Here is a 230,338-nt window from a genome sequence, read left to right on the forward strand (position 1 = left end):
TCTTCGTCGAGGGTCTTTTGGGGCGTGTTGAGTCTTCTCATGTTCATTCCAAGCTTCATTATAAAATCAAAAGTACTAAAATAATCATAAGAGTGTTAGATCAAAGCAAAATATTCCTAGAAAAGCTTATAGTTTCCACACATTTTCTTTTATGTTTTGGACTTGACAAAATGACTCAAATAAAAGAGAAATCAAAGAAAACAACTAAAGAAAATGACATTCATAACTTGGAGAAATCTCTCCCCCCAACTTATTTCACACTGTCCTTGTATGAATATTACAATAAATATAGATATTGATAGCATAAAAATATATCACGTTTTTCGGAAATACTATAGTAAATAAAATTCTCGAAATTGTACTATATAATAGCATTTTAAAAACGCTATACCTCAAATAAGTAAGCGGAAAACTAAAATTGGCTCCGCAAACCTAGATTTTTTGATAAAGGGGTAACATGTAGCTAAATTTTTTTGGTTTTGCGTCTAAGTGTCGAATGTAAAAGATAGAAAACGTTTATTATATTATTTTATAACAAAAAGAAGGTCTGAGTCTGTGTCTCTTCCTATGTGCATCTCAGATCCATTTTTTACAACCCAAATTCTTCTCCTTTAGCTCTTCCTTTCAGAAACAACAGTTGCCTCCGGAATCGTCTCTTTCTCGCCGGCGCTGCTCGATGTGAGTGAGAATTCAGCAACACTTCATCACTCAATCAATCTCCGAAATCCGAAATCGATCTCCGTCTCTTCCCATAGTTTCAGCATCATTGAGAAGCAACATAGAAGCAGCCACAACAACGAACGAGAAGAGAAACCAATTCGGTTTCGGATTTGAATATCATCTCCAGATCGAGAAGAGAAATTGGTTACCGTCGGAGAAGGTTTGTTGGCTCTGCCTCTCTTTCCCCCTTTGAATCTGGGTTTGGAATTAGAATTTCTAGTTGTGCTTTGGTTAACTTCTTATTTAGAGGCTTCACGAGTTTAACTTCTTCTTTGGACGAAGGTGGGTCGTGCCTAGAATCGAACGGTGGTGATGCTACAGCTGTCGCCACGAAGCCCAAAGGAGATGGAGAGGACCCGGAGCAACCAAGGGTTTGAGATGGGTTAAACTCTGCTATTGTTAGGGAAAAGCCTAATGTTAAGCATGCACAGATGTTGCTGGGCTTGAAAGTGCTAAACAAGCGTTAAAGGAAGCTGTGATTTTGCCTGTCAAGTTTCCACAGTTCTTCACCGGTGAATGTTTCTACTTTCAATTTGGATTCGTCCATGTAATTTGATTTACTTCTATTGATCAATCTTACTTGTTATGATTAGGAAGAAGATCATATATGAACCCGTTAGACGGGTAAGCAAATCGTTGGGTCTGATTTCACTCTCTCTAAGCTATAATCCAAATTCATGGTCTCTTGTGTTCGTTTTTTTTGTCTCGAATTCATTAGCCATGTTGTATTTAAGTAGCTTTTGTCTTTCCTCTAGACTCCGATTAAATTTGCAGGAAGAATATCAGATTTGTGAAAGAATGGAGTTGCAGATCCCATCTATCAGTTATCAGACTTTATCTCTTAAAGGCTCCATTGGTTTGCTGATTTTGTTGTTTTCCTTGGTTTATTTTTACAGACCGGAAGAGCTTCGTGTGCCCTTTGAGACTTGGTTCCCCATTGGTCATGAGTTTTCATTCTGTGTACGTTTAAGTTTATAATGACTGACTTTTTGCTTTAATCTTTACACTATCATATATGTTGGATGAGTTTTTGTTCTAATTCCCCTGCACTTTTTATTAGTTATAGGGACACAAGAGTTACGTACCTAATATGATTAGTGGAGCATCTCAAGTAGACATTGGTGCTGGTTAGTTGGATGATGTATTAATTTCTGTTCTGATTGATTTATCTTCTCTGGTAGGAGGCCTATTAATTTCAATACCCATGTCTCTCTGTTATAGGTGATTTCAGCTCTAAAAGGTGAATTTGAAACAGGATATGAGAGTGGGCGGACACTTTAACATGTTCAACTTGCCAAAACTTTGGTTGTGTGGAAGCTGATTGTTGTTGTGAACAAGATGGATGATCCAACTTTAGGCCGGTCGAAAGAAAGGTAATTACATTAACCTTTTGAATTCTTTTCATTGATGATTTAATATATTCTTCCATAGATCTTTGTACTTGTGTAAATTCTACGCAGGTTTGATGAAGCAAGAGCAGAGGTTGTGAGAGCATAACTGGTGGAGCTCATTGAGAGATACGCAGCGGGGGAATCTGTTAGTGTAAGATGTAGTAACTAGCTTGGCTAAGGCATTTGAAGACAGCAAGAAGAGTCTCTAGGTTCCTGTTTTTGCTTATTCTGGATTTGTAATGTTAGGTTAAGACTTATTTTCAGACTTGTAATGTGTGTAGTGTATTGTAGTTGAAATTTTCAAGATGATATGTACTGTATTTTGAGGCTTCTATAAAGTTTTATTTATATATCATTTTTTTGCAAAAGCTGTCTATTAATTATACATATATAATATAAATCATGGATATTAAGCAATAAGCAGGCTACCAAAAAATATATTATTGCAATAATATATAGCTACTGTTGACAAAATAATAGTCCAAATATTTTGTTAATATTAATTATAATATGGGAAATAAAAAATGCTACTAGTAATCTTATTATAGCGATAATATAACGCTATTATACAAAGAAAATTAATAGCATAGTGAAAAACGCTATTGTATGTGTCTCCTCTAAAATAGCACCGGCAAAAACAGCGTTTACGAAATCGCTATCAAAACGATATAATAGCGTTTTCGTGTGCTAAGAATATGCATATTTCTTGTAGTAGAAAGCAAAACCAAGAAAGAGGAACTTCCGACAAAAGAAAGGAAATAGAAAAATCCTAGAAAAGAGGAAAAAGTGTAACCCGTGGTCAATCAGCGGTCTAGCGGAAAGGTGAGGAAGTCGCAGAATAATCAGAGTGGAGACTCTCAGTAGCTGCGTAATCGGCATCACTGGCAGCAGTAGGATTCAATGGTGGTGGTGCAAAACAAGATGGCGCAATTCGCTGAAGCCAAGTAGCCAGTCGCGTGAGAAGCAAGTTGTTCTTCCTCTGGGTGTCGTAAACCCACCTCTCACCTGTTTAGGCGAGTCAGCAGCAAATTGGCTCACATCAAAGGGAGGAAACGGTGGAAAGGAGCGATCTGGATGTGAGGAGTCGGAGGCAACTGCAGGCTGTGTGCTGCGTTTGGGCATGCGGGAAACATGTTTGCGCCCCTCCATCCAAGCAACCTCGTCAAAGTCGCATAGTGCTAAAACAAGAGGTTCAAAGGCGATGTTCTCCGTTTTGCAAAGTGAAGTACAGGAAGGCATAGGAATCCTCATGTAGCGAAGGTTACCAGCTTTGTCCTGAAATCTGTAGACGAAGTTGTGACGCACAAGAATCTCACTGGTGAACATATATTTGAGGTCAAGGAAGTTCTTCTTTGTAATACCCGTGAACCAAAATCCGGTTTGAGAGTTGCATCGGTCGATGCAGATGGTGCATTGGTCGATGCAGGTTCAATTTCTGCGTTTTGACTTAAGTTAAACGCTGCCTTTTGGGTTAGGGAAAACCCTTAAGTCGTGTTTTTGTCTCATTCGACGGTTTTGGCCGCTTTTGAAAGAGAACGAAAGAGAGAGAAAGAGTTTTGTGGGTGTTCTTGGTGATTTGTGGAGTTTTGGGGCTGTTCTTGTGGAGATCTGTAGCTGGGATCGTTGTAGGAACTTCCTAGAAGTGTTTTCTTGCGTGTTTATTGTTGAGAATCGTCTTGGCAAAGGTAAGTGCAGGACCATGGCTTATCTAAGCAAGAGAACTCTCTAATTTGCTTGTTATGTGTTGTTAGACTTGTTAGATTGTTATTTGGGACGTTAGGAAGCTTTCTTGTGGCTTGGGATCGATTTTTGTGGTTGTAGGAACAAAGATCCAGCGAGAAGCTTGGGGAAAAACACGATGCTCGGCATTGCATCGGTCGATGCATGTGAGAGTGTCGGTCGATGCAAGTGCATCGAGCATCGGTCGATGCAGTGAGAGTGTCGGTCGATGCAGTGAGAGTGTCGGTCGATGCATCCCTATGTGGTACCTAATATGACTCTAGGGTTTTTGGGTTATGTCGAGCATGTGTCGGTCGATGCAGTGAGAGTGTCGGTCGATGCAAGTGCATCGAGCATCGGTCAATGCAATCCTGTGTGGGTCGATGCATCCCTATGTGGTGTCGGTCGATGCATGTTGGTGTCGGTCGATACAGAGTCCTGGTTTGTCATTTGTTGTTTGTTGATTGTTGTTTGATGGTTAGAGATGACTCTATTACTTGTGTGTATAGCCCAGTTGATGGGAGGATTGCCTTTCTGACTGTTTATTAAATACTCATGCATTGCAATATGTGTTTGTGGTGTAGGTAAAGGCAAAGTGTGATCGTGGAATCAGGGCGATGAAGAAGAGGATGTTCTAGTGGTTCGCTTGGTTGTCTGGCTTCTGTTAGGTTGCTAGAGTTGAGTCCTAGAATGTTGTTTAGGATTGCTGGTTCTCTGTTTTATGTTGTTTGGATCATTAGTTTATGATTTGGAATTAATATTGGCTATTTATATTTATTGGATTTTTATTGGTTATTAATAATTGATATTCCGCTGTTGGTTGTGATTGTGATTAGGTGGGCTAGTGGGTATGGGACCACTAGTTGTCGTTTATTATTATATTATATTTATTATTTATTATTTAAAAAAAAAATGGGTCGGGTCGTTTCAGTTTGGTATCAGAGCCCTTACGGTTCTAGGTTTGGGTTCACTAGGTTTCTGTTGTGATGTTTGGGATTGCATGTCTTGATTGATTATGTGAGTTAGTCAATTGTGTGTGGCATGGAGTCGTAGAACATCCTCATCGAGCCTACTGTGTGATTCCATGGTGAGTTTATGTTTCTGCGATATGTTTAATTGTTTGCTTAGCCTTCTGTTCATGGTAGTGCAGATGGTTAGAGTTGGTGCTGTTGCTGGTCGTGGTCATGGTAGGGGCAGAGTCCCAGAGGTTAGTGAGACCGAGGACCAGAGTGTGACAGCAGAGGGTGTTGGCGAGTCGCAGGGGGTCCAGGAGGATTTCATGAGTGTGGCTGGAGTGGGCGGTGTTGATGCTCCAGTGGCCGGTGATGCTAGGGTTCCAGGTGTGGGATTTCCAGCGGGAGGAGTCCCTGGTACCGACTTTGCGGCTATACTAGCACAGTTGTTGGCGCGGTTACCACCAGTGGTACCGGCGCAGGCTCAGGTAGTGCCACCAGTGGTGGCGGAGGAGCGGCAGCCAGTGGCTGCGGATGTGGGAGTCCATTCTCGTTATATCAGCATGCTGACAGAGATGGGCCGTATTCATACCGAGCAGTTTTCGGGAGGTACAGATCCTACTGCGGCGGATGTGTGGAGGACGAGTGTGGAACGTAACTTCCACACTCGTCTTCCACATTTGATTGGTGATGCTCAGGTGTGGTGGAGATCAGTGGCTGCTAGGAGAGTGCAGAGGGAGATGACTTGGGCTGACTTCGTCTTGTAGTTCAACCGCAAGTATTTTCCTAGAGAGGCATTGGATCGGTTGGAGGTGCAGTTCCTTCAGTTGTCTCAGGGGACACGGTCAGTGCGGGAGCTGGACTTGGACTTCAGTCGATTGCTTTGTTATGGGGGCCGGGCTATGGAGTCTGAGGAGGCCCAGATCAGGAGGTTTATGAGGGCTCTTCGTGATGACTTGAGGGTCCATTGTAGAGGACGTAGCTATGCTACGCGTGCAGAGCTGGTTGAGACTGCAACAGAGATTGAGCAGGATATCCGGGCACAGTCAGTGGCGGTTAGTCCAGCGGTTCAGCCTAGTAGGGCTCAGCATCATGGAGATTCTAGCAGGGGCGGCAAGCCTATGCAGGGAACCAAGAGGAGGTGGGAGGCTACGCAGACGCAGAGTGGTGCTGGTTGCTTCAAGTGTGGGAGCAAGGATCACAAGTTTGCTAGCTGTCCCAAGAGGAGTGCTCCGACGGTAGGGCCTCGAGTATGCTATCATTGCAGGGAGCCAGGGCACATCAGTCCCAAGTTGCAGCCGGCAGCAGTGGCAGCGTTGCAGCAGGTGCAGCCTGGAGGTCAACAGGTGGCACGGATTGAGCAGGCGCCACCGGTTTACACGACTGCAGAGACTGGTGGAACCAGTGCTGGGGCGATCACAGGTATAATTTCTGGTACTCAAACTTTGTGAATTTTAGTAGGTTCAGATTTTATGTTTTCCTGTGATAAAGTGTTAGGTTCTCAACACATAAGGCTTGTGTAGGGACCTTGTTGGTGGGCGGGTTTAAGTCCCACGTTATGTTTGATTCTGGAGCTTCTCATAGCTTCATTACTCCGGGGAGCGTACTGGAGTTGTCAGAGTTGCGGGAGGCAAGTTCCTGAGAGTTATTGGACGAGTTAGGGGAGTTGATATTCAGATCGCAGGAGAGTCATGGCTAGCGGATTTGCTTATCAGTCCAGTGGAGTTGTATGATGTTATTCTCAGGATGGATTGGTTGCATCGGCATATGGTGCATTTAGATTGCTATCAGGGTAGAGTGGAGTTTGAGCATCCAGGAGGGAAGTTGGTTTTTCAGGGTATTAGACCGACTTTGGGGAGTCTCGTGATCTCGGCCATTCAGGCTGGGAAGATGATCGAGAAGGGCCGTGAGGCTTATTTGGTTACTATATCTATGCCAGAGTCAGTGGGGAAGTCTACGTTTAGCGGTATTCCGGTAGTGGAGGAGTTTGAGGATGTGTTTCAGTCTTTGCAGAGATTACCACCATCTCGGTCGGATCCTTTTACTATTGAGCTGGAACCGGTTACGACGCCGTTATCCAAGGCTCCTTACAAAATGGCTCCAGCAGAGATGGCAGAGCTGAAGAAGCAGCTAGAGGATTTGTTGAGTAAGGGATTCATCCGTCCGAGTGTATCACCATGGGGAGCGCTGATGTTATTTGTCAAGAAAAAGGATGGGAGTTTCCGGTTGTGCAATGATTATCGGGGTTTGAACCGGGTTACTGTGAAGAACAAGTACCCTCTTCAAAGGATTGATGAGTTGTTGGATCAGTTGAGGGGTGCTACTTGGTTCTCTAAGGTAGATCTGGCGTCCGGTTATCATCAGATACCGATAGATGAGGCAGATGTGAGGAAGACTGCTTTCAGGATGAGGTATGGGCATTATGAGTTTGTGGTGATGCCTTTTGGGTTGACTAACGCACCAGCAGCGTTTATGAGATTGATGAACAGCGTGTTTCAGGAGTTTCTAGACGTGTCAGTCATTATTTTCATCGACGATATCCTGGTTTATTCTAAGAGTCCTGAGGAGCATGCAGAGCATTTGAGGGCAGTTCTGGAGAAGCTGCGAGAGCAGAAGTTGTTTGCTAAGTTGACCAAGTGTAGTTTTTGGCAGCGTGAGATGGGTTTTCTGGGTCACATTGTTTCTGCAGAGGGGATTTCTGTAGATCCGGAGAAGATTTAGGCTATTAGGGATTGGCCTAGACCGCATAATGCCACAGAGATCAGGAGTTTCCTTGGTCTGGCAGGTTACTACAGGAGATTTGTACAGGGTTTTGCGAGCAGAGCACGTCCGTTGACTAAGTTGACAGGAAAGGATGTTCCTTTTGTGTGGTCACAAGAGTGTGAGGAAGACTTTGAAAGCCTTAAGGAGATGTTGACTACTATGCCAGTGTTAGCTTTACCTGAGCAGGGAGAACCCTATGTGGTTTATACGGATGCATCTAGAGTTCGTTTGGGTTGTGTGTTGATGCAGCATGGGAAGGTGATTGCCTACGCTTCGCGGCAGTTGCGGAAGCATGAAGGCAACTATCCTACTCATGATTTGGAGATGGGTGTTGTAGTTTTTGCCCTGAAGATTTGGAGTTCTTATCTTTATAGTGCAAAGGTACAAGTGTTTACAGATCGTAAGAGCCTGAAGTATATATTCACTCAGCCAGAGCTGAATTTGAGGCAGAGGTGGTGGATGGAGCTTGTGGTAGATTATGATTTGGAGATAGCCTATCACCCTGGTAAGGGTAACACGGTTGCAGACGCTCTGAGTCGGAAGAGGGTAGCTTCGGCTTAGGAGCAGGAGATGGAGTCTCTGGTTGGAGAGATCAGTGCTTTGACCTTCTGTGCTGTTTCACAGGAACCGTTGGGTTTGGAAGCAGTAGATAGAGCAGATCTTCCGAGTAGGGTGCGGTTGGCTCAGGAGAAGGATTTGGGAGTGGTGAATGCCTCTAAGGATGTGGATTCAGAGTATCAGGTCTCAGATAATGGTACTATCTTGGTGCACGGTCGGGTTTGCATGCCTAAGGATGAGGAGTTGAGGCAGGAGATTCTGAGAGAGGCTCATGCGAGCAAGTTTTCTATTCATCTAGGAGCGACTAAGATGTACCGTGACCTCAAGAGGTACTATCACTGGGTCGGGATGAAGAAGGATGTGGCTAGTTAAGTTTAGAGGTGCGATGTGTCTCAGCTAGTGAAGGCTGAGCATCAGGTTCCTGGCGGTTTACTGAAGAGTCTACCCATTCTTGAGTGGAAGTGGGATATGATCACTATGGATTTTGTGGTAGGATTGCCAGTGTCACGGACCTTTGATGCTATTTGGGTCATTGTGGACCGGTTGAGTAAGTCAGCACATTTTCTGGCCATTAAGAAGACTGATGGAGCAGCGGTCTTGGCTAAGAAGTATGTGAGAGAGATAGTCAGATTGGATGGGGTGCCAGCGAGCATTGTGTCTGATAGGGATTCTAAGTTCACTTCGGTGTTCTGGAAGGCATTTTAGGCAGAGATGGGCACTAAGGTGCATATGAGTACAGCTTATCATCCCCAGACTGATGGACAGTCAGAGAGGACGATCCAGACGCTGGAGGATTTGCTAACGATGTGTGTGTTGGATTGGGGTGGCCATTGGGCAGATCACCTGAACCTGGTAGAGTTTGCTTACAACAACAGTTATCAGGCGAGTATTAAGATGGATCCTTATGAGGCTTTGTATGGGAGACCATGTCGTACACCGTTATGCTGGACTCAGGTGGGGGAGAGGAGCATGTTTGGTGCTAGTTTTGTTCAGGAGACCTCAGAGAAGATTCGGGTTCTCCAGCTGAACATGACGGAGGCTCAGGATAGGCAGAGGAGTTATGCTGATAGGAGGAGGAGAGATCTTGAGTTTCAGGTAGGAGACAAAGTGTATCTCAAGATGGCCATGTTGCGGGGTCCAAACAGGCCACTGTCAGAGACTAAGTTTAGTCCGAGGTACATGGGTCCGTTCAGAGTGATTGAGCGGGTGGGACCGGTAGCATATAGCCTGGAGTTGCCTGAGGGTATGCGTGCGTTTCACAAGGTGTTCCACATTTCTATGTTACGGAAGTGTCTCCGTGAGGGAGAGCAGGTGTTGGTTGGAGCGGGAATGGTGTATTCCAGCTCCATCTCTCTTGTTTACTCGGTCGCTTGGGGTGGTTGGTTGTGTGACTGAGTAACAAGATGAGGTGGTGCTCGGGGTACAAAGTTTCCGTGAGGCTGGGTTTTGGGGAAAGTTTCCTAAAATAGAAGTTTCCAAAAGTGGAAAGTTTCCAAAAATGGAAAGTGCTAAGTATGAAAAGTTTTACGGGAGTTAGAATTTGTCCACTTTAGCGGTGGAGAGACTTGGAGGAGCTTAGGTGGCCTTATTGACAGACAGATGGTCCTTCGGGACAGATGGTCCTTCGGGACAGATGGTCCTTCGGGACAGATGGTCCTTCGGGACAGATGGTCCTTCGGGACAGATGGTCCTTCGGGACAGATGGTCCTTCGGGACAGATGGTCCTTCGGGACAGATGGTCCTTCGGGACAGATGGTCCTTCGGGACAGATGGTCCTTCGGGACAGATGGTCCTTCGGGACAGATGGTCCTTCGGGACAGATGGTCCTTCGGGACAGATGGTCCTTCGGGACAGATGGTCCTTCGGGACAGATGGTCCTTCGGGACAGATGGTCCTTCGGGACAGATGGTCCTTCGGGACAGATGGTCCTTCGGGACAGATGGTCCTTCGGGACAGATGGTCCTTCGGGACAGATGGTCCTTCGGGACAGATGGTCCTTCGGGACAGATGATCCTTCGGGACAGATGGTCCTTCGGGACAGATGGTCCTTCGGGACAGATGGTCCTTCGGGACAGATGGTCCTTCGGGACAGATGGTCCTTCGGGACAGATGGTCCTTCGGGACAGATGGTCCTTCGGGACAGATGGTCCTTCGGGACAGATGGTCCTTCGGGACAGATGGTCCTTCGGGACAGATGGTCCTTCGGGACAGATGGTCCTTCGGGACAGATGGTCCTTCGGGACAGATGGTCCTTCGGGACAGATGGTCCTTCGGGACAGATGGTCCTTCGGGACAGATGGTCCTTCGGGACAGATGGTCCTTCGGGACAGATGGTCCTTCGGGACAGATGGTCCTTCGGGACAGATGGTCCTTCGGGACAGATGGTCCTTCGGGACAGATGGTCCTTCGGGACAGATGGTCCTTCGGGACAGATGGTCCTTCGGGACAGATGGTCCTTCGGGACAGATGGTCCTTCGGGACAGATGGTCCTTCGGGACAGATGGTCCTTCGGGACAGATGGTCCTTCGGGACAGATGGTCCTTCGGGACAGATGGTCCTTCGGGACAGATGGTCCTTCGGGACAGATGGTCCTTCGGGACAGATGGTCCTTCGGGACAGATGGCCCTTCGGGACAGATGGCCCTTCGGGACAGATGGCCCTTCGGGACAGATGGCCCTTCGGGACAGATGGCCCTTCGGGACAGATGGCCCTTCGGGACAGATGGCCCTTCGGGACAGATGGCCCTTCGGGACAGATGGCCCTTCGGGACAGATGGCCCTTCGGGACAGATGGCCCTTCGGGACAGATGGCCCTTCGGGACAGATGGCCCTTCGGGACAGATGGCCCTTCGGGACAGATGGCCCTTCGGGACAGATGGCCCTTCGGGACAGATGGCCCTTCGGGACAGATGGCCCTTGTGGCATGTATATGATCCTTGTGTGGTCATGAGGTATTCTCGTAAGGGAATATGTGGTTGGTAGGACATTGAGATGTTTTACGCGAACCACGGAAAGGAAACCTCGATAGGGATAGGACTCAGACGTGTTCAGAATTATTTGGCATGCAGACTTAGGTCTGATGAGGAGCCAATAAAAACTCAAGGTTTAGGCCTATGAGTAAAGGAAAGTCCAAAAGTCGAGAGAAAATGACGCCTAGAGCGTGAGTCTATCGCCTTGGCTGATTGTTGTTCGAGATTCGAGGACGAATCTAGATTGGTGGGGGAGAATTGTAACACCTGTGAATCGGAATCCGGTTTGGGAGTTGCATAGGTCGATGCAGATGGTGCATCGGTCGATGCAGGTTCAATTTTCTGCGTTTTGACTTAAGTTAAACGCTGCGTTTTGGGTTAGGGAAAACCCTTAAGTCTTGTTTTTGTCTCATTAACCAGTTTTGGCCACTTTTGAGAGAGAACGAAAAAGAGAAAGAGTTTTTTGGGTGTTCTTGTGGAGATCTGTAGCTGGGATCGTTGTAGGAACTTCCTAGAAGTGTTTTCTTGCGTGTTTAAGGTTCAGAATCATCTTGGCAAAGGTAAGTGCAGGACCATTGCTTATCTAAGCTAGAGAACTCTCTAATTTGCTTGTTATGTGTTGTTAGACTTGTTACATTGTGATTTGGGACGTTAGGAAGCTTTCTTGTGGCTTGGGATCGAGTTTTGTGGTTGTAGGAACGAAGATCCGGGGAGAAGCTTCAAGGAAAAACACAATGCTCGGCATTGCATCGGTCGATGCATATCTTGGGTTTTCGTGTTATGTCGAGCACGCGTCAGTCAATGCAGTGAGAGTGTCGGTCGATGCAAGTGCATCGAGCATCGGTCGATGCAATCCTGTGTCGGTCGATGCATCCCCATGTGGTGTCGGTCGATGCATGTTGGTGTCGGTCGATACAGAGTCCTGGTTTGTCATTTGTTGTTTTTTGATTGTTGTTTGATGGTTAGAGATGACTCTATTGCTTGTGTGTATAGCCCAGTAGATGGGAGGATTGCCTTACTGAGTGTTTATTAAATACTCATGCATTGCAATATGTGTTTGTGGTGCAGGTAAAGGCAAAGTGTGGTCGTGGAATCAGGGTGATGAAGAGGAGGATGTTCTAGTTGTTCGCTTGGTTATCTGGCTTCTGTTAGGTTGCTAGAGTTGAGTCCTAGAATGTTGTTTAGGATTGCTCGTTCTCTGGTTTATGTTGTTTGGATCATTAGTTTATGATTTGGAATTAATATTGGCTATTTATATTTATTGGATTTTTATTGGTTATTAATAATTGATATTCTGCTGTTGGTTGTGATTGTGGTTAGGTGGGCTAGTGGGTATGGGGCCACTAGTTGTCGTTTATTATTATATTATATTTATTATTTATTATTTTAAAAAAAAACGGGTCGGGTCGTTTCATTCTTCCCGACTGAAGTGGGTGATGGCAAAAAAATGCCATAATACTCGATGATAGGAGTCACCAAGCTACCGATGCGTATCCTCTTATTCTTAGCCTCGTACATGTTCTTTCGTACCTGCTCAAACTCCTTAGAAAGCAAGAATCCAAAGTTAACATCGTGAGTTTGGTGGTATACCGGGGATGTCGGAGCATGCAGGAACCGACGAGACTGTGAAAGAACATCCACAACTCAGGTAGTTGCAATGTGCTAGTTTCAGCCCTAGCATAAATGGTGTTGCTCAAGAACTTAGCAGTGATTCGAAGGATTGGGTTGCGGATGCGGGTTTGCCTGGCTCCGCGGGAGACATAGTTCCCAGCTCCAATTAGTTCCCAAATATCGGTTAAGCTTCCGAGCTTCTCCATCTTGCATTGCTTGTTTAGAGGGAAACAAAAAATGTCATAAAGGTCGAGCATGGATATGGTGTAATGCTTTTTGAGCAGAAAGAAACTGATTGAACAATTCTCAGCTAACGTGTCAAGACCGTCAGACAAATCCACCTATACAGTGGCCAGAAACTCACGTGCAAGCCGCTTATGTAAGTCCCATGCCTTCCCAGCAAAAGAACCAAACCCCATGTTCCTCACCAACTCATCAAAATCAGCGACCATGGACATCCTCTCAAAAAGCTCTCGATCAGCAAACCGAGTCGGCTCCATCTTACACTAAGCCAGCAGTTTTAACCACTTAGCATCCTCATCATTCCAAACTTGGGTTAGTGGCTCGTCAGTAGGAGTCGCAGCCTCCTTATCACTGCAGCGTCTTTTAGGCATTATATGTAAAGAATGAGAAACTCAATATGTGAGAGGTTGGGAGTGAGGAAGTAAAGGTGCATTCTCAAAGAAAGTTCTAGCTTAAACAAATCTCCCTAACCGAAAATTCCCCTAATCATTTAGCATATGGTACCATCCCTATAGTAATTCAAGCTACAATAGCCAAAATTTAGGTTCGAGACATGCATATGATCAGTCACCCAATCAATTCGCAGGCCAAAAAGTTGAAACGATTTTGAGGACCAAAATTGAACCTAGAAATCGTCGAAATTCGAATTCAAGAATGGGAAATTGAAGGACTTACCTTACTTGATTTCGACTCTAACTATGGGAGTTTGAACGAAGGTGAAATCCGAGTGGATTAAATCCAAACCTCAACAAAATAATGAAAAAATCGATAGATAGAGAGGTGGATTTCGAAGTCCGGGTCAGCGAGAGGGAAGAGAGGAAGGAAGAAAAAGAAATTAGGTTTAATCCGGGCTTGGGCATGAATCGGGGTAACCCGGTTCAATTTAAGTCCAATAACCAGAGTAAACCGATTTCCTTCCTTTTTCTCTTATCCTTAAAATTTACTTACCTAGAACGAGGATCGGCTGATCCGGAAACAGATTGGCCGATCCTGAAATGGCTGAGGGACATTCTTTGAAAATAATTCGCATCTTCTGCGTTTCGAACTTGTCCCATGAAGACTCAATACCAACATGACCATCGGGTAGCTCCTAAAAGAAAACAAAACAAAACAAAACAAAACAAAGATCCTAAGGAAAAACATGCAAAGATAGGGGAAAACAGAGCTAACCCCATTAGGTTGCCTCCCATGAGCTCTTGTTTAAAGTCGCGAGCCTGACTGCTCTTGCTGCTCAAGCAGTGTGGTGATCCATCAGAGGGATGGTAGATTCCTCAGTGGGATCACGATCAGCAAGATATGGCTTTAGGCGTTGACCATTAACTGCAAACTCCTTCCCTTCTTAGTTCCAAAGAACAACGTTATGGCATGCAGACTTAGGTCTGATGAGGAGCCAGTAAAAACTCAAGGTTCAGGCCTATGAGTAAAGGAAAGTCCAAAAGTCGAGAGCAAATGACGCCTGGAGCGTGAGTCTATCGCCTAGAGGTGACCTTTTGTAGATCGGTCAGAGGAGTGCGGGCCGTGGAGACAGTTGCACGGGAGTCCTTGGCTGATGGTTGTTCGAGATTCGAGGACGAATCTAGATTGGTGGGGGAGAATTGTAACACCCGTGAACCAAAATCCCTGTTTGGGAGTTGCATCGGTCGATGCAGAGGGTGCATTGGTCGATGCAGGTTCAATTTTCTGCGTTTTGACTTCAGTTAAAAGCTGCGTTTTGGGTAAGGAAACCCTTAAGTCGGATTTGGCCGTTTTTGAGAGAAAACGAAAGAGAGAAAAGGTTCTTGGGTGTTCTTGAGTTTTTGGATGATTTGAGGCTGTTCCTGTCGAGATCTGTAGCTGGGATCATTGTAGGAGCTTCCTGGAAGTGTTTTCTTGCTTGTTTGAGGTTCAGATTCGTCTTGGAAAAGGTAAGTGCAGGACCATGGCTTATCTAAGCTAGAGAACTCTTTAATCTGCTTGTTGTGTGTTGTTGGACTTGTTAGATCGTTATTTGGGACGTTAGGAAGCTTTCTTGTGGCTTGGGATCGAATCTTGTGGTTGTAGGAACGAAGATCCGGTGAGAAGCTTCGGGGAAAACACGATGCTCGGCATTGCATCGATTGATGCATATCTTGCGTCGGTCGATGCAAGTGCGAGGATGGCACGTAAAACTTTAGGGTTTTCGTGTTATGTTGAGCATGCTTCGGTCGACGTAGTGCGAGTGTTCGTCGCTGCAAGTGTGACTTGCATCGGTTGATGCAACCATTGTGTCGGTCGATGCATCCCCAGTTGGTGTTTGGGGTCGGTCGATGCAGAGTCCTTGTTTGTTGTTTGTTAATTGTTGTTTGATAATTTAAAGATGACTCTATTGCTTGTGTGTATAGCCCAGTAGATGGGAGGATTGCCTTACTGAGTGTTTATTAAATACTCATGCATTGCAATATGTGTTTGTGGTGCAGGTAAAGGCAAAGTGTGATCGTGGAATCAGGGCGATGAAGAGGATGATGTTCTAGTGGTTCGCTTGGTTGTCTGGCTTCTGTTAGGTTGCTAGAGTTGAGTCCTAGAATGTTGTTAAGATTGCTGGTTCTCTGGTTTATGTTGTTTGGATCATTAGTTTATGATTTGGAATTAATATTTGTTATTTATATTTATTGGATATTTATTGGTTATTAATAATTGATATTCCGCTGTTGGTTGTGTTTGTGGTTAGGTGACTAGTGGGTATGGGCCCATTAGTTGTAGTTTATTATTATATTATATTTATATATTTATTATTTGTTATTTAAAAAAAAAACGGGTCAGGTCGTTTCAGAGACTTAGAGCTTAAATGGACCGAACCTTAGGGACCTGCTTCTTTAATTTCCTTTTTATTCCTCAATCCAACCCCAAATAATCATGCTAACCACCTATCTTTCAAAACCGATTCTATTAGCTAGTCCAAATAATTCTAAACTTAGCTAAAACAAGAGCCAGTTATTTGTCGTTCTCAATACTCTCAAGATTTCACAACCTATATCACAACAAAAAGGCCTCACTCAACAATTCACAACAAGGTTTGAAAGAAAGGTTTGGGTTCAAGGGTAGGGAAAAACAAATTGGGTTAAACGAAAATATTGGCAAAAAAGGAATGTTAACCCGAGTTTAGAGTTACCATGAGCAAGTATTCAAATTCCATAAACAAGACAATTGAAGTTCAGTTTAAGTCCAATAATATAGAGATGATTCAATGTTCAAGCAAGTGGAGGAAGCTTTCAAAAGATACAAGGTTTTAAACAAAGATTTTTTCAGTTTTTTCCAAAGATTGATCTAGCAACAATGAACTGTGATTAAGGGCTATAGCTTCAATCCTGAGGTTTGGCTTTAGAGAAGGTGGTTTTAATCATTGTCCCCTAAAATTCATATGCAACAATCCTATATGAAGCAATCTAGACTCAATCCTAATATGGAAATACAACTACATGAACACTCTTTTTTTTATATATTTTAAAAAAAAATCAAATTTTTTGGGTTTTTTATGCAAAGAGATGCAGACTCAAATGAATAAAGCTAGCATGCAAAAATTTGAAATAAGAAAATAAGAAAAGAAAACACAATGTTATATACATTCTCAGACCCTCCCCCAAACTTAAATTACACAGTCCCTTGTGTAAATAAAAATCTGAAAAAGAAATCTGAGAATCACACAAAATGAAACAAAATAAAATGCAATGGTAAAAATATTGGTTTCGATGAAAGTGGTACCTCATGGGTTGGTGAAGAAGGAGGTTGTGGCAGCCTCCATGCTCGCCAAGGTGTACCCAGGATCGTCACCGGCTTCAGCAGGCGCCGGGATTCGCTCATCAGAGAGCTCGATTATTCGCATGGACGATCTGCTCAGACCAGCATCCGAGGGATTGATAAAGTAAGGCAACGCGTAGCTCATCGGATAGGGCATCGGGTAGTATGATGGGTATGGTGGGAGAGGTCCGGAATGATCACCAGTATAGCCGCTCGCAGGGTGCATCGAGTACGGCATCGGATATTGCATCTGATATGTCGGAGGGAAAGGACCCGAGTGGTCACCCGGATGTGTGCTCAATGGTGGCATCGTGTACCCCATCGGGTTAGGTGTCGGATAGGCATCTGAGTGGCTTCTCCACGTTCTATCGGGTCTAGTGTCATCTTCCTCTGCTTGGGGCTCGTAAGATGATGCCCTGTGAGGCTCTGGAGGTGCCAATCCTCGGATACCTTCTAGTGGTCCGCTTCTCCCCATCCATGGTGGCACAAAGTCTATGTTCTCTCCTAGCCGGATTTTGGTGCACACGACGTTGGGAAGGATCAACTGAGTAGCTCCGACTCCTGGGCGAACGAAACTGACGAGCAACATATCATTTGGCTTCTCATAAACCAAAAATCTTGCCAATGTGAGGTAGTCGATGTCTAGCTATCTCGGCTCATGAACTACTTCTTTTAGGGGTACATCGCATGCTACCAAAATTGGTGTGACCAAACCTCCTATGGAGATCTCTCCAGCTCCCTCTCGCCTCTCGGTTTTCATTGCCCAAGATTTCAGATACAAGAAATGATCAAGCAAGACAAAGACCAAACTTGTATCCGCAACATCCCCTACTAGAGGTCTACCATCCCTAGCATTATCTAATACTCCACACAAGGCAATGTCTAGCAGTTGGAGCTCATGATCATTCACATTCCCAGTCTCCTTTCTAGCGAATAAGGTGCAAGCTAGAGACTTGTGAAAGTACCTCAAAACGGGACACCTTATTTTAGCGGATTTGGAGCTTGTAGATTGTAGGGGAGCTTGTCTCCTATTGTCAGCCATAGGGACTTCATCTCCTCCTTTCTTACTTCCATGTTCTCTCCACTCCCAGCCTTGAAACCATACAGCTCCTCCATCTCCTTGAAGGTGAGTCGATATTCCTTGTTGCGCACGGAGAAAGTGATGAACCCGATCCCCCCATCGGGTAGCAAGGTCGGGTGGTCTTCAAAATAGTGTAACCGCAGCGTGGAGTGGAAGTGAACCGTCTCCTCCTAATAAGCGTCGAGGTTAGTTCACATCATCTTGCCCAGGTGGCACATGTCGAAAATCTCTAGCGATCCCCAACTGCTTCATTGTTTCACGGTGAGGGTAGTGGGTTCCTACAAAGCTCATCTTGCGGAGGACTTTGAAGAGGTTTGCCGGAGTCTCCACGTCTTTTTGTTTCAGCCTCCGCGAAGCCAGGCGTGTGTGTTCTCTCTGCTCCTCCTCTCGGTCATGGCTCTCCTCCTCTATGTCTCGATCTTCCTCTTCTGCCGCTCTCTCAGCTACTTTATCAGCCTTTTTAGAGGCTGGTCTCTTCCCTTTTGCAACTGCATCTCTGCTTTTCAATTTGGATGTTTGGATCTCCTCCAGTTCTCCTCCATCTGCATCTGAATCGACCTCCATTGGGTCGGTGACGGTTCTCTCGGACGTTGACAGGTCCCTACGTCAAGGAGATCGGCGGATTGCAACCGCTACTGGACTAGGGGAGCGAACTCGGGTGTCTACTCGATCAGTTGCTCGAGAGCCGGCTCGGATGGTGGATCGGGTTAAGCATCGGGTTGGGGATTGGAAACGTCCATCCAACGGTTGGGAATTTGAAACGTCTCCTCCTCCTCGGGATTCAGGAGCATCGACGCCTTCACCTCCGGTTCTAGCAGCGACAGAGGTTGATCTTCTCCCCTTCTTTTGGTAGGTCTTCATCTTTGGTGCCATTGGTAGATCCTTGAAGGTAAAAACAGAGACTAAGCCGTGATTAATAGGGTTGGTCTACAAAGATTGAAAAGCTCAATTTCTAGGTAGAGAGAAGAAGTTTGGAAGACAAAGAGTTTTAGGGTTTAGAGAAAACTTATGAAGTTGTGAGGTTGAGGCTTCTTAAATAGAGAGGGTTGGCTTCTTGGGCTTCTCCGAAAGTGGGCTAGGGTTTTGTGGAATTCGGACTCCACTCGCCACCAGAGTGAGAACACGATCAGGCGCGTCGGGTACATATTAGAGTAGAGCCTCGGGTTCCACAATTTTTTTTTTTTAATATATGTAAATATGCAAAAATCAAAAATAAGATAAAATAAATAAAATAAAATTAAAAGAAAATAAAGGATACATTTGAGACTTACTCCCAAGTGAGCTTGTTTTAAGTCACTAAACTTGACTCTTCCTGCTCTTCAAGCATGGGTTTTAGGAGGGAGAGGTTAAGGAATCCTCTCCACTGTAGCAGGCTCATTTAATGGATTTTCCAGGTCTTGTCCAGGTTCCAAAGCAAATGTAGTGTTGACCTCTTTGTGATGCTTGAATCTTCTTTGCTTTTTCTTGGTGGAAAAGACATGACCATCAATGGTTGGCCTTTTAATTCCTTTTTTGATGCCAAATTCCATTTTGAAATGCTCCCCATGCTCAATTCTGATCTTGCATTGTTTCACATCAATCATTTCTCCTACTGTTGCCAAGAATGGTCTTCCTAGGATCAGTGGATCGTCTGGTTCCTAATCCATATAAAGGATCATGAAATCAGTAGGAACTTCCACTCTTCCAATCCTGAAAGGTAAGTTTTCCAAGATACCAATGGGGTGTCTGACCGTTCTATCAGCTAGAACCAAATACAGATTACTAGGTTTAAAACTGTTGAACCCCATTTTGTTGGCAACTGATAGTGGCATGATGCTGACTGAAGCTCCCAAATCGCACAAGCAGTTGTCGAAAATCTGAAATCCCATTGAACATGGAAATGTAAAAGAGCCAGGATCCTCCAATTTTATCTCAATTTGCAGTTCAGGATCTAAACACACTCCACTCCTCAGAATTGCATTACCAATCTCTTTTGACAGCTTCCTTAACTTCAATCTCCAGCTGAGCAGTCTCCTTGATGATTTCCTCTCGAAGTTCGTGTGGTGGCAAGAGCTTAGGAGGTGGGTATTTTCACTTGGACATATGCTCTGCAAGCGCCTCTAATTGGATGTCAAGAGCAGCTTTGAACCTTTCCTCTAATTCCCCTTCTTCAACTGTAGGCAGTTGAGGTTGATTTGTCATCTGAACGTCTACCCGATGGATTGTCTGATCATCATCATCGGGTATGTCATCGGGTTCAACCTGGGGTGGTTCATCGGTTTGTGATTCTCGAACAAGTGCTCGATCGTCAACTCGATCAGTCTCCTTGGGTGAAGGCTCGGGTTCATACTCGGATATGTAGTACTGATACTCATTCATCCCATAGTGATCAATATCCTCCCCATCTTGAACATCGCTGTCCTCAGTGAGGTAGTCCTCAAATTCATCATCAACAAAGTTGGCTTGGGCAGTGGCATAGTCCTTTGGGTTTTGAACAGCTTTACCTAGAAGCTGGTTGATTTTTGGTGGTGTTGGTGTGCTGTGCTGGCCTTCAAGGTATCGCAGCTTAGTGATGAGAGAGTCATACTTGGCAGTAAGGTCATTATACCCAGAATCGATCATGTTGCTCATCTTCGCGAATCGTTTGGCATTGTCCATTACAGCCGATGCTTGACTCTGTATCATCTGCTGAATTAGGCCGCGTAAGTCAGCTTCTTGAATATAGGTTCTGTGGGCCTTCCTGTTGTTGGAATCCAGGTGGTGCAATTGGTTGATTGTAATTACCAGAATATTGCGGCTTAGGAGCATAGCCTTGATTGTATTGAACAAAAGGCTTTTGCTGGCCCTGATTCCCTTGGACTGCGGATAGGTAGATTTGGTCTTGAGAATTTGCAACATTCGGGTGCGGTAGGACAGGTTCGGGTTTGGTTTGTAGTTGTTATACCCTTTGTTGTAACCTCCTTGGTTGTTGATGCAGTTCACATCCTCTATTTGAGCACTCTCCCCATCTTGTTGCTGAAACTGGTCTTCTTCTGAGATTGCATGGACATGCTGCTGCTGGTTGAGGAGCTTATCCAACTTGTCATTGAGGGCTTTCATGTTTCTCTTGTACTTGGCATCATCCTCTCCAGTAGAGCGTATAGTGCGATCATACTCCTCATTGTAATGCCCATCTGATTGAGCTAAGTTCTCCACTAGATCCCAAACTTCATCAACATCCTTGTTGAGGAAGTTCCCATTACTTGCGGTGTCCAGCAACATCCTCATCTTAGGGACTACACCTCGATATAATGTACTTAGCAATAAAGCATTGCTGAAGCCATGATGAGGGCATCTGCTGGTGTATCCCTTGAAACGCTCCCAAGCTTCACTAAATGTCTCATTGCTTTTCTGAACAAAGCTGGAGATGTCATTTTGGAGACTTGCGGTTTTGGGGTTGGAGAAGAATTTGACTAGAAACGCCTTCTTGCATGCTTCCCAAGTGGTGATGGACTCCTTGGGAAGTGATTTCTCCCATATGTGTGCTTTGTCACCCAAAGAGAATGGGAAAAGCCGGATTTTGAATCCATCTTCACTGACTCCATTTATCTTGGTTAGCCTGCAGAGCCTATCAAACTCATCTAGATGATCCAATGGGTCCTCCATTGGCAGTCCATGAAACTTGTTGCTTTGTATCATCTGGATGAGACTACTCTTTATCTCAAAGTTTTTGTTTTGGACAGCAGGTGGCACAATGCCATGTCTTTGAGTGTGAGTAGATGGAGCATCTCCTGCTCCTATGTTGGTCCTCTCTTGAGGAGCTGGTGGACCATTCTGATTACTCATGACCTCCTCAATTGTAGTTGGTTGTGGTTGCTGGACTTGTTGTTGACGTAGTAGCCTAGTTCTGTCGATGTTGTTGATGAAAGGACTCAAGTGTTGGCTACCTTTGGATCGTGTTTGCATGCACAATCATTTGACCGAGTGAGTACATGAGGGTCTACTCGATCCAGGTGATCGAGTGACGGGTCGGGTGGGTACTTGTGTGTACATGAAATGCAAAACAAACAAACATGAAAGTAAACAAGTCAGTAACGAAGCAACGTAGATAATATAACTTAATCTAGCAAGTTCTGAAATCTTAAACGTAGCAAATTAAATTCAACCAAATGGCAACGGCGCCAAATCGATAACAGGATTTTCACCCAGGATATCAATTCCCTATGCAGTTGTAGTACAAAGGGTTATCAATCCAAATGGTTGTTATGCTAGCAGATAAGATATGATCAGAACAAACAAGTCAAGCCAAGCAATAGTTGGGGTTTGATCGAACAATCCTAAAATAATTAAAAGAAGATAAATAAACAAGAACCACACGACCTAAGCATTCGATGCAAGCATTCGAGTACTGGATCGGGTGGAGTAATGGGGTAAAGAAGGAGAGAAAGAACAACTCGAAGGTGTACATGAAGCTGGTGATCGAGTACCAGTTCGGGTATGGGTCGAGTTATGAATAATAATGTAAACAATCAAAAAGCGAAAGCTCCTAAGGATAGGGTAATCGACTCCTAAATTATCCTGACCAGTATGGATGTCCTACATGCCTCAAGCAAATATTCCCTAGACAATGTATCTCTAAAATCTTGTTAAAACACTCTCGTGATAGAAACAATCAACCTTAATCACTCCCCTACCCAACTCTCGTTGGAGAAACATGACCAAAAAGGCAATATAAACCAATTCATTATTGTCAATAAACTCCTTACACATCTAATCTCTTAGGCTAAGTGAGTAAATCTCTAGCATTGATTGATTCAAGCATTTCAACTACATCTCTTGATGGCAAAACACCCTAGATCTAATCTCAACCTCTCGGTCGATTGATAGCATTAAAAACACCAATCTAAAAAGGAACTTATATAAAATAAACAACAGAGCTAAGACATTCTAACCGATCTAGAACACATAATAATCTATCCCATCCCTAGAAACTTTGTTTCACTACTCCGATCTCATTGCAGAAAACATAAAAACAAAGATAAGCGAAAATTGCATTGTATTGAAAAATAAGATAGAAGTAAGCATGCAAAGTAGAAATCTAAAAGTATAGCAAAGAAATGTAAAATAAATCCTAACAAAGTGGAAAAAGAGTTAGAGTCGCTCAAGATCTCTCTCAGAAGCTCTCGCTCTCTGTGTTGAGTGTCTGCGGCGTGCTAGGGCGAGAAGAAGAAGAGGGGGTTTATATATGGAAACCCTTTAACTCTAGCTGCCCAGTCCTGCCCGAGGGTCTGCTCGAGGCGGTGCTCGAGGATGTGGTCGGGTTACTCCTTGGATAGGTTTTCGGGTTGTTCTTCCTGCCCTTGGATCCTCTTCGATCGGGTTGAGGTTCGGACTGTTCTTCCTGCTCCATAGCTCCTTCGGGTACGCGCTCAGATTTGACCTTGTTTCTCCCCATTTTAGGCTCTAAAACACCTGTTTTCATCCAAAATGTGCAAATGCAAGAATGCAACACCCTAAATAGCCTAAATATGGATTCTTACAGTAAATGACCTAAAAATGCTAAGGTTAGGGTAAATATAATGCAGAATATGGACAAAAAAGGATGCTTAAAACATGTAAATTAGAGAGTTTTCAACGGCACCATAGGGCAGAACTTCCTTTATGAGGAAGGGTCCAGACCAGCTAGAACGTAGCTTGCCAGGAAAAATTTTCAATCGTGAGTCAAAAAGTAGAACCAAGTCATTAGCAGAAAAATTCTTAGGAACAATTTTCTTGTCATGCATTGCTTTAGTGCGTTTCTTGTAGATTTTGGTGCTCTCATATGCGTTCATGTGGATCTCATCAAGTTCATTCAGCTGGATCAGACGTCGTTCGGCTGTTATCTTAACATTGAAGTTCATCTGCTTCGTCGCCCAAAGTGAATTGTACTCAAATTCGACAGGTAGATGGCATGACTTCACGTAGACCAACTTGAATAGTGTGGTTTCAATAGGTCTCTTATAAGCAGGCCGGTAGGCCCATAACGCATCATCGAGTTTAGCAAGCCAACCTTTCCTTGTTGAGTTTAATCTCTTCTTCAAGATGCTTTTAATTTCACGGTTGGAGATCTCAACCTACCCACTAGTTTGAGGATGATATGGTGTGGCAACCTTGTGTGTTACTCCATGCTTTTTCAGAAGATTCTCGAAGAGTTTGTTGATAAAGTGAGTTCCACAATCGCTTTTTACCACCCGCGGAACACCAAACCTTGGGAAAATTATATGCTTGAACATCTTAAGAACCACCTTTGAATCATTGGTGGGGCTTGCCAATGCTTCGGCCCATTTGGAGACGTAGTCTACTGCCACAAGTATGTAGAGGTTGCCATAAGAAGGAGGAAAGGGTCCCATGAAGTCGATTGCCTTCGAGAATCTGTGGCATCTCGTTCCTCTTACTTATATTCCCACGTCGCTGGCAAGCATCACATCGAGAGAAAACATCGTGTGCATCATGGAACATAGTAGGCCACCAGAGGCCGACTTGAAGTACTTTGGTTGCAGTTTTGTACGTGGTGAAATGGCCTGCGTAGTTGGATGCATGACAGTGAAAAAGAATTCCAGGAACTTCTGATTCTGGAACACATCTTCTGTAAAGGCCATCGGCACAATGCTTGTAAAGGAAAGCTTCATCCCAGAAGTAGCGTTGCACATCCCGCAAAAAAAATTTCTTTGCATATCTAGTAAAGTTCAGAGGTTCCTCTGCAGCACACAAATAGTTTGCGATGTCAGCATACCATGGGGAGTCATCACCAATTTGTTGAAGAACCTTAGCGTCGGCTTTATCTTTGTAGCATTCCTCAAATGATGAGACTACATACACATTCTCCTCAGGTAGCCGGTCATCGATGGGGATATCTTCATCAACCCTTAGTCTAGAAAGGTGATCTGCAACTCCATTTTCCACTCTTTTCTTTTCCTTTATTTCAAGGTCGAATTCTTGCAGGAGAAGAATCCACCGTAATAACCTTGGTTTATCATCCTTTTCTGTCAGTAAATAGCGCAGTGCAGCGTGATCAGTGTGGACAATCACTTTAGAGCCGACCAGGTAGGATCTGAATTTCTCAAACGCAAAGACTATGGCGAATAGCTCTTTTTATGTCGTGGCATACTTGGTTTGTGCTCCATCGAGTGTCCAGCAAAATCACTTTCATCGCACATAACTTCAAAGGGCAGATTCCGATCGGGTGGTTGGACTACTGGAGCTGATATCAGTGCTTGCTAAATTGTGAGGAAGGCCTCTAGACACTCCACATTAAACTCAAACGAGATATCTTTACACAATAGTTGGGTGAGTGGCTTGGCAATTTTGGAAAAATCCTTTATAAACCGTCGATAGAATCCAGCATGGCCGAGGAAGCTACGTATATCTTTCACTGTTTTAGGCGGATGTGGACTGGACATCACCTCAATCTTGGCCTTGTCAACCTCTATCCCTTTCTCAGAAATCCGATGACCAAGAAAAATCCCATCGGTGACCATAAAATGGCATTTTTCCAATTCAGAACAAGGTGCTTGTCCACACAACGTTGAAGAACCTTGCACAGATTAGACAAACACAAAGAGAAAGATGAACCATAGACTAAGAAATCATCCATAAATACCTCCATGATATCCTCAATTAAGTCAGAAAAGATGGACCTCATGCAACACTGGAAGGTGGATGGGGCATTGCATAACCCAAAAGGCATCCGCCGATAAGCGAATGTGTCGTAAGGGCACGTGAATGTTGTCTTCTCCTGATCATCCGAGTGGATCGGAATTTGAAAGAAGCCAGAGTAGCCATCCAGAAAGCAGTAATAAGGGTGATTGGCTAAGTGTTCAAGCATTTGGTCAATGAATGGAATGGGAAAGTGATCCTTCCTAGTGGATGCATTGAACTTACGCTAGTCGATGCACATTCGTTGTTCTGTGACTGTTCTGGTGGGGATCAACTCATTCTTTTCATTTACAACTACCATCACCCCTCCTTTCTTTTGTATCACATGGACCAGACTCACCTAAGTGCTGTAGGAGATTGGGAAGATGGCTCCGACTCCCAACAGTTTGAGGATCTCCTTTTTCACCACCTCTTTTAAGTTTGGGTTCAACCTTCGTTGATGTTCTATAGACGATTTGGAAGGATCCTCAAGGTGAATGTGGTGAGAGCATAACTCTGGTGATATACCTGAATTGTCATCTAAGGAATAGCCTAAAGTTTTTCTATATTTTCTCAACTCACAGAGCAAGAGTGCGGTCTCAACATTATTCAGGTTAGAGTTAATAATTACCGGATATGTGGAGTTTGGTCCAAGATAAGCGTACATGAGCCCTTCTGGGAGTGTCTTTAAGTCCAATTTTGGAGCCTTGAGCTCGCTCCAGTCCTCCTGGTGTTCTTTGGTCTCAGAGCAGGTTTCGGGATCGACTGATCCAAAATCAGGAACGGTTGTTCCACTGCGCTTATCGGTAATTTCCGCAGAAGGAGCCGGATCGGTCAGTCCGATGTCGGGATCGGTCAGTCCAGCTTGCAAATTAACAAAAATGACTTTGCATTCCAAATTTGCTGCAGCATCAAGTGTTTCTGCCATCTTTACGGTCTCTTTAGTCAAGTACCCTAGCTACGGCAAGGTGCTCATTCGAACATACTTCTTCATAGATCTCATCTGTTATCTCTTCTATCGTGTCAATCCATAAGGTTTGGCCATCGATGGTGGGTTTCTTAGATACTCTCTCCAGATTGAATCTCAAGACCAAATCATCCATTTGCAAATCAATTTTGCCCTCTAGGTTTATCATTGCACCCGCAATGGCCAGGAAGGGTCTTCCAGGCATAATGGGTTCTTGAGATTCTTCGTCAAGTTTCAAAACAATGAAATCAGTAGGTATGTAGAAGTTCCCAATTTGCATTGGTAGGTTCTCCAATACCCCTTCTGGACATCGGGTAGAGCGATCAACTAGGACTAAGGTGACTTGGGTCGGCTTGAAGGCGTATAGTCCAAGTCGCGTTGCAACGTTGAGTGGCATGAAGCTCATGCTTGCCCCTAAGTCGCAGAGGCAGTTATTGAACTTAAAATCTCTTATTATGCAAGGCAGCGTAAATGGTCTTGGATCTCCACATTTTTCTAGCATTCGATTTTGGAGCATTGAACTGCATTCTTGCGTGAGATCATAACTCCTTTCTCCAAACTGTGCCTATCAGTGAAGATCTCCTTCATATAATTTTTAAGAGATGGAACCATCCGTACTACCTCGATGAAAGGGAGTCTGACCTGAAGCTCTCCTACTACTGATTTCAGCTTTTCGTATTCTCGCTCTTGTATCTTGGATTTACGACGTGTAGGGAAAGGAAGTTTGGGTACATATGGTTAGTATTTGCAGGGTTGCTCTTCTTTAGCAGTTTCTGTACCAGGTATTGCAATACCATCTGTAGCTTCGTTGGCAACCTTTTCAGAATCGCTATTCTGTTCTAGTATAGAGGATTGGCTAGTCTGGATACGGGATGGGTCAGTTCCTTCTTTCTGATGCGGTTCTTTCAGTTCTTTACCGCTTTGAAGGGTAATGACATTCAAGAATTCTTTTGGATTAGCCTCGTTCTTACCTGGAAGTGCCTTTACTCTCGCTGCAGATTGTGCCACTTGATTCTCTAAAACTCTCATGTGAGTGTTTAGCGTTTCTATTCTCCCATTCACCCATTCAGCTCTAAATACATGCTATCGATCTTGACATTCACCTCAGTAGCATTTTTCTTCTGATTTTCCATCAGTGCATGCATCATTTGTTCCAGTTTGCTTTCTTGTGGGGTTGTGGGTTGTGATGAATGTAACGCCCCTGAACCGTCCACATGGACGGACTAACCGCGGACCGGCCCGAAGGTCGTCTGAAACAAGTATTTTTGTGGTGGTGGTGATGAATGATGTATGGAATGATGACTTATGAATGAATGGATGGCAGGGTGTTTCAATTCCCCTTATGCAATTGTAGTATAAGAGGTGTCAATCCAATCTGAGTGTTTGTGATCAATCGAGATATGCATATGAGTCTAAGTCAAGCCAGATGTAAAGGTTGTTTGTCACTAACAATCCTATGATGAAATGTAAAATGCAGAAAGTAAAACTACAAGAACTAGGAGCTAAATGCAAATGGAACCGAATGAATATGATAATTATGAAGCTAAAACAGAAATAGAAACTATGATAATGCAAGTATTGAACTAATGCAAGGTAAGTAATAAACAGGATACTAAATGAATGCAACAGAAATGCAACTAGAGTGAAACAGGACAAACACAAATCATAAACACAAGTTCTGGGTTGGAACTCGAGCAAGCACTCGATCGAGTGCTGATCGAGTGCATGGTCGAGCTGGACAAATACGCAAAACAGAGCAACACAAGAAAAACAGAGCAATACCAAAAGAAAATCAAACAACGATCAAACAACAAGATTTAAGCTAAGAAATCAATAAACAAGGAAGGTCTTGAGGAGGGATTCATGGGCTGGACTATGATTGAGGTCATCTAACTTGTTCAACAAATCTCAAACAACTTGAGCTAATCTGTAGACATATATTTCTAAGACATGTTTAATCCACTCTCATGGCAAGAAACAATCAAACTCATGCATCTCTAGACTTGTTCTCACAAAGTAAAGAATCTACACAAACATGCATTAAGCAATATGTCAAAAATCAAACAAGACTTTTAATCTCTTAGCAAGCCTAATGATAGTCTCTAGATCTAGCCTTATCTATGCTCCTTAGACATTGGTATGATGCTAAGATGCTTGAGATCAGATCCTACCCTCTCATTTATAGGACCAGCATTAAGAACATCTAGCCTAGAAGAGATCTACAATAAACAAGCTTGACCAAATCAAACAACCCTCAAACACAACCCAGCCTAACCCATCCTCAAGATCCTAAGCAACTACTCACAAGAACACATGATGAACATAAAAGTCATAAACCCAGAAAATGATGAAACTTGCATGATTAGATAGATAAAGCAAAGATCAACAATATTGAAGAAGGAATCAAACACGAATTCTTAATATCTTGAAAGTTATGGAACCAACAAAATCCAAGAATTCTTTGTTTTTCTCCTTCAAGGAAGTACAAGATCTAAAATATTAAAGTGCAAAAAGAATAATTCCCAAAAAGGTAAAAACTAGGTTTTTGACTCTCTAAAAAGCTGGACTCTTTTGGGTGGCTGCAGGTACAAGCCCTTATATAGAAAAAGTAGTGGAAGCCCTAAAAACGCTAAAAGACAAAATAGCCAGGCGGCTCGACCAACTCGACCTGGTGCTCGGTCGAGTGACCGGACGAGTTGGCTCCTCTTGTGCTCCTCCCACTCGGTCGAGTTCCTCTCAGCACACAGTCGAGTGTCTGGTCGAGTGGGCAGTCGAGTTGGACTCCGGACCTTGGTTCTTCAGCCTTAGCTCTCTTGCTTTCTCCTCATGATTGCTTCACTTCTCCTCAGCATTGTTTCCATGCTCCTTAAGCTCCAAAATCACCTGCTTATGCATGAAAAGATGCAAATGCAATGCAACTAAACTCTAATGCAAGAACAGTCCTAAAGCTATGCAATAATGGTCAAAATGGATAGCAAAAGATGCAAAAGATGTGAATATATTAAGGGAAAACAGGGTAAAATATATGAACATCATCGTCACAATGATACAACTGCCTATGATTCGACCACGGTTCCACCAACGAATTAGGTTCTCCAGCCAGTCCACCAGCAGCCGTCTACCCGCTACGTACATCCCTTTGCAACCCTCGGTACGTACATGGCGTTGTGCTGGCCCGGACTAGACCATACCAGCTCCACTTGTCCGAAAATATATATGAAAATAATTGGATTTATTACTTATTATAATGTTTACAAATCAACAAAACACAAATTAAAAATAGTTGGATCTGTTTTGAATGCGAAAGCAAACGACCAAAGAAAACATAGATTTTGCAACACAATACGAAAACATCCTATCCGGTTCCTTAACCTCAACTTCTACCCACTTAATTTCCCTGCAAGAAAAACAATTGTGCTGAAGGGTGAGTAAATCACACATCTGGTTAGGAATATTACTTAGCTTACATAGTTGACATAAATCACACGTCTTCGTTTGACTTACTATTCAAAAGCTTCAAACAGTTAACAGAAATGATTTGGTCTACGAGTATAACATTTTGTATTTAATATGAGTCAGTTAGGTCCGTTAGAGCATGTCCACTACTGTTCTTATTGGGTTGTTCAACCAATTTATCTTTTTTTTTTGAAAAACCCAAAAAATTAGCCCATTAACTGAGAATTGTTGCTCTGAAGAGGAGGGGAAGCAATCCTAAATAAACGATATGTGGCTAATTTTGGTTGGATATTGATTAAATATAAAAGATAAAAAAAAATTCTTAGGTTGCAAATGGTTGTATGATTGAAGAGATTGAACCGCTTGAAAAAAATTATTCAACCAATTTTCACCATTTGTATTGAAAACGTTGAAGAGGTAATATTCAACTTTTTATTCAAGTTGAACATTTTCAACTTGTTCAACTACTATTCCTGGAGATGAATGAGTTGAATATTATTCAAGCCAATTTTGTTCAACCCATTTTTTTAATTTTTGTCAATTTTGAGTAACCATTTGCATTTCTTCTTTCTTTTCCCGACTATCTCTCACTTTCATCTCTCGATGAAACGGTGAATCGATTCAATTGATTGCTTTTTCCGGCATAAACACGTAAGTATATTTCTCCATTGCTCTGTTTATTTTCATTTCATTTTGTTTGATCTAGGTCAACTAAATCTGATCGAATTAATAGGGTTAAGCTCTTGGTGATGAGCGATGGTCTTCTTAGAGATGTTTGACTGATTTCTTTTTGGTTTGTTTGTGAATCGAAAGGAAATCAAAGATGTATCGGTTCGATAAGGATGTGAATCAGTGGAAGGAGAGAGGATTATCATGTGATAGAGCTCGTTGGTGAAGGCTCTTTTAGAAGGGTTTACAAAGGAAGACGGAAGTATACTGACCATGTAATAAATTGTTGGTTTATCCTCTTCATTATCAAATGCGCTACTTCACTCAGCTTATCATATATCTTAATTTGGTAATTATTATCGTGTTTTGTACTCGTTGGAACCCATCTTAACTGTTGCTTTTACGACTAACATGAATGCTACCTGGGAAAACGTTATGGCTACCTTAAGAGCTCAGAATTTCAGAAGGGTTTTAATCTAGAAGGTATGCTTTGTTTTGTATGACCAAGGTTTGTTTTGCTTGTTGTTGTTTACCATTGGAATGCCAGTTCTTGTGACTAATGCATTATCCCTTTTTGTAGCTTATTTGGAACAATCTGCATTCTTTTAACTATCTCTCCTCAACTTGCACATGTGCTTGGTCTATTGATGCTTTCTGTTTCAGTTTTAGTTGGTAAATCCTCTATGTACTATCATTTCTTCTAGAAATTTTCTTTATGCTAATCACTTTTGGTCATCTTTGCTTACTGTTACATCTGCTCACTCGGTTAAATCTCAAAAGCTGTTAAGAGCCATCGTCGAGTCCATCGTTGTTGATGTTGGAGTTCACCACTCTGATATTCTCTGTTGTCGTCAAAGGCGGTTGTTCTTCACCGTTGGTCATACTTGGTCTGTGCTCCATCAAGTGTCCTGCTTGCATAGTAAACAACATGTAGCTTATTATCTTTGCGCTGTCCCAAAACTTATCCAACAGCAAAATCACTTTTGTCGCACATAACTTCAAAGGGCAGATTCCGATCGGGTGGTTGGACTACTGGAGCTGATATCAGTGCTTGCTAAATTGTGAGGAAGGCCTCTAGAAACTCCACATTAAACTCAAACGAGATATCTTTACACAATAGCTGGGTGAGTGGCTTGGAAATTTTGGAAAAATCCTTTATAAAACCATCAATAGAATCCAGTATGGCCGAGGAAGCTACGTATATCTTTCACTGTTTTAGGTGGCTTTGGACTGGACATCACCTCAATCTTGGCCTTGTCAACCTCTATCCCTTTCTCAGAAATCCGATGACCAAGAAAAATCCCATCAGTGACCATAAAATGGCATTTTCCCAATTCAGAACAACGTGTTTGTCCACACAACGTTGAAGAAACTTGCACAGATTAGACAAACACAAAGATAAAGATGAACCATAGACTGAGAAATCATCCATAAATACCTCCATGATATCCTCAATTAAGTCAGAAAAGATGGACCTCATGCAACACTGGAAGGTAGATGGGGCATTGCATAACCCAAAAGGCATCCGTCGATAAGCGAATGTGTCGTAAGGGCACGTGAATGTTATCTTCTCCTGATCATCCGGGTGGATCAGAATTTGAAAGAAGCCAGAGTAGCCCTCCAGAAAGCAGTAATAAGGGTGATTGGCTAAGTGTTCAAGCATTTGGTCGATGAATTGAATGGGAAAGTGATCCTTCCTGGTGGCTGCATTGAACTTACGGTAGTCGATGCACATTCGTTGTCCTGTGACTGTTCTGGTGGGGATCAACTCATTCTTTTCATTTACAACTACCGTCACCCCTCCTCTCTTTAGTATCACATGGACCAGACTCACCTAAGTGCTGTAGGAGATTGGGAAGATGGCTCCGGCGCCCAACAGTTTGAGGATCTCCTTTTTCACCACCTCTTTTATGGTTGGGTTCAACCTTCGTTGATGTTCTATAGAAGATTTGGAAGGATCCTCAAGGTGAATGCGGTGAGAGCATAACTCTGGTGATATACCTGAATTGTCATCTAAGGAATAGCCTAAAGCTTTTCTATATTTTCTCAACTCGCAGAGCAAGAGTGCGGTCTCAACATTATTCAGGTTAGAGTTAATAATTACCGGATATGTGGAGTTTGGTCCAAGATAAGCGTACCTGAGCCCTTCTGGGAGTGTCTTTAAGTCCAATTTTGGAGCCTTGAGCTTGCTCCAGTCCTCCTGGTGTTCTTTGGTCTCAAAGCTGGTTTCGGGATCGACTGATCCAAAATCAGGAACAATTGTTCCATTGCGCTTATCGGTAATTTCCGCAGAAGGAGCCGGATCGGTCAGTGCGATGTTGGGATCGGTCAGTCCAGCTTGCAAATTAACAAAAAGGACTTTGCATTCCAAATTTGCTGCAGCATCAAGTGTTTCTGCCATCTTCACGGTCTCTTTAGTCAAGTACCCTAGCTACGACCAGGTGCTCATTCGAACATACTTCTTCAGAGATCTCATCTGCTATATCTTCTATGGTGTCAATCCATAAGGTTTGGCCATCGATGGTGGGTTTCTTAGCTACTCTCTCCAAATTGAATCTCAAGACCAAATCATCCATGTGCAAATCAATTTTGTCCTCTCGAACGTTTATCATTGCACCCGCAGTGGCCAGGAAGGGTCTTCCAAGCATAATGCGTTCTTGAGATTCTTCGTCAAGTTTCAAAACAATGAAATCAGTAGGTATGTAGAAGTTCCCAATTTGCATTGGTAGGTTCTCCAATACCCCTTCTGGATGTCGGGTAGAGCGATCAACTAGGACTAAGATTTTGACTTGGGTCGGCTTGAAGGAGTATAGTCCAAGTCGCGTTGCAACGCTGAGTGGCATCAGGCTCACGCTTGCCCCTAAGTCCAAGAGGCAATTATTGAACTTGAAATCTCCTATTATGCAAGGCAGCGTAAATGCTCTTGGATCTCCACATTTTGCTGGCATTCGATTTTGGAGCATTGAACTGCATTCTTGCGTGGATACATAACTCCTTTCTCCAAACTGAGCCTATCAGTGAAGATCTCCTTCACATACTTTTTAAGAGATGGAACCATCCGTACTACTTCGATGAAAGGGAGTCTGACCTGAAGCTCTCCTACTACTGATTTCAGCTTTTCGTATTCTCCCATTCACCCATTCAGCTCCGAATACATGCTATCGATCTTGACATTCACCTCAGTGGCATTTTTCTTCTGATTTTCCATCAGTGCATGCATCATTTGTTCCAGTTTGCTTTCTCTTGGGGCTGTGGATTGTGATGAATGTAACGCACCCGAACCATCCACATGGTCGGACTAACCGCGGACCGGCCCGGAGATCGTCACAATGATACAACTGCCTATGATTCGACCAAGGTTCCACCAACAAATTACATTCTCCAGCCATTCCACCAGCAGCCGTCTACCCGCTACGTACATCCCTTTGCAACCCTCGGTACGTACACGGCGTTGTGCTGGCTCGGACTAGACCGTACCAGCTCCACTTGTGCGAAAATATATATGAAAATAATTCGATTTAATACTTATTATAATTTTTACAAATCAATAAAACACAAATTAAAAACAGTTGGATCTGTTTTGAATGCGAAAACAAACGAGCAAAGAAAACATAGATTTTGCAAAACAATACGAAAACATCCTATTCGGTTCCTTAACCTCAACTTCTACCCACTTAATTTCCCTGCAAGAAAAACAATTTTGTTGAAGGGTGAGTAAATCACACGTTTGGTTAGGAATATTACTTAGCTTACATAGTTGACATAAATCACACGTCTTCGTTTGACTTACTACTCAAAAGCTTCAAACGGTTAAGAGAAATGATTTGGTCTACGAGTATAACATTTTGTATTTAATATAAGTCAGTTAGGTCCGTTAGAGCATGTCCACTACTGTTCTTATTGGGTTGTTCAACCAATTTATCTTTTTTTTTGAAAAACCCAAAAAATTAGCCCATTAACTGAGAATTGTTGCTCTGAGGAGGAGGGGAAGCAATCCTAAAGAAACGATATGTGGCTAATTTTGGTTGGATATTGATTAAATACAAAAGATAAAAAAAAAATTTTCTTAGGTTGCAAATGGTTGCATTGTTGAAGAGATTGAACGGCTTGAAAAAAATTATTCAACCAATTTTCACCATTTGCATTGAAAAGGTTGAAGAGGTAATATTCAACTTTTTATTCAAGTTGAACATTTTCAACTTGTTCAACTACTATTCCTGGAGATGAATAAGTTGAATATTATTCAAGCCAATTTTGTTCAACCCATTTTTTAAATTTTTGTCAATTTTGAGTAACCATTTGCATTTCTTCTTTCTTTTCCTGACTATCTCTCACTTTCCTCTCTCGATGAAACGGTGAATCGATTCAAACCGTGAACTCAGTTTTCAATGATTATCGATTCAATTGATTGCTTTTTCCGGCATAAACACGTAAGTCTATTTCTCCATTGCTCTGTTTATTTTCATTTCATTTTGTTTGATCTAGGTCAACTAAATCTGATCGAATTAATAGGGTTTAGCTCTTGGTGATGAGCGATGGTCTTCTTAGAGATGTTTGACTGATTTCTTTTTGGTTTGTTTGTGAATCGAAAGGAAATCAAAGATGTATCGGTTCGATAAGGATGTGAATCAGTGGAAGGAGAGAGGATTATCATGTGATAGAGCTCGTTGGTGAAGGCTCTTTTAGAAGGGTTTACAAAGGAAGACGGAAGTATACTGACCATGTAATAAATTGTTGGTTTATCCTCTTCATTATCAAATGCGCTACTTCACTCAGCTTATCATATATCTTAATTTGGTAATTATTATCGTGTTTTGTACTCGTTGGAACCCATCTTAACTGTTGCTTTTACGACTAACATGAATGCTACCTGGGAAAACGTTATGGCTACCTTAAGAGCTCAGAATTTCAGAAGGGTTTTAATCCAGAAGGTATGCTTTGTTTTGTATGACCAATGTTTGTTTTGCTTGTTGTTGTTTACCATTGGAATGCCAGTTCTTGTGACTAATGCATTATCCCTTTTTGTAGCTTATTTGGAACAATCTGCATTCTTTTAACTATCTCTCCTCAACTTGCACATGTGCTTGGTCTATTGATGCTTTCTGTTTCAGTTTTAGTTGGTAAATCCTCTATGTACTATCATTTCTTCTAGAAATTTTCTTTATGCTAATCACTTTTGGTCATCTTTGCTTACTGTTACATCTGCTCACTCGGTTAAATCTCAAAAGCTGTATACAAAACGTCGACTGCTCCTGTTTATAAAGCACATGGATTAGCCCAAGCAACCATGTCTGATTGTGTATCAGAAACGTTTTCTGCAATACGAACTGTGAGTTATTATGTCATTGTGTTTGTATGATTTAGGCAGATTATCCTAACCAGAACAAAAACGTGCAGCTCATCTATGCAAGTTTTTTGCTAAAGGGTGGTGTTTCAACGGGGTTTCCTGCTGTTAATCGGAAACGGCGTGACACCTTTGTTGTGATTGATAGGTTTTGGAGAACTGGATCTATAATCAGCTTAAAGAATTCACTTGTTTGCTGTGATTGATAGGTTTTGAGATTAGTGCAATGGTTAGTCTTATGATACTTACATTACTTCTTATATTCTTTGCAATCTCAAAGTTTAAGGAGTTCATAATCCTAGGACAGCTAAGCTTAAGGAGTTCTTGTTTGATCCAGAACGTTTTGGTCCGCTTAAAACTGTAAGTTTACTCTTTGATGTTAAAATTGGATTGGAGTTTTGTGGGTTTCTTTAAATTTGATATCTTTGGTTCTCTCAGATTAGGTTTATAATGTAGATGTTACTCAAGATGATGAGATGGAGACGGAGATTGGAAAAGACGATGAGACGGAGATGGAGATTGGAAAAGATGATGAGATGGAGACAAAGATTGCAGAAGATGATAAGGCAAGTAACAAAGAGATGCTTAAGAGGAAAAGTGGAAAAGAAGAGGAAGAACCATGTAAAGGGGGCGGTAAAAAGACAAAAGAGGAATGCGAAAAACGAGGGGGAATGAGAAGGTTAACAAACTTGCGTATGCTGCTGGTCTTTAAAAACTCTTTAAGTTGTTTATGATTCATTACATAAAATAGATTAAGATTCATCTCTACTATTATTTGTAAAGTCGTTTATAAAACTAACCTTAGTTTTGTACCTTAGTTTTGTACGAAACTACATCAGAATGCCATTGGAATTAAGACAAAATAAAACATCTGCACGAAGGGTAAAAAGGTAATCACCGAAATCGGATAAACACGCGGGTCATTTAACACGGTAATTTAACCCGGTTACATGTTATAATCCCAGTCGTTCCTTTTTATTTTGAGCAAAACATCTCAGCCGTTGATTTTCTTGTTTATGTAAAGAGACATCAAACCTAATATTTTTTTTTTCCGCCTCAGTTCTAAGGTGAAAGAGTGATTCAATAATTCCACAGAACTCCAGGAATTTGGTTTGATGGTGTGAAGCAGTTGTAAAGAATCTGATTCCACATCTATTACGGCTACATATATAAATCTAAAGAACAGACTTTGAAGCAGTTGGTGTATAAAGGATCTATCGGCTACAACAAGGTAATTCAATTTCAACATAAAACCAAATCGTCCTCTAATGCATAAAATCAAATTTATTTGGAATTTCGTTTTTGAATCTTGATGTGTTTTGATTTTGGATTCTTCTCTGGTCATCATCATGATTTTAAGATGATAAACTCATGCTCATAAATCAGCATCTCTCCAGTCACGTAGTGTACTCATCATCGACAGCAGATCGAGCTAGAACCATGGAGAATGCAGCTGGTAGCAAATCAATACATCGAGATATCGTCCCTACCTCTCTCTCTTTCGTTCACTAATAGAGACTTAAGATTTGTTTTGATTTCCATTCATTGTTTGGGCAAAATTAGTTCTTTGATCTTGATTCTCTTTCAATTTTATTTTGCAAATCGTTTTGTTTCTCTTTGATTATAAACCTGTGCCTGGGGCGATTAACATGCTATTTATATCCTTTCCTTCCCACATATTTACTATGCAATGACAAAAAGATCCTTAGAACAGATGAGTTATTCTGGGGCGATGCCGATTATCATATCTTTTTCAGTTATATATACAAAGGCTATTATACATCTCTAGAAAAATGTTTGTGTTATAGATACAAAGGCTATTATGATATTACAACCTTTTGTTATGTTTGGTCTATTAAGGGTTTGTGTTCATTTGTTTTCCAGAGCTTGAGACAAAAAGGATCTAGCTGGAGATATTCAAAGAGAATCACAGAAAAGCCAATAATCATGCACTATACCAACATTCTACAAAAGGCATATCTTTTAACATTGCTATTTTATGCTCTTGAATCCTGAATATGAATTTCCTATCATTAGAATCATGACACCTTAAAATATAGAAGGTTAAATAAGACTTCTCTCCGTTAGTCACATCTTATATTGTCAAGGTTAGTTAGTTATTTGGTTTGGGTATCGATTTGTTTTTGTTGATAGAAGTCTTCTTGAAGAGTTTGATTTTGTGAATTTTGCAGCTTTAGAGGGAAAAGACTCAGGTGGTGGCAAATGAAGCCGATACATTATTATGTTTCATTGCAATATTTCGTATTTACTAAGTTTATGGATCAAAAAACGAGATTCGAGTTTCTTTCTGCATTATGTGATAGTATTGTGCCGTTTCTAACTTACTTCTCCCATCTGCAAATCTTCACAGTTGGGAGGCTGCCTCTGATCTTGAACATGACTTTGCTTCTTATAATCTGACTGTGTGATGATTAGTTGATTGGATTCTTAATGAAGAAGTTTTTCTACCTACGATAAAATCATTAAGGTTTGAGACAGATCTGAGGTACAACACAAACGGACAAGCTTTTTGCGTATCTGTGTTCCAGTAGAGACTCTCGAGTCAACCACCTTATTTACCTCTATTGTGTTAGTAAAGAATTATTCTAAACTTCACCCTAGATAATCAAGTCGTTTTATTTATTTGTTGGTATTGATTTGGATATTTGAATAATCAAAATTAAATGTTCACGGGCCTTTAAAAGAATTTAGACACACATATGATTGTTTACTGATTTCGTTTTTCACAATAAAAAAAAAAAAAAAAAAAAAAACTGAAAAAAGATCATAATGTTCATTTTGATAATTACTTTTTTTTTTTTGGTAGGGGACCAGGAGTGAACCTCCCAGCCAGTATTATTAAAATGTAAAACTCAAACTACATTCGTACAGCTCTAGGACACGCAGGTCCTGTTACATCCTCTTGCAACAAAGTCTCAAGAAACGACGGAGCATTATTAAAAGAATGAAAACCTAAAGGTAAGCTAAAGACATAGTTCGCCAATCCATCCGCAAGACGGTTGGCTTCCCTATACACGTGCGACACCCGGACTATCCAGTCTCTTGTGAAAAAGCCATGGCACAGACGTACCAGGAACGACAGCCGATGACCATCACCAATCCCTGCCTTAAGAAAACCCACTACCATCTCTGAATCCACCTCCAATTCAACCCTCTCTACTCGCTTTTCCCAAGCAATAACTAACCCATAATAGACTCCCCAAAGCTCCGCTAGAGTAGCTGAGCATCGTCCAATATTCAAGGCAAAACCAGTGCACCATACCCCATCTTCATTCCTGAGCACACCACCCGCAGTTGGTAAGCCAGGATTCCCATGTGAAGCCCCATCAGTATTTACCTTACACCACCCACCTTGCAGAGGTAACCACCGTACTAACACCTCGCGCTTCTTAGTTCTCGGCCCTTTCCTCACCTCATGAGCCACAATCGACTCCTGTGCAGCATCCCGAATAAATTTAACTCTGTCCCGACATACTCTATGCTCACCAAAAACATCACTACAACGCCATTTCCACGCCCACCAAACCGCAATAGATAAAGTAGTAGACCATAACTGCTGTCCTGCACCGTCACCTCCCTCTAAATTAGCATACAACCATTCCAACAAAGTTTGTGTAAAAAACAAACGCTGCTTACTCAGTGGAACAAGGCGTTCCCATAATCCTGCCATCGCAAGGCAATCACAGAGGACATGCATAATAATCTCTAGGCCTCCTTGACAAACTTGACAAACTGTATTATCACTCAAGTGACGACGCATTCTCTCGGTATTGGTCATAATAACCTTACGTGAGACTAACCAAAGAAAGGTCTTCACCCGCTCTGGTACAGTAACCCTCCACAAACGATCATAAAACATCCTCATATTCTGCTGATGTTCATATATTTCACCCTGTTTTCCCTTAATATATTCACATCTTTTGCATCCTTTGTTATCCTTTTTGACCATTATTGCATAGTTTTAGGATTGTTCTTGCATTAGAGTTTAGTTGCATTGAATTTGCATCTTTTCATGCATAAACAGGTGATTTTGGAGCTTAAGGAGCATGGAAACAATGCTGAGGAGAAGTGAGCAATCATGAGGAGAAAGCAAAGGAGCTAAGGCTGAAGAACCAAGGTCCGGAGTCCAACTCGACTGCCCACTCGACCGTGTGCTGAAAGGGACTCGACTGAGTGGGAGGAGCACAAGAGGAGCCAACTCGACCGGTCACTCGACCGAGCACCTGGTCGAGTTGGTCGAGCCGCCTGGCTATTTTGTCTTTTAGCGTTTTTAGGGCTTCCACTACTTTTTCTATATAAGGGCTTGTACGTGCAGCCACCAAAGAGTCCAGCTTTTTAGATAGTCAAAAACCTAGTTTTTACCCTTTTTAGAATTATTCCTTTTGCACTTTTATTTTCTTAAGATCTTGTACTTCTTTTAAAAGGAGAAAAAAAGACTAAATTCTTCAATATTGTTGGTTTCATAACTTTCAGAATATTCAGAATTTGAGTTTGATTCTTTCTCCAATATTGTAGATCTTTGCTTTATCTATCTAATCATGCAAGTTTCATCATTTTCTGGGTTTATGACTTTGTTGTTCATCATGTGTTCTTGTGAGTAGTTGCTTAGGATCTTGACGATGGGTTAGGCTGGGTTGTGTTTGAGGTTTGTTTGATTTGGTCAAGCTTGATTCTTGTAGATATCTTCTAGGCTAGATGTTCTTAATGCTGGTCCTATAACTGAGAGGGTAGGATCTGATCTCAAGCATCTTAGCATCATACCAATGTCTAAGGAGCATAGATAAGGCTAGATCTAGAGACTATCATTACGCTTGCTAAGAGATTAGAAGTCTTGTTTGATTTTTGACATATTGCTTAATGCCTGCTTCTTTACTTTGTGAGAACAAGTCTAGAGATGCATGAGTTTGATTGTTTCTTGCCATGAGAGTGGATTAAACATGTCTTAGAAGTATATGTCTAGAGATTAGCTCAAGTTGTTTGAGATTTTTTGACCAAGTTAGATGACCTCAATCATTAGTCCAGCCCATGAATCCCTCCTCAAGACCTTCCTTGTTTATTGATTTCCTAGTTTAAATCGTGTTGTTTGATCGTTGTTTGATTTGCTTTTGTATTGCTCTGTTTTTCTTGTGTTGCTCTGTTTTGCGTATTTGTCCAGCTCGACCCTGCACTCGATCTACACTCGATCGAGTGCTTGCTCGAGTTCCAACCCAGAACTTGTGTTTATGATTTGTGTTTGTCCTGTTTCATTCTAGTTGCATTTCTGTTGCATTCATTTAGTATCCTCTTCATTACTTACCTTGCATTAGTTCAATACTTGCATTACCATAGTTTCTATTTCTGTTTTAGCCTCATAATTGTCATAATCATTCTGTTCCATTTGCATTTAGCTCCTAGTTCTTGTAATTTTACTTTCTGCACTTTACATTTCATCACAGGATTGTTAGTGACAAACAACCTTTACATCTGGCTTGACTTAGACTCATATGCACATCTTGATTGTTCACAAACACTCAGATTGAATTGACACCTCTTATATTACAACAACATAAGGGGAATTGAAACACTCTGCCATCCATTCATTCATAAGTCATCATTCCATACATCATTCATCACCACCACAAAAATATGTGTTTCATCTGCTCAGGCACCTCCTCCCTCACTAACAGTTCATAAGCAGATTTAACTGTGAACTCACCATCTGCGGTTTCTCCCCATGATAATCTATCGCGAGCACCCGTAACACAATCTAGCACCACTGATGCCAGTTCCAATCTCTGTGTATCAGATACATACGGCAAGATATGATGCCACAGCCAGCCGTACCCCTCCTGCCAGAAGTCACGGGTTCTCAACAAGCCAAAATGATCTGGCAGAGCCCCAATAACAAGATCTCTCAGTGGTGTATTCGTTAACCATTTGTCGGTCCAGAATTTTATATGTCGACCATCACCAACAACCCAACTAAGTCCCTTAACCGCCACTTCACGCAAGCCAACACCCACACTCCTCCAGATAGAGGACCTAGTACCTTTTGCGTTCATCCAACTAAAATCCTGTAGACTCCCAGCCTTATACTTAGCTCGTACAACTCGAGCCCATAAACTTGTTTGATCATGTAGGAGCCTCCATCCCACCTTCGCTACCATAGCTTTATTCATTTCAGCCGTTGTTTGAATCCCGAGACCCCCTTCTCTCTTCGGCCTACAAACTTGCTTCCAAGACACCAAATGATTCTTTCTTTTCTCCGGACTAGATCCCCACAAAAAGAATTTACACACATATGATTGGTTACTAATTTCGTTTTTCACAGTATAAAAAAAATATATATATATATGGAGAAAGATCATAATGTTCATTTTGATAATTACTTTTCTAGTAATTATCATTTTTGGTATGTTAATAAAATAAGTATAGTTACGAAAATAGAGCATAGAGGGCATGAATACAAGTGCTTTTAACAAAAAAAAAAAAAAAAAAAAAAAAAAAAAAAAAAAAAAGAATACAAGTCCACATACAGATTGGGGGTTAATGGAAACTATAATTGATTTTGGTCGTATGATTACATTTCACATGTGAAATTATTTTAGATATGAAGCTGCAATAAAGAACTTGAAGCTATCATCTTGATCTAATCTTAGAAATTGAAGCTAAGGCAAAACCATAATATATGATAATCATATAATTTTATCAAAAAATATTAGAAACACTAAAATTAAATGTATAACTTTAAATATTTAAATGGAAATTTTTTATTTGACTGCTGTTATTAAATTATTTATTTGATTAATACAATCCTCTCTTATTTAGTTAGAAAGGATTTTAAAGTGGTTTTTCGTCTAAAAAACACTATATAATCTTTAATCATAAGATTATTACTTTTTTAAAATATACACTCTTAATATCATCGCAAATATATTAATGTTTATGCAATTAATTTCAATTCTGAACAAGTGCATTAAATTTTGATTAAAATTCCAGTCTATCTATGGTGTTATGATGAGAAATATTTAACGGCTTAAACGATTTTCAAAAAAATGTTAACTGTTTTGAGACAGGTTTTTTGAGAATTTTTGATATTTTTGAAAATATTTTGAGAGCTATTGAAAATTATAATTTCTACTAACAATATAAATTAAACATTCAAATGGAGCCATACCGATCTCACTCTCAGACTCTTAGGTCGCAACCTTCGAGCCATACTGATCGCTCCCAACTCTTCCACTCTTAGGTCGCAACCTTCGAGCCATACCGATCTCACTCTCAGACCGGCGTCTTCGAGTTATTCCGTCTCACTCTTGGACTACAATCCTCAAGATCTCGGTATCAGGGGAACTACTCATCCCCTCAGGAGAACATCATCCCCTCTACCACTCTCGGAGCCCTCAGCCCCTCGAGCTATCGGTATTCAGGGGAATCACCATCCCCTCAGGAGCAACAATCCTTAACGACTATAAAAATCTCTCAACACAAAGTACCTCTTGTGGTCCGAGTATAACATTGCAATGTCAAACCTGCCCACTTAACTTCTAATATCCAACTGGATTAACCACCAAGCTGCAAAATATCTGCTCCAACTGCATATATCCACCTATCTGCCTCTCTAGGCTCGATACCTCTCGAAATAATCTCATACCGGTCATCTACAACTGCTCCATCCTCTTAACATAGGATGAAAACTCCTCAACATCCACAGCTCTCGGCTGCACCCCGCCACATGCGGCACAACTGGAGCCTACACTGGTACCCCTCTCGGTAACTGCTCCGACAGCACGTCAACAGATCCGCCAAGCGATCATATGGACCCTGGGCTCCACCTGCTGCAACCCCACACCTGGGTTCCCAGCACCTCTGGCACGCTCACCGGCTAACCCTCTTTGGTCCCTCCTGATACGCTTGCGACCCTCTGACGTACCTCCTCGTGGAACTCTGGACCACCCACTCTCTAGCCTCGGGACCCGCCCGAACATGACCACAACCACGTCCCCGTCCACGACCATCAACTCAACACCTTTAACCACTGCACTTCCAAGAACAGAGGCTAACTAGCAATCTTAACATAACACAAAAATACAACAACACAAACTCACCATGGAATCACACTGTAGGCTCAAAGAGGATGTTCTAGGACTCCATGCCACACACAATTGACTAACTCACATGATCAATCAAAGCATGCAAATCCCAAACATCTACAGCACAAAGCCTAGTGAACACAAACCTAGAACCGTAAGGGCACTGATACCAAACTGAAACGACCTGACCCGTTTTTTTTTTAAAATAATAAATAATAATATAATAATAAATAAACTACAGCTAGTGGTCCCATACCCACTAGCCACCTAACCACAATCACAATCATCAACGGAATAACCGATATCAATATCCAATAATATCCAATAGTATAACCAATAAATATGACGTCAACAATATCCAATAATCAAACAACATGAAACATAGAACCATCAACCTAGAAATGTTCTACTGACCCAACTATAGCAACCTAGCAATGCCAGACAACATCAAACCGAGTCCCTAGAACATCCTCCTCTTCATTGCCATGATTCCATGATCACACTTTGCCTTTACCTGCACCACAAACACATATTGCAATGCATGAGTACTTAATAAACACTCAGTAAGGCAATCCTCCCATCTATTGGGCTATACACACAAGCAATAGAGTCATCTCTAATCCTCAAACAACAATCAACAAACAACAAACGACAAACCAGGACTCTGAATCGACCGACACTCGCACTGCATCGATCGACGCATGCTCGACATAACACAAAAACCCTAAAGTTTTACGCGCCTTCCTCGCACTTGCATCGACTGACGCAAGATATGCATCGATCGATGCAATGCCAAGCATCGTGTTTTCCCCGAAGCTTCTCGCCAGATCTTCGTTCCTGCAACCACAAGACTCGATCCCAAGCCACAAGAAAGCTTCCTAACGTCCCAAATAACGATCTAACAAGTCTAACAACACACAACAAGCAGATTAAAGAGTTTTCTAGCTTAGATAAGCCATGGTCCTGCACTTACCTTTGCCAAGACGAATCTGAACCTCAAACAAGCAAGAAAACACTTCCAGGAAGCTCCTACAACGATCCCAGCTACAGATCTCTACATGAACAGCCTCAAATCACCCAAAAACCTCAAGAACACTCAAGAACCTTTTCTCTCTTTCGTTTTTTCTCAAAAATGGCCAAATCCGTCGAATGAAACAAAACTCGACGTAAGGGTTTCCTAACCGAAATAACTGAGTTTAACTTAAGTCAAAACGCAGACAATTGAACCTGCATCGATCGATGCACCATCTACATCGACCGATGCAACTCCCAAACCGGGATTACGGTTCACGGGTGGTACAATTGTCCCCCACCAATCTAGATTTGTCCTCGAATCTCGAACAACCATCAGCCAAGGACTCCCGCGCAACCGTCTCCACGGCCCACACTCCTCCGACCGATCTACAGAAGGTCACCTCTAGGCGATAGACTCAGGCTCCAGGCGTTATTTGCTCTCGACTTTTGGACTTTCCTTTTACTCATAGGCCTAAACCTTGAGTTTTTATTGGCTCCTCATCATACCTAAGTCTGAATGCCATAATGTTGGCTCCTCATCGGGCCTAAACCCGCATACCATAATATATAAGTAAAATCCAATATTCGTTTCTCTGGTCGATATACCAACCATATTCCCAAGCCACAAAATCTCGGAATATGGCAATTCTAGGAGAACCTAAGTCCCCCAAGAGCCGCGAGCAAACAATTCTGAACACGTCTGAGTCCTATCCCTATCCAGGTTTCCTTCCCGTGGTTCCCGTAAAACATCTCAATGTCCTACCAACCACATATTCCCTCGCTGGAATACGTCTTGACCACACAAGGATTATATACATGCCACAAGGGCCAAACAAATGTCCTAAACAGGACCACCACCAAGGCAAAACAATCTGTCCTAAACAGGACCGCCACCAAGGCCAAACAATCTGTCCTAAACAGGACCGTCACAAAGACCAAACAATCTGTCCTAAACAGGACCGCCTAAACAGGCACTCTGGCTAAACAGCCCGCCACAAAGGCCATCTGTCCCAAAGGACCGCCTAAACAGGCACTCTAGCTAAACAGCCCGCCACAAAGGCCATCTGTCCCGAAGGACCATCTTTCCCGAAGGACCATCGGTCCCGAAGGACCATCGGTCCCGAAGGACCATCGGTCCCGAAGGACCATCTGTCCCGAAGGACCGCCTAAACAGGCACTCTGGCTAAACAGCCCGCCACAAAGGCCATCTGTCCCGAAGGACCGTCACAAAGACCATCTATCCCGAAGGACCGCCTAAACAGGCACTCTGGCTATACAGCCCGCCACAAAGGCCACACATCTGGCTAAACAGCCCGCCACAAAGGCCACACATCTGGCTAAACAGCCCGCCACAAAGGCCACACAACTGGCTAAACAACCTGCCACAAGGGCCACACAATGCCTAAAAAGACTGCCACACACAGGCACAATGACTCAAAAGTCCACCACGAAGGCCACACAATGTCTCAAAAGACCGCCACACCCGACACAATGACTCAAAAGTCCGCCACGAAAGCCACACAATGTCTCAAAAGACCGCCACACCCAGGCACAATGACTCAAAAGTCCGCCATGAAGGCCACACTAGTCCCTTCAACGCTCACAACCACTAAAAATGAACAATTCTAACTCCCATAAAACTTTCAATTTTTAGAACTTTCCACTTTTAGAATATTCTATTTCAGGAAAATTTTTCCTTAATACCATCACAGTCCCAAAGGACTCTTATCAAAGGAATCTTCTTCTTCCGAAGTTCCTTGATCCTCCTCCCGAGAACCCTCACTGGTCTCGCCTCCAAAGTCATGTTAGGCTGAAGATCTTCAGGAATATTAGCCAACAACCGATCATCCTCACGGAGACACTTCCTCAACATAGAAACATTGAAGACCTTGTGGAACGCACGCATAACCTCAGGCAACTCTAGCCTATATGCTGACAGTCACCGCAACATGGCCATCTTGAGGTATATTCTATCTCCTACCTGACATTCAACATCTCTCCTCCTCCTATCAGCATAACTCCTCTGCCTATCCTGAGCTTCCTTCATGTTCAGCTTGAGAACCCGAATCTTCTCTGAGGTATCCTGAACAAAATCCGCCCCGAACATGCTCCTCTTTCCTACCTGAGTCCAGCATAACGGTGTACGGCATGGTCTCCCATATAAAGCCTCATAAGGAGCCATCTTAATACTCGCCTGATAGCTATTGTTGTAAGCAAACTCTACCAGGTTCAGGTGATCTGCCCAATGGACACTCCAATCCAACACACACATCCTCAGCAAATCCTCCAGCATCTGGATCGTCCTCTCTGACTGTCCATCAGTTTGGGGATGATAAGTTGTACTCATATGCACCTTAGTGCTCATCTCTGCCTGAAATGCCTTCCTGAACACCGAGGTAAACTTAGAATCCCTATCAGACACAATGCTCGCTGGCACCCCATGCAATCTGACTATCTCTCACACATACTTCTTAACCAAGACCGCTGGTCCATCAGTCTTCTTAATGGCCAGAAAATGTGCTGACTTAGTCAACCGGTCCACAATGACCCAAATAGCTACATCCTTCTTCATCCCGACCTAGTGATAGTACCTCTTGAGATCACGGTACATCTTAGTCGCTCCTAGATGAATAGAAAACTTGCTCGCATGAGCCTCTCTCAGAATCTCCTGCCTCAACTCCTCATCATTGGGCACACAAATCCGACCGTGCACCAAGATAGTACCATTATCTGAGACCTGATACTCTGAATCCACATCCTTTGAGGCATTCATCAGCCTTAAATCCTTCTCCTGAGCCAACTGCACCATGCTCAGAAGATCCGCACTATCAGCCGCCTCTAAACTCAACGGTTTTTGAGAAACCACACACAAGCTCAATGCACTGATCTCTCCTACCAGAGACTTCATCTCCTGCTCCTGTAGTAACCTGCCGAACCAAGGAAACTCCTGATCTTTGTGGCATCCTGCCGTCTAGGCCAACCTCTGATAGCCTGAATCTTCTCCGGATCTACAGAAACCCCCTCTACCGAACAATGTGACTCACAAAACCCATCTCACGCTGCCATAGACTATACTTGCTCAACTTAGCAAACAACTTCTGCTCCCGCAGCTTCTCCAGTGCTGCCCTCAAATGTATTGCATGCTCCTCAGGACGCTTAGAAAAAAATACTAGGATATCATTGATGAAAATGGTGACAGACACCTCGAGAACTCCTGAAACATATTGTTCCTCAATCTCATAAACGCTGCTGGCGCGTTAGTCAACCCGAAAGACATCACCACAAACTCATAATGCCCATACCTCGTCCTGAAAGCCGTCTTCCGCTCATCTGCCTTATCTATTGGTATCTGATGATAACCCGACGCTAGATCTACCTTGGAGAACCAAGTAGCACCCCACAACTGATCCAACAACTCATCAATCCTGGGAAGAGGGTACTTTTTCTTCACTGTAACCCGGTTCAAACCCCGGTAATCGATACACAATCTGAAACTCCCATCCTTCTTCTTCACAAATAACACCGGTGCTCCCCACGGTGATACACTAGGATGAATGAATCCTTGCTCTATAAATCCTATAGTTACTTCCTCAGCTCTACCAAACAAATACTCAAGTATGCCGACATCAACTCACCGCCAACTGAATATCAACCCTCTTGTTCGACCAAGAACCTCTAGTAACTTGCCTCTTAGGAAAACTTCCACAAGATAGCTTATTCCAAAAATAGATTTTCGCTTGGCAATTCTCCACAGAAAATCATCAATACGAGCGTAATAAAACAAACAAGTACCATACGTTCGCATATTCTGATTCACCGCATTGAATGCCTTGCAGGCCGCTAACACAAACCACTTGACTTAATTTCCCCCAACAAGCTTACCAAAACCTTGAACCTCTCAACCTTTTCCATCTCCAATGAACTTCATCCACCATCATCGCAACGATTAGTTTATCCTGCCATGAAGGCTTCTCATAAATCTTATGTATCTGGCAACCATGCCCTTGCCGGCTCATACCTGCTGCAGCTCTCCTTCCCAGGACTCCAGCACCACCGGCCACCCAATCCTAACACATCAGCCACACATTCTTGACCGCACCAGTCATAAAACCCTGGCCCACCGGCCAATCATAATCCTAAAATTCAAGATTAAACCACCATCACTCTCGAGGTCTACATTCCGTCGTTATGTTTATACTCACGTTCTATACATTGCTTGCTCCCAACTCTTCCACTCTTTGGTTGCAACCTTCGAGCCATACCGATCTCACTCTCAGACCAGCGTCTTCGAGTTATATTGTCTCACTCTTGGACCACATTGCAATGTTACACCTGCCCACTCAACTTCTAATATCCAACTGGATTAACCACCAAGCTGCAAAATATCTGCTCCAACTGCATATATCCACCTATCCGCCTCTCTAGGCTCGATACCTCTTGAAATAATCTCATACAAGTCATCTACAACCGCTCCATCCTCTTAACATAGGATGAAAACTCCTCAACATCTGCAGCCCTCGGCTGCACCCCGCCACATGCGGTACAACTGGAGCCTACACTGGTACCCCTCTCGGTAACCGCTTCGACAGCACGCCAACAGATCCGCCAAGCGATCACTAAGCTCCACCTGCTGCAACCCCACACCTGGTTTCCCAGCACCTCCGACACGCTCACCGGCTAACCCTCTCTGGTCCCTCCTGATACGCTTGCGACCCTCTGACGTACCTCCTCGTGAAACTCTGGACCACCCACTCTCTGGCCTCGGGACCCGCCCGACCATGACCACAACCACGTCCCCGTCCCCGTCCACGACCATCAACTCAACACCTTTAACCACTGCACTTCCAAGAACAGAGGCTAACAAGCAATCTTAACATAACACAAAAATACAACAACACAAACTCACCATGGAATCACACTGTAGGCTCAAAGAGGATGTTCTAGGACTCCATGCCACACACAATTGACTAACTCACATGATCAATCAAAGCATGCAAATCCCAAACATCTACAGCACAAAGCCTAGTGAACCCAAACCTAGAACCGTAAGGGCAATGATACCAAACTGAAACGACCCGACCCATTTTTTTTTAAATAATAAATAATAAATAATAATATAATAATAAATAAACTACAGCTAGTGGTCCCATATCCACTAGCCGCCTAACCACAATCACAATCATCAGCGGAATAACCGATATCAATATCCAATAATATCCAATAGTATAACCAATATATATGACGTCAACAATATCCAATAATCAAACAACAAGAAACATAGAACCAGCAACCTAGCATTGCTCTAATGACCTAACTCTAGCAACCTAGCAATGCCAGACAACATCAAACTGAGTCCCTAGAACATCTTCCACTTCATTGGCTTGATTCCATGATCACACTTTACCTTTACATGCACCACAAACACATATTGCAATGCATGAGTATTTAATAAACACTCAGTAAGGCAATCCTCCCATCTACTGGGCTATACACACAAGCAATAGAGTCATCTCTAATCCTCAAACAACAATCAACAAACAACAAACGACAAACCAGGACTCCGCATCGACCGACACCAACATGCATCGACCGACACCAACATAGGGATGCATCGACTGATGCAAGTCACACTTGCATCGACCGACACTCACACTGCATTGACCGACGCGTGCTCGACATAACACGAAAACCCTAAAGTTTTACGCGCCGTCCTCGCACTTGCATCGACCGACGCAAGATATGCATCGACCGATGCAATGCCAAGCATCGTGTTTTCCCCGAAGCTTCTCGCCGGATCTTTGTTCCTGCAACCACAAGACTCGATCCCAAGCCACAAGAAAGCTTCCTAACGTCCCAAATAACGATCTAACAAGTCTAACAACACACAACAAGCAGATTAAAGATTTATCTAGCTTAGATAAGCCATGGTCTTGCACTTACCCTTGCCAAGACGAATCTAATGGGTAGACTCTCCATAGATTATTTATAGGATTTTGTCTTGGATTAGGGTTTGTAAGGTTAGAAATGTCTTTTCTTCTTGAGTGCAGGACAAGGGGCGGCGAAATAGGCTTCTGGACCGTGGAGGAGGCGTGGACTGGGCCGCCGTGATGGTCGCTGGTCAGGCCTTGGACAAAAGCCCATCCGTAGGTCGGTTCTTCTCATGTCGGTTTATAACTTGTCTTGATAAATCGGGCATAACTTTCGGATGAATGCATTGATTGACTTGGTTCTACTTCGAGGAGAAATATAACTCTTCCAGCTTTACATAGACACCAAGCATGACATATTTTGAGTTCTGGAAGCTCTTCAAAAGTTACCCGTACGGTAAAGCTCTGAAACTTTCCTAAAACGTATTTTCCTTCCCTTTTGGTCCAAATTGCTATAAAACCTATAAAACCTTGTTGAAACCTGAAATACTTGATAATATACCTTTTATACTTGAAATCTCATCAAAATCTTCCTAAATGCATATGATAACTATAGATAATATGAGTAAAATAATGATGTTATCAACTCCCCCAGACTTAGTCTTTGCTTGTCCTCAAGCAAATAATCAGAATAAATCATGGAAAAGAGGTTTTGAAAAATACTGGGAATTCACTTATCTTTGGGGATATTGTCTTTGCACTCTTTATCGCCTTGACATTAGGAACTTGCATTTGTAATCCACCATGAGAGTCATCAACTCTCCTTGATCCCACAATTCTTTAGAGTTTCCACAATCTCCATTGTCATCTCTTTACATAGATTAAGCAATAATAAAAAATGAAATCTTACCAAGGGAAAATCGATCAATGGCTTGCAGACTCTCTTCAAGCCAAGACTTTCTTCATATGATTCCTTTCCTCTCCCTTTTCTCACTTCTCATTTTTTTTTTAAATCAAAGGTGTAGGCGAATACCTAGGTCATCGGTAATTTACCTACCCCTCGCTTCCAAGCTTTGTGTGATCATTTGACTCAAGAGTAGAATAATGAGGTCACAGGTAATTTACCTACCTCTCTAAACTTATCAAAATCATCTCATCTTTTATTCTCTTTTTTTTTTTATAGTATTGAAGGGAAGAGAGAGGGGAACATACTCTTGAAGAAGTGCAATGTCTTGTTTGGCTTGAATGCAGAGATCTAGTCGAATGTATACCAATTCCCAGGGCTTGATAATTAAGTCCGGTTTACGTCCTATAAAAGTTAGAGACAACGTTAGAGCATCTGAATATCCATCAAATAGGGACTTGGGGGATTGTTGAGTCGGCTCACAGTCTTTCCAAACTTTGGTTCTGTTGTCAAGCATAATCAAGAGTCATAAGAGTGTTAATCCAAATCAAATAAACCTTTAGAATAAGATCATAATCCCCTACTAGTCCAATGTATTAAAATGTCAAAATTATTGATGTAAAAAGTGGGAAAAGATCTCAAGTCAACAAAATAGAAAGTAGCATTAGTATAGGATGAACATCCTTCCCCCCAGACTTAAATCACATCGTCTTCGGTGGAAAAAAAGAAAAAGATGAGGATTAAAAATCATAAGGAAAAGTGTAGGATTTAAGAACAATGTCACCTTGATGGAATGATGTTTGTGTCAACTCTTTGACATTTTATGGTTTCCCGAAAATTTGTCTTAGAGTTCGGCTGTGGTATGAAAATGTGGTGACTAACCATTTTGTACTTCCTTTGGTGGTTTGACATCGAGTGTGAACTAGGCTAAGTTCATTCGAATTCTGTTTTATATATCTCTAAATGCATCCTCCTTGAAACAAAAACCTAAAACCATCAATAATAATGAGAAAATAAAAATAACAAAAATATACTTACTAGCTTGGGTTCCCTCCCAAGAAGCGCTCTTGTTTAACGTCGTTGGCTCTACGGTGGTTGCCCTTATTAGACTTGGGGAGCATCGATTAGACTGATTGATGCACTCTCTTCCTTGCTAATTTATGCTAGATACGGCTTTAGACGTTGTCCATTTATGGTAAACGGTTCACCTCTGTTGTTGAGTAGAATGACGGCTCCGTATGGTTTAACTTCCTTTATTTTAAATGGTCCGGACCACCGAGAACGTAGCTTTCCTGGAAAAAGCTTAAGTCAAGAATTGAAAAGTAAAACCTGATCATTTGGGGCGAATGATTTGGGTATGATCTTCTTGTCGTGGTATGCTTTAGTCCTCTCTTTGTAAATCCTTGCGTTCTCATAGGCGTTGTGGCAGATTTCATCCAACTCGTTTAATTGAATCAAACGTTTCTCGGCTGCGCTTCTTATGTCATAGTTCAACTCCTTTACTGCCCATGCTGCCTTGTACTCCAGTTCAACGGGTAGGTGGCAAGATTTTCCATAAACAATATGAAAAGGTGTAGTACCTAACGGGGTCTTGAACGCGGTTCTGTATGCCCATAGAGCGTCATCCTGTTTGGTGGACCAATCCTTCCTTGATTTTGATGTAGTCTTTTGTAAGATAGACTTGATCTCTCTGTTTGAAATTTCGACTTGGCCGCTTGTCTGTGGATGATAAGGAGATGCGACTTTGTGGAGAACTCCATTCTTCTTGAAACGGTTAGCAAGGTTTCGATTTATGAAATGCTTACCTCCGTCACTTATCACCACTCTTGGTACTCCGAATCTTGGAAATATAATGGTCTTGAACATCTTGACCACCACGCTTGAGTCATTCGTAGCACTTGCTATAGCTTCCACCCATTTAGAAACGTAATCAACAGCGACAAGAATGTATTCGTAGCCGTTAGAGGTAGGGAAAGGGCCCATGAAATCAATCCCCCATACGTCGAAAACTTCCACTGGCAAGCGTCACATCTTTTAATGAAACTTTGGGGGTCTTGAAACATGGTTGGCCACCAAAAACCTGCTTGCAAAATCTTAGAAACAGTTTTAAAGGTGGCGAAATGACCTGCATAATAGGAGCCATGGCATCCGAATATAACTCCTTCGACTTCTTCTTCAGAAATGCATCTTCGGAATAAACCATCGGAGCACTTCTGTAAAGATAGGGTTCATCCCAGTAGTATCTCTTTACTTCTCGCAAAAACTTCTTTTTTATATAACCATATAATTATTGTGGCTCAACGTCGGCTGCTAAATAATTATCATAGTGTCTAAACCAAGGTGTATCATAAGCTTGTGAACGTAGTGCTTGTGGTGGTACTAATTTGTTAGTCATAGATACAGCTTCAATGACGTAGACATTTTCTTCGGGTAGACTATCGTCTAGAGGCATTGGTTCCTCCACTCCCATTCGTGAAAGATGGTCGGCGACCCCATTCTCTACTCCTTTTCTATCTCTAACTTCAATATCAAGCTCTTGTAGCAAGAGAATCCACCTTATGAGACGTGGTTTGGCATCTTTCTTAGACATTAGATATCTAATAGCTGCATGGTTGGTGTGAACAATTACCTTTGATCCTACAAGGTATGATCGAAACTTCTCAAAAGCAAACACAATAGCTAGAAGCTCCTTCTCCGTAGTCGCGTAGTTGCATTGTGCTTCATCCAGGGTTCGGCTAGCATAATAGTTACCATTCAGTTTCTTATCTTTTCTTTGTCCTAGTACAGCTCCTACTGCATAATCACTGGCATCACACATAATTTCAAAGGGTAGCTCCCAATCTGGTGGTTGCACAACCGGAGCTGAGACAAGTGCATCTTTAATCTTGTGGAATGCAGCAAGGCAATCTTTGTCAAACTCAAATTCCACATCTTTGCAAAGTAGGCGTGTGAGTGGTCTTGCGGTCTTGGAGAAATCTTGAATAAAACGTCTATAAAACCTGGCATGTCCAAGGAAACTTCTTCTTCCTTTAACATTCTTCGGCGGTTGTAGATTCATCATGACTTCAATCTTTGCTTTATCAACTTCAATTCCCTTCTCAGAAACTCTATGATCGAGAACTATGCCGTCTCTCACCATAAAGTGGTATTTCTCCCAATTAAGAACTAGATGTTTTTCCACACATCTTTGTAGAACTTTTCCGAGATTGGCTAAACATGCTTTGAATGATGAACCGTAGACTGAAAAATCGTCCATGAAGACTTCCATGAAATCCTCAATATATTTTGTGAAGATTGACATCATACAGCGTTGGAAAGTAGCCAGAGCATTGCATAGACCAAAGGGCATTCTTCGATAGGCGAACGTTCCGTAGGGACAGGTGAATGTCGTCTTCTCTTGATCATCCGGATGGATTGGAATCTAGAAGAAACCTGAATAACCATCTAGAAGACAATATTATTGGTGATTTGCTAACCTTTCTAGCATTTGATCGATGAATGGTAAGGGGAAATGATCCTTTCTGGTTGCAGCGTTAAGCTTCCGGTAGTCGATACACATGCGGTGGTCGGTGATCGTCCTTGTTGCGATCAGTTCGTGGGTCTCGGTTTTAATAATGATCACTCCTCCTTTCTTGGGAACCATGTGAACTGGACTGACCCATGCACTATCTGAAATAGAGTATATAACTCCTGCATCCAAAAGCTTCATGATTTCTTTCTTGACAACTTCCTTAAGGTTTGGGTTCAACCTCCTTTGATGCTCAATAGAATTTTTGGATTCTTCTTCCAAATAGATCCTATGCATACAAAGGTCGGAAGATATTCCAGGAATGTCTTCAAGTGAATAACCTAGTGCTTTCTTATGCTTTCTCAGCTCGGCGAGAAGCATGGCTGTCTCAACATCATTTAAACCAGAGTTAATAATAACAGGGTAAGTAGAATTAGGTTCAAGGAAAGCGTACTTAAGACCAGTGGGGAGCTGCTTGAGCGCGGTTTTGGAGGCTCTTAGTTCACTCCACGGATCTGCTACAGCGGCTGGTATGTTCTTAGGTGGTGTAGGAGTGTCATTCTCTTCATCGAGATCAAGATATGCAACGGTGTTCTCACACGTTTCAGCGGAGTCAAGAATCTTTGTACAGCTTTCTACTTCTTCTTTATGAAAGCTATACTCCTCTTGAACTCTGGTCAATGCTATATCCAAGGAGTCATCAAAGAATATATCTTCGCATGCTCCGCTAGTATCTTCTTCCAAATCGTTGATGGTGAAGATCGGGTTATCTAAGTTCTCCGAAATCGATAGCTTAAATGATTCATTCATGTCAAACTTCATAACATAACCTCCAAGGTTTAAGTCGATCTTTCCATTGGGAACATCAATGATAGCTCCGGCAGTGGAAAGGAAAGGGCGGCCAAGTATCAAAGGATCTTTAGGCTCCTTCTCAAGCTCCAATATCACAAAATCTGTAGGGATTTGGCAATCTCCAATAACAATCGGTACGTCGACTAGAATCCCAACAGGGCGTCGAATCGATCTATCCGCTAGGACCAATGAGATCTTCGTAGGCTTGAAAAAATGGTATCCTAGGCGTTTGGCAACTGACCGTGGCATCATATTGATACTTGATCCCAAATCGCAGAGACAGCGTTTGAAAATTTCATCTTTAATCTTGCATGATAAAACAAAACTGCCTGGATCTCCTCGCTTTTGAGGAATGCTATTTTGTAGAATTGCGCTGCAATCTTGTGTAATCACCATGACACCATCCTCTAGACTGTTGCAAATAAGCACTCCAAGAAGCATGCCGAGAAAAGACTTTGCCTTGACTACTAAGAGGCATAAAGGCATCATGATCTGTATAAAGTACGAATTCTTTATGGATAAGTAACGCCGCCAAATGCTTTATCGCTTTTATGATAGCATAGAACTCCACATCATATTTGCTATAGCGAGATCGAGCTTTAGACAAATTTTCACTAAATAAAGCAATTGGCTTACTATGTTGGCTTAAGACAGCACCAATACCAGTGTTTGATGCATCACAATAAAATTTGAAGACAACAGATAATTGAGGAAGAGCCAAAATAGGTGCAGAACTTAGCTTTGTTTTGATGATTTCAAAAGCCTCTGTAGCAGCTGGAGTCCATGCAAGCGAGCCAATACGCATGCAAACAGTAATAGGAGCCATCAAAGTACTAAATTGTGGCACAAAACGACGATAGAACGAGACAAGATCATGGAAACTGCGGGTCTCAGAAAGAGTACACGGTAACGGCCAAGTTTGAATTGACAAAACCTTGCTTGGATCTACGACAAGGCCTTGATCAGAAATGATATAACCCAAAAACCTACCGATGTGAAACCAAACTCACACTTTTTTAAAGTTGGAAATAGCTTGACACGATGTAACACAAAGAGAACCTCTTGTAAATGTTGTAGATGATCAGCCAATGTCAAACTGAAAATTAAAAAGTGATCAAAGTAAACAACCACAAATTTACTAATAAAAGGACGGAGAGCTTGGTTCATTACGCGCATGAATGTACTCGGCGTGTTAGACAAATATAATGGCATAACCAGCCATTCAAAAAGTCCTTCAAGAGTTACAAAGGCTGTCTTCCACTCATCTCCTGGTCAAGAAGATCATCAAGCTGAGGGATGGGAAAACGATAGCAAACAGTGATTTTGTTTATTGCTCTCCTATCAACACACATCCGCCAAAATCCATCCTTCTTAAGGATAAGCAAAGCTGGTATCACACATAGACTCAAGCTTCCTCACAGAAAACGTTTAGCAACCAAAGCATCTACTTCTCTTCATGCTCACTAGGACTCATCCGATACTGAGATCGATTAGGAATGGTAGATCAATGCAATGTTGTATGCCAAATAATCGGTAACCAAATAACCAACCGAACCAAACCGGATCAAGATTTTGTAATATCTCTGAATCAGATAAATTCAATTACAAAAATATTTCAATATTTTGTAATATTAATTGAAAAATATTGATTCGATTTTACAAAAATATTAATTGAATTGATCTAGATAGTTGTAATATCTCCTAATCTGATCAAAAATACATTACAAAAACATAAAAAAGGGGAAATTTTTTTTTTAATATCTAACTTTGTTTTCAAGTTTACTTTTCCTTTATAAATTCATATTAGAGGAATGAAATAAACAACCAACTTTTTATTAAAAAACATTTTCTTTTGTGAGAGTGATTCTTTTATGTTCTTTGTGAATAAAATTGATTGTTGGGTGTGATTCCAACAGTTAAAACCGATTGCTTGGTGTGATTCCAACAATCCAAAACTGATCTCCTTGGTGCAATGCTGAGAGATCTGATCTTTTTGGTGTGGGGCTGAAATATCAAACCGGTATATCAAGAGCTTTTCCGCAACTCTTGTGCGACCATTCATTCCACCATCCCTATTCTTGAGGTTTCATCGTATTTAGAATCAAGGTCTTACTATCTACCAATTCGAAGGTATCGATTCCTTGGGAGAATCATATCAACGTTGTGGAATTTGGTTTGGATATTCGATGTTAAGAATGTCTACTGAGAGGTATATGGAAGCTCGATTTGGATCTATTTGCAAAGCATATGGATTATAGTTTGGATGATCATGGCTTTACTTTAAAAAGAAAAGGAGTTTCCGCAGTTCAAACCTTTTCCATAGATTAAGTTCTTGATTTTGCTTGAGGGCAAGCAAAATTTAAGTCTTAGGGAATTTACATATCATGGTTTTTTGGTGTTTTTAGCCATGATATAAATCTTATTTATTGAGTCTTTTGGTGTTTTTAGAGTCTTTTCAGGTTTAGGTACGTATTGGACTTATTTGTAGATTTTGGAGCACTTTGGAGCATCTGGAGGAAAAGCGCTGAGGAAACAAATTCAGAGAGCAAAATTGGTGTGGTGGATGGATCGATGCATTCTCTATGTCAAGCGACACGTCATTTTGACGGCAATTGAATTGCGCATCTTTTTAAAGTTTTGAAGATTTCTAAATTCAGCCCAGAAATACTCTTTATTTGCAGTTAAGGTCCAAGTCGTATTTTACAATATAAGATTTTTAGGTCAATATTTAGATCAAGGCTTTATTTTTTACAAAACCTTTGAGAGATTTTTAGAGAGTTTTTGGGAGAGAAGAATCAAGACTCCATCAGAGAGATTCAGAACTCCTTTACTTTTTATTTTAATTTATTAATGTAATTTATTCAGTTTATGATTTGTGTTTCACTGATTATGTATGAGTAAGGTTTAGGGTTTCTCATTAGAGTTTTTATGGTTTATTAGATCTACTGATTTTTTGGGATTCATATTTTTCTGTGTTCTTCATCTTTGGTTGTTTTTCATATTAATTTTTGATTTATCACCTAGAATTAATAACCTAGAAAAATAAATTGATATGAGAATATAATTGACTTCCTGACAAAAACCTTTGATGAACAAAATTACTTTTTACAAAGAGATTTAATTTTGTAATTTTGTGAGCAAACCAAAATTTGTATTTTCAAAGCTGGTTAATAGCTTAGATTTTGCAAACAGATTTGGATTTTCAATTTTAAACTTAGATAATATTTGTATTGAAAATTGATTTATTTTACAATTGAGCTTAGAGTTCAAAAACAGTTTTTTTTTTATTGATTGATTTGATATTCCATAATTTCATGAGATCATTCTTTAGGCCTAATTTTTATTTAGTCTGAATTTTATAAAACTTTAATTCTGTTTTTGCATTGCTATTTAAATTACAATTTTTGTTTAGCATAATTAAAATATTATTAAATCTAGAAAAATACTCTTAAATAGCACACATTTAAGTTTTTCTTCCAAGGTTAGCACATAATAATATGAAATATTCCATTATTGAGTTAATTAGAAAATAATAAAACAATTTATATCGTTTTTGGAAAATGCTCTGGTTCTCACTAGCTCCTCTTCGTCTTTGAAGGTACAACGACAACAATGGCAGCAAATACAGGTGGTTTTCGATCTCCCTGATGAGTTCTACCGCATGATCCATTTGAACAACTTGATGTAGCTCGCCAATCACATCCATCGCTCTCTCGACGCGTGTCTCTGATCCTGAATCGGAGTCGTCGGATCTCCGTGAACTTCTCTCCAATCACATCTTCGTGTCTCTGCATGTTCCATTTGAACAACTTGATGAACGTTGAGTCTCTCGACACTTTTCTCTTCGATGCATTTTAGAAGCTTTGTCTCGCCTATGGTGAAAAGGTCCATCACAAAGAATCGATGGCCATAATCAATTCATCTCACAAAAGGAAGCATCTCAATATTAGGAAACTATCTCGTACATGGAGCCATGCCTTCGATTTCACAATGCATTTCCAACTATTTGTGAGGAGGATTTCCACACTGGTTTTGGCATTCATGTTTTCTAATCACATGCTTCCATGTCTCTTTTTGTATTAATAGTTCCAATTTTTTTAACCTAGCTATTATTGATTTTTTTTGTAGGAAATTCATTGATCAATGGAAAGTAACATCTTTGTTTCTTAGTTTTTATGAAAGTCATCATAAATTTTAAAGGATTCTTCCTAAACATCATTCAATCTTTCCTTGAATTTTTTGTTTTTCATATGTTTTACATAGTTATATATACTTTACATGAATGAAAAGTTTTTCTTATTGGTTACACTCTCTTAGGAACAGTTTTACATGAATGAAAAGCTTTTTTTTCTTTTTATGAAAGTCATCCTAATTTTTAAAAGATCTTTCCTAAATATCATTCAATCCTTCCTACATGAGTCCCAAAACACTTTTTATGAATGTCATCCTGAGATCTCAAGGTATCTTCCTGAATTTAATAGAACTTTCCTGAATCTAAAGAAACTACCATTTGCTTCATTTAACATCAAGTTAAAATTATTTTACAAAATACACCATCCAATATATACGTAACATAAAAATCCTAATTTGAAAACAAAGAATCAACCCCTACGCATCTCAATCTCCTTAAGTATGAGCTCCTTGTAGATATAAAACACTGTTACCCTACAAAAATGAATGACACAAGCTGTTAAAAACAGTCCAGGGAGGCTGTCACAATTTAAATAGAATTCTTCTTTAATTTCATATAGCTAAGAATTATTCAAAAGAAACCGCATATCTTCATATAATTTCTATAAGCACTAGTAGAAGGGTGCATTATGAACGTATCAAATTTCATACACCAACAATAGCAAAACAAAATCAAGCAGACCTTTAAAATCATCAAATTTTAGAGAACACCTATAACCAAGCATGGCTCCTATATGTCATTCAACAATTAACATTAGTTTGCATCTATTCTTAACATTCATCATCATATATTCTTAACTTTCTCTAAATTATCATGGATAGAAATTGACAATTTAGGGAGGCAATTCAAAAATTTATGAAGCTCTTCCTGAATTTTCAAATCAAGCATGTAACTTCACCAATTAAGTCAAATAAGAAAGACACAACCCTTCCTCCCAAAGTTTCTCTAAATTAGCAAGGAATCAACCTATGAACAGGCTCAGTTATGACTCTAGCCAAGGTTAATGCAACACAAAAACACTTCACCAAATTAGCAAACCAATCTACTGAAAATCTGAAACTTTTCAAAATGAGAAGAGAAGTTTGGTGACTTGGTTAAGTGTTTTTGTGTTGCAATATCATATGAACAATATCTAATGAGCATCCAAAATCAAATGAACATTAGAGATGAACAAAGCCATGAAACCTAAGAATCAAATGAACATCCAAAATCGGGAATCTAAAATCGAAAATACAGAACTGAATCCAAAATCCAGAACTGAGAAATCGAACATCCAAAACCGAGAATTCAAAATTGCCAACAATTATAAGCTTCAGATCAAGAAGCTTGATTTCAAATCTGAGATTTCAAACTTCTGCAACGGATCCATGTGGTCAAGCTTATGAACTAATTTCATGTACAAGTTTCCGTCGAGGATGTGCTCCATTATCGCCGCCGCTTCGATTTGTCCAAGGTGATGCTTCAAACAATGAGTCAGATGATCGGTGAACTCAGGCTTCCCACTCATCACCTCCACGAAGATCGCAGATAAAACCTCAGCTAACACCACTTGAACATCACCTCCAATGATTTTGTAGTAGAGTGTTAACTCGTACGAGCATGGCGGCTCTTCTGGCTTTCTTAAAGGAGCTGAGATTTGGGTAAATGATCGGTGGAAGCAGAGGAGAAACTAATAATTTTGATTTTTCTCAAAATAAAGAATATATAAATTTGTGCTAATTTTGGAACATTGGAGAGTATATGTTAGTTTTGGAAGAAAAACTAAAAATTGTGCTATTTTTGATAATTGCTTTTAAATCTATAGTATGAGTTTTAAATCCTTATTGATTTTATCTCTAAATATTACATTAATTTTTTAATTTGAAAGAGTCACTCTATAATTAATATAATTTCTTTTTCGAAGAAAAAAAATTGAGCATATAGGAGACATCATGGCATTTACTATTCCCTCGGTGATGTGAATAGCTCTTGCCTAGATTCAAGTAGCTATTTCCCTCTCTGCGTGGCTTGGGTGGATCCACCTCACAGCAACGTAACTTTTTTACTACTTCATCATTTATAATTTGTTTTATATATGAAAAAGCTTTATTTTATATTTAACCTTTTATAAATTAATAAAGTCTGAAGCAAAGCAGTGTGAAACAGGGGAACAAAGAAGCAACTAGAGGAAAAGGCTACAGAAATACACTCACACTCAACGATCAATCAAACCAAAGGCCTAGGCAGTAGCAATTGTCTACGGCAACATCACTGAGGATGTTGACGCCAGCTGTAGAGAGTCAAGTCCAAGATCGAACTGCACAACAACTTTGATGATGACACTTGTTGTTAGATGCTAGAGTGAAAGAAATAATTAGTCGGAAGTCTTGTATATTTACATTTTAGCTCGAAACTTATGAACTAGATAAATTTCTATTAATCCAATGCCTATCTTTTTAAGAGTCAAGACACAAGTGTTTCAAACTGATTCTTAAACAAAAATGTGCATGTTCCTCATCCTCCTCTAGAGCCATCAGCTTCTTCGTTTCACCCTGAAACCACAAACATATAGCACATCTCAAAGACCATACACACTTCCTCACTTTCATTCTTCTACTGTTGCTTATTTTGGCCATCGTTTGGTGATATAGATTTACTCAAAATTATATTCGTTAGAATATTATTGCGTTTAATAAAAAAAGTGCGGCTGTATATTATTTTATTTTTGGTAATTTTATATCATTGGATTTTATCATGTGTAAAGATACAAAACCGTTAATATATTGTTTTTTTCTCCGTTTTTTTCGTATGTTTTTCGTATTTATTCTTTTGTGAGAAATATTATTTAGATGACTTAGTTTAATATTTAATCGCTAAAGATATCTATAACAGAATCTTTGAGAAGATTTGTAATCTTTTTGTTGTAATCTAGCAACAATATTAACAAAACAAAAACTAAAGAACTGACGACAAAGAAAAAAAAAATTGATCAGATTCGTGGTCGTGGAGTGTTTTTTTTCTTTCTAATGGAGTCGACTCCATCTATATCTAATAATGCAAAAACGATTATTAAGAAGGAAAACTCAGAGAGCTCTAATATGGACCATGTGGAAAGGAAACATGTTTGGAACATGTCCTCTAATGGTGATTATTCCGTGATCAAACCTGCCTTGGAAGCTTTATCATGGCCAACACTTTCTGAGACGAACAAGTCTTCATCTGATTCATTAATAAGTATGAGTGATACATCAGGACCATCATTAACTTATGAATATCTTCGTCAGGTTTGGATATTATTGGTTTTGCCTCAATTTATTTTGTGATGATTTTGTTTGATTACTAAAACTTTTTGCTCATATATATATATATCTGATTTTTTATTGTAATTCATGAATTTTTTTATTTCTTGATGTCATTGATGAAACTTTTCTGGTTACAAATATTCAAATTTTCCTGAATTTTAAATGTTGAAATTACATTAATATTAGTACCCATATATTTTCTTTGAATCACTTAATTTGTAAAAATCTTAAACATTAATTAAAAGAAAATTATTATATATGTTTTTGTATTACTAATGTAGCTATGTGTTTATTTCAGAATATTTTAGTTACTAAGTTGTTAAACAGCACTGATGAATTGTTAAGAAGACAAATAAACACTTCTGCTTCTGCAAATAGTGTTGTTGTACAACCCTCACTACAAAGTTATCTGGCCTTCCCAAATGTCCCTTGCCGCCGTACCCTTTTCCTAGAGGACATAACCAAAGGAATGAGATTGCCTCACAATCTCATGGTGGTACTCAAAACCAACATCAATGGAACTCATACAAGAACCAAAATGGTAATCAACATCATCACCAAAGACATGGAGGCATGTTCAGTCACAGACATGGGAATCAAAACTCTAATGGGAGAGACGGGATTACACAAGCACCACGAGGTATACCGGAATTTGTAATATATGCACCACCAACACCTATGTCGCCAGCACATCAGCCTTTTTATCAGTTTGGCGGTCCCATGTTTATCTATTGTGAGTTAATTCATATTAAGAGTGAATTATGGTTTGTTGTTTCAAAAAAAAAAACTCTAACACATGTTTCATTTCAGATTTGACCCCCCCCCCCCCCCCATTACCAATGAATAATCCTTCTTCTCCTAGTATACCACAAACTTCTTTGGAAACCAGAATACGGAATCAGGTTCATTATTATTTTAGGTAATACTATTTATTTTTAACTTTAACATGTTCTCTAAAAGAGAAAACATATTTCGATAATAAATGTATCTCAAAACTTTGGTTTTAGGTTTTGTTTTTGTTTTTGCTTTTGCTTTTGTAACAGTGAAGAGAATTTAAGGACCGATAATTTCATGCGCATGCACATGAATAATGATGGTTTTGTTCATATACAATTTATTGCTGGTTTCAATAAGGTAAAATTTTATCTAGTTATCTGTTCTTCAATGATTGTTTTATTTATTTATTTTTCATATAAACTTGATTGCTCTTTTTTAGCTCAAAGCGTTGACAAGTGATATCCAACTTATAATGGACGCTTTACAAGATTCACACATTGTTGAATTGAAGGTATTTTACATTGAAACTTGCTTCTTATCATAACTTTGATTTGCACTCACTAATATAATGTGTTTACTTTTATTATTTGGTATTTTGATTACCATTTACTTGTTTTGTGTTTATTTATAGGGTTTCGAAATACGAAGTCGACATATGTGGGAAAAGTACTTAATGCCGCTTCATTTGCGGGTTCCTTTTGTTCCAACCCTAGAAGATGAAATGGCTGGCAAAGTCCAAAACCTATCAGTCAAGCAGAAAGTATATGAAATCGGATCAAGTTCGAGCAATCAAAAAGGTGATAAGTGATAACTGATCATTATAAAACTAGGATGAAAAAAAAATCAGAAAATCAAAGTTTCTCGATTCTAGATTGCAGGCTTTCTCAGTTAAGTTTTGTGGATTTATATAGGTGGTATAATGTAACTCTTACGTTATACTCATTTGAATGCTTAGATGTGTTTTAATTTTTTATTGTTTCTTACTCTATCAGGTTAGGCGTTGAAAATCTGATTGATTATCCCACAATCATTACCTAAACAATATAGAAAATAAATTGAAATCAATTTCATAATAAGAGATAAAACATAAGACTTAAACAATTTATTTTCAAATTTATACAGAAATATAGAAATTCAACAAAGAAAAACATAAGACTAAAAAATTTGAATCTTTTCTCATTCTGATACAATGAAAAACGTTTTCTCTAATTTTCTGCATATTTATGGTGATAAAGTCTAGTTTTTTCGTACATTAATTATAATTTGTTGTTTAAGTTTTCGTATATTATAATGTTAGTTATAAGTTTCAACAACTATTTATTATCATTCGTTTATTCGGCATACTCAAACACAAACTACATAGAAAACTATGTTTTATCGGTATCAAATTATTAATGTTTTCCTTCGCGTTACAAAGTTTAAAATATTATATTACTACGATCAACTTTGGGATATTCTATTTGATTGACAACTTGCAAACTATTTAACATTTTATATTTGTTTAAGTATTTTGAAACACAATCGAAATCAAATAGTATACCAAAAGTTTGCTTGGGCATCTTATTCATTTCAGCCTATATATCATCAGTATATTAAAATTAAGTTTACAAAATTCCAGCTCTCTCCTTGCAAGATAAATATTATGCATATTATTGAAATTCATAACTTATTTTTCTCTCTGAACTAGGTGAAATAAATCACACATACTAATTAAAAATCATTATAAAGATACTATATTTATGCATAGCTATTAGCTATATGTGGAAGAATGATATAGAAACGACCAAACTAATAGCTTCAGGGGAAAATCGATGTCTACGAAACCTAAACTCACAATTATTTATTAATAATAATAAAAAAGCAATATACAAATGTACCTATATAAACAAACAAAACACATAAAGAAACCAAAATAGTAAGCTACCCTAATATGATTCTTATCAATTGGAGTAGAAATTTGCAACTTGTAAAGTACAGAAGACACCTTCTCCAATCTCCATTCAAAATACACAAGACACACCTTCCAAGTTGAAATATAGTATAATTGTTACCACTAGTCATGTTGTTTCGTACGATCTAGAGAGAACCTATTACTGATAGATGTGAATGTGATAGCATCAGACGGTCAAAGAAACTCATAGGGTATTTTCATTGTCCATCGGTTCATGTTAAAAAGATAAAAAGATAAAGCAACATTAAAAAACTTTAGTCATTTTGTGTATAATGACTAGTGACTGAGGTTGATGGTTGTTGAGAATCGCATATCTTGATTCATCTCTGTAGTAAACCGCATACCGCGATTCTGTCCATACTCCTCGTCCATTTCACAGATCAATATGCATAACATAAACATAACACAGAGATTTTAACGAGTTTCCTTCATGCAGAGGGTATATCTCGTCTGGGAACCTTCTCCCACAAACATCCACTATCAATCGCTCAAGGTTTACACACATTGTTTCATATACAAACTTAAAGAGCAACTACAAAGAAACCTGAAGAAGAAAACATAGAGTATCTAGCTTTTCTTCTTCCCCTCTCTCTGTCTCTAGTTCAGCTCTCCCCACCATGTATAACCCTGAAACACCTCCAGGACCCCAAAGAAGCAGTTCCACCTTCGTCTCTCATAAGTGTCTAGAAGACACCTTAAATCTAGACAATGTTATGTCCGGCTCTCTGCCTTTCGATCCCAGCCAAGCTTCTGCTCCTTTATCATGGTTATGCGCACAGCTTCAAGCTCCATGTACGATGCCCAGCGCATGCTCTCTGCACTGCGTCCTGCGTCTCTGCATCTGCCCTGCACAGCGCTCTGCGTTGTGCCCTACAGCCGCCACCAAGGTACCACCAGCTTCTTCTACGTCTTTATGATTACTACGTTCTTCTTCAACCCTAGCTTCCCTTATATAGTGAAACCCTAGAACTTATGTCGGTTTACTCTTGTAGGCCACACAACCCGGATCCTGTATGAGCTACACATCAATATAGGCCCAGTATATGGTTCAGACCAAATAAGCCCATATGAAGCAAACATTTACAACAAACTCCACCTTTTGCCTCATTTGGTCCAACTCACAAAATCCTCTTTGTGTTGACTCTTTCCTGAGAAGAAAATTAAATCTTGTTTTCTCCTGTAGAACCTGCAACTCCCAATGATCCTTATCTTTGTCCACCTTCGGAATTTTTCAACTTCATCTTCAGAAACTTCAAGAGATTCGCGACTCTCCCTCAAGCTTCCATCTCCTTATGACTGTAATCCCACCTGTAGACGAACTCTGACCATTGAACCCGACATTTGAAGAAACCCTTACAACCTTTATTCATTGATAAGCAATACAAAACACAACCAACCATTGGTGTTCCCTTGTGTTCTCCAATGCCATCCTTTGACATTGCTTTGAAATTCTCAGCACCTATCGAATCCTTAGACTGTCTCATGACTGTCACTATATTCAAACTTTCTAAAATTTCAGTCTGCGAAGCCATACAACTTCTCTCTTGTTCTTGACTTCTCTGAATAGCTTGCGATGCTATTCAGTTGTCCCAACAAGTTCGTGTAACTCCTTACACGAATCATCTTCTTCAACCTTGCTTCAAACCTGAAGCAATCCCTGATTCATTATGTAAACAACCTCAACTCAATGCATTACTCTTGAGATTGAGTTTACATCCCACTTGTTTAACCAACTGACTCTTGAACCCAACTTGTATGATCTGACAGTACAACCTCCTGTTCAACCTCATGTTAAAACAAATTTCCGACCAACAACTTTTGAACCTCTGTTAGTCTCCTTGTACCAGCCTTTAGTGCTTCACTCTAGAATCCCTGAAGCCACACCTGCTGTAAACATAAATCTGCAATTGTTCTTCACTATTGCAGACTTTACCAAGAAGAAACTTGGTACCAGCATCGTACCACCTTGACATGTCTTCACCATTGATGAATCCTCACTTATCCTTCATGTAAGTGACTCTCCTGAGAAACTTAATGATGCTGCTAGACCCACTAGTCTTCAGCTAGTCTTGTCTATCTTAACCTGCATCTTTAACCACCAGAGATATACTTGAATTTTCTCCTTATACTCACATGCTTCCTTATTAAGTGTCAACAAAACACTTAAACTTCCTGCAAGTGAAAACCTTCAGAAGATTCATCCACCAGATCATCTCTGTAGATGCAAACAAACAAACCAAAACTTTTCAGATTCTAATTCCCTTCTCAATGCAAAACCTAACCCCATTCACCTTGTGCCAGCCTTGTAGATTCTTGCACTTACTTGCAAACTCTTGCACAGTCCTGCAACGTCTACAAAAGTCTTCTAGAGATTTTAAGTCAAGAGCAAACTCCACCTTGACAAAGAAAATCTCACTGACAACAACTTCGACTCTTGGTACTCTTCTGCATTCCCATTCACTGTAAACCTACCTAGATTGTGGTCCTTTCAAATCTCTGAAAACTTGATACATTCCTGAGAGTTAGTCATTCACCCAACTACTCCCAAAACTGACCACTTCAACACAAATTGCCTGGTCCATCTGCATACTCATCTGAATCTTCGACACAACTTGTTGACCTAACAACCCTCTTACACACAAATTCACATCTGAAGGCGTCCCTTAGTAAATTCGTGACTCCTATAGTTGTACCTTTAACCAATTCCCGAACACCAACACACTGACCTTCACCAACCGAAAAAACTGACTTTTCAATAGTTGAAGACGTCTACATCCTTGTGTTCACCTAGTGTCTAGATTCCCTAAACTGAAACAGTTTTGAGTATTCAGAAGCTTCAAAACATAACATCACATTTACCTTGTGATCGCAGCGGAAATTGAATTCTTGTTTTGACAAGTTTGAGCCTTTTGGATGATGTTTTGATTCCCTCTTCACAGTCATGTGCAAATCACCTTCACACATCCATCCATGAACCTGAATCAAACACTGCAGATAACTCCACCTTAAACCAACCCCATAATTGATTTAACCTTCGATCAAGAACACCTTCAAGATCATGAGTCGTCTGCAGTAGTCTCTGGATCCTTCTTGTATGCTTACAACTTCATGCCTGAGTCTGTGAATTCCTGAGCCTGAGCTCTGATACCACTTGTTGAGAATCGCATACCCCGATTCACCTCTGTAGTGAACCGCATACCGCGACTCTGCTCCTACTCATCGTCTACTTCACATATCAATATGCATAACATAAACATAACACAGAGATTTTACGAGTTCCCCTCATGCAGAGGGTACATCTCGTGTGGGAACCTTCTCCCACAAACATCCACTATCAATCACTCAAGGTTTACACACAGTGTTTCATATACAAGCTTAAAGAGCAACTACAAAGAAACCACAAACATCCACAATCACTCAAGGTTTTCTTCTTCCCCTCTCTGTCTCTGGTTCAGCTCTCCCCTCCATTTATAACCCTGAAACACCTCCAGAACCCCAAAAAAGCAGCTCCACCTCGTCTCTCATAAGTGACCTGAAGACACCTTAAATCTTGACAAGGTTATGTCCGGCTCTCAGCCTTTCGATCCCAGCCAAGCTTCTGCTCCTTTATCATGGTTTTGCGCACAGCTTCAAGCTCCATGTACGACACCCTGTGCATGCTCTCTGCACTGCGTCCTGCGTCTCTGCACTGCGTCCTGCGTCTCTGCATCTACCCTGCACAGCGCCCTACGTTGTGCCCTACAACCGCCACCAAAGTACCACCAGCTTCTTCTGCGTCTTTGTGACTACTACGTTTTTCTTCAACCCTAGCTTCTCTTATATAGTGAAATCCTAGAACTTATGTCGGTTTACTCCTGCAGACCACACAACCCGGATCTTGTATGGGCTATACATCAATATAGACCTACTCTATGGTTCAGACCAAATAAGCCCATATGAAGCAAACATTTACAGCAATGGTCAATTTCTATAACAATATAGGGCTATGTTGTTTTTCGTCTTTCCATATACTAAATATATATAAAGGATTTGGATATTAATCTTCTCAAATAGATTATTTTAACACCTTAATATGGTAAACTGTCTTTGGAAATCAATGTGCTGTGAATGCAAAAAAAATTAGGATCCTAAAAATGGTTATTAGATAAAATTAACATTTTACATTTAAAGTTAGTCTTAGGTCTAATATTAGTGAAAAGAAAGGTCGATGTTGGTCTGATATCGAAGCAAAGTTAATGAAGTAAGAGCAAGACAGACATAACACTAGTTCTATCCATAGGCACTTGCCACGTCTATCCATAGTACCATGTGTGTCCGTTCGGTTATTAAGGTGAGATCATATTATTTGTTACATTTGGTAAGAGATTTCATTAGTTTTGTATTTGATTTGATTTTTCTTTTACCGAATCAGTGAGATCTTATTTTGCTACAATGGGAAATACAACAATTGTTTAGATATAAACACCAAATGATAAAATGAGGAACAGATAAGAAAACATATCTTTTATTCACAAGTTGAATAGTTTTCTCAATAATCTGAAACACTCAAAAACAAATTGATAAGATGATGAGAAAATGTATTATTTGTAAAATTTACATATATATATATATATATTAAAAAATCAAGACCCTGTTTTATTTAAATTTGCAGGTTCTCTTTCGCATTATAAAGCCTCTGGATACTGTGAACTGAAAAATCAAATCACGCCAGGCTCAGTTATCTTTTACTCAACCAATAAGCGTCTAAAAACAAAAACAGAGTTGGTTTCCATTATCACTAGTTCACTACCAACTTAAATACACAATTACACACACACACACCTTATAATTTTTAATTACATGTTGTGATATTGAGATGACGAAATACATTGTTCTTTTTTTTTTACTTGTTTAACTAGACTATACGTAACAAGAAATGAGGTCACGCTCAAGTTCTGATAGCGTGCGCAGTGACTGATCTAATTCCTTTTTTATCTGTTTATATACGCAAGTGGTTGTAGTGGCCTCAATCTATTTTATCGGATTTGGTGATCGATTCCTATATATATGGGGAACTTGTTTAATTAGGCTTGAAGACATTTCGAACTAAAATCATCATTCATCAGTCTTTTGTTTTTGTTGGCCGAAGAATTAGCACTCTCTAAAGGTGCTCTCGTTTGTATCCTCTAATTTGTTTGTTTCAAGGTCGAACAGATTGGCAATGAATACCTAGTCTTCTTGGTGTAACCGTGTTTCAAGATTAATATAATTGTGCGAAAAAAAAGATCGATTCCACTCTTTAGGGATGTATTATGTAAACAAAAACTATCGTAAAGGTAATTACAAAAAGGTTAAAAAAAACAGAAAAAGTTGGTAAAAATCAAAGCACAAAGGTCACAAACGTGAAAGCGAATAAAAAGGGTATTGAATTGTGATATTAAAGTGAGACCAAAGCCATAGCTTATTGGTTACACCTTTTTCAAAAACAAAGAATCTCTTTACCCACCAACTCCAGATTTAAGGATCATGCATTCATGCTAATTGGTAGTATATAATTCCTTCTCTAACTTCAAAATGATTATCTTAGGAGAAAAAGTTTGACGTCACATAACTATGGATTTATCATTATCACAATATGGATTAAGTGACAAAAAAGTCATTACATTAACATATTTTAATTCTAGAACAATTAATTTACATGTTTGTCTCTTCTACTGGACCCAACCATCCATCATGATACTAGTAGAAATGACCATTGAGAGACAAGAAGCTCACAGTCTTTCTCTACTCTCTCTCTCTCTCTCTCTCAAAGCTATAAGACATTTGACACCCCAAAAAAACAAAAGACAAAGCTTTCTATGCTGTTCTGTTCTGATGTCCAATGTTGTCGTCAGCAAAGCATAATAAGATCAACCATAGTGCTTTTTCAATTTCGTCATCGTCATCATCATCATCAACAACATCAGCATCAGCATCATCAACATCGTCCTCCCTAGGGCAGAACAAGTCTCAAGTCACCATGGAAGAAGTATGGAAAGAATTCAACCTTGGTTCGCTTCACTACCATCGCCAAGTTAACATTGGTCATGAGCCAATGTTAAAGAACCAAAACCCTAATTACTCTATCTTTCAAGATTTCCTCAACATGCCTCTGAATAACCAACAACCACCGCAACCACCTTCTTCTTCCTCAATTGTCACAGCTCTCTACGGCTCTCCTCTGCCTCTTCCTCCTCCTGCCACTGTTCTCAGCTTAAACTCCGGCGTTGGCTTTAAGTTTCTTGACAACACAGATTCTCTTGTTGCTTCTAACCCTAACTCCTTTGAGGAATCTGCAAGTTTTGGTTGTTTTGCTAAGAAAAGAGGCCAATTTTCTGATGAGAGTAGAGGAGACAGAAGGCATAAGCGTATGATCAAGAACAGAGAATCTGCTGCTCGTTCAAGGGCTAGGAAACAGGAACGTATCTCTCTTTACTCTTCTACTTTCTTGTAAATCAATAGGAAAAAAAAAACATAATCTAAGGTTAAAATTACAGTTCCTCTGTATTAAAAGGTATGTCTCTCTTTTTTTCAGGCATATACAAACGAGCTGGAGCTTGAAATTGCTCACCTACAGACAGAGAATGCAAGACTCGAGAGACAATATGAGCAGGTCAAAACTAGCACTGATCAGTTCTTGCTATAATGGTCGCCTTAATTAAGAACTCATTCTATCTTGCATTCTTTGTTTCTGTCTAAGGACATTGTGAGTGTAAGATTTGTTCTGTTTCTGTTTATGGTAAATGCAGTTGAAAATGGCGGAAGCAACTCAACACCAAGTGAACAAAACACTTCAACGGTCCTCGACAGCTCCATTTTGAGAAACATCTACAAGTCCTTTCTTTCTCCTTGTGGGGAAGTGTGTTCTCATGGAAGAAGTGAATAAAAATCAGGAAAGGTTTGTACATTTTTAGCTAAGTTAATTTTGTGGTAAATTAATGTAAGGAGTGTGCGTAGAAAAGTGTCTAGAGAAAGCAACGAACTTTCTTCTTCCTTATCAACTCTTCTGACTTTTGTACTATTTTTTATCTACTTTAGCCCTCTATTATTGTAATGTGAAGTCTCTATCTAAGTAGTACATGAGTTTCTGTTATCACTGTTTAACCCATTTATTGCACTGTTTGTAGTGTTTTTGCTATTACTGGTCATTACCAAACCTTTGTTGGTGTTTTTATTCCTCTGTTGGTCCACTATTAATGACCCTGATGGAGATAAGTCGTCTTTCATGATAATGTCCAAGATGGATTCTTCTGGATCTACTTATCTTGGTCGACTTTTTTCTTGTGTATATATGCTTTTATTAGCAACCAGAAACAGAGACAATATAAACACCTAAAGAGCAAACTTGGTGGCATCTTATCTTTTTCTAAATGTGTAAAACACCGTAACCAAATTTTTTGCTGATCCTATTTAATATAGTTCAACTACATTATCTTTGTAATACCTCAACAAATGTGTTTTGTGGATCAAAAGACAACTTTAAAGATTCTAAAAGGAGCAAGTCAGGTCAGTACACAAAGTTGAATAATTTTTATCCAAGTGTGGAACAGCTTGCTTACTTCATTGTGATCCAATAATATTTTGTTCTTCTGATGCATCACCTTCCTCCTCTTGCATTTGGAACCAATCTTTAAGGAATAACAACGAGTTGATAGCGATAAACATCCGCATGATTATTCGAGATCAACACTTCAGAATCAATTCCTTTCACTTTATTTTGTAGGAAGCACATGCTATCTTTGATCAATCTGATAAACTAAAATCTTCAAAAACACCAAAAGTTATGAACAAAATATTCTATTTACCGATAAAATGATATTTTTGTTGTCTCATATGTCTATCGTTTACATGGTAGTGATAGATAGAAAAGTATAAGGAACGTTCTGAACTCTCCATATTGTTCAGTTGTTCCCAATCTAAGTTACATTAAATCATGATGTCAACGATAAAATTAGAAGATTCGTTGAATATGAAGAAAAACCAATCATGTTCCGTGTTGGACAAGTCTTCATTCTTCCATGAACTGAGGTGTTGGTGGACTCATTTCCTTATCCTTCTCTGTACCTGCTTCATATATTAGATTCACGAATATTAAATGATGTAAAGAAATGTTAATTTTATCTTTAAATGTATATATTTACCGTACGAAGAAGCTCCACGGATCTCGACTTCTCTCAGTTCTTGGACAAGGGCACAACAACAACACATTAGATGTGACAAGAAGTCGTCAATGGACCCTCCCTGCCATATCAAGACATCCGACGTTGGCATCATGACCTTTAAGCCTTTATTGATGCATGGTGGGAAACAAAAGGTTTAATTGACGTACCTTTATGTTGAGTGTCTTTCGAAGTTTCTTCCTTATGCAGCAAGTGTAGCAGCAACATGAGAGTATCAAAGAATACACCATTAGGTCATTACAAGCTTTAGCTGAAGCTGAAAAACCATAAAATCGAAACTATTGTATCAGATCCCTTGGAAACTTATATACTAAAGATCACAAATTAACCTGCATTCATATAAGATATCTTACAGATTTGTCTCTTAGTTGCGACCGTGGAAATCTTCGCCAATGTACAACACGGGAAAAAGAATGTCTTCAAGCCTTATTTTTCACATTCAAAAGTAGACAAGATTATGAATCTTGAATTGTTACACATTCAAAGGCAATCACATTTCGAAAAACAGAAGGAGATGGAGGGCTTACATAGAGAAGGTGCTGAACAACAATCCAACAAGTCAGTGTGCCAATCTTCACGGTGTCGCGATGATATTCCAGAAACTAGATCATGTTCGGATGAAACATAAGACGTTGATCTGCATTCAACCACAAAACATTAGCCTTCAATCATCAAACGTGACCAACACATTTTGGAAAAACACATCAAGTAAATGAATCTTTTCATCGGTATAATTGTAAATGGGGATTAACCTTGAAGTTGTTCGAATACCACTATCCGTTTCATACGAATCATCTTTCTTCTTGCTAGAGGTGGTACGCTCTTCTTTACTAGATTTTTTCTTAGTCAACAACCCCTTTTCAGAATCAAGATCAGCAGAAGCAGCAGTTTGTGTATAATCAATCAAACGCTGTATGACTTCACATTGATCATTATCATAACGCGCCCGCGAACGTTGCAACTCGTGTTTTAATTTCTCCTCCTCTGTTTTGAGTGCTTGGCAGAACCCCATGTTCGGGTAAGAACGAGAGAGCGTCTTCTTTAAAACCGACGTACCAGCTTCTCTAGTGGATACTTGTTTCAAAATAACATCTTGCACTTTCCTATCCTCTTCATCAAGAGTGTACTCACGCTGATCACTGTCAATAGCTTCCAACCTCTCCTACATAAACAAATTTTACTCCAATATCAAATAATGGCATAAACAACAACAACAACAACAAATGGCGAACAATGCAAGCCAAGTTACCCGAATCCGAATATTGTCCACCAAAGTGATGAGTGGAATGATCTTGAGATACCGATCGATCTCGTCCTGAGCTCTACGAAACTGGTAAACAATGGTCCACCCCATAGCCAACAAGTAAATAAAACTCCTTTCTTGACAACTATTAACTAGAATGTAAGATCTTCTAAGAGCATCTTCAAGCCCTTCAAGCGGCTCAAGAATCTCTGAATACTGCTTCATCTCAGAGATTTTTAGCTGCTCGAGCAAATTACCAATAAGCTTAAGATGTTGAGCGAACTGACGGCAATTCTTCTTGTGCATTCGAGCCGTGTTCGCCGCGCTCACTATCATTCCAATCAGTTTCACAGCGTCTACGCCTGTAAGCTGAGCCACTGACGCAATTTCTCCTAATTGATCCCATGACATTTCTTCTCTTCCTACAACTCGGACGACCGAAACAGCTCAGAAAACTATAACAAAAATGTTGTGACCTAAACTGTACAGAAGTCAAGAAAGTTTGAGACTTTAGAGCAGATTCTCTGACTACGAATCAAGAGATTTAAAGTTTCCAAGGAATCACAATATGGTTCGACTGTGACAACAAACCAACATAGTAAATTCTCCTCGTCCTCAAGCTTTCCCTAGGTTAAAGATCTTCAAAAACAGAGAACATTTTCAAAAATCTAAAACAATAATTAAAAAAAAAAAAGTGAAAATTTCTCTGTTGAACTGTAAAATCAAACGGAGCAAACATGGAAAATCATAGAATTTAAAAATAAATAAAAAAATGAAGAGAGGAAACAGTTCTTGAAATGCTCACCTTAAACGTTAAGGAAGTCAAGATTTACAGAGAGATGGAGAATTACTTTTGTATTCGAATAAGGTAAGAGAGAATTATCCACAAAGAAGAAGAAGAAGAAGAAGAAGAAGAAGAAGAAGGTAGTGGACCACCAGCTAGTGCTCCTCATGTGTGAGTGCAAGCAAGCAAAAGAAAGACTCACGAGAGTTTTCGGTAATGTTTTGGTTGTATTATCTGTCCATTATTCTTTTTTCACTGCTTTATCTATCCACATTTACTGACACGTCGGAAAAATTTAAGTAGCTTGCACGAGTTCTGAATTACCCAGTTGGTCATGTGTCACTCTCCATAATTACACACATCTACCACGTATCGACGTATCGTTTAAGCTCCCCCAGAGCAGAGACCGTCAATTTCGAAGCGGTGCTGTAAGAAAAAGAAAAAAAAAAAAGGCCTGATGGGCCTTCTTTTGGGCCTTTACGACACTGGTTGGTACCTATTCGTGTTGCCAAACACACGTTTAGTTCGTTATAAGGGACATCCTCTTCATCTATAAATAACGAAATCAACGAGTTAAACGAGAAAAATTCTGGATCGGAGAGCTTCGAAGCCTGGGAATTTTCTTCGTACCCTCCCTTCGTTCTTCTCTGATCTCGAATTCCACATACCAAATCTCGCATCTCCCGATTTTGATTTCTTTCTTATTATCACTATGTTCGGATAACAAAAGCCCCACCCTCCCCTCCAAAACGTTGTCTTCTCTGTAAAAAACCCACTTTGTCGTAACCAAATCTAGGGTTTTCGCGAGTTCGCTTTCTCTTGTGATCGTGAGATGTCTCGGTGTTATCCGTTTCCACCACCTGGTTATGTACTGAAAGAAATCAACAAGGATAAGTATCTGATCGAATCGATCAAGGTTGGTTTTGTTGAGCTATTCAAAGTCCCATGGCTTTTTGGCATTTTTTTTAAATGCTCTGGGATCATGTGATTTTTGAATTCTCAGCTTCCTTATCTGTGGTTGTTATAATCTTATGTCAATTCAAGAATTTGATCGCCATGTAACAAAAGTAAAAAAGTGTAATTTGCAATGGGAATAATTAAAATCTTACTTAAAAGGAAAAACTCAACTAATGTATGTCAAAAGCATGAAATTGAATCATTAGACTCAATGTGAAATTCAAGTAGATCGCTGCTGACTTTGTAAGCAACTATAGCCAATGTCAGAATGAGTACTTTTGGTTTTGGGATTCTTGTCCATATAACCAATGTAGAGGGTGTTCTCGGCACTATGCTGTACTAATTGAATATTATAGACTGTTGCAATTAGCATCCTTCTTTGTCCCTTTCCCAATGATTTGGAGTTTTACTTTTTACTGGTAAAGCAAATTATGGACATTTAATGTTGGAAAATCCAGGGGGCAAAGGAGGAAGGTAAGAAAGATAGAAAACACAAGAGGAAGGATAAAAAGAGAAAGGAGAGGGGAACTGAGGCGGGTCGAAGCAGAAACCACAGGCATAAGAGACGTCGCAAAGATGAAGGCAAATTAATTAACAGTGAGGTCGAGTTCTTAGAGAAGAGCTGCCAGACAGTGGAACTTGAGCTTCAATCATCGTCTCAGAATTCTTGTGATAGCACTTTTCATAGCAATGAGAGACCAAAGCAAATTCAGATTCAGCCCCTTGATGGTAGGCATAACGACTCTGGTGAGTTTGTTTGTCTTTACTTATTGTTGGGTCTGTTTGCTTATGGTGTCATTCTTTCTTTGTTTAAAGAAACCGGCTTACGGACCCGGTTACCTGACAAAGGGCAGAAGGATCCTGAGGCTAAGGTGATGATGTCCAACAAGGATCAAAAACAGCGCTATTCACGGGAAAGGTTAGATGCTTCTCAGTCTGCTGCTCCAAAGGAGTCTGTTGGTCATCTTTATTCCACCACACAACATGCTTTTAGGGTCTGTCAAGAGAAAAGAAGAGATCCGTCGAGAGACATCACTACAGAGCTCAGCAAAGATAATAGAAAAGTTAGTAGAAATGATATGATGCCATCAGCATCTCTTTGGACTCATCCAGACCAAGAGAAACCGTCCTCTAGTCATCAGGAAACCATTGGACCTTCGAAGCCATCATGCAAGAAATGCCCTCCTTCCATGGCCGGGCAATTCTTGAATCTCATCGAGAACTGGACTCCTGATCGTGTTGAGAGCAAGCTCACTGACTCAGAAGATCAAGAATGGTGGTTGTTCATCAAGTTTGGAGCCAAAAGGCAACAAGTTAGCAACCAGAAAACCAACCAGGGAAGTAGTTCGATGGTGTGGCCAACTGCTCGATTTCTTCCGGAAGCCGAACTACACGCATTGCCCTTCACTGTCCCGTTCTGATTTCAACAAACATTGTCGAGAGAGTGGTTAACATGACCAACAAATAGTTTTTTCCTATATATGTTAGATTAGCCTGAAGACTGAAAACTCAGAATTATATATGTGATTCTTTGTAGATATACTGCTAATATAGTAAATCATTATTATGTGAATAATATATATCTGCTTGTAGGTAGATGATATCAAAGTACTCCTTCAGGAAAAATAATTTGTTTCAAAACTAGGGCAATGTGCAACCGTGTAGTCTATACGGCGCTGGTAGAGACTAGCTCGTAACCATTTATATTTTTTGTTTGCCTATTCTCCTATATGGTGTGGAACTATTCGTGTGCCAAGCTAATCAGGCACTCCATTAGTCATGATTAGAACTACACTCTCTAAGCAAGATTCTCTCGTCATCCGCCTTGCTATGAGTTCACTTACTAAACTTAGTTTGCCTAATACACAATTTGGATTTCAGTTTAGATTTGGTTCCAATCGAAGCAACTCAAAAATGTAATCTTATATAATAGGAGAATGTTTTCTTCAACTTTTGTCTAGGAGATAACTTTTGTCTAGGAGATACACTTGGCTTACTTCTTATATAATATGAGAAGGTTTCTTCAAATTTTGTCTATGAGATGATACTTGGTTTACTATATTTATGACATCTGTATTTTTTTTGTTTGGAAATAATTAATTATAGTTTAGACCTAATTAACTACATGTCCATAAAAAAAAACCATCTACATTTCCTTCCTCCCTTTTTTATCAGAAAAATATGCAACCCCCAAGAATGAATCTAAAGCCACCTTATATCAGTTTATGGTTGGTTTCATCTCGGAACTATACCAACATTAAATTAAATTTAGAAGTTTGAATTTTTGGGTTTAATTTCTATGTTTGAACCTTATATAATTTTCACGGGCACAAATGGAATAAAATTTAAGTAAGATGGTGGGTAGGTATTATTTAAGTAAATTAGTTTAAATTTTTTTAAAAATAGTTTATATAAAATTAAAATTTTGAGCTTACTTTCTAGAAAATTACGTAAGATTGTGAGATAGTTTTGATCTAATTCTATAATTATTTTGTTTGATTCACACTTATTATTTCAAACGTCATGGTATTTTTGAATTACATCAAATTTATAAGTTTTCATATTAAGAATTTCAGAATAAATTATGAACATAATCAGTTATGTTTTGATTTGAAATAATACCATCATTTTATGCATTGCCTTATACCCACTATTTTCCTCAATTTTCATTTTTTTTTATATTACTTCTTATTTGTAACTTATTATTTTGAAACACTTATGAATTTATGATCATTAATATTTGATTTCAATCATTTCTCCTTCTTAAAGGCTCAAATATTCCTATAAAGTTTCGTTTTCTAACACATCCTCTTTCAGACTATTGTGAAAACTAAAACATTTACTTTCTATTCTATCCTCGATTCAATCTCCAACGAACAACAAAACAGCGGTAACAATAGTATCGTTGTTCGGATCATCTGTTTTTGGGAAGTTCCTACTTTAGAAGAAATATTATCTTACTAAGTCTTGAATATTTTTTCCAAAAATATAAATTATTTTTACTATTGTTCACCTTTTGATGATTTATGCAATCATTTTAAAATATTTATAAAATAAAATAAATAATTTCATGTGTATTTAATTTTAAAAGAATTTTAATATAATGATGTTGGGCGTCAGATTCTTAGAGTAAGAGTTGAAAGAAACCTTACTATATTATATCATCTAATAATAAAGTAAAGTTTTCATCTGGAAAGCTCCAAAAGATTATCATTTAATGTTCTCTTCTTTCACAAGTGTCATTTTGTTTCTTTTAATTTTTAGTATAACAAATTTATTCAATTGAATTTAAATAATAAAATTTTCACTTAACAAATAATTTGATGATTAAATAGTTTCAGGATATAAGATTATAATATATATATATATATATATTTATATATATATATTTGGGTTGTATAGGATAATGTCGAGTAATTATTGGTTGTTTTATCTCCACACTTTAATATAAATAATTCACATTATTTTGATATTACATTATTTTATTTCATTTTCAATCCATTTAAATTAAACTAAAGTATATTTTAATATATAATATTTAAATAACTAAATGAGAACTGAATATTTTTTTTTTGATAAAGAGATAACTGTATATATTTTTGTTCAAAGAGAGAAGTGACTATATATTTAAATTCATGGTTTGATTAGCTAAGATGCCTGTTCATAGATATATATTTATAATATATAACTCTTGAATATATATTTAAAACAATAGATAATTTTTAGTTATTAATTCGCAATAATGTATTTTTATAAACCTGACACATTTTTTATTAACTTTTCTATTCTATCTCATCAATCCCATATGTTGTACTAACTCTCATTTTTGTAACTTTCATAATATTTATAGTAATGCAATGAGTGATTAATAATAGTATTTAGAAATATTACATATATAAGAAAATCTATTAATATGTAATGATTGCATATCTATACCTCTCACAAAGTTATATGACTCCTATAACAATGAAATACTCTCTCTCTTTTAATTTAGTTGTCGTTTTAGATTTTCAATGAAAATGTTTGGTGAATATTCTAGTTTTCTCCCTACTGTTTTAAAGTTTTGACCAATGAAATATTTATAAAATATATTAATACAGGATAAAATGGATAATTTAATAGTTTTTTTAATTTGTTTGTGAAAACCTTAAACGACAAGTTAAAAACCGGAGAAAGTATAAATTACATTTACCTAATTGATATAAAGATTAGTGCATTTATTATCTAATTAAATAATAAATTTTCCATATGCTCTTAACTACAATTTCTCTTATAAATAGAAATATACACATTTTACTAACCCTCATACCTCAAATCTTACATAATAGTTTTATTTAATTAATATTTTCTTAACTAACAATCTCCAAAATTACAAAAATATCCAAAAACAATGTAAACTAAATTCGTGCATAGCACGGAGTGACTACTAGTAATATTAAATGGTATGCTTATTTAATACTCTCTCTGTTCCAATATATGAGATCTTTTAGACTTTTTTATTTGTTCCATTTTTATAAGATTTTTTCAACTTTTATGTATATTTTATAACAATTTAATAATTTTTGACTATTTAAATTCTGTATTCTTTTATATTAGTTGAATTTAGTTAAATGATATGATATTTATTGTTTTTAATCATGCTTCTAGCCCAAAAAAATCTTATAATTTGGAACAGTAACTTTATAGAGGGTTATTGGTTCTATCATTTTAGTGGATTTGAAAATCCAAACAAAATCATGTGTTATTCAATCATTGATTTTAAAATATTTATGAAAATTATGTGTTATTGGTTCATGATTTACAAATACTTACTAAAATCCAATGTTATTCATTTAATGATTTGTTTTTGGATTTCAAAATCTATATTATGTTTTAAATGGATTTAAGTGGATTTGAAAGTGTAAAATAGAAGGATTCAAATCCAAAAATAAAATATATTATTTTAAAATCCATGTATTTTGATTTTTAGAATTTACAATTCCATATAGATTTAGAAATCACCTCTCCAATAAAAGCCTTTACTTTATCCGGTTCGAATTAGTTCCATTACAATAGAATTGGATTCGGTTTGAAGTCAATTATTATTGGTTTTTATTGGTTTCCAGATAATTAAAACCGACTTCGGTTTGGTGAAAGAGACTATGGGCCGTTGGATCTAAAGTTAAGTAGAAACATCGAAACGTGGATAGCGAGAAAACGGTACACGTGTGAAGCATGATATAGTTTATTTTCCGATCCAAAGACTTTTCTCAGAAGGTAGTTGTTTTTTTTTTTTTTTTTTCTTTTTGTCAAACGAAAGAAACCTGAAAACCCAGAGAGATCGAGATTGAGATTTAGAAGAAGACGAAGAAGAAGAAGATGATCGCAGATGGAACAGAAGATGAAGAGAAGTGGCTCGCCGCCGGTTCTGCTGCTTTCAAGCAAAACGCATTCTACATGCAACGCGCTATTGTAAATTCTGCTCTCTCTCTCTATCATCACTTCCTTCGTTTGTCCGTGAAATTGAGATAGAGAAATTTTAAATTCGTTTGGCACTTTTTGTATCATGAATCTGATGTATGGAATTGTGAGGAGAAGCCTAATTTTGTTGTTTTTTTGGTTGATTAGGACTCGAATAATCTGAAAGATGCTCTCAAGTATTCGGCTCAGATGCTCAGCGAGTTACGGACTTCGAAGCTATCACCTCACAAGTACTATGATCTCTGTGAGTTGTTTCCTTCTTCTGATGCGCCATGATAATGTGTTTTGCTAAATCCCTATATTTAACTTATATAGGGTTTTCTCTGTGTGTGATCTGATTTGATTGTTTTTAGATATGCGAGCTTTTGATGAGTTGAGGAAACTTGAAATTTTCTTCATGGAAGAAACTCGGCGTGGCTGCTCGGTCATTGAACTCTATGAGCTGGTTCAGCATGCTGGTAACATATTACCACGTTTGTAAGTTACTGATACAATTCCTATCTCTTGTCTGTTCCTATGTTTTGGCAAGCTTTTTTAACTGTTCTGGACTTCGTAAAATGGATAATGCCTAGTTTTAACTTTGAATCGTTTTGGTTCTTATTATTTCAAATTCAAGTGCTATCAAAGCTAGTTTACTTGATTACTTCTCAATATTGCTGGCAGTTCTTTAGTTTGTTCCCTTTTCTAGCTAAACTACTATCTGTTAAAGAAAACTTCCCCCTTCCTAGGTATCTCCTATGTACAGCAGGATCCGTTTATATCAAAACCAAGGAAGCTCCTGCCAAAGAAATTCTTAAGGATCTTGTTGAGATGTGTCGTGGGATTCAGCATCCTCTACGTGGTCTCTTCTTGAGAAGTTACCTTGCGCAAATTGGTCGAGATAAATTACCTGACGTTGGTTCTGAGTATGAAGGGTAAGCACGCAGACTCTATTGATAGGTTTGTATTTTCATAGCAGGCGGACTCGCATTTGTGCTTATTTTATCACCTTAGACCATGGTCCCTAGTTTCTTTTGATGTCATTTAAGATATTCTGTTGTTGACTGTCTGCTGGGTCAATTAGCCGTGACTATATTCGTATCAGTATCGATTTCTATTTGGTCAAGAAACTTTTGTTACTGATATACTGAAATCTAGATACATCTAGTTAATGACTTGTTTGCTGCCCTCTACAGAGATGCTGATACAGTTACAGATGCAGTGGAGTTTGTACTATTGAACTTTACTGAGATGAATAAACTTTGGGTCAGAATGCAACATCAGGTGAGTTATGATTCAAAATTGGTATACACCCTTCTACTCATTTTAGAAACGAGCTTGCCAGAATGTTTGCACGTCATGGAGGTATAATTGGACTATGAGAGCATGATTCTGATCACGCAGGTGTTGTATTGCTTGTGAATCGTTACCCTTTGATGATCCTGAGTTGAGGCTTGCTATCGGACTTTCTGGTCTGCAGGGACCTGCTCGAGACAAGGAGAGACGGGAGAAAGAGAGGGGCGAGCTTCGTGACCTTGTAATATGACTTTCTTATGGCTGGTAGCAGTGTACTGAAGTGCCTACCATTGGTTTTGTACTGACGGAAGTGTACGTTTTTCCTAACGTATCAGGTTGGAAAGAACCTTCACGTGCTGAGTCAGTTAGAAGGTGTGGACCTGGATATGTACAGAGATACAGTTCTTCCTAGAGTCTTAGAGCAGGTAAAAATATATCCTATAAACACACATACACATGCAAACTTAATTTATTTCCTAACCAAAAAGTTACGTTTGTCTGATGATTTCTCAGATAGTGAACTGCAGAGATGAGATTGCCCAATATTACCTAATAGACTGTATCATTCAAGTTTTTCCGGACGAGTATCACTTGCAGACTCTAGATGTACTTCTTGGGGCTTGTCCACAACTGCAGGTAGTCTGAGTAGCTCTCTCATATTTAGTATTATGCTTTACTCCCATTCATCTAATTGGCTGTATTAGACAAGACGCTCCGTCACTATGTATTAGTATCAAATGTACTTTCGTTTTTTTTATGTCAGTTGTTCACTAATCTCTTGTTTTTCACACTTCCTCTCTTGTTTTCTTCTCAGCCATCAGTTGACATCATGACAGTGCTTTCACGTTTAATGGAGAGGCTGTCAAATTATGCTGCTTTAAATGCTGAAGTATTACCTTACTTCCTGCAAGTTGAAGCTTTCTCAAAGTTGAATAATGCAATTGGAAAGGTAACATTTACGTGTAGGCTGTGATAAACTTGCTGGATATGTGCAGTTGCACTTTTATTTCTGTAATAAAGGATGAAAGTAATGGCAGCTTAGAAATTCTGTTAACCGGACTTGTTAGCATCACAAAAAACATGGAGAAGGCACAACTATTTCCTGACATTTCTTTTTTTAAGTAAAACTCTTCACTTTAGACGATTCCGTCGACATGTTGAAAGATGCAGTGTTCTTTATGTGTTGGATGTATCTGCTGCAAAACGTGACCCTTCTTTACAAAGTTCTGCATATTTGCCGACTTCTTAAATTATGTGGTTTTGACACCTTTTTTCTTCGATGAAAAAGTTTCTTAGTGGATATTCTATGATGTTGTAGGTGATAGAAGCACAAGAAGACATGCCTATTTTGAGTGCAGTAACCCTATATTCCTCCCTTCTCAAGTTTACTCTTCATGTTCACCCTGATCGGCTTGATTATGCGGACCAAGTGTTGGTCAGTTTTCTTATAGCGACTGTATTTACCTATTATTCCCTTCTTAATTCAAGTTTAAATACTTTGTGTTCTGTCAATGGTGCTTAATAACTTTATGGATCTCATTATTTAGATAATTTTGTCATTCTACTCACATTGCTGAGACATTGCTAAATTTGTGATACTTGTGTCAGAAGATGCCAATCTTTTTTTATAAAGAAGAAAATTTGGATTCTGCTTCATCTTTGTTTATTTATTCTGGTAGCGAATGTTAGTTCAGCAATTTATGTATTATTCGGTTATATGTATGTGGTTCTTGTACAAGTTTATGGTACATTACATTTGTATAAAACGTCATACTATGTATCTTATACGAATGTTTTACTGGAATAAGGTAGATTGGATAAAAGAGTTTGAATCTAATGTTCTTCACTCTCTTCCCAGGGATCATGTGTTAAGCAACTGTCCGGAAAAGGAAAGATTAATGACACTCGCGCAACAAAGGAGATTGTCTCGCTTTTAAGTGCTCCCCTAGAGAAATATAATGATGTTGTCACCGCCCTTAAATTAACAAACTATCCCCTTGTAGTGGAGTACCTTGATAACGAAACAAAGAGAATAATGGCTACTGTTATAATTCGAAGCATTATGAAAAACAATACTCTTATTACTACAGCCGAGAAGGTAGGGTACTTTTATACCCTAACCCTTTGGGTGTATTTGTGTGGTAAAATTGAATTTCTTTGTCTTGTTTTAACTTGTTAGGTTGAAGCACTGCTTGAACTAATTAAAGGACTTATCAACGATTTGGATGAACCGGAAGGTCTTGAGGTTTGTAAAAACATTTTTGTGATACTTTCTATCTTGTGCTTTGAGACATATTCTGTCAATTACTTGTGGATACATATATATGAGCCAGAACCCCTAAAGAATGTCTAGTTTTGACTTCTGTACATATCTTTCTACGCTCTTAGGCTGTTGATGATGATGATTTTGAGGAAGAGCAGAATTCTGTCGCACGTCTCGTTCACATGTTATATAATGATGACACGGAAGAGATGTTTAAGGTGCATGGAGCTCTTGCTTATTCAGATTTGTTCATGTGTGTCATAACTTTATGTTGACATTAGGCTTTCTAATTATTGGCTTGCATTTAGATTCATGATGTTTTAGGGCATTAGTTCTTTAGCATTTACTCACAGTTGCCTTTATTTTTCGTTTGTAATGTTCCAACTCAGTCATAGATTGTACTTTGTCCCCAGGAGTCATCATATCCTTCAACATTCTATAAAGGTTTTGGCTTTCAGTGTTTGAAGTTGTTTCATTGAATTTCAGATAATCAGTATCCTGAAGAAGCATTTCCTAACAGGAGGGCCAAAGCGCTTAAAGTTCACCATTCCTCCCCTTGTTGTTTCTACTCTAAAGGTTTGATTTCTTAAGCGAAGTTATTCAAAGTACATCGAGTCAAGTGTTTTGATGCCAATCTTTAAAGCCCCTCATAATTTATGTCGAGTTTGATTTGCGATGACATGGGTTTGTTGTTTCTTTTTATATATGTCATACCGCATATAGTTTGTTAAATTTTTCTTCTTAAAGTTTTGTTATATTTTGTTTGAATTGTAGCTAATCAGACGATTGCCGGTGGAAGGAGACAATCCTTTTGGAAAAGAGGCTTCGGTTACTGCTACTAAAATATTCCAATTTCTAAATCAGGTAAGTTTTCCTAACTTTTCACTGCTTACAGTGTTCAGATCTGTTTTTATTTTATTTGTGTAGATCAGTGTGTGTCAGAGCTACATGATTTTAAGTAAACTTGGCCAAAGTTAGAACATGCAACTGATTCCCAACAGTCTTCAGTTCTTGTCTTTATCTGACGGAATTTTTGCTTGTTTCAGATTATTGAAGCACTACCTAATGTTCCATCACCTGACTTGGCATTCCGGTTGTACTTGCAATGTGCTGAGGTGGACAAATTACCTGTTATTAAGTATGCACTGACATCGGTAATATGCTCATAGATTTTTCCTATATCATCAGGCCGCGAATAAGTGTGTTGAAGAACCAATTGCATACGAATTTTTCACCCAGGCATACATCTTGTACGAAGAAGAAATTTCAGTAAGTCATATTTTCTTGGACGTTCATATGTCTGGTGTCTAAACCAAAGTAACTGAGTGAGTTTAACTCTATCTAATGCTTCAATATCTTGCCTTTTGAACAGGACTCAAAGGCCCAAGTGACTGCGTTACAACTTATAATTGGAACTCTGCAAAGGATGCACGTATTTGGTGTTGAGAATAGAGATACTTTGACACACAAGGCTACGGGGGTATTTCCTCATGAATAATATGTTAATTAGTCTCTTGCCATATTCAATTGTCTCTGTTTAAAGTTTGATGAGTGAAAACTTATTCTCTTGCAGTATTCAGCGAAACTTCTAAAGAAACCTGACCAATGTCGAGCTGTTTATGCATGTTCTCATCTATTCTGGCTTGAAGATCATGAGACCATACAAGATGGAGAGAGGTATATTTCCGTGTGTGCAATACAACACAATGCGTGTTATAACACAATACCACCTGATGGTATTTTTGCTTTTGAAATCAGGGTTCTGCTTTGTCTCAAACGAGCGCTTAAAATTGCAAATTCGGCTCAACAAATGGCTAGCAATGGTCAGGAGGGTAGTGCAGGATCTGTTACCCTCTTCATCGAGATACTAAACAAGTAAATGGCTTTTTTTGTTTTATGTCTCATTTTCTCATTCCTTGTGAACAGCAAACAGCATCATGTAATAATGTGAATTTTTGGCAGGTACCTTTATTTCTATGAGAAAGGGATTCCACAGATAACAGTTGAATCAGTGGAGAGCCTGATCCAACTGATCAAGAACGAAGAATCAATGCCATCAGATCCATATGCTGAATCGTTGTTTGCAAGTACGCTTCAGTTCATGGAGTTTCAAAAGCAGAAAGGCGGTGCCATTGGTGACAGATACGAGGAGATCAAAGTATAAAATCTGATTTGGAAAAATAAGTCAGATTTTGTTTAAAAGAAAAAAAGCTTTGGGTCGTTTGGGAATTAAGAAGGGACTTGTGTTGTGTTGGTTGCTGCACGAAATGTAAACCTGGTTCGTCGGATTTTAAAAGGTGGGTTGGTGGTTGGTAACTTGCGGGTTTTGCTGTGTCTATACGAATCTTTTTTTTACTTGGTCACACTCGTTAGTACTCTGAGAGGTTAACATTGGATATTAGGTGAGTGAAGTATTTGTATTCTACTGACGCACAAAAAACATTTTCTTGAATCATGTTTTACCAAATAAGTTGTCAGTCTTAACGCAGGCATATTTAACAAACATTAACTACCTATATGTGGTTTCATTTCGATAACTCTACGCGTAGTAGTATCATACTAAACAAATAAAAAGAAGAATTTTCAAAGTTGTGATAGAATTTTATGCAGTTCACTTTAGTTCTTTTTTATAGATGGCACTTGACATATTTGCTGTAAAAATAAGACAGTGGAAAAAACAGAAACTTAATCAATACTAAATAACCTTCTAAGGCTATCCACCTAAGATTTTAAACATCCAATAGAAATTAATCACTTTATTATTTAATATATTTATAATTTACAAACTTTTCTATATTATTAACATCTAATAGGGATTAGCCACTTCATTATTTAACATTTTTATAATTTACAAAATTTTCTATATTATTAACATCCAATAGGGATTAGCCACTTCATTATTTAATATTTTTATTTTGTATATTCCGATTTTTAAAACGACTAATCGGGATCAGACATCTCAATATTTAATATTTTTGAAATTATGAAAAATTTATATATTAAAATATTTATAAATAAGTATATGTACAAACGTCCCACATCTGCTAGAAAATTTTAGACACTAGCTGAGAACTATTATATATAAGACTAATATGCTTCCAACTACGAATGAGCAAGAAGCTTGATTTATCAAGCATCCAAATTTAAAAGTTTTATTTGGGTTAATCCGGTTTTTTATTTGAGCAATTTTTTTTTTTAAGTTTATCTATATAACTTTATAATTAGTATAGATTTTAGCAAATTAAAACTTCTAAAAAAATTATAAAATTATAATATTTTAAAAAGTTTTTAAAAAGTTTAAAAGTATTAACAATATTGAAACTTAAGATGTAGTTTAAAATTTTAAAATATTATAATTATTAAAAAATTTAAAAGGTTCAAACATTATAAATATTTTAACTTAATAAAATGTTCAAAAGTATTAATACCTCCATAGAAAGTTTAAAATATTATAAATACTTAAAATTTTATCAGTAATATTTAACTCTAAAAACTAAAAATGTTATAAATATTTAAACTACATCTAAAGTTAAAAATACGTGTGAATCTAAAACCAAGTAAGTATACCTTGAAAGTGTCAATAATTGAGTGAATATTTGACTATGTTGGTTTTCATAAATTGCACAAATTTTACGAGAAAAGAGACAATGATTTTGGTCGTGGAGTTTGATTGGCTAACAAGTTGTGTGATAGTCTAAAAAGGAGGTTTGGAATGATTATTCAACGGAAGAATGTAAAGAAGCTGACGAAGAAGAAGAAAAAGAAAAAAATATAACTTTTAAGTATAGATTCATGATTCTTTTTATCAGATTTGAATTTTTAACACAACTGATTTTATATATTTTAAAATTGTGTATTTGAAATATTTTTTTTTTGGTCTTAATGTGAAGATTTCATTTCAAATTAGAGTTTACATAGTTAGATACCGATTACAAAAAATAACCCATTACCACATGAACGAAGAGAAAAACTAACATAAAATTTTACTAAAGGGGATAAGAGAGACGACTAAAGTAAACTTCCAGGAGAGAGGTTGGCTGCGAGACGGTCCCAGGAAATGAGAGGAGGCGACTTCGCAACGTACGATCAATGGAGAGGCGGAGATATGTGGCGGAGCATTCGGCAGATGAGAAGATCCTGGCATTTCGTTCCTTCCAGATGTGATAAACCACGGTCTGAAACAGAAGCTTGATGATGGTGATTGCCTTGGCGACATGCGGTTGACGGAGATTGAGAATCCATGCAGGAATATCTGAAAGAGTAAGAGGAGGATTGGGAAAGAACTTAGCAGCAAAGAACCCCCAGAGGTTTGTGGAGAACGGACAAGTGAAGAAAAGGTGCTCGTGTGTCTCAATTCCATTGGGACAAAGAACACAAGATGCAGGGATATTCAACCCCCAGCTACGCAGCCTATCTCTTGTTGGAAGGCGAGAGAGAATAGCCAACCATGTAATAAAGGCAAACTTTGGCACATGCTCTTTGAACCACACAGCCTTAGCCCAAGGGACGACCGGATAATGAATCCTTAGCTGCTCCCATGTCTCTTTGGCAGAGAAACAGGGGCGATATAATCCTGCAGCGTTACGCCAAAGGTAGGAATCCCGGCCTTTACTATCCAGGGGAGCAGGGAATTCAGTAAGAGCAATCAAAAGCGCTTGAGAGTTATCTGATCGAGCAGGCGGTAGTACCCAATCCCCATTTCTCGAAGCGGCGATAACATGCGCATCCTTACTAATGCGGAGTTGTCTTGGACCAGATTCACCTAGGAAGGTAATAAGCTGACCAAACTCAGTCCATGAGTCAAACCAGAATGAGGCAGAACGCCCATCACCCACTTCACACTTGAGATACTCAGTGATAATGGGTTTGAGCTGCAATATGCTGTTTTCCGTTTTAGAGAAACGATTAGCCTCCTTTGTTAGCCAATAACTCCTTTTCAAAAAGATATTTCTTGTAAGCCAGGCAACCCATAATGAACCAGAACGGGAAAAGAAGTTCCAGACTAACTTGAGCCTGAAGACCAGCTGAAAATCTTCCAGGAGTCTGATGCCCAATCCCCCTTCAAGCTTAGGTGTACACACATCTGCCCAAGCTACTCGAGCCCCTGACGCCGAGCCAGTCTTGTTTTTCCAGAGAAAAGCAGAGCATAAAGAATCCACTTTAACGTAGAAGCGTTTTGGCAGCACAAAAACACTGCTCCAGAAGTTCACCATACCATATATAATCGATGATATCAGCCTGATTTTTCCGGCAAAGGATAGAAATTTGGTGGTCCAAGAGTGAAGCTTACTCGTGATTCGCTCCAGAAAGGGTTGTAACATGGCAAAGGTGATCCTTGTCGTACTGAGAGGCAAGCCAAGGTACCGAGTGGGAAAAGAACCTCGCCGGATACAAGAGAACACAGCCAAGGATTGAGCATCCTCCTCCGAATAACCACCAAAAAAGATTTCCGACTTGGACGGATTCATATCAAGACCGGACATCTCCTTGAACCTGCTCATAACCTCCGCAATTCCAGTAAGGGATCGTCTTGAGCCATTAGATAATACCAAGAGATCGTCCACAAACAATAAGTGGGTAATTCTAGGTGTAGAGCACCTTGGATGCAACTCAATTTGGCCATTATCCACAGCTTTTTCCAGAAGTTTAGAAATAGCCTCCATCACCATAATGAAGAGGTAAGGAGACAAAGGGTCTCCCTGCCTTAGACCTTTCTTTCCTTTGAAAAAACCCGCAAGTTCACCATTTATAGCGATCGAGAATCTTGGAGAAGATATACACTCCCTAATCCAACAGCAGAATAGAGGCGGGAAACCCTGTGCATCTAGTAACTTGAGAACGAAGTCCCAGCAGACGGTATCAAACGCTTTTCTAATATCCACCTTAAGCATACAACTATGGGGAGAGGAAGGTCGGTTGTAGTGCCTTATCAATTCAGATGCAAGAAGAACATTCTCCCCAAGTAGCCTACCCTTCAGGAAAGATGCTTGATTAGGAGAAACACAGACCTGCAGAATGGGCTTGAGCCGGTTAGCAATTATCTTAGAAATGATCTTGTAAACCAAATTGCAGCAACTGATGGGTCTGTAGTCTCCTAGCTTGCAAGCTTCAGGGAATTTGGGAAACAGAGCAATCTTTGTAGTGTTGAAATCTTTAAGGAGCCTCCCATTTCGAAAAAATTCCTGCACCGCCCCAACAATGTCACTGCCTACTGTACTCCAAGAGGCTCTGAGGAACTCCACGGAATAACCATCCGGACCAGGACATTTGTCCAAAAGCAGAGCAAATACGGTGCGAATTATCTCCTCCTCAAAAACCGCAGCCTCCAAGGAAGATTTGTGGGCTTCGGAGCATCTGAAGGGGAGCAGCTCAGCAAGGGAGGATGAAGAGCATGGGGATTGAGCCAAAGTGGTGGTCCCTAAGATCTCCTTAAAATAAGCAGAAGCGTGAGACATAATCTCAGATATGTCAGATAATCTCCTTCCACTTTGATCCTGAAGAAAATGAATATCGTTTTTATTTAACCTTGCTGAGAGCGTTTTATGGAAGAACTTAGTATTCCGGTCACCAAGGTGCATCCATTTAGCGTGAGATCTCTGGCGATAAAATTTTTCCTCAACCTTGCTTAACATTTTCCAACGAGTGCGAACAAGATGTTCCTCCCTTGCTAGCTCTGGGGTGGGGGCTGTGAGGATAGCTCTGGATTCTTCAACTTTCACTCTTTCAGAAATACCACTAAAATGCCGCTTGTTCAGTCTGCGGAGATCCGGCTTTAGTGCTTTCAAGGCCTTGTAAACCTTGAATTTATTGGAACCACTCAGAACACTACAGTTCCAGGATTGACTTACCACTTTGTATACTCCGGGTGGTCGATGACATGGTGGAAGAATTGAAAAGGCTTCGGAATAAAGCATCTTGATTGTGGACACTGAACCAAATAGGAGTGTGGCCAGATTGTTTTGGGTCTAGCCACTCTGCAAACGCCTCCGGAAAGGTAGAGGTTCATTCTTGGTTAATCAAGGCGTGATCAATCTTCTTAGAAATCGTATGCCCGTCACTACAGTTCCACCAAGAGAAAAGAAGCCCCTTGGCCTGAGCTTCAAATAAGTCTGCATCCTGGAGAGCCAAATTCATGTCCTCCATTCCTGACAAATCAACCTCCGAGTTAAGATGATCTGAATGCTGCGAAACATGCAGAATTTGGTTACAGTCACCAAGAACTGCCCACGGTGAATGAGAGACAGGTGTGGTGGCACTAATGCTGACCAAATCCTCCCAGAGAGACGTTCTTTGCTCAACCAGATTGAAGCCGTAGACAAATGAGACAGTGATACTCAGGTTATCCGTAGGCAGAAAGACACCGCATGTTACCATTTGGGCCGAGGCATGGTAAACCACCAGAGAGGTACACGGATCCCAAACAACCACAATTCTAGCCGAGTTGTGATGATCAAAGTTACCAAAAAATTTCTAACCATTCGGAATAGCACTCCCAATTCTCCTTAAGTTTACTTCTCTAATATGAGTCTCCAAAAAAGCGCCAAAAAGAGGCTTACGGATATTAATCCAATCCTTCGTCATAGTCTGACGTGAAACGCTGTTCAATCCTCTTACGTTCCACACAAAAAACATATTGGTAATGGGTTATTAATGAATCGAGGCAACTTGCGGCTTGACCTATGACGAGACACCAAAATGAAGGGGGTGTCAACCTCCCCCGTAACTGATTGAATATGAATGCAACTGACCAAGCCTTGGGTAGGGATCTCAGCAGCAGTCTTCTCCTGATCTGATCCCAAATTTGAGGTGGTGATGGAGTTGGCGGCTTCTCGTTCTGGTGCATCAGGGGTGAGAAACCGCGAGCCTAAGACTGTTTTCAAACGCACCCTACTAAGAAGAGAGCCCTGACGAGACAGCCTCTCCCTTCGTGCTGGTCTTCCCCTACTGCTAGGAGATCTCCTAGACACTCTTCGCACTGAGACCGTAGGAGCATTCCGTGGGCACAAAGTCGTAGTGTGTCCAAATTGGTCGCAAGAGGCACATTTCGGGGGAAGCCAGGGATAGGAGACATCAATGTCGATCTCACAACCATCACTAAACCCAGAGACGACACGGGTAGGGAGCTCTTTAAGCAGATTCACCCTAACCAAAATCTTTGCAACCTCAAAATTTTCCTTTCTGGCTGTTTCAGGCGCAAGGGCTATTGGCTTTCCTACTGCAGTTGCGATGCGACCAAGGCTCTCTCTGTTAAACAACAGGTATGGAACTCCCCTAAATTCCACTGTCACAACAGCGGAGGAGATTGGAGGTGTATCGGGGTTGAAGTCAGGTGACCAAGGGGCAACAAACATTGGATGACTCGCAATACTCCACATATTACGGCTGAGAATCGATTCTCTGACCCGTGGATTCGTCACCTTTAGCAAGAAGATTCCATCCCCAATGCGATGAACAAAGATTCTCGGACCAGCACGGGCCCATATAGAATTGACTACCCCAATTATCCTACCCATTGGCGGAGGGGGGCCGTGGAATTGTGCAAAGACAAAGTCCTGAAACTCAATCTTTGTGGCTTGGATATTCTCATCCGGGATGAATACGAAAGGGATTCCAGAAATGTGCTGAGAAGGAGTACCAATCTCTTCCAAACAGGAAGGATCCCGAGCCACTGTCGAGTATGAACGGGGGCCAGGGGAAGCCATCACCGGAGGCTGGACCTGCAACGGCGTTCGTAGGAGGAGTAACGACATCAACGAAAGGAACAGTATCACCGGAGGGTGAACCTTCAACGGTGGGGACTGAGGGGCTCGTCAAGGTAGATCTCAGATCTACTTCGGGAACGGAAACCGAGGCATTTGCCAAGGAAAGATCTGGAGTGAGAGCAGCTGGCATTGCCGGAGCGGATGGGAAATCAGACGCGACTGCGGTAGGAAGCACAAGAGGCTCAGAACCAGCGGTCGCAGCAGGCAACGATGGCGGTTTTCGAGAGCCGGAAGCAACAAGGGCAGAGATCCGGGCATACTTTGATGACCGTGGAACAATCCCACGCAAGGCTTTTTTCTTCTTCTTGGGAATCATGGAGAAATTTCCGACCGTCGGCGTGAGATCGATGTCGGGGAAAGAAGGGGAGAGAGTTTTTTCTATAGGAGGGGAAAGTTATGGAGTTAGTTGCATCTCTATCTTCTCGTATTTGAAATATTTTTTTATAAAGAATTTAAAGTTTTTTATAAGTTAATATATCATAATTGTCATCTATAATGTATAATTTTCACTAAAATATATTAAATAAATTGATGTATGGGTTCAAAACCTAGTTCAAAAGAAAAATTTGGTGACAATAAATTAATTAATTAGTAAGAATTAAAAAAAACAAATGTTAAAAGTGAAAACCAAATAAAACAGAAAAAAGAAACGAGAAAAAAAAAAAGAAAAAAAAAAAAAAGGAGAGAGCAAAAGAATAGGGGAAGTTGATGGAGGAGATTGTTCCTTTTGTGAACGCTTCAATGGCATAAATTTCCGGCCATCACATTTCTTCTTGCTTCCTCTCTCTCTCCCTAGTTCTCGATTTCGATTCATCATTGTTGTTCACCTTCCTTCTTCTTCTTCTTTGATTCATCCCCTCTACATTTAGGGTTTCCTGTTTTGACATTTTCTAGGGTTTTTCTTGTTTGTTCTGTACCGTAGACGGCGAATTGAAAAAGGGGAAAAAAAAAACACCGCTCTCGAGGCCTTTTGTTTTAATTTCCCTGTGTTGTGGTTTCCCCTCAGGTTTTGTTAGATCTGAGGTTGCTATTTTTGAATATCATCACCATCATCCATCATCTAGAGTTCTTTTGGTCGTGTGTGATCAAAAAAACGGTAGCTCCATTTCTGGTGGAGAAGGAGAAGAAGACAAAAAGCGTAAGGCAAGGCAATGAGCGCTTCGAGGTTCATAAAGTGTGTCACCGTTGGCGACGGAGCTGTTGGCAAAACCTGTTTGCTGATTTCTTACACCAGCAACACTTTTCCTACGGTATAAATTCCGATTCTCCAACCTTCGATTCAATCATATACAAAGCTGCGTTTTCATCTTATGATGGAGCTTTTCATCATATACAAAGCTCCTTGCTGATTGCCACGTTGTGTACAAAGCTTGTGGCAATATATGAATGATTGATTTTGACTTGTTATGATGGAGCTTTGTATCTCGTTTAAATCTTGTGGGTTTGTCTGGAACAGGATTACGTACCGACTGTTTTCGATAACTTTAGTGCTAATGTGGTTGTTAACGGGAGCACTGTCAACCTAGGACTATGGGATACCGCGGGTACTGACATTATTGGGATCTTTGTTTATACTAGCTAGCAGCAGCAGCTTTGGATTTTTCATAATTTGTGTGGGCCTGATCTTTTTGTTTTGTTGTAACAGGGCAGGAAGATTATAACAGATTAAGACCTTTGAGTTACCGCGGTGCTGACGTTTTCATCTTAGCATTCTCTCTTATCAGTAAGGCTAGTTATGAGAATGTCTCCAAGAAGGTGCGTTTTGAATTGAAACAAGGTTTGCTACAAGTTTTTGTTATTGACAACTAAAACAAGGTTTTCTGGTTTGTGATTTTTGCTGCTTTATTTCCTGTTTGTAGTGGATCCCAGAGCTGAAGCACTATGCCCCTGGTGTCCCAATTGTTCTTGTTGGAACCAAACTAGGTAACTTCCTCTTTTGGCGTATATAGTCTGACAAAACGCAATCCTGCTTTTTGGTTTTCCTCAATTGTGTCAGCTTCTCTGGATAATTGTAAAACTATTTCATACATTTACTGCTCCTGTTTTGATTTGTTCACGTCCAAGTTATGTTTAAGCTTTGCTTTGTGTTGACAATACAATACATTCGTTGTTTCTGTTTTGATTTGTTCATTACCAAGATATCCATCTAGTAGTTTAGGACATTTTAGCTCTTTTTATCTAGTGGAAATTGGGGCTGCTTTCCTGAGTATCACAAATCCTGCAATAATCTAGGTTTACAAGCTTGACTGCGATTTTTCTTCTTTCTGTTCTATTTAATATTGTGATTTACGCTATGCATCAGATGGTTTATCTTATCTTACACTTTCTCGTGATAGTTAAGTTGTAAGACACAACCCAACCACATGCATTAAGCAGCTGTTGGGTGTCTAGCAATTAGGGCTGGTTTTCTGAGTATTTCAATTGTGCAGTAATCTAGGTTTACAAGCTTGTCTGTGATGTTTTGTCTTCAGTTTTAATGAAATTTGTGATACGTTATGGATCATATCTCACACTTTCTCGTGATAGTTAACCTGCCTCCTCCATTGTAAGAGACAACTGCATGCATGTAAGCAGCTGTTGGATGTCTAGCAAATATAAACCTAATAGTTAAGGCTTGTACAAGACGTTCTGTCAAAATTGGTGTAACGGATTCTGTTTCTTATTTTTGAAACCAATGCTTCACTTTCGGCCTGCTGCCTGAACCATTTAGACGTAAGTTTTATTTTTGTGACTTTTTGTCTGCTGCTTATGCGCTTTTGTTCATCATATATGTCAGATCTTCGGGATGACAAACAGTTCTTCATTGACCACCCTGGCGCTGTACCTATTACCACTGCTCAGGTACACAAAATTTTCTTTGAAATGGGTCAATATACTCAGCTTGGTACTTAAACGAAACCCTCTTAACCATTCCTCACTTTGGGCATCAAAGGGAGAGGAACTGAAGAAGCTAATTGGAGCTCCTGCATACATCGAGTGCAGTTCAAAAACACAGGAGGCAAGAAACAAAAACTTCCCTTTTGTTTTAGAGTATAATTACACATTACCTTGCTTCTTTTACTTGAGCTTAAACTCAAAGCTTCTGTGTTTTTTCTTATAATGAAAGTGCAGAACGTGAAAGGTGTATTTGATGCAGCGATCCGAGTGGTTCTTCAACCTCCAAAGCAGAAGAAAAAGAAAAGCAAAGCACAAAAAGCCTGCTCCATTTTGTAATTTCTCTACGTTTTCGTATGTCTCTCTATCTCTCTCTGTCTTTTCCACTCGTCTAGTGAAGGCTTAAGAAGAAAACACATTGGGCTTAAAAGTTGTTCCAGGGTTCGAAGAAGTAAGCTCTCTTAATCCTTAAAAAAAAAAACCGATTACTTCTGTTTTACTGATAAAATAGTTTCCAGCTTTGGCTGAGACCTAATATTGCACTACTACTCTACTTCTCTATTATTCCTTCCATTTCAATGACTAGTTGAAGAATGCAGAGATGTTGGATTTTCCACTTCAACTTTACATAAGTCTACTAGTTTGTAGATTAATAACAAGTAACACACAACCAAAAAGTCTCACACTAATATGGGATTTATATAAATTTCTCTATGGTATTCAGATGGTACGATTAGTTTTGGTATACTTTCATTGTCTACTGGGATTTCGTTCAATATGCTATGAGGTAGTAATGGTATCATACAAAATTCAGAATTTTGTGTTAAAATATGCTAATCGTCTCAACCTCCACTTCTCACCCATCACATAATCCTCAAAACAAGAGAAGTAAACCCAAAAAACAGAGTAATCTCAAAAATCTCACTAAAATATGTTCAGCAGTGGAGACACAAGTAACTAGGGTGCAAGTCACCGATTCGATGAAGCTGCCCATTTTGCCATGCAGCTAGCCAGTGCCTCTGTTTTTCCGATAAGTTACTACCCATCATAAGTATTTTCTTACCTCATATAGAACAATGTATCAGTTCCTTCTGACATATTTTGAGTCAGTGGTACTTGATGAGTCAACAGAGTTTATAAACAAATTTACACTAGTTAGTAAACCGTTTGGCTTGCTTCATTAAGCAAGAGGACACCATAAGCTGAACATTTATCATACTATCTCTCTCTCTTAATCCTTTAAAAACGATTACTTCTATTTTACAGACCTAATATTACACTACTACTTCTCTATTACGCTTCACATACTTAGCTCCGCCACAGATTGATTTTAGTCATTCACATGCAAAATCAATCTCATTCCAGTTTTCAAAAAGGGCTTACCTAATATATGCTTGAGTCTCATACTCCCGAGTTACTTACCACCGTTGTAGTATCCTCAGTTCCATCATCAACGTTTGATTGAGAGATCTTTATTAGGTAATACGGATTCTGATGTACTCATATCCCCATGAACACTTTCTTTTGTCTTCAAATCTGACAAGATATTGCCTAGATCTTGAAAAGGGGTTCCTTCCGGAGCATCTGCAAAGCGAACCTGTAGGTCTGTCTCGAAATACCCTTCTTCAAACCATCTAATAAAATCTGAAACAGGGAACGGTCCCCGAATCTTTCCTTCAGGATATATATACAGTATTTTACGTTCAGCATTTCGTATCACACAACTCTGGCAGATCTCAGACGTGTCTGCATATGGTCTCAAGACTCCACATTTACAATATGTAAAACGAGGAGCAGTACTGTTTGTCTTCTTTCTTTTCTTTTTGTTAAAGACACTGTTTGCCTTCTTCAATGCTCCATCGTACACTAACCGTTGTTCCTTGTCAGTGAGCAATGTGTTAGCTTCCAGAATCAACCTGAAGGCAGCCTCTGCACCGGGGAAGTGGTTTTTGTCAGGATGGAGAAGCAAAGCGAGCTTCTTGTACTGCTTCTTGATTGTATCATCGTCAGAAGAAGGTCCAACTTGAAGAATACTGTACCAGTCCATAAGACCGTTGATTTTCTTGGCGGCAGAAGTGTGGACATCACATACAGCTAACATCTGTGGTAAGCTGTGAAGACCAGAGAAGAGTCTCTGACTCTGAGCCCCCATTAAAAGACGCTTAGCACCAACAAAATCACCATCTCGCATCAACTTATCTACCAATGTCTTTGTCCTAGTGGCCTCTTCCTCGTTACCTACCATTTCTTCAAGAAAAAAAAAAGAAACAATAATGAGAAAAGGAACTATTATTACTTGCAAGATTGGGGTTTTAACATGCATACAGAGATGCTTGACCGAACTACACAAATCGACCTTCAAGAGAGTTCAAAACATGCACTTGGTCAAATATTATTGTTCAGATTATATAATGGATAAATTTTCTAACATGAGAGGGCTCAAGCTCATGTTATAGCAAGCATCAAATAATTTTTTTGTTCACACCAAAATCTAAAATTATTTTGTAACTCCATAACCAGTTTCAAGCTGTACTACACAATCGTTTAAATTGCTAATTTTTGTTCAAAAAAAAAAAAAAAAAAACTTGATGGAAGAAGCTTACTTGGGGGATAAAAGCAGAGAGATCTCCAAAGCCACACACAACTGTTGAAAAATGTTTATGACCTTTGAAGAGATTTATAGGAAAAGGGAAGTAAATGTAAATGTTAGGTGTTTTTTTTTTTGGCAATTGTAGCACTAATAAATTTGGCTAGTTCCAAAGCTTGATTTTTTACTACGTATTTTCTAGTGTTGTCAAGTCCTCAGATTATGAAAGATGATCTTCTCTGTAACAATGGAGATATGTTTCTGTACTCGTCGGCGTGACAACGATAGATGTGACTAACATCATTAACTGCCAAGATTCTTTCTTTTTCTTTGGAAAATCATAAAATTTATGTTAATCATCCAAAAACACTACTACTCTTACTTAAATAGTACTAAATATCGTTAAGAGTTTTTTCACTAAATTTTATTAGAGAATTTCTCATGGCAAGACACTTTCAACATGAACCCTAAATCCTTATTAAGAAGAAGAATATGATTCATTCTTTATACGAAACACAATTGCTGTGTTTGGAGGAAGACCATATTTCGAATAGTTAACCGACATGTTATAGCTGCCAAAGATACAGAGCACAAATTAGTCTTGTTGCTAAACGATGCCATTTCAAACATACAATTGGTCGATACTAGTATAGTTCAGATTATATAATGGCATAATGCAGAGAGGGTTCAAGAAATATACATCTTTTTTTTACATGCTATTAAGTTTTCATCAATCATTTTGTTAAGAGGAGATTTTCGATACAAAGAGTTTGGTAGGAATATATTTGATAGTTGATACAGAGATTTTGTCCTCATCATACTATACTAATCTTTTAAATTGTGACAACATGCTACTGTATTAATTACTGTATTTTAGGTGTATCCCTCGGAACAAATCATCAAATTCAGCATCTCCACTCTGTTTGTGAGTTATAATACATGTCGTAGAAGTTAGAACAACTGGCCCATTAGCTCAGTTGGTTAGAGCGTCGTGCTAATAACGCGAAGGTCGCAGGTTCGAAACCTGCATGGGCCACTTTGTTAACCGTTATTTTAAAATTTGGCCGGTATGCAATACATTTGCCTTTCTTACCCTTAAACGACATATAACAGCACTGAAACTTTGTCGTTTAAAACAAGTATACATGTAGTAGTATTCTTATTTTAAGTAAAAAAATGACCCAAAAAAAACATTCTTTGTAAACAAAAATGACCAAAAAAGCTGGATTCATTCCTCTCCCCCCAAAACCTCTTTGTAAACTACGAGAATTCACATATATATACAAAATGCGAGATCTCGAACCTACTAAAAAAAAACTTCTCCAGTTAGATTTGTAGCCTTCAAGTGGAAGATGAAGTTTGGGATATTGATGGTTTAGTGAGTGACAAAATGGTGGAGACCATAAGCTTTCGGTCTATAGGCTTTGTGAGATAAGCATCCATTCCAACCTCCAAGCATTTCGCTTCGTCAGAAGACATTGCATGCGCTGTCAATGCCACGATTGGAATGTGCAGCTCAGTGCCAATCTCTGCTTTCCTTATCGCCTTTGTTGCCTCATATCCATCCATTTTTGGCATCTGCCATGAGACAAATGTTGAATAAACATCATTTTCATTACATTACTTTACAAATTGAATTGAATACAGAAAAGTGAAAAGTGAAAAGTAATCGTACCTGGCAATCCATGAGGATCAAGTCATAAGTTGAGGAATTCCGTAAACTACTCCACGGTTTTATAAAGTTGTTGGCAGTTTCTTCTTCTGAAGATTTGTGTTCTTCAGTTGGAGCTTGAGCATTGATAGACCTGTAGTTGAGGGAATCAACTGCTTGTTGTCCATCCCCTACTGCAGTTACAGTTGCTCCCATTTTCTCAAGCATTATGGTGGCTACTCGTTGAAGAACCGGTGTATCTTCTGCCAGCAAGATCCTTATACCTTCAAGAGATTTCAGATTCTTTCCATCCAAGGCAATTCCTGAATACAGCCGATCTTTCCAGTCTTCTTCTTCTGGGTTCTTTTGAGTCATACTTGCAGATGTTGAATCACCATTACCGTTAGTGGCGTCAATGAGATAGTTCTTAAGAACTGGAGATTGCAAGGTGCTTGGTTTCACAGATTTATCTACTTGTTTCTCGCCAGATGTCTCAGAGGAATCATCAGAACTGCAAGTGTCGAACTGTGCTGGATCGATTTCTAAGCAATCGTGGGATTCATCACTTATGTTTCCTCTGTTTCTTAAGCCACCAGACAAGCTTCTCTTCCGGTTTTTTATTACAGCCTCCAGAATCTGGATCATCTTTGCCTTGTACAACGGTTTGTTAACCATCATGACATGCCCTTTTCGTCTAAGTTCTGTTTTAACTGTATTGGAGGTGTCATGCTTCAGCAGCCAAGCAAACTTAGCTCTGCTGGAGAATCTGTCGAGGTAGTTAAGCTGCTCCTTCCATATATCTGTAGTGAGATCAAGAACTCCTATATCCACCACTATGACAAACACAGGGTTCTCGATTTCTTTTATATTTGAAAGCTCAGCTCTCAGTGGATTTGCAATATTGTGCTGTGAATCAAAGCTCTTGTCACCGCTTCCGGTCTCAAACAGGTCTCTAATGATGTGAGTCAGCTCGTTCCAGTCTGATGCTTCAACAGTTGCAATGCCGTGTTTACGCAACCACTTTGATGTGATCATTCTTGCTGTACTTCCATACATGGAAAGCAAAACCTGTCGCATTCAAAACCAATAACACTTTTACAAACACGTAAGCTTTTAATCCATGATGCATTCGTCACTATTTCTTTCTCAGATTTACATACCACGAGACCGTATTTGGAGAAATCTGGCTGGATGTTTTGATCTGCAGTGTCAGGAATACTCAAAATCAAGTATAGTCTCATTAGCGTCCCTAAGCCATTCTTCTGTACTACTTTGATTTCTCCACCCATCTTGTTTACCTATAAAATTACAAAGTAGGTTTCAGATGATTTAATTACTTTGTGACTCATCTGATTCTAAAATACAGTGAGTGACTTAACGCACCAAGTTCCGCACGATACACAGTCCAAGACCAGTTCCTCCGTGCCTGAAGAAATATATGACAAGTGAGCTATAAGATTAACCTAGCAGCATAATTTTGCTTAATCATGATCACTTACGTCCGAGTGGTAGAAGGATCAGCTTGCTCAAAGCTCTCAAACACAGAGTCCCATTTGCTTGGATCTATTCCTGCATATAATAATTATATAATAAAGAAATTTTAGAATCTGGGAGATCGTGAAGTGGATAGCTAAAAGGACATATGTATAATTAAGGAACTCAAGTGTCATACCACATCCAGTGTCATCAACCTCAAACCAAAGAACCATTTTGTTCGTGTTCTTAAAAGGCTTCTGGAAATGACTTCTGTGTTGCACCATTTTTGTCTTCATTGGAGCCCATGGTTTCTTTCTGTCAACAGTTAAGCTCATCTCATCATGTAGAGAATTCATGTTCTCGCACCATCCACGAAGAATTATGTGACCAGCTGCAAAGAAACCATCTTTTTAAGACTAGCTAGCAGTGCATCACTGTCATTGAAAAAGAAGAGAAGATAGATGGTAACAGAACTTACTTGTTGTAAATTTAATAGAATTGCTTATAAGATTTGCAAAGATTTGAACAAGTCTTGCTGAGTCCCCTCTGACTAATGCTGGCATATCATCTGCCAAAAGACCAAAATACATAAGAGTTCATAACCCAAAAATTCATTGTAAAGAAAATTTATCACTGGCCGTCTAAAATATAATACCAAGTCATACCAGAGAGGTCTAGAACTGTCTCTACATTGTGGTTAATACACTGCACTGAAAACATGTCAACAAGTCCTTCGAGTTCTCGTCCCAAATCGAACTCAGCTTCTTCCAGAACAAGCTTTCCTGACTCTACCTATGAGGTAGAAAAAGGCAGAAATTAGCTTGTAGCTGCAAATTACATGCTAGTTTTAGGAATAGCAGAGCTGAAACAGCTACAATGTTTACTCACTACCTAATTTATGGACAGCAGATGTAATACTAAAGCTTGAAGATTTTCTTCATATATATCAAAACCAGAACAAAATAAAAGATTCTGATATTTTCTCACTTTGCTCAAGTCCAGTATGTTATTGAGAAGACGGAGGAGAGCAGTGGAGCACTTTCTGATTTGAGTGACTGTTGCATATTGCTCATTTGAAAGACAATCGTCTGATATAAGAATATCTAGTAATCCAATCACAGCAGCCATAGGTGTCCTCAACTCATGGCTAGATTTATGCAGAAAATTCCAAAAAAGCTCATTTCAGTATAAAGCGTTAAAAATGCTTAAGAATCGCAAGAACTTGTTTCTTGCAGATACAGTGATGACCAACCTCATATTTGCTAAAAACTGGCTTTTGTAGTTGCTTGAAGCTTCAGCCCTTCTTCTTGCATCCAGTTGCCTTATCAGTTCTGCTCTTAGTTTCATCTCCTTTGAAACTCCATTTGTGAGAATTAAGATGCAGACACATCCAATAATGAAGATGCAGACAGAAGCAGATATCAGTATGACCAAAGTCTTGAAGGCCCTTTCATCCACTTTTCCCATAATGAACTTCCTGGGAATAATGACAACACCTACCTGCAAAATACATGAACAGAAAAATAAACAAAGTGACCCTGGGCATCTATATCTAGCTTAGACTCTTGATAGAGAAAAACTTACAATTGGAAGCCTCTTGAGATTAAGATAGAATGAATCAATGTAATATTGTTGGTCACCAAGCTTTACATTCTCAGCATGAACAACGTGTGGGCGGTTACTTCCATAAGTTTTCTCTAACCACTGAGCTCCTGCCTTGATAGCCCACTCCTCTGAATCAGTGGCTTTCATTAGCTTAGGCCCGTTTGATGTATTTGTTAAAAGAGGACCATTTGTGGAAGTAGCAAGCAAGTATCCTTCTTGAGATGTCAAATAAATATGCCCACCATGGACTTCTACAAGATCTCTCATCAACTGCCCTACACTGTAAAGTGCAGTTGTCACCCCCACAACAGCCACAATACTCTTGTTTGATGCATCAAAGACCGGCAAAGCCGCTGAGAGAAGCGGAGAGTCCATGTATTTGCTCACTGTCACATGCCAAGAAGCTTCACCATCAGGCACTTGTGAGATTCCCGCGATGTTGATCAGATCATCCGGCGGGATTTTAAGAGGCTTTCCCAATTTTTCCCCTGTTATTGGATCAAGCTGTTGCTGGTACCAAATGGCAGACATGTTCCCGTGTATTGACTGGTTGTTCCACCCGCTTACATCTCCAGGCCCCGTTCCACTGATGGAATAGTTTTTTAGATCAGAGAAGATATAGAATGTGCTGCTACTTGCTGGATCTCTATGAAAAGCTTGGACAAATCCATTTCTGTAATTAATAGTTATGGCATTTAGAGCTTTGGCACTAGCAAACAGAGCCCATGTCACATCCTTCATTGCTTGATACATCTGGTCAAGTTAACAAAAATAATAAACAAAGGATCTCAGATCAAACATAGGACCACAGAGAAGAAACAGAAAACAAAACCTCGACGAGTTCTTCTTGAGTAGTAGGCTTGTCATATTTTTTGATAACATATTCAGATAGCTTGACTTGAGCTGTTGTTAGCTCGGACGTGGTGTTCAAAACGCTCCACATCCGTAAGACTGGACGCTGAAGAAGCTCGTACCGAAGGCCATATGCTAAGGTTTGAAGCGACTGCTTCGTGTAAACCCTCGTGAAATGCCATGTTAGAACGGTTAAAAGCCCTATAAGAATCGCTAGCATCACCTGTACACACACACATACACACCTCAACTTACAAAGCTTTCACCTTTCTTCTCAGCAAAATGGTTTGGTTCATAAACTAAACATGCCAAATCAAACAAAATCAAAATCAAGAGAGAAGAAAAAGCAGAACAAATCTAACCATAATAGCGAGGCGAGCAACAAAGACACTGTAGTAAGAAGACAAACAGTGACTACTCGCGTACTGAAACTCATCTTGCTCAACATCACCACGCAGAATCATCCTCTCTCTTGGACTCTCAAAATTACTTCTCCAAGGGGTAACCCATTCAGTCATTTTATCAAACACCTTCCTGATCTTCTTCATCTTCTTCTTCCTTGAACCCATTGGAGAATCAGGAAGATTCTCAATACTCACCGAGAAGCTATCTCCTCTCATATTGTCTCAGATGATCCCAAAATCACAAACAATGACACATATTATTAGGTCGTTGTTGTTGATGTTGGTGAAGTCTCGGTGCTTTGCTTAGTGGGAAACTAATGACTATACTGCTTCTTGTGTCACTCCCCACTTTTTTGTTTACTAATACCCAAATAAAAAAAATCATTAATTTAGTATACAGAATCAGAAACCCATGAAGGAAAACTTTGAAAGCTTCAAACTTTTTGAACAGAACACTCTTAGTGACAGAGAAGATAAGTCTGAAGAAGCAAAATAGGTTCCAATTTATATATACAGAGAATAAACAGGAAGATGAAATCTTTTTGCTTTTTTTTTTTTTTTTACCCAAAAGAAATCAAAAAAGGGGGAAAAGCAAAGATTTTGGGCAATTGAAGTTGAAGTCGATCTTTTTTAGAATTTGGCCAGTGGGAATGTGTAGAAGGTAATATGGCCAATGAGAGGATATTTTCGGTTTTCAGGTCCACAGAAATAGAAATATAGGAATAGACTGTGTTGTACTCTGTTCTGATTTTGTAGAATTTTCCCAAGTTTTTTTTTATAAATAATTTAAAGAAGAATTTAATTGAAAAAGGACCCAACTTTGGTCTTGTCTCTCTCTCTCTCGGAAGGTTTCAAAGATTTATGTATGCTTTGGTCTGGTGGATTGGTGTTGTCAAGGTCTATCTTTTACTAATACGACGACGACAAACGACAAATGTTTTTGGTAATTTTTGTTAGGTAATTTGTACGGGTTTATATTTTATATCTTATATTTAATATAGTCAAAAATATACATAAAGCTGATTTAAATATTTATTATCTTATCACGGTAATTTATAGAGTTATCACATATAATTTATCAACCAAAAAAAAATTTAAGTACTAAAAGCTAACAGAGATATGGATTGTAGCAAAACGGTAATGTTAAGTGAATTTTCACCTAAACGTTTTGGTGGTAATTTTGACAAAAAACAAAACATTTTGGTGGTAAAATCTTGGATCACCTCATAATTATCAAAAATAATAGTTCTCCATTTTTATTACTTGTCATTTTAAAGTTTTTCACACAAATTAAAAAAAAAAATTAAATGTTTTATTATAGTACTTCATTGATAAATAAATAAATATACATTTAATATATATAGTGTTATATATTTATTTATCACGTATGTATATATGATACAAACAAATTATATAACTGTAAATAATATAAAATAACATTCAAATAAAATATTAAGTTAGCATGGGACTCCATTACGTCCATCATTTGTTTGAATTGTAGACCTGACCTCTCAGTTATATTAAAGGTTTCGATGTTCGTCAGCTTTTATTGTTACGGTGCAACTTTTTTTTTTAATTAGTATTTTGTTTGCCAAGTCAATTTTACCCGTATCCGAAAAACATTTTAGTCAATCACATTTGTTTCTCTTACCTTGATTATGTATTTCTCTAGTTTAGTTAATACTTATGCACTAGATAGTGAAGTGCGGGAAATGTTTTGTTAAATTTATCTGATATATTTATATTTTAAAAATAATTATTTTATAATACTATAAATGATATTAATAAGTGAAGTTAATTTCTTATCTAAGTTTTGGACTAGATTCAGTTTAAATTCGAATTTCGGGTTTACTCAGTAAAATAAATTTATTTAGCAACGTTAACTTCTATCTATATGACTCGGTTTAGTTTGATATATAATTGTATTACATAATGTGTATTACTATCTTATTCAAGTTAAAATTAATATTAAAATTGTGTGTTTCCATAGTAATTTCTATTACATAATTGTTGAATATTAATATTAAAACACTAAGATATAGTTATATATAAAATACTAGAAAGTATAATATACATTCAAAAAAATGTATTCTTTTTGTATTTTTAAGAATGTATTTTTGGTATTGTAATGTAAAGATATGAGTATTTTTACTAATGAAATTAGATATTAGATTTTATATGTTAATTTTGAAATATTTATAAAAGTATGGTAGGAAAAGAGCTTTAATTTAGGAAATGACATATTGTTTTAATTTTTTTTTTGTGAAATATCAAATAGCATGAATTGTAAATAATATTAATTAATGAGAGCAAATTGCAAAATATGTCTGAACTCTCTGACAACGACATCTTTTTCACAAAATGTTTTTCAATTAATATATAAGAGATGTATAAACAAATATAGCTCAAAAATTAGTTTTAAAATTAAAATGCGAGAAATGAACTAAGACAAACTCTATAATAAGCAATGTAAATTGCATCAATTTGATTAACTTGGCGAAGTCGATACTCATTATTCCAATTCTGAATGAAAGGGAGCCTGGAGACAATCTCCTCATCTGACAATTTACTCCTAGATAAAACTCTATTTTGGTATTATGTGACACTATATAAACCCAGTTTCGTGATTGAATCATATTCTTTTTCTAGATCCATCCACCTAACGTTTGGAAATTAACTATACTTTATAGATTCTGCATGCCAAAGGTTGAAATGTATCCTTGCGACTAAAAGACACTGTCAGTTCAGCCTTCTCCAACCCCCCTGAGATCTTGATATTATCTCAGTTCTCTTACTTCCACTTTAATCATTAAATCCATGGATATATCCATTTTCAAATCCCTAAAGTATAAATATGATTCCTCCAAAATAAGTAATCCTCATTATTTAAGAATTGATTTTACCATGAATACCTTAGGAGCCCAAATAATTGACAATAGAGCTCATGTTGGTAGTGGTGGACGACATTCAAATAATACATATATGGTTAATTGTTTTTTTAATATGTATATATATATATATATATATATGGTTAATTGTTTCCTCATATGCTCCACTCTTTGGATAGATTGTACACCACGAATAACATGACCTATAACAATTATTGCCCAAAACTCAAGAACAATCCGATTAGATAGTCGATTACTACTACCATGCAGTCTACTACCATGCATCGATAGTTTCCGATCCGATAAGATATCTTTTCCATCCAAAAACGGGAAGTATAGTTTCTTAACCCATACGATCGAGAGATGCATATATATCCCAATACTTATTCTTTGAGTACTCTAGCTATTAACGAGTCCACATATAAATTAAAATAACCTTCATGACCGCAAATGCGATTACATCATGTTAACCAAATAATTTTGAATTTTGTTTGTTCATGAATATTTAAAAAAGCTTTGTATGTTTTTAACGTTTTGGTTATATATAAAAGTCTTCTTAAAACTTAAATTGTCATTGGTTAAACGAAAGAAACGGTTAAACTGTCACTGAAAGGCAATACTAATACACTTTCATCATATCACGGTAATAATTAATTTTGACCAAACTTTAGTAAAAATCTTTTGGAGCTTCAAGATCACGTAACAAATCTATAAAGTATAGTCGGTGATAGTAACGACCCGTGAATTTGGTAAAATAAAGTAACACAATTCTTCATATCTCACTTTAATAATAAAATATATTTAAGGTTGGTTACCTTAACATTTAGGTTTAACTTTTAAGGTAATTTCGAGTACTATATATGTGGTTTTCTTTATGTGTTGTATACTTATATGAATGTTAATCGGTTGAATAATTGGCTAACTCAACTGAGTCAGTTACCACTCCTCTCGATAGCTTAAATTCGATTCTGCAAGGTATTGAAAAGGATCGATTGCTCTTCAATCTAGTGGAATACATATTCGTTATATATATATAAATGATTGACAAGATTGTAGGTGTTGGAATTTAACCCGCACTATGGAAATCTTAATTTAAACAGCAAACATCATCTTATACCAAAAAAAAATCGTAATTCCATTTATTTGTTGTATTTGAAGAAATTAAAGATATTATCATTTGAAGTAATATATTTCGAAAATTAACTCATTCAGATATAACAATATATGTTTATCATATATATATATATATATATATATATATATACTTCTAGATGAAAAAATATGTATGGTTTCTTAGATAATCTTATACTAGAATTTCGTCTTGTTTGTGTTTAAAGCAAGATTCAAATCTAGCTTTAGCATCAAATCAAATAACAAATGAGATCACGATCCAAATACAAAAGATCTGAAAATCTAGACAAAATCCCAAAAGGGTCTATGTAGAAGACTTAATGAGAATATGGTAATGATGTCTGCTTGAAAAACAAAATGTGCATGTATGGTTACTTGTTAGTGAAACTAGTAAGCCTTTTGAATGTTCAAAAGTCTCACAAGCATTCCACTTAGCATACGGATATGTATAAACATAATTTTTTATTCTTTCTAGTTAACATTGTGTGCTATTAATTTGGTGGTGGCTCGTTTTGGTTGTTGAGACAAAAGCCAAGTTGATAATAATAATTAACCCGTATGGATATACAGCTTTCAAATACTAATGCGCATATAAATATAGGTATTATAATGCATGGTTGATATGCTAAACCATCAAGTAGGATTAAATTACGCATGCTAAAGTTATGTTATTTTCCACATAAGATTTATCAGCCATAAACAGTGAATGGAAATACGATTTACTATGATATAGTTGATAGCTGATTTTTCATATATATATATATATATATATATATGTATGTTTAATTAAGTAGTACGTAGAAACACTTGAGCTGAACACACACATGTTTAATAAGTAACCACAAGACAATGAAAAGCTAATGTTTTGTAAATCAGTGATGGTACGGTTTAGCTCCTTTGCCTTTAGTTATATTTTTTTACAGGTAATATGGTACATCCTGGACAACTTATATATATTCTAAAACGTAAAATTTTGATGAATATTATCACGTTTTCATAACAAGACATATAAGTGATACATTTAAATCTAGATCCCACAACCTTACCACTTGTTTTATTGTTGTTCAAACTTCAAAGTGGTTTGAAACCAAAGTGTATACCGCTTTTAATTATACAGACGAGGAGAGAAACGCAACAATAGCTAGGGTATATTACAAAAGTGCCTCAAGATGATTAAAGAAACCGTTAGTGTTACATGGTATTCGCCTCAAAATATTTGTTTTTCCACTTGGATACGCTTTCGATATTCATCCAAAATTTTATTTTTCTCTAATTTACTTTTAATCAGTTAATATTCATATTCTATGCAAACTATTATACAGGTTAGATGTTATTACTTATAGGAATACTACAAAGCTTACTCTAATTAATGGTTTTCTTATATATATTGCTTCCTCCTACAGTTCTTTTTTTTTCGTCAAAATTCTGAACAAACTCTTCCTCCTAGCTAGTCTACCGAATCATTTTCTTAAATAAATTATTTTGTACTTAATTGCTTGCGTCACTACATTATATATTTATAATATAGTACGAACCAAACAATTATTTTTATAGTCCTGATAACTTAAGGGCGATGTGCTGATATAGTTTATATATCTGCATGCACACACGCATGCATGACACATGTATGTACAATCAGTATTTGTCTTAAAAAATTAGTAACTGAATTTTATATATATACCTAAATTCAGATTCATTGTAAAATTGTATTATAGCCGCTGCATTATACAATATTGGACAAATGAATGCTTTTTTAATAATAAAAAAAAATCTTTATTCAAATCTCGGCTTGCAAACTAAACTATAAAATCGTAGAATTGATTTAGTACAAATGTAAAATAAGTTAGTTAGAAAACCTGTTTGAAGAACATTAAACATAATCGTAAATGAATCGTTATAAGTAATTTCATAAAAGAAGTAATTTCATTAAAAATGATATTTAGATAGACGTTACATTAAAAATGAAAAAAAAGAGGACATGATATTTTTGTTAAATAAAGTGTAGAGGCAGGGTCAGTTTCTTTCTAATTGTATAACTAGTAAGATAATCCAACATAATCAGTGTGAACGAGACAGTTTTTGGATATATAAAAAGAAAAGTTAAGAATTGAAAGACATCACTTAAAGCAGTGTAAGCTCGATTACTACGACCTGTTAAAAAATTCCCACGAGAGAATCGGACAAGAAAATAAAGTGAAGATGCTGTGTAAGCATATATATATATATATATTTATTTATTTATAAATGGTTTTTAAGATATAAATTTGATAACATATAAAAAAAGTAATAAGAGGATAAGATTAAGTGGTACAAAGCACTTAAGTAACCATTGCTGGTTTTGACACTTATAGGGCATTTGATTCGATCTTCTTCTATCAGTCCTTCTATTACCTTTTTGGGTTCTATAGATCTATTTCGAGTATTTATTTAAGTGGACCTATATATGCGTATGCATGTATGAGTAAAATATAATCATTACTTTTACATTTTTTCTTAAGTTTCTAACAAATTCTAGGAATATAGAGATCTTGGATCAGATACCAGATACGAATCAGAGATTTATTGAAGATTTCTAAAAAATATTTTTAAAATATATATATTCGACCTTTTTCGATTTAGTTATTTCCATTTTTGGTTAGGTGTATGTATATCAAAACATCAAACAGCATCTACGCGAAAAAAATAAACTAGATAAATTTTGACTATAATATATCTATCAAAACTGAAAAATTCAGAAGAAATATGTTTTAAACTTCAAAAATCTTAAAATAATATCATAAAGAAAAATAAGACATCAATAAAAATAATTTAAAAACAAAAACACTAGTAACTAGCTGAATAAAACATTCAAGTGTAATTAAAACCTGGACAGATCCTTGGTTTCCAGTGCATCCACCTTGACCCCTTCTGCAAATAGATGAACTACAGCTTGATACTCTCTTTGTCAATAGTCTTTTTTTGCCTAATAGAAATGGTTGGAATGAAAGCCTAATACGGGAAAGAGTTCGTCCGGATGATATCAACCATATTTTGCGCATGAAACTAGCCATTGGCAACACAAAGACTACCTAGGTTGGCATTACACTGAGAATGGTATATATACAGTAAAATCTGGATACTGGCTTGCAACTCATCTCCCTGATCAAGAATTTCAAGTTCGACCACCACATGGAAATCTGCAGACAAAAACAGAGATCTGGAAAACAAAACTCCTTCCGAAATTTAAGCATTTTATGTGGCGTTTATCATCAAAAGCTTTGGCCACAGAGGCTGAATTACATCGACGACATATTTCTAACAATTCAAGCTGCAAAAGATGCGTTTCTGAAGAGGAGACATCTGAACATCTATTCTTCACTTGTCCCCACTCTATGCAGAATTGGCGTGCATCACATATACCAGTCAGAGGCCTCCTAAATCCAAATGAACCCATTGATACCAAACTCAAAGCTATTATGGAGTTTCACAAAACGCGGAATAGTTCTGATCGGTTGTCCATTCTACCATTCTGGATCCTATGGAAAATATGGACCTCCCGCAACAAGCTCACTTTCCAAAAGCTCAACCATACCTGGCAAAGAGTCCTAAGCGAAGCTAAGCAAGAGGCGGATGAATGGTTAACAATCACAATGACAAATTCAGAGCACAATCAGCATAATTCATTCTTCAATCGTATCAATAGAGAGAACAACTCTACCTGGACAAAACCGCCTACTGGTTGGGTTAAATGCAACTATGATGGAAGCTTCATCAATGAAAATAGTCACTCTACATCGACATGGTTGATTCGTGATGATCAAGGTCTTTTTAGAGAAGCAGGACAAACCACTGGATTTATAGTTCAAACTGCTATTGAAGCTGAATGCCAAAGTCTAATCTATGCTATGGAACAATCATGGAGAAGAGGATACAAAAATATAATTTTTGAAGGGGACTGTCAAGTGTCAATCAATGCAATCAATAGGCGTGAACTACGGTTTGATATCTACAATTGGCTACAAGAAGTACAAGGGTGGGCATCAAGATTTGATAATATTATCTTCAAGTGGACTTCTCGGAGCTCGAATCTTCTTGTAGATAAACTAGCTAAGGATCAAAGAAACAAAAATTCAGAATTTCTAATTAATTACTCCGTACCTCCATGTATTTTTTCTGATCAAAACGTTGTACCTATTTACAGTTAATATTAATGTAGTTAAAGGGTTAAAAAAAAAACATTCAAGTGTAATTAGTTAATTCCAGTAAAATAAAATGCAAATTTAATTGTTTTTTGCTAAAAATACAAATATATTCATGTGTAATTTTAAAAGCCCACTATTAACCCAGTGGGTTTCTATATGCTTAGAAAGCACCTCTTCTTCTGTATTTAGTTATTCACAACTTGAGACAGAGAAATTGGGGGAAAAGGGTTTAAGAAACTTGGAAGAATCAACAATGTCAGATATTTCACGGGATCTGGCAAAGGAAGTGCTCATTAGGGTTCCATTGACATCTCTAAGAGCAGTGAGATTGACTTGCAAAAACTGGAACGAAGTATCCAAAGATGGGAGCTTTATAAAGAAGCATATCGACGAAGCAAAGAAGAAGCAAGTGATGAATGAGTTTGAGATGATCATAATGATGAATTGTAAAATTTATCTAATGAGTGTCGATCTACACAGCAATGTCGATCCATCAATTACGCTTAAAGGTACACTTTTTAGCCTGAAGGATGATGCAAATCATCATCAGGTCGATGATATAGTTAGAGTCTTTAACTGCGGGTGTACTCTTATGCATCACCAGATACCTCAAGTCTAGCCTTGTGGTTTGGAATCCTTACTTTGGGGAAACAAGGTGGATCCAACCCAGAGATCGTTACCACTATTGGGACAATTACGCACTCAGGTATGACGAGAAGAAGAAGAAATACAAAATCTTGAGGTTTGTGGCTAATTCTAACGCCTATAGGGTAGAGGAACGAATATGTGAGTTTGAACTCTATAGTTTTGAGTCTGATTCATGGAAGGTTGTTTTTGATGTCACTCCTGAGTGGGAAATAGAGTTTAATCGCCGTGGCTTGTCTGTTAAGGGTAATACTTACTGGTATGCTACTGAAAGAAGAGGACTAGATGTTAATTTGTTGATTTGTTTTGATTTCACAACAGAGAAATTTGGACCGCGTTTGCCTCTGTCTTTTAACGCTTCCGTAGATATTGTTACTCTCTCTAATGTTGGGGAAGAGCAGTTTGCGGTCTTGTTTCAGAACTTTGATACATTGAGGATGGAGATTTGGGTTACGAGTAAGGTTGAGCCTACTGAGATCTCGTGGAACAAGTTGTTCTTAGCGGTTGATATGACACCATTCATTGGTTTTGAGTATGTGACAAACGATGGGAGTTTCTTCATTGACCTGAAGAAGAATGTTGCAGTTGTTTTTTATGAAGATTTTGATGCGTCTTACACTCGCGGCATTGCTTACATCATTGGGAACAATTGATACTTCGAAAAAGTAGCAGACCTGAGTTGTTACCCACTTGTCTCTTCTTATTTTCCAAGCACAGTGCAATTAGGCAGCTAACCTTATTATTATCAACTGACTCTGATGCTCACGGCATTGCTTACATCATTAGGAAGAAAGAGTACTTCAAAAAAGTGTTTCTTGGTGTAGTTGTAGACACGAGTTGTTACCCCCTTGTGTGTTCTTATGTTCCAAGCTCAGTGCAATTCAAGTGGCTAACCTAATTAGTATTGTTAACTACTGTATTATTCCTTTCATCTTCGATTGTATAAATCTGACCATTGTTATATCTGTAATCTGGAATCTCAACATGACCTCTAGTTTCTTTCTTCTTGAATTGGGTTTCATGATGTAAGCAATGTCGCGAGCATCTTGCACTCAATTCGTCCTTCACATGTTGTGGAGTCACTGCCTCAGAAATTGAGAAACAATAAATGAATTGATCTTCTCACCTTATAACGTACTTCTTTGGATTTATATCACGTACACTCACAATACTTTTAGCCTAATTGCAAAAAATTGAGACCCTAATTGGCTTTGTTTCTACTAGCAGCTTTTCTTATTATTATTTTTTTTCTTTAAAGTATGAGTAACACTACAAGAAAACACTGATTTTCCGACTACGATCGGCGACTATATTCGTAATCGTTAAATTTAGCGACTAATTAACCACTAATGCATGACTGCTTTATGACTATTCCTATATAGTTACTCTTTAGTCGCTATTTAGCAACAAAATATTTTAGTCGCTATTTTAGACGCTAAATGGCGACAAAATAAGAATAGTCATAAATTTGGCGACTATTTTGCGACAATTTCGACGGGTTGCAAAAGTTTGTCGCAAAATAGTCGCTAAATTAGCGACTAAATGGTAGTTGCTTGTGTAGTCGTTAATTTGGCAACTATTTTGCGACATTTTCGGCGGATCGCAAAATATAGTCGCAAAATAGTCGCTAAAAGTTGGTTTAAAACACGTTTTTAGGATTCCGGAGTAGGTGTACTTATATTTGGTGACTACGTAATATAGTCACTTTTTAGTCGCTAAATATCTCTATATAAACTGAGCTCATCAATTGTTTTTCTCACTCGCAGAAACACAAAGCAACACAAAAAAAAAAAGAGATCATAGAGATTTATAAAAATGTCAGGAAGTTACAATTATAGTAATTTCTGAGAGTGGATGTAGAAGAGGATCGATGAGGTGACTGGAAATTTTACAGAAGAGTTCAGAGCCGGGATGGAGCAGTTCATGCAATTTACAAATAGCAAGCCTTTTGCACAAGAAAACGGGGGTAAGTTTTTTTGCCCTTGTAGTAGGTGCAAAAACGGGAAGCGTTTTCTAGGGACTAGAATTTGGAATCATCTTTTTAGTTATGGGTTTATGCCAGATTATTATGTTTGGTATAAGCATGGGAAGAAATTAATATGGATATAGGAACGAGTACTGTTGATCCAACATTTATTAGTGGGAGTGAGGAAGTGGGTTAGCAGAAGATAGATACGTGAATATGGTGAATGATGCATTTCCTTCTAATGTGGGTTTTGATGATAACTATCAATGGGATGGGGGTTATCAGAGTGTAGAAGAACCAGTACTTAACCATTCAAAAAAATTCTATGACTTGTTAGAAAGTGCAAAAAATCCAATATATGATGGTTGTCGTGAAGGTCAGTCACAATTATCTTTAGCTGCTAGAGTTATACAAAATAAGGCAGATTATAATATGAGTGAAAAGTTAGTGGATTAAGTATGTGAAATGTTGAGTGATTATTTACCAGAGGAAAACCAGGCTACGGGTTCTCATTACGAGATAGAGAAATTGATGTGCAATTTAGGACTCCCATATCATACAATTGATGTTTGTATAAACTATTGTATGTTATTCTAATAGGATGAAAAAAAGGAAGAAAAATGTTTGTTTTGTAATGCACCAAGATGGAAGCCTAAGAATGACCGACGCAGAACCAAAGTACCATATAGTCGTATGTGGTACTTACCTATTGGTGATAGACTGAAGAGAATGTATCAGAGTCACAAGACTGCAGCAGCAATGCGATGGCATGCCGAGCACCAAGCAAAGGTGGGAGAAATGAGTCATCTGTCTGATGCAGCGGAGTGGAAGTATTTTCAAGAACAAAATCCTCAATTTGCTGAAGAACCCTGTAACGTGTATTTGGGATTGTGTACTGATGGGTTCAATCCATTTGGGATGTCTCGTCACCATTTATTATGGCCAGTGATATTGAAGCCATATAATCTACCCCCTGGTATGTGCATGGATGATGAGTACTTGTTTCTTACAATTCTGAATTCTGGTCCAAACCATCCACGAGCTAGTCTTGATGTCTTTCTCCAACCTCTTATTGATGAGTTAAAAGAGTTGTGGTCTACTGGAGTCGATGCATGTGTCCTTGGGCCAAAATTTCAACCTAAAAGCTGTGCTGATGTGGACGATAAGCGACTTTACTGTGTATGGCATGCTATCTGGATGGACAACACATGGTAAATTGTCTTGTCAAGTTTGCATGGAAGATATAAAGTCTTTTTATCTACCGAATGGAAGGAATACATGTTGGTTTGATTGTCATCGGAGATTTCTTCCTCCTGATCATCCTCTAAGGAGGAATAAAAAAGACTTCCTAAAGGGAAAAGATGCTACAAGAGAGTATCCACCAGAGTCCTTGACCGGTGAGCAAGTTTATTCTGAGCGGTTGAATTCTATAAATCCTCCAAGAACCAAGGACGTCGGTGGAAATGGTCATGAAAGGAAGATGCATGGATATGGAAAGCACCATAACTGGCACAAGGAAAGCATTTTATGGTCGCTACCGTACTGGAAGGACCTTAATCTCTGACATAATATTGATGTGATGCATATAGAGAAGAATTTTTTGGACAACATCATGTACACTCTTATGCGTGTGAAAGGTAAATCAAAAGATTCCGTCATGTCAAGGTTGGATATAGCAAAGTTCTGTTCTCGGCCACAATTACATCTTGATAGTAGGGGTAAAGCACATTTCCCGCCCTATACATTGACAGACGAAGCCAAAACAAGCTTATTAAAATGTGTGAAATACTCGGTTAAATTCCCAGATGGCTATTCAGCAGACTTAGCTAGTTGTGTTGATATGAAAAATGGAAAGTTTTCAGGCATGAAGAGCCATGACTGCCATGTTTCATGGAGCGGTTACTTCCATTTATCTTTGCAGAACTCCTTGACCGAAATGTCCACATTGCGTTATCAGGTATATTAATTAATTATTTAAATTTCTATATATATATGAAGTGAGTAATTGTATTTCCGTAATTAATGTGATGAAGTTTGAATAAATATAATATTGTAGGGGTTGGAGCATTTTTCCGGGACTTATGCTCGAGAACTTTGCAAACAAATCGACTTCAAATTCTAAAACGGAACATTGTTTTAATCCTCTGCAATTTGGAAAAGATATTTCCACCATCCTTTTTTGATGTGATGGAGCACCTGCCTATACATCTTCCCTACGAAGCTGAATTGGGAGGTCCTGTCCAATATAGGTGGATGTATCCTTTTGAAAGGTTTTTCAAAAAATTGAAAGGAAAATCAAAGAACAAAAGATATGCGGCTGGATCAATTGTTGAATCATATATCAATGACGAGATTACTTATTTCTCTGAGCACTACTTTGCTGCGAACATACGAACAAAATCAAGGTGAGCAATTAAGAGTAAATATTTTTAATGTGATATTTAATTTAATAGTCATAATAATTACTTTTTAATTATTTGGTCAGATTAACAAGATTTGATGAAGGTGAAGCGTTTGAATATCATGTCTCTGGAGTATCCTCTATAGACCGTCCAAGTGGAGAAATGAATGAAATATGGCTTTCAAGTGATGACTATCGTTGCGCACACGCATATGTTTTACGGAATTGTGACTATTTTCAGCCAATTGAGAGGTATATAATTAGTCACATATCACAAATTAGTTACATCTTAAGATATCTAATTCCACTATATTTTCTCATATACATTTTTGATCTTATCTTTCTATATAGTATGTTCGAGGATTATATTTCGGCAAAATATCCAGGACTTACCGAGAAAGAACTCTCCGCGAAAAGAGATGACGAATATCATTCTTGGGTTAAAGAATATGTATGTTAAACCATATTTCGTGATATACATATTGTAGTTATTTTTATTATTTAACATAACAAGACTTATATATATGCAGGTTAGTTATTGGAACGCCTCAAATCCATTTCCTACTTTGGTTCAAGAGATTGTGCATGGACCTTTGAACAAGGCTAAAACATGGCCAATGTATTTTACAAGAGGTTATTTGTTTCATACTGAGAACCACGGTGCTGGACGAAAGATATGTAATTATGGAGTCTCTGTTAAAGGTGAAAATTATGCGAATGCATCTGACGCTGCAGATTTCTACGGAACAATAACTGATATCATAGAACTTGAGTATGAGGGGATGCTTGGTTTGAAGATCACACTATTTAAGTGCAAGTGGTATGACCCTGTAATTGGTAGAGACACTCGGAGAAGTAATGGTGGCGTTGTAGACGTTCTTTCATCCAAAAAGTATAATAAAAATGAACCATTTATTCTAGGTATGTATATAAATGGCCCAATAATTATTTATTGTCATTATCACATTTATATATAATATGTGTAACTTTTACACGTTGATTGCAAAACAAAATCTCAAGCCTCACAGGTTTGTTATATTTCGTGCCCATACATAAAGAAACCGAAGCATTTATGGCTCAATGTTCTAAAAGTGAATCTAAGGGGAAGCATTGATGGAGAACCGAGTCTTTTGCAAACAGAAAATGATGATGATGTATTGATGACCACAATTGAAGATGTCATAGTAGACAATTTGGAAAGGGGAGATCCAATAAACATTAACTACGATGTTGCAGACGCGGAACCTGAAGATGAATTTATGTGTAATTTATCGTCTTCGAAAGATGATGAAGAAGACGACAAAGAACCCTGAAGATTATAATGGTGCTTTAAGATATGTTAATTAAATTATGTACTTTAATAAACGTAATTGTTTATTTTTACTTTTTAATAAAAATTAAAAAACTTGTGTTCTCTAGTTATTTAAATTTATTTCCTTAAAGCACCACATATTGAATCATAACTTTTTTTGAGTAATAAAAAAACAAATAAAATTTTACAACTGGCGGTACTTGAACCCAGGTCTAGGTATGTTTAGTAACCATACATAACCATCTGATCCATCTTCTCTTTTGTGATTATAATCAAAACGTGTTGTTTATAATATGTAAATCATTTGTTATATTTTGGACAAAGAAATTTGGGCCAAAAATCAACTCGGGCCCATAAACAATTCGATCCAAATGCGATTTATCGTATTTTCTTCTTCTCTTTGATACTCAGAGAAACCCTAAATCATTTTCTTCTTCGATCAATCTGCAGCCAACCTTTCTTCTCTTCGATCAATCTTCGCTGTTCTCTTCGATCAATCTTCCTTTCTTCTCTTCGATCCATCTTCCTTTCTTCTCTTCGATCCTTCTTTCTTCGTCTCCGATCCACCTTCCTAAACAATTTTTTTTTTCTTTCTTCGTCTTCGATCCATCTTCCTCGATCGTCGAATCCTGTCTCATGGCGTCGAATCCTGTAATTAAAACCAAAAAGAGAAAGGTTGCACCCAACCTTTCTCAGAGAGCCGAACCCTCTAACCCACCTGCAGCCGCCGGACGAAGAAACAACCCTCTTCCACCTTAGTACACTTTCACGCCGATGGCTCGAATTCCTCCGTCGTTCACGCCCCAACAGATACAACGAGTTATCCCCTAAAATTTCCGGAACTTCCCACCGCCACAGACGCTTTTCCAGGACTCCGTCAATCGCCTTCCTGATCCGCGTATTTCAACAACGGAGGTTCAGAACAATACTCCGAATGAACCGGAGGATCATCTGCTGTCTCCACCGCATCACTCCCATGGTCAATCTCGACAACCATCTTCTCAAGGTAACAATTACGATGCTGAGCCTCAACTCCAGGATGACACTATGCAATCTCTTACTGCTTTGCTTACGATGCCTGGCCGTGAGAAGTTTACGACTGTTCTCTCTCTCATACCGTTTCTGAATACAACTTGGTAATGTTTGTGGCTTTGGTTTGTTTTAATTCTCGTTTGTAGCAAATTAGTAATATTTGTGGCTTTGGTTTTTTTTAACTCTCGTCTGTAGCAATTGGTTTGACAACTTGGTAATGTTTGTAGCAAATTGGTAATGTTTGTAGCAAATTGGTAATGTGTGTCTTTGGTTCGACAATATGTTTGTCTTAGGTATAAGATAACTTGGTAATGTTTGTTTTGGTTCGACAATATGTTTGGTACTTGTTTATCTTTGATTCTCGTTGCTTCTATTGGTTGGTCAATCTCGTTTATTTAATTCGATTGTGCATGAAAGTATTGCATAGTTAAGTATTGCATATTTATAGAATCTCTTTGGCATTTTTTACATGTGTATGTGAAACCATTGATGCAACATGTGTAGGTGAAACCATTGAATCTCTTTGGCATTGTTAACTGATTTTTTTTTTCTGTTTGCTTTCTAACTGATCAAACTAACTATCATTGTTTACATGTGTGTGTGGAGGTTTGATCGAGACAAAAAGGCCAACTTGTTCGGAAGATTACCAAGATTTTTACAAACAAATTCGATGGTCCATATTATACTTGGACTTGTGTGCCTCCCAATAGAAAAGAGAGATACTTCATGGAGTTTGCGGTAAGTTATGTTCTCTATAACATGTTTTCTACTTTTGTTTATTGCTTGTTTTCACTTACATAATTCTTTATCTCTTTGTTATGTAGAAAACTCACATCTGGGATCCATTGATAACAAGTGTCGTTCAAGAACATTTCAACAGCATTTGTAACCGCCGGATGAAGGGCATGGTTAGCGATGCAAGAACGGCTCGAATAAAACCTTCATGGATTGAAGGTGAACTCTGGAAAGAAATGGTTGCTAATTGGGATACTGAAGAACAACAGCAAAGGAGTACCACCTATTCCAAATGTCGTATGTCTGACCGTAATGGTCTCGATCCTCACATCCACTTATCAGGCCCTAAGTCATATAGGGAAATCCAAGATGATCTGGTACTAAGTTATTTCTACTTTGTTAGTTACATTTATCAACATTTCTATTTTATCTGGTACTAACCATTCTTTAATTTCTAACATCGTAGGAAGAGGAGTTGGGAAGAGAGGTCAGTATGGGTGAAGTTTTTTTCAAAACACATACAAAGCCGGATGGTTCTTATGTTGATGGCAAGGCAGAGAAAATCCATCAAGCTTATCAGCAGAAGTTGCAAGAGAAGATGACTGAGCTCGAGGCAGATTCAACTATTTCAGATGGTACTTCACACCGTCGGGATCTCACCAATGATGAATGTACTGCCATCTTTCTTGAGGTAAAGTAGCATTTCTACTCGATCATGCATTTGTTTTGCTCTTCCCTTACTGTTTTTCTTTTTCTAAAAACAGTGCACTGAGAAAGATTCACGAGGAACTCATGGTGTTGGAAGCCTCAAAGATACTCTTGGCATAGGAAAGGGCAATCAACCATCACAAACCGAAGCCTTTCTTACATTGCAAGAACAACTGAAGGAAGCCCAACGTCAGATTGAAGTTCAAGCTGAAATTCAGGCAACTCTCAAAGCTGAAGCTGCTGCTCGAGAAAAAGAGACTGCTCTCCTTGTGGCTGAGCAAAAGCACGAGATCAAAGAGTTTACAATGATGGCAAAGTTTATGCGCTACACTAATCCAGCCTACCTGGAGTTTATAGCCTCTCAATCAGCTAAGAAGGACAATCTTCCATCAACAACTCCATGATCAACTCTATTATTTCTTAACTCATGAACTAAGTTCACTTCTTCAGTTTGTATGTGTCATAAACTTTTTCTTTCTTTGCTTTTGGTTTGATTTCTACTTTGTACTTGTGTATGTTCTGCTTTCACAATTATGGTTATGTTTATAATGATTTTTCATTAGATTTTTTCCTTTAATAAAATAGTATTAAAATCAGAATTACATTCAGAATTACAAAACAATAAAAACCAGTTAATTTCATTATTTTGTAAAACAAAGTAATCGTCATTTTGACGGCAAATTGCCATTAAATAGAAGGTAAATAGTAGTTAAATAAGACGATTGATTTCAGACTAAAGTCTTGCAAGTTTTTTATTCATGTAAAAAGTCGCAACTATGTCGCAGATTAATCGCTAAATATAACGACTATTTAGCGACTATTACCACAGTGTTCGTTGGACTGTTTTCTTGTAGTGTAATCCCGACGAGAGAAAACTGAATCCAAGGAAGAGGAACAAGAAAATTCACGAATTTGTTCTGGTCGTGCCGGCATTGAGTCTCGCTGAAAGTTTTAACGTGGATGAAACCAAACCATCCGTAAAGAAGCCGCAACTGCGGCAACACTTATTGTTGATGCTGCTAAAGAAGCCGCTGGGAAGAGGGATCAAACTGTGAGTGGAAAAGGTGCCTTTGATGTGGCTCCCAAAAATAGGATTATAGTCGGACGACCACGTGTCCCAGAACGTCTGGATCTACAACCATCGCTTCTACCATGGACAAAGAGCCAATTAAAAAGGCTTAAAAGAAAGGGTCGACGCAGTTGACCAACATTTAATGCGGCTGATGTTGATGTTGATATCGGTCACAATTAAAGATTTTAGTTCGGTAGGAAAGGATGTCGAATCTCTCTTTATAACTTGGTGCCCGAGCACAATAATTCAGCCTACAACAATAGACGAGATGAATTTAGGTGAATAAAGGAAAAAGGAAGACGAGCTTAGAGCTTGTCGACTCAAGTGTACATCCGTTGTCTCTGTACCGTTTTAGCTCCTTTCCTACAGATCCCTTTTACGAACGGCGTATATCCGTATTTATAGGAAGTCGTGTCGGTTCGTCACTTAAAAGGACCAAAATACCCTTCTTTCTTTTTAAGTGATCATTTGGGTCTTAGAAGATTCCTTCTTGACTGGGCCTTGTATGGGGAGGGGAATCCATCCCTAACAGCTGAGGAAAGATTTGGTGGCACGATGGCTGCTTCTTCCCGTGGTGGAGGGTCTGGTTCAGGCACTGGAGGGCTAGGGATTGATCTGAATGTTGATCAAATGGAGGAGGACGAAGGAGGGAGTGCATCTGGTGTTACTCCAAAGTTTGATTTTAACAGGTCACCACCCAAGAAGACGGAAACGAGGGTGATAAAGGCAAGTGAAAAGCATTCTGAGAGCTTGCTGAAAATTACAATTTTCAATTTTCTTGTTTGATTTCAATAATGTGCATGTGCGCATGCAAATACTCTTCCTTCGTAACATTGTTTTCTTCCGTTTGTTTCTTTGAAGTACACAATCTATGCTATTGTTGTTTCATAATTTATGTTTTAGAGACTATTTAGATATTTAGATATTCTTTGAAGTACACAATCTATGTTAAGTACGTTGTTTAGACATCGTTAATCCTTTGCACGGTAACATATATACAATGATCGCTTTGCAGTTTTTAAGCGATAACAATATGCTTAAAGGTGTTAAATCCAAATATTATATTTTAATTTGGTTTTAGTTTGGCGTATTGCACGTATATAACCTACACGTAATAATTTTAGAATGGTAAAGACATCTCGTCCCATCCCGTCGTCTTGTCCTGTCATGTCCTATTTCATCTCGTCCCTACGCGTAAAAAAATTTATGTCCCATAACTGTTCTCTTTTAAATAATTAACTATTAGACAATTTTGGGTAAAACAATAAATTTTAAGCTTTTCTAACATTTTTTGACATATAATTTATTTCCTTCTATAATAGAAGATTTGTTCATATTAAATAAATTAAAAAGCAACTTATCAATATTCAATTTTTCATAAATATATAGTAATACAATATAGTCAACCAATTGTAATATTGAATTTTACAGTTTTAAATACTTATTATAGGGTAATTACTATTTAGAAATACAAATATATATTGAAATTTCTTTGCTTCTTTTTTGTTTTTTAAAAATGAATTTTTTTATAATTTTTCTTAAACAACAAATGTAATCCATGAAATAGTTTATTTTCATAAATATATCTTATTTTATTGATGATTACAAAATATATTAGTTACATAAGATCTTTTAAAAGATATTTCTTGCATATCTTGTGTTTTAGAGAGTATACAAATAAGTTGATTTTAGATATATTTTATATATCCATTAAAATAAATTTGAATTGATTTTTATTAATTTCACATATCTTATATATTAATTAACTTTAATTATTAAGGCTAAAATGAATATTTTACTATTTAAAAATACCTTTAAAGTAATTTGATTTTTTTTTTTCAAAATTAAACTGGATTTATTTATTTGTTAGTAAATCTGTGAGGAAAAATATGCACAAATATTAACTGTAATTTCCTTTTTTATTTTTTTTTTTCGTTTTTTCCTAAAATATTTATAAAGAATCGGAAATTTAGATTTGATTTAGTATGTATTTAAATGTTTTCCTTATTTGATTATGGTGTATAAACATCTATTTTGGAAGTTTTATATTGTTTATTTTGTAATTTTATGTATGAGATATGGTTATGTTTGTTGTTTGTTTTTATTTTAATTTTTGAGCATGTTTGGTGAAAGTGTGTTAATATGACCCGTGCTTAGGTAAGATTTTATTTTTAACTGCACAACAAGATCCCGGAAATCACGATTAAATGTGATAAGTTGCCAAAATTTTATTACCTTTTATGTCTAACAATATCTATTTTGTAACAATACATGAAATACTAAAGATTTTATTTTGTAAATTGTATAAATTATTGGAATATTCTTTTTCAGAAGATTCTTTGGGATATTCTAAAGTGTATATTGACTAATTTATCTATAACCTTTTTTGGTAACCAATCTATATTTAATCTATAACCTATTTTGTAACCAATTTATAAATATTATATAGTCTATACAAAAAAGTTGTGCACTTCCATTTTATTATTTAGGGAATATAACCATGCATGATCTATGGATAAGAACAATAAAAATTGATAGGGGTATGCAACTATTAAGGTCCGAAGAGGATACGATGATGTTGTTTGCTTGATCTGTTTTGACTTTACAACAGAGAGATTTGGGCCGCGCCTGCCTCTACCTTTTAACACTTGTTATAGTGATCATATCGTTACTCTCTCTAGTGCTGGGGAAGATCAGTTAGCGGTCTTGTTGCAGGACGGTTTGACAGCGAGGACGGAGATTTGGGTGATGAGTAAGATTGAGCCTACAGAGGTCTCGTGGAACCGACATTCTGACAAACGATGGGAGTCTTTAGCGGTTGATATTAGACAACTCATTGGTACCGACATTCAGACAAACGAGGGGAGTTTCTTCATTGACGTGAAGAAGAATGTTGCAGTTGTTTTGGATAGAGGTGCGTCTTCTTGCGCCCGCTGCATTGCTTACGTCATTGTGAACGAAGGATACTTCGACAAAGTGGATCTCGGCGAATCTGCAGACCCGAATTGTTGCCACCCCCTCGTCTGTTCTTATGTCCCGAGCACAGTGCAAATCAGGAAGCTCTAACCTGCTGATTATTATTAACTACTGTTTTCTTTCCTGACCATTGTTATCAGTTATCTGGAATCTCAACTCTCATGTGGCTCTTCCAGTCAAATGCATCTTTGGGAGATTTCTCTAGCGTTTACTAGATAGCTCAAAAGATAGAGAGAGAGAGAAATAACTATGTTTGGACGTTGAAAACATGAAAACTATTTTCAATGAAACTTAATTTGGATTCAGCAAAGAAACCCCAAGGCCAATTACACATACATTACATATTCCGTATCAACTCAAGACATTACATGATTCTCATAGAAACCACAAACACTTCACAACAACTACTAATCCACACCTCTTTTCAGTTTTTACTTCTGCATCAAAAAGACAAGAAGTTGATACAAACAAACATGACCAATGGGCCAGAAGCAGTTTCGCTACATCAGAAAGGCTTACTAAGCTTTCTTCTGTGAAGCTGCAGATCTAATGGCGGTTTTTGCAAGCGTCGAAGGCTTGAGAACACTCTTAGGGTTAATAGCCTTTCTGATTTTGAAAGCAGCCCAAGCTGTGCCAAACGCATATCCTGCTGCATCAAGCCCTTCGTTTGTCGCCTCAGCCGCTTTACCTCCATACCTACAATATTCATCAAACCAAAATTTTACACTTTTCTCTTAAAACACTTCCATATCCAAATAATCAAGAGTTCCAAATCTCGAATACTCAGATGTTACTTACTTGTGATCAACGAGTTCGGTTGTGACAGTGGAAGAGGTTGACATTACATTCCTCCCAGCTACTTCAACAGCATCACATACCTTATCTATCAAAACATAACCAACAGTCTTAAATAATCATGAATGTGGCCACATAAAGTCGGGTTAAGTACATTATATGATATAAAGATTAGTGGACTTACTGAATCCGTCAAGAGATGCAAGGATGACTTCTCCAGGAAGAAGGCTAAAGAATTTCTTTCCTACTTTGGTGTTGGCCACTGAACTTGTGAAGAATCCAGAAACTTTAAGGACTCCAGAGAGAACGCTGTTTGCCACATTCTCTGTCATTTTGGTCATCTGCTTCACTCTGCATAGGCAAAAAACATAATGAGACACCAATACACATAACTTTGAGCCGGAATAATGACATTTAACAAGAGTATATGTCATGTGTGGAACACAGATCGCCTCAGCTTTCCAATTATACTCATCCAGACCAGGACACTCAAGAACAAATCAAGACATACTATTTAAAGACAGTTCACACAAGTTTCTATCTATCTAGACATTTTCCTAAAATAGAAATCACAAAAAGCATGTCATACACATACCTCCTGATTCTTTTCAAAGTGTCAGGATGAACTTCACTCTCCTTCTCAGCCTTTGACAACCTCCGTTTCATGAAACCATTACCCCAAATAAGCCTATCCATAGTCACATCACCACACCAAAGAATCCCTTTAATCAAATGACCAGAGCCAGTCGCAATCAGCTTCGCCGCCTTCCCACTATAATCCTCAACATTGGGAGCTAACGTCGTCCAATACGCCGAACATTGCCTCTCCACAATCTCTTTCCTCTCTCCAGTAAGCTCAACCGGAGACGTCTCTCTCGCCACCGTCACATCCAAAACCATCTCCCCTGCTTCTTTCGCTTCCTCTGAGACTTGCTGAACCGTGAAACAGCTGTAATCCTCCAAGATCTTCTCAAGATCAACCAGCAAATGCTCTTGACCTTTCGAAGCAATCGTGAGTCCGTAGTTCAACATCTCGTCAGAGTTCTTCTTACCTCCAACATCTCCGTCTTCTTCATCGCTTGTAGGTCGGAGCGTGAAGAAGTAATGAGACTCATCGACCTTGACCGAGTTCTCATCTTTAGTCAACGGCCATTGGATCTCACCGGCGACACTAGCGAGCACAGCGACAACGTTATCTCCTTGAACAATACGGATGATCGAGAGATCTCCGCACGCGAGCTCGACGCTGTAAGATTTGTCGATCAGGTGAAGAATCGCGCCGGAGATTTTCAAAATTACTTCCTCCGTCGCAGCGGGAGGAGCGGAGACGGAGGAGGGATTATTAGTCTCCGGTTGCTCAGGGAAGAGGTTACGAGCGAGATCGTTCATATCGAGAGAAGGATAGAGATTATTAGTGGAAGAGGATGAGGAGCTAGGGTTAAGAGGAGGAGCTTCGGGATTCGATGTGTCAACGGCAGGGTAAAGAGATGAAGCTTGCTTGTCGCCGGAGGAAGCCATTGTCGCCGGAGATTTTCAAAATCGGAGAAGATGATTAAAGAAGAGAAGACTTGGTTTGGTTAAGATATTTTATTTGAAGGAAGGAAGGAAAGGGACAGAGTAAAGCTTAAAGAAGTAAATGTGTCTCTGTCAATGATGGTGAAGACGTGGAGGTTGCGCGTATGTAACGCGTGTACCCGGTCTAAGCCGGTTCGGTTTATAACTTAACCTTGTCGACATCTTTTTCCCGCGTTGTTACACGGTTTAGTTTTCTGATGTCGGTCAATTGTGACTCGAGTCCATTTGTCTCGGAAATTGCATTTTTACTCATAAAGACTAAAGAGTGTACTGTTACTAATTTTATATTTTTCGATTTCTCAACAAAAAAATATCATTCTAGATTTAATTATTCTTTCACAAAAAATCTCGTTTTGTACTATTTTCTATGCGGATTTTTGAACTAAATCTTTCTTATTACTACTTACTTTAGCTTATTATTAAAAAAGAAAAATTTATTTAATGCATTTACAAGAGATAGAAGAGAAATTTAAATAGTTTTTGTAGATTTTGTAAGATGTGTTGGGAACTTGGAATGATAAAATTTGTAGAACATAGTAATTATACAGTTGCGCTAAAATAACTAAATTTTAATATTTATTTTAAACAATTCTAAATGAAATGACTTTTTTTTTTTTTGAAAATTTAGTTATCATCTTCCTTATTTTTTTTTTGCTGTAAACCTATCATTTTAAACAAATTTTTAATTCAAAAATAAAAATATATATTTAATTACTTCGTTTGTAACTGAAGTTGCCAAATGCCTATCCTGGTGGTTGATTTCCACCTTTTCAACAGCTCAAAATTAGCTCCAGCCACCTATTCTTTCCACTGACTCCAACCATTTATTCCAAACACCTCCTCCAACCGCCTTAATAATTGGTAACCGATTGAGCATTTCGTTTCCAAAAGACGCATTTAAGTGCTTCCAATCAGAGCTAATGTGGAAGATTTCAACTCACCTTACCAATTATGCACCTAGATAAATTATATCTCAATGGATTTTCAAATTGACCCAATAAGCATTATGTTTTGTTAATAGTTTTGGTTTTAACAATTTTAATTTGTTTTATAAAAAAATAATGAAAACACAATTTCTTTTAAGCGATAGATTCACTAGAAAGAACTTATAATTAGCCCAATTGTGAGACTAGATTACAATTATTTGTTTACATATTTTAGTCATCACAACCACTAAAAATTACGATTTTATAATTTAATGGTTTAATATTTTTTCATTTTATAAAATAAAATCTCTTCTTCCATATTTTTACTATTTAATCAAATTAGTTTTTAATATTTATAATTTAATATCATTTCACTAATCAACGTTATAATGCTACCAATCAAGATAAATACTCAACCATTCTCTTTTACCACACTATCTTTTCAATCTGCTATTTTTAACTATTATCTTTATAACCGCTCATAATTTTCTAACCGCCTCGTTTAGACGTGGTCAGAGTCGTGCCTCAGTAGAAACAAAAGAAACTTTGGCCTACAGCCTCTTTAAAAAAAAAAAAAAATCGAAGAGCTTTAGTTTTACTTAAGCCCTTAATGTTTACTACAAACCTCGTAGTTTCTAATTGTTAGGCTCACATAATATAGCCATGTTCGATTTAAAGAATAAGTCAATAGATTAATAAACTGAATAAATATTATAAAATTAGGGTAAACATTCTTTTTCTGCATGCGGTTTTCTAAATTAATCACACGAAACAGAATGATCCTCATCTCTCTCCTCTCTCATTTGAGTTGAGTGTTGTTACTCTTTTTATACTTGAATTCTATAGAAGCACCTGTTTAATGATTGATTTTGAGAGTTTGGTTAATGATTTTCTAGGGAAGAAAAAAATCAGTTTATACTTTTTTTTTTGTTTTTAAAGTTTGTTGTTTCTTTTGTTATGACTGGTATTTACCGTTCTTGACATTAACTTTTTTATGAATCGGAACAAATTATTTAACCGCCTCCCGCCACAGTTTATGTCCGCACGGCTCACCAATCAGATCCATTGTTATTACGACTTACTAAATAGCACGACAAGATGATCGGTTTGGTTAGAGACAGATGCCATGTTTCTAGAATTTAGGTTGTTTTCTATACCTCGTGGAGTATATAACCCAATAAGGAACATTTCAAGTTTTCTCTCTCGATCAATATGTCCTTTTGTCGAATTCTTCAACACTTCTGTTCCAAACAGCTAATCATTTCATAAGTCACAATATACGAACAAACTATAAAGACGTAACTGAATCTGAAAGGTTCTAAAGTTTGGTGGGTACACAATATTAGTTACTGAATCTGAAAGGTTCTAAAGTTTACTGATTTAAAGTTTGGCAGCCACGTTAATTTGTCGTCTTGGTCTAGAGACTAGAGAGAAGGCTTTGTTGTATTTAAACTGTGTTATGGACTTCTTCTTCTCCACCGAATAACACACAAAGGAGAAACAATATGAGTAAGAGTAATCATCATCAAACTGTGAGATACTTCTTCTCTTATTATATAACTCATTGTGTTATCTTCATTATATCAAAAGTTATTATATAGTCTCTTTATCTTTCAATTTTGATTTGTGTTATCATCTTCATCAACGCAGGTGTTAAAGCAAATGGAGCCATGGTGTGAACTTAAAGATAAAGTGGTTCTTGTGACAGGAGCTTCCTCTGGTATAGGAAGAGAGATATGTCTTGATCTAAGCAAAGCTGGCTGTAAGATTATCGTAGCAGCTCGTCGTGTCGATCGTCTCGAATCTCTCTGCGTTGAAATCAACAGCTTCAATAAGAGCGGAACCCAAGCTGCAGCTCTTGAGCTAGACGTTTCATCTGACGCAGACACCATTCAAAAGGCGGTTAAGAAAGCTGGGGAAATCTTTGGAAAGATCGATGCGTTGGTAAACAATGCCGGGTTTAGAGGCAATGTCAAATCGAGTTTGGATTTGTCAGAAGACGAGTGGGACAAAGTCTTCAAGACCAACTTAACCGGAACTTGGTTAGTCTCCAAATACGTATGCATGTTAATGCGCGACGCTAAACACGGTGGTTCGGTGATAAGCATCTCATCAATTTCTGGACTCCACCGCAGTATTGTGCCTGGCGGATTGGCGTATGCTTGTTCTAAAGGTGGTGTTGACACCATGACAAGGATGATGGCTCTTGAGTTAGGTGTTTACAAGATCAGAGTGAACTCGATTGCACCGGGGCTTTTCAAGTCAGAGATCACACAAGGTCTTATGGAGAAAGAATGGCTCAAGACCGTGACCGAGCGGACTGTCCTGTTAAAGGTGCAACAAACCGTGGATCCGGGGATTACTTCTCTCGTTCGCTATCTCATTCATGACTCTTCTCAATATATATCAGGGAATACATACATTGTTGAATCTCGGGGTTCATTGCGGTCTGCCAATTTTTTCATCTCTCTAAAAATCTGAACCCCAAATATTATGTGTTTTATTTAATGCAATAATAAATTAATACAATACATATTCACATTTACTTAAAAAAAAAAAGAAAAACAATATAACATTAACATGGTTAGATTTGGATAATCTGAATCAGAGCTCATCGTATTTGAATTCCTTTGTGCTCCACTTGTACTGGAAGTCTCTTGTTGACCCAAGCAATGTAACCATGTTAATGAGGAGTTGCTTATAAAAAACAATATAACATTAACGTGGTTACATTTGGATAATTTGAATCAGAGCTCATCGTATTTGAGTTGCTTGTGCTCCACTTTTACTGGTAGTCTCTTGTTGACCCAAGCAATGTAACCACCGTCCATGTTTTTTACAGTCTTGAAGCCCTGTCACATGATCAAACAACCCCATGAACTATCATCAATAAACTCAGACAAATACAAAGAATAAACGTTTATAGAGTGACCTAGATATTTTTATTCACGTCACAAGTAAAAAAAAGACCAAGAAGGTACGTTAAGATCTTGAATATTTTGATACTTACGGAAGAAACAAGAACTTTGGTAGCATACAATGATCTAACTCCAGATTTACAACCCTGCAAAAGAAGATGAAAACAACAGATTCAAGTATCAGAACCAGTGAATTGAGTAAAAAAAATTATGCTTCCATATGATCAGGACAAGACTCATCAGTTTATTACCACGACGAGATGATCGGTTTGGTTGCAGAAAGATGAAACATGTTCCAAGAAATTAGGGTTAATATCTTGACCTTGTGGAGTATATAACCAGTAAGGAACATTGAAGACTTTCTCTGAATCAACATGGCCTTTTTCAAATTCTTCAACAGTTCTGTTTCAAAAAGCTCTCACAGTTCAGAAAATATCGAACAAACAATAGAGACGTGATTGAATCTGAACGGAGTATTTTTTTTTTACCTGACATCAAGAAAAGTGTAGCCAGAAAGAATAAGATTATAGGCTTGGCTCACATCGATAGTAATATTATTAGCTTCTGGTTCTGAGCTTGATGAAGTCGTGCGACAAAGATGAATAGAAACAATGAAAAGAAGAAGAAATGATCTTATAACGTGTAAAGAAACCATTTTAATTGCTGATTTATTGTTTCGGAGAGATAGAATAAGATTACAAGAATCAGTTTCGGAGAAATGATCTTATTCGTGTTTAAATCAAGGTACAATTAAAGCCGCCGTTGGATTCTGAGTACTCTGTTTTCTTTTTGGCCGCAGAGGTGTATACCGCTACCACCGTTGGATTCATTACCTGTTGTATTACATTTTGTTTTGTTTAAACCTTAAATGGAGATTATTTGACTCGGGTCACTTTTGTGAATTTTTTTTATAAACAATGTTCTTTAGGACTGGTTGACCAAACCACTCGTATATATTGAATCTCACTGACAGAGAAAGGGAAAATATTTTTTTTTGTTAAATCAATATACTATATGCACATATGCAAAAATATATATATATATATATATATATTTAGTAATTAATTACTTGTTTACTTGCAAAAAGGTATAGAAAAAATGATATTTTTGCAAATGTCTCTTTAAATTTTTTTTATGTAAACCATAAATATTTTTGTAATTAATAACTCAATAATGTAGATTTTTATGCTGTAAATATATAACTAATATTCCAAAATAATGATGCAAAGAAATTGTATATTTGGTGATTGAAAAAAAAAATAAAAAAACTCTTTCACGTTTTAACATCGTGGAAAGAAAACACTAGCTAATTTTCTGCCTTCAACAAATGTGGATTCAAGAGCATTGTCTTAGTATGAGTCTATGAGATGATCTTGTAGATATTTTGCACACAAATAAAAGAAAGATCTTGCAGAAAATTCTTTGATTAGTGGACATTAATTTCAGTTCGCTACCCCTGAAGTTTTTATTAAGTCTTGATTAGTAGACATTATAGGCCATGAATGTTTAAGAGATTATAGGTAGTTTTTAGATTATAGATTTTAGTTTTTAGATTTTAGATTTCTGTTTTTGGTTTTTGGATTTTGCAAAATAAAATTAAAAACAAATTAAAAATTAAAAAAATTGTTTCTTAGAGGAAATCTTAAAAACCATTGAAGGGGGATTTTGGATTTTGTTAAGAAATTAATAAAATCTTTAAGAATCTAGATTCCCTATTTTTCTTTTAGGGAAACCACTTTTTATAAAATCTTGAATGATTAAATAATTGATTTTTGGAAAATCTAAAACCAAAAACCATTTGAAAAAAAACACATCCATTCAAGGCCTAGTATTATCTCCTAAGAATAATAAAATCACGGCTTGATTTAGGGACGACACTTCCCAAGTCGAGAATCAAGTAGAGAATGATAAGTGTTGTAGTAAAAACTAATCGTTATTGTCCGATCCCAGTTCAAAGATTCATCTTTTCTAATGACCCTCATATCTTCTCACTTAGTCCGTAAATCCATCTATATCTGATGGCCGATTTATTACGTTTGAGAGATTTTAAAGACTTTTTATCGTCTCTACAAATTACCACATGATCTTTCTCTGTGTTTTGTTCTCACTCGCACAGTTCCGACAGTCACTTCCCGAAAGGTCACTTATCCTGAGATTACTCCAGCATAAGCACACTTAACTATGAATTTCTCTCAGAACCCTTGACCGAAAAAGATAAGTTCACTTTGGTGATATAGTTGGTCAAATCAATTCTTTTAAACCTCTCCGCAAGTCTCTAAAATCAGGGTGTCACAATTCACCCCCACTAACAAATCACAATGTCCTCATTGCGCACCAAGACCGTCACCTCGACGGTGTGAGCCCACTCGACTCCACACTCGTCTGGTTTCGGCTATGATACCACTTGTAATGCCCCGACTGCCACCTCTTAGTGGGTGCCATGTCCAATCCGAGTCCATGGACCCACCTTCCTTAATGGGCCTCACGTCCTCTCATTATGCCCGTGAGCCCATCCATATCCGACGACCGGTTTGCTACGTCTGAGAGGTTTTAAAGACTTGTTACCGTCCCTACAAATCACCACATGATCTTTCGCTGTGTTTTGTCCTCACTCGCACAGTTCCGACAGTCACTTTCCGGAAGGTCACCCATCCTGAGACTACTCCAGCATAAGCAGCTTAAATGTGGAGTTCTCTCAGGAACCTTGACCGAGAAGATAAGTGCACTTTGGTGACATAGGTGGCCAAATCAATTCTTTTAACCTCTCTGCAAGTCTCTGAAACCGGGGTGTCACACTCACGCTCTAGAGTGGCCTTACACTCACAGTCGAATGGCCCCTTGAACTTGAGTAACTTGGTGCTATCCCAAGTTACTACTTCCGAGAACGAACCCAATTACTTGATGCTAGCCCAAGTTCAGCTTCCCCTTGACGACACTGAGAGCGAAGCTCATCAATACGATGATGACCACTCTGAATTTGGCGGCTTCAGCTTTGCCACCCGAAAGGTACCCTTTTTGTTGTTTTTTTTCCTTACCTTCCAAAATTTTAGATAGTTTTTAGGGTTAAAAGTTGATTACTAGCTTCCGCATGTGCAAATTATTCTTCTTATTCTTCTCCTTTTTTTCTTTTCATCAGAAATATAATTAGGTCTACAGCTCTATTGCTTGATTTGTGTTATGTGATGATTATGTTAAGGTGAATAGAATCATAGATTTGAGCTATATTAATTTGGGTCAAAGCTAACATCTGAATCTTGTTGTAGGACCTACGAGGTCATGTTCTTTTGTCTGTTCGTTGCAAGGATGCTTATGGTCACCATCCTCCAACGGCTTTCATGTTTAAACCAATGCAGCACTCTTCGTTGTGGTCAACCTGTCAAGAAGTTACTGAGATCAATTTTTGCATCTAACAGTTAGGATTCCCTTGTGTTACAGATTGACATGGACACTATTGAAGTCAGTAACATAAATAGGCAATTTCTATTCCATCCTTCTCATGTGGGGCAGTCCAATGCTAAGGTAAATTTTTCTTGAGCTAAGTCCAAGGGAATCCAGTTCATAAGAGAATTCATGTGACCATATAGACTCAAAGTTGTTAACCAAAGTTGTTTGTGTTTGTTAAATCCAGTTTAGGAGGTATATGTAAACAATCTTCTTTCTTCTCTAGTTCAGCTGATTTCTCTTTGATGGTGTCGTTCATCAACCTGAGCTCATTCTCCCGCTTCAAATTCCTTATGAGATGCTTCCATCAGCTCAGTTTCCTTTCTCCTTGTCTCGGTCTCTACAGTTTGCTTCAGGTCAAAATCTTTAACTTTCATCTCAAAAGTCAAAAGCAAAAGACTTCTCATATGGGGAAAGCAAATCAACCTCATTTCCTCTTGCTTCAAGCTTAGCCATTAACCCTTGATGTTTCTGCATTTTCCTCAAATACCTCCAATATATACTTTCTTATTTTTAGTAGTATGATGTATTCTTATTTTTAATAATATTTTTAGTTTATTTTGTAATACAGTTTTTTTTTATATCATGGTTTCATTTTAATAAGTAATATTTTTATTTTTAATATCAATTCATTCTAAAAAAACAAAACGTTATTCATAACTTAGATATATTTAAAAAATAAGTAACAAAAATAAATTTATTATTATTATTATTATTAAAAATAATATATATATAATGCTGTATAAATACATATTGTCTAAATACCTAAATATTATATAAATACAGTCATATATTAGTCATCAATTTTTCAATAAATTTGGTGACTACATTACGACTATTTTACGTAATCATAACAATAGTCGTAGCCTAGTCGCTTTTTGGTGACTAATTTTGCGACTAATAGTGCAGTCATTAATTTCTAGTTTTCATGTAGTGATTCAAGGAGACAAAGATGAAACCTAGGGAGGATGGCTCAAGTCTAGTAGAACGAAATTTCACATTCAAATGACAATAAACACAGATTTGGTTAACAATCACAAAAGTGTGTCACAACAACATGCTTATATGGATATATCTTTCTGTATTGGAATTTCACTTGGTCTCATTCCTTTTCCCTATGATTCCAGTCTGAGGTATTTGCAGGGGCATTTGCACTATTAGCAGCAGGGGCAGTGATCCTTACACTAAACGTGCTTCTCCTGGTAAAACACCACTGCTCTTTCTCTCTATCTCTTGTATGAGATTTACAAACCGGATTTAGATACCAAACATGAAAAATATTTAGTCTCTTCTATTATTTTAACTGAAAAAAAGAAGGTAAAACATGACAAAAAGATAAAGTGAAAGGTTTAAAAGATTCTCTGTTTTCTTCTATAATATAAATAAAATTTTCTATTTAGGTATAATATAATTGACAAACATAAAACAATGAGGGTCTTAAATTCTTTTCAAAATAAAAGATCGGAAGCGAATGTTTATTTTTTTTGTACATAGCCATGGCTCTGCTTGTATCCCGTGCAGATGTCTTTTTTGGTTTCATACTTATATACAGCTGTATCGTGTCATGAACAGGGTGGACATATAATCTTCTTCCAAAGCCTGAGTCTTCTAGGTCAATGTCTATTTCCCGTAGACGTTGGAGCGGTGATCTGTATGTTGAAAGACAATGTGATACTGAAAATGGTACTTGTATCTGTAACACTTGCCTAGAGCTCTTGGGTTGCGTACCCGTTCATGAGCTCGACTGTTAACCCGAGAAGAAAAGCACTCGCTCTATACCCCGTTTTTCTCATATATGTGTCAGTCGGTTTCCTCATAATCGCCATTAACTGAATCCAATTTTGAAGAAAAAGGAACTCATCACGGGTATCTTCTGGAATCAGCTTGGATAGAAATTTTTCATAGATACAACATAACATGTTAAATTTGGGTTTATCTTGGGTTTCTAACTAAAAACCAATTGGCAATCAGTAGATTGGCTTTAACCCTTTATATATTAATGATAGTCTCTTTAAACATCAGATGTGGGACTTGGATTGTATCCCAACAATCTCCCCTTCAAACCAAGGACCACATATGGGATTTTAACACGCCCGCTCGAGATGATAACTCCATCTCGAACCGATCCCACTTGGATCGATAATAAACTCCTTCTTGGGCCCCATTACTCGGGTTAACAAGAGGCATGTCCGTATCCACTTTTTTAGGTCCACCAGGATTTTAACCTTGGGCTCTGATACCATGTTAAATTTAGGTTTATCTTGGGCTTCTAACTAAAAATCAATTGACAATTAGTAGATTGGCCCTAACCCTTTATATATTAATAATAGTCATTTTAAACATTAAATGTGGGACTTGGATTATATCCCAACATAACATACCAACAATTGTGAGTTCTAAATTCTAATGGTCATATGTATAAACATGTTCTTTAATTTGACCCTTTTTGTTTTGGCTAAAGAAATCCTCATTTGTATGTGCCTCGCTCTCTCTGTTATTAAACTTACATTTATCTTTTTGGACATGGATACATCGAAAAAAAAATAAAACTAGAACGAACGAAAAAAAAAAAAGGTCGGTGCCGTATTGATATCACCAAACTGCACTCGCCACCCAAGAAAGCGCAACAGCCAAAACGCGCAATGATAACGCAACTGATGCTGTACCGGACGCGTCGGAAACGCTAACTGCCATCGGTTGCATACTCGGTGATGCACCCTTCTTCACTCTAAAAACATACGTAGCATGATTTACAATTTACTAATCATAAATTAAATATTTTTAAGTTAAAGTTTTGAGTTACAATGTATTATGGTTGATTTATAGTTATAATTTTGAGTTTTATATCCTTTTGTAAAATTGCTAACTCAAAAAGATAACGGAAAATCTCATGTGTTAATTAAAGTCTTTTTGTTAATTGATTATTAAAATTGCATTTAATGTAAATCACACCAAAAAAAACAAACACCAATTTTCCCTAAGATTAACATATTAAAAAATTCACTTCCTTATTTGAAAATTCAAAAAGTGATGGCGTAAATTCAAAAAAAATCACTTCCGATTTAATTTCCTTGTTTCGTAAATTTAATAATAACACAAATATTAAACTGAAGAAGGTGAAGGACAAAAAGTGATGACGTAATCAGCACCGGAGCAAGTAAAGGTGCTTGTACCGTCGTCGTAAGCGTAACTATAAGCCGTCGGACAAGCATTCTTAAAAAAAACAGCGTACTCGCTAGGCTTACACGTGTCCGGCGTTCCAAACGCGCCGCTACAGCAAAACTCCGGCGTTCCAAACGCCTCACAAGCGCTCTTGCACGCCACACTTGTCGTTCCAGCTGCTTCAACCGTTACTTTAAGCTGCTCCGGACACACACCGTTGAGATCCGCCGCGCAGCCTGCGGCGTTGCACTTACCGACTCCGATGGCTCCGCCGTTAGGGACGATTGTCATTGGTAAGTTGTAACCGTCCACGAGGCTGACATCGTAGAAATCGAGATTTTCGGCGCCGTTGAGTGTGAATTCGGCTAACGTAGCTGGAGGGATTGCTCCGGCGCCGGAACACTCGATTTGGGACGAGCCGCAGTCGCCGGTGACGCAAGTGAATCTCCCGGTGGTTTCGTTTTGGTTGCAGAGTGTGCGTCCCCATATGCGGCCGGACCAAGCGGCGGGTATGGAGATGAGTCGTGACTCGGAAGAGCTGAGTTGGAAACCGGTGGTAAGTAATGGAGCGGTGCCGGCGCCAGAGAGAAGTCCCGGCCAGACGGTGTAGTTGCACTGGTTAACGATGGTGAAAGTGGTGGAGGAACCACCATTGATGAGAAACAGAATCACAAGGAGAAGGGAAGAGACTTTAGCCAAACCCATTGTTCCGATGATATGTTTTTGTATTGTAAGATCTAAAGGAGAAGTTGGAGATTATATTTATAAGAGAATTTGGGGATTTGTGTAATGGAAAGTTCCATAAAAATAAATTTGGACTACTATATGATGAGTCGGCACATTGCAGATTCATTGATTATTTCCTTTATTTCAGCATTAAAACTTGAATAATGGAAACTGCGAATTAAGTTTTTTTATTTATTTCATTAATTCTCCCTTTTATTTTTTATTTTACGATCAAACCCCGTATATTAAGTTATCGGAGATGACTTTCTTCGAAAGAGAGACAATTAGGTACCAACGAACTTACATGGAAAAAACAGAAACCTCGTGCTCTTGCACATTTCGCAAGTTTATCGACACGGATATTATCCTCTCGGGAAATATATCTAATACTAAAATTAGCAAATCTATCTCTGAAATGAATAAAATCCTTCAATTCTGATGAAAAGGTCGGCCAATCCTCGATATTAGACGTCATCCTTAGGAGGTCTGAACAATCCGTAGTAAAAAGGACTTTATCCAAGTCCGACGCTAATAAGCACTCCATAGCCCAAATAAGGGTATCTAACTCTGCATGTAATGGGGATAAGCTTCTGCGCGATCCTTTTAGCCCCATGTGCAGGATTCTATCACCGATAGACGCAATCCAGCCATGCCCACTCCTATCCACCTCTGTATGCCAAGATCCATCTATAAAGCATACAAGGGATTCTTGAGGAATTGGGATCGAAGGTATGCATGCTTCTACTACCGCTGGTGCTAAGTCTCTGTTATTTGCTCTTCTCCAAACTTCTTCTTCTTGGATAGCTTTCTCCAGTGTATCTTGCGGAGATTCAGAGATATTTTCAAACACTTTCTTATTTCTTGCCTTCCAAATGTACCACATCATCCACGGGAACATTCTCAAGTTTTGATCAGTTGCACCAGAGTCTCTACCACGCCCATATAGAAAATCGAGGTTGCTATATAGGGAAGATGAAGAGAACACCATAGGATGGGAAGGGATTGTCGATAAAGCCCATACTTAACGTGCTGGGGGGCATTCAAATAGCATATGGTTTATAATTTCCTCCTCCGCTCCACATTTAGGACAATCTTTATCTCTACCAATATGGCGATAATGCAGTTGCCAAGCACCAGTCACACATTAATTCCCCCTTTTAACAATTTAACATTTTCGTTTTTATGCTATTTGTTGATGATCTTGCTAAATTAAAAACTAGAAATTTAGACAAGGTTTAGAGGAAGAAAAAGGTCTCTTTTGTTTGATAGGGAAAAAAAAAGTTATGTTTCACTTTTTGCTTATTGTGTAGGTTAATCGTATGGGATGTGTTGGGGTTGGGTCAAGGATGTCTTTAGGTATGTTATGACTCACATGTTTATTTATTGCTATATATCAATCTAAATTCATACTTTAGTTGTAGGTTCTTTCAATCTAAGGTAGGACGATCAATTCGATATAACAGCAGACGTGGGATTCCAATGCTAAATCAGGAAGAGTCATCACAAATGCAATAAGCACTACAAGATTTTCCTAAAAAAAGATCTAAGGAGACTGAAGATAAAATTTGCCCACAATAGTACAAAGAGATCAGTCAAGTTTTAGCAATCTTGGTATACAGACAGAAGTGAGCATAACAGATTACAGACTAAGATTAGATCTTTTATGTCATCACATCACACACATTGTAAAGAAAAAAACACGAAACAGCAACTAATGGAATCACACACATATCATCCAAGTCTCAAACTTATAACCTCAACAAAAGCAGTGAATAGGTTTGCAAATACCAGTCATAAGGGAAATAAGAAAAAACACCAAAAGAACCATCCTAAACGACTTTATCAATCACACTATAGTCATTACACCAAAAAGGAGCATTAGGTAGTAGAGATTAATAGAAAACAAAGAGGTATATGAACATTACTCTCTTCTTTGCTTTTAAGCAACCAAAGAACATTCCCTTGCAAAGTGACCTTCCTTGCCACAGTTGAAGCACTTGCCACTGCCACCTACACCACCGCTGCTTGCGCTTCCTCTCCGATCACAGTCACGAGCCATATGGCCAGATTCTCCACATTCGTAACAACCACCACCAGCACCACCAGTAGGTCTCTTGCTGGTGCAAACTCTGGCAATATGGCCAACTCCGCCACAGGTATAGCAAGTGTTCCCACCACCGCCGCCACCTCCAACGTTTTGCCTACAATCCCTAGCGAAATGTCCAACACCGCCACACAAGTAGCATTCATCACTGCCAGATCCACGACCACCACCTCCATACCTATTTCCCCCGGAACCACCACGACAATCCTTCGCCAAATGACCAACCTCTCCGCAAGTATAACACGGACCGCCACCGCTCTGCCTAGTACAATCCCTAGCAAAGTGTCCTACATCACCACATTTGTAACATTCACCTTCGCCGCCGCCAGATCTACGAACACCGCCACCTCCAAAGGTTTTCCCACCACTACCACCGCTACAATCCTTAGCCATATGACCAATCTCACCGCAATTAAAACAACTACCGCCGCCGCCACCACGGGAACTATTCTCTTTCTTGTTAAGAGAACCGCCGCCTGGAGCAGTAACATCGATGGCCTTAGTCTTCCCGTCGCTTCCAAGCGTGATCGCGTACTCAACCGATTCACCAACAGTCAAGCTACGGAAACCATCGGAGACGATTGAAGATTGGTGAACAAAAAGCTCTTCGCCGCCATCATCGGGAGTGATGAATCCGTATCCCTTACCATCGCTGAACCAATTAACTTTTCCGGTAAATCTCGCCGCCGATTGATCTTCCATCGCCATTAGATCAGAGAAAAAAAGGTAATCAAAGAAAAACGAAACTCGAAGCCGTTTATATCGTACAAAAGAAAGGAAACAAACCAAAAAGGGTAAAACTGAAAACCCTAAATTGCGAGATCTAATTAACTCTTAATTTCTGATTTTGACATTAAATTCGCCACGTCAGCTCCCTTATCTATCGCTGGTTGTTACACGTGCGTGCGCATTGGATCAGGTCCATGTTTTATTATCTTATGAATTGGGCCTGTTTATTTAAAGATTTATAAAGAACTGAGCATATAATATGGTAGGTTTTCACCCCATTTAAAAAAGCTAGAAAACTAAAACATCTCTAAAACATCTTTGTTTTCTTCTTTTGCATTTATCTAACTTGCTGTACTATAAAACCTATATACAAATATTAGTGAGAACAAAATTTTTAAAACAGTTTTTTTATATTAACTCTTTCAAAATTTTGTAAATTTTACTTATATTGAATGCTAGTTTGCAATTGCAGTTTACTCGCGAAAACACTGTTGATAGAATGTCTGTCTCATTCAGTTTATTTTCTTTGTATTTGTATTTTATTGGATTTGAAGTAGAGGTAGGATTGGTACCACCTTGTTTGGTTTTCAATTCTGTTTCCTTTACCAAACCTGGGCACTCTTTCTCTTCGTGTGTTAGTCGAAGACAGTATGTGCAATGCTTCTTGACCCCTTTGTAGTCCAGGGAAACAAACACTTTTCCTGCACTTGGGAATTCTACAACTGTTTCCTTTGTTAGGGGTAGAAGTCCATTGATTAACACCTTGATTGTTGCAGACGAGGCATTAATCTCAAGATCCTAGAATTCACCATGTTCCTTAGCGATTATTTGGAGCATTTCGGATTGCTAGTAGTGCTCGGAGAATCCTTGGAGTTCTATCCAGAAAGGAATCATGGATGGGAAAGAGTATGAGATTATCGGTTACCATTTCTGAAAGATGACCATCCATTGGTAGAAATGGTATGGCCTATTATCCAAAACTTTTTGCATATCCCCTTCAAAATTAAAGCTAAACTAGAAAAACCTTCTTCCAAGTTCTGTCGGCCCCAAAACTCAGGTGCACTGATTCTCCTGCGGGGCGGTGGAGAGTATCCTCTTTCCATGCATTTACCTTTCTGGTGGTATGACAATCTCTTTTCCATGACTTGTTCTTTATCAGGGTTTAAAGCAGGCTGAAGGTTTCCGAAGTTGTTAACAAGCTAATAGGTTTTTCAGAAAGGTTTTCGCATTGATGAGATAGGTTTCACAGAGGGTTTGCAAGGGTTAAACAGGAATACAAGGTTTAAAAGCACGCTAGTGGGGATGACTTACAGTGAAAAGGTAATTTTGGAGGTGAGGAGGAGCATTTGCAAGAAGGATACATCATTGAAAAACACACTTAGATCGTTAGAGCTTGCCATGGTTGGGGAAGGACCGATGAACAATACTTATTTTAGAAAAAAGAGTTAGGTGAGATCTGGTTAGAAGACTGTATCATTTTTCTTTTGTCCTCTTTAGGGAATGTGCCTAGGAGAGTTTTTAAACTCAAAGTCAAAGGAGTTCACCCTTTTAGCTTGGCACAACTAAAATGAGCTTTTTACATCACACACAATTCATACCAAAACTACTTGATAAACCAAAATCTAAAATAGATGAAACCAAACTGAACTCAAACTCGACCTAACTTGTCGGTCAAGCTATTATCTTTCATTCTTCAGAATATAAATAGTAATCGCCGACCACCTAATACAAATCATCAGTTAAAAAGACCTTGAAATAAGAAAGAGTGGCGAAATTACTTATTTGAGTAAATCTACAATATATCAATTTCTAGTGGCAAAAATAAACAATGAAAAGCTTAAATTAGTTTTACCTATTGTCCCACTTAGCATGTAACTTAAGGATGATGGTCTCTTCATGAGGAGTGATTTGTCTTCTTAAGGTCTGGTCTTAGGTAATTAACCCATCTTAACCTGCAGCTTTTGCCATTTCTCTTCAACCCGGCGAGCCTAGCCACATAGTTCTATCAGCCTTCACCGTGAAGACGCACATAATCGATACACTACAAGAAAACATGGAATCGCCGACTACAAAAACAGTTACTATACAGTCGCAAACTACTTAGTAACGACTGATTGGCGACTGACATGCGTAGTCGGTTAACAGTGCGACCCTAAAATAATCAGTCGCTAAATAGTCGAAACAAAGCTACTAATTGGCGACTGATAATTGTGGTCGTTCTTCCCTCGCCAAACAGTCGCTAAATTTAGCGACTGAATTGTAACGCTTTGGCGATCGATCTGGTTACTCATTTGTGACTGTTTTGGTTACTGTGTTGGGTACGTTTTAGTGTCTGTTTTACGACTGTTTAATTATCATGTTTTTGAAAAAATTCAGGTAAAAATGATTTCTTTGATTTTATAATACCAAAACTGATTATGAAAACTATAACTAAAACATAACAAACATGAATTTAAACAAAGACATAAGTATCAACATACATCCAACATAATAAGTTCCAGAAAACATCCAAACAATCATTACAAAAGTTTTTATGAGTTTCAGAGCAAAGAGGTACAAGAAGTGGAATCGGTTGGCATAGAAACAACATGAGTTTCAGAGCAAAGAGGTATAGCTGCTGTCATCTCTAACCTTCTTCCCTTGGACTAACACCCCAATACGTATTCCACCACCGAGTAAAGCAGTAACAACCTCTTTCACCGTCCTCTAAAACCAAAAGTATTAAGTATCATGACTAATGTTATGAAATAACATTGATCATTGCACCCAGCAGAACCGAAACATCTAAAGAGACGGACAGGAAGAGACAAATTAATCACACACCTTCAGTAAGCCTACAGTTGCTATCTCTGGAACTTCAATAGCAAGCTCCAGAATCCTAAGGGACTTGATGCTGAACTTTACTGCAAACAATGATATAACATGAGACCCACCACTACAAGAAATATGAGTTTTGTTAGCACTAGAAAAACACAAGAGTTATTGAATAGCTCAAGTCATGTTCAATAGTCCATAACAGAAAAACACAAGAGTTATTGAAACTCATTTTCGAGCATGTCCTGCAAGTGTTCATCGAGAACATAGACAAACTTCTTGAACCGAGATAGCCACTTGCAGTTCTTACAACAATTTACCTTCGTTCCTGCAAACATCGGAGGTTAAAACATGAATCAAAGGTTCTTTACTTTTTCAATCTCTAGAACATTTGTTCATTTATGTGTAAAGATGAATAACTAACCAGTCCTTGACAATTTTTCTTCCTCCTCATGATCTATGGAACGCCTGCAAGATATCAACGGTATTGGATATATGGACTAACCTGCTGTCGACTACACCTGCAAACAAAAAAGTAAAATTCTTCTGTTATAGTTCTCCAATTTAGCGACTGTGTTTTAGGTCGCAACTTGCAGTCGGCAATTCCATGTTTTCTTGTAGTGATAAAGATGAAACATAGGGTGTACAACACAACACATTAGTTAAAACTTTTTGGCAATAGTAGAGAGTCTTTTTATAAAAAAGACCAAAATGATTCCAAATCAGATTGAGCATGAAGCTAAACTTTATACGTATCTAAATTTAAAGTTTTTTAAAGTTTAATATAGTTTTTTTAATTAAATATAATAAATATTTCACTTTTTAAATATTTACTATTATACAAAGCTATTCTCAAAAATAGCAACAATTTAATTTTTTATTCAAAACTTAACACAACATCTATTATTTAAATGACATAGATTTAAAGCGTATTTTCTGTAGAAATATCATGCTCTTTTTACTTGATAACTATTAGCGGTGGATTGTTATAATAGGCTTAGGCCTTACGACAAGATTCTAGAAGATACGAAGAGATAGAAGAATAGGAGATTTACATTATTTATGCCATAGACTTGCGTATATATATTTGTAATCTCTTCACTCACATAATATAACACAACACAATAATCAAAGCAAACCCTAGTTTAGCATGGTATCAGAGCCTACCTTTGCCCTGTGAAAAAAATTTGCTTTGAATAACTCATTCAGATCGTGAATCAAGCATGGCTGGAGAAGACAAGAGTGTTGGCAAACTTGTGGTCACCGATTCCAATGGTGAAGGAGCATTGATCTCACCATATTTTCTCAACACAAGTGACAATACGGGACAGGTTTTGACACCAATCCTATTGAATGGTACCAACTATGAAAGATGGTCCAAACTCATGATGAATGCCTTGCGAACCAAGCGTAAGGTGGGGTTTCTTAACGGAATTCTCAAACGACCAGTAGTTGACGGTGAAGATGCAGAATGTTGGGATATGGTGATTTCGATGATCATATGATGGTTATACAGCGCTGTGGAAGCAAGACTGCGATCATCGATATCTCTCGTCGAAGATGCCTCCGTCATGTGGAAAAGTATGAAGAATCATTGGTCCATCAGCGACGGTACACGTGAACATCAACTTCACGCCGATCTCACCACCTGCTAACAAGATGGACAAACTGTGGAAGAATATTATGCTCGCTTGAAGGTACTTTGGGATGACATAGCAGATGTTGACAAAGGTTTCTCATGTTGTTGTGGTAGTCCAAGCTGCTCATCAATGATGAAATATAGAAAGAGACAAGATGGATTGCTTATTCATCAGTTTTTGATGGGCTTAGATAATCAATGTTTTGGAACGATTTGTTCGAATCTTCTTACTCGGCTCCATGAACTCAATCTGGAGAGTGTCTATTCCCAAATCATTAAAGAGGAACGTCATCTTCAAGCAACAAGGGAACCACAAGAAAAAGGGGGAGCTGTTGGTTTTTCAGTGACGGCAGCTGCAACATCTCTACATAAATCTGGGACATGTTCTCATTGTTAAAAAACAGGACATGAGAAGAGTCAATGCTACAAAATTGTTGGTTACCCTGAATGGTGGAATGAACCATCACCTCAAAATACGGGAAGAGACAACTCAGTTCGAGGTCGAGGTTCCTTTCGAGGAAGAGGACGTGGTCGTGGCTCTCCTTTTTCCACCGCACATGTCAGTGGAACATCGGCTCCAACGACAAATACCTCCAACGCAACCCTAACCAGATTTCCACCACTCACGGACCATCAATGGAGCTCTTTAGCTGAATTCATTGACAAAAACAAGAAAACTAACGGTTCGAATCAAGAGGGATATTTTGGTAAGCGAGAAAAACTGTTTTTATATGGAACTCATAGTCGGTTTGATTTGATCATTGACTCAGGGGCATCTCATCACATGACGAGTGATATCAATCTCTTGACATAACTTCATAAGATTGACCCATGTCCCATCAAACTACCAAATGATGAAGTTACTTGGGCAACTTGACATGGCACTCTATTCCTTGGCGGGAAATTAATACTCCGTCATGTGTTCTATGCTCGGGAACTGTCAATTACACTTATATCGGCTGCACAATTGTTGCGTGATATCGCTAGTGCTGTTGTTTTTACTAAACAGTTTTGTGTGATACATGACCAAGCTTCGAGGACTTTGATTGGAGCGGGAACTGAATGTGATGGGGTTTATCATTTGGCTGGAGCTGTGGTACCTCAGTCAAATCGCGTTACGACAGGGGATACAAGGGAGTTATGGCACAGAAGAATGGGTCATCCTTCATCGAAAGTTTTGAGTTTCCTTTTTAATATTGGTGTTTTCAAAAGTAGTATTAGTGCTTTGGAGGAATGTTTTGATGTTTGCTTTAGAGCAAAACAAACTCGTGTCTCGTTTTCCGACAGTTCAAATAAAGATGATGATTTATTTTCTTTAATTCATTGTGATGTTTGGGGACCCTATAGAACAAAAAGTACTTGTGGAGCAGTCTATTTTCTTACTATTGTCGATGATTTTTATCGAGCTGTATGGACACATCTCCTTCTTGAAAAATCATCTGTCTCTACGGTGTTGAAAAACTTTGTGGCTTGGGTTCTTCGGCAATTTGACAAGAAAGTCAAGACTATGAGAACCGATAATGGAACCGAATTTACATGTCTGAGGTCTTACTTTGCAGAAAATGGCATCAATCATCAAACTTCTTGCATCTATACACCACAACAAAATGGGAGAGTTGAAAGAAAGCATCGACACATCTTGAACGTTGCGCGTGCTTTGCTCTTTCAAGCAAACCTACCAAGGAGTTTTTGGGGTGAAAGCATTCAAGCAGCCACATATTTGATTAATCGAACACTGTCCATTCTTCTTCAAGACAAAACACCCTACAAACTCTTATTTCATAAACCACCTGCGTATGATGACATTAAGACGTTTGGGTGTCTGTGTTATGCAAAGATTGTTCGCCGTTTGACTGATAAGTTTGATGATCGCAGTACTAGATGTGTTTTCCTCGGCTACGTTTTTGGCAAGAAAGAGTGGTTTGTGATGGATTTACAAACTGAACAAACGTTTGTATCTAGAGATGTTATTTTTCACGAGGATTGTTTTCCTTATCTCAACAGTACTCCTGCGAATGAAGATGATAGAGGTACTGCTGCTCCTCAGGGGGAGTTTCTTTATCTCCCAGAAGATAGTTTTGTTATTTTTATCCCAAGGATGGTCGATTCGGATACAAGACCAGTCGATCCCTTGCCACCTGCCAAGCGAGAGCTTGATTGATCCGGATTCACGACCAGTCGAACCATCAGATGTTTCTCCCCAGCCTCAAGATGTTGGACCAATTGATTCAGACACAAGACCGATCGATTCTTCAGATGCTTCTAAGTAATCTCACGACGATGAATGACTTGATTGGGATTCAAGCTTGGTCGATCCTTTGACAAACTCTTCTGACAATCAACAAATGGATACCGACTTCGTTCTTGATGACCTTGGACATGGCAAATGCACAAAAATACAGTCAGTACTTCTTGAGCCGTATGTTACGTATTCTGGCACACGCCTTGATAAACCCCCTCAGGCGTCGTCCCTCTCTCTTCAATTATCCTCAAGTAAGTGTCTATATCCTCTCTCTGATTATGTATCACTTGATCGCTTCTCTCCTCCACAACAGCTGTTTTTGGCCTCTATTAGTGCCAACTTCGAACCTGTTTCTTTTCAAGAGGCGACGCGTGATCCACATTGGCATAATGTCATTGACAATGAGGTTGGTGCACTTCAGGAGAATCAGACTTGGGACACTACAACATTGCCAGAAGGGAAAACTGCTATCGGTTGCAAATGGGTTTTTCGTATCAAATATAACTCGGATGGTTCGATTGAACGGTTCAAAGCTAGACTTGTTGCGCTTGGTAATCGTCAAAAGGAAGGGACTGATTATAATGAAACCTTTGCTCAAGTCATGAAAATGACTACAATTCGCTCTTTGTTGAAAATTACTGCCACTCGTGATTGGGAATCGTTTCAGATGCACATGCATAATGCTTTCTTACATGGTGATTTAGAGGAAGAGATATAAATGAAGCTTCCTCCTGGTGTCACCGCAACAGAACCTAATCAAGTATGCAAACTTAAAAAGTCATTATATGGGCTCAAACAAGCTCTACGGTGCTGGTTTGCAAAGCTTTCTAATGCTCTTTTAGCATTTGGTTTTAAATTCAACTACACGGACTCTTCTCTCTTTACATACTCAAAAGGCAGTTCTTGTCTATATGTTCTGATATATGTGGATGATTTTATTGTTGGAGGTAACGATGCAGCTTTAACAACGTAATTTAAGAAGTATATGAGTGAGTGCTTTCATATGAAGGATTTAGGTCCTCTGAAATTCTTTCTTGGGATTGAAGTGTCTAGAGGAAAACAAGGAATCTATATATCTCAACGCAAGTATACGTTGGATATCATCTCTGAATGTGGACTGGTTGGTGCTCAACCCATTGATACTCCTATGGAACAAAACCACGCTCTCGCTAAAGTTGACGGCGAGTTATATTCTAATCCATCTCGGTATCGCCGGTTGGTTGGACGTTTGGTCTACTTGGCTCTTACTCGTCCAGACCTTAGCTACATTGTTCACCTCTTGGCACAACTTCTTGCAGAACCTCGACAACGTCATTGGGAAGCGGCTGTTCGTGTTGTTAAGTATTTAAAAGGAACGTGTGGGCAAGGCATCTTGTTTAGCAAAGATTCTGACCTTCATCTTGATGCCTATTGTGATTCTGACTACAATTCATGTCCCAAGACGCGTCGCTCCTTTTTTGGTTACGTTGTTTTACTCGGAAAATCACATATTTGCTGGAAAACCAAGAAGCAGAAAACGGTCTCGATGTCTTCCGCCGAAGCTGAGTATAAAGCTATGGCTTTTACATATCAGGAAATCAATTGGCTCAAGGAGTTACTACTCCTGTTTCAGGTTCCTCATTCAGAACCCATTACTCTTCATTGTGATAATAAAGCTGCTCTTTATATTGCAGCCAATCCCGTGTTTCACGAACGGACAAAACACATAGAAAAAGATTGTCATTTCGTTCGTGATGGTATTAAAGAGGGCATTCTATCTACTAAACACATTCGTACTATAGAGCAGTTGGCTGATTTCCTGACCAAGGCCCTTAAACGTCAACAATTTCTGTATTTATTTCGCAAGATGGGTGTTCACGATTTTCACCTTCCACCTTGAGGGGGAGTATTAGGCGGCGGATTGTTATAATGGGCTTAGGCCTTACGACAAGTACGAAGAAATAGAAGAATAGAAAATTTACATTATTTATATCATAGACTTGCCTCTTCATTCACATAATATAACACAACACAATATTCAGAGCAAACCCTAGTTTAGCAATCACACGTTAAACACCAATTTTTTCTGCATGTAAAAAATTGACATGATTTATGTTACAAATTAAGTATTTCAGTCTTTTTTGGTAGGATTTTAATTAACGCATCCAAATAACCAGATTACATTCGAAGTATCTATTTTCTCATGCAACTAAGTTATCTTTCATCCAATTTTTATACCTCAGCTCCTTTGTTTTACTAAAATCCAAAATATATATGGATGATATTATCCGAATGATGTACCTGGATGAGAAAATGAAGTGTCCTTAATCCCTATATCTTGTTGAATATATAGGAAGACAGGGCAAACTAGTTGACCCACCACCTTTGTACATTATCCATTTATTTACTACAATTATATATTCTTATACTCATATAATGTTTGCACACACACACAATTATATATTCTTATACTCATATAGTCGTATAATGATTCGATCGAATTTTCTTCTAGAAGCAGGGAAAAAAAAAAGCATCCCAATTACTTAAATTAAGAAAATATTGGGTGTCAAATGGCAACAATGTTCTTCTCCGTCCAATTGTTTATGGAGAGTATAGCTTTTATTATCAATTGAGTATTTTACACTAATAATAATAATAGAGAAAGCTATGCTTTAAACTTTTTAAGTGAATTGAAAACATAAAAAGTTTGATTTTGTCAAATAAGAAAAAAATTCGTGGGATGCAAGCAAATGTACCAGAACATGTTGAAACAAGAGTGATGATACATGTCAAGAAGAAAAGGAATCTTGTCTGTCTGTCGTATTTGCTTTAGCAATTATAATGATCATATACCACCACAACGTCATTCTTATAGTTTATATACATTAAAAATTCTTAACCCATAGTTTTAGATTTTCAATTATTGTTGGAACCATAAATATAAAATAAGTAAATTTCGCGATTATATGATTCCTTTTTTATTTTCCTTTTTTTTTGGAAAGGATAGTAAAACAATTGTTAAATATGTAAAGAAACCATATATAGACTTACAACTAGAGAAATCAAAATATTCTGTGATTGTCCCATCCAGCCTGGAAAATAATCTCATAAATGACTAATTTTATTATATCTTGTTTATTTAATTACGGAGTTGGATTATGTAATACATGCAAAAATAGCATTTAAAAAAAAAAAAAAAAAATCACAGACGCGTTGATCCTACGTGGCACGGTAAAACGGTGCTGACCGGCGAATATTATTGGCTTAGTTGGCCATTGCTAAGCAAATTGTAACGTTAAACTAATCACCCAGATTTAGCATTAAATATCTGAGTTTGTAATAATTACAATAAAACCTTTCTTTAACAACTGAACTGGTGGGTTCATCAACCACCGAGTCATTCAACTCGCTACCAACACTGATCGGTTTCCCAATTCCGTCCGCCGTAACTTCCGCATCCAGAAACACCAACAGTTAACGGCCGTCTCCGACTAAGAAGCATCCTCCGACGATCATAGACGGCGCGTTTCTCGGGATCCGAAAGCGTGCAGTACGCCGCGTGGATCTTCATGAAATCGTCCGCCGCCGACGAGTTACTACTCCGACTGTTTCCCGCCACGTCGGGATGGTAGATCCTGGCTAGTCGTCGATAAGCCGATTTGATCTCTTGGCTCGTCGAGCCGGCGGGGATTTCGAGGATCTCGTAGAGAGACGCTGTCGGTTGAAACCGCTGCCGTAAATCTTCGGCGGTGCAGGTGTAGGATGCGGTGGTGGTTGCAGAATGAGACGGCGAGATCCGGGAAACGCGTGACGGTGCTGGGAAAGGAGAGAGCGGCGGTGAAGATGAAGAAGAAGAAGAGAGGAATGGAGGAATGAAGAAGGTTGAAGAGGAAGAAGAGAGCATTCTGAAACGGCGGCGTTTTTGGGTTTCTCTTTGTTTTTCAGTTTCCGATTTAGGTCTGTATGATGGGATGATGCAATTTGATTTGAGAGGAGATGATGAAGTGATTAGAGAGGTGTATTTATAGGCCTAAGAGGTGGTTAATTTAATTAATGTTATGGTTAAAGTTTTAAATAATTGCATCTGTGACTGCAATTTAAATATTCTGTCGGGTTATTAGCAAAAAACCGAACCGGTTTGGTTTTGGGATAATTTGGGGAAGCTGAGTCAGACGGAAAGGCTTATCCAGTTGGAAATGTTTATTACTTTATTGGAGAAGCGATAAGATTCAACGAACTAAATGTTTGAGCACAGTGGCACTAATCTCCTGTAATAATTTGTCTTCTATAATCAAAATTTTTTTTTATGTCATCTATCAAAACTTTCAAACTAACTTTTTCACTTTTCTTTTCTTCTTTTTTTTTTTTTTGGTAAATTATAAAATTCAAAATCTTCACTCTATGTCTTCCCTGAGTTAGGTGAAAATGACGTTTCATATTTTGAAGAAAATAAAGCCTCGTTCCAAAATATATATTTGAAGAAAATAAAGCCTCTTTCCAAAATATATATTTGAAGAAAATAATAGAAGTTTTCTTTCAAACTCTATTTATATATATATATTTATCTTTCAATTGTATTTATTTTTACCATGAATATTTTAAAATGTTGTAAAAAAAAATATTTTAAAATCTTATCCATTTATTTTAATGATATACATGTACTATATATATTTAAAGTATAGAATTGTAGGTAGAGAATAGACATTATATATTTATGAATGATGTGTATGTGTAAAATATATACCATATTCTATCTATACTTTTCTTCTTGTCAACCATATATGTCTATGTCTATACTTTCTAAAATTAGTATTTGTTGTATATAAACATTTGTAGACATCCAAATTTTTTTGAACGATTCTATCTAATACTCTTTTTTTTTTTTTTCATTGTAGACATCCAAATTTTTTTGAACGATTCGAAACTAATACCAAATGGAAGTAGCTCTAATAGATCATTTTGATGGTTATAACTTACACGATGCATGAACTAGTTTTTTTTTTTTTTTTTTTTTTAATGAGACGTTCTCTCCACTTTTGATAGTCCACTTGACCACTTTCAACATTTCTAAGTTCTAACTTCTACCTAAATTGATCAGTTTACCTAAAGTAATCATTCAAAGTCTAAACACCAAAAAAAATGCATACAAAACATGGTTTGGCCTATACGTTTGCCAACTCTCTCAGACCCTAATTAATACCCTTTTTTTTTTCTGAGAAAGCCATCTGCAATGCACTTTTCTATTGATGATTATCATTTTTAGCTTCTTTTTCTTTGTTAGTGTATAATTATAAATGCACTTTTTCAAATTGATAATTATAATTTATTAATTTGTAAACACCAAAAAAAAGTTTATAAACGTGGGTTATGGCCTTTGCGTGTTCCATCTCTCTCGTCCTAACTTCCTAATACATAGAACGCGCTAATCTTATCACAATTATGATAACAACAAGCCAATAACGAATTTATTGATGTCGCTTCTGAACTAATTTTCATTATTATGGTCATAATAATCAGAGTTTTTAGTTTTCCAGTATTTGTCTACAAAATTACATTTTTTTATTCCACTGAAACATTTTCATTATATAATATAAAATTGGAATGAGTGCAATATTTTTTTTAATTCAAAAGCTGGCGGAAAACAAGATATCCGATTTCCAGAAACTTAAATTCAATACACAAGAATACAAGATAAAACACTAAAACCAAAAAAGAACTCTCAAAATCATCGGAAAAGTTAAAAGAGAACATTAGCCGCGGAGCTAAATGCTCAAAAGAAAAGATGTCGTAGGATATACAAACGCAAACGGAAGAGAGCCAAGGATAAAGATCACCGCGAAAACTTAACCCAACTGAACGAATACCTCAAACAAAGACTTAACCCAGCTGAAAATGAATACCTCAACAACTACATCGAGCTGTTGTTTCTTTTCCTAAAACACAATGAAGTTTTTTACTATGCACAACTAAACATACAAATGGACTTATATGGAGCATTCATATAATATTTCATAACACCTCCAAATCAACGATTTATGAAGTCATCATTCATCAAGAACCTAATGATTTATTTATGAAGTCAACATTCTTTTTTTTTAATCGAGTTGGGGATTAAAAAAAGTATCGTTTAGACTAAACACTTACTATAACGGACATTTAACACTGTAAACGGTTTTGTATGTCTCTACTACTTAACGACATGCTTTAGAAGGCCTAGTCAACAAAACTTTTAACATTTATTTATAATTTGATCAACATTTCCAAAGTATAAGATTAAAACGTCCTAAAGTTGAAAATTTATGATATTTTTCCCTACAATATTTCATAACACATGCATCATAATTCACGAACCCATGTTTTCACACTCTGATTAGTCATCAGGTATACACAATACAAAAACTCATATCACTAAATTGTGGCTAATTGACTATATGTATATCACTTTCTTTGACACTGTTTATAAGAAAATATATGTTACAACAACACATGAAAACAATGCAGTTCCAGTTACTTTTTTTTTTCTACATAAGGGATCCAAAAAATTCCGACTAATTTTCAGATTTGATTCTTTCGTTCCAAGATATTGCAGATTTGCTTAGACCTTGCGAGTAATAAGGTAACCAGGAGGGCTTCTAACATTTCTTGATTTGATACTTGCAGTTCTCAAGAGTCTACGAAACTCATGGAGACTGATTTTACCATCATTGTCTATGTCTGCTTCTTCAAGAAGTGGCTCGATGGATCCTTTCAAGCCAGTATGCTGCAAAAACAAATATCCATTTTAATAATGTTAGAAGCCTAGTTGATGTAATGATGAAATTATGAGGCCTTAAGAATTGAAAGTTCTTGTTTGCACAAAAAAAAGAAGAAGCCTAGTTGATGTAATAATGTGACATTAGAGGATTAAGAAGCATATACCATTCGAAGTTCCTCTGCTGTTATATATCCATCTCCATCTATGTCGAATTTTTCAAATGCTGCTCTTGATCTCTGTTGCCACTTTTCAGAATCATGTTCCTCTAATTGATTTACGTGTAGCGCAGCGGCGACAAACTCAGAGAAATCCACAAATCCATCTGTGTTGCTATCAATCTGCTGACAGTAAAAAACACAATTTAGATTAAAGAATCTCATCATCATCATTAATACTAAATTTATTTTACATATATATACCGCTTGAAGAATCTCGGCGACTCGTGCATCCTTAAGCTTCCAAGGATGATCTTTCGCAAGAGCCTATGGAAACAAGAATGAGTTGATGTCAAGTATAGTATTTTGGCTGGATCATTTTTGCTGGTGATTGAGTTTTATTTGTACTTTACCTGCCTCATCTCTTCAAGGCTAATGGCGCCATTCTTGTCAACGTCAATCGCATCAAACTGGTCTCTAAGATCAGCCAACTCCTCTTCATCAAGCGTAGTTGCAAGAGCCTAGACTCAAAAAACACAACTCAGGTTAAAAACACATCCAACACCACAAACGAAAAACAAATCTCATTTCTGTTATTAGTGTTATTACCCTTAGAGCGAATTGCTTGAGGCGGCTAAATTTCACAAACTGTCGCATGTTATTGAGAACAGATATGTCTATAGGAATCTCAGATGCATCTCCTCCTTCTCTAACCCATGGATGTGCTGCAACCAAAACATACATATATATAATAAGAACAAATAAAATTAATCAAAAATGGCGTTACACTGGTTACAAAGTTCTTACATAGCGCCTGTGCAGCTGTTAATCGTGCTCTCGGGTCTTTTACTAACAACTTCTTGACAAAATCTTTGGCGCTGTTGCTAATCATTGGCCACGGTTTTCTTCTAAAATCAGGTTTGTTCTTCAAGACCTATGTATATATAATTTATAAATTAACATATCTTCATGATTTTATGATGTCTAATGAATATTTTTCCTTAGGGAAACTACACAAACCTCCTTGAAGATACCATCTTCAGTCTTATCCCAGAATGGCCGTCTCCCGCAGAGAAGAATGTAACTGATTACACCAATACTCCACACATCTGATTCGGGTCCTGACCTGCGTTTCAACACTTCAGGTGCTACGTAGTACGCGCTCCCAACGATATCATGAAACTTTTTGCCTACATTGTAGCAAAATTATTATGTGTTTAGCTAGATGAAAGAATTGGTATGTGAAGACTCACTTTGCATAATTTTGCAACCAACCTGGTTTTATGAAGTCTGATAAACCGAAATCTGTAGCCTTTAAAGCCGAATCTTCATCAGTCGATTTGAACAGAAAATTCTGTTTAAAGAAGATGATTAGTAAGACAAAAATGAACTACACGTAACACATTCAGAACATAATGATGATATGAATTTGTAATTAACTACCTCTGGTTTCATATCTCGGTGAACCAAACCGCGCAAATGACACTCAGCCGCAACTTTGAGCATCTGTCTCACTACCACGGCCGCATCTTTCTCGCTATAACGGCTATCTTTCCTGAAAACAAGCAACAGACAATAGCTTAAGACTCAAAAGTGATAAGACTCAGAGCAACACACATAAACGTATCACTATGGTTACCTGGCTAGTATCCGATCAAGTAATTCACCACCCTCGCATAACCTGAAGAACAATATATCATCAACGAAACAAACTAATAAGCAACAGAAGAGACAACAGTGTTTGTCCTTTTCTCATTCTTGTATCACAAGAAAGAAAATGATCATAAAATACAATTAAAAAATGGTCTAAAGGAAGGGCTTTAACTTACTCCATGACTATATAAACAGAGTTCTTGTCTTCAAAGGCATTATAAAACCGAACCACATTTTCATGACCAGTTAAAGCTTGTAGTATCTTCACCTCTCTCTTTACATCTTCCACAGCTATAGGAATTGTCATCTGCCCCAACCCAAAATCAAGAAATCCAAGAATCCAATACTTTTATAAGGATAAAAATAAAACAATTCTAAAATCTAAAATAATCTTTAAAATAAAATATAGTTCTATGATTAGAAAAGAGAGAATCTTTAAGAATGATTGAATCATGATGATAATAACCTTGGCCTTATCGATCTTCTTGACGGCGACACGATCACCGGTCTTTTTATCGGTGGCGACATATGTATAACCAAATTGGCCATGTCCAAGCAATTTCCCAATGGTGTAACGGTGATCAAAATCTTTAGCGTAACCAAAGTCAATACGTTTACCGTAAGGGATCGCTTCTCCATGTCTCTTATTATTATGGTTATTATTGCTAATAACTTTATCTCTCCCTCTCCCATGCGGTGGCGTTTGCCGCGTCGGCGTTTTCTTAGCCGTTGCATTGCGTCGCGGTTGCGTTCTATGATCCTTTTGGATCGTGACGGCCATGAAAGAACATGGTGTTTGAGGCGGTCTGTGTTTGACCACCGTGAGAGGAGGATGATGTGGGACAGGGTTCCGGCCGCTGCGGTTGTGGCCGGAGCCTTTAGCGGCGGAGGAGAAACAGAGACCCATATAGTTTATTTATGGGATTTTACGGTTTCTTTGACCCTACGCAATGAGGATGTTTTCTTAGGGGGAGGTTTTGTTGGCATTAATGAATGGGAAAATGAGGTCGCCATCGAAACAGCATTGCCAGAGAGAAATGTAGAGAGAGAAAGACATGGGGAGACATGGAAGCTTCGATATGCGTTGGTCAAGAAATAGACATTTCTTTGGGACATCAAATATTTTATATTTTTCAACATATAGTAATGTTTTTGGAGTAACTATAGAAAATTTGAGAATGTTAGGTTATATAAATTGAGAATTTAAGGTGTATAAATATAAATTTCAAGTTACAAATGTTTAAATTTAAGAATTTTAGTTTTCTTTTTTTTTTTTTTTTGTGTGTGGAAAAAACTATAAAGAAATTATAAATACTTCGCAATCGTCAAAACTAAAAATAAAAAGTCATGGTACTTTGAAAAAAAAAAGTCATGGTGCTTTGAGCAGCTCGTGATACTCGTGATATAATGAGTTTGTGTTCTGTTTCTGAATTTGCAAAAAGTTTGAAGTGAAGAGATTGATTGGTTTATTTAATATGTTTTGTAATGGCAATATAATGAGTTTGTGTTCTGTTTCAAAATCATGCCGTTTGCTTGGTTGGGTTCCTTAGAATAATCTCGTTTTGTGTAAGTTTTTTTACTTGAGTTATCTTTTTATTTTTGGTCTTTTGACCAAAACCAATATTATATGAGACCAAATAAAAAAATTAGCAAAATTCTCAGTTTTTTCAACTCTAAAGACAATTCAAAATTTTCAAGATTTGCAGAGAGTAAAAGAAAGTGATACATGAGGAGAAGAGTAAAATCAAATTCGATATAAGAAGCTTCTGCACGAGCCTCCTCCAACTTTGTTGAGAGCTCTTTCATGAAAAGTGTGCTTGTTCCGTGGCTGATCCGCAGAACGTCAAATGCCTTAGTCAGTGAACTCACCGCCTCTTTGGTTTCCCCCAGCAACCTGCAACATAACAATTATTATGCTTTTATCCGCAGAATATTATAGAAACAAAACACCAAGTTATTGCACTCAGACTCAGATTAACATAGGGAGTTAATATGGACAATAATTTCCTACAGGCACACCATGAATCAGTAGTGTTTGTATCCACACTTCCGCAGGGATTCAAACTTAGGGATATCCAATTTCCTACCACCAAGCCAACCATTTTTGGTGAGTACGGAATGTTGCATCTAGGCCTACCCATATACGGTCCTGACGGAAAGTCACAGTAGAATAAGAGTCTCAAGCACTATAGTAACGTAAAGTAACTGGGAACATGTAATGGAATGGTTGCTTTGATATTTAGGAACAACACTTATATGTCCTATCGACTTTTACGGGAGAATTAAATCGGCCGGACAGCATAATTCTGTCTTCAAACTCTATTTCAGTCTCTGCAGCTCAAAATCTAATCCAGGTAACACAGTAGTAAACTAGAGAAAGGATAAAAGAGTTTTTAATACCATTCGAGTTTTCCCTGGGTATAGAACTGCAGTCCAATCAAAGGATGGGTTGCTGGATATACTCCTGCAATTTTATAAACAAAGTAAGCACAAGTAATATAACCACCAAAAGAATTTGAATGATTCTACCATTACTGTTAGCTGTTTCTGTTAAAGGACTAATTAGCAGCCATTAGTACTAGTACAGTTGGCTTCTGATACTGTAAGCAATTAAGTTCGTAAAGTAATTATAAGAAACTGTACCAGCACAGTAATTATAAGAAAATGTACCAGCACAGTAATTATAAGAAAACTTTTGAAAGCTTCGAAGGTATGTTCGAAATATAATACCCACACCTAGATCTATATACTAGAAGTCTAGTTATTTTTTAAGATGTCCAAAAGAAAAAAGAAAAAAAATAGATAAAACTTTCATCCTTAAAAAGCAACGTAATAATCAAGATGAAGCAGACTAATCAAGATTAAGTAGACATACTTTGGTAAACAGGGACTATGAGTCTGCAGTAATTCAAAGCTTCTTTCCAGCTTTCTACATCCATTAGCATCTGCAATAGAATGCGTAACAGCAAGCTTTGAGACACCACATTTGTATCTTTATTTCAGAACTCTGTACAACTTCCAAAAATCCAAAACCTTCGTTTTTTTTTAAACGTACCTTGAGAAGTTTTTCACGGGTTCTCATTAAAATGATGGAGAAAGAATTGTAAAGCTTCACTTGTAGTTTCTCCATTGTCTTATATAGTTCGATAGCGGCTTTTTTATCTGCAAATGGTCAAAGATTCTCTCAGACAACTTGCATCACAGCTCAATGTAACCAAAGATCAGTTAATCTTGTTCAGGCCTATAAATGCAGACACTGGAGGAAGGAAAACAGGCAAAATATTACTTTCTGCAGAAGGAGATGCAGGAGCATTCTCTGAAACTCTTTTAACATCACTTGCTAACTTTTTAACCTCTTCCTTGCTCCTAAGAAGCAAGCATTTCTGGCAAACAAAACCTTTTTCTTCTGCAAAAGTAAACAAATGAGGATTAGAGGAATCAAGAATGTTCTTGGACACACAAACTACGTAGTTAAATCTTAACATACCAGGATCACGGAGTAAGAAACCAGTGCATTTCTCATTGGCACACCGATAGCCTTCCAATATTGCACTTTCTTCAATATCATGCGGTTCTCCCTTTAGATATGAAAAATTAGGGTACATGTAGTAAGAAATCTATATTGGGTGGTCAAGTACAAACTTCATTTGTTAATAAGTGGGAGGATTAATGACTACTTACAAAGTTATTGCAGCGAGCACACTGACAGTGGAAGAGGTATTGTTCTTTCAGAGACTTCTGCCGAGTCAGAGTGCTTCCAGCGGTTTCAATATAGCTGATAGTTATCTGACCAAAGACAATGGATCTAACAGCTATATGTCAGTGTTCTACTAGCATATACGAAAGACTCAAGATGAAACAAATCAGGGACTACCTCTGAACCCTTTGATATCTTATCCATTGCACGGACAACAGCCATCTGCTCCTCAAACACTAAAATCGCATTGGGAGAGCAGCTACAGAGCAAAAGATTTAGGCAGGAAACAAAGTGATTAAAGGACACAAAAAAACAGATAAGTGAAGCATTAAACTGTGATTTATAATGGAAACAAAGGGAAACAATCCTATCCCTTGAGGTCTCAATTCGCTATCACAAATGGTATGAGCATTGCATGAGAACTGTGTTCAGTAGAAACGAAAGTGGCTTTAGTATATCCCTGAACAACATTTCAGGTAAAGACGAAACGAATGCAAATAAAACGAGGCCAATCTCTAGTCCTCAAATAAAACACTGTGACCCATCTCTTTTGATTTGTCATAGTATTTTCATGAGTATTCGGATGCAAAGTCATATCATCACCAACCTATCTGTATAATACTAAATATATAAAAAATTCCTAACACAAAAGAAGGATAACTATCAACTGCCGCTTGCAGGAAGCCAGCTCAGTCAATGTCAAGCTAAAACTTGAAGACTAGAAAGAAAGAAAAAGTGATGGTGTAGAACCTTTGAAAAGTTCTCGGCGATCTCTCTAAGGTCAACACTAGGTCATTGAAGAATCAAGTTCACAAGATTAGCCATCTGCGCATATAACAACATCTGCTTTTCATCAATCTCAGACATGTCTACCAAATGCAAGGTTAAAGACTACAAATTTCCAGGGGTATAGAGATCATCATTCATCAATATCACAAAACTATAAAACCCAAATTATGGAGGATACGGGACACTAAAGCCTCCACCAAACTATAATTGTCAGTTGTTGTAACTGGCAAGACCTGGACAAGATAAATACATTAAGAGATTAGGATACATAGACTGCTATCAAAATGAAACTAGCAGCCAAAATATAATATAAGACTTATTCTCGACATTTCAACACAAAGGTAAATGCAAGTAACAGCAGAGAGTCATAGCTGATAATGAGAACCTTTTCATTTTGCAGATTCCGCTTGATGTAAAGTTTGACCATCAGACGTATCGTAGGAGTAACAAACTTCCGTTTCTCTTTGTCAAGCCTAGAGAGAGCTTTGCACTCATGGCCAATTATATTTTGACTTCTGAAACGAATCAAAACAACCTAAAACGAATCAATCATCAATTTGAATAGAGGACTCAAATATCAAAACAACATCTCTAAAGGTTACTATTATAAACCTGGCAAGAGCTCCCACAGTACCAAACAACTTGACAACCAGAACATCTCTTAAGGTTATTATTATTGGTCTTGAAACATCCATCACATCTTGATTCCGAGGAGGACGATGTATTATTCGGAACACAAATATAAGGCTTTTGGCTTAGAATCACTTCGCCTTCACGAAAACACAAAAATTAGTTTAAAAAACGGTTGGTCGATTGAAACCCTAAATAAAACCTAGGGACTGGGAGAGAGATGAACCTGGACGAAAATCTCTGGTAGTGAAAAGGGAGCGGCCTTTCTGTGGGAGATTCAAAACGCTTAAGCAGCGATCTTCTAGAAACCTCTCCAAATCCGCCATTAGTGAAGCTTCCTCCATTGGAACACTTTAACGAGAGGTTTCGAGAGAGATCAACGGTAACTTTGAATCAATCAATTCTGAAATTTAGGGGTCAATTTCAGTTTTGTTTCAGCCTCACTCGCTTTTAAAACCCCCGGACCGCCAGATTCTTTCTTCTTCCGGGTTTTGGCGGAGAGATTTTATTAGTTGCATTTACATCCCTTTTCGAATTTATACAATTTTCCACAATTTGACAGAGATTTTATTAGTTGCATTTAGACCCCTTTTCTTATTTATTTACTCTTTTCAACTTCGTTTGTCACTGAAAACAACTGATGGCATGATGGCATTTGGAGTCATCAATTCCGAATTATGCAGAAGCGATTGAAGGGTTATTTGATGCATGATATGATATTAAAGATTAGAGGGTTCAAAAATACAATTTATAGTACAGGAAATGTTGCACAAAGGCGAGTGACCAAAAGGAGTGATAAATTACATAAAGGTTACATATTTACAACCCTAATGAATAATGTTAGCTTCCATTAAATTAAAAAAAAAAAGCACTGAAAACTTAATTGTAAAGTATTTTCAAGTTAGAACCAAGGGTGCCATGTTGGATCCATCATACATAAGTTGCGAGGCGACAAGGCTGCCTCCACCAACTCGTTCACACCTCTTTGCACTGACTGCGGCGGCTCAACCGTGTTCTCATCCTATACAAAACAAAACCTATTAATATGTTTGATCTTATGATGAAGATATTATTATAATGATGATGCTGTATGTACCTCTTCCGAAAAGTACTGTGGGGCTATTCCTCTGATCCGTCCAATGACATCTTCCACATTGGCGTTAACTTTGTGCTTCAGCTCCGCTGAGTTCAGTGTAGCAATTCCTCCAACAGGAGGAATCGGCACACCAAGAGGTCTTCTTCCAAACCAAGACAGCAATTCATCACGGAAGAACATAGCAAGCTGATACCGTAGATGTTCGTTTTGCTGAAAATTTGCAAGACAATAGAGAAACAGAGGTCAATCAATGGGCTTGTTGCATCCTTAAGTTTTTGTATATATATATATATCTTGAATTATCCCTTTACCTTGGAGGAGATTACTGCTTGAGCTGCTGAACACATGGATGACATGAGGAGACCTTCGACCCCAAACTGAGAGAAGAATGCTTGCATGTTCCTTGTGAGGCGGAAAGGCACGGGTTCGTTAAATTCTATCATCCCGTTGGCATCATAAGCAGGGTGAAAATCTGTCTGGAACATTTTCCCAGTGTTTTTTGCAAACAAGACCTTGTTCGGGGACCTCCCACCGATTTGTAGCATGAAGGACATGAAACTGGAGACAGCTAGCTGGACTGCAAATTGTTTCTTGAAAGCCCACATATGGCTTCCGCTCATCAACGTCTTGTACATGTAGTGAGAGAAGATACTGTCATTGACCAAAGTTTTTGTGATGTCTATATAAGCCTGCAGACGAAGATCTCCTATTGCCTCTGCTGAGATTTGCCCTGATATAGCTTGATTAAGTTGCTCCTTAAAGTGGGTAATTGGAAGATCTGCCTCCCGGTCATTTCGTGCACAGTGATTCTCATAGACCTCAAGGAAAGTGTTGTACATGAGATCATCCTCAACCATCCGGACCTGAAACCAAATATTTTTGTTAAAACCAATACTCGTCCAATGGAACATCAAATCTGAATTCAAGGTATAAAAATCACCTGAGACCAGACAGGAATGATGATTGGAGTGTGAATTCCAATGTGTCGCCGTCTTGATTCTTTATGCTTATCAAACATTTGATTCATTACACGGAAAAGCTGCAAGATGCGTTCATCACTTCTAGCATTAGGCGTCAATGATGTCTGGACTATAAAGTGCTTTTGCGAGCCATCAGAGCCAATCAGAGTCAACCGCCTGAAGCTGCTTCCATGCCTTCGAACGATAGGAACGTCTGCTCCAACCCTATCCAACTTTACTGTATGATCAGGTGCGATTTCCTGTTTAATTGCACATAGTTATTTTAACAATCAGATAGGGAAAAAATGTTCCAATTGAAGTCTTAATTAAGAGCAAGGGAATTCTACCTGGTCAGCAAAGTACTGCCCTGGTATCTCCACATCAACAACACTGAAGTCACGCAAAACCCTGCTCTCATCTTCCAATCTTAACACAGCCGGAAACCTATCTTCAACATTGCTCTGAAGAATATTTTTCCACTTTTTCAGTCGCGCCGTCAGCTCAGCGAGTGTGTCTGGAAATGTAGATGTACTTTCCGGATCAAGGTGACGCTCAAAATCCTGTTTGTACTCTTTCACAAATTCGACATGCTTGGTTACAGCATCTGCTGAGAAACAAGCTCTGCAGACACCCGACAGCTCTTTTTTGAGTGGTTGGGGAACCTCGGCAGTGGTAGCAGTTGGATACTTGTAACAACGATGCAACAGAGCATTCACAACCGCCAGCAGTCTTTCTTCCGGTAATGTAACGAATCTTGAACCTATTTCTGTGAGAAGAACCTGAAAAAGAAGATTACTTGCTTAGATCATCCAACCAAAAACCTGCTTGGTTGAGTAAGAATCAAAACCGAAGCTATATCCTTCTTCTCAATAGTGTGTTGCATATTCCTCTGACTTATGGTTACTATGAAAATTTGCATGTGTTTAGAGCAATTTTAATGAATATGGTAGATATACAGGAAAAAAGTATCACCTCGAGTTCACTGGCTAAATTGTTATGTTTACCCCTAAGAGCTTCCATGATATCTTTAGCAGCGTCAAAAGCACCCGCAGCAGAGATTGCTAGGGATGCAACATTCCGCCTTGCTGTGTTTTCATTGTTATCATTGATACCGGAGCTGCTTTGGTGCATCGGTTGATCACTCCCGGTATGGACATTATTTTCCGCAGTGGAGCGGTCACTATCTTGCCCATGTGCATTACCACTGTCATGTGTTCCACTGGGCCCGCTAATTTGACTGCCTTGATGGATTTGAGTTTCCGATGGTAAATTGCTTCCACCGTGGCCTGCACTTGCACCAGAGGCATTTTGCTGCATTCTTTGAGCCAAAACCAATCTGCTAAGTTCGGATTTATTTACTGCATCACGTCGTTCCAGCAAGTATGTGCGCAACCAGTAATAGAGAGCCTGAAACAGAAATTCGCCACATACTCAGATAAAATGATGATAATGCACGAATAAGTCATAAACGCTAAAGGTAAATTACCTGTGGGAAAACTGCAGCAATTTTCAATAAAACCAATTTGCAATGGGGTGCTTCTGTTCTTTGTAGGGAAAGTAACAGCTGTGGGATCCAAGAAAGCCATACCCAGTGAGGAACTTGCTCTAAGTGTTTATCAAACACTCTGCCAACAGGCTCATTCACTGTATCAAAGCTAAGAAGATAAAGAACACGAGCTATATGACTTCTGGAATTGGAAACTCCAAATCTTATACCCTGAAGAAAGCAACTGACAGCATATTCAAGCCATATTTCTTCTTGTGTTTCTTGGTATGCCTACAAAAGTGAGTAAAATATAAGTACAAGTAATAGAAAATTTAGGGGAATGTTAACAGCCATATAAGAAACAGAACATAGTCACAAGACATACCATATCACAATAGCTTCCCCAGCTTATCCATCCTTTGGGTAAATTCTTGAACAGGGTGATAGCATTGGAATATGCAATATTAGCACTTTCGGTGTCATTTAATTTCAAATGAAAATCCCCCTTCAGACGAAATATCTCTGCTTTGATCTTATCTGGAAAATACTCCAAATTTGTGCTATTGATCAGATTAAGACCACTAGCACGCTCTCCCTTCATTTCCAGATATGCTTTTGCTTGCTCTCTAATTTTAACAAAAGCTTCCTGCACTCACACATCCAAAAACAAAAGATTAGGAAGATACCTTCATAAAACTAACACTATTTCAAGCTAATCATAAAAAAAAAAGAAAAGAAAACAATGAAAAAAACCACTTTGAGACAACGAAAAAAAAGCCCTTGTTTAGAGAGTATTGCACTTGACGATTTTCGAGAAATGTACCTGTACTTCCATAGTTGAGTGTCCATACATTTTTTCAAGAATCTGAACACAAACATCATAAAGCCCTTGTTTCCGAGCTATCCTGGCAAGCTTATTGACATTCCATGCTTTGTCACGAAAACCAAGGTGATGAAGTGGAGAATTTGAAGTAGCAAAGTCCTTAAATGCATCAATAACAACATTATACATTTCATTCCTCCACTGTAGCATATCGTACCAGACTGTCATATTATCCCATTCATTTGGAGTCCTCAGCCTCCAAGTCTCAAGAATATCCTTCAGATCTGCATAACGATTTCCAAGTCCACCAACTGCAACATTTCCTGTGCCTTTACTCCCATTTGCGATGTCAACATGAATTCTAGCAGACTCCTGAACCTCAACTAGTTGTTGGAATTGCTGCAATAGAGGCACTCTAGCATGAACAGACATTTCAGGCAACTGCCACCACTGTTCCAAGGCAAGATCAACGCCTTTCCCCACTGTGTTTTCGGCATCTCCAACACCATTTGAATTTCTGTCATGAAGGGCAAAATAAGATTGAACCAAACGAAGCTTTGGAGTCTCTTCCACTTGTGCCTTTGGTATAACGTGATCCTTCAAATATGCCCAATCGGGTAATTTCCAAAGACTATCAAGCAGTATTTCATAATTCTCAATGCTTTTTCCAAAATCTACCAGGGCATCCCATTGACTAAGCTGACTGGCGCAGTGAAGCCACTGCTCCTCCCACAGACACATTTCTGCTTTAGGGACTGTGTTGTTATACGTGCCTTGGGTTGCCTTAACCATTGCCTGGTAAAAGAGGCTCTGGGCACGCTGCCAAAAACCATGCTGAACTAATGAAAGTCCAGCTCTCGTTTCAGCAGTGATGGATCTCTTCTTCCACAACCCAAATCTCATATCTTCTTCATTTAACAAACGATAAAGCTCAGCAAGAGACTCAGCACATTTTGTGTCATTCATGAACAACATCACATGGCTCTCTAGCAACGCCAATGCGAGATGCCACGCATTGTACGTTTTTCCAATATATTTGATAAGCTCACTAGGCATCCTAGGTTGAGGGTGGCTCAACTGAAGCCCTTCCAGAAGTGCTTGAACAACATTTGGCCGGTGTCCTTGCTGCTTCTTATGGTAGTCCTTCGATAGTAGAGAAATCATAGGTTTAGCCAATGCTACCTGTTCTTCCTTGAGCAGGGTTACCCATACAATTGGAAATACCAAGACCCACAAATGATATGCAACATTGGCATCCGTGTGAGCCAGCTCCCTTAAAGGGATGACCACATCAGCCACCTATAATGGAAATTAAAAATAGTTATAAGCCAATATATGAATAACGTGATACCAAATCAATCAGGTGGATAAATACGCCTAGGGACTTATGATAATTTAGTCAGCATTTTTGATTAGGTATTATAACAAAGAGAAAGCACCATGATAACACAAAAGATAATTTTAAATGACTCGTAAACACCTGAAGTTTGCTGGTCGCGCTCAGAAATTGTGCATGCTTCATAACTATACTGTCAAACATTGCAGTAACTTCTTCGGGACCCTCTAAGTTAGCAGGAGCTTGATGCTGTATTCCAGGACTATCTGAAGGTAAAAGTGGTAGTACCCTCGCGGAATTTGGAGCCAGGCTAATTGGCTTGTCCTCAACTAAGATAGCTAAAAGGAGATCAAGACCTTGTTTGAGCCAAAATACATCACTTAAAGCTTCCCAATCCTGAATTTGAATAATGTACTGCAACCGCGCGAACAAATTTTTTCCAAGTGACTCGTGATATAACAAGAAGAACTTCCTTCTCATCTCAGGATCACTTGCCCTTAAACCAAGCATAAAATGTCTTTCAACTTTCAGAGAGACCTCTTGTCGTAGGCCCAGAGGATACCTATTCATAAAATAGATGAAGATATATTATTATATCCATCTCCTAAAAGCAACAATGTGACACAAGGGGAAGAAAAAAAGGAAGCATAAAACATACTTTGCTGAATCGGCACAAAGTCCATATAACAGCTGAAGATACTTCTGATTCCACTCTTCCAAAGCATCAGATGAGAAGTGTTGCTTATCAATATAAGAAAGCTTATTGAGAAAAGTAACTACATCCTTTTGAGTAAGGAAAGAACCAGACAAACCAGATGTGCCTGTTTTGCTGAAATCATCCTCAACCCACCTTTTTATCATGTCTAGTATGCAGAGAAGCACACTAGCATCTGTACCCTTTTCGGAAAGCAATGTGTTCAAAATTTGAGTAACAGATCTTTTGCAATCTGCTATAAGCATGACCGTTTCATCAATAAGTTCCAAGACCGACTTTATATTACATATGACTGCTCCAACATCAGCAGTTTGACGAGAAGAAGTTACTGCAGAATCCGAGTCTGATCGCTGGCCCTGGAAATGGAAAGAAAAAGGTCTAGGGTAAGCCATGATTGGGGAATGACTAGGTTATCTAGTCACCATCCAGTAGTCACATGAAAAAAGGGTTAAATTACAGGAAAAAGGGATAGAAATTATCTAGTCACCATCCATTAGTCACATGAAAAAAAGGGTTAAATTACAGGAAAAAGGGATAGAAATGATATCTTGAAGTTGATAATAACATAAACCAATGAGTCTGAGTAGCTAGGTGAAGTAAGAGAGGAACCAGTATAAATCCTGACATTAATAAAAGTCATTGGTGCAAAGCTGAAAAGATGCATAGGAGATTCCAAAACTCACTAACGAGGCAAATACCAAGTAAATTTAAATTTTATTTCAAGTTCCCATACAAAGGAAAGCAAACAGTATTAAACTCTTAGCAGAAAAACAAGTTATTTAGTAAGAATGACGTACTTGTCTAGGATGAGAACCCACTGCTGATCCCAGGTCCCGTGCAAGGCGCTGAAGGATACGCACCAACACATATGAATCAACAAAGTTTTTATGCACCTTGGCCAAGGTTTTGATGACAAGAAGTACAAAGCTTATTGAGCCAAAAGAGTTATCATCTCCTGAAGCTTGTGGAGCAGTAACAGTATTCACATGTTTGTTTATTAGCTCATTGACTTTCTGGTACAATAGCTTTATGTCAGGAGGTGTATTGACGGCATCCAGGGGGAATGCAGTGAAGACCATCTTCAGCAAGGAGCACAATGATTTACCAGCATCGAGCATCTTGTGTTTGAAACAAGGTTCAAGAATCTAGTGAAGAAACAAACAGTTAATCTAGTGAGCAGTAAACAAACAGCAGTATTGTGTTTCAAATGTTAGAATAAAAGCTTACTGCAGCAAGTATACCTGCGAAATCTGGCTGATGTTGTTCCTAATGAAAAGATGAGGCTGCTTCTCCAGAACTTTGTTCATGACATCCAATCCCTGAGCAAGTGCTGTTGACGGATCTGACTGAGATGGTGGCATGCTGCTCAGCAGTTTTTCTAAATAGTTGAACTTGACATTGGCATTTGGCCAAACCTCCAAAGCTTGTGAAAGCAAATCTAACGCTTGTTTGTACATGGTGTTGGTTTCTCTGTCCTTAGGTTCAATTACCAATGCTACCTGTTTAAGAAAGTGAAATATTAAATTAGAAAAAAGAAACTAGAAATGAGGTCATTTCTGCTAAATACAACTCGACTTGACTGATCGATGAATTGAAATAGCTGGAGCAATGGCATACACATACGCTCTTAGACATGAGGTGACATGGTTACGAGAATTGGAAAGCTAAGCAAAGTAAAATATATGCTCAACAGTTGACGGTACGACAATAAAGCCTTACTCTTATGAGAAAATTAATGATCATTTCTTCCATGGCAGCATTTGGCTTAAATTCCTCGTCAGGCTGGGTAGCAGATCCAGGAGTTTCCACATTGGGGATTGATGATGCACCGCCAGGTGACATAACACAGATTGATTGGAGACCAGGTTCAATTTTGACTCGTTTACTTGGATCTTCTGATGTGGCAGATCCATCTGTTGAACGCTTAGGATCAGCACTAGATGAAGTATGCAACTCATCATTAATCTGACTGGTTCCATCAGTATCAGTCACCATTTTCATTTCATTCTGTCTTTGCCTTTCCCAGCTGACAACCAATCCAGCAAGTTCAATTGCGAGCCTCCTATTCTCTGCAGTAGTATTATATGGCAAACCTAGACGACTTAACGAATTCACCATTTGAGGAACAAATTGTGCTCTACAGCTGTAAAAGAGATCTGAATGCCGAACAACAAGTAGGAAGATGTGGATCAAATTTGGAATTGAATGACCTTCCTCAACCAAAATTTTTTTAGTGTATCTTATCCAGATTGGCATGCGTGAATCTCCAAGAGGTAGCCTTTTAGGCAAAGCTGGCATTAGAATATCCAGGGCTTGCTTAACTAGCATCTTATTCTCCGGCTGGCATGTCCTAAGAAGTGCGACAAAAACCTACATCCCATTGGCAAACATTTGTGTCACTTAAAAAATTAGACGAAGTTGTTTTGTATACATATGCTTCTCTTCAACTAATTCAAATTGAAGGAGAAGTAACGTCATAGACAAAACTAATCAAGTGTATGTCATAGTACCATGAATTCTAGCAAACATGCATTATTTAGGCAAAATATGCATTCAGATCTAGCTTCATGTAGTTTGACTATCAACAATCGCACTGTAAATGATTTTCACTTAAGTTAATAATAATTGACCGTCTCAGTCATATACAAAAGTTATGAAATACGCTGATATCAGAAATTTAAGAAAAATCTTTATTCTCACTCTTCAAGAAAATCAATAAACATCACTGACATACGAATTTTAACGGTACCTGAAGAATGATCTTCTCAGGAGCCTGGTAAGCATCCAAGAAGTGGCAAACATTAACAAATGCCCACTGTTTACTGGCACTATCTTCCCGTTTGAGATGATTCCATCCAAACTTAATGAGCTCTTTCCTATGACTAACCAAGTCACTCTGAAGATACTTCAGAAGCAATGTTGCTAATTGCAAAAGTTCAATCCTCAAAGGTTCATCATATTCAGCCGAAACCTACAACAATCAAGAGGAGATTTAACAATAAAATCTTAATAATTCTGAACAAGTGGATAAAAAATAAATGAAAAACTTTTGTAAACAGGGTTACTACCAAAAACCAGTACGAATCTTCCCCACAATATTCTTGATATTTTTGCTTAGGAAAGAAAAGAAACCTACCTCTTCGGGTGGATCAAGAAGCCTCTCAACAATGGTTTTGACTATATCAGGGTCAATGACCTCCCAAGTTTGACCGTTTTGGAAAGCATGGGCAAGCATTGGAAGAATAAGCATTTGCATTGCTTGAACTAAATGATCATGGCCGAGTTGTCTGGAATGGAAAAGGTTAAGAAAATGCAGGAGAAGTGCTCTTTTCATGTTGGGCGGGTATCCTTCTGCAACCTGATCAATATATCTCATTTGTTATACTACTGCTGAAAAGTGCGAAAACTAATGGGATGAGAAAGAAACTGTAACTAAAATTTAAAATCTCAGATACCTCAATAATGTAGAATTCCTTCAAAAAGGTGTAGTCAATGCGGCTATGGAACAAGAAAATGGAGAGAATATCGAAGAGAACATTCACTTCAGATTTTTCATGCCGTAGGTAATTTAAGAAGCACTTGACAAGCCACTTGCTCTCTTTCACCTTAGTTAGAGAACACAAAAGAGTTCAGTAAACAACTTTCATATATCTTTCGTAACTCAAAAGGAAGACTATAAATCATCAAGCATCACAGCTCTATTCACCACAACCTCGTAATTAATAAGAAATCATAATTTCTACATCAATTTACGTTGGCAGCTCAATAAATAATACGAGATGGAATTGAAACAATGTCAGGAGGGTTCCAACAAGAAATCCAAGAAAAAATGTGCATACCATCTAAACACAGGCAATTCAATAATTCAATGGAAAAAATTTGAACACATCAAGCTAAATCTCTAGCACCAGAATATAGCTACAAATCAGCAATCATTAATTCATTACCTGTAATGGTTTCTAAACTCAGACATCAGTTTCAACTTTTCATACCAGGCTATTTCCAGGAACCCCATTAAACTACGCAGCTTTAGCATGAAACACAACGCAAAGCCAAAAATCATACGTGGTCGAGATAGAAGAAACTACCTGAACTAAATTTAGCTCTTGCTCATTCTGCAAACGAGATATCCTTGCAGGTGATTTCCAAATGAGAACCAAGGTATCGAAAACACTGCGGTTACTCTGCAACCAGCTGGGTATCAGTTTCACCATTGTTTTGATGAGATAGAGCCCCTGAAAATACGCATCCGATGCTATATAAGCCTTTGTTGATGCCACATTAGAACTCTCTAATTTAACAGAGATATGATTTTCATCTCCAGATAATGTAGCTGAAGGAGTTGAAGCTGCTGTGCCCAATGTAGGATCAGGTTTTGGCAAAATTTCAGGAAAGGCACATGACAGTATCTTCTGTGGAGACTTTGCAAGTTCTTCTCTTAACGGCTGGCCAGCATCTGATCGAATTATATACATAAACCTGCGTTTTGTTTTTAAGGGAGAAAGCAAGTAGTGTTAGCATATTACAAAATCTACTCCAAGCTTACACTAAACTTATAACAAGATGAGGTGAACGAAAGCTTATCATAAGAAAGTGTCCTCACCTCCGAAAATATTTTGGTTCACTTAATCTAGAAAGAAAATAATCAACAGCTAGGGCCGCATATCGATTCAAAAATTTGGTAAGCGGTAGACGGTATGGGCTATTAATCTCACTGTACACTTGCCCAGGAGGAAGAGCTGCTTCTAAGTCAATGGTTAAGGTTACAAGTTCATCTAGAAATTTCGATGCAGCATGTGGGAGTAAGTGGAAGAGCTCGATAATAGCTGCCATGGAAACAAAAGAAGATTTGAGTCAAGTGAATAACCATATGACCAGGCATCAATTAGTTATTTAAGAAAAAAAAAAAAACAAATTACCAGCTGCTATTTTTGGCTCTTCTCCAGCTTTCCATGATTTCTGGGACTGGGCAAGTTTCTCCGGCTCCAACCATTTTTTAAGGTGCTCCAGCAACTTGCCTCCTAATGTCACATTAAACCAATTTGACAGAAGTTCAAGAAGGCGTGCCAGACCTTGCAGTAAAGGCATACTGAGATTCTTTGTGTGTGCGAGATTAACAAGTATCGGCCTGAGGCTACTCTGAAGAAGTTCCTTGGGCATCCGTTGTTGATTGATAACCTAAATCAGAAAATAGACTTTCAAAAAACGAAATAAATCTATATGAATAGAAAGTTAAAAATATGATATCAAGAAATAGATTCCTATGATAACTCCATTTCGCAAGTTCCTCATATTCAACAAGGCAAGTATTGCATATAGCAAGCTTAAACCATGGTTGCACATATCAATTACCCCCAGAAAGAAAAACACCCTGGCTATTACGAATAGGAATATCCCAAAAGACTTCAAACTATATGTGCATGAAAGAATCCTGGCTAAGATAAAAGACAACTACAAACCTGTCTTAAACCCTCCTTGGCAACCGCCACGATTTCAGGTGCTCTACATGTGAGAGACTTGAAAAACATGGAAATTATTTTGGCACGTAGTTCATTGTGAGTTTGCGTTCGGAAATCAGTCCACGCCATAGTTGTGCACAGAAGCTCAATACAAGCTGTTCGAAGTCTGTTCAATGATGTAAGCACTTTAGGATTCATCAACTTCACAGCCCAGACAGTTTCATCAGCCTCAGCAATTTGTAATGCTTCTTGCAGAAAATTCACCAACTCTGGAGTCACTTTTAAAAGGGGGGGCCTCAGAGCCAAGCAAAAATTCAGAGCTGCAACTGTTCCAACCTGTAGGTAAATATAATAACGTAAAAATTAAAGACAGGGGAAGACAAGAGAAAGAGATACACAAAAAATAAATAGCACTGTGAGGCACCTGTTGATCAACTGTCTTTGATCGGAGTGGACGCATTATAAGTGGCTGCAGTAATACTTGGTACAAAGGCTCCAACAACTCAGTTACCTCACTTCCAGTACGGCTAGCTAAAAGTGCAAGGCAGTTCTGTACATTTTTCCTCACGGGGATAGATGCGTTAGGATTGAATAACTCTGTGGCAAGATATTCTACAACATCTTGAAAGCTTTTTCTACGCGCTTCACTGTTTGCTTCATCAACATTATTAACCACACGTAGAATCTGCATAAGAACCTGACTTGTCTCTTCTTGCTCTTTGCTAGCATAAACAGGAAGCCTCTTTAGAACATACACCAGACCACGGACAATCTTTACTTGGAAATGACATAATGTTTCAACATTCACTTTCCCAACCAATGCACCTAGCCCCATAACTCCTCCCATCTGCGCTTGCCATGTGCTCCCATAACAGCCATGCAAAAGCCGAGGCAAAAGTTGTTCAAAGACTGGTATTCGCACACTAGGATGAGGTGAATATACTGGATTTGTAGAAGGGCTCGAGACAATCATTGAGGCATTGTGACCACCCCTAGCCATCAACACATCAGCATGTTTGACACGAGCGAGGAACAAAAGTGTTTCAGCAAACACATTTAACGCATTCAGAGCAGCTTTGGCGTGGAGCCTGTTTTCATCTGCAAGCACATCGACCAGTGCATCTAAAAATATCAAAGGATCTAACTGCTTTAAATTAGATGCTTGATTAGTCTTGGATCTGGAACTTGTCGAAATCACAGAACCACCGAGTGGATTAGTACTGCTTGATGCATTTGAGGAGGTATAGTCAACATGCAAAATAATTGCAAAATGCCGACAGATGTTCTCAACAAAGTCATCGTCTGTGTCACTGAGATCTGGATCAGAACTGGCAGCAAGTATAGTGATCAACAGTGTCTTGAAGATTGACTTCTCAGCCATTAACTGAGTCTTTGTTTTCACTCCTAAATCAGCCTATGACAGTAAAAAACAGCCCACTTATTAAAATTGAATCTTTTTTCAGCCTATTAAGCAAAGCGAAACAAGTATTATAAGGAAAAAAAGAGTTCATCTAGAGGAGACGACATATATACAAGATCAGTTTTCTATCAAGAAAATGATTGACAACAAAACGAATACTACAGAATTATAATTATGCCCCAGGTCAATGTTGGTCAATCAAGATGTCTTTCTCTAATACCAACTGTCTCCAACATCAAGTAATGTCAATATCCTAGTCGGAATGCATTATAATAAATGGTATTGATACACTTAAAGAATGTGCCAAAATTAAAGAAGTGGACAAATAAGTAAACCTGTCACTGAGATAACCTCTGCCATGTGGAAAGAAAAGTTGATATTTGACAAGTAAAATACAGAGTCCAACTATGACAGATTAAGATTAAAAAAATAAAATTTACAACTAACCTTGATTTCCACTGATTCACTCCTGTGCCACGATGAATCAACACCGGAACGTAACAAAGTTGATAATTGCCTGGGCGTTTGACCCACATCAGTGACACATCCAGGCAAATTAAGCTGCGATAACAAGCATACACGGAGGAATTTTAGAGCTTGCTTTCTGTAGTATATGTCCATGCCTTGATTTCTCTGAATAACTGCTGCTACTGCAAGATTAATAAATTTGTCTAATGGCACCAGAAAAGGTGTTGATGGCTCAAATGTGAGAACTAAGCGAAGCCCGTGCTCTGGATTATCTTTGCATTCAAGTGTAAGTGGCTCTTTCAGAAATCTTCGGTTGCGACCACCCAACTTTCCAAGGATTTGTAAGGCTTTCTTACCCCAAGGATATGGCACAGGCCTCAAATGGGACCATAATGCTAAGATCACTTCAGACATCACATTCGCCATGCTAGGTTCTAGGAAATCAGGATTCAGACTATCCACCCAGAATTCAAGGGTGCGTAACCCCAAGCTCACAAGTTCATCGGTTCCCCTCAAACAGAATACAAGAGGCTTCATGAGACGGGGAAGGTATGGCAATAAGGAGCTTAAGCGTGCAGGAAGCGTCAAACAAAGCTCTAACAAAAGATCTTTCATGTCCTCCCCAGCTGGACCCTCGAGCATTGTCAGAAGAAGATTAAGACAAGGTAGCAGCATAGGTATCAAATCTCTCAGAAGCAGCTCATATTTACATCCAGCGAGACCTCTGAAAACAGTGCGGAGCAATTGCATATAACCAAGAGGTTTTTCAACTTCCGTAGCATTCTTCATGCAGACCTCCATGATAACAGGAACGTGGTGCTGTAATATTCTTTCAAAATCAGATGGTGTTTTGGTGACAGCCCCAAAGATGCATCTGAACAGATGCAAAACTAGTTTAGTTGCAGCTGAATCTGGATTCTTCAGAACATCAAGTTTGCTGCTAACTAGTAAATTAATCAAAACATCTGCAAATGGCTTGTAAACTTTGGGAGCTTGCAGAAGTGCTGCAAATATCTGAACCAGTTGGTTGTTGTTAATCATGCTCTCAAAAAGCTCTGGCATGCATAAAGAGAACATGTCCATTAGGTCTCGAGGTTCCATAATAGCAAGAATCTGGGAGAAAAGATTAAGCATTTCCTTCTCCTCATCCTTCTCTTTGAAGAGAGCTAAGCAGTGGACACCACTCTTTAAAACACCAGAGGCTTTCCACACCTGCATAAAGGTAGAGATTACTAAGGTTTATAGCCATGCACTATTAATGACTAAAGTACATAATCTTACAAGCAATACCTCATCTTCTCTCATTCCTTTAAAACCCTGCGGGGCAGATGATTGTGAAACAAGAGCTTGAGGGTTCATCCCCTGGGCAGCAGGAGAAACCGTCATAATTGATATACTTGCATGAAAAAACTATAGAGCACTGATACAAGAGACAACTGAACACAAACCTGAGGTCGAGGCAAATGTGCATGGGTTATACTCCATATTATTGTTTTCATTCCTGAACACAAATCAGAAAGAGAAAAAATATTGATCGTCCAGTCCAGACTCATGATCAATGTAAAAAGATAATTCTGCTAAGATTCAGTACCCATGACCAGTGTCTTGATCAGATTCTTACAATCATTCACTTCTTTTGAATGTTCAACAGGAACCTGCAAATTCAAAACCGCCTGCAACCAATGTGGTCTAGCTATTACTAAAACTTCAAAGAAAATATAAGAAGTTAATCCAAACTTCAAAGATAATCCATTTGTTGTTCCAAAGAAAATATAAGAAGTTATCAATCATAAGACCACATAATCCGTTGTAAAGAGACAAAAAGCCTGGTATAAAATCTAAGAAGCCAACTTAAATTATAATATAACCTATACTCCAACTTGAAGCTAAGGTGGAAAATCCGCGAAAGGAAATATGATTAGCAATCGAGTTTGAATATAATCATGTGCAAGACGATCCCACATTGGCTGATAATTCGGGTTATTCACTAAAAAAGCCACCAGTATAAGAGATGACACAAATTACCTGGACAGGAAGTTCAAGCTTCGACCTTAAAGTGACCCGATCCTTTCCCACCTCACCCTCCTCCAAAAGCTATGAAACGCAAAGCAAGAATTGGTAAAATATCCAACTTAAGAAGAGAATTAGCTGAAGGTTCAAGATTCCTTTATATTAACCTATTACCACCTCTTTAACGGTAACATAAAAATATAAGAAATGACATAATTCGGGTAAAATTAATCCAAAGCAAGAATTGGTAAAATATCCAATTTAAGAAAATAATTAGCTAAAGTTTCAAGATTCCTTTATATTCACCTATTAGCACCTACTTTAAAGGTAACATAAAAATATAAGAAATGACATATCAAACAAGAATACTTGTTAACAGATATTCTCAAAGAAATCTGGAAACGGAAAGAGATAACAATAAAGCAAATGCATCTTGAAACTTGCCCCTGAAGATCAAGTGATCAACACAATAATTGATGCACATCTTTCCCAATCCCAAACACTAGAAGGGCAGAGACAATTAAAAAGCAGTATAACTTGGTTTTGAAACTTTAAAAACAATAAATCATCAGTGTATAGAAGAAAATCAAGCCAAAAAAGTTGGAACTCTTGATCACAACAGTCGCTTTTGAAAAGCAAACAGCATTACCTGAGGAATAGTACGCTTGAAAGTACTGAATTTTCCCACAAAGGCATCCAGGATACGTCCCTATACACAGGTGTACCATGAGTTACGTTAATGGATAGAGAAGCCAATAAATTCTAAAATGAGCTCTCTAGGTGAATTTATACCAGTAAAATCCGTGCTTCATCCATTGACTGCTGATCAACACCTTTCTCAAAGATTGGTTCTACCTGTATCAAACACAAGTTTTGATTGAAGCTTAATTCAGAAAATAAATAAACTAGTATGCATATTTTAAGCAATTCTATCGAATTTAACAAGACAAGCAGAGTCAAGAATATAGAATTACCAGATTCAGCATCAGCCTGGCACATGTTGTATGGATGCTAAGAGAGAGGGTAGAGTCGTGCATGTTTCTTGAAAATAGGTAGATGATCCGAGATAACTGTGATGTAATTTATAGTTAATCAGAGGAGTGTAAAGGAAGTATATTCACTAAGCAGGAAAACAAAAAGATGTTTTATTAAGAAAGCTTGATGGTGCAAAGAGAAGTGATCAATATTTTAGATTCCTAAGATTTTCCATACACAGAGAAATAGTTGTGTATCATAATGAAGTGTTTTCACTTATATTGGAATCTAGGCGGGCAAAATCAACGTTTCACATTAAAAGCTCTTCATCAGTAAAGACCTGAGCAAGAGAAAGATCTCCGCGAACATGGTGAACGATTTCCGCGAGTAGACTGTAAGCCAAAGGCCTCAAAGACTCGAAACATGCTCGCCCAGTTCCAACTAGAACCCTAACACAGAAGACAAAGAAAAATACCTGACAAAAGTCATTATTTGTTGCATGATAAATTATATGCGAACTAAAGTTGTGCTTGATTCAACCAAACAGCTCCTTAAGAAAATACTAAAATTCTCAAATTTCAGATGTTATACCTCTCATCTAAAAGAGTGTCAATAAGAGGAAATAAGCCTCTCTTGAAATCCGTCCCAAGAACATGCTTTAATGAAACTAAGAGTTCCTGCATTTCGTGAAATGGAAATAAATCTTTAGCTGCAATCCCTTAAATGTGTCACCACAGAAAACATACCGATATAAGGAAACAAAAGGTTTTCAACCTTTCTGATGGATGCAGAATCTGAACAGGTCACAAGCAAATTTACAATGCTTTTGCATATGCTTTCTTCATGCGGTCGGATATATTCGGCACAACTTTTTAACAAATAAGTTAAAAAAGAAACCGTCTGCAAATAAACAAAAATCAAAAATTAATATATCATGGCATCTCTCAGTAATGAACAATATAATTCAGATGAAACAATGAGTCGGTGTAGGCCTTGATATAATAATATTTCCAACTACGTAGAAAGCTTTGATTTCCTTCCTTACGAGGACCTTTCTTACAAGGAAACATTGTCTCACCTTAACCTGTGCACCCTTCAATTCTATGAACTGAGGCTTCAAATGTGAAGGGACATTCTCAGGTCCAGGGACAGATATAGCAGCAACCATCAGCGGAAGTAAATGAGGAATGTTGGTCTGAACGAGTCGGCTATACAGCTGAAAAAGGAACATAACAACAAGGGGGCTCTCTGTGATGATCTTGAATGACCGAGTACTGGGGTTAAGCTGCCCATTCCCAACAGGTGCGGCAGGGGTAAGGGACTGATCAGAAGTCGTAGGCGTCTCCATAGGCTTCACATCTTCCATTTTAACATTATCGAAAAAATGGGTGACGGTGAATCTGAAAATGGAATAGATCTTGCAGACAAAGTCTAAAAAGGGCTGAACCTCGTTTTCTAGTGTTGGCCTAAAGTTCCTAAGAAGGTCAAAGATGATGCGGATGCAAATTAACCCGTTTTCTTCATTGTCAGTGGTGAGCACCTGCATAGCAACCTTCAAGAGGTCCTGAACAAAGGGACGAAGAACCTCACTGTGGGGAAGACGATTGAGGATCTCAACCACAATGTTCCGCAGTTTGTGCTCCGGATTATCAATGAACTGCGGTTTCGTAATCTGTAGGAGAATAACTGAGAATGCTGGGAAGTAGCATTTTAAGAAATTCAAGTACTCAGCCGTATGCGCTATCTCTAGACTATCTCTGACCTCCACCACCATCTCAAGCCTTGCTTGTATAGCTACACAAAAAAAATGAAATTTCCCCACAAAAAAATAAACAAAAATTAGATATTTTTCCTTTCGCAGCTAACAACTGTAACAAGAACTAATTCCAATTCAAGACTAAAACTTTAATACGAGAATCATGAAAACCTCAAAACCCGAAATCATTTTAAGTTATAAATAGAGAGAGAGAGAGAGAGAGAGAGAGAGAGAGAGAGAGAGAGAATTACGTAGGTCAGGATCCACGAGACGACGGGAGTGTTGCTCGAAATTCTGAATTGGACTCATGGTTGAACCAAAAGAGAGCCCCGAAACCCACAAAATGAGAAATAATTTACACGGCGGAGCTCTTCCACCCGATCACAGACGCGACGATCTCTTACAAGTTCCAGACTAGGTCAAAAGAAGCTGAAATTAGCGACGGTTTTTTTTTTTTTTTTTTTACAAAAGCTACTAAACTAAATACAATTCTCGAGATTTCCCGAGAATCATATGAGAGAACAAAGGTCGAATTCGAAGAAGACGAAGACTATGGAAGAGGATGAAGATGATGCTTCTCTATGCTAATTTCCCTCTCATTTTTTTTTTTTTTTTTTTTTTTTTTTTTTTGTGGTTTCTCAGTGACTCTTTTTCTTTGAATGATGAGTTCTGTGAACTCTACAAGAGAGGTGAGGTGAGATCGCCGACTTGTAAGTACCGCCCAGTTTTGATAGTTTCCTTAATGGGCTCACAAACTAGGCCCAACTAAGTTTCCAGAGCCCCGTAATGCTTTTTCTTTTAAGAGAGGAGGAGAGGTGTTGTTATCAAGATGGTCACATTTAGCTAACGAATATATATATATATTTTTTTTTTTGAATTTAATGTGAAATTATATTCAAAAGAAAAATAGAACTGTTTTACAACTTGTGCAACTGAGTTTGAAAAAGACAACTAAATTAAGAATCTTTTAACCATATACCCTAGCCACGAGATTGTAACCAAAGCTGAAACACTTCATCGTAACGCCGATCACCTAGTTGGCCAATAGCTAAGAGTTGATCCTTAACCCGTCGATCAAGCCACTCGATTAGTGCTGATGCAGGCTTCAGCGCATCACCATGGCGACGTCCATTTCGCTCCCTCCAAAGCATGTAAGTGACAGCTTGGAAAACATACCGGATGAGGAATCCCTCCACAAGTGGGATGTGTGGATTGGAAATATAATCAAGAAGGATAGACCAGTCAGTAGTGTAGTGTGCCTTAAGCAGACCTTTAGCAAGAGCTGCCCAGACTACAGAGGCATAGTCACACACAAAAAACAAGTGATCCCTTATTTCCATGGCAAGTTGACAGAAAGTACAAATACCACCCAACCCCCCGTTCCAAGCAATCATACGCGCCCCTGTCGCGAGCCGATCAAGAGCAGCCAGCCATACACAGAAGGAGAATTTTGGAGTCGCATGACCAAACCAGACCCCCCTATGCCAGGCTACCTCCTGTGTTGTCGTACGTATGTGGTTCCAAGTATCCCTAGTAATGAATTTGGGACGAAACACATCATTTTTCCCACGCCAGAGTATTCTATCTTCGCCCTGCTGCCGGTTTTGACCGGACTGAAGCAAAGCAGCCTCAATCGCTATTTGATGATCTGCACGGGGACGTCGGCGTCTCCGTTGAGCCCAGGCCTCCGCTAGAGAACTCTGCCAAGGTATCCCAAACTCCACTACACCGTTATCCCCCACAACCTCCGCAAGCATCCCCATTCCAGACCAATCGTCAAACCAGAAAGATATGCGTTCACCATTACCGACTTCGACCTTACAAAACGTCTTAGCCACGTCTCTGTATTTCAGGAGTTTTGTCCAAATCCAAGACCCAAGAGAGGAGGTACTCTTCACTGACCAGAAAGAGGCGTCTTGTAACAAATTGGTATGCGACCATTTTACCCACAGAGAGTCTCCATGAGATACTAACCTCCATATCAGCTTCAAACAACAAACCTTGCTTGCCTCATGGAGAGATCTTAACCCAAGTCCACCTTCCTTTCGTGGCTTACACACCACCTCCCAAGCAACCTTTGCCTTTCGCACATTCATCTCTGCACCAGACCAAAGAAAAGCTGAACACATGGAGTTAATCTCCGCAATACACGCACTCGGCAAACGATAGGCCGCCATCCAAAAATTGCAGACACTCCAAAGAACAGAGGAAATCAAATTGAACCGACCAGCGAAAGAGAGATAGCGAGCTGTCCATGAACCAAGTCTTTTTCGAAGCTGCTCCACCAGCGGCAAACAGTCAGCAGAGGTGAGCCGTTTTGTGACTAGAGGGAGTCCCAAATAGCGAACCGGGAGTGAACCAACCGCAAATGGGAAACGCTCTGTGTCAAGATGGTCTGCATTACCAGCCATATATAGTGTTGATTTCTCCATACTAATCGACAATCCTGACATTTTGGCAAACTGAGTAAACACGGTGACAATTCCCTCGATAGACCGTATCTTGCCATCCGACAAAACCATGAGATCGTCGGCGAAGCTTAAGTGGGTGAGACCAAGATTTTTACATCGTGGATGGAAACCAAACACACGTTCACCGGCAGCCTTGTCTAGGAGCTTAGATAAAACATCCATACAGATGACGAATAAATACGGTGAGAGAGAACAGCCCTGACGAAGACCCCTAGAGCTGCGAAAAAAACCAGCCAGCTCACCATTAACTTGCACTGAGAAAGAAGCTGTTGTAACACAGAGCATGATCCAGTGGATGAACAAAGGAGGGAACTGCAATGCAGTTAGAATCTTGGACAGAAAAGACCATTGAACATAATCAAATGCTTTGGATATATCAATCTTTATAGCACAACGACCAGAGAGGGCCTCCTTATGATAATTTTTTACCAGCTCAGTAGCAAGAAGCACGTTCTCAATCAGCAGACGATCGTTGACAAAAGCAGATTGATTTGCAGACACAAACTTAGGCAACACCCTCTTGAGCCTGTTAGCGATGATCTTTGAAATTACTTTGTATAGCACATTACAACATGAGATGGGGCGATAATCTTTCATTTCCATAGCAGAAACCTTCTTAGGGATTAAAGCTAGTATTGTAGAATTTGTACCTTTGGGCAAGAAACCTTTGGCGAAGAAAGATTGTACAGCTAAGACGAACTCAGTTCCCAACAGATCCCATGTCGTTTAAAAAAATTCTGAGGTGAAACCATCAGGCCCCAGCGATTTGTCATTCGGCATTGAGAAGAGAACCTGCCTCACTTCCGTACCAGTGACTTCCCGAGTTAAAAGTTGTTGATCAATGCTAGAACAGCGGAACAGCAACAGGTGCTCAAGCTCATCAACTGTGGATCCCTCAAACTCACTGGGAATAAACTGCAAGAACTCTCTAAAGTGTCGTACTGCCTCATCCTTAATCTCGTCCGCATTTGTAACCACCCTTCCATCAGCACAATGGATCTCCTTGATAGAATTTTGTGCCACTCGAGTTGCAGCTGCTCTGTGAAAAGCTTTGTTGTTCTTATCACCTACCTTCAACCAGTGTAACTTCGACCGCTGCTTAAGAAATTTCTCTTCTAGGCCCGCCAAATGTTCCCATCGAAGATAGGCTGCATTCTCCTCCTCCATCGTTAGTAGTGACGGATTAGTCAGATTTGCCTGCTGTTTTTGACATAGGAGATCAAAAGCTTCCCTCGTCTTCAATACCAGATTACCAAGACGGCGCTTAGCTAGGGAACGGAGAGCTGGTTTGAGGGCCTTAAGTTTCTTGGTGAACAGAAACAAAGTTGACGTAGACAGAAACAAAGGTGATGTGCCCTGCCAATAATCCCTTACTAGCGGGAGAAACTCCTCCATCTCAGTCATGACATTGACAAACTTAAAGGGTTTACGCCTACGACCTTGAGTGTCACTCTGCACCATAATCCGGCAGTTTAAATGATCTGAACAACCCCCTGCTGCAAAAACGTTGTAAGCTTGCGGATACATCCTTGCCCAAGTGGCATTCACCATCACACGATCAAGCTTTTTCAGAATTAAGTCATCTTCCCGCTTATTACACCAAGTAAAAAGTGGTCCCTGCCAGGCCATATCAGTGAGGGAACAATGGTTAACAACTGACTGGAAATCCCGCATTCCTCCAGTGATTGTCGGATTGTCATCGACTCTCGAGTGTTCCTGCATATCTAAGGTTTCATTAAAATCCCCAAATAATATCCAAGGCTTATTTTGGAAAATAGGGGAATCATGGTGATGTTTTATCTCCCGCCATAACACTTTACGAGCCTCCACCGTATTTAAACCATATATGAACGAGCAGAAGAACTCCTCTGTTTGATCATCAAGTTTTACTGAGCACATTATCATCTGCTCACTTTTATGGAAAGGATCCATCCTCACATCATCCTTCCATAGCACCCAAATACGTCCCCGAGGACTATACTCATAGTTCGTTAAGACTGACCATCCAGAAAACAACCTACTCCCCAACCGCTGAGCCTGTCTTTCCCTAACCCGAGTTTCCAGCAAACATCCAAACTTAAACTTATTACCTTCCACCCACTGCTTGATAACTGAATGCTTAGCTAACGAATATTAGACAAGACCAAAACCAATTATTAATAATTTCAATTAAGCAAAAAATTTCAAGTGTAGTGAACGCCAAGAATCTAACACCCCTCTAAATTAGTTTAGTACTATATATACTAAAGAAAAAAAAAACATAAGTATTCATTAATATATGTGTGTGTTGATGGGAAGGTAGTACGTATAATATAATTAAGGAAGGAGAGCAATGGAGAGAGTGACCGGTTGGAGGAGTGATAGGGCGGAGATAGAGACGAGAGCAGCATTTGGGTCGGTGAAAGAAGCGGTCGCCATGTTCGGAGAAAAAGTTTTAGCCGGAGAGATCTATATGCAACTAGGCTTAGAGAGAGGTAAACAATGTTCCTTATCATAAATATATTGTTACTTTCAACATTTTTATTTTGGGAATATGTATAACAAGGTAGTAACCCGTGCTGTAGCACGCTACAAATTTTTTTTATATAAATTTTAAATTCGTAAACGACTAAAATTATATTAACACGGGTGTTATAGTACATGTGCACCGGTGCTATAGTACATTTGCGTTATTTTCATTTAAATTAAAAAAAAAACTAAACATAAACGTATTTACTCTGGAACTGGAAACACGTGCAATCCCGTCCCATCTCCTCAGTCCTCACGTCCCAACTCATCACCTCTCATCCCGTCTCATCCTGTCTCATCCAGTCTCATCTCGTCTTGTCTCATCCAGTTTCGTCTCGTCTCATCCCGTCTCGTTCCATATCCATCATAATATTTTGTCTTATTTTCGTTATCTTTTAAATAGTTACTCTTTAGATAGTATTTACTAAAAGAGATTGGGTAAGAAATTTAGATGGGATACCTGAGTTCTCTATTGAGTTCTCTTTTCGTAAATCTCTTTTAGTTAGTTTGGATCCATAAAATTATAATTTTCAAAAATTCTATAATTATTTTCAAAAATACCAAATTTTTTTTAAGTGTCCGTTCCAAAGTCGTTAATTACCTATCGTATATTCAATCCTTATCAAAATTAGTGAAAGTTTGATACTTGAATTCATCGACCTATATATTTTTATTTTGTACTTTAATCTAAATTTTATGTCCCTTTTTAAAAAAAAAACTATTTAATATATTACTTTTCATTATTCAAATTTACCCGTTTCAGTTTACATATACTCTTTCTCGTCTTAATACCACAAATAAACTGAAATTTTCTCAAAATTTAATTATTGTTTTTTAAAATATATGTACTCAATTAGTAAATTAAATTACTTAAAAAAATACTGGTAAAATATATATTCAGTCAAATAATAAACCTTTTACGGTCGGAAAATTTAAATTGTATAATAGTAAAATTTTTTCATTAAAATTAGTTTGCCAGTCTTTCATGGTGTTTTGTCAATATTTTGGTGTATATGTAGAATACCACAACCCATACCGAAATAAACATGATCATCATCTTTATTAGCTGGAAAATATACAATTTTTATCATCGTCTCGTCCTGACCCATCTCATCCCTTTTCCGTTCTGATCTATCCCATTAGAAATTTTATTTCCCATAACCATTTATTTTAAAGAATTATCAATATAATAATGTTATTAATAAATTTTGGCTGAGAATTTAGACGAAATACATGTATTCTCCATTTGTATGTTTAATTTCTATAGTTAGCAGAAATTATAATTTTCAAAACTCTCAAAATATTATAAAAAATACCAAAAATTCTCAAAATACCCGTCTACAGAACGAAACAAAATATTTCATACAAATTTTAAATTCGTAAAATGACTAAGAATTATATTAACATAGGTGCTATAGCATGGGGGATTAATTATCAATATATACTTCAATTAGACATTATTCGTAGCAGAAGTAGAAACATACGTAAAAAGTATAAAAGATTGCATTTATAAAAATTACACATTCACAATGTATGTTTTGATGAACCAACCCGTAAATAATTGCATTTGTAAAAACTATAAAAGATTACATTTAAAAAAATTACACTTTCACAATGTATGTTTTGATAAATCAACCCGTAAATGATTGCATTTGTAAAAATATTAATTTTAACCCGCTTTAACATACGATTGTGAGTTTCATACACCAACCAGTCTACTCATTAAAAAATTATGACATTAAATGACTAATATTTTATCATTGTTTGTATTTTAAGTAGAAAAATACGTAAAATAGTGTAAATATAAAATCATGGATAAAAACTTTTACTTAGTTAATATTTAAGATGTAACTGAAGTTGGTAATCATTTTTACCTCAACTGATTTAATAAACCCTATAGTTTTCATATATTAATCTAAATAAAATATTATGATCCATGACCATAAGTGATTGAAATATTATTTTAATATTTTACCTCCTACTGGATATTGATCTATCAATTGATTTTGCTTGGACATAGTTGGTCAAAGAAAATGGTGAGTTCAAGTAATCAGATACTCGATTCATGCGATGATATCCGGAATTGGATTTTTTTTATATGTAAGCGATCGATTCTCTTGATCGATGATAGTTCCTTTTTCATGCCTATCAGTAGGCTTGTTCGGCGCAATCGGACTTCAAATTTTGTAAGTTTTTATTAAATCATTTTTTATATAAGACAATTATTAAGTGTTACTTGTGATTCCATAAACTATCTTTAATTAAGGTATTTTAACTCAGTATTACGAACAAAGACTTGTTTTGGTCACTGGAATTTTTATATCTGAAAATGGTTTTTATTATATTGTTCTCTTTGACAAAAAAAAAATTTATATTGTTCTTTAGCATTTTTTTTGGTAGAACTTTTCAAAATTGTATAGTATAGGGTCAACTTTTGATAACAAAATCTATTTTTTTTCCTTACAATTGATAAGGAAATCGAAGAGCATATGAGTAAATCAATCATGTCTATATTGTGCCAATTTGTTTAATAATAAAATGAATTGTACACATAATAATTAAAACATAGAATGCTATTAAAGCCAATGGTTCATTCAAAAACAAAATTGTGCACACTGCTACGCATAAACAAAAAAAATATATAAAATTGAGAATATAACTTAAATAAACGCTAAGATGATTTAGTCCGACAATAGATAAATTGAATGCATTTTTGGAAAACAAAAATACATAAACCTTCACAGTAAAAATTCCGGATGATCTCTTGATAGTGGAAAACTGGAAAAAAAAAAAAAGGATCAATTTGTACTCCATAACAAATATCATTAGACATAATATGCATACCTCTGCCTAAACTTAGTAAGCTTTTGGAATTTATGGATCTAAGATAAATTGAGAACCTTCTCTTTTAACCTTTTAGAAACCTGTAAAAGTTTTGAAATTATGTACATTAAAAAATGATTATAAAATAACTTTGAACCAACACCTGAATTCAGTGAAAATAGAATTACTTTAAAGCAAATGTTTTTGAAACGCCAAAAACATAAATGACTACATCGTCACCAGCTGAATTCTAGTTTGCATCAAACTCAGCTGCAAATTTTCCAATGAAAATATTAGGTACAATATGTCAAAATTGGTCAAGGGCAGCTAGTAAAACTTTGGAAACTTAAATATTAAAGAAAATTACATACATGTAAAATAAAAATATGAATAAGATAATCAGATATATGACTATGGAATTGGTGGAGCAACTTACATATCATACTCAATGTTTCCCCAGTTTGTGAAGTGTATTGCTTCTACGAATAGAGGATTTTGACCAAGATGCGCAAAGTTGTGTTGAAAAGCTTGATCTCTTTAGGGTATGTGAAGACATTTTTTTTTTTTGTGATCAAGTTCTTACGTTTAGGTTATTCAGAAATCAGAATTATGCAGGATATATTTATACTACAAATAAGTTCTTAGGTTTGATACACAATCTTTCAAACAATCCAGACTATAGTAAATTAGTTTAGTTGTGGGAATATGCTCAAATTTAAAGGTAACATTATGGATATATGGTAATTGTAATATTTCAATATTGTAACTACCTTGTTTTTTGGAGATAATTATGGATTTAATTAAATGGTTGCTAAAAATAAAATAGGAATGATTAATGCATAAGAAAAAATACATTTAATTTCTATTTTATCTATTGCTAAACTTGTAGAGAAATCTTTGAATATAATAAATTATAAATATTAAAGTTAATAATTTAAATTTGCTAAAGATCCGTTTTTTTATATTAATTATTAGTTCATATTTAAAGATTTCTTATGCCATTTGCTGAAAATCTGTTTCCCTTATTAATACCCGTGCAATACTTGATTAATAATAACAACTATAAATTTGGCAAAAAATAACAACTATAAATCTTGGTTTTAGGAATATCATAAAACAAAATCTGGTGAAATAGGATAGAATCTCGTATAATAGGAAAGATATTGAGTGTTAAAAAGAAAAGTAAATATGTTGAAACTTTAATTATTTATAAACTGGACCATTATTTATAACATAGCATTAAAGGGGGAAAAAATATAATGGAATTTTCTCGCATATCGAACCTGGGACATCATCTGCTATTCAAGTGTTTCTTTTACAACTCGACGAAAGAAGAATTTTGGAAATCATCGCTCCCTTTTATTTTTAAAGAATTGAAAAATTTCAAGAATTGAAAAATTTCAGATCCGACCCGGGATCCGAGTGTTTATCCGATAATTAGATGATTTTAACCTCACGAAAATAAATTATTTTGTCATTGTTCCAATGGTATACCCTTGTAAATACTTACAAAACTAAGGTTAGTTTTATAAACGACTTTACAAATAATAGTAGGGAGAGTGTATATATTTTAAGAATGTATATAACATTGTCAACCTATAAAATAAAATACTAACAACACACACATTTTTATTTTTAGGTATATGTGTGTGTAAATTTAACAAAAGATAAATTATATCTATAAAACTTTTTCATTATGAAAAATTATATATTCATATACGTGCGTGACTGCGTGTGTTTATATGTAACACGTCCACCATTGATATGTCATTGTATATTTGTATAAATTGATACATTCCTGTAATCTAGCTTTTACTTTTTACATCACATGTATTTGACGGTTTCAGATTCGGACAAAGGAAACAAAATCAATTCTGAGTGGGCCGACTCCTCTATCAAGACTACGATCTCTTACACTCGAGCTCGATCAGACCAGAGAAAATCTTACAAGAACGCTACAACTAAACACCATCCTCACCAACAGAATCAAAACTCTAACACAAGAACTTAAACATGGGAGGGAGGAGATACAACAACTCAGCAGGACGAGGTCGAGTCGCCTAGACAATCCGGAGATTGAGGAACTCAAGTTCGTGGAACAGCATCACACGAAGACGACGTCTAAAGATGTTGAAGAAGAGGTTGTAATGACGGAGGAGCTCGAGAAGAGGAGACTCGTCACATTCGCGAGCTCGCCTTTGCTGACGCGTGTGATGTCAAACGTGAGGGAAGAAGAGGAGAGGAAGAATAAAGAGAAGGATTTTGAGAGAGATTGTTCTTTCAAGAAGACAAAATCAAAGAGGGGTTTTGCTCCGTTCATGGGATGGTCTAGAGCAAACCGAGGACGAGATTGATCTATATAAGTCCAATAATGCAATTGGTCATATTGATTATTTGATTTTACATCGTTGTATACTTGTATAACATATAGTCAATGTATATCAATATCGTTCTAAGAGTTTGATGAATAATATGTTAAAATGTGCATCTCGCAGTGATCAACCTTGGTTCTTTACAATTATCTCGATAGATAAGACATTTATACGCGAGATTTTATATCGTTACCGTTTATACGTACATATTATTCTTTGCGATTTTTATGTAGTTGTCGTCTTAATTTGTGATATATAATCTTTAATTCTTGGGTTGTTGTACCATCGTTATGATGTTAGGTTGATGTTTGCATCTAAACTTACAACTTGGAGATAATATAGGATATATGAGATATAATTTCAGACGAAGATATATATATTGTTCGAAAAAGCGTTCCAAATCTAAAGTTCTTGCAAAATAAAAGTCGAAGACCAATAACATGTTGCCAGCTCAAGTGTCTCCGAGGTTCTTTAAAATCTATGCAAAGACATGTATCTAACTATCTACACTGTTGTGTCTTATTTTATTATTATTTAATTAAAAACTCTCTAAAAAAATGTGTATGGAGAGGCCTTATGACTTCATTTTAAGGGGAGCTCACCTTCAGAAGAATGGTTTAAGGGCCACATGGCACATCCTCAAATGTATTTTAAAAAGTTTTTCTATTTACATTATAGTCCACAATCTTACCAATTATTAATTATAATCATAATACTTTCATAAATAAATATAAAATACACAATTTGAAAAATATATCAAACAATATTTCTATGTCCATGTACTTTATTTCCTGTGTTAATTTATTTTGTGTGTTTATGCATTATTATTTTCCTAATTTTAGTTTAATTCTATGTTAAATCACTCAATGTAATATTATTGTTGTATAAAAATTGCTTATAAATGATATATTTATATATATATATAATTTCAATTTTTATTTAGTGCGTTTGAATATATAGATTTATTTCAAATAATAGAATTTATATAGATATAAATCAAACAATTGAATTATATAAATATATTTCAAACAATTGAACTTAATAGAACTATTTGTAAGATATAAAAGTTATATGGACTTAACTGAAATAAATAAAAAAATATAAGGGTCTCAATTGTGCACCCTCAATTTTGAGGGTTCACTATCCAAACCTTTAAAAATTGAGAGTTTGATGATTTTTTGGAGATTAAAACCCCTCAATATTTGAGGGTTTGAGGGGTTGTTGGAGATGCTCTAATTCTAATACATGAAATACAAAAACTGAAAAAGTAAAGACATTGTTTTTCATTCGCTACCAAAAAAATATGTTCATTAACTAGTGAATAGAAAAATATTGTTATGACTTAGATGGTTATATTCTGTATGTAACAACAATATTAAAAGTACATATCATAAATTTTTTACATATAAAACCATCACATATGAATATTTTTTTTACGGTTTTACCTAAAGTATAAAATTTTAACACCCCCTTCCCCCAAGTCTTTATGAGACAATTACTCCTATATAAGGAGGCTTTTAAAACGAGTTCTAAACCATTTTACATCAGTTAAGGAATTCTTTAAAATATTAACAGCTAAAATAATGGAAACCCCCAAAGGTTCAAATTTTATAAATTGTTTACACTAAATATAAAATTGTTTTCTCGAGAATTTTAGTTTTTTACATTTATTGATGCAAACGTTGTTTTCCACATTTGCAAATAGAGTTTTTTGTTGTAACCAAACACTGTGACGCAGGAAAAAGTTAATATCGTGGATGATTCATGTGTTGTGGATTTTTTCTTCAAATTGTTTTTTTTTAACGGTCTTCAAATTGTTTATTTCATTGTAATCGCCTATGAGTAACATAAATCAATTGATCATCTTTTGTAGTTGGATTACATATTTACATATATTATTTGTGACTATGATGATAATGTCACAAACAAACCAAAAATACTAGAAAACCATCTTACTTATGTTAGAGATTTGCTGTTTTTAATTTAGCATTTCATTTACACATATCGCCAGATTTTACGTTAAATATAGTCCTTTTATTTTGCAGTCTCATAAGAGGTCACGTGGCTTATAAGTTTGACATTGTTACATTTGCCAACCAAATTTCCAGTTTAAACATCGATGTCTAAGGATGGGCATCGATCGATGCAATTGTGCGATTTGTACTTGGTTAGCTTCAATGTCTTCACTTCGACGCATTTTGATAGAAAAAAACCTAGGACTTGTTTATAAAAGAGGAGTTTGACATCCTAATGTTGGAAAAGCCGTTTTATCGTTCTAAACTCTAGAAAAAAAAGTTTTTTCTCTGAAATTTTTTGCCGAAAAGAAGCTGTTGTCGAGACAAGCGAGCGATCATCAAACGGATTTGGATACGAAGACAATAAGGTTTAGTGGAGTAGTTAAATGACTTAATCATTTATTTAAAGAGTTTTAGAATTTTCTCAAGACGAAATCAGTCGGAGGGACGTTTTGTTCAGATTTGACCGAAAAGTTGATGTGTCATGAAGCTGCTTGTGGTGTAAGCAGCTATGTCACCAGCTTGGAATGTGCAGACCACGAGATGTCACACAAATGGATGAAGACGTCCAATGATAAGCTTAAGTTTGAGTTTGGATAAGGATAAAAGTGGATAAGGATAAGGTTATGGGTAAACCTTATCCACCAGCTCGTGTTTCCCTTAAATTCGGCGCTAAGTATCCTCTCCTATATAAGGCCACGAAATATAGCTTTAGTTCATTAGCTTTCCACACTAAAATCCCACTTTAGAATTGTTAGATTGTTAGTTAGTTCGAAAAGCTTGGAGAGGAGAGGCGTGTATAAGTTGGTTGAGTCGAGAGTCGTGGTCGGGTATCTGGTAAGTAAGTTCTGCCTTTAGTCTTTTATTCCTTTTAGAATATTTTTCTAAGTTTTTGGTTTGGTCCCAAGCTTAGATCCATCGTTGGAGAAAGCTAGTCGGATCGAGATCAATAGGCGGGTTGGAGTAGAATGTCGTTTCTCGACATGAAGGTCAAGGTGAGTACTGAAGCATGTGTAGTAGCACATTACTAGGATTTTATTTTGTGTATGAGTTTAGGATTGAGGTTGCATGTTTATACTTGTGTAAATTATGCATGATAGTTAGATCTACGTTCCTACGTGAGATCGATTTGATTGTTTAGTTTAGATCTAGCATCTTTGCTTGATTTATTTTAATATTGTGAAGTTTGTGTGAGGTTTAGGAACTATACTTAGTATATTTTTGAGATCTATTGGATGTTGTGAAGTTTCTTATGCAATTTTATGAGGTTAGAGTATCGTTGGTATAACTGTTATGCTACTTGGTTGTTCATGGTCAATAATTGGTATTTATTGGCATGATAATCAGGCATTATTTATGTTGATTGTTTCATTGTCTGTTTGGTTATTTATTTGTATAATTGATTGATTGTTGTTAGTTAATCTTGTTGTTTCTTGATTGGCTTGTGTGTTAGTAGATATAATGTGAGTAGTAATGAGATTACATTAGGCTCGTAGTGAGTAGTGTAGAGTTAGTCTTTCTATGTCTAGCGAGTGGCGAGATCGTGATTGTCCCAACGGCTCGGAGCGGTTCACTACCACCGGGCACTACTTGACAAAGTATTAAATTTTGTCGTAAGAAAATAGGTCCCTTGTACACGGTTTGGGGGAAAGGATGTGATCCTTCTAGCCTTGGTGGCTAAGGGTAAAAAAACATTGCCTTTTGACCCTTACTCATAGTGGTGCCATGTTGTTTGTGTTAGTTTGCTTCCATTGTGAGTACTTTATATGGGGTATGATTGCTTGTTTAAGCATTGTTGTGTCTTGTATGTATGATTGCTTGTAAAGCTTGATTGTATGTTGTGTGATTGATTGTTGTTTGGGGGATTAGGTTTGGGGTTGTTGATTGTTAGATCTCGGACACTCTAAGTAATCTTAGATTACTCAAGATTCTACTTTTGTTTTTCAGGTAACCGTATTTGGGAGACCTTTTGGGAAAGCACAAACGATGGACACCGATAGAGTTCGTTGCCTTTTTAAAACTAGATTTGTTGTTATTGACTCGTTTTGGGGCTTAGGCTATAGGATCCCAATCCTTTGTAAGTGTTTACAACGATTTATTATATGAAATAAGTTTTTTTTATTAAAAGCCTTGTGTTCCACTCAATATTAGTCTTGTCCTGACTAACACAACTCGTGGACATGGTACGGGTTGAAAAGCCTTATGCCGTGTTCGAGAGGAACGACACCCGTGGATGGACTGACTAAGGTATTAGATTCATTCTAGTAACCTTGGTCGGATCGTCTATGGGCATCACAAGTAACGCTTCCGATTCGTTCTTAGTTCTAGAATGGTCCGGGGGTGTTATAGGTTGACTAAGTCGGCATATTTTCTGGCCATCAAGAAGACCGATGGGACAATGGTTTTGGTAAGACATATGTGTAGGAAATAGTCATATTGCATGGTATGTCTGCGAGTATTGTGTCTGACAAGAATTCCAAGTTCACTTCCGTGTTTTAGAGGGTGTTTCAGGCATAGATGGGCACCAAGGTGCACATAAGTACAACCTACCATCCTCAGAAAGATGGACAGTCAAAAAGGATGATCCAAACTTTGAAGGATTTATTGACGATGTGTGTGCTGGATTGGGGTGGCCAATGGGCGAATCACCAGAGCTTGGTGGAGTTTATTTGTAACAACAGCTGCCAGGGGAGTATCGCCGTTATGATGGATACAGGTGGGGAAGAGGAGCATATATGGTGTAGATTTTGTTCAGGAGACCTCGGAGGCTTAGGATCGGTAGATGAGTGACGCTGATAAGAGGAGGAAAGATCTTAAGTTTCATGTTGGTGATAGAGTGTACCTCAAGATGGTCATGTTGCAGGCTCTAGACAAGTCATTTTCAGAGGCTAAGCTGAGTACGAGGTACATGGGTGGAGAGGACCGGTTGCATATAGGCTGGAGTTGCCCGATGCTATGCGTGCGTTCCACAAGGTCTTCCATGTGTCGATGTTGTGGAAGTGTTTTCACAAGGATGATCAGTTGTTGGCTAAGATTCCTGAAGATCTTCAACCCAACATGACTGTGGAGGCAAGACCAGTGAGGGTGCTCGTGAGGAGAGTTAAGGAACTTCGGAAGAAGAAGGTTCCTTCGATGAGAGTCCTAAGGGACTGTGACGGTGTTGAGGAGCAGAATGGGGAGCCAGATGCGAGGATGAAGAAAAGGTTCAAGAAGTGGTTTGAGAAGCAGGTTGAGGCTTGAGCTTGTCTAGCCTCTTCCCAATTTTTGTTGTGGTTGTTGGTGAGGTGAAGTTTGTGGCTGAAGCGGAATGAAGTTTTCCAACCCATCTTTCTTGATACTTGGTCGCTTAGGGGTGGTTGGATATGCGACTAAGTACCAAGATTAGGTGGTGTTGGGGATACGTATTTTAATTGAAGCTTGTTCTTGGAAGTGGAAAGTTTCTAGAAGGGGAAGTTTCTAAAAGTGAAAAGTTTCCAAAAGTTGAAAGTTCTGAAAATGGAAAATTTTATGTGAGTTAAAATTTGTCCATTTTTAGTAGTTGTGGGCCTTTGGTGTCGCTTGTGTGGGTTTGTGTGCAGACTTTTGCGTTAAGAGTGTGGCCCTTGTGGCGGTCTTTTGAGACAATGTGTGGTATTTGTGGCGGGCTTTTAAGCCAATTTGTAGCCTTTGTGGCGGGCTCTTTAGCCAATCCTGTGGCATTTTTGGCGGAATTTTTAGCTAATGTGGTCTCTTTAGGCGGTCCTTCGGGATGCATGTCTTAGTGATAGTCATTCGGATGTGTGGCATGTTTTAGGTGATCCTTCGGGATGTGTTGTTTTCGTGATGATCCTTCGGTATGTGTGGTATTCGTGACGGTCCTTTGAGATGTGTGGTCTTGGTGGCGGTCCTAGTTAGGACAATTGTTTGGCCTTTGTGGCTGTCCTCTGTAGGACATTTGTTTGGCTTTGGCGGTAGTCTTGTTTATGACATTTGTTGGCCTTAGTGGCGGCCCTTGTGACATTTTGACGATCCTTGTGTGGTCATGAGTTCCAGTGAGGGGATATGTGGTTGGTAGGACGTTATGATGTTTTACGCGAGCCACAGGAGGGAGACCTAGTTTGGAGATAGGACTCAGACGTGTTCAAAATTGTTTGATCTAAGACAGTTGATCCAAAACGACTCTTTGGGGAACTTTAGTTCTCTTAGTACCGTCATATTTTGAGACTTTGTGGCTTTATAGTATGACTGGTGTATAGACTTCAGATGGCGAACTGGTGGCGCGCTGTAGGCCGACAACCCAAGAGGCGACTATTGGACTTACTTTAAATATTATGGCATGCGTGTTAATGAGGCCCGATAATGAGCCAACACTATGGCATACAGGCTAAGGTCTGATGATGAGCCAATAAAAACTCAAGGTTGCGACCTATGGCTAAGGAAAATCCAAAAGTCAAGAGTAAATAATGCCTGAAGCGTGAGTCTATCTCCTAGAGGTAACCTTCATAGTTTCGGTCAGAGGAAGTGGGGGCCACAGATACGGTTGCACGAAAGTTCTTGGTTGAGGGTTGTTCGAGATTTGAGGACGAATCTATGTTGGTGGGAGAGAATTGTAACGCTTAAGTTTCCAGTTTAAGCATTAATCGAAGCTAAGGATGGGCATCGAACGATACATAGGCGCGGTTTGTGCTCTGGTTAACTTCAATGTCTCTGGTTTGACGCGGTTTGATGGGGAAAAACCTATGGCTCACTTATAAAAGGGGAGTTCGATGCCCTAGTGTTGGATTAGCCATTTTGTCGTTTGAAACTCTAGAAAAGAAAAGTTTTCTCTCTGAAAAGTTCTTGTGAGCGTTCTTGAGGAGTTCTAAGCCATTTCTAGAGAGATCTATTCCTGGAGTGGAGATCTGTGGCTAAGGACATGGTGGGAAGCTTGTTGTGGGGGTTGTTTCGTCGTTTTTGGTGCAGAATCTTCTTGTTAAGAGGTGAGTGTGTGACCATGGCTGATTTTTTTTTTTCCACAAGACCATGGCTGATCTAAGCGATTAGATGTCACTACAAAAAAAACTATTGTTTTGAATCATCTATTTTATATATATACATCAGATTTAAATGATGTGAAATTAACTTGCATCACTTGAAGAAATGATTTACTATTTGTTGATGCAAATAATTTGTATCAGTTTAATTCAAACCGATGTTATACGTAAGTCAATTACAACAAATGATTTTAATTATTTGTGTCAGTTTTTTGTAAATGATTTCAAATTTTGGTATCATTTATTAATAACCGATACTAATAAAATATTTTTTGTTTTAATAATACCAAAATTAATAACAGAGATTTTTTAGAATAAATATTTACGAAATTATTTTTAATATGCAGAAAATTGTTTTTGATATCTATTAAAATATTTTCAAATTTGTACTAATATCTTTAAGCTATGGTTTTTTCTTGCTTAAGTGTTACATGTATTTCTTCATCCTTAAGTGTTATATGAAACACATATTACTTGTCTTCCATGCCTTTCTTTTCCAGTATCTTGATGACATTGTTGTTTAATCTTGAGATTTTCTGAGTATATAACCAAAAGTAACAGAGAAAAAAATTAGAATTCTACATGAGATCATAAAAGAAAATTGATAAAAAAATATGGAAAAGAAAATTACACTTTCTTCAAATGTTCTTAGATGTGATGATAATATCTGAAGATGTGTTGTAGTTGCATAATTTGTTTTACCAGCAGTAGTCTTGGTTATAATCAAAAACAACTTATGCAAAAGTTGTTGTTTTGATCACTCCCAATTTTTTTTTTTTTTTTGCTAATGTAAAATCACTTTCACCTTTAAATAATCACAAAGATTTTTTTTTTTTTGAGAAGTTACAAAGATCGTGAATTGTGGAAATGAATTTTCAGATTAAAAAAAATAAATAGTTTTTAATACATATATTTTTTAATAAAACAAATAAAAATGAGAAATTAAAAAAAGTAAAAGAAATAGATTTCGATATTTTAAATATTGAAACCACATCTGTAGTCCAAACAGAAAATATATATATACGATTTTTTGTTTATAATTATTTATTTATTGAAAAGATTTGCGGTATATTGATTTATTGTTTTAAAAATATTTTAAGACTTGACACATGTAAATTAAGATTGACTTGCACCAATTATATGCAAGCGATAACTATAAAATTATGAAATTACATGTATTTTTAAAAATTTTGAATCGATTATGTATTAATTGGTACTATTTTATTATTGATATTTAGTTTGCATCATTATATTAAGTGATGTAAATTTCTATTTTTATTAAATATTTTTGAAATTATACAAGTTAAAATAAATTTGTGTCATTTTTACTGAACCGATGTCAAATTATTCCATTATAACATCAATAATTACAATTGATACTAAACCACATATTATACATCATTTATTAATACGTCATTTAAATGGATATCATTTACTTTTGTGATACTATTTAAGTGATGCAATCAACCATTTTTTTGTAGTGTGTGTGTTTTGTGTGATTTTGGGTGTTGATTGCTTGTGTGCTTGTTTGTGAATGTTTAATGTGGTGTTTGTGGCCTTTGGAGGGTGGTTTTGGCATCACGCAGCCTAGAGGAGTCTGAGGAGATCATATTCGGCAGTACTTCGAGCAACTGCATCGATCGATGAAAGTTGTGCATCTGTCGACGCAGATAGATATTTGATGGAGACGCGGGTTGCATCGGTCGATGCAGATAGGGATTTTATACGTTCATTTGTTGGTATATATATAGTATTAGAAAGGGTAATTCTCATAATTACCATTGAAATGAGTTTTTTTTCACAAATACCACTTTTAGTTTTTTTCCAAAAATACAACAAAAGTAAACTAATTTGCTATATTGAAAACTAACCCTAAATCCTAAACACTAAACCCTACCCCCTAAAAACTATACTCTAAATCTAATTTTTCCAATCCTAGCCTAAAACAAGAATTTCCAATATAAAAATATTGTTTTATGGTATTTTTGGAAAACAAAACTTTTGTGGTATTTTGGAAAGACTCAAGAGTTATATTTTTGGGAAAAAAAATTGAAATTACAGTATTTTGAGGAATATCTCTATTAGAAATTGCCGACACAATGCGTGGGTTAGGTTTACATTATTAATTCAGAATATGTAATGAAGTTTCTATTCAATTATATATGATGTGTGCGTACAATTTATTAATATATCTTGGAAAATAGTTTTAAAATATTTTATCTATATGTTTATAAATTATATTGTAAGGAAAAACCTTGATAATTTAAAATTTTCATGCACTTCAGCTTCGTAGTATATTATATTTGTGAATTACTAATAAATAAATTTTATACTCTTTTCTTGAAAATAATGTTATATATGAAAAATATGTTACATATATACCACTACTTTTTAATAGTTTCCACACAATTTTGTTCTTTTTTTCTTTTTTTTTTTGTTGAAATGCATATATTACTGTTTCTCTCAAAATAATGGATGAATCTCTAAACTCGACAAATAAAAATACCTTCCACAATTCAATTATTTTGATATAAGCGTTGATAGTAAATTTATAGATTTAAATTTTGAAATGTTTTCTTAAATAGAAAATATGTAAGTAGATAACTTTTTCCAAGTACTTAGAACATAATTCATATTGACACAAAATTTCTATGAATGTTAATCAATTTCGCTTTTGGTTACAATGTGTGATTGATTATATTATCTCTTTTGGTTACAAGCGGACTTTTGATATCTTTTCGTTTTACATGTATTTTCTTTGTAAAATCTATTGACACTTATATCTATTATAATGAGGTACATGTCTAGGGCTCGGGTTATTTCCGTTTCCCCGGTTCAACACGGATTGATGGGAGAACTCTAGGACTCGCTTGTTAAAGACAACTGGATGCCCTAGAGTGGTGTTAGCCATTTTGTGGTTCTAAAAACTTGAAAAAAAAAATTTCTCTCTAAAAAGTTTATGTGAGCGTTCCTCAGAAGTTCTAAGCCGTTTCTAGCGAGATCTGTTTTTGGAGTGGAGATCTGTGGCTAAGAACGTGGTAGGAATCTTGTTTTGGTGTGATTTTCATCGTTTTGTTTCAGAATCTTTTTGTATAAGAGGTGATCACGGGAACATGGCTTATCTAAGCAATTAGATGTATGTTTTGTATGATTTTGTGAGATTGATTGCTTGTGTGCTTGTTTGTGTGTGGTTGTCGTGGTGGTTGTGGCCTGTTGAGGTTGGTTTTGGCCTCACGGACGTGTTGGCGACGGTTGGAGCCGAGATGAGTCGAGAGAACTTGTGTTTCGGTGACGTCTACGCGACGGTGCCGATCGACACCAATATTACAGATTGTCCTTTTTGATGCTTTGTGCACTGTTTGTATTTGTCTTTTCACTTGTGTGTATAGCCCAGTAGATGGGAGGATCGAAAGACTAGGTATTTCTGGTAATACTCACGCATCTCATTGTTTTTGTCGTGCAAGTAAGCGAAAGTGTGATCGTGGAATCAAGGCGATGAAGAGGAGGATGTTCTAGTGGCTTGTTTGATTGATGTATGGTTTATGTTAGGTTGCTAGAGTCGAGTCATTAGAATGTTGTAGGTGGTCATTAGAATGTTGTAGGTGGATGGTTTATTGCTTCACGAAATTGTTGGATGTTTTATTATTGGTTTATGTTGGTTTGATATATAATTGGTTAGTTGGTTAGTGGATTATTGCTTGTTTGATACTGATTATTTGTTGTTTGAATTCAGTGCTGTTAGGCTGTTAGTGAGTATATGATCATTAGTTATTTATTATACTAAAAAAGGATCACATCGTTTCAGTTTGCTATCAGAGCCCTTATGGTTATAGGTACAAGTTCATTGTGCTTTGCATTGTCGATGTTGTGGATTGCATGCTTTGGTAGTGTAAATGTTAGAGGTGGTGATGTTGTTGGTCGTGGAGACGATGGTGATCGTGGACACGGTTGTGGTCTTGGTCGTGGTAGGGGCAATAGCCCAATTGCTAATGAGACCGTGGATCAGAGTATGATGGCTGAGGGGATCAGTGAGTCGCATGCATTTCACGAGAGGTTAGTGATTTGCCAGTAGTGGTACTGATGGGACGGTTGGAGCCGGTGTGGACGTTGTCGGTGCTAGGAGTTTTTCTGGCATAGGCTTTGGTCGCCTGTGGCGGCAAAAGTGTAGCATCCGGTGACTGTAGTTGCAGGAGATCATTTTCAGTACATCTGTGCGCTGGGAGATATGTGTGGGATCGATAGAGTTCTGTTTTCTGGTGGTGCTGAGCCCTCTAAGGTGAATGCATGGAGGAAGAGGCTGGACCGCAACTTCCAGTCTCTCAGGTGTCCCGAGGAGTATCAGGTGTACATAGGGGTCCTTTACCTAGCAGATGATGCCCACTTGTGGTGGAGGTTGGTAGCTGCTAGGGGGTGCAGAGTGAGATGACTTGGATTGATTATGTGGAGGAGTTCAACCATAATTATTTCTCGTGAGGCAATAGACCGTGTGGACGTGCAGTTTTTTGCAGCTGATGCAGGGAGCACGGTCAGTACGTGAGTTAGACGTGGAGTTCAGTCAGCTTTTGGTGTATGGGTGCCGAGCGATGGAGTAAAAGGAGCCGCAGGTCCGGAGGTTCATGAGGGAACTTTGAGATGACTTAAGGGTCCATTGTAGAGGGCAGAGTTATGCCACGAGAACAGAGTTGGTTAAGACCGCGACTGAGATCGAGGAGGATATGAGGGCACAGGTGGTGATAGTCTGTCCAACTGTTCTACCGAGGAAGGGTCAGTAACATGGTGGTTCTGGCAAGGGCGACAATCCTGCGCAGGGAACCAAGAGGAAGTGGGAGGTGATACAGAGACCGAGTGGTGCAGAATGTTACAGGTGAGATAGCATGGACCACAAGGTGGTGAGCTATCCTCAGAGAATTGCGCTGACGGCAGCTCAGACGGCATGTCAAGTTTGGTACCACTACAGAGAGCCTAGGCACATCAAGCCCATGTGTCCAAGTTGCAGCAGATGGCGGTGGTAGTGGCGCATGCTGGAGTGCCGACAGGAGTGCAGCCAGTGGAACGGATCGAGCAAACACCTCAGGTTTACTCGACCATGGAGACCAGTGGAACTAGTACTCGATCGTGGAGACCGGTATAACTTCTGAGACTGAGACTTGGTGAATTCTAGTAGTTCAGGTTTTATGAATTGTGTGTGATAAATTTTATGGTTCTTAGCAGATTAGGTGTGTGTAGGGACCTTATTAGTTGACGGATTTAAGTCTCACATCTTGTTTGATTATGGAGCAACTCATTGCTTCATTACCCCATAGTGCGCTGAAAGCGCCAATATTAGCGAAGATCCCAGAGAGCGGTCCACAGTCATTAGATTCGTGAAAGGCGAGTTTAGGAGGCTTCTTGGATGGTCGAGAGGTATTGATATTTAGATTGTAGGAGAGTCCATGCCAGTTGATTTGATTATCAGTCCTGTGAAATTGTATGATGTCATTCTTGATTGATACATGGTGCATCTTGATTATCATCGGGGTAGAGTGGCATTTGAACGCCTAAGAGAGAAGCTGGTATTTCAGAGAGTGAGACCGACTTCAAGGAGTTTCTGTAACATCCGCGGACCAATTTCTAGGTATTGGGAAGGGGTGTCGATCGACACCAAGGTGACTGTCGATCGACACCATCATTTTTTTGTTCGACCAGGTTTGTTTGAATTACCGTTTTGGTTTGGTTTGGTTCAGTTGAAGTTCCAAACCGACACATATAAGGGAAAAGTCAACCTAGGGTCGTGGATTAGAGTGTTGGTCGCCGTTTTTGAGAGGAAAAGAGAGAAAGAAGAGGAAAACATTGGAGAGTGTTCTTGAGAGGTTTCTGGGAGATTCTAGGCTTGTGGGGTGAGATTTGTTCTTGTGGAGTGGAGATCTAGAGCTAAGGACGAAGGAGAAGCTTTCTAAGGTGTGGGATTCGGCATCTTTTGGTCAGAATATTCCTGCAAAGAGGTGAGTGCATGACCATGACTGATCTATGCCTGAGAATCCTTTGTTTTGCTTGTTTTGTGGCTTTTTCTGTTGTATTCTTGTGTCTTTGTGGTTGGATGTTGGTTCCTATGAGTTTCTAGGAGTTTTGGATGAGTTTTGGACGATTTGGAGGATTTAGCAAACAATTCTTCGACTTTCGGCTTCGTGCAGATCGTGTTGCAGGGTCGGTGTCGATCGACACCAGGTGGGTGTCGGTCGACACCATGTTGGGATCAGTGTCGGTCGACACCAACTTGTCTATTGCGTTTTTCCTGGTTTGTGATGTGGAATCATGGCGATGAGGAGGAGGATGATCTAGGGTCTCGTTTGTGTGTGGTTGGATATATTTTTTATGTTGGAACCTTGGATAGAGTTATGCTAGGTTGCTGGATAGAATGGTTAGGAATCTTATTGTATTGTTGATATGTTGGTTTTGTATTGTTGGTATGTTTCCGCTGTGCATATTGGTTGTTGTTGGTTTATTGATGAATTGTGGTTTGGTTGGTTTAATTAAGTAGTATGGGATGCTTAATTATATAATCATATTATTTTTTTAAAAAATGGGTCGGGTTGTTTCAGTCTCGTTATCTCGAGAAAGGGCGTGAGGCCTATCTAGTTACAAATTATATGCTGCAGTCAGTGGGGCTGTCTACGGTTGGAGGTATTTGGGTTGTTGAGGAGTTTGAGAATTTTTTCCAGACGTTGCAGGGGTTACCACCATCTCGGTCTGTTCCTTTCACGATCGAGCTGGAGTCGGGGACAATGTCGTTATCTAAGGCCCCTTGTAGGATGGCTCCAGAAGAGATGGCATAGCTGAAGAAGTAGCTGGAGGATTTGGTTAGCAAGGGATTCATTTGTCCTAGCGTTCCACCATGGAGAGCATCAACGTTGTTCGTTAAGAAGAAGGACGAAAGTTTCCACTTGTGCATTGATTATCGAGGTCTGAACTTGGTCACTGTGATATAATCGATGAGTTGTTGGATTAGTTGAGAAGTGCTACTTGGTTGTCAAAGAATGATATGGCGTCGGGTTATCATCAGATTTCGATAGATGAGGTGGATGTAGAGGTGTCAAGCGGGCTCTATGCCCGCAGGCCTAGCCCAAATAGTACCTCAGCGGGGCGGGTATCGACACTAAATATTAAGTCCGTTAAAAAGTGAGCCTTGCGGGCCTAGCCCAAACGGACTGCGGGTTTTAGCGGGTTATATCCGCGGGTTGGCGGGTCGGCCCGCGGTTTTCAAATATTACATAAAAATAAATATTTAATATAGTTACATAACTCTTTTTATATAATTTTAAATATATATCTTTTAAAAGTATGTGGTAATACAAATAAATTTAATGTAAAAAAATTAAAACATCTATAAACATTAATATAAACATTTATTTAATTTAAAATTATTTTTAAAATTATTATTTATTAATTTTACTTTATTTTTTAATATATTATATGGGCCGCGGGGCGGACTTGGACATAAATTTTAGAAGTGCTACTTAGTTGTCAAAGATTGATATGGTGTCGGGTTATCATCAGATTTCGATAGATAAAGTGGATGTGAGGAAAAAGACTTTCAGGAAAAGGTATGAACATTATGAGTTTGTGGTGATATATTTTGGTTTGACTAATGCACCAAGCCTCATCAATGAAAGAAACCCTATCCAACGTTAGGATTTCACTATTTCTTATTGTGGGGGTAAGTGGATCTAAAATTCAAAAAAAAAAAATTGTGATATTATATAAGATAATATTGTAGTTTATTATTAAGTAATGTAGTGTATTATTAAGTATATAGTGTGATGTTTTTTTACTTTAAGTGATGATAGACAAATCAAATAAATTGTTTGAATAATGTATGAAGTAAATGTATAGCTTAATAAATTTTATGTGGTAGTAAATTTTATGTGGTAGTAAATTTTATTACAAAGTAGGCTAATATTTTTTAGTTTTAATAATGAAAGAAAAAAACAAATAAAAAAATATAGAAAAAATGTGTGAAGTAGATGTATCAATTATAGTATGTGATAGTAAATATATAAAATTTTCACAAAATAACTTAAATACATGTCAAGTGTAAACATAGTTGATGATTGGTATAATTGTTTTAAACGTATAGTTAAACTAAAATTAAAAGGAACAAAGTCAAACTAAGTGAGGACATGTATCATCAACGAAAAGTACCAAATGTGGCAATGTTAATAAGGGGGGTGTATTCAGTCCATAATTTTGGAGGATTTTGGATTTTTATTAAAATCACATGTTATTCAATTTAGAATTTTAAAATCCTTTTCTAAATCGAAAATGACATTTTAATAAAATCACCCAAAATCACTCAAAATGTCTTGTTATTCAAACAACAACTTTTAAAAATCATATAAAATCAACTGTTATTAAAAACATAACTTTTTTTTCTTTAAAATCTCATAACAATGATTTTGGAAGATTTTGAGAGATTTGGAATACATTTTTACACTACAAATCCAATTTTTTAAAACCACACCTCTAGAGGTGCTATTTTGAAGGATTTGTTTTACAACAAAAAAAACATTGTGACCTCTCCTCTCACTATAGACAGCTTAGACAGAGAGAATTTCCCTATCAATACAATATGATCATTACCATCACTAACAAAACCAAAGTGCTTGAATCTTGTCCTCTTTTGCCGCCTCCATATCAACGTTCGGAACCACCACGTCCTCACCTCCACGTTCGGCCAGTGAAAAGGAGATGATGATGGGGGGAAGGAGATGATGAACACTACTGGAGTTAAAACTAGAAGATGATGAACAGTACTGGGAGATGACAATGATTTTTATCCACGATACCATGATTCTCCACTCCCCGGTTCTTAATTAACAATTAAAACTAGAAGAAAAAAACAAATGATGAAACAAAATTTGGGGATAGGAGATGATGAACAGAGAAATCCATTTTTGTCTTTCAATTTTTTTAACAGTACAAGCTGTAAGGTTATTATTTAGCTTTCAATTTATTTTGGAAATCCATTTTATTATTCCTATAAATCTCTTAGAATCATCCAATATAATCCCTTTAAATCTCATCAAATCACAAACTTTTTTTAACAATTCCACCAAATATCCTAAAAACTCTTTTTAAATCTCTCAAAATCTCAAATTTTCTAAATCTCATAAAATCCTCTAAAATCACAGTTTTAATACACCCCCCTAAAAGTTATAAAAAAAAACTTCATCAAATTATATATAGATATACTGAATAACAATAAACTCAATGTGCACAACAAAATACCTGAAATATACTTTGTATACAAGACATAAGACATTCATAATCAATAACACCAACCACCAAACGCAACAAAGATACAATATACCATTTTGCAGATGATTAAAAAAGATTCAAATGATAATAGTTTTTGGCAGATGATTAATTTTAATTTATAAACAAGTTATAGAAACAAATATATAGATATTCATTACTCATCAAAGTCGGATCTGATTTATTCATTACATTTGCATCCACTTACCTCTTTCTACTATGTCTCATAGTCACCTTATTGGCTTGGTTAACAGATGAATTTGACGAGAATCACCCGGAACCAATGACTATAAGATATATATATATATATATATATATATATATATATATATATATATATATATATATATATACACTTAAAAATAGATTTAGTACATATCTTGAACAAAATTCTTAATTTATAACATAAATATTTAGAAATGAAGAAAGAACAATAGCAAGTTCGTGTAGATCTGGTTAACGAATTTCTCTATCTCTTTCTCTTACTTCACTTATTCCATTATCAACACTTCTTCACTCATCTTTTTCTCAACGATTGCTTCATTTTGCGCCGATGTATGTAATAAAAGATTTCCATTTTTTATTTTTTATTTCCCTTTCTACAAAAGGATCTACATTTTTTTTCTTATTTTCCTTCTTCTTTAAGTAGAAAATTTTATATTTTGAAAACTACACCATATTTTTCTCCACTTAATCTATCTCATTCTCTAAAACCCTAATTCAGTACTTAAGAACAATCATCATCAAGAACCTGAGAACCCATAAATCATTAAAACTAGCATGATCAAATGACTAAATTAACCTATTTATGAATAATATTATTTTTGATATATACAAAAAAACATGTAAAAGAATTCACCATCTGAGATTATCGGAATCAAAACAGTTAGATGTGTTAAATAAGCCGTTATAACCATTACTGTTTGCACATCTATTGGATTATATATATATATATATATATATAATTTAATATTAAATTTTATCACGAACCTTAATTGGGATTACTTCCCCTATTGTATCTCAAATTCTATAAAATTGATAGCAATTCTTGCGAAATCAAAGAGATAGACCTTACAAGGGTGTTATTTAATCCCTAAGAATCTGCTTTAAATTCTCTCCAAATATGCAAAATTCGAAACAAAAAGAAAATACTACATATGAACGACAATAACCTCATCCTCAAAATCTGTATATATGTGTTGAGCCATATCAGTGGCGCCTAGACCGATTTTTTATTTGTAACACATCCACAATTGAATATTTATATATATAATGAATAAATTAGGGAGTTTCCCGCACTTTTGTGCAGGCAAAAACTATTTTAAAATAATTATTGTCTAAATTTTTTATGATCAAATATATCACTAATTCAATTTTTTTATACGTTTGTATGGACATATATATTTTTAAATAATAGTTCAACTAATTTAACAAACCAAAAATTAAATTAATTATAATACTAAAAAGGATTCCAACAAAAATGTAAATAGAAAATAATTAACCAAAAGAGAAACTAATTTAATTTATAGTTTGATAAAAATACATGTTTTAACGAGTTTAACTCAATTTTTTATATATTTTAAAATTTTTAAGAGTAAAATTAATAATATTACTTAAATATTTTATAGACTTAAATATATTATAATATTATTAAATTTCGACGGAGTTCAAATATTTATAAAAATTTAAATATTTATAATCTATTAAACTTTTTTAAAAAAACGTAAATATATTATAATATGTTTACTTTTTAAAAGTTTAAATAAGCTCAAATATAAAACCAAATTAAACTGTTAAATTTGGATACATGATAAATCAAGCTTCTTGCTCATTTGTACTCAAAATATATTAGTCATATATTTATAGTGATTATGAACCATATTCCAAATTGTTTAGTCGATGTGGGATATAAAGTACACATTTTCTGTAAGTTAGTTTACAAATTTACATATATATAATTTCTACATTTTTTTATTCTTTCCATATATACTAATCATAATTAATTACTATAATTTCGTTAAGAAAATATTGAAAAATCTAAACTAAATTGTTTTTATTTAATTGAATTAAGTTGATTTATTGTTTCTGTAAATATCTCATAGTATAAAAGCAAATCAAATAAGTTTACATATATATACAATTTCGTATTTAATCTATTGATTATTTTTGAAACGACCTGACCCATTTTTTTTAATAAATAATAAATAATAAATAAATAAACTACAACAAGTGGTCTCATATTCACTAGCCACCTAGTCACAAGCACAATCAAAAGCGGAAATAATAGATACCAATAACCAAATAATAATCCAATAAATAAATCATAACCATTCCAATAACCAACATTAAACCAAATCATAAACTAATGATCCAAACAGCATAAACCAGATAACTAGCAATCCTAAACAACATTCTAGGACTCAACCCTAGCAAGCTAACAGAAGCCAGACAACCAAGCGAACCACTAGAACATCCTCCTCTTCATTGCCTTGATTCCACGATCACACTTTGCCTTTACCTGCATCACAAACACAAATTGCAATGCATGAGTATTTTATTAACACTCAGTAAGGCAATCCACCCATCTATTGGGCTATACACACAAGCAATAGAGATACTCTAACCATCAAACAACAATCAACAAATAAACCAGGCTTTGCATCGACCGACACAAAGATTGCATCGACCGACACCATCAGGGACCAGCATCGACCGACACAGGATATGCATCGATCGACACCCTCAGGGACCAGCATCGACCGACACAGGGTATGCATCGATCGACACATGCTCGACATTACGCGGAAACCCTAATCGCATCGACCGACGCCTCCACATGGCATCGACCGATGCTCCTAAGTCAAACCGCGCCATCCTCGCACTAGCATCGACCGATGTCCATTGTGCATCGATCGATGCTCATGTCAAGCATATTTTCTCCCGAAGCTTCTCGCCGGATCTCCGTTTCTGCAACCACAAGAATCGATCCCAAGCCACAAGAAAGCTTCCCAACCCCTCAAAACGACATAATAACAAGCCTAACAACACAGAAACAAGCAGATCAGAGTAATCTCCAGCTTAGATAAGCCATGGTCATGCACTTACCTTTGCCAAGAAGAATCTGAACCTCAAACAAGCAAAACAACGCTCCTAGGAAACTCCTACAACGATCCCAGCTACAGATCTCTACAGGAATAGCCTCAAATCCACAGAAAATCTCCAAGAACACCTAGAACACTCTTTCTCTCTTTTCTCTCTCTCAAAAGCAGCCAAAACAACTAATGAGACAAAAGAAACGACTTAAGGGGTTTTCCCCTTTTTCCTCTTTTTCCAAAACGCAGCATTTAACTTAAGTCAAAACGCAGGAAATTGAGTCAGCATCGACCGATGCTCCCCCAGCCTCGATCGATGCTCATCGCAAACCGGAATTCCGGTTCGCGAATGTTACAATTCTCCCCCACCAATTTAGATTCGTCCTCGAATCTCGAACAACACTCAGTCAAGGACTCCCGTGCTATCGTCTCCACGGCCCGCACTCCTCCGACCGATCTATGAATGTTCACCTCTAGGCGATAGACTCACGCTCCAGGAATTATCTGCTCTCGACTTTTGAACTCTCCTTTTTACTCACATGCCTAAACCTTGAGTTTCTATTGGCTCCTCATCAGTCTGAAGCCTGCATGCCATAATATATATAAGGGAGTCCAATACTCGTCTCTCGGGTTGCCACCTTACAGCGCGCCCCCGGATCGTCATCCGAAGTCGATATACCAGCCATACTCCCAAGCCACAAAGTCTTAGAATATGACGGTACTAGGAGAACCTAGGTTCCCCAAGAGTCGCGAGCAAACAATTCTGAACATGTCTGAGTCCTATCCCTAACAAGATTTCCTTTCTGTGGCTCGCGTAAGACGACACGATGTCCTACCAACCACATATCCCCTCACTGGAATACCTCATGACCATACAAGGATCATCTCTCTGCCCAGCGGACCGGCACAAAGGCAAAAAAAATGTCCTAAACAGGACCGCCACTAAGGCCAAACAAATGTCCTAAAAAGAACCGCCACCAAGGCCAAACAAATGTCCTAAAAAGGACCGCCACCAAAGCCACTCAAATGTCCTAAAAAGGATCACCACCAAGGCCACTCGTCCCTAAGGACTGTCACAAAGACCATCTGTCCCGAAGGACCGCCTCAACAGGCATTCTGGCTAAACAGCCCGCCACAAAGGCCACACAATGGCTAAACATCCCGCCACAAAGGTCACACAATGGCTAAAAAGCCCGTCACAAAGGCAGCTAAAGCCCTCTCCAAGGCTCTCCGCCACTAAAAATGGACAAATTCTAACTCACATAAAACTTTCCATTTTTAGCACTTCCCACTTCTGGAAACTTTCCACTTATAGAAACTTCTATTCCAGGAAACTTTCCCGCAACCCACCGCCTCACGGAAATTTGGTACCCCAAACACCACCCCATCCTGTTACTTAGTCGCACAACCAACCACCCCAAGCGACCAACTAAACAAGAGAGATGGTCTGGGATACTCCATTCCCGCTTCAACCACGGATTACAGATGGGACCAGGCTAGGCAAGCTCAAGTTGCAGCTTGATTCTCATACCAGTTTTTAAACCTTGCCTTCATCCTCGCCTCCGTCTCCCAAGTCTACTCCTCAAAACCATCACAGTCCCAAAGGACTCTCATCAAAGGAATCTTCTTCTTTCGAAGTTCCTTGATCCATCTCCGAAGAACCCTCACTGGTCTCGCCTCCAAAGTCATGTTGGGCTGAAGATCCTCAGGGATCTTAGCCAACAACTGGTCATCCTCACGGAGACACTTCCGCAACATAGACACATGAAAAACATTATGAAATGCACGCATAACCTCAGGTAACCCCAACCTATATGCCACTGGTCCAACTCGCTCAATCACTTTGAACGGACCCATATACCTCGGACTCAACTTAGTCTCAGTAAATGACCTGTTCGGACCCCGCAACATGGCCATCTTGAGGTACACTCTATCTCCAACCTGAAACTCAAGATCTCTCCTCCTCCTATCGGCATAACTCCTCTGCCGATTCTGAGCTTCATTCATGTTCAGCTTGAGAACCCGAATCTTCTCCGAAGTCTCATGAACAAAATCTGCCCCGTACATGCTCCTCTCCCCCCCCCCCCCTGAGTCCAGCATAACGGTGTACGATACGGCCTCCCATACAAAGCCTCATATGGTTCCATCCCGATACTCTCCTGGTAACTGTTGTTGTAAGCAAACTCTACCAAGCTCAAATGATCTGCCCAATGGCCACCCCAATCCAACACACACATCCTCAGCAAATCGTCCAATGTCTGGATCGTCCTCTCTAATTGTCCATCTGTCTGGGGATGATAAGTTGTACTCATATGCACCTTAGTGCCCATCTCTGCTTGAAATGCCCTCCAGAACACCGAAGTGAACTTGGAATCCCTATCAGACACAATACTCGCTGACACCCCATGCAACATGACTATCGCCTTCACATACTTCCTAGCCAAGACTGCTGCTCCATCAGTCTTCTTAATGGCCAGAAAATGTGCTGACTTAGTCAACCGGTCCACAATGACCCAAATAGCATCAAACGTCCTGGACACTGGCAAACCCACCACGAAGTCCATAGTAATCATATCCCACTTCCACTCTGGAATGGGAAGACTCTTCAGCAAACCACCTGGTACCTGATGCCCAGCCTTCACTAGCTGACACACATCGTACCTCGCAACCCAACTAGCCACGTCCTTCTTCATCCCGACCCAGTGATAGTACCTCTTGAGGTCACGGTACATCTTAGTCGCTCCTGGATGAATAGAAAACATGCTCGTATGAGCCTCTCTCAGGATCTCCTGTCTCAACTCCTCATCCTTAGGCACACAAATCCGTCCATGCACCAGAATAGTACCATTAGCCGAAACCTGATACTTTGAGTCAACATCCTTTGAGGCATTCACCAGCCCCAAATCCGACTCCTGAGCCAACCGCACTCTGCTCAACAAATCTGCTCTATCAGCTGTAACCAAAACCAATGGCTCCTGAGAAACCGTACACAAGCTCAACACACTGATCTCCCTTACCAGGGACTCCAAATCCTGCTCCTGAGCCGAAGCCGCCCGCTTCTAACTCAAAGCATCGGCAACCAAGTTAGCCTTACCAGGATGATAGGTTATCTCCAGATCATAATCCGCCACCAGCTCCATCCACCGCCTCTGCCTCAAGTTCAGCTTGGGATGAGTGAATATATACTTCAGGCTCTTATGATCTGTAAACACCTGTACTTTTGCACCATAAAGATAAGATCTCCAAATCTTCAGGGCAAAAACTACAGCATCCATCTCCAGGCCATGAGTAGGATAGTTGTCCTCATGCTTCCACAATTGCTGTGAAGCATAGGAAATCACCTTCCCATGCTACATTAACACACAGTCCAAACCCACTCTAGATGCATCCGTATAAACCACATAGGGTTCTCCCTGCTCAGGCAATGCCAACACCGGAGCAGTAGTCAACATCTCGTTCAGGCTTGCAAAGCCCTCCTCACACTCCCAGACAAAAGGAACATCCTTCCCCGTCAACTTAGTCATAGGACGTGCTCTGCTCGCAAACCCCTGCACAAATCTCCTGTAATACCCTGCCAACCCGAGAAAACTCCTAATCTCCGTGGCATTCTGCGGTCTAGGCCAATCCCTGATAGCCAGAATCTTCTCTGGATCTACAGAAACCCCATCTGCAGACACAATATGACCTAGAAAGCCCATCTCACGCTGCCAGAAACTACACTTGCTAAACTTACCGAACAACTTCTGCTCCCGCAGCTTCTCCAAAACTGCCCTCAAATGCACTGCATACTCTTCAGGACTCTTAGAATAAACCAGGATGGCGTCGATGAAAATGATGACAGACACGTCCAGAAACTCCTGAAACACGCTGTTCATTAATCTCATAAACGCAGCTGGTGCGTTAGTCAACCCAAACAGCATCACCATAAACTCATAATGCCCATACTTCGTCCTGAATGCAGTCTTCCTCACATCTGCCTCATTTATTGGAATCTGATGATAAACCGATGTCAGATCTATCTTGGAGAACCAAGTAGCACCTCTCAACTGATCATGATCCAACAACTCATCGATCCTCGGAAGAGGTTACTTGTTCTTCACAGTGACGTGGTTGAGACCTCTGTAATCAATACACAAGCGAAAACTCCCATCCTTCTTCTTAAAGAATAACACCGGCGCTCCCCACGGTGATACACTAGGACGGATGAATCCCTTGCTCAACAAATCCTCTAGCTGCTTCTTCAGCTTTGCTATCTCTACTGGAGTCATCCTGTAAGGAGCCTTGGATAATGGTGTTGTTCCTAGTTCCAACTCAATCGTAAAACGATCAGACCGAGAAGGTGGTAATCCCTGCAACGACTGGAACACTTCCTCAAACTCCTCTACAACCTGAATACCGCTAATCGTAGACTTCCCCACTGACTTTGGCATAGATATCGTAACCAAATAAGACTCACGGCCCTTCTCGATCATCTTCCCAGCCTGAATGGCCGAGATCACGAGACTTCTCGAAGTCGGTCTAATCCCCTGATAAACCAACTTCCCTCATGAACGCTCAAACTCCACTCTATCCCGATGACAATCCAGATGAACCATATGCCGATGCAACCAGTCCATCCCCAAGATAACACCATACAGCTCCACTGGGCTGATAAGCAAATCCGCAGGACAAGACTCTCCCGCGATATGAATACCAATACCCCTTTCTCTACCAATGACCCTTAGAAACTTGCCTCCAACAACTCTGACAACTCCTGTACGCTCTCCGGGATCTCCCACGATACCCGCACTCTCTGCACACTCTGGGGTGATGAAGCTATGAGTAGCTCCAGAGTCAAACATAACATGGGACTTAAACCCTCCCACCAACAAGGTCCCTACACAAACCTCATGTGTTGAGAACTTAACACTTTATCACAGGACAACATAAAATCTGAACTTACTAAGAATTCACAAAGACAAAGTACCATAAATTATACCTATGATTGCCCCGGAACTGGTTCCACCTGTCTCGACAGTCGTGTAAACCCGTGACGCCTGCTCAATACGTGCCACTAGCTGCCCTCCCGGCTGCACCTGCTGCAACGCTGCCACTTCTACCGGCTGCAACTTGGGACAATAGGGCCTGATGTGCCCTGGCTCCCTGCAATAATAGCACACATGATCTGCTACCGTCTGAGCACACCTCTTGGGACAGATAGCAACCTTGTGATCATTGCCTCCACACCCGAAGCAACTCGGACCACCCGGCCTCAGCGTAGCCTCCCATCTTCTCTTGGTTCCCTGCGAAGGCTTGCCGCCCTTGCTAGAACCTCCCTGATGTTGTGCATTGCTAGGCTGGACTGCTGGGCTAGCCGCCACTGACTGTGCCCGGATATCCTCCTCAATCCCTGCTGTAGTCTCAACCAGCTCTGCACGCGTAGCGTAACTCCGCCCTCTCGAGTGAACCCTCAAGTCATCACGTAGGGCCCTCAAAAACCTCCTCAAACTCCATATCCCGACCACCATACCTCAGAAGTCAACTGAACTCCAAGTCAAGCTCCCGCACTGACCGAGTTCCTTGAGCTAGCTGAAGGATTTGCACCTCCAACCTATCCAGTGCCTCTCTAGGGAAATGCTTGCGGTTGAACTCTAAGACGAAGTCAGCCCAAGTCAACTCCCTCTGCATTCTCCTGGCTGCCACAGAACTCCACCACAACTGAGCATCACCAGTCAAATGATGGACCCCAATGTCCACCCAAAACTCCTCAAGAAACCTCAGAGTAGGGAAGTTACGTTCCACACTCTTCCTCCACGCCTCCGCAGCGGTAGGATCAGTATCTCCCGAAAACCGCTCGGTACGAATACGACCCATCTCTGCCAGCATGTTGATATAACGAGAATGGCCCCCTACATCCGCAGCCACTGGCTGCCGCTCCTCCGCCACCACTGGTGGCACTACCTAAGCCTGAGCCAGTGCCACTGGCGGCAACCGCTCTATCAACTGTGCCAGCAAACCTGCAAGGTCGACACTCAGGACTCCTCCCACTGGAACTCCCACACCTGGAGCCCTACCATCACCGGCTACTGGAGCATCAACACCGCCCCCTCCGGCCACACTCACGGAATCCCCCTGGACACCCTGTGACTCGCCGACACCCTCTGATGTCACACTCTGGTCCTCGGTCTCACTAACCACTGGGGCTGTCCCTCTACCACGACCACGTCCGCGTCCACGACCACGTCCGCGTCCACGACCACGACCACGACCAGGAACAGCATCCTCTCTAACCATCTGCACTACCAGAGCAGAAGGCTAAGCACACAATAAACATAACACACAAACAAAAACTCACCGTGGAATCACACTATAGGCTCGAAGAGGATGTTCTAAGACTCCATGCCACACACAATTGACTAACTCACATAATCAATCAAGACATGCAATCCCAGACAACACAACAGAAACCTAGTGAACCCAAACCTAGAACCGTAAGGGCTCTGATACCAAACTAAAACGACCTGACCCGTTTTTTTTAATAAATAAAAATTATTAAATAAATAAACTACAACTAGTGGTCCCATACCCACTAGCCACCTAGCCACAAGCACAACCAACATCGGAAATAACAGATACCAATAACCAAATAATAATCCAATAAATAAATCATAACCATTCCAATAACCAACATTAAACCAAATCATAAACTAATGATCCAAACAGCATAAACCAGAGAACTAGCAATCCTAAACAACATTCTAGGACTCAACCCTAGCAACCTAACAGAAGCCAGACAACCAAGCGTACCACTAGAACATCCTCCTCCTAGGAAGATCGTACAACGATCCCAGCTACAGATCTCTTCAGTAACAGCCTCAAATCCACAGAAAATCTCCAAGAACACCAAGAACACTCTTTCTCTCTTTTCTCTCTCTCAAAAGCGGCCAAAACAACTAATGAGACAAAAGAAACGACTTAAGGGTTTTCCCCCTTTTTCCTTTTCCCAAAACGCAACGTTTAACTTAAGTCAAAACGCAGGAAATTAAGTCAGCATCAACCGATGCTCCTCCAGCATCGATCGATGCTCATCCCAAACCGGAATTCCGGTTCGCGGATGTTACAATTTTGGAAGCAACAAAGTCATAATCCATAAGTAGAAAAGATTTCTCATTATTATTAATATTCGTAATAATTATAGGCATTAAGTTTGGTAGTAGTTAATATTTGATATTACAGAAGTCATTAAATACTCGGATACCAGTTTCCTAATTTATAGGGATTATACCTCTGTTTGGCGACATAAATACTTATTCTTGAACCAAACAACATACAAGATCCGAATATTATAAACCTCGAATACAAACAGATCCGCGAGTTTTATTTCTTCTATTTTGCGGGTTAAAGAGGATCCGCGTCCCGACCCGGTCGTAATTAAGTGGTCGAGCAAGGGGTATAATGGTCATTTAGATAAATCGTAACTATAGGTTAATTTAATTAAATTAAGTGATTCTCTAATAATTTTTAATGAAAAATGTACCAAAACAAAGTCATGGTCCAATTTGAGTCTAGTGAGTACTTCTGCTTTAATAGTATATAATTTCTACGTTTTTTATCCTTTCCATCTATACTAATCATAATTAATTACTATAATTTCGTTAAGGAAATATTAAAAAATCTAAACTAACTTGTTTTTATTTAATTGTATTAAGTTGATTTGTTGTTTCCGTAAATATCTCATAGTATAAAAGCAAATCAAATAAGTTTACATATATATACAATTTCGTATTTAATATATTGATTATTTTGGAAGCAACAAATTCACAATCCATAATTATTAAAGATTTCTCATTATTATTAATATTCGTAATAATTACAGGGATTAAGTATGGTAGTAGTTAATATTTGATATTACTGAAGCCATTAAATATTCGGATACCAGTTTCCTAATTTATAGGGATTATACATCTGTTTGGCGACATGAATAATTATTCTTGAACCAAACAACATACATGATCTGAATATTATAAACCTGGAGTACAAACAGATCCACGAGTTTTATTTCTTCTATTTTGCGGGTTAAAGAGGATCCGCGTCCTGACCTGGTCGTAATTAAGTGGTCGAGCAAGGGGTATAATGGTCTTTTAGATAAATAATAATTATAGGTTAATTTAATTAAATTAAGTGATTCTCTAATTATTTTTAATGAAAAGCGTACAAAACAAAGTCATGGTCCAATTTAAGTCTAGTAAATACTTCTCCAATTTGAGTCTAGTAAATACTTCTGCTTTAATAGTATATATATATATATATATATATATATATATATATAATTTAATATTAAATTTTATCACGAACCTTAATTGGGATTACTTCCCCTATTGTATCTCAAATTCTATAAAACTGATAGCAATTCTTGCGAAATCAAAGAGATAGACCTTACGAGGGTGTTATTTAATCCCTAAGAATCTGCTTCAAATTCTCTCCAAATATGCAAAATGCGAAAAAAATAAAAATAATAATACATATGAACGACAATAACCTCATCCTCAAAATCTGTATATATGTGTTGAACCATATCAGTGGCGCCTAGGCCGATTTTTGATATGTAACACATCCACAATTGAATATTTATATATATAATGAATAAACTAGGGAGTTTCCCGCTCTTGTGCAGGTAAAAACATTTTTAAAACAATTATTATCTAAATTTTTTTATGGTCAAATATATCATTAATTCAATTCTTTTATAAACTTGGGCAGATATATTATTAAATAATAGTTCAATTAATTTAACAAATCAAAAAATAAATTAATTATAAGATTAAAAAGGATTCCAACAAAAATGTAAATAAAAAATAATTAACCAAAAGAGAAACTATAATTTAATCTTCAATAATAAGGAATGGAAGTAATTTTTCTAATATAAACATAAAGTAACATAGTTAGGAGAGTTACCCGCGAGCATACGCCACCAAATATTTAAGCCTAACAAAACTGACTTCTAATTTCTAATGTTGTGATTGAGCGCCTCTATATTGATAGCTTAGTATCCAAGTCAAACCTTCAGAATTATTTATAGAAATTTCACATTTCTAGTAATAGAATTTTTTCAAAAAAAATATTTACAAAATGTTTTAGTATTTATTTTCCATTTTTATAATTTTAAATAGGATACAATTATTTTAATGCGATTTTTTCTAATTTTCGTTTTTAAAAAAATCATTGGTTTTTTTAAAAAAATTTACTTTTAAAAGTTAAAGAAAAATTATTCTTTAAAATTACTCGTTTGTATTTTCAATATACATATATATATTTTTAATTATTTTATTTTTTCATCCACCTAAATATAATTGTCAGAACCTTTTATCTTATTTAGAGTATTTGTTCCTCCTTTAGTGTATCCAGCCAGAAAAACATGGTTTTTCCCGGAGCTTTGCAGCAACGCTATGAAATTCTGTCAGGATCACAAAAGATTGTATTATATCTTCAAATTAAATGGATATTTGTAGTATATTCTCTAGAGATTTTCAGTTCAAATCGTCATAATTATCTATAGAAATTTAACATTTTAGAAAATAGAAGTTTTCTTGAGAGAAAAATTTCTAGGTGGCTAGTGGATATGAGACCACTAGTTGTAGTTTATTTATTTATTATTTATTATTTATTATTAAAAAAACGGGTCAGGTCGTTTCAGTTTGGTATCAGAACCCTTACGGTTCTAGGTTTGGGTTCAATAGGTTTTTGTTGTTGATGTTGGGATTGCATGTCTTGATTGATTATGTGAGTTAGTCAATTGTGTGTGGCATGAGTCCTAGAACATCCTCTTCGAACCTACAGTGTGATTCTACGGTGAGTTCATGTTTTTGTGTTCCGTTAATTGTGTGCTTAGCCTTCTGTTCATGGTAGTGCAGATGGTTAGAAAGGATGCTGTTGCTGGTTGTGGTCGTGGACGCGGACGTGGTCGTGGTAGGGGAGAGCCCCAGTTGTTAGTGAGACTGAGGATCAGAGTGTGAATGCAGAGGGTGTCGGTGAGTCGTAGGGTGTCCAGGGGGATTTCGTGAGTGTGGCTGGAGGGGGCGGTGTTGATGCTCTAGTGGCCGGTGATGTTAGGGCTCCAGGTGTATAAGTTCGAGTGGGTAGAGTCTCGGGTGTCGACCTTGTGGGTTTGCTGGCACAGTTGATTGAGCGGTTGCCGCCAGTGGCACCGGCTCAGGTAGTGCCACCAGTGGTGGCGGAGGAGCGCCAGCTAGTGGCTGCGGATGTGGGGGTCCATTCTCGTTATATCAGCATGCTGACAGAGATGGGTCGTATTCGTACCGAGCAGTTTCCGGGAGGTACTGATCCTACCGCTGCGGAGGCGTGGAGGACGAGTGTGGAACGTAACTTCCATACTCTGAGATGTCCTGAGGAGTTTTGGGTGGACATTGGGGTCCACCATTTGACTGGTGATGCTCAGTTGTGGTGTAGTTCTGTGGCAGCCAGGAGAGTGCAGAAGGAGATGACTTGGGCTGACTTCGTCTTGGAGTTCAACCGCAAGTATTTCCCTAGAGAGGCACTGGATAGGTTGGAGGTGCAGTTCCTTCAGCTAGCTCAGGGGACTCGGTCAGTGCGGGAGCTTGACTTGGAATTCAGTCGACTTCTGAGGTATGGGGGTCAGGATATGGAGTCTGAGGAGGCTCAGAGCAGGAGATTTTTTAGGGCCCTACATGATGATTTGAGGGTTCACTGTAGAGGGCGGAATTATGCTACACGTGCCGAGCTGGTTGAGACTGCAGCAGGGATTGAGGAGGATATCCGGGCACAGTCGGTAGCAGCTAGCCTAGCAAATCAGCCTAGTAGGGCTCAGCCTGTGCAGGGAACCAAGAGGAGGTGGGAGGCTACGCAGAGGCCGGGTGGTCCGAGTTGCTTCGGGTGTTGAGGCAAGGATCACAAGGTTGCTATCTGTCCCAAGAGGAGTGCTCCGTCGGCAGCAGATCGTGTGTGCTATCATTGTAGGGAGCCAGGGCACATCAGGCCCTATTACCCCAAGTTACAGTCGGTAGCAGTGGCAGCATTGCAGCAGGTGCAGCCGGGAGGGCAGCAGGTGGCACGGATTGAGCAGGCGCCACGGTTTAGACGACCATCGAGACTGATGGAACCAGTGCCGGGGGGATCACAAGTATAATTTTTGGTACTTTGTCTTTGTGAATTCTTCGTAAGTTCAGATTTTATGTTGTCCTATGATAAAGTGTTAGGTTCTCAACACATGAGATTTGTGTAGGGACCTTGTTGGTGGGAGGGTTTAAGTCCCATGTTATGTTTGAGTCTGGAGCTACTCATAGCTTCATTACCCCGGAGTGTGCAGAGAGTGCGGGTATTGTGGGAGATCCCGAAGAGCGTATAGGAGTTGTCAGAGTTGCTGGAGGCAAGTTTCAGAGGGTCATTGGTAGAGCGAGGGGTATCAGAGGGATTTGTTGAGCAAGGGATTCATCCGTCCTAGTGTATCACCGTGGGGAGCGCCGGTGTTATTCTTTAAGAAGAAGGATGGGAGTTTCCGCTTGTGTATCGATTACAGGGGTCTCAACCAGGTCACTATGAAGAACAAGTACCCTATGCCGAGGATCGATGAGTTGTTGGATCAGTTGAGAGGTGCTACTTGGTTCTCCAAGATAGATTTGGCGTCGGGTTATCATCAGATCCCGATAGTTGAGGCGGATGTGAGGAAGACTGCTTTCAGGACAAGGTATGGGCATTACGAGTTTGTGGTGATGCCGTTTGGGTTGACTAACGCACCAGATGCGTTTTTGAGATTGATGAACAGCGTGTTTCAGGATTTTCTGGACGTGTCTGTCATCATTTTCATTGATGACATCCTGGTTTATTCTAAGAGTCATGAAGAGCATGCAGTGCATTTGAGGGCAGTCCTGGAGAAGCTGCGGGAGCAGCAGTTGTTTGCTAAGCTGAGCAAGTGTAGTTTCTGGCAGCGTGAGATGGGTTTTTTGGGTCACATTGTGGCTGCAGATGAGGTTTTTGTAGATCTGGAGAAGATTCAGGCTATTAGGGATTGGCCTAGACTGCAGAATGCCACGGAGATCAGGAGTTTTCTCGGGTTGACAGGGTATTACAGGAGATTTGTGCAGGGGTTTGCGAGCAGAGCATGTCCTATGACTAAGTTGACGGGGAATGATGTTCCTTTTGTCTTATCACAGGAGTGCGAGGAGGGTTTTGCAAGCATGAACGAGATGTTGACTACTGCTCCGGTGTTGGCTTTGCCTGAGCAGGGAGAACCCTATGTGGTTTATACAGATGCATCCAGAGTGGGTTTGGGATGTGTGTTGATGCAGCATGGGAAGGTGATTGCCTATGTTTCGCGACAGTTGCGGAAGCATGAGGACAACTATCCTACTCATGACTTGGAGATGGGTGCTGTGGTTTTTGCCCTAAATATTTGGAGATCTTATCTTTATGGTGCAAAGGTACATGTGTTTACAGATCATAAGAGTCTGAAGTATATATTCACTCAGCCCGAGCTGAACTTGAGGCAGAGGCGGTGGATGGAGCTGGTGGCGGATTATGATCTGGAGAGAGCCTATCATCCTGGTAAGGCTAACTTGGTTGCAGATGCCTTGAGTCGGAAGCGGATAGCTTCGGCTCAGGAGCAGGATATGGATTCTCTGGTAGGAGAAATCAGTGCGTTGATCTTGTGTGCGGTTTCTCAGGAGCCGTTGAGTTTGGTTGCAGCTGATAGAGCAGATTTGTTGAGCAGTGTGCGGTTGGCTCAAGAGTCGGATTTGGGGCTGGTGAATGCCTCAAAGGATGTTGATTCAGAGTATCAGATTTCGGCTAATGGTACTATTCTGGTGCATGGGCGGATCTGTGTGCCCAAGGATGAGGAGTTGAGGCAGGAGATTCTGAGAGAGGCTCATGCTAGCATGTTCTTTATTCATCCATGAGCGACTAATATGTACCGAGATCTCAAGAGGTACTATCACTGGGTCGGGATGAAGAAGGACGTGGCTAGTTGGGTTGCGAGGTGCGATGTGTGTCAGTTAGTGAAGGCTGAGCATCAGGTACCAGGTGGTTTGCTGAAGAGTCTTCCCATTCTAGAGTGGAAGTGGGATATGATTACTATGGACTTCGTGGAGTTATGCCGATAGGAGTAGGAGAGATCTTGAGTTTCAGGTTGGAGATAGAGTGTACCTCAAGATGGCCATTTTGCGGGGTCCGAACAGGTCATTGACTGAGACTAAGTTAAGTCCGAGGTATATGAGTCCCTTTAGAGTAATTGAGCGAGTTGGACCGGTGGCATATAGACTGGAGTTACCTGAGGTTATGCGTGCTTTCCATAAGCTTTTCCATGTGTCTATGTTGCGGAATTGTCTCCGTGAGGATGATCAGTTGTTGGCTTAGATTCCTGAGGATCTTCAGCCTAACATGACTTTGGAGGCGAGACCAGTGAGGGTTCTCAGGAGGAGGATCAAGGAACTTCAGAAGAAGAAGATTCCTTTGATGAGAGTCCTTTGGGACTGTGATGGTGTTGAGGAGCAGACTTGGGAGGCTGAGGCGAGGATGAAGGCAAGGTTTAAGAAGTGGTATGAGAAGCAAGCCCCGACTTGAGCTTGTCTAGCCTGGTCCCATCTATAATCTGTGGCTGGAGCCGGAATGGTGTATTCCAGCCCATCTCTCTTGTTTACTTTGTTGCTTAGGGTGTTTGGTTGTGCGACTAAGTAGCAAGATGAGGTGGTGTTTGGGGTACAAATTTTCCGCGAGGGAGTGTGTTGGAGGAAAGTTTTCTGTTTTAGAAGTTTCTATAAGTGGAAAGTTTCCAGAAGTGGGAAGTGCTAAAAATGCTGCGTCTTATGTGAGTTGGAATTTATCTATTTTTAGTGGCAGAGGGCCTTGGATGGGCTTGTGTGGCCTTAGTGGAGGACTTTTGAGTCGTTGCGCCGTGTGTGGCGATCTTTTGAGTTATTGTGTGGTCTTTGTGGCAGGCTGTTTAGTCGTTGTGTGGCCTTTGTGGCGGGCTGTTTAGCCATTGTGTGACCTTTGTGGCGGGCTGTTTAGCTATTGTGTGGCCTTTGTGGCGGGCTGTTTAGCCAATTGTGTGGCCTTTGTGGTGGGCTGTTTAGCCAGAGTGCCTGTTGAGGCGGTCCTTTGGGACAGATGGTCTTTGTGACGGTCCTTCGGGACAAGTGGCCTTGGTGGCGGTCCTTTTGAGGACATTTGTTTGGCCTTGGTGGCGTTCATGTTTAGGACATTTGTTTGGTCTTGGTGGCGGTCCTGTTTAGGACATTTGTTTGGCCTTGGTGGCGGTCCTGTTTAGGACATTTGCTTGGCCTTTGCTGTGGCCCGTTGGGCAGAGAGATGATCCTTGTTTGGTCATGAGGTATTCCAGTGAGGGGATATGTGGTTGGTAGGACATTGTGTTGTCTTACGCGCGCCATGGAAAGGAAACCTGGATAGGGATAGGACTCACACGTGTTCGAATTTGTTTGCTCGCGACTCATGGGGAACTTAGGTTCTCCTAGTACCGTCATATTCTAAGACTTTGTGGCTTGGCAGTATGGCTGGTATATCGACTTCGGATGACGATCCGGGGGCGCGCTGTAGGGTGGCAACCCGAGAGAAGAGTATTGGACTCCCTTATATATATTATGGCATGCGGGCTTAGGCCCGATGAGGAGCCAATATTATAGCATGGAGACTTCGGTCTGATGAGGAGCCAATAAAAACTCAAGGTTTAGGCCTATGAGTAAAAAAGAGAGTCCAAAAGTCGAGAGCAAATAATGCCTGGAGCGTGAGTCTATCGCCTAGAGGTGACCTTTCGTATATCAGTCTGAGGAGTGCAGGCCGTGGAGACGGTAGCACCGGAGTCCTTGGCTGAGTTTTGTTCGAGATACGAGGACGAATCTAAATTGGTGGGGGAGAATTGTAACATCCGCGAACTGGAATCCCGGTTTGGGATGTGCATCGATCGATGCTGACTCAATTTCCTGCGTTTTGACTTAAGTTAAACGCTGCGTTTTGGGCAAAGGGAAGGAGAAAAAACCCTTAAGTCGTTTTATTGTCTCATTAGACGACTTTAGCCGTTTTTAAGAAAAAAGAGAAGAGAGAAAGTGTTCTTGAGCGTTCTTGAGTTTTTTGGGAGATTTCAAGCTGTTCTTGTAGAGATCTGTAGCTGGGATCATTGTAGGATCTTCCTAGGAACGTTTTCTTCCTGTGTTTGGGTCGGATTCCTTCTATGGCAAAGGTAAGTGCATGACCATGACTTATCTAGGCTGGAGATTACTCTGATCTGTTTGTTTATGTGTTGTTAGGCTTGTTGGTATGTTGTCTGAGGCGGTGGGAAGCTTTCTTGTGGCTTGGGATCGTTTCTTGTGGTTGCACGAACGGAGATCCGGCGAGAAGCTTCGGGGAAAACAATGCTCAGCATGCGCATCGGTAGATGCACTATGTGTGTCGGTCGATGCTAGTGCAAGGACGACGCAGTTTGACCTAGGAGCATCGGTCGATGCCATGTGGAGGCGTCGGTCGATGCGATTAGGGTTTCCGCGTGATGTCGAGCATGTGTCGATCGATGCAAGTGGGGGCATCGGTCGATGCAGTTGAACATTGTGTTGGTCGATGCATACCCTATGTCGGTCGATACTGGTCCCTGATGGTGTCGGTTGATGCAAGCTTTGTGTCGGTCGATGCAGAGTTTGGTTTGTTTGTTGATTGTTGTTTGATGGTTAGAGTATCTCTATTGCTTGTGTGTATAGCCCAGTAGATGGGAGGATTGCCTTACTGGGTGTTTATAAAATACTCATGCATTGCAATTTGTGTTTGTGATGCATGTAAGGGCAAGGTGAATCAAGGCAATGAAGAGGAGGATGTTCTAGTGGTTCGCTTGGTTGCCTGGCTTCAGTTAGGTTGCTAGAGTTGAGTCCTAGAATGTTGTTTAGGATTGTTGGTTCTCTGTTTTATGCTGTTTGGATCAATTGTTTATGATTTGGTTTAATGTTGGTTATTGGAATGGTTATGATTTATTTATTGGATTAATATTTGAGTATTGGTATCTGTTATTTCCGTTGTTGGTTGTGCTTGTGGCTAGGTGGCTAGTAAATATGGGACCACTAGTTGTAGTTTATTTATTTATTATTTATTATTTATTATTTATTATTAAAAAAACAAACGGGTTAGGTCGTTTCAGAAAGCTTCTGTATGCTAACTCTTATCAACAAGACTTTGGAGCTCAACGAAGTAGAGGACGCGGAAACAGAGGAAGAGGAGACAGAGGACGTGGTAGAGGCCGGTTTAATTCACAAGACTATGTAACAAATTAATCTAATCAAACACAGGATAAGGAGAAGAAGGATATCTCGAAGATTATCTGTTTTCGATGTGATAAGGCAGGTCATTATGCCTCTAATTGTCCCGAGAGAGTTCAAAGAACACAAGAATCGCATAAAGTAGAGACAGAAGATGCTGACCGAGCACTCTACATGCACGGAGTTGTGTTCTGAATGAAGAAAAGCTAATACCAATTAAGGTTTCCGAAACCAAGAAAGGGGAAGAAGGACTTTGGTACTTAGAGAATGGTGCAAGCAACCATATGATAGGAAACAAGTCTTATTTCTCTGAGTTAAATGAGAAAATAAAGGGCAAGGTGAAATTTGGAGATGGCTCATATGTCAAGATAGAAGGAAAAGGTTTTATCCTCTTTCAAGGAAAAACTGGTGAACAAAGACTTGTCACCAACATCTAGTTCATCCTTGATCTCAAGAGCATCATCCTGAGTCTAGGACAAGCTACAGAAGTCGGATGTGATGTGAGGATGAGACAAGACTACTTAACAGTGCATGATCCAAGCGAGAGATTGTTAGTTCGAGTCATTCATTCACCAAACAGGCTGTTCACCTCAAAGGAGTTTCATGATTTTTGTGAAGCAAGTGGAATTAAGAGGCACATAACGGCACCATACATACCACAACAAAACGGTATTGTAGAACGAAGGAATCAGACACTAATGGAGATGATGTGGAGCCCTCTCAAGGCAATGATGGTACCTAATTATTTGTGGGGGGGGGGGAGCAGTTAGACACTCCATATACATAATTAACAGGGTACCAAAGAGAACACTTGAGAACAAAACTCCCTACGAGAGCTTACAAGAAAAGAAACCGAACCTAGAGCATCTAAGGGTGTTCGGTTGTCGAGCCTACTCTAATATTGAAGCTATAAATTTAAAGAAATTGGATGATAGGTCACAGCCTCTAGTGCATCTTGGAATCGAGCCAGGATCCAAAACATACAGGTTGTATAATCCGACTTCAAGAAGAGTTGTAGTGAGCCGTGATGTAGTGTTTGACGAAGCTACAAGCTGGAATTAGAATAAAACAACAAGTGGATCAAGTGTGAATCCGGGGATGTTTCACATGAGGTGGGGAGAAGTTATAGATACTGGTGATGGACCTGTAGTAGTAAACAATCAAGAACAGGATGATGATCATGACGGTGACGATGATGATCAAGAACAAGAGATTGAAAACAACACGGGGAATCATGGTGCTCATAACGACGGAGAAGGAGTGAATAATGCAGGTCAAGAAGTTCAACTTGTTCTTCGACATTCAACTCATCAAAGTGTCAGGCCGAGATATCTTAACGATTACGTTCTTCAAGCTGAGGAAGAATATGATAAGTTGCTACTATTGATTAATGAAGAACCAAGAAGTTACAGAGAAATAGAGGGTATAAAATAATGGATACAAGCTTGCAAGGAAGAAATCAAATCCATTCGCAAGAACAACACCTGGTCTTTAGTTGACAAACCAATGTCTTTAGTTGACAAACCGATGGAGACAAAAGTGATTGGTCT

The 230,338-nt window shown here is 38.4% G+C and overlaps 16 protein-coding genes, 4 long non-coding RNA genes, 3 other non-coding genes and 8 pseudogenes across 40 annotated transcripts; 15 read left to right on the forward strand and 16 right to left on the reverse strand.

Moving 5' to 3' along the window:
* Positions 1-394: 394 nt before the first annotated feature.
* Positions 395-2,479, forward strand: LOC104699847 (uncharacterized). Of its 4 annotated transcripts, none has more exons than XR_015563657.1 (7): positions 395-880; positions 1,003-1,232; positions 1,314-1,360; positions 1,617-1,680; positions 1,781-1,847; positions 1,942-2,093; positions 2,181-2,479. It is a non-coding gene; the product is annotated as an uncharacterized LOC104699847 (transcript). The 4 variants fall into 4 exon arrangements; XR_015563656.1 differs by having other exon boundaries at positions 1,314-1,344; XR_015563659.1 differs by lacking the exon at positions 1,314-1,360 and having other exon boundaries at positions 1,003-1,267.
* An 18,576-nt stretch (positions 2,480-21,055) lies between these two features.
* LOC147950251 (small nucleolar RNA R71) lies at positions 21,056-21,162 on the forward strand. The gene has a single exon (XR_015565053.1). It is a non-coding gene; the product is annotated as a small nucleolar RNA R71 (small nucleolar RNA).
* Positions 21,163-23,324: 2,162 nt separating this feature from the next.
* On the reverse strand, positions 23,325-26,320 carry LOC147950252 (uncharacterized). The gene is made up of 5 exons (XM_087512625.1): positions 25,921-26,320; positions 25,084-25,291; positions 24,120-24,808; positions 23,946-24,058; positions 23,325-23,831 (listed from the first exon to the last, which is right to left on the reverse strand). Exons 1-5 carry the CDS (start codon positions 26,318-26,320, stop codon positions 23,325-23,327), a joined length of 1,917 nt encoding a protein of 638 aa, XP_087368751.1.
* Positions 26,321-26,333: 13 nt separating this feature from the next.
* LOC147950253 (uncharacterized) lies at positions 26,334-26,765 on the reverse strand. Its single transcript, XM_087512628.1, has one exon. It carries the CDS (start codon positions 26,763-26,765, stop codon positions 26,334-26,336), a length of 432 nt encoding a protein of 143 aa, XP_087368754.1.
* Positions 26,766-32,898: 6,133 nt separating this feature from the next.
* On the reverse strand, positions 32,899-33,327 carry LOC104710010 (uncharacterized). Its single transcript, XM_010426539.2, has one exon. The coding sequence runs from the start codon at positions 33,325-33,327 to the stop codon at positions 32,899-32,901; it is 429 nt and encodes a 142-aa protein (XP_010424841.2).
* A 3,526-nt stretch (positions 33,328-36,853) lies between these two features.
* LOC147950254 (uncharacterized) lies at positions 36,854-40,298 on the forward strand. 2 transcript variants are annotated; one of them, XR_015563648.1, is made up of 6 exons: positions 36,854-37,059; positions 37,189-37,284; positions 37,713-37,936; positions 38,021-38,417; positions 38,656-39,674; positions 39,874-40,298. It is a non-coding gene; the product is annotated as an uncharacterized LOC147950254 (long non-coding RNA). The 2 variants fall into 2 exon arrangements; XR_015563650.1 differs by having other exon boundaries at positions 37,713-37,802; positions 38,200-38,334.
* A 20,263-nt stretch (positions 40,299-60,561) lies between these two features.
* On the reverse strand, positions 60,562-61,904 carry LOC104699835 (uncharacterized). The gene is made up of 2 exons (XR_753442.2): positions 61,659-61,904; positions 60,562-60,731 (listed from the first exon to the last, which is right to left on the reverse strand). It is a non-coding gene; the product is annotated as an uncharacterized LOC104699835 (long non-coding RNA).
* A 10,112-nt stretch (positions 61,905-72,016) lies between these two features.
* Positions 72,017-73,389, forward strand: LOC104699826 (bZIP transcription factor 27-like; annotated as a pseudogene). Its single transcript, XR_015563651.1, has 2 exons — positions 72,017-72,898; positions 73,035-73,389. The product of XR_015563651.1 is annotated as a bZIP transcription factor 27-like (transcript).
* A 677-nt stretch (positions 73,390-74,066) lies between these two features.
* On the reverse strand, positions 74,067-76,889 carry LOC104699804 (protein MID1-COMPLEMENTING ACTIVITY 2). 5 transcript variants are annotated; one of them, XM_087461026.1, is made up of 9 exons: positions 76,514-76,724; positions 76,218-76,347; positions 75,715-76,130; positions 75,218-75,627; positions 74,993-75,102; positions 74,819-74,890; positions 74,615-74,721; positions 74,427-74,526; positions 74,067-74,349 (listed from the first exon to the last, which is right to left on the reverse strand). In XM_087461026.1, exons 3-9 carry the CDS (start codon positions 76,117-76,119, stop codon positions 74,294-74,296), a joined length of 1,260 nt encoding a protein of 419 aa, XP_087317152.1. In that variant the 5' UTR covers positions 76,120-76,130; positions 76,218-76,347; positions 76,514-76,724; the 3' UTR covers positions 74,067-74,293. The 5 variants fall into 5 exon arrangements, with proteins under 5 accessions (XP_087317152.1, XP_087317151.1, XP_010413502.2 ...); XM_087461025.1 differs by having other exon boundaries at positions 76,274-76,347; positions 76,514-76,694; XM_010415200.3 differs by lacking the exon at positions 76,218-76,347 and having other exon boundaries at positions 76,514-76,889.
* Positions 76,890-77,021: 132 nt separating this feature from the next.
* LOC104699795 (uncharacterized) lies at positions 77,022-79,025 on the forward strand. Of its 3 annotated transcripts, none has more exons than XM_010415188.3 (3): positions 77,022-77,408; positions 77,908-78,178; positions 78,266-79,025. In XM_010415188.3, the coding sequence occupies exons 1-3, from the start codon at positions 77,325-77,327 to the stop codon at positions 78,868-78,870; spliced, it is 960 nt and encodes a 319-aa protein (XP_010413490.1). In that variant the 5' UTR covers positions 77,022-77,324; the 3' UTR covers positions 78,871-79,025. The 3 variants fall into 3 exon arrangements, with proteins under 3 accessions (XP_010413490.1, XP_010413479.1, XP_087317155.1); XM_010415177.3 differs by having other exon boundaries at positions 77,054-77,408; positions 77,908-78,196; XM_087461029.1 differs by having other exon boundaries at positions 77,054-77,408; positions 77,908-79,025.
* Positions 79,026-82,682: 3,657 nt separating this feature from the next.
* Positions 82,683-88,914, forward strand: LOC104699789 (vacuolar protein sorting-associated protein 35A). Of its 2 annotated transcripts, none has more exons than XM_010415152.3 (21): positions 82,683-82,900; positions 83,057-83,153; positions 83,263-83,386; positions 83,638-83,823; positions 84,085-84,172; positions 84,369-84,425; positions 84,520-84,609; positions 84,698-84,820; positions 84,999-85,133; positions 85,503-85,619; positions 86,043-86,282; positions 86,364-86,429; positions 86,573-86,665; positions 86,934-87,023; positions 87,222-87,311; positions 87,494-87,562; positions 87,636-87,716; positions 87,820-87,927; positions 88,021-88,124; positions 88,206-88,322; positions 88,410-88,914. In XM_010415152.3, the coding sequence occupies exons 1-21, from the start codon at positions 82,808-82,810 to the stop codon at positions 88,609-88,611; spliced, it is 2,370 nt and encodes a 789-aa protein (XP_010413454.1). In that variant the 5' UTR covers positions 82,683-82,807; the 3' UTR covers positions 88,612-88,914. The 2 variants fall into 2 exon arrangements, with proteins under 2 accessions (XP_010413454.1, XP_087317171.1); XM_087461045.1 differs by having other exon boundaries at positions 82,698-82,900; positions 84,293-84,425.
* Positions 88,915-90,431: 1,517 nt separating this feature from the next.
* Positions 90,432-93,361, reverse strand: LOC104710005 (uncharacterized). Its single transcript, XM_087512640.1, has one exon. The coding sequence runs from the start codon at positions 93,359-93,361 to the stop codon at positions 90,434-90,436; it is 2,928 nt and encodes a 975-aa protein (XP_087368766.1). The 3' UTR covers positions 90,432-90,433.
* Positions 93,362-95,838: 2,477 nt separating this feature from the next.
* Positions 95,839-98,699, forward strand: LOC104699780 (rac-like GTP-binding protein ARAC1). Its single transcript, XM_010415142.3, has 7 exons — positions 95,839-96,459; positions 96,666-96,753; positions 96,855-96,964; positions 97,069-97,132; positions 97,986-98,050; positions 98,142-98,207; positions 98,321-98,699. The coding sequence occupies exons 1-7, from the start codon at positions 96,361-96,363 to the stop codon at positions 98,420-98,422; spliced, it is 594 nt and encodes a 197-aa protein (XP_010413444.1). The 5' UTR covers positions 95,839-96,360; the 3' UTR covers positions 98,423-98,699.
* Positions 98,700-101,632: 2,933 nt separating this feature from the next.
* Positions 101,633-101,706, forward strand: TRNAI-AAU (transfer RNA isoleucine (anticodon AAU)). Its single transcript has one exon. It is a non-coding gene; the product is annotated as a tRNA-Ile (tRNA).
* Positions 101,707-101,755: 49 nt separating this feature from the next.
* LOC104699767 (histidine kinase 1) lies at positions 101,756-107,493 on the reverse strand. Its single transcript, XM_087461066.1, has 13 exons — positions 106,617-107,493; positions 106,235-106,477; positions 105,382-106,155; positions 105,050-105,297; positions 104,785-104,944; positions 104,463-104,589; positions 104,276-104,365; positions 103,994-104,188; positions 103,821-103,890; positions 103,705-103,747; positions 103,482-103,619; positions 102,346-103,389; positions 101,756-102,248 (listed from the first exon to the last, which is right to left on the reverse strand). The coding sequence occupies exons 1-13, from the start codon at positions 106,872-106,874 to the stop codon at positions 102,012-102,014; spliced, it is 3,627 nt and encodes a 1,208-aa protein (XP_087317192.1). The 5' UTR covers positions 106,875-107,493; the 3' UTR covers positions 101,756-102,011.
* A 6,417-nt stretch (positions 107,494-113,910) lies between these two features.
* On the forward strand, positions 113,911-114,861 carry LOC147950255 (uncharacterized). Its single transcript, XM_087512644.1, has one exon. It carries the CDS (start codon positions 113,911-113,913, stop codon positions 114,859-114,861), a length of 951 nt encoding a protein of 316 aa, XP_087368770.1.
* Positions 114,862-115,111: 250 nt separating this feature from the next.
* LOC104709985 (F-box protein At5g42460-like) lies at positions 115,112-116,401 on the forward strand (annotated as a pseudogene).
* An 8,883-nt stretch (positions 116,402-125,284) lies between these two features.
* On the forward strand, positions 125,285-127,795 carry LOC104709968 (F-box protein At2g17830 pseudogene; annotated as a pseudogene).
* A 188-nt stretch (positions 127,796-127,983) lies between these two features.
* LOC104699748 (protein EARLY-RESPONSIVE TO DEHYDRATION 7, chloroplastic-like) lies at positions 127,984-130,155 on the reverse strand. The gene is made up of 4 exons (XM_087461075.1): positions 129,096-130,155; positions 128,685-128,851; positions 128,504-128,588; positions 127,984-128,401 (listed from the first exon to the last, which is right to left on the reverse strand). The coding sequence occupies exons 1-4, from the start codon at positions 130,016-130,018 to the stop codon at positions 128,224-128,226; spliced, it is 1,353 nt and encodes a 450-aa protein (XP_087317201.1). The 5' UTR covers positions 130,019-130,155; the 3' UTR covers positions 127,984-128,223.
* A 2,329-nt stretch (positions 130,156-132,484) lies between these two features.
* On the forward strand, positions 132,485-133,566 carry LOC104699728 (uncharacterized; annotated as a pseudogene). The gene is made up of 2 exons (XR_015563663.1): positions 132,485-132,533; positions 132,652-133,566. The product of XR_015563663.1 is annotated as an uncharacterized LOC104699728 (transcript).
* LOC104699738 (rhodanese-like domain-containing protein 17) lies at positions 133,480-134,632 on the reverse strand. Its single transcript, XM_010415081.3, has 4 exons — positions 134,408-134,632; positions 134,171-134,321; positions 134,012-134,065; positions 133,480-133,853 (listed from the first exon to the last, which is right to left on the reverse strand). Exons 1-4 carry the CDS (start codon positions 134,572-134,574, stop codon positions 133,749-133,751), a joined length of 477 nt encoding a protein of 158 aa, XP_010413383.1. The 5' UTR covers positions 134,575-134,632; the 3' UTR covers positions 133,480-133,748.
* A 5,759-nt stretch (positions 134,633-140,391) lies between these two features.
* On the reverse strand, positions 140,392-141,296 carry LOC104699720 (thaumatin-like protein 1 pseudogene; annotated as a pseudogene). The gene has a single exon (XR_015563664.1). The product of XR_015563664.1 is annotated as a thaumatin-like protein 1 pseudogene (transcript).
* Positions 141,297-142,979: 1,683 nt separating this feature from the next.
* Positions 142,980-144,195, reverse strand: LOC104699711 (uncharacterized). The gene has a single exon (XM_010415055.3). It carries the CDS (start codon positions 144,058-144,060, stop codon positions 143,188-143,190), a length of 873 nt encoding a protein of 290 aa, XP_010413357.1. The 5' UTR covers positions 144,061-144,195; the 3' UTR covers positions 142,980-143,187.
* Positions 144,196-148,118: 3,923 nt separating this feature from the next.
* Positions 148,119-150,695, forward strand: LOC147950256 (uncharacterized; annotated as a pseudogene).
* A 3,160-nt stretch (positions 150,696-153,855) lies between these two features.
* LOC104699701 (chaperone protein dnaJ 11, chloroplastic) lies at positions 153,856-154,758 on the reverse strand. The gene has a single exon (XM_010415044.3). It carries the CDS (start codon positions 154,657-154,659, stop codon positions 154,165-154,167), a length of 495 nt encoding a protein of 164 aa, XP_010413346.1. The 5' UTR covers positions 154,660-154,758; the 3' UTR covers positions 153,856-154,164.
* A 2,410-nt stretch (positions 154,759-157,168) lies between these two features.
* LOC104699691 (calcium-dependent protein kinase 16-like) lies at positions 157,169-160,414 on the reverse strand. 2 transcript variants are annotated; one of them, XM_087461059.1, is made up of 12 exons: positions 159,784-160,414; positions 159,494-159,624; positions 159,304-159,345; positions 159,108-159,219; positions 158,940-159,018; positions 158,685-158,854; positions 158,472-158,598; positions 158,274-158,389; positions 158,078-158,185; positions 157,929-157,991; positions 157,674-157,847; positions 157,169-157,515 (listed from the first exon to the last, which is right to left on the reverse strand). In XM_087461059.1, exons 1-12 carry the CDS (start codon positions 160,222-160,224, stop codon positions 157,351-157,353), a joined length of 1,728 nt encoding a protein of 575 aa, XP_087317185.1. In that variant the 5' UTR covers positions 160,225-160,414; the 3' UTR covers positions 157,169-157,350. The 2 variants fall into 2 exon arrangements, with proteins under 2 accessions (XP_087317185.1, XP_087317182.1); XM_087461056.1 differs by having other exon boundaries at positions 157,674-157,991; positions 159,784-160,339.
* Positions 160,415-160,907: 493 nt separating this feature from the next.
* LOC104699680 (histone-lysine N-methyltransferase ASHR1-like) lies at positions 160,908-164,907 on the reverse strand (annotated as a pseudogene). The gene is made up of 14 exons (XR_015563660.1): positions 164,660-164,907; positions 164,416-164,573; positions 164,189-164,338; positions 163,982-164,036; positions 163,765-163,883; positions 163,342-163,436; positions 163,192-163,273; positions 162,999-163,103; positions 162,805-162,895; positions 162,604-162,723; positions 162,373-162,479; positions 162,193-162,262; positions 161,718-161,781; positions 160,908-161,211 (listed from the first exon to the last, which is right to left on the reverse strand). The product of XR_015563660.1 is annotated as a histone-lysine N-methyltransferase ASHR1-like (transcript).
* Positions 164,908-165,133: 226 nt separating this feature from the next.
* Positions 165,134-183,632, reverse strand: LOC104699670 (uncharacterized). Its single transcript, XM_087461053.1, has 35 exons — positions 183,188-183,632; positions 182,259-182,974; positions 181,955-182,080; positions 181,772-181,857; positions 181,521-181,629; positions 181,180-181,275; positions 180,998-181,060; positions 180,855-180,914; positions 180,221-180,289; positions 179,787-179,868; positions 179,644-179,696; positions 179,486-179,557; positions 178,175-179,407; positions 176,732-177,721; positions 176,308-176,643; positions 175,768-176,026; positions 175,452-175,674; positions 174,937-175,327; positions 174,304-174,453; positions 173,985-174,206; positions 173,598-173,819; positions 172,568-173,218; positions 172,090-172,347; positions 171,646-171,993; positions 170,792-171,204; positions 170,278-170,695; positions 168,798-170,096; positions 168,360-168,620; positions 167,975-168,265; positions 167,461-167,895; positions 166,836-167,267; positions 166,470-166,748; positions 165,841-166,392; positions 165,530-165,739; positions 165,134-165,454 (listed from the first exon to the last, which is right to left on the reverse strand). Exons 1-35 carry the CDS (start codon positions 183,243-183,245, stop codon positions 165,335-165,337), a joined length of 11,583 nt encoding a protein of 3,860 aa, XP_087317179.1. The 5' UTR covers positions 183,246-183,632; the 3' UTR covers positions 165,134-165,334.
* Positions 183,633-190,706: 7,074 nt separating this feature from the next.
* Positions 190,707-191,330, reverse strand: LOC147950257 (uncharacterized). The gene is made up of 3 exons (XR_015563665.1): positions 191,175-191,330; positions 190,927-191,008; positions 190,707-190,839 (listed from the first exon to the last, which is right to left on the reverse strand). It is a non-coding gene; the product is annotated as an uncharacterized LOC147950257 (long non-coding RNA).
* A 1,104-nt stretch (positions 191,331-192,434) lies between these two features.
* On the forward strand, positions 192,435-193,092 carry LOC109128312 (WEB family protein At2g17940 pseudogene; annotated as a pseudogene).
* A 2,738-nt stretch (positions 193,093-195,830) lies between these two features.
* Positions 195,831-197,252, forward strand: LOC147950258 (uncharacterized). 2 transcript variants are annotated; one of them, XR_015596277.1, is made up of 3 exons: positions 195,831-195,962; positions 196,039-196,120; positions 197,073-197,252. It is a non-coding gene; the product is annotated as an uncharacterized LOC147950258 (long non-coding RNA). The 2 variants fall into 2 exon arrangements; XR_015596276.1 differs by lacking the exon at positions 195,831-195,962 and having other exon boundaries at positions 196,004-196,120.
* Positions 197,253-230,338: the final 33,086 nt, after the last annotated feature.

The sequence above is a fragment of the Camelina sativa genome, chromosome 1, assembly GCF_030686135.1.
Source record: "Camelina sativa cultivar CO46 ecotype springtype chromosome 1, ASM3068613v1".
In the NCBI taxonomy this organism is placed as follows: Eukaryota; Viridiplantae; Streptophyta; class Magnoliopsida; order Brassicales; family Brassicaceae; genus Camelina; species Camelina sativa.

What these genes read in the sequence shown, in the direction of transcription:
- LOC104699748 (XM_087461075.1), bottom strand. Translation starts at nt 130,018, where the DNA reads ATGGCTTCCTCCGGCGACAAGCAAGCTTCATCTCTTTACCCTGCCGTT. An exon ending in ACTTTGAAAAGAATCAGGAG is followed by an intron (nt 128,852 to 129,095) that starts GTATGTGTATGA and finishes TTGCCTATGCAG; the next exon opens with AGTGAAGCAGATGACCAAAA. An exon ending in TGCATCTCTTGACGGATTCA is followed by an intron (nt 128,589 to 128,684) that starts GTAAGTCCACTA and finishes ATGTTTTGATAG; the next exon opens with ATAAGGTATGTGATGCTGTT.
- LOC104699804 (XM_087461018.1), bottom strand. Translation starts at nt 76,119, where the DNA reads ATGTCATGGGATCAATTAGGAGAAATTGCGTCAGTGGCTCAGCTTACA. An exon ending in TGGACAATATTCGGATTCGG is followed by an intron (nt 75,628 to 75,714) that starts GTAACTTGGCTT and finishes TTGTTTATGTAG; the next exon opens with GAGAGGTTGGAAGCTATTGA. An exon ending in GAAAGACACTCAACATAAAG is followed by an intron (nt 74,527 to 74,614) that starts GTACGTCAATTA and finishes TTGATATGGCAG; the next exon opens with GGAGGGTCCATTGACGACTT.
- LOC104710005 (XM_087512640.1), bottom strand. Translation starts at nt 93,361, where the DNA reads ATGCTTTATTCCGAAGCCTTTTCAATTCTTCCACCATGTCATCGACCA.
- LOC104699670 (XM_087461053.1), bottom strand. Translation starts at nt 183,245, where the DNA reads ATGAGTCCAATTCAGAATTTCGAGCAACACTCCCGTCGTCTCGTGGAT. An exon ending in ATGAAGCACGGATTTTACTG is followed by an intron (nt 180,915 to 180,997) that starts GTATAAATTCAC and finishes ACCTGTGTATAG; the next exon opens with GGACGTATCCTGGATGCCTT. An exon ending in AAGCAGTAATCTCCTCCAAG is followed by an intron (nt 165,740 to 165,840) that starts GTAAAGGGATAA and finishes GCAAATTTTCAG; the next exon opens with CAAAACGAACATCTACGGTA.
- LOC104699789 (XM_010415152.3), top strand. Translation starts at nt 82,808, where the DNA reads ATGATCGCAGATGGAACAGAAGATGAAGAGAAGTGGCTCGCCGCCGGT. An exon ending in GGTAACATATTACCACGTTT is followed by an intron (nt 83,387 to 83,637) that starts GTAAGTTACTGA and finishes CCCCCTTCCTAG; the next exon opens with GTATCTCCTATGTACAGCAG. An exon ending in TGTACTTGCAATGTGCTGAG is followed by an intron (nt 87,563 to 87,635) that starts GTGGACAAATTA and finishes CTATATCATCAG; the next exon opens with GCCGCGAATAAGTGTGTTGA.
- LOC147950253 (XM_087512628.1), bottom strand. Translation starts at nt 26,765, where the DNA reads ATGAGCTTCATGCCACTCAACGTTGCAACGCGACTTGGACTATACGCC.
- LOC104699738 (XM_010415081.3), bottom strand. Translation starts at nt 134,574, where the DNA reads ATGGTTTCTTTACACGTTATAAGATCATTTCTTCTTCTTTTCATTGTT. An exon ending in AAACCGATCATCTCGTCGTG is followed by an intron (nt 134,066 to 134,170) that starts GTAATAAACTGA and finishes CTTCTTTTGCAG; the next exon opens with GGTTGTAAATCTGGAGTTAG. An exon ending in CCAAAGTTCTTGTTTCTTCC is followed by an intron (nt 133,854 to 134,011) that starts GTAAGTATCAAA and finishes ATCATGTGACAG; the next exon opens with GGCTTCAAGACTGTAAAAAA.
- LOC104699691 (XM_087461056.1), bottom strand. Translation starts at nt 160,224, where the DNA reads ATGGGTCTCTGTTTCTCCTCCGCCGCTAAAGGCTCCGGCCACAACCGC. An exon ending in TCTGTTTATATAGTCATGGA is followed by an intron (nt 159,346 to 159,493) that starts GTAAGTTAAAGC and finishes ATTGTTCTTCAG; the next exon opens with GTTATGCGAGGGTGGTGAAT. An exon ending in CTTGATCGGATACTAGCCAG is followed by an intron (nt 159,220 to 159,303) that starts GTAACCATAGTG and finishes GCTTGTTTTCAG; the next exon opens with GAAAGATAGCCGTTATAGCG.
- LOC104699767 (XM_087461066.1), bottom strand. Translation starts at nt 106,874, where the DNA reads ATGAGAGGAGATAGCTTCTCGGTGAGTATTGAGAATCTTCCTGATTCT. An exon ending in CAGTTTTTAGCAAATATGAG is followed by an intron (nt 104,945 to 105,049) that starts GTTGGTCATCAC and finishes GCATAAATCTAG; the next exon opens with CCATGAGTTGAGGACACCTA. An exon ending in GACAGTTCTAGACCTCTCTG is followed by an intron (nt 104,366 to 104,462) that starts GTATGACTTGGT and finishes GTCTTTTGGCAG; the next exon opens with ATGATATGCCAGCATTAGTC.
- LOC104710010 (XM_010426539.2), bottom strand. Translation starts at nt 33,327, where the DNA reads ATGCCACTCAGCGTTGCAACGCGACTTGGACTATACTCCTTCAAGCCG.
- LOC104699701 (XM_010415044.3), bottom strand. Translation starts at nt 154,659, where the DNA reads ATGCTCTCTTCTTCCTCTTCAACCTTCTTCATTCCTCCATTCCTCTCT.
- LOC104699711 (XM_010415055.3), bottom strand. Translation starts at nt 144,060, where the DNA reads ATGGCGATGGAAGATCAATCGGCGGCGAGATTTACCGGAAAAGTTAAT.
- LOC147950252 (XM_087512625.1), bottom strand. Translation starts at nt 26,320, where the DNA reads ATGGCAGAAACACTTGATGCTGCAGCAAATTTGGAATGCAAAGTCATT. An exon ending in TTCCTTAGATGACAATTCAG is followed by an intron (nt 25,292 to 25,920) that starts GTATATCACCAG and finishes AATCTGTGCAAG; the next exon opens with GTTCTTCAACGTTGTGTGGA. An exon ending in GATGCCACAGATTCTCGAAG is followed by an intron (nt 24,059 to 24,119) that starts GCAATCGACTTC and finishes TACTTGTGGCAG; the next exon opens with TAGACTACGTCTCCAAATGG.
- LOC147950255 (XM_087512644.1), top strand. Translation starts at nt 113,911, where the DNA reads ATGTGGCGTTTATCATCAAAAGCTTTGGCCACAGAGGCTGAATTACAT.
- LOC104699780 (XM_010415142.3), top strand. Translation starts at nt 96,361, where the DNA reads ATGAGCGCTTCGAGGTTCATAAAGTGTGTCACCGTTGGCGACGGAGCT. An exon ending in AGGACTATGGGATACCGCGG is followed by an intron (nt 96,754 to 96,854) that starts GTACTGACATTA and finishes TTGTTGTAACAG; the next exon opens with GGCAGGAAGATTATAACAGA. An exon ending in TACCTATTACCACTGCTCAG is followed by an intron (nt 98,051 to 98,141) that starts GTACACAAAATT and finishes TGGGCATCAAAG; the next exon opens with GGAGAGGAACTGAAGAAGCT.
- LOC104699795 (XM_087461029.1), top strand. Translation starts at nt 77,325, where the DNA reads ATGTCTCGGTGTTATCCGTTTCCACCACCTGGTTATGTACTGAAAGAA. An exon ending in ATCTGATCGAATCGATCAAG is followed by an intron (nt 77,409 to 77,907) that starts GTTGGTTTTGTT and finishes TGGAAAATCCAG; the next exon opens with GGGGCAAAGGAGGAAGGTAA.